Source organism: Anas acuta, chromosome 28, assembly GCF_963932015.1.
Source record: "Anas acuta chromosome 28, bAnaAcu1.1, whole genome shotgun sequence".
In the NCBI taxonomy this organism is placed as follows: domain Eukaryota; kingdom Metazoa; phylum Chordata; class Aves; order Anseriformes; family Anatidae; genus Anas; species Anas acuta.
This window is the reverse complement of record NC_089006.1, coordinates 1,310,818-1,573,998: the sequence shown is the minus strand read 5'-3', so window position 1 is coordinate 1,573,998 and position 263,181 is coordinate 1,310,818. Positions and strand designations below refer to the sequence as shown.

Genomic DNA, 263,181 nt, shown 5'->3' with positions numbered 1-263,181 from the left:
ACCTCCCCGATTTCCCAGTTCATCCCAGTGCGCCCAGTGCGCCCGTACTGCCTCGGTTTCCCCAACCAACTCTTCTCCTCCGCAGTGTTCCATGGGCCCCTCCTCGGATAAAGCCCTGACCTTCATGAAGGATCATTTCCTGATGGACGGGAAGGTGGCCCCCACCCAGGGGCGGCCGCTGCTGGTGAAGACGGACGTCAAATACACGCGCATCGCGGTGGACGAGACCCCTGGCATTTTGGGCACCGTGTACCGGGTCATGTTCCTGGCTACCGGTGGGTTTGTGCACGGGGAGCCCGCTCGCCCACCCTGTGGTGTCCCAGTCACCACTTTTGGGGTCGGAGACGGCCCCCACGGTGACCCCCCCCTGTACCCCGACAGAGGAGGGTTTCCTGCACAAGGCGGTGGAGCTGCCTGCGGGCACACACATCGTGGAGAGCATCCAGCTCTTCGGCACGCCGGAGCCGGTGAAGAATCTGCTGCTGGCCCCGGGGAAGGTAGGGGATGGGGATGGGGACGGGGACGGGGACAGGGATGGGAATGGGGACAGGGATGGGGACAGGGATGGGATGGGGAGATGGGGATGGGGATGGGATGGGGATGGGGATGGGGATGGGGATGGGGATGGGGATGGGGATGGGGACGGGGATGGGATGGGATGGGATGGGACGGGACGGGGTGGGATGGGATGGGAATGGGGATGGGGATGGGGATGGGGACAGGGAGAAGGACAGAGGATGGGGACAGGGATGGGAATGGGGATGGAGATGGGGATGGAGATGGGATGGGATGGGATGGGATGGGGATGGGAATGGGAAGGGGAGGGAATGGGGAGGGGAATGGGACAGGGCTGGAAATGAGAACAATGAGAGAGACAGGGTTTAGGAACGGGGACAAGGATGGCGATGGGGATAGGAACAGGGACAGGGATGGGATCAGGACAGGGACCCGGCCAAACCACATCTCAGGCCCACTCTGCTCCCTCCCCAGGGCATCCTCTACATCGGCTACTCCGGCGGCATCCTCCAAGTGCCCCTGGCCAACTGCAGCCAGCACCGGAGCTGCGCCGAGTGCGTGCTGGCACGAGACCCCTACTGCGCCTGGCACATCGCCCGCAGCTCCTGCCAACCCACCCGGGCTGCCAGCGGGGACGAGTGAGCCTGGGGACGGCCACAGGGGGGGGATGGACGTGGGTTTGGGGTGGGGACCTCGGTGCTGACACTGCTGTCCCCTCCCCAGTAGCGGGTGGCTTCAGGACATCGAGGAAGGGAGCCCGGCCACCATGTGCCACCGCGGGAGGAGCCTGGCCATGCCGCACACCCACGGCGTGCACGAGGGGCCGCCGGTAGAGAGTTGAGTAACGGGGACAATTTGGGGACAGCGGGGAGGGCAATGGGGGGGGGGGGACTGACAGCGGGGCCGATGCCAGCCCGGTTTTCCTCTCCCCTAGGGCTCAGCCCCTCGCTCAACGCCGTGGTGCGCCTGGCGTGCCCCCGCCACTCGGCTTTGGCCACCTACAGCTGGCAGCAGCCGGGGGGCCGGGGGGGCTCGGGGGCTCTGCTCCCCAACCACACGCTGGTGGTCATCGTGCGGCGCGGCACCGCCGGCACCTACACCTGCCTGGCCACCGAAAACGGCTACACCTGGCCCGTGGCTCGTTACCACCTACAGGACCCCCTCGGAGAGACCCCCCAAGACGGACCGGCCCAGGAGGGGTTGTCTTGGGGTACCCCGGTCGCCCCCGGCGGCCCCCGTTCCTACTGGCCCCAATTTGTCACCGTCACCGTGCTGCTGGCCGTGACCCTGGCGGCCGCCGGCGCCTTGGCCCTCGCCGCCTACTGCGAGCAGCTGAAGGCCAAGAGCAAGGTGCAGGGGTGCAGCGTGCCCCAAAGCCCCCCCGGCCGTCATCGGGAGAAGGCACCGCTCAACGGGGGGGCCCCGGCCGCTGAGGAGGAGCGGGGGGGCTCCCCCGTTTGCTGCCTGCAGCTGGATGGGGACAACGGCCCAGGGGACAGCACCGGCACCGCTCGGCTCCCGGTCACGGCGTGACGCCCGGACCCCCGCCACCAGCAATTTGGGGGGGGAGGCCGCGGGAGCTGAGCCCCCGTTGGGCCGTGGAAGGAGGGGGAGTATGAATGTGAAGTTTTTTTTGGTTTTTGGTTGTTTTTATGGTTTTTTTTTTTTGGTTTTGGTTTTAATTTAATACAATTGTTTTAACACGTGGTAGCGTTTGGCCATCGCGGCGGTTGTGGTGGGGAGGGGGGTGAGGGGGGGGGGGGCGCCAGGATGGGCAGGGAGGTGGGGAAGGGGCAAGGGGGGGACGCGGGGATGGGGAAGGGGTGAGGATGGGGTGGGGATGGGGACGGGGAGGCCGGGGACGGGGCTGGGGGGGGGTGGCGGTGTTGTCCTGGCCCCCCCCCCAGCCACGGTGCCCCCAGCCTCGCCCTGGGGCCCCCCAATTTTCCTTCTGCTGCCCCCCCCCCCCCCCCCCCGTGCTGCTCGCTCGGCCGCGTTTTGCCTTATTTCTGCAAATCCCCCTGCACTTTGTACAGCTTCGTTTTTGTATTAAAAACCCCAAAAGGCACCAATTTTGTTCGGCTGGCTCCAGGGCAGCTCGGGACCGGGGGGGGGTGGGCACGGGTGCGTGCGGGGGGGGGTGGGTGAGGTTGGGGGGGCGACGTCTGCACTCCTCGCTGCCAGGCGGGGTGGGGCGCTGGCCCTTTAAGAGGAATTATTTGGCGCTGCCCCTTTAAGAGGAATTATTTGACGCTGCCCCTTTAAGAGGACTTATTTGGCGTTGCCCCTTTAAGAGCCGTTGCCCGTTTAAGAGGAACTATTGGCGCTGCCCCTTGAAGGCACTATCCCTCTGCGCATGCGCGCTCCCCTTCCGCCCTCTCCCCTTCCCCCGGGCACAGCCGCCATGTCGGTTACGGCCGGAAGCGCGCTGAGGGGCCCACTTCCGGCGTGGCTTCAGCCCTTCTCCAAGATGGCGGCGGCGGGCGGGCGCTGATTGCTCGAGCGGCTCGCGGGGCCCGACGCGCTGCCGCCGCCGCCGCCGCTCACTTCCGGCGGGCGGGAGCCGAGGGGAAGCGGCCATGGGGCGGCGGGGGCGGCCGGCGGCGGGGCCGGGCCGGGCGGGGGCGTCCCGGCCACCGGCTTGAGGTGAGGGAGGCTCCGGGGGGGGCTCTGAGGGGGGTTCTGAGGGGGTTTTGAGGGGGTGGGGGGGGGATGGAGGCTCCGGGGGGGGGAGGCTGGAGGCTGAGGGGGGTTGGGAGGAGGTTGGAGGCCGAGGGGGGAGGTTGGGGGGGGTGAAGGTTGAGGAAGGGGTGGGGGGAGGCTGGGAGGAAGGGGGGGGCTCTGGAGGGGCTGGGGGAGGGTGAGGAGGAGGCTGGGGGGAGGTGGGGAGGGGTGGGGGGGCGGGGGGGAGGCTGAGGGGGATGGAGGTTGGGGGGGGGTTGGGGGATGATGGAGGCTTTGGGGGTTGGGGGGAGGCTGGAGGCTGAGGAAGAGGCTGGGGGGAAAGGGGAATTGGGGAGGGGCTGGGGGGGAGGCCGGAGGCTGAGGAAGAGGCTGGGGGGGGTTGGGGAGGGGCTGGAGAAGAGTCTGGAGGTCGGGGGTGGGGGTTGGGGGCTTGGGGGGAGGCTGGGGGGATTGGGGGGTGCTGGAGGCTGGCGGGGAGCTGGGGTTGTTAGGGGGAGGCTGGAGGCCGGGGGAACCCTGGGGAGAGGTCGGAGGCTGGGATTTGGGGGGGGGGGGCTGGGGTCTCAGAGTCACAGGACCCACCTTGGTGGGAGGGGGCGCGATGTAGAGGGGTCTGGGGGGGGGGCTGGATGCAGGGATGCTCGGAGGGGAGCTGAGGAGGCCGGAGGGGAGCTGAGGAGGCCGCAGAGAGAGGCCGGGGCGGAGCCACCGGGGGGGAGGCTGCGAGGGGATGGAGGCCGCAGAGCCAGGGGGGGACACGGGGGGGGGGGACACAGCCACTCCTGACCCCACCGTGACCTTGAGCGGGCCCTGTGCCGTTCGCCGCCTCTCGGAGCAGCTCCAGATTTCGGCTGCCCCCCCCTTTCTCCTCCTCCCCACGACACCACCGAGGAGGCAGCGTGGCCCCGGGGGGGCTCCTGCACAGGAGCCCCTCAGCCTCATCCGCGCCCCTCCGGGGGCTTGTGAGACTCCCCGGGGGGGGAATTTAAGAAGGGAGATTTCCCAGCTTTATAAAACGAACTGCCTGCGTCGGCCGGGTTCATCCCAGAGGGATAAATTTCATATTTCAGGATTTATTTGCTCCCGAGCTGTCGGGGTGAAGAAACCCCCCCCCCCAGGATTTTGCGGGAGGCGGCGGCGGCTCGCCCGTCCCTGGCCGGCTCCCAGCCCTCCTGGCAGAGGCGTTGGTATGCGGAGCAGGAGGCGGCCAGGGAGGCACACAAAGGGCCCGTCTCTGCCTGCCAAAGACTCAAATTCAGCCCCGGATGGAGCAGGAAGGGTTTGGGGGGGGCGGATTTGAGGGGGCAGCACCAAGAAGGGGACAAACGGGGCGCGAGGGGGGACCCTGGTAAGGGTCGGGCTGGGTTTGAGGTGCAGACGGGACCTTGGGTTTCGTTTCCAGCACCAAGGTTCAGCCCCTTGGAGATGTAGAGGTTCCTTTTCTCTCCGCCTGGCCGAATTCAGCCCCAAAACTGGAACTTTTTGGCTGCCGCAGGAGCGTTGCCACGAGCAAAGCTCTCAGCAGAGCAAGGATCTGCCCGTGGCCATCGAACGGGGACGTCGCTGGTGGTTTCAGGCGTTCCTTCCCTTCTCAGCTCCTGGTGGGAGCAATTCGGTGCTTTTTGGGTGACATCACCCCTCTAATTTAGATCCCGCATGGAAATGGGGATTTAATAAGCTCCCCGGGGAAGTTCTGGCTCGGGTGCCAAACGCCGAGCGCTGCCGTACGTGGAGAGAATGCCAAAAAACAGCGAGGTTGGTTTTAGTTAATTCCCTCCTGAGGATTTCTCCTCATGGGTGCAGCTTCCACGTGGGGAGCTCTGCGAGGTCGGGTTTGGGGTGGAGGAGGAATTCGGAGCGTGGCCACAACCCCGCGTGAGGTTTCGCCGGGCAGCTGCGTTGTGGCCAAGCTTTAAATTGTTTTTAAATAAAGCCTGAAGCCGGCGGGGCTCCTGATGGGAACAGAACCACGTTTTTCCAGGTTCTTTGCAGACAGCTCCTGCGCAGGAAGCTCTCTGCTGGCTAATTACGCCTTAACGAAGCGGTGAGGGTTTAATTAGAGTGAAAGCCGTGCACCTCTGGCTTAGACAAGCCGTGGTGTTTGTTGTGTGTTATTTATCGAGCCAGTTGACTAAGGATGGCCTGTGGCTCTCTGTCGGGTAGGTACAAGAGCATTTTCCCCGCTCTCCTGGGGTATTTTTAACTCCCTGCCCATCAGCAGCCCGCATGGCCGCGCGCTTTCCTGGCACGAGGTAAATATTTTGTTGGCAGCCAGGCGTAATTTCGTCATCTTCGCTTCCTCTCCGTGCCAGAGGTGAATGACAGCTGGTTTGGGTCTCGCCTTTCTGACCAGATCTTGAGTGGTGGAGCTCTCCTCGCGAAGCCTGCGTGATTCCTAGAAATTAAAACACACAAAAAAAATAAATTAGGGGGGGCTTTCTATAAAGGAAAGCCCTTTTGTGGTCAGTGAGCATCGGCTGTGTGCAGGTTCTGTCCTCTCAGGGAGGTTTTTTGTTTTTTTTTTTGGCATCAAATGAGAGCAAAATGGGGAGGGGAGGAACTGCCCCGAGCCTTGGCCTGGGGAAGGGGTGTGGGGGCTGCTCGAGGAGGCTGAACCCGGTGCTCCCCTCCTAATCCCTCAGCTCCTGGGATGCTGAGAAGTGAAAAGAGATCCCTGGGCAGCGATTTTCAGCCCTTTCTTTTCAGGATCTTGTCGTCGACGTGGATGCTCTGCGTAACTCGGGGTCTAAGCCTTTTCCTCCTGTTGTTGCTCCTCCTTTCGTGACCCCCACTTCGCTGCCTCGTGTCTCCCTCCGGCTTTAGGACATGCAAGAAACCTGTGTGTGATTTTCTGTTTCATGCAGGGAACCTGGGAACGCAAGCAGGGGCTTCACAGCCTCTCACTTCTTGTTTTTATTTTATTTTGGTTGTTTTCTTACAGAGCCCGGAACCCACAAGTGGCATCCTGCCATCCTGAGCATCACAAACCCGGAATGAGCGGGCAGAAGCTGCTTTGCTTGCCGAGCCGTATCCCCGAGTGCTCGTTCAAAGGTAGTGCTCGCTGCTGGAGCAGCGCCCTCCCTCTCCAAGCTGCTTTCCAAATCTTTGGGGCAGAGCAATCCGGAGCAGAGTGAGCTCTGCTGCGTGCACAGAGCGCCGTTAGGGCGACAAATCGCTCTGCCACGCTTCCAGGTCCTCCTTCCTGGGGTTTCCCCAGCAGAATGGTTCATCCACGGGCTCTTTGGGAACTCCAAAATCAGTGAAGTTGGGTGGTGGAGGCTGTTTAAGCTCATTCCAGTTCTTAGCAGTCCTCTGAAAGTGTCTCTGTGTTGTTTTTTGTTTTTTTTTCAGGTGCCAGCACGTCCGAGCTTGAGAGGTGCCCGAGATAAAGGAGCTGGACCCGGACCCATCCCGAACTTCCGAGGTCAATCTGGGGCTGCCCCTCTCCAGGGAGCCATGGAGGACAAACGCAACATCCCCATCATCGAGTGGGAGCACCTGGACAAAAGGAAATTCTACGTCTTCGGGATTTGCATGACCATGATGATCCGGGTGAGCGTTTACCCTTTCACGCTCATCCGGACGCGGCTGCAGGTCCAGAAGGGCAAAAGCCTCTACAACGGGACCTTCGATGCCTTCGTGAAAATCCTGCGGACAGAAGGGACGGCCGGGCTTTACCGGGGTTTTTTGGTCAACACTTTCACCCTGATCTCCGGGCAGTGCTACGTGACGACCTACGAGCTGACTCGCAAGTACGTGGCCCGCTACAACAACAACAACGCCGTCAAATCGTTGGTGGCCGGGGGCTCGGCCTCCCTGGTGGCCCAGAGCATCACCGTGCCCATCGATGTCATCTCCCAGCACCTCATGATGCAGAGGAAAGGGGAAAGCATGGGCAGGTTCAAGGTGCAGAACCCGGATGGCAAGCGAATGCTGGTTTTTGGCCAAACCAAGGACATCATCGTGCAGATCTTCAAGGCTGACGGTTTTCGGGGGTTCTACAGGGGCTACGTGGCCTCTCTGCTCACCTATATTCCCAACAGCGCGGTCTGGTGGCCCTTCTACCACTTCTATGCTGGTAAGTGAGGGCTGGCTTTGAGCAGGTCTTATCCCAGCAGGCCCTGAAGGCCTTTAGGTCGCCTCTGAAGCTGTGGGACCAGCCTGATTTGCTTTCTCTGATGGATTTGGGGTGGGAGCAGAAGCTGGTGAGAACAAAGAGCTGGGTCTGGTTGAAATGAATCCTGCAGGTGGAAGCCTGGCAGAGCAGCCTTTGTTTTAATGCAGGTAAAGAACAGGTCTGAGTGCTAAAGGACTTTAAAACAAGAAGGCTGTGGGCGAGAAGGGCTCGATGTGGCTGCTTTTGCCTCCTGCTAACCCCAAATAATTCTGGCTGTGTGCATGGAGGTGAGGAAGGCCGTTGGCTGGCACCAGGCAGAGTTCTGAAGTCACCGTGCCATTTGTGTGGCAGTTCACGTGGACTCAGGAGCCTTGTGTATGGCAAAAAGACTTCCAGGGCTTGAAATTCCAGAACGAAACCAAGGGATAGGCAGAAACAAAGGCCGGTCAGCTGTGGTTAGGGTGTACATCGTGCTCTGGTTTCCTTGGGTTTCAAACTGGCACCAAGCGTGGTGATAGAAATCTTGGGATATCCTTAACGCTGTTCCCTCTCCAGCTCAGCTCTGGTAACACTTGGGCAGTTCCCAAATGCTGAAGGAACCCGGCCAGGTAACGTTCCCCGTGCTCAGTAATCCTTGAGGTCTGTCGTGCAGTGAGCTGCCTAAAAGTGACGGTAGAGGCAGGCTCAGATCCCGCTGTGTGAGGCTTTCGCTGACAGTGGCAGCAGTTTTTAACAGCAAAACCCTGCTTCAGCTGCTTTTCCCGTGCTCGGTCCCTGGGCAGAGTGCAGGTTTTGGCTGCCAGCAGCAGCGGGCACTGAACTTTCCTCAGGGCTCAAAGTACACAGCTGGCTGCGGTTCGGATCAGGTGTTCGGGGTCATAAATGGAGCAGCTTCCTCCTCTCCTCCTCTCTTCCAGCTAGGCACAGCCACCAAACAATCAAAAAAAAACCCAAACAAACAACAGCTGGGACTTCTGGCCTCTGTCCTATGCAAATTTAGCTAATAAAAGTGTGAGAGGGAGGAGAGTCACATCCTGTGTGCCAGGTAGTTCGGGGCAGGCTGAGGAAATTCCCGGGACGAGCAGCTTGTGGCAATTTCCTTCGGGGAGATCCCACAGCAGGATTTCAGCTTGATATTTCTCGGGTGATTTGCGGGTAGCAGCGTCTGCTTTGTGGATCCACGAAGCTCTGCCAGCCTTGTCTAAAGGCTTCCCCCCTGCCTTTTAAAGGTGCGGGGGGGGCTGTTTCCCTGCTGTGTTTTGGGGACCCCTGAGCTTTGCCCAGCAGGCCTGAGAGCTGATCAAAGGCTGCTGGAAGGCTGAGCCGCTGGGGTGCTCGCAGGCTCACTCCCTGCACTCTGCCAACTTCCTTGGTGGTTTGGAAAGCACCGGGTGGATGTGCCGAGGAAGGAGAGGTGGCAGGAGGTGAATCAGGAGCTCTGCCCACTGTAAATCGGGCTAAATTAGCACGTGTAATAAAGGAACCGATAAGCAGCTGCTTCTCTCTGAATCCTTATTCTCTCTCCTGTCCTCAGAGCAGCTTTCCAGCCTGACTCCTAAGGACTGTCCCCACCTCCTCCTGCAAGCCATCTCGGGGCCGCTCGCGGCTGCCACCGCTTCCACGCTCACCAACCCCATGGATGTGATCAGAGCTCGGGTGCAGGTAAGCTGGCTGCCCTCTCCCTGCAGCAGCAGCAGCGTGACGCCGGGGTGGGGTTTGCTCCCTTTGATCCCTGTGGCTTCGGGTGAGCTGCTCGCCTTCCGTGGGCTGTTTTGTGCTGCCGTCTCCCTGCTTCGTTTGCATTTGGTGTTAGGAGGAGGCAGCTCGGGTGGCTTCGCTACCTGCTTGTTGAAATAAAGCTCCCCTTCAAACCTGGAGTGTTTCAGGAGAGGAGAGGTGCCTCCAGCAGGCTTGGTTTGAGCAAAACTCGAGCTGTGGTGTTGGCCCAGCCCTTTTGAGGAAGGGGCAGATGGAAAGAAGGAGGGAACGGGTCTAAGAAACTTCCCGATGCCTCTTTAGGGCTTGCTGCTCTTTTTTTTTGGTCCCCCTGTGGGTTCTGGATGCTAGATAAAGGTTATTGGAGCAGCTGAACCATAGAATTCAGTTGGAGCAGAGCCCCAGGGCAGCTCAGGATGAAATCTAGCACCTCGGTGAACCTCTCTTTTGATTTTCAGGTGGAAGGCAAGAGCTCCATCATCCTCACCTTCAAGCAGCTCATGGCAGAGGAAGGGCCCTGGGGCCTGACCAAAGGCCTCTCTGCCCGCATCATCTCCGCCACGCCTTCCACCATCGTCATCGTGGTGGGCTACGAGACCCTGAAGAAGCTGAGCCTCCGCCCGGAGCTGGTGGATTCAAGACACTGGTAGAGGCAGAGGGTGGGAGAGAAACCTGCCCTTGAACCCTCTGCATCTGGACTGTCACGGTGGAAAGCTTTGTCTCTAGCTAACGTGGAGTGAGTTTTCACAGTACGAGGCAGAAGCAGGAGCAACTGCAATTCACCTCTTCAGATGGGATGGCAATTTGGTGCTCTGCTGCTCTTTCTGCTCCAAACCACCCAAAATGTGACCTTTGGCCACGCCTGTGACAGTTCCTTCAAGAGCAGCCAGATGCGTGAATGCATCCTGGCAAATTCTCGGTTCCCTTTTTTTTTTTTTTTATTATTATTTTAAATGAAAGACTTGCTGGTTGAAGCAAAAAGCCGGTTTAATTCCTTAAATTATTTTAAATTCTGTCGAACTTCCAAGCAGGGGAATCCAAGCAGACTGCAGCAGAGCCCTCTGGTGGGTCGTGTGCTGATTGCAGTTGTCCCGTGGGACGCTGGAGGACTAAAACTTAGCCAAGAAACTTTCCCCACTCACGCACTTTTCTTGGTGTGAGAAGAGAGTAACCTGGAACCACTTAACGACCTGATTTCCCGCGTTTTAAATAGATCTGTACATACCTTTTTTTTTTTTTTTGTATATTCTTGGACCTGTTTCCTGTCTCTCATCCTTCAAGCAGCAAACCTCGCTGACGGGCGAGTTGAGGGTCGAGTTGGCTGTTTGTGGTTAGTCGGTGGCGATTTTTGACACCCGTGTTTTTAATGTTATTTAATTTAATTATTTTTTTTTATTATTATTTTATTTCAGGGAAGCTTACTCTGATTTCTGGGGGACTGAGTGGTTGTTCCGTGGCCTTGTTCAATGTGTCGCTGCTGCATGTTCAGGGTGGCTGAGGCCACTTCCCTCCTGTAGTTAGTTTAAGCGAAAACCAGCGCAGAGCTCGGCAGCGTCGGATTTGCTCTGCTGCCAGCAGCCGAGGTGAGAGCCCAGCTTGACGTGAGCTGCAGCGGGATGGGAGGTAGGGAAGGAGAAATCTTGCACTGGCTTTTGATCCAGTTCAAACCTGACTGGCATGTTCATATTGAATGAGAAGCGATGGTTTGCTAATACAGCCTGAGCCGAAATCCTGCTGGTCCTGTTCGGGGAGGACGGGGATGATTCTTTGCACACTCTTGCCGGATCAAAATCTGAAGCTGTGGCGTGTTTCTGACACGGCAAAAACCCGCAGCCGAACGGTGAAGCGAGAGGCTGCTGCTTGGGGAGGAGGAGGAGGGAAGGGGGTGTTGGATTTCACCCTGCTGGTCTCAGTATTTGGGATTCACCTCGGGCAGGGAGGGATTCGTGCCCGATGCCAGCGTCTGCAGTTCAGCTGCCACAGGTGGAACCCGCACAGACAGCGACTGCTGGAGTCAGAGGGCAGAACCCGGCTCTGAGACGCAGCACTCCTTAATTGGCTTGCAGATGAGTCATCAAAGACCTCTTAATCCCCCTTCTAATTGTCTGCAGCGCTCGGTAAGGTGACGGATGTCTCCGAGCTGTCCTGCAGCCTGCTCTCCTGTTGCGTTTTTACTTTGATTCCCTTGCAGTCAGCTCTGTGGCCGCTGGTTCTGCTGGAAGAAGTGGGACCACAGGATTTCAGGGAAGCGTTGTGAGTTCGTGGTAGCCCCATTTTCATCCGCAGGCAGCGGTGATGCCAATTCCAACCAATAACCAGCCTCTGCCCAGCACCAGCGGGGTGAATTTTGGGGTGTCAGGGGAAGCAGCAGCCCCCACGAATGCAGGCAGATGCTCTCAAGCTCAATCTTTTCTCTCGTAACCGGAGTAGTTCTCGGTGACTAATAAAATTGAGACCTTCAACTTGATGCCTGGGCTTGAAGCGAGTCGGTCTGCCAGTTCCCGTCACCCCACAGCAACGCGTCCATCTTCTTTTTTCACACTTTGCCTTCTGAAGCAGCACCAGGAGGAACCTCCCTGGCAGAGCCCGAGCGAGAGGCCGCTGGCAGTGACCCTGCACAAAGCCAAAAAAAGCCAGGAAAAAAAAAAAAAAAGAAAAATGCGGGTTGAAGCACCCTGGCTGCTCTGGTGGGATTGGGGTGGGTGCTCGGTGTCCCAGAGTCCCCCAGTTCCTCCCCCTGTCCCCCCCATCCCTTCCCATGTCCTCCCAGTCACTCCTCCCCATCCTCCAGTGTCACCCCAATCACTCCTTGTGTCCCCCAGTGCCCCCCCTCTGCCCAGTCACACAGTCCCCCTGTCACCCCCCTTATCTCCCAATCACTCCCCCATCAACTCCCCATGTCCCCTCCAGTCCCTCCCAGTGCCCCCCACCATGTCCTCACCCCTCCCCGTGTCCCCTCTGCCCCCCATCACTCCCTGTATCCCCCCCTGGGCACCCCCCCGTGTCCCTCCAGGTACTCCCATCACTGCCTGTGTCCTCCCCATGTCCCCCCAGTCACTCTCGTGTCCCCCCCCAGTGTCCCTGTACCCCCGTCACTCCTGTGTGTCCCCCTCAGTCACTTCTGTGTCCCTCCCGTGTCCCCCCCCAGTCACTCTTGTGTCTCCCCATCACTCCTGTGTCCCCCCCCGTGTCTCCCCATCACTCATGGTGTGTCCCCCCCAGTGTCCCTGTCCCCCCATCACTCTCGTGTGTCCCCCCAGTCACTCCTGTGTCACTCCCGTGTCCCCCCCAGTCCCCTCCAGTCACTTTTGTGTCTCTCCCAGTGTCCCCCCATCACTCCCCGTGTGTCCCCACAGTGTCCCTGTCCCCTTATCACTCTCGTGCCCCCCATTCCTCCCCCTGTCCCCCCCCAGTCACTCCCATGTCCCCCCCACTCCTCCCCCCGTGCCCCCCATTACTCCCGTGTCCCCACAGTGTCCCCGTCCCCCCATCACTCCCATATCCCCCAGTGTCCCCAATTCCTCCACTACCACCCCCCCTCTCAGCCCCCTCCCCAAATTTCGGTCCCTGAGGGGAGCCTCGAGGGGGGGGGGTTGGGGGGGGGGGGGGGGGCGGTTTTGGCGCCCGCCGCATGCGCGCTGATGGCGGCGGGGCCGCGGCAAAATGGCGGCGGCCGCGGCTGAGGCGGGAAGCGGCGGGGCTGAGGGGACGGCGGCGGGAGCCGATGGCGGCCCCGAGGAGCTCGGGGCCGGGGTCCTCGGCCGCGGGCAGCTCTTCGCAGCCGTGGTGGACGCCTTCATGGAGAAACTGGTGGCGGCGGGGAGGTGAGGATGAAGGGGAAGGGGGGGGAGAAGAAGGCTCCGCGCCCCGGTGGTTGACGCCCGGTCCGTTCCCCCCCCCCTTCTTTTTGGCTCTGCAGCTACCAGAGGTTCGCCAGCTGCTACCACCGCTTCTACAGGCTGCAGCCCGAGCTGACCAGGAGCATTTACGACCAGTTCGTGGCCCAGCTGCAGGCTTCCATCAAGGTGAAAAGGGGAAGGGGGATCCCGGGGTGGACGCGAGCTCCGAGCCCCAGGTGGAAACCCCCCCTGCTCGGTGGCAAATACGCCTTAAAATCGGGGAAAAAAGCAATTAGAAACCCCCCCAGGTGGTCTGCCGGGCTTTATTTTCCTCAGGAAAGGTTGTAGCCTTCCCCTGAGGAGAACCAGGGGTAGGTGAGCAGGGTGATGCCCCACTGAATCCCTCTGGTGCCTTCCCTGCCAGGAGGAGATCCAGGAGGTGAAGAAGGAGGGGAACCTGGAGGAGCTTTTTAACTCGCTGGATAAGATCGTGGAGGAGGCAAAAGACTGGAAAGAGCCCGCCTGGTAAGAGCTATTTTGGTGGAAGATGGTTTGGGAAGCCCACAGGCAGCTCCGTGGGATGTCCGGGCCCTGCTGATGTGCTCTGTAGGCCTGGTGCTTTTGGGATCCTCCAAAACCCCACAGACCTTAACAGCAATGTCATTGTTCCTAAAACACCTGAAAACTCCTCTGTCTGTGCTTCTCTAAGCTGGGTCTTTTAATCAAAATCATCATAATGATTCCTTGTTTCTGTGTTTGGGGAAGTTAATTACATCCCCTGCCTCCACACCTCAGCTCACTGCAGAGTTTTGGGGAGGATTCCCTCTCCTCACGTGCCCCACAAGGGGCTACACCACGGGTGCACATCCCGTTATATCTGCCCATCCAGGCTTGGGCAGTGCTGAAGGTAAATTGCTGGGCTTGGTGAGCTGATTTGATGCGTTTTGGCAAAGCACAACTTCGTTTACAGTGTGTGAGATTAATTGCTGAGGGGAATCGAGGCCCTCTGGTGGCTTCACGTCCTGGTCCTTCACAGGCGGCCCAGTGGGATCCCAGAAGAAGACATTCGCAGCGCCGTGGTGCCCTACCTCCTGAAGCACAAGTCGTACCTGCAGAAAGTCCTGAAGGAGAAGGAGGAAGAAAATAGGAAGCTAGCAGAGTCTGTGCTTGCAGGGAGGGATCAGATTGCTAAGCTGCAGCAGCTGATAGACACTCGCAGACAAGCCTGGCAGGTAAAAAAAAATAATAATAATTTAAAAATCCTCTTCTTGTTGGCATCAGCCTGAGAGAAATGCTGTGCTGTGGTTTGACTAGCAAACGGCTGCACTATATTTAAGCCCTTCGCTCATGAAAGGCCTCACCAGGAGCCAAAAACTGCTGACGCTGGCCTGGAAGGCCTGAGAATTTTCAGTGGAAGCCTTGGATGGTTTTCCCTGGGCGCTCCCAGAGCGTGCTGAGTAGGATGTTCCAGGGGGCAAACGTTTAAAATCGGTGGGTTGTATTCTGTAGGTGCTGGGGACAGTGGAAACTGTGGAGAAAAGCACTGTGCTGAAGTTGGTGGTGGTTCTTTTCCTTCTAGGCGATTAGTAAAGAGCAACGAGAATTCATCATGACCTTCAAGGAGCCCCAGTGAGGAAGCAGAGAGATTCTGCACCTTCCACCTAGGAATTTTATCTTCAGCTCTGAAGCACTGACGATGCCTCGGGACGTGGGACACCGTGTGGCACGTACAAACCATGCAAACTTGAGTTCATCTTCACCTGAAAGAAACTTGCAGTAGAACCAGAAAGTTGCTGGACTCGCACAATTTGCTCCAAGTTTGTGAAGAACTATGAAATCACATCAGGATGTTTGGGACCAGATGACAAATTTGTATGCCCCCAGGTCTGATAGCCGGAGCGTGTCTGTACATCCCCACACTTCTTTAGCTCTCACACGCTTTCTTAGCACTACGACGAGCGTGATTCTGGCATGCTAAAGCCAAATTGGAGGCCTCAAAGGCATTTTAGGTGCATATTAGATAAAAATCGGTGCCTTATACATAAAAAAAAAGCACAGAGGGTGGTTGTGCTGCGCTCAGGAGTGAGGAGCCCACATCAGGCTCCTCCTGTGCCTTGCGTTTGTAGGTGTTCATGTCCAGTTCCCACTTCTTTAAACAACTCTGCCCATGACCCCTGAGAAAAGACGTCAGCATCTGCCTTATCCCATCAGGTTCCTCGTAGCCATAATATTCTTTTTTTCCAGCTGTTTTCCAGCCCTGCTCTGCTACCCACAGAGGAGCATGGTACATGGGCAGGGCGCTTCTTGAGGACGCAGGGACCTGTCCCTTGTTGGTGTGGAGCTGAGCAGGGCTTAGCGTGGCCCCACTGTGGCTTTGTGGGCTCGTGTAAAGGGACTGAATATTTCCCTAAGAAACCTCCTTGTTGATTTTTTGCATCTGTAAGCCACGGGTGGGTTTGGTGACACCCCCCAGAGCGGTTCTTCACCATCCCGTCTGAAATTTGCCAGCCACAGGAGCAAGCACTTAACTGAAGGCTGCCTGCAAGGGCTGTACTGAAACCCTACAAGTGAGGCTGCTCTTCAGAGGGAGGAGAAAGTCCTTCATCAGGGCTGGGAAGATAACGAGGAGCCTTATTGGGCCTGGCAGGGCTCAGTCAAGCATTTCCAGCAGATGCCAGGTCTGCCAAAAGCTGCGGGTCCTCACCTGTCAGCCCCCTGGCCTGTGTTGCACTGGGGCTGTCGGTGCAAGCTGCCTGGTGCGGCGTCGAACCAGGAATTCTGAGAACAAAGGTAGCAATTTCCAGCAAGCACAAGCCTCTGTTTCCAATTAGAGGCCGTTACAGCCTGTGATTGACTGACTTGGGCATATTTTCCTTTTGTCATAAACAAGCCTTCCCTCGCTGCATTATAATCTAAATAAATTGGGGCTGTTGCTTTCTCCCCCCCCCCCGGTCTTGGCTCCTGCTGTGCTTCCTTGGCCCACGTACTCTATAGTTTTATGGGTTTGTTTGTCAAAGGCTCTGGCTTCAGGAATTCTCTCCTCCTCCACCCCAAAGCCTCCGGTTCCGCTTTTCAGGACAGGGCAGGATTTGTAGGATCTGAGCGGCTGGGAAGTGGTCAGGATCCCAAAGGGGAAAGTCCTGGGCAGCTCGAGGAAGCTCGCGCTGCTCCAAGTCCTGAACCAGCTGCCAGGGGTGGCCGAAGGCTCTGAGCTCTGCTCATGTCGAGGAGTCGGGAAGAAGAAGTAAAGGGAAGGAGGAACCTGAGAGTTCCCTTCTCCAGCTTCTGCTGTCCCCTTTCCCACCGCTCAGTACCTGCCCCGTGCCAGCAGCCGCTTTTTGCCCTCCCAAAGCCCTGATTTGGGGTTTTACGAGGTGCTGGAGAGGATGTGGCCTGGGACAGCTGCTGCTGTCTGCTGGCCTCCTCCTGGGGCTTGGCGTGGGGAGCGGCCCCGCTGACCTCGAGCGGCTGCCGCTGGAGCACGCGTCGTCCCCAGGCAAAAATCACCCCGTGTGCCGAGGGGAAACCCTCATGGATTTTGTCAGGAAATGCTCCCAGCGTATCCACAAGCCCACTGGGAGCCCAGATTGGGGAGCACAGCAAGGAATCTCCAGGAATCTGCCCCCGGTGCCCCATCTCCCGTCCCATTAGGGGTTGGAGACTCAGTGCTGCCAGGCAGGCACCAGCCTTGGGCACCGGCCGCTCTCTCCTGGCCCGGGGCCGTGTTTCCCTCCCTGCGGGCTCCGGCTGCTTGCAGGGGAACTGAGTTCACCCCAAAACCACAATTGCCGCCTGTGCTGGCAGCTCCCGGCCCCAGCGGATGCGCTGGAAATAGCCCTGGTGGGGCTGCGGGGCCCCTCCTTGACAGCGCCCTATAAAACTGAGTGGGGACCGGGGGCTGCAGCGAGCGCGGTGCTGCACGGCCGGGCACCATGAAGGCCCTCGTCCTGCTGCTCCTGCTGGCCCTCCTGACCCTCGGCCTCTGCCGCAGGGGTATGGGGCATTTTAGGGGGGTGCCGGGCTGCGGGGAGGGGACCTACGCCGTGAGCTGGGGGGAGCAGAGGGGCTCGGGGAGAGGTTTCGTGAGCTTTGGGGTGGGTGGCGCGGTGCAGGGACAGGGATCAGGAGCCTGGATCCTTTTGTTATTTTTTTGGGGGTCTGGGTGAGGGATCGGAGCGGGGACTGGGCTGGGAGCAGGGTGAGGGGGCAGCTGGGGGGGGGGGCAAATTGGGGGGCATTGAGCACCTCAACCCTTCCCCTGCAGCCCCCGAGCACTCCGTCAGCGCCGACGAGTCGCCCAGCTCCGAAGGTGAGTGCCCGTGGTGCCCGTGGCCAGACACGGCCCTGACACCCTGGGGATGGGGATGGGGACGGGGACGGGGTGGGGGAGGACCCAGCCCTCCCTCACCCCCTGCTCTGTCCCCGTAGCCTTCATCTCCAAACGTGCCAGCGCCGAGATGGCGCGGAGACACAAGAGGAATTACGTCTACGACAGGTAACCCTCGCTCCCCATCCAGGTGATGAAATCCCATTTCTGGGGAGGGGCCCTGCTGCCAGGTCCTTTCCCTGGGTGCCTTTTTGCCCCTCCCCAACCCTCTCTGAGTGCCCCCATCCGTCCCCAGCAGCGTCCAGGGAGCTGCACCCGCCTGGAACCCGCTGGAGGCCAAGCGCGAGGTGTGCGAGCTGAACCCCGACTGCGACGAGCTGGCCGACCACATCGGCTTCCAGGAGGCTTACCGGCGCTTCTACGGCCCCGTTTAACCCCCCCCCCGGTGGCATCGTGGTCCCCTGGGTGCCGTGCCCCGGGCCACCCTTCGTTAATGCTCCCCTCCATTAATTGTGGAAAGAAATAAAAGCTCACACCGTGCAGCTGGCTCCTTCCTACTCTGGGTTGGGGGGGAGGCTCCTCCGTGTCCCCCCCCCCCCGTGAGGCCGAAGGCTCCCAGCCTCTTCTTCCTCCCTCTCCCAGCACCGGCAATGAGCAGCCCCGGTGTTAATTCAGCTTAATTTAAAGCTGCTTGACCCCAGGCATGGGAGGTATGAAGGGCAGCAATTTCTTAATGAGCCAGCGCTTCGTTAAGGCCAGATTTGATGGGGTGAGGGTGGGTAATTGGACCCCGGGCCCATGCACGGTGCCTTATCCCTTCCTGCTCCCCCAGGCTGCGTGCACACCCGGCCCCAAATTCAGCTCCTGCAGCCCCGGCGCTGACCTGGCCACGGCTCGGCCGGGGCACTGGGTCCAGCTAGGGAAACTGAGGCACGGCCCGCTCCCACCCCAGGGGGGCTCCTGGCCCCAGTTACCAGCTCTGGGGACATCCCCAGGAGGTGCAGGGTTAGGACTCGAACACTGAAGAGGAGGAAAAGCCCCATGGGCTCCTTGCAGCCCCCCATGAGCTGAGGAACGAAAGGAGCAAAGGAAATAACGTCCCTGCTTTAGAGATAAGGAAGGAACTCCCCAGATCTCACCCAAAATGAGCCAAATCATGCCACCGGGTCAAGAAATTCAAACGGGGTAGAGATGGCAAGGCTTTGGGCAGTCGTTCCCTTCCGAAAAGCACAAAGCTTGATTAGGAAATTGTGTCTGAGAGGTGATTTGTGCATTAAAACGGACCCAGCTCTGAAGCCAGGTAATTAGAGGAGAAACACGGGCTGGGAATGAGGACAGAACGAGGGGTACAAACGTCGTGTGTTTTATTGAGCCAGCCGCCGTGTCCGCATCCAGACACACGCCGTGAGAGCCCCCGAGCTCCTCGTCCCGCCTGGAGGTGCCCTCAGCCCCCCAGCAAGAGCAACCCGGGCACAAATCCACAGCCTGGGCTTCGTCTGGGCTCCAAAAAGGAGGCTGGAAGGGGAGACGCTGCCTCGTGCCTTGCAGCCAGAGGCAGGACCCACAGCGCACGGCTCCAGCCCTCCCCCCTCGCTCATTCTTGCAGCCACCCCAATTTTTGCCCACCCCATTTCCTCCTCCCATCCCCGGGTCAGTTCTGCTGGATGTTCAGAAGGGAAAAAGAGCCAAAAATCCGCGGCGGTGCAGGTGGCATCCAAGGATGGGAAGGACAGGAAGAGGCGCTTGGCACAGCCCGTGAAAACACAGTAAAAACAGCGCTTTTAGCCCGCAAATTACCTTTTTTTTTTCCTCTTATTTTTTTTGCTCTGCTTCCCAGCATGGAGGGGTTGATGGGGCAAGCTCGGAGCCAGTCCTAAAAAAGCTCAGGGCCAGGGGAATAGCACCGTGTGGCTGAGCAGTGCAGCAGAAGGGGTTTTTGCAAGGCTCGAGGGCTGCCCCAGGCTGTGGGGAAACCACGGGGCAGGGGTCCTGGGCTCAGCATCTTCCCTTAATCTGACCTTAAAGGTGGCAAGCTGAGCCTCGGGCAGCTTTGCCACCTCCCCTCGGGCTGTTTGGCAGTTTTTAAGATATCCCTTTGAGGGGCTGGGACCTTTTCTTCCTCTCCAGGTGGAAAAAAAACCATTGGGGTTATATTAAAACAACCCCTCCGGAGAGCAGGGCAGGCTCTAGGGGATGTGGATGAGGAGAACGGGGGCACAGCCTTGCTACCTTTCAGGAAAAACCCCTCTGATCCTGCCCTGGGGCTTTGTAAGAGGGTTTGGTGCAGAAAGGGCCAATTTATTTGTTTGGGGACAGCTCCAGCCCTGGCCCCCAGCCCTGCTCCTGTCCCCCCCAGCAGCTCCAGGAAGAACCGAGACGCTCTCACTGCCAGCACGAGGGGCATTCCCTTTTGGGCACTGCTTTATTTGCGTTTCCCCCTCCTCCAGCTCCAGCCAAGGGAGCACCGGGCCCAGGGCAAAGCTGAAAAACGTCCCCAAACCTCAGCCTCCGGCTTTCAGAGCAGCAACACCCCCCCCAAAACCCTCCACACTTGGCACTAGGTGCCAAGAAAGGAACGGGAGTTGAGCTTTAGGACTGCAACTCCAGCCGGGCTCCACCAGGGAGGTGCAGGCTGCAGCCCCTTCTGCCCTGCAGCACGGAGGAGGATGGTTTTCTTCAGCAGCAGGGGAAAAAAAAAAAAGGGGGAAAAAAAAATCCCACTGAGCCAGGCCCCTAGTGAACAAGGAGGGCATTTCAGCACTCTCCAGGCCCCCAGAGAGGAGGGGGTCCCTGCTCTCCACCACACATCGCTCCCAGGCCCACAGGGGGCTTCTCTTTTCTCCTCCCATCCCCATCAATTAAAAAGGAGCTAGACAGACAAACGGCTTCAAAATAAAAAAAAAAATTGGGAGCACAGGAGGAGCGACCAGCTTCACAGCCCACCTGAGATCTCTGAACCGTGCCCAAGAAGAGCCGGAGTCTTTGACTGGTGGTGGTTCCTTGGTTTAGCCAAGGAAAGCCCCGCAGGTTTTGGGAGAAGCTGAAAAAGGAAAAAATCAGTGGGGAAACGCTGTCCCTCTCCCCTCGCCTTTCCTCGAGTGCGTGGCCCTGCTGGGGCCAGCTCCGGGCGTGATTTAAAGCTTGGCTTCTCTCCCCGCTGTGCTACCAGGCTGCATGCTGCAAAGGGAACACAAACTGCAAGACAAACGAAGCAGCTGGGACTTGTGCTATGTTTCCTTTGTTTTTTTTTTTTTTTTTTTCTTTTTTTTTACCTGAAAACAAGGAACATCCTGCCAACTCCAGTACAACGCATGGCGGGAGGAAGGCTTTTGGAGCAGCTTCTGGCTGGCCCACGTGAAAAACAACCGAGTGGAGAGGACTAGTGGTTTGGACTTGCATAGCTGCTGTTAGCTCACGTGGGCAGAGAGAGCTGGATCTCCATCCCGTCGCCGCAGATGAATTACCAAGAGGCCCTTCAGCCCCGTCTCCCACCGCTCAAGTTGTCTTGGGAGCAACCCGTGTCTTCATTTCCAGGCATCAGCACGTGACGGGACGTCAAACGCAGGTTGCTGGAGGTGCTGGAGGTGGATGGAGGTCTGAAAGGGCCCTCGAAAGCTCAGGCAGGGAGTTTTGATCTTCCAGCATCCAGCTGTGGAGCAGCTTCCCTTCTTCACGGGATGCTAAAAGCACTGGACAGTTTGTGAGCTGCCCCGGAGGGATGCGAGGAGGGGGGGAACACGACGACCACTCCAGTTCTGCCACCCTCTCCAGCAGGACGTAGCAGCAGTGGTGGCAGAACAGCCAGCAGAATAGAGAATGGCTTTGAGATCCTGCTTCCTCCGTTAACGCCTCACTGCAAGGTTTAAAAAAAGGGAAAAAAAAGGAAAAAAAGAGGAAAAAAAGACGCATTGGGACTGTTGGTGTCTGCTGGTTTGATCCATCTCAGTCTCTGCATTCCAACCGAGTGGTTGAGCCTCACTGGGGCTTGAATCCTGCGTGGTTCTTCCTCTTCCAGCAGCTCTGCTGGACTCGACTCCTTTCCTCCAAGGCCTGAGGCTGGAAGCAAAGAAGCAGGAGGGAGCAGGGAAGGGGGAAAAGGAGAAAAAAAGGCAGGGGAAGAGTCCTTTTCACCTCTCTCGAGCAGCCTGGTCGATCCCTTACTGCTCGTGAAGTGTGCAGCTCGTCGAGGAAGCAAGGATGTGCACCAAGGCCACGGGCGCAGCGCTCTTCTCGCAGGCCAACATCCCTTTGCACTGAGCCCGCTCCATGGGGACAGGGAAAGGAAATAAATATGCTTGTTCCAAAAAACAAAAAATTATATTAAGAGCTTTTTTCCCCCCCCTTTTAAATAGCATCATTGTCTCCTTTTCTCTCTGACATTGGAAGAGTATCCAGAACCCCAAAGGAACTCCACTTCTTTTTTTTTTTTTTAATATTATTTATAGATAGAAAAACTAAGAATTGAAAAGGAAAAAAAAAATCCTTGAAAAATAATTCATTCAAAGGGGAAAAAAAGAGAAAAAAAAAAAGTACGTTTTCCTGTCACCAGATTGCCAAGCAAAAGCTCAACACTCTTTGGATCTTCTTTGCCAAGCTCGGGGGGCTCCGTGTCTGCTCTGCTGGTTCGGTTCCGTTTAAGTCGAGTCCACGCTTTGAAGCCGCCTGCCCATTTCAGCTGACCAAGCAAGCTTTTGGTGGGGAAGGAAGGGGGGAAAAATGGATGACTGCCCGTCTCTCGCCCGTCCCTGCCGACTGGGAGAAGGGCAGAGCTCTGCCTCGGCCGTGCCGAGGTTGCCTCTCTCTTCTCAGAGCAGTTGGCGCCGTCAGAGATGTGCAGCCGTCTGGTTGGGGTGCAGGTGGCGGGTGTCCGTGTGCGTGCCGAATCAGATTTGATTTTTTTTTTAAATTATTTTCTTCTTTTTTTTTAATTTTTGAAGGTATTTTTCTTATTGTCGTTGCTGCTGCTGCTGCTGCTTCGTGGCTGAGTGTCGCCTGGATGTTTGTTTCCTTTGTTCAGACGCTGCACGTTCCGAGAGGGGGAGAGAAAGGTACACCAACCCGATGCCCTTCTGAACATCAGCCCATCTCTTTCCACTGCTTGTAGAACTCCAGAACGTTTTTTATTTCTACGCTGGCGCTGGTGGCTGCCTGGATGGCAGACTGCAAGCAAACAGACACCACAGGTTATTTTTTTTCTTGCCCTTCACAACCTGGAGATTCTCGGCCACGGCTAGAAGGCCCAGCTCTCCTTCATGCTGAAGTTGCTGTGGCATTAAAGGCCTGTACAGACACACAAATTATTTCCCTCTCCTCCCCCAGGATTATTTTGCACCACTACAGCAAGCTGGATCGAGGGGCCTTCAAGGAAATATGTGTAGGGACCAAGAGCTTCCAACTAAACATGGAAAATCCAGGACTGTTTTTACTCACTGCAGAAAACATTAAATAAAAACCCTCTTGCCAACCCAACCGGATTTTAATCTTGCTAGGAAGCAGGAGGGCTGAGCTCAGCACAGAATTACTGACCTGCATGGGTGCTGAAAGCGTGCTTGGGTCTTCCAGCTGAAAGCCTGTGATGATGGTGACCATCCCCGTGGTGTCATCCTCTCCGTTCCCTTGGGACACCGTCAGCTGTTTGCAGCTGTCCAGGATTTTATAGAGATTCCTGCCACGCAGATGCAAAGAAAAGAGAAAGAAGGGAGACCACTTGTTTGTGCAAACAGTTTCAAATATTCTTAGGATGATGCACTGAAAGCAGGGCTGTTTCTCTGCTGCCTGTTGAGGGCTTTTCTGGGACCCTTTTTAGGGCCAGAAGCGTTTGGTGTCACACACGATGCGCAGAAGGACGCCCTCCCCATCCTCTCTGGGGAATTTGACTGTCACCCACACAACATCAAACCGAGCAAGCTGTAGGACTGCTCCCAGCACTAACACTTCTCTCCAGAACCACCTGCCTGCTGGGAATCGGGCTCAGACACCTCCAGCTGCTGTCATCTTACCAGGCGTCTAAATCCTGTCTCTTCAATTTATGCCTCTCGAAGCTCTTCCCGACATCTTTCTGGCAACGAATGTACCTACGGAAAGATCAGAGTCACTGAGCTCACACTGAGGCTGTCACACAGACTGCAGTCAGTGCTCTACAACAGGTCTGTCAGGGTCCCCAGGCACCTCTGGCTTTTATCAGCCAGAGTAATACCTAAAGGATGGCTCCAGAACCCCCCTGTGAAGCCCCTCAGACCACCTCCCCCCTCTCATCACTGCCGCTGGGTGCACTTCACAGATCCCACAAGTGTTTCCAAGGCTGCCAGCCCTGACACAAGCCTTGAAGGTGCACTTTGTCTTCGCAGAAGTGCTGCTGTTTGTCCTGCTGCAGCAAACCTGGGTAATGCTGCTGAAGAGCTGCGACTCCGCTCCTCGGAAGCAGCCACATTTCATGGCCAAGCCCATCTGGAGAACCAGCTGCCAAGTCTGTTATTTCCCCACCTCCCCTCTTGCCAAGCGCATTCCTGAGGCCTGGCTTTCCCTCGGCCCACTCCTCACTCTGCTCTAAGGGATGCACAGCCTGCTCCCACCTCTGATGCTTCCTTCCATCCCAAAATACCCCCGTTACAAAACCAAGGGCAGAGCATTCTGCCTCTCCCATTCTCACCTGTTTCCCTTTTTAAATTCTGCCTCCAGATACCGGATGCTGTCCCGAGCACCTGCGTTATCCTTTTTCAGGAAGTCTAAGCCATCGATCACTAACAGAAATAAAAAAAGAAACAGAGCCATCTGCCTTAGCAAACTCATCCAGATGTGTCAGGAATTTCTCAGCGTGACACGAAGCAGAGCTCCCGTACCTATTCGAGGGATGATGATTATGAACCTCCCGCTGGTGGCCAGCTGCTTGACCACAGCCAGGTGCTGGCAGAGGGCCTGGGTGTCCGGGACAAGGTAAGGAGACATGGCTGACTGTGCTTTGGGCTGCTGGAGACTTCCCTCCAGCTGAGAAACCTCCAGCTGAAACACACAGAGAAACACAGAGAGACTTGCTTTAACATTACGGTGAAACAAACGATGGAAGGAGGCAAAATTCCCCTCCCGGTGCTCCATCCGACCCTCCCAACCTTCCAGCACAGAGAAGTTGTGCAGGAAGCAGAGAGCTGGAAGTGGTTGGTTCCATCCCACCCATCACAGCTCTCTTTTGCAGAGAAAACTTCTTAATTCTGCATGGAATGGGAAAAAGGGAGGGAGATCTCCCCCCTTCCCTTCCCAATTTCAGACATTTCAGGGGCGTCACTCTGCCAGGGTTTAGACAGCAAGCAAAGGTCTCCTACCTGCAATCGAAGCTGAGCCATATCTCTCATTAGCCTGTTCCGACGAGCTTCCTCTGCAGCCTAGTTACAAAAACAAACTTCCAAATCAATTAGCAGGAAACACGAACTGGCACAAGCAGCCACTTGTAGAAACAGGATGAAAAGGGGACACCTGAGTAGCTTTTGGAGGGTAACAGGAGCAAACCTTCCAACTCCAACCCCAAATCTGTTTGATTATAGTTCCAATTTAATAGGAATGATGCAGGAAATTGTGGCAAGCATAGAGAATGAGCCCACCTCTGCCAACTCACCATGTGAAACTGGGCTTGGGCCTGGTGCAGCAAGTTGTCTTGCTCTGACTGTGCTATGCTGATGAAGATCCCAAGCTCTGAGTTGAACTGCAGGATGCTGCCCTGCAAGCGGGTAATGAAGTGGCCAAAGCTCCGAATGCAGCAAATCCGAACAACAGACTGCAAAGAAGCAGAAAACAGCCCTCAGAGGAAACATTTCTGATGAAAACGTGCTGCTGAATAGAGGGACACGTGGCAAGGGCTGCAGGGAAAGTCTACAGTTGGCCAGAAAGCTGAGAAGTGTTTGGTGTTTGCAGCCTGGGTTTCCTCAGCTCAAAAAAGCTCCAGAAAACATCCACAGGCTTTCCCTCAGAAACCTCTGCTTGAGCAGGGAGAAGAAATCAAATGAAATTGCAACCTCTACATTCATTTTGGGGCAGGCACTACTCTTTGTTGTGCTGCTGGGAGAAGGCAGCAAAAGGTGAGCTCACGTGGGATGTGACGTTGATGTTTTTTGCTCCAGCTGCCCCAGCAGGTTGAGAGGACATTCAGGACCTCACCCAGCCGGGCTGCGATTTAACAGCGTGGGGTTAAGATGTTAGCATATTCCCCACCCCGAAGGAAGCAGACTGGTCCAGCAATGCAAAACAGAAGACCAGTTGTTTGTTGTTTTCTTTCTGAAGACAGCTACACCACCCCTAAATTATCACCTTGGTCCTTTACATTTGGGGAAACAGACAGAAGTGCTCTGCGAGGGCACGCAGCGCCAAAAAACACAACGTTTCACCAACTTCTGCTTTTTCTTGTGTAGGATCACAGGACGTATCCTGCAACTCTGACCCTTTCATCCAAGGCAGGGCAGAGACAAAACTCTTCTGTCCAGACAGAGAGGTCAGGAGATTGCATGCAGCAAGGCTGGCATGTGACTGTGCTTCCTTTCATAATGATTCTGACAGAGAAGGGGGGGGAAAGCACGCTGGGTTTTTGGACACAGACGACTTCAGCAACCACCAATAACAACATGAACTCAGACTCAAGGGTCTGAGTCACTCTGGGGTCTGTTTTGGTGATAAGAAGAACCAGATCTTCACCTGCACGGCTAAGATAAGCTGCACTTCCAGAAAGGCAAATGCAGTTTGTGCCAAGATTCGGGATTTACCCTGACTCACCTCCTCCACTGCTGAGAAAATCGGTCGGTCCTGCTCGAAGTTAAACCTCTTGTGTGCATTTTTCAGAGGGGGCAGATTTCGCAGGGCCACATCTTCTGGGAGCAGCAAGTTGGTGTGCAGGTCTGGCAGCTCGGCGCCGCTCAGCATGTCCTTGACTTCATTACAAAGGTCCAGTCCTGGGAAGGAGGGAGGAGAAGCACACCAACATATGCTGATTGAAACAACCGATGCCGAGACAGAGGAAAAACGCTCTAAGGCACATAATGCACGGTGAACAAGGGCGGAGGTTTGTAATTACATAGGTACTGTGAACATGTGCTGGGGGAGGAATGCTGTTAACAAAAAGGCCACCCACAACATGAAGAGTAACTGCTCCAAACAACCAGCTGAGGAACTCCTCTCTGCTCAGAAAAGCTGTAGTTTGGAGGGTCAGCTTTCCCATCCCTTCCAAAAGAGAAGCATCCCTCCAAACTATGCTTCCTAACACCCACGTGGGTTTTTAGGCTGAGGTGCAGGGCACATCGTGAGCATCCAAAGGTTGAAAACTGATTTCCATGATTGCCACGATGGAATCAGACCCTCACTTATGGTCTTGATTCCAATCAGGTTGGCCACACAAGGACTTCAAGCACACAGGTGTGAGAGTTTTGGTTATAGGCAGCCCCACATCATGGATTCATGGAGCTGAAGTCTATAGGACAGTATTTAACTGGAGCAGTGTTTAAATAAGAAAATAACACATGGAAGAAGTCACTTCGCATTGGGCTTAAAGCAAACTGCTACTGGAAACATGGAAAAACCACTGAGGCTTGCTGAAACACTGCGTTGCCCTTTCCTTCTCCCCTACCTGATTCCTGCAGGTCTGCAGCAGAAGGCAGAAGGTTCAGGAGCACGGACAGCCTGTTCCACAGGCTCTGAGAGCTCTGCAGAACAAAACACAAAAGGCCACAGAAATCGTCAGGATAGATGTATGCAGTAACCAGGCCACGTGGGCTTCCCATTCTCTTTCGCAGACCTCAAAATGCTTTAAAAACATAAACTTCACGATGCTTTTTGAGGCCACGATGATCTTAATTCAGCTGGTGGGGTGTGGAACCTCACCTCCCATCCAGGACTGGGCCAACAGTTTCATTATGCCCTTAGCAGCCCCAGCCCAGCCCAGGGGATCTGAACAGACACAGCCCTGGAGCAAACACCGAGCCCAGTTCCCACCTGAGCACACATGATGATGAGGTCTGTGTTTGTCCTCAGCCAGTCCAGGAACACCTTGACGGTGAGAAGCAGCCCCTCGTTGGTCACGATCTCCAGCTTCTCCTGAAGGGATCGCTCGTTCCTGCAGGATTTGTTACTTGAAATGCTCTCCTCAGAGTCGGACACATCGTCTGGAAAAATAAAAGGGAAAACGAGATGATGGCAGGCATTAAACCCCCCGAGAAGCCAAGCCTTACGGGTGTGAGAACAGTGCTGAGCTGGAAGAGTCAAGTGGAACTTGTCAGTGCCTCTGCATATCCTGACAAAGCCAGTTCTCTGCCCCCTGTGCTGTTGATGAGTGTATTGCTGTTGCACTTTATTCCTCAGTGATAGAAGATTGCTAAAATGGCTCTGTGAAAACCTGACAGAAGTCTTAACCCTCTGCAGCTGCCTTTGAGATTCTGCAACAGAGCAGGGGGGAACAGCACGTGCCAGCACGAGGACGGCATCGTTCACTGCACAGAACAGGGACCACCAGGTGGGTCAACACGCACCCAGCTTTGGGCTACACAAGAGCAGAAAACAGCAGCATTATTTTACAAGCCAGGGGACCATGAGAACTTCAATATTGAATATGTTTTGTCATTTTGTCATTCTGCAGACCCGAGGATCTCAAAGCCAGCATCCAGGGCACAGCAACATCCCTCAATGACATCAGGCCAGCTACACGAGCAACCTGAGGTCAAGGTAGCAGCAAGCGTGGGATTGGCTGTGTTCTACTCCAGTCCCTTATTTTAATTGCACAGTCACTTCTGTCCATTAGCACAGCGATTATCATTCAATAAATGCTCAGAATCAAAAGGGAGGAAGCAATTTATGCAGAAACCACCCCCAACAGAGTGTTAAAACCGTGAACTAGCCCCGGTTTTGAAACAGCACAGCTGAGGGAAGGAGAGCTCCAAGCCAAAAAGCACAGGGATTCATTCAACCTCTCACTTTCTGCATCTATAAAGGCAACAGGACCACACGATTCAGATACATTCCTGGGTCTGCAGCTTCTGCATAGCCCACTGAACATATAAAGGAAAATGTTAAACAGACCAAACCCCTTTTGTTTCTTTCTTTCCCCCAAACTCTTTCAAGTGGCTCCAGAGCCAAGCTGGGAGTCACAAATTGCTCCCACGATCTAATGCTTCCCCTTCAAATCCAAACCCAGGCAGAGCCTGAATCAGGCCCATTGAGTCTGGCAGCACGATGCAGAAATGTTTCCTTGCTCCAGGGAAGCGGGGAGGAACGACAAACAAGACTGAACAGGCCCATGTGGTTTTATCTGAAACACAAACAACGCCCTGTAGTGCATCAGATCTCCCTTCCAAGCTGTTCTTTCCCAGAGCATTACTCGGTTGCATAAATGGTGTGGTGACAGAGAAATCACAGCTCCACCTGCTGTGCAGCTGCAGTTTGGTTCAGCACTGAATTCAGCGTGGAAGCCTTCAGAGGGTCACAGAAAGTGGCCCTCAACTCCTCTTGCACGCACCTAGGACACGTCTTCCAGACAAGCCACAACAGTTTTGGTGACATGATGGCTCGTGGAAAACTTCCTCGACTGCGTCTGCACTGGGAAGGATCTGATTACAGAGATCGTGGGGAAGAGGAAGATAATCCAGACTGCTAATCCCTGCTGGAATTACCCCTGGTACTACATCAGAGGTGCTCAGCACCTGGCTGGAATTATTATTCTGCCTGCTGAGCAGAACAACAGCTAACACTGGCTGGCTGCAGGTGTCTCCTTTGCTCGCTTGCATGGGATCCCAGATGTCAGGCAAGAAGCAAAGCTCCTCCAGGAAACACCCAGCCCCAGATTTGTATGGTACGTGGGCAATCTGCTCATCCAAACCTGCCCGAAGGAGAATTTGCAGGATAGAAGGGGGTGGATTTTAGCAAACAGACTGCTCCGAGCTTGCAGCCCTCCACAGAAAAGCACAACACGCTTCCAACGTCCTTACCTTGCTCTGCCAAGCTGGGTTTCTCCAGATCTCCGTTGACGCATGGCTTGTTGTCCAGCCCATCCTTTAAGACAGCTGGCTCACAGTTTGGTTTCAGAAGGATGTTGCTGAAAGTGGGAGCCAAGCGAAAGCAGCGTTTGGTCTGGAACAGCTGGGTGGACATGGCTTGGAGGTTACTGGCTATGCTCGCGTCGTTAGTGCTCAGGGAAACGGGTCCATTCACTGCCGAATCTGGGGTCTCAGTTTTAGAGATGCTCGGGATCTTAGAGTCCCCAAGCCCACTGCCATCTACACAGTTTTTTAAGGCCTCTTTGGGCCCACTTTTGCCTCGGCTGCTTCCCTCCTCACCCGGCTCATCTTCCATGTCCTCCAAGTCAGACCGAGATTCTTGGCTGTTCATGTCAGAGTCCGTCTCCACATCAAAAGCAGCTTCTGCTTCCTCGTCACTCTTCTCTGAGCCACTTTCTGAGCCATCGCTGCCCTTTGTAGAGCCCTGGCTGGAGTCAGAGTCAAAGCCCTCACTCAGGTCACTCTCATCCACCTTCTGGGGGTGGCGACGGCGACGCAAACAGGAGAGGCGAGAGTATTTCTTGCTTTTCTTGCAGTCATTCTTCCGCTGTTCCTCTTTGGGCTGGTGATTGGCCAACTCAGCTTCGGCTTCTTTCTCAATCGAGTTCAAAGGCTCCCGCGGCTCCTGGTCATCTGCAGACATTTCAAATGAGGCCACAAGTTAGAAAAGCACCGATGTCTCACACAAGCTGCTTGCTGGCCCCGAGCCAGGGGAACCAGCAGCACAAATTTCAGCCATCGCTTCTATTATTGTCTTTCCCCAGAAAAAGAAGTAATGACAACCCTGAGAGAATGACTCAGACACTAAAAGGGCAGCCGGAAAGACTCGAGAAGCCTGGATTCCTACAGCCCAAGCTGTGCTGCTCCGTTATCAGGCAGCCTCAATGCTGAACATTGTCAAACCAGCACAGAACACGCAGCTGAATTTTAATTTTTCTACCCGGCTTTCTAAAATCTGAGAGCCAAGTGACCCACCTAGCAGGCCAGGAGCGTGTGCCAGTCACCTTGATGAAACCAGCCTCCCCACCTCACAACCAGACTGAGTTGACCTCATCCCTTTCCTCCACCAACACGCCCCGAGCCTTTCCAGCAGCCCTCTGTCACCCTGCCAGCTTCAAAACCCAGGCAGGGGAGGAGTCGTTCACTGTTGCTTTTGGCCAGGAAAAGTCCAGCCTTGCATTCTGTGAAATGGTACAAATTGACCGTTTGGAGGGGAAAGATTAAGTGGTTTTCTTCTCTGCTCAACAGGCTCCACCAGCAGCTAAAGACCTGCTTTTGTCTGAACAGAGATGAGGCGTGAAGAGTAGGGCCAGCCTCCCCTACAAACTGCTCTGCCCAGGTGTTTTACCTGAGATCATCTCAGAGGAAGAGAAAAAGAGTCCAGTAAATAACAGAGAATGCAGACAGAACAAAAGCAGCACAGACTGGGGTAAATAGATGATGAACAAGCTGCCAAAAGACACAAAACCGTAACTCCTTTCAAGACAGCAAGCGACCCTTCTATTCTACAATGATTCTGCTACTCGCTGAGAGCATCTAAGTGGAGACCATCTCCCCAAATTACCCATCTTTGTGGATTTCAGCCCAGCAGTCAAAGATTGAGATGTTTTTAGCACCACTCAGGCACGATGCTAAAAAACCCATGTCCAGGAGATTTAGGAAAGGAAAGGAAAAGCCACCCCCTTATCGACATGCAAGTGGGGAGAGCCAGCTTAGTTCCACCTCCATCCTCTTACCTGTGCCATCATTCTGAAAGGCTGGGACTGGATTTTCCCCTTCTTCCAGCTCTGCCTGCAGCCGCATATTGACGTGATTTATCAGGTGAGAGAAGAGGGCCAGCGTGAAAGCAATGGCTGCGCTGTACTGCTTTGAACCTGCAAGGAGACAGCTTAATGAGGCAGAGGAGCCTGACCACTAGCCCAAAACACGAGCGCCCACTAAGACTTCTTCTGCCTAATTGGACTGCTGATTGTTATCAGATCACTTGATTTCCAAATGGCTGAAGGCACTGGTTACCTGCCCTCTTGAGGCTGTGAACACTCATAAAGCAGATGATCACCATGCGGAAGATCAGGAGATCGGGAAGGAAGGAGTAGCCGCTCTCATACTCTTCTTCATCTTCGCTGGTTGAGCTCAGGTTAGGAGGAGAAGGCAGGTAGAACAAGCACAGGTTGAAATCCTCCAGTACAGACTGGCAGAGTGACGTCAGCTCAGAATCCAGAGAGCTTAACGGGAAGAAAAAATTAACAAGAATTATTATTCAAGACCCAAACTCCTGGCAATGGCTGCGTGTAGACTGACCAAATCTGGCAGAAGCTACAGTTGGGCAATCCTTTGCCCTGGGAAAGATAAAGCAAAGGGGAACATAACGCAGGCAACCACAGGTATGAGAAGCAAGTGGGATGAATCAGATTACATTTTCCTCTCCAAGGCTGATAAATTAAAGATAAACTATAACTAGGGCATGTCCTTGCAAAGAGATGGGTCACCAGAAAAAATACGGGGTGGGATGGGGTCAGCAGATGGACTCACACATCGAGTCCCAGGCCCAAAGCGACCCTCCTGCAGACTAGCACAGGAACAACCACAGTCCTTATCTGCACATCTCCTGTAATTCAAAGATCTCAAAACCACTTTACACCTAACCTAAATAACCGCTGGATGACTTTTTCCCCGGGAGCTCAGGCTGTAGCCATGAAGAAACGGGGCACTTCGATGTTAAAGACAGCAAAAGTTTCAGATCCACCGCTCAGCTAAAAGGATCACAACACACAAGGATCACAACACACAAGTTAGGGACTCTTTTTTCCCTCCTCCCATAGCTCTAACTCACAGCCACGCAAGAACATTCTCCTGTAGCTATTAGCCACTTCAAATGAAGCACACGTGGTTTTCAGTATAATGGGCTGTAGGAGTCTCCTCCTTACCCCCAAATTTTTTTTTGCTTTTTAGCAACAGGCTTTAGGGAAGCAACAGGCACAAGTTGCAGTAAAGGAAAATAAAAATCTCTCCATAGTAAAGGTGGTGAAAAACTGGAAGGGGAACCAGAGAGGTGTGAAATCTTTGTCCTCATATCCACTGAAAACTCAACTGGTTGAAGCTCAGAGCAACCTCACCTAATTTCACATTTGAATCTATCTTTACAGCAGACCCTACTTTGGGGAAAAGACTGAACCTCTAGAAAATCTCTTCCAAACTACACTATTCCATGATGAATTTAATTGCAGTCTGTGTACTAGCCCTTTAAAACGCCTGCTTTATTTCAAGAGGTGAATTTAGCATCACCTGAAAACCTCCCAGCAGAAAAAGACTTCATAAAGCTTGGACCTTTTGGCAAAAAGCTTCAGCACAGGCACCATTATCCTGCAGGGAACAGCCTCTTCCACTTCTGAATGCCTGCTAGGGTGAATTATTAATGGAAGATAGAATCTGTCATGACCTTACCTGCTCTTTGGTTGCAAAAGGCTCTGCAGGTACATAAAGCTCACCAGCAACCTCTTAATGTCTTTGCACCTAAAAAGATTGCGAAGAAAACACTGTCAAGCAGGTACCCTCCTGCAGGTATCCATCCCTGAGATGGAAAAGGCTAACAGAGCTCTACCAATAGGTAAATCAGGTCTCGATTGATAACTACATCCTGAGGAAACTGCAGAAAAAAGGTTAGTTTACGTATTTCTGCTTTTCACCCATGCCTCGATGCTCCTGTACAGCCACCAGCTCCAGGGGAGAGGGAGAAATACATCACCTCAACATCTATACCCAGAGAGCCTTCATATTCTCTCCTAAGATCATGACCTGAGAGACCTGGAATGGGATCTAAACTGGGGCTCCCCGAATTTTGACACTTGCTGCCTCAAACGGGTGACCCAGCAGTTCCCATTTCCCAGAAAGACATTGCTCCTGACCCAGAGTAGGATATTGGTGTGACTGCAAACCCTCAGCCCGCACCCCTCTCCTTTTCCTTGCCCTCCTACCGTTTCTTGCTGGGAGACAGCTTCCTGGTTTCACATTTCTTCAGCTGGTGATACATTTTGGCTGCTTTGTCGTACAGACGCTTCAGGTTCCCATAGGCACCTTCGAAGGACACTTCAGACTGGATACTGAGATATGGAAATAAAACACATCAGGAGTTATTTTGCCACAAGGTTGCTCGTGTTCTATGGCTTTACTTCCCCAGAGAGTTATTCAGGCATTTAACACGAAGATGGGTACAGCTAAAGAACTTAACTCCCCCTGAGATCTGTGAATCCCACTCCAAGCTGCATCACGGCTCTGTCTGCAACGTTTCCACACCTTTTTTAAATTTGTGCCTTAAGGCCATGTTTCGATATCTTAATTCCCTCCACCTCACCATGCTGGGTGCCTCACTTAGCACTTTTACACCCCTTCAGACACAGCTCTCTAGCCCAGGCATTGGGTCTCAGCTGAAACACTGCCCTGTGTGCGTTTGTTTAGTGGTCAAAATAAAGGAGAAAAGAATCTGACACCAGCAACCACAGTGCACTGATTCTTTGCCCAGAAAGCCAAGATCCTCGCAGACACTCACCAGCGTAAATAGCAATAGGTGGCTTCCACGTTGTAGTATTTGCTCCCAGCCAATGTCCCCAGCTGATTAAAAGGCATGCCTGTAATGAAAGAGAGGGGCAATGGAACTAACTTAGCTCCTCCAATGGCCCTGCTAGAAAGCAGAGCCTTTCTTCCTCACTCTGTTTCATGTGAGAGAGAAAACAGGTGGCACCAACAATGCTAAAAAGCTGCAGTACAAAGAACTGGACTACTTGATTCTTTCACCACTTTTTTTTTTTTTGGCTTTATGGTGCTTTTGGTCTTCTGCACCTTCCTGCTGGCTATCTGTGTAAGGAGAGCAAACAACTCCTCCTCCTCCTCTGTATTAATAATGACAAGACCTTGACTCTGTCATTCTGTATTCATCTTGTCAGCATTTAAGAGTTTTGTCCCACCTCACTGCGCTACATAAATGTTGGTCAGTTATTGGTATTTGGGATCAGACTGAACAAACACCTCAGCAAGAATCCTGCAAAGACAGCACAGAGAGCAAATCTCTTTGGAACATCCTTTTTGAGATAAGACAGGCTCCCAACTCTTGCCACGTGTTCTTGTAAAGTAGTTCCTTCTAAAAGGAGACAGGAACACATGAGATTGGGGGTTAGAGGTGGCAGTGGCAAGGCACAGAGAGGAGCAATAACGCTCTGCTTCTGGCAATGGGCAGCTGGATTTTCCCTCAGCCAGACAAACCCAATTTTACCACATCCATGGAGTTTGACCTTCTCAGATGAGTAAGCTGAGGCCATGCGGGGAGACAACCTTTGCTCTATCTCCTCTGTTTGGCTTGTCAGCAAGAGAGAGTTTCTCAGAAAAGGAAGTGATTTTAACAAGGGAATAAAACCACTCCTCTCTCAGCAGCAGGATGTAAACCTGAACAAAAACCACTACCATTGTTTTCAGGTTAGGGAAAAGTGATGTTAATGACCAAAACGTAACTCAACTCACCAATTTGTGGTGCAACAGAAAGGGCTTGATAGTAAAACCGCTCAGCCAGCAACTCTGTGTCCACTCCTGCCAGTTCGTTCTGATAGCGAGCTGAAAGAAAACCACACACTACAAATCAGAAACCATCCCTCCACGCCTGTGGTAGCATGTAAGCAAAAAGAAGAAATTCTTCTCCTCCGTGTGCTAAGTGCTGATTAATTTCTCCTTGAGTAACTCCGTGTTGTACTCCATTTCCCAGTACCTCAACCAGACTATGTTCTACTACAGCACAGTGTGAAATCTAAAGCAAGACAATAAAACACAAAACACTTGGCTGTGGCTAAATTGTATTTGGGTGGCAGTGGCGGATCGCAGACACAAAAGTAGGCATTTTGGAAACCTTAGGGGAAAGCACAGAGAAGAGGTGAGCACGTTTGTCTCCCACCAGCCAGGTATGGCACTCTCACCACCCCCAGGAAACATTTATTTGCAGTGCATTGCCGAGCTGATTCACACAGGTTTCAAGAGCTTGAAGGCTGCTGCTGTGTGCCAAGCACATTTACCCATGACACACGTCAGCTAGCTGTTTTTCACACCATTACATGTTTGCTCACTGCTTTCACACCCACACGGTCACCATCAAGCGAGAAGTTGACACGCTTACCACACGCTGCAGGAGGTCGTGACTGTGGGACAGCCAGGTCTGCTACCCGAAGGATGACACACAGCCAGACACGACGACAAAGAACCCTGGGCTTTGCCGTGGCCCATCACTCTGGATTGATTCACAATAATGCTTAACAAACCTGATTTGCAGTCACACTTCTCACGACAGCGAGGCAATTTTAAAGCAAGCCTCAACTGCGAAATCAGCCCGCTTCGAGTTTCCTTCACACCATCCAAGCAACATGACTGAAAGCAAAGGATCCCGTTCCTTAACGTTCAGGGATGCAGCTGTTTGCTAAACGCAAAACTCTCAGCTACTGGCACACACACACACACAAAAGCTCCTGCAAGCTGCAGCAGTTATCCGTGACGATTTCACCCTTCAGTGACGAATGTGTGCAAGAGAAACCAGCACCTGCCAGTAACTGGTGACTTACGGTCACGGACTCAGTGCTGCACAGGCACCAATTTTAAGGTATTAAAGGTTACCCTGAAAGATGCTGCTGCTCTTACCTAGATCTCCGAGATAAACCAGGCATCTGTGACACGCCATCTGTGCCCACTCCATCTCCTTCTCCGATGCAGACACGGGTTTCTTGCAGCCTACAGGCAAAATACAAAGTCACACACACGGCTGGGCACAGGCAGCTGGAAAAACACACCAGCAGCCCACGCCCCTGCCTCAGACCCCAACATTTCACCAGCTGAAAACCACAATCACACGTTCAGACCGCACTTTAAGCTGTTTGGGGCTCCTTACAGACAAGCAGCGGCTCATCCTCGCTGTCATAGAGGTGACAAATGCCATGCAGGCACTGATGCTCACCTCCTCCCTGCTGATCAGGGGCAGGGAGTGTCACGGCATCGCCAGCAGTCACCGAAATGTCTGTCTGCTCAGACTTTGCCTTAAAGGTACGCCACGGAGAGCTGGCGACGCCTGCACCGAGATGAGAGGACAAAGGCCAATTCCTGTCTACGAGGCACGTGACCGCGTTAACACAGCGTTGAGCACAAGCTAATAAGGCCTGCAGAGGCTGATTTTGTTAGCATGGCTAATGAGGCCTTTGGATAGGAGCTGGCGCAAATCCCTGGAAGCCAGAACAAAGGCTGAGCACGCCTGCACCTGGCGACAGCATACAGCATGGACGTAACCCCCCCCGACACTGAAGGTGGTAACGAACTCCAGATCAAGACTGAGATTTGGATTCAGAATTGCCAAAAAAAAAAAAAAAAGGAAGAGAAGTGAAAAAAAGAAGTCAGGACAGCAAATCTGTGTTAGAGGCAGGGAGAATTTGCCTCCGGGGAAAAAAACAAACAAACAAAAACAGTTCAGGTAGTAGAAAGTGTCAAAAGCAACAGGGGAAGGCTCCAGCCAGCTGACCTGACCTAATTTAAGCTGTGAAACGTGGCTCAGTGCCTGGGAGGGGCTGCAGTTGGGAAGCCGCAGTTTCCCATCCCCGCATCAGCGCCTTCTCCCCAGCCTGGGGGGTTCAGCTGGAGCTCAGGGGCACAGGTCCTGCGTTTGCCCTTCCCCTCCAGAATTCATTTACTGCCACTGGGCAAGACCAGTGTCACGGATGCGGTCTAGGTTCAGTCTTCCTGTTGCCAAGGTCTCTTCTGGAGGAGAAACATCCCTCAAACAGGAACCCCAAAGGAAGGTTTTCAGCTCGGTCCAATCTGCAGCCTGAGCTGCTTTCCTCTTGGCTTGGTTTAAAAGGGTGGAAGTGATATCTGGAGGCTCAAGTGACCCGTGAGGAATGGTTCCCACTCACCGACAGGCACTGAGTCACACAACACCAACACACGGCCTCGAAAGCTGCGTCCAGACACGCTACTGGATCTATCCTCCCTTTCCTTTTCCCTTTTAATCTTCTCATTTCCCTTTATATAACAATCAAGTTGTCGCCACCCCAATCTGGAGTTCATGCAGGATTCTTCCACATCTATCTCTTCTGGACACGCAAGGTTCCATCTTAATTATGAAGTTACATATTTGTCTGCTGCATCATTTTAATTATAGAGCCCAGACACATTAAGGAACCTGAACACGGGAGCCTTTCAAATGCGATCCCACCGCAGGGCATAAACTGATCTAGAGCGTGCATTTTGAAAATTTATTAATTCTGCCGTGCTGAGATACATTTCTAAAATCAACAGTTGCCAGGGACATCTGCCTTATCAACTGACATTTCAAAGCTGATCATGATACAATCATCTCCCAGAAGCTAAGAATAGGATCCCGGCAACTAAAACATTCTACTGCTAAAGGTGTACTAACTCTGATTTCTGCTGTCCTCGCCACTGCTAGCTTGAAAAACACCAGTTAAACCCTTGCTAATTCAGTTCCCCAAAATTCAGACGATCCATTTCCCAGCTGGACTCACCTAAGACAGAAACAGGCACCTTGAGGTTACTGAGCACAACCCAGGAGCAAAGATGAACGAAGTATTGCAAGATAATCTAGGATGTGAATCCATACACAGCCTTGAGCTGTGAATTTTTTGATTTACTCTGAAGGTGGTGAGGAACCGGAGGAGGTTGCCCAGAGAAGCTGTGGAATCCCTGGAAGTGTTTAAGGCCAGGCTGGATGGGGCTTTGGGCAACCTGGTCTAGTGGAAGGGGGTGTGGAAGGAGCTGATCTTTAAGGTCCTTTCCAACCCATTCTACAATTCTATGATTCCATAAAAATCTGCCATCACCAAACATTTACTAAGGGATTTTCTAACAGGGTTTTCTTGCTATTAGAAACCCTTCTGGCTTCCACACTTTAATATTAAAAAAATAAAATAAAAGCGTTATGGAAAAGGGAACAGGGAGAACAGGACAGGCTGTTCGGAACAGACACCAATCTAATCAGAAACATAAAAGATGGCACCTTGAGTGCTGAAACAAGGATGGATTAGCACAAGGGGAAGCCTCCAGTCTGGGATCCAGCCTTACCCAACAGCCCCAGACACCGAGCACCAACCTATTAGAGGGTCCGTGACATGCGTCCAGTCGATGCAGCACTGCAGCTCCAGCTGATAGTGAGACTGAATGTAGAGGAGAAGGTGCTGGTAAAATCCGATGCCAGCAACTAAGTGAGTCCGGTACGCACACTCCAGAGTGCTGCGGCTGTGAATGTGCTGGAGGGAAGAGAGGTGAAAAGATGTCACTGCAGTCCAGGTAACGTTTTAGGCTGGAAACCCAAGTTATATGTAGCAAAAGAGTGGGCAACTCAGCTTTTGTTGGTTTTGCACAGTTCTGCACCTCCCTTTGCTCAACGGTGTTTTATCTGGTAGTATTTACTGAGGGTAGACACCAAGGAGAAACACTTGGAGCAATGAAGAATAAAAGTAAAATCAAGGTGTCTGGTTAGAACACGCCAAAATTACATTCAGACAACCAGATCACCAGGAGACAGGTCACAGCACTGGAAAATACAGCGTGGATATTTTGTATTTTCCAGTGATCAATTCTAAGGGGAAAAAAATAAATAAATCAGCACTGACAAAGCCTCCTAAGTCCATCACTGGCACTCGTTCTACGTGGAAAATGTGTTTTGTGAAGTTGGGAAGCCAAAAATTAAGTAAATGATGCTGGAATATACTCTGCAGTGGCAGCCCTCGCAGCAGATCATTAGCAGTTACCTGCGCACAGCTAGCCAAAAAGCACATCAGCTCCACAACTAAAATTCAGGACTGCCTGGTATTCAGATAACAACATCTACAAGTAAATAAAGCGTTTAACTTGCTCTGACCCACTGCCTGCCCAGAGACTTTCTCATGCCAGAGCAACAAATCCTTACCTTTTTATTTGTTTTAATGAGCTGGATAACTTCATAGTAAACTTTCCTCCAGAGCAGTTCTTCTGCTTTTCTTCCATAATCCACTGGGTGCAAGAACATCAGCTTCACACACAGCTCTCGCAGCCTGAGAGAGACAGCAAAGAATTCGTGTTTAGCCACAGCAGCTTCAAATACAGCTGCCACTGCATGAGCAAAACTGAGAAAATCTGAATTAATTACGATGGATGAGCTAGGCTATCGGGTGATGGTACAGCTTGTGCTGCTCCCACACAAGAACATCTGGAAAAGCCCACCCCAAACCAGTTACCACGGCTCAGCTGGCCATCAGCAGCTTCTTAAATTGCAGCAGTGTAAAAAATTGTCTATGGCCACAGGCTAGAAAGAAAAGACAACCCCACTAGGTATCTTCTGAACCCGAAAAAAGATTTATCACATACAAACACAAAGTTTCTACATCACAATTCTTTTTTTTTTAATTAATTACAAGGAAGGCACCAGCCAACAGCTTTTTTGTATTATAGTGGCACCTGGGAAAGCCTCCAGCCAGAGATTCTGTGGCTAGGTGTTGTTCAAATACCTGAAATCTAGCCTCTGCTCCAAAAACCTGGAGGAATCCGTCCTCAGTGGGTGCACCACAAAGTGAACACACCGTGAAACTGCTGATTCAAGACATCCACGTGTCACTTCACGTGGGTTTTTCCAGAGAAATACAAAAAATGACTGCCCTGCCCAACTTACTTGTTCCTCAAGCTGATGTTCTCTGGCTTGAACACTTCTTGATACGCTGCCTTGTTACCGAGGATGAGATCCAATCGATGAACAGCCTCTACCACTGCTCTGCAAGGTAATAAAAACATAAAGAGGAGCTTCAGCACGGGTTGTCTGAGGTTATTTTACGAGATCTGGAGTCTCTGCATGGAACCATACATTGAATTTGTTATAAAATGAATTAATTCCCAATGATCGCTACTTTGATAGGGTGAGTCAAACTTCCACCAATTCCTGCTTCCTTACCAACTCATCTACGAGAGAAAGCAACTTATTTGCCAAAATTTCCTCTCCTTCCTCACCACGATTCCTTAATTAAAGGTCTTAAAGATCTCTAGATGACAGGTAACAGAGGGATTGTTTTCAGTACACCACAGCACCTGACAGAAGGAGAGGAATGTAGGGAAGACTTGGGAGATCGGAACACCAACCTGAACCAACTTCTTCCTAAAGAATCATGGAGAAAACCCAGACCAGAGTACAAGTGGCCCAGAAGCCTGCTCCTAACCTGGACGTCCTTCTGCTCACTAACATCTTTCTCCTGCGGCGTGGAGATCCTCTGCAAACTCTGACAACCCACTGCTCTCCGAAGGGAGAACGGCAAACAAGGAGAACGCGTTCTCTTTAGCAGGTTAAGATGCAAAATACGAAGTCACGAAGCTCGCGGCATAACAACAGGGGGGAAAAGAAGAAAAATAAACCTCCACACACCCCTAGCTTCCCCCAAAGTCACCCTCCTTGCTGCAGCCCGTGCTCCGTGTCCCATCGCCACCTCCCAAAGACCTCCTGCAGCAATCACTGCGGCAGGAAGCGACCAGCGCCGTGCCCGGGGAACTGCTTCGCTTCCTATGCAGAAGGGTGGCCAGAAGAAAGGGGAACTGCTGATTCATTTGATTCCCAGAGAGAAGGAGAGGAAATCTATGATCTATTCCCAAAATAGGTAGTCGCTCCTTCTTCAGAACAGCTGTAAAAATGCTTTCACCATACAGATAATTGGCGGCTGCTGGGGGTCGGACCCAAGCTCATCATTGACACCACCAGGTGGGAAACGACTCGGTGATTTCCTCTTTTTTTTTTTTATTTTACTACCTAAAAAGGTGCCACGAAGCCCTGTTAGAAGATCCTCGAGTCCAACAGCGACAGATTACTTCCCACAACAGCCAGACGCGGGCACTTGGAGACACCGGACCCTTTTGCTATTTTTTTTTATGGGATTCTCAAAACTTGATGCCACAAAAAACACAGGGCAGCAAGGTTTCTCTTTTAGGATGAGGGTGCCTGTAGGGCACAAGGCAGACCCTGTGCTAGAAGCTCTTCTTAGCACAAACTCCAGGAGGAGGCAGAGGCTGCGATGGCCACAGGTGACTTGCAAGAATCGGACGCCCAGCGGGAAGGAACTCCTTCCGTGTGTCCCTACGGCTCCAGGACGGGGTGAGATGGCACAGGGAGTTTTATTTGTCCTGTATTTCTTTATTTAATTCATCATCAAGAGGCACAGACCCGGAGGAGCGTGAGGTTTCTCAGGGAGAGGAGCTGCAGCCGCTCACTTGATCCTGGTACGTGTCGGTGCACAAATACTGCCCAGAACAAGGCTGGCAGGCGAGGAGAGGAGGGCAAAGCCAAGAGAATGCTGTCAAAAAAAATATCTGGTCGCCCTAAAATAAAAAAAGCAGATTGAAACAGCAGCCAGATTAATCCAGCTGCCACGATCTGAGGTGAAACTCCGGGATTATCCGTCGGGGAAGAGTTAAATGGAACAGATCCGAGGCACGCAGCAAGGAGCGCAAAGTAAAGGAGAGTGAGATACTGCTTGACCTCATCAACTCTCGGGCTGAAATTGAGAAAAATTGTCAAGGGGCTGGTTCAGGTGGACGGCTGGCTAGGAGAGCTATCAGCCACAGCGAGGAAATTTGTGGCTGCTGCAGATTTTATAAACCCTGCACCGAAACCACGACACTCCTGGCTCAAAGGAGACGGAGATCCCCAGGAGCTGCTGTAAGAAACCACTCAGCCAATTCTGCCGTAAGGAAATGACCTCCCCCCGTTGCCCCGAGGACCAGTCCCACATCTGCTCAAGGAATCTAACCTCAAAGGGTCAAAACCAGCGCCAAAAACCTGTCCGAAGCACGCCAAGGAAATGGATTTTAGCTACTCCAAGCTGCCACTTGTGCTTTGTGGTTTCAGTCAAGGGTCTCGCTGGGTTTCTCTGAGGAAGGCAAGTTTAGAAAGGGGTGACGAGGTTGGGAGAGGTGAAAGGACGGGCCCGATGTCACCGGGCAAGCCAGCGGGATGAAAACAAACGGGCTGTGCCCAAAAACATCTCCCTTCAGCACCTCGCTCAGCTCTGAAGGCGCGCTGTCACTGCTCCACTCGCCTACCAGCCTGCTTTACAACCGGAGAAATGGTGAAAAAGGGGGCAAGAGGTGGGGGTGGTGCCAAAATAAGGTATCCACGGAGCACCTCGGCACGGTGCCTCGGTCCTGCAGGGCTGAGGAGACCAAAACTGCCCGGATTTTGCCCTGACAGCACCTGCACGGCGTGGAGACGTAGCAGGAGCAGAGCCCCAAGGAGTGCTTTTGTCACCAGGGCTCGCAGCAGCCACAGCCTTGCCCTCCTTCCAGCAGGAGCCTTCCCAGCCCCAAAATCCTTCCCCCATGTGCCACCAGTGCCACACGGGCCCCGTCACAGCCTCCCCTTTCCCTGGGTGTCCCCAAGTCTTCCCCATGTCCTTCTGCATCCTCGTGTCCCCTACCCTGTCCCCATGGACCCTGCACGACTCCTTCCCCCCCCCCCCCCCCCGTGTCCTGACCCATTTCCCTGCCCCCCTCGCATTTTCCCTGCATCCCCTTCCCCAGTTCCTTCTCCCCCACCTCCTTTTTCCTTTTCCTTCTCCTCTTTTGCCTGGGATCCTCCCCCACCTCCTTCCCCAGACCCCCCCCCTGCACCCCCCAGTCTCCTTTCCCTTGCCCTTCCCACACCCCCAGCCCCTTCCCCCCCCCCCCGATCCTCCCCAGTTTCCCCCTTTCCCCTCCCCTTCCCCTGATCCCCCCCTTATCCCTATGATCCCCCCGATCCTCCCTGCTCTCCTCGATCCCCTTCATTTCCCCCACTCCCCCTAATTTCACCCAGTCCCTACCACCCCCCCCTGCTCCCTGGGATCCCCCTCAACACCCCTGATCCCCCCGGTCCCCTTGATCCCCCCCGATCCCCTTCAACCCTCTCAGTCTCCTTGACCCCCCCCCGATCCCCTTGATCCCCCCACACCCCCCCAGTCCCTGGCATCCCCCCGATCCCTCCCAGCCCCCTTCAAACCCTCTCAGTCTCTTTAACCCCCCCCGGTCCCCCTGATCCCCCCTCACCACCTCAATCCCCGGGACCCCCCCCTTGTCCCCAGACCCCCCCCGGTCCCCCCAATACCCCCCCAACCCCCCCGCTCCCCCTCACCCCCCTTCAACCCTCTCCTCCTTGATCCCCGCCGCTCCCCCCGATCTCCCCTCACCCCCCCGCTCCCCTCAATCCCCCGGGACCCCCCCGGTGCCCTCCCAACCCCCTCAACCCCCCCTTAACCCCCTCAATCCCCCCCCCCCGGGGCTCCTCACCGGTACAGCCGCTTGGTGTGCAGCACCTTAGCCTCGGGCTCGCCGCTCTCACCGCCGGCCCCGCCGCCTTGGCTCATGGCTCCCCGGCGGGGGGGCGAGGCCCGGAGCCTTCCCGGGGCCTTCCCGGGGCCCCCTCAGCGCCGCCCGCGCCGCCGCCGCCGCCGCCCCCGGCCCCGCTCGGCCGCCATGGCTGCCCCCTAGCCCCCCTCGCGCGAAGACTCTCGCGAGATTTCGGCGGCCGGGCAAACATGGCGGCGGCCGGCCCGGCCTCACCTCGCGAGAACCCGCCTCCCGCCGCGCCAGTACTTCGTGCTGGCAACATGGCGGCACTGAGGGCCGGCAACATGGCGGCCGCGCCAGTACTAATGGCTGGCGGCTCTGGCGGCCGGGCCGACGTGCTCAAAGCCGGGGGGGACGGGGGGAAATCGGCGTTATTGATTCAAAGATCGAAGCCGAAATTTCCTTTAAGTGGTATATTCTTTATGGCAGCGCTGGATGCGCGGGGGATCTCTCCACCTTATGCATACCCAAAGTGGAAAGCAGTCTTGAATTTATACAATCAATCTGTCAATGTTCTACAAGCACCTATACATATTCATTACCCATCCCCGCCTTCCCTCGCTTCTCATGCTAATTAGCCTTTTGGCACCTTACACCTGCGTAAAGCCTCCCAAGAATTGTGGGCAGGGGTCTTTGGGAGGAAGACCCCGAGTCTTCCTCACAGTGTACTTTTCACCTTTGGCCAGGAACACACTGAGTTGGCAGGTTTCTTAATTGCAAGAGCTGGTTGTTGCTAATTCTTCCGTTCGTTCTATCTTTATAACGAATTCCAATGTCCAGTTTCGAGATACGTAGTCCTTAACATTTGTTTCTCTGTCCGTCTGCCGCTTCCTTATCATGAGTTCCAGTGTCTTGTTTCGGGATACACACTCATTGTCTGGGGATTGTCCTTGCCTCCCCAATGCCTCCCCAATGCCTCCTTAATCACCATGGAGGTGCTGGGGCCGGTTCTTTCGGCTGCTGGGCTCTTGGGGGCTTCCCCGCGGCCGCCTCATGCCGTGGGTCAGGTGGGAGCTGCGGGGTTGGGCTTCCCCGGACAGCCTCTGAGTGCCCCTCTCGGTGTCGCCTAGCACGCCCTGGAGGCTTCCCAGGGCGCCCTCAAAGCCATGCAGGCAAAATAAGGAATAAATAATAATAATAAATAAACGTTCTAAATAAATAATAGGGGTAAATAATAAATTCTCTGCCTAGAATCTGGTGTCCAGCGGAATCGCGGGGCTCTCAAGTGCGCTCTCGTGCACACCAGGAGCCTCCTGTGGTACTCCAGATCCTCCGCGGGTCTACCAGGGACAACAAATGTCCTCTGGAAAGGCTTCCAGTGACCCCCAGTTTCCTCTAGGATGCCCTAGAAGCCTCCTGGGGCACCCTGCAGTGCTCTGAGAGCCTCCTCTTGAACCCTAGAGGCAAAACAAGGACATTTCCTGCGATCCAGAGGCCTCTGGAGGACACACGGGGCTCTCCAGTGCACCCTTGTGCAACCCTGTTGACCAGGGCCACCCTCTAGCTCCCCTTAAAGCCTCCCAGTAACCCCAAAACTAACCCTAATTATGACCCTAGAAGTCGCACCACTTTCTCCCATCCAAAAGTGCCCCCAAAGGAAGGCTTTAGGTACACCTGAACTCCCCAGGGGAGCCTTTACGCAGCCCCACATGCAACTGGACCCTCCGGGTTCGCTGCTCCTGAGCAAACCTAAACGTAGCCCTAGCCGTCATCGGAGACGAATGAAAAATCAGGCCCCTGGAAATGCGTTGCGAGCCCTTTTCGCCCATCCAAAAGTGCCCCCAAAGGAAGGCTTTGGATAAAAGTGAACTCCCCAGGGGAGCCTTTACGCAGCCCCACATGCAACTGGACCCTCTGTGTTCGCTCTTTCTGAACAACCCTAAATGTATCCCTACCCGGAATCAGCTGCAGCTGGTGGTGTTATTGGGGTTACTGGTGTGTTACTGGGACTGCTGGTGTTATTGGGGTTACTGGGGCTGCTGTTGGTGGTGGTACGGGGGTTACTCATGTCACTGGGACCACTGGCGTTAATGAGGTGGCTGCTGCGTTACCGCTGTTACTGGTGTGACTGGGGCTGCTGGCGTTACTGCTGTGGTGCTACTGGGGCTGCTGGTGCTACTGGGATTGCCGGTGTTACTGGTGCTACTGGGACTGCTGCTGTTACTGGTGTATTACTGGTATGTTACTGGTGTGTTACTGGGGCTGCTCCCCCGACAGGCCCCAGCCCCCCCCCCGCTCCCGTCCCCTCCCCACAAGCGCCGTGGCGGGGGGGTGGGGGGGTGGGGGGGCGGCGGGGAGGCCCCGGGGCCGGCCCCGGGGGCGCTTTGCGGCGGCGGCGCTTTACGGCGGGGCCCGATGAGCTTTTACGACGCCTTCCGCGGCTTCTTCGGGCTCCCGGGGGGCCGCAGGTACCGGGGCCGGGCCCGGGACCCCCTCCCGGAGCCCCCTCCGGGCCTCCCCTACACCCCCCCGGCCCCTCTCCGGGCTCCCCGTTCCCCTTCCCGGTCTCAGCGCCCCTCCCCCCGCAGGCCCCGGGAGCCGCTGTTCGGCGGAGCGCCGCGGGACGAGGACGAGGACGAGGCCGCCGAGGGCCCCCCCCGGCCGCCGCCGCCGCCCCCCGATGGCTTCGGCTTCGGCTTCGGCCCCGGGGGGGCCTTCGAGGAGCTGCTGCGGGACGCGGCCGAGCTCCTGGGCGCCTTCGGGGGGGCTTGGGCCGAGCTCCCCCCGGCCATAGGTGGGAACGGGACCGAAGGGGGGGGCCTGGCGGAGCCTCACCCCCCCCTCACCCCCGGTTGTGCCCCGCAGAGCCCCCCCTGCCCGGCCCCAGCCCCGGGCGACCGCTGCGGGACTCGATGCTGAAGCACCCGGACGGCCCCGAGGGCTCCCGAGACCCGGCCCGGCCCTGGAGCCTCCTCCCTGAGGTACGTGGGGGGGGGCCCTGCCCTGCTGCGGGGGGCCCTCGGGTGGCGGAGCCCCCCCCTGGTCCCGGCACCGGGCTCTGGTGACTGGTGCCCGGCTTTGCCTTGCAGCTGGAGGACGCTCGCCCAGCCCCCCCGGAGCGCAGGGAGGACCGAGGTGGGTGCTGGGGGCGCCTCTTGTATGGGGGGGGTCGGGGCCGGGCGCCCTTTCCCTGCGCTCACCGTGCGGCCCCCCCACAGATCTGGACTCGGAGGTGTCCTCGGTGGGGCTGGGCACCATCCTGCGGCCCCACGAGCCCCAGCCCCGCTCCTACTTCCAGAGCGTCTCAGTCACCAAAGTGACGCTGCCTGATGGGGTGAGTGGGGGTGCCCCGTGACACCTTGTGGGTGCCCTGTGCTATGGTGGGGGTGCCCCATGACCCCGTGTGGGTGCCCTATGACACCTTATGGGTGCCCCATGCCACAGCATGGGTGCCCCGTGACATCTTGTGGGCACCCTGTGACACCTTGTGGGTGCTCCATGATATCTTATGGGTGCCCCATGCCATGGTGTGGGTGCCCTGTGCCATGGCATGGGTGCTCTTGACCCCGTGTGGGTGCCCCATGACACCTTGTGGGTGCCCCTTGACCCCGTGTGGGTGCCCCATGACACTTAGTGGGCACCCTGTGACCCCATGTGGGTGCCCTGTAACACCTTGTGGGTGCCCCGTGTTATGGCATGGGTGCCCCTTGACACCGCGTGGGTGCCCTGTGCTGTGGTGTGGGTGCCCCTTGACCCGCGTGGGTGCCCCGTGACACCTTATGGGTGCCCCGTGCCACTTTGTGTGTGCCCCGTGCAGGCGGTGGAGGAGCGCCGCACGGTGCAGGACAGCCACGGCCGCCGCGAGACGACCGTCACCCTGCGGAGGGGCTCCCAGGCCTTCGTCAGCACCACCACGGAGGACGGGCAGGGCAAGGAGCACCGCGAGGAGCTGCTCGGCGTGGATGACCGTGAGTGGGGGGCCGGGGGGGGGACAGGAGGGGTGAGGGGAAGGGGACAGCGCCCTGCGAGCGAGCCCCCCCTGCCCTCCAGGGGAGCTGGCGCAGTTCGCAGGCACGTGGCCGCCGCACGACGAGCTCCGTGCGCCCACCCTGAGCGACCCCTCGGCCGTGCTGGGCAGCTTCTTCCGTCGCTGGTTCTCCGGCTGGTAGCCCTGACCTCCTGCTGGCCACCCCCGGTACGTGAGAGGGGCGTGGGGGGCACAGGGGGGGCTTTCTGGCTCTGCTTGGGGTGGGCACAGCCCCTTCTCACTGCCCGTTTTCCTCGCAGGAGGGCCAGGTCCTGTGGGGACGCGGTGGCTGCACTGGGGGCTGCCCCCGCCCCCCCCCTTCTGGAGCACCACCACGTTTTGGGGACAAACATGTAGATGTGTACAGAGCAATAAATCTATTTATGCTAACGGTGGCGTGCGAGGCTCCTTCGGGCATGGGACCCCCCCAGATTTGGAGGTGGGGGTCTCACGGCAGCTCCGGGGGCTGCCCTGTGGGTGCAGACAGCCCCGAGCCCGCCTTCCCCCTCCTGCCTGGGAATCGCCAGCACTGGGAGTGCTGGGAGGGACCTACAGGGCACTGGAGAACAGCAGGGGGGGACTGGGAGGCCTGCAGGGGACTGCAGAGAGCACTGGGGAGTCCAGCAAGGTCTTCATGGTGTGCTAGAGCCCTTCGAGGCCTCCAGCAGGTCCTAGGAAGCTCTGCAGGGCCCCAGGGTGCTTGAAGGCAGCACTGGGAGGGCTCTGCGGCATCCTGGAGGACACTGGAGGTCACTGGGAGGGTTTCAGGTGGTCCTTGTAGACACGCAAGGACTCTGGAGTGGGTTATCGATTCACAAAGGGCCGTGGTGCTGCCTGGAAGGACTCCAGGGCACCCACGAGGTCACTGGGGAGCGTTCCGATGGCTCCAGCTGGTTTTGGAACAAAACGTGGGCCCCTGGGAGGCCCCTGGAGCACACTGGAGAGCTCTGTGACACCTCGAGAAGGCAGTAAATTAAAGGAAGTGTCCCCAGGAGGCCTCTAGGGTGCAAGAAGGGTGCCCTGCGTTACACCTTGGCGTTTAGGATCCTTACCCACACCGCGGGCTTGAGCAACAGAACCGGGCTGTGGGGAGATCTGCTAACCCCACAGGAAGGGCTGAAAGCTGCAAGACGGTTAAAAGGAGGAGTTCGTGGCACGGAAGAAGCAAAAAAAAAAGCCTGGAGGACCAATTCTGGGCATTCACATGCTCGGTGGTGGCACCTTTAATGAAGAAAGGGGCATGAGGGTGCAAGAGGCTGCGGGGTAGGAGACCCCGGTGCTTACACGGTGCTCACACGGTGTCGTTGGTGCCAAGCCCCTCGTCTCTCGCCGCTGTCCTCGCCGGGTGGAGGTGCCCAGCTGCACAGGGAAAGCAGAGGAGCCACCTGGCTGCTTGCTCTGCACCGCAAGGAGCAGCTCTGGTGGTGCTGGGAGGCCCCGAGCGCCCACGGGGACGCCGAGCACGGGCAGTAAAGGACCCGGCCCCGGGATTCGGAGGGAAGCTGCTCAGCCCCTGTGAGAGCGTGTGGCTGTACCTGAGCTTTCCAGTGCCCGGTCAGGTGGCTGAGCATCGTCTTCCAAAGCTGTCTCAGACACTGCCCGTTTCAGCTCCCGAACCTCCTGGGAAAGACAAAAGCAATCACAGGAGGGAACCGCAGCAGCAGCAGCGGCTCAGTTTCTCCAGGGGAGCTCAAGGCACACGTTCCCTGCAGGGAGGTGAGGCTCTCTCTGCTCTCTGGCAGGAGAAGGAAGGGCTGAGGAGCATTATTTGTGTCTGCAGCCACAGTGCAGACGTGGGCCAGGCCCCACAGCCTTGCCTCCACCCTCTACGCTTGCAGCTCCAGCCTCTCCAGGGGTTGTGCTCATCCCGGCCTCGTTTCACAAAGTGCAGGATCACCTCCTTCACGCTGCTGAGCTCTGCCCTCAGCGAAGCCAGCTGCTCCAGCAGGAGCTGGATCTTCTTGGCTTGGACCTCCACAGAATCCAGAGAGTTCCTGCGGCCAACAGGAAAGCAGTAGATTCCATCAGAGTGCGCCCCGTCCCCTCTAGAGAGCTTCCAAGCCCAGCAAGGAGGCTGTGCTTGGCTCTCTTTTCTTTTTCCTTCACGTGGGTGCTTCCTTTCCTCACTGGGTTTAGCAAAAGGCGAAGACCCAAAGACCTACACGAGCCCAGGAGGCTATGAAAATGAGTGCAAGTAGCCAGAGGTCAGCAGATGGCTACTGCCCAAAACCAAGCCCGGCTCAGGAAACATCTCTTACCGCAGAGACTCCGTTTCTGCCAGCAGCCTCTGGAAAGGAAAAGCTCTCCCTTAGAATCGAAGCTGCTGGGGCTCCCCGTGGGCTTCCCCGAGGACACACGGCAAAGCTGCCGCTTCCTCGGGTCACTCCAGAGGGAACCAGAGCAGAAAACGAGCCCCCAGCTCCCAGCAGCAGCATTCCCAGAGGAGCTGCCTGCCCTGCAGCAGTCACTCACCTGGGCCGTTTTCCTCGCCCCCGTTTTCCAGCCCGGCTGCGAGGTCCTGCAGCAAACTGTGCCGGCTGCTGCAACGCACATCACCGGGACACGGTTACTCTGCCCGTGGTCACCGCGTCTCCTCCTGCTGCTGGGTGGCAGCGGGTGAAAGGAGGACGCGGGGAACGTGGGCGCTGCCAGGTATTTCCTCGTGAAAACTCACCAAAGATCACTGAGGCCATGAGGAGGATTTTCAAGAGCTCCTTCTTGCGCAGGGTCATCTTTTGCCTAAGAAGGAGGGAGTTTTGGTGGTGTTGTTAATATTCCAAGCCTTGGGCAACCCCCACTGTGGGTGGATTTCCAGTTGCAGCCTGGAAAGAAGCTGTTTTGGAAGCCTGCTGTGGAGAGCAAGCTGAGGGGGCAGCCCTCAGGAGAAACACTCCTTGAAACACTCCTTCTGTCCATGCTGCCCAACGCCGCAGGCAGATCTTCCCCGAAGGAAGGGCTCCAGGAGCACCTTCAGAAAGGGCCTGGGAATAACCCAGGGAAATAAACACAGCTACAGAATGGAAACGGCAGTGCCAGAGCTTTGGCTAGTGGTAGCCACGGTGTGCTGGCCGGGCAGCACCCCCTGCCCTCCCCTGCTCACACTCCGGCCTGCAGCCGTCCGATTTCTCCCCTAATCCACAAAAGAAACGTGTTGTACGTACACAGCGAGGATGCAAGCGCTGAGGAGGGTCTGCAGCACGAGGACCCTTGCCAGATGGCGAGCAGTGCCGACGACCGTCCCTGGGCAGAGAAATGAGCACAAAGTCAGCTCTCGGTGTTGAGCTCTCCTGCCCTGAATCCCCACCAGAGGCGTGCCCCGGAGGACAGCAGCCTGTGGTTCTTCTGCCACGGGGGAAATGTTGCTGGAGCGATTTCCTTGGGCACAGAGGAGCTCCGTGGGGTCACCCCAGGGGATTTCAAGCAGCAGCGCCCAGCTTACCTGCAGCTTCCCTGGCCGTGTCATGCTGCCTTGCAGGCTCTTGGCTGGCAGAGCCAGGAACCAACTCCAATGAGTGCCTCACCTCCTGCAGCCCAACCTGCACATGGAGGCACCTGCAGGAGGAAAAAGACGAAGCCTGGCTGTCCGCAGGAGCCACAGCAGGAAGGAGCAGCCTCAACAGAGCCCCTTGCCCGAGGACAGGGCTTGGGAGGGCTCCCAGGGGCCTCCCAGCTGCAGCAAGGATGGGCAGCGGGGCTGGGTGATTTTCAGGGGTCTCCACAGGATCCCTGGGCAGCCTGCTCCAGCGCCTCACCACCCTCTGGGTGAAGAATTTCTCCCTTACATCTAACCTCGATCTACTCTCAATATCCCCATGGTGTTCAGGGAGCAGGGACAGCCCCTACCATGGCCACTGTGTCCCAGGATGCTGGCGGGGTCCCTGCCCGCACAGCCAGGCAGGGCCTCCCCATACAGCAAAACCTGGGGTTTGGCTTTCCTAAGGAACAAAACCTGGGGCTTGGCCCCAACCTGTGGGGCAAACCTTGGGGCTTGGCCCCCCTGTGGGGCAAAACTTGGGGCTCCTGCCTCCCAGTAAAGCCTCAGCGCCCCGTACCCGGGGCTCGGCCCCGCTGCCTCCCCCGTGGGCTTGCTGGCGGCCTTGCTCTGCGAGGGGCCCGGCGGTGCCCCCGGGCGCCTCTTTCGGGGAGCCTTCCTCGCCATCTCCGGGGCACTGCAGGCCTCAGGCTCACCCCGGGGGTGAGCACAGATGCCTCTGAGGTCACAGAGGTGCCCCCTGAGGTGGCAGCTGTGGCATCACACTGGGGTCTTTTCCCCTAGGTTCTTCGGAGGTTCTTCCTCTGTAAGACCAGGGGGCTGACATCCCAACGATGTGATGAAATGTCAGAGTTGGGATGTCCACCACCAGCTTGATCACAGCACTTGCAGCATCCTCTTTAGCCAAAACGATTCCCAAATTTGATTGAATAAAAAGACCCAGCCTCACAGCTGACCGTGGTGGGGGCTTCCCTGGATTTCCCATAGACAAGCACCACTTCCCTCACTACATTTTCCACAGCAGCATCCTTCTCAAAAGATTTTTCAGGTCCAGGAGCGATCGACATTATGGCATTTATAATTATAGCTGAAGGAAGAGGCCCACTCAGATCCTCATCCCCTGCAGCACCGTGGGGACAGGCTGGGGTGCAGCAATGTGTTGGGGACAGCGATCTGCATGGCTGAGGGGTCCCTAACCGAGACCCCGTGTAGAACACGAGCTGTGGCGGAGCTGGTGATGGCCTTTTGAAGGTAACACCAGCAGTACCCGCATCCTTTCCTAGGGATGCATTTCCATCTCCATGGCTTGAATTCTGTGGTTCCAAAATCAGACGTTGTAAGGTGGGAATGCGTGAGCACACGGCTTTTAAAATCCCAAGACATAACCCTCCCAATGCATAATTCTAAGTTATCTCCAATTAATTATAAACCCAACAGGTGCTTTTAATTCTGGCTTTGGCCGTTGCACTGGCAGCAACAGAGCACTGGTTGTGCAAGGCAATCCCAGCAGCTGAACAGGGATTAAAATTCTTCTTAAATACGTTTATTTTTTACACTGAAAACCCTGCAACTGGGGGCAGGTAGGGGGAGACTCTGAGCAGAACTGGGAGCTCTGAAGAAGCCTGGGAGTGGAGTGTACTGGGAGTGTACTGGGAGTGTACTGGGAGTGTACTGGGAGTGTACTGGGAGCTTTGCGCACGGCCCCTCTGCCGCCTGAGGGCTGGAGAAGGCGGGGCTGCGCACGGCCCGCGGCGCCGCGTGCAGAGCTCGTAGCCCCGCCCCGTTCTGCGCACGGCCCTCGCGGGCTATAAAAGCGGAGGGAAGCGGGCGGGACGGGCCAGTTGTGTTCTGAGGAGCGACGGGGGAGGGACTGTGCCAGGCCCTTGTGCTTCTTGTGGGGCGGCTTTTTCAGCCTGGTGTGGTATTTTTGGAGGTGTATTTTCAATCTGGTGTATTTTCCGGACTACAAAGGGAAGGGGTTACTGTCCTTCATCATAGGTGCATCTCACTTTGAGAGACGGGGCTGTGGAAGGCTTGTTTGGGGTGTTCGTACCATATGCTTAAACCACTGAATGTCAGGGGTTGTCAAAAGTTGTTAAACAGGCAAAAAAAAAGCCATGGAAGGTTCTGTCTGTGTGTTTTCATTTGAGTGGTGAAGGAAAACAACCAAAATCTGGAGGCGGTGGCCAAAATCAGGATGGTTTGGTTTTGGCTGGTGTTAACATGTAGCATCTGTTTCAAAGGCTCCTATATCATGCCAACAGGCCCAAAATACTGTAATTATGTGTGGGGAGCTGGGGAGGGGGGGTTTGTATTGACACACACAGGGGAGGTGGTGGTTGGGGTGGGTTTTGCCCATGCATACGCATCCCATGCCCTGATCTTACTTAGCTCGTGCAGCTTTTCCCTTGGTTGTTAGAAGTGAAAAATCCCGTGTCTAACACAGCCAATTACTAAATAAAACCTCCTGTACTGTTCCATTTAAATGAGTTTGTCAACTGATGGAGGTAAATTGCCCAGGAAACATCTGTAGGTTCAGCTACAGGGTTGATAAAACCAAATAGCTGCAGCGTGAGCTGGACGCGCTCTTGAGCAGTGGTTGTACGTGCATTAATGCAGATGTTTTCTTAACAGCCAGAAGAGTAAAATCAGCAAAATGGCAACTGCTCAGAAGCAGAAGAACTGTACGGTATGACTTCATCATGTTTCAGCACAACGTGTTAGTTGAATAAAGAAAAACATAGTGAATTGTAGCTGAAGTGATGCACCCAGGTGCTTTGTAAGCTTTCTGCGTTGGAAAATTATGGATTAATTCAATGCTCACCTACACATTAAGGTGCTCAAAATAGGTTTAAAAGTCTGAACTTTGCGGTCACACGCTTGGTCGAAATTGTCAATGTCCTAAAAGCATAGTAACACCAAGTGTAAGGAAAATGCTTAGTTTTATAAATGTTTGTCAATTAAAATGTTAGGCAGCGGAACAGGCTGCAGGCTGCGCGTTTGATGTTGAAAGCTGTTTTTCCTCTTTCAGAGTGCGGTCGTGTTTCCCAATAAAATAACCACAGAGCAGCAATCTCTGACGCTGGTGAAGAGGCTCTTGGCGGTGGCAGTGTCCTGCATCACGTACCTGAGGGGGATCTTCCCTGAAAGTGCCTATGGGACAAGATACCTGGATGGTAACAGGCTCTTGGCATGATGCAGTGGCACGGGGTGGTTGTTAAGTTGGCGTTTTTAAATAAATTAAAGTTCATTTAATTAAAGGCAGTAGCTATTTCTTATGAGTGTAATGAAACTTTGCTAATATTACTGAGTTTTATTAAAGATAGGGGTGATGCTGATGCAGGAATTAGAATATTTAGAGCAATGTAAGTGAAAGCCGACTTTTAACATACAATTCTGGAGAATGAACTTCACTTTTAGTGTCATAATTTTGTTGTATAAATATTATATTAAAAATATTTAACATATAAAAAAATTTAACATATTTTTTTTTGTTTTTGATTTGAGATCTATGCGTCAAAATCCTGAGGGAAGACAAGAACTGTCCTGGCTCTACTCAGCTGGTGAAATGGTATGTGAACTGGAACACTTGCATGGTGTGTGAGCTCGAGAGATGCCTTCCTTGCTTGCAACTTGAAAGAAAACTTCACTTTCTGCAAGTAAACAACTGCACGGGCAGTGTTTTTAGTAACAATTTCTTACTCAGAAAATAAAACCGCACGCACTTTGGTAAAGCTGTCACTGATTTCTTCAGTTCCTGTTCTAGGAAGCTTACAGCCCGGTGTTTCGTAGGGCTCAGTCATTGTTTAGGCTGAGTCTGCTTTATGTTTGGTTTCCATGGGTGCAGGAGAATGCTCACGATGCAGATGAATGCAAAAAACCTAACCAGCGATTCCTCTGTGGCTGGGTAGGGGGTGCAGTGTTCCCACAAAAACTGAGCCTGTTGCTCTTCTGCATCTCGTATTTGAAGGTCTGGCGCTAATTTTGTGTAAGAAAGTGGTACCGTGGGCCTTCCTATTCCAAACCAGAGTTGTCTCTGCCCTCTTGCACCTTCACCCAGTCGAGTGCCTCAGCTGGGACTCGAGGTATTTATCGTTTTCCTTTCTGTTCTCAACGAGGTTGGTTCCTGGCTGCCCTCCCTGCTGTTTAAAAAGGTGTGTATGAGGCAAAGGGCACCTGGGGTGTTGCTTGTCTGCCTGGGGAAATGGATTCCTCCCCAGCTCTGCTGCAGAATGGGCTTAAATACCTCCAACTTCCTCACTGCTCAGATGCCCTCTGGTTACTGGGGTGTTGCCTGCAGTTGTTTCACTGCTGGGTGCCTCCAGGTGTGGCTTTGGTTTCCTTCCAGAAGTGTTTGGGTGACTCCCGAGGTCCTCTCGGTTCTGCAGGGTAGAGGAAAGGGTGCAGCAATTTCGTGCACGGGATTTAACCCCGCTGCAGGCTGCGTCGAACCCTTTAGGAAACAAACTGGAGTCACTGCCCATGCACTGAATGTGTTGTGGTCGAGCTCAAGCTGCACCAGGGCTTTGAGAGGACACATTCCTGATTTTAGAACCTCTTTAAAAGCCACCTTTATTTTCATGCTTACACCAGCATGAGAGGGCGAGCGTTTAGAAACAAAGCAGTTCAGCAGCTGGGGCTTCAAGGCAGTCGCTGCGAGGTGCTGGAGATGCTGAGCTGCGATGTTGGAGGTGTGACTGGGTCACTCAGGTGGGAACCAAGCCTTAGCATGCAAGGGCAGTGGCACAGCAGCCTGAGGATGCTGGCAAGGGGTTGTGCAAGCCCTTGGTCGCTTACAGGTGAGCAGAGTTTTGTAACTCGGCATCGTGGACGTGCCAAAAGTCACGCCTGCTCATTGACCACATTCAAAAGAACTGCAGGGGAAATTGCAGTAAGTTTTGGGGTCCTGTTTGCATGTTATAGGAAAACAAAATTCCAGCAGCTAAATAATAACGCCTTTGTGCTTCAGAGATGTTCAGCTGAAGTATTCATACACTGATTTGTGAATCCATATATAAAATTTGACACTGATAAGCACCCAATTGCCTTGTTTTGTTTCCTTATAGATCACATTTTGACTTGGTAAGTAAAAAAATTGTTATTACTCATAAAAAAGACACGATGGAATAAGCATTATTTTTGCTACAGCAGTAGTAAGACTGTACAAAGACTTTAATTGTGTGGGAGTATTTTATTCAGGACTAGATGGACAATCTTATTTGATTTTTGCAGGATGTTAGGATGCTATGATGCCTTGCAGAAGAAATATGTAAGTCTTCTAGTATCATTTGTTTTTTTTAAGGGTATGGGAATGTTCACTTACAGAATTCCACTGCCTGCCACTGTAGTTGTAGGACTTTCTGGTTACAGGGTAGCTCAGATTCCTTCAAATAGGCCTCCAGTGGTCATAATTGGTTTTGAGAGCTAAAGAAAACATGCTTGGTAAGCAGAAAAAGGCTGTAGAGTATATCTAATATTTTTTTTTTGCTTTAATTATGTTTCCAACAGCTAAGAATGATTGTCCTAGCGGTAAGTACATCAGAAGTAAGGCACTACTCTAAGGATCTGTGCCCAGATGTATGTACAATTCTTAATCTGCTTCCTGTCTTTATTTTTAAAAATCCAGGTCTATACCCACCCGGAAGATCCTCAGGTAAATCTGCTAGAATAATTTCCTTGATAACTAATGACAGGATAGGCAGAGTGAAGCTTGCCTGTATATAAGCAGTAGGACTGAATTTTCTCCCCAGTGCATGTCCTAACTCTGTGTAACAAACCCGTGGCTTTTCATGGGGAAAATCCATAACTAAACACTGTCCCCGTCTGTGAGCTGGGTGAAATAGTTCCATAGCAATTAAAATGTGGATAGAATATTTAATAACAAAAATTTCTGCTAAAGTTTCTTGTAAAATATTTCATTGTGGTGATTCCAGGGGGGAACTTTAGATTTTTGATTTGATTAATATAGTGTGCATTAAAACTGTTGAAGTATTCCTATGCTGGGAGCTAAGAGCTATCATCGTTTTGTTTAAATACCAAGTTATCAGGTGCCTGAGTAGAAGCAGGAGCTGTTTGCTTGACATCTTTAATAATTGCTGTTTGTTTGCAGACAATTACTGAATGTTATCACTTCAAATTCAAGTACACCCACAACGGGCCACTCCTGAATTTCAGCAGGTACTGTCCCCACTGCTCTGCTCTGGGGTTTTAAAGCTCATTGCATGCACCAACCCGAACGTAACAGCTTCAGATTTTCTGGTTGGCTTTTGCTCTTCTAAATCTGGATCTTACAACTGATTTTATCAGTGCATCCTTATTAGTTAGGCTGTTTTTAAAATACAGTGAGTTGTTTTAGTGTGTCGTGAGGATATTTGTGAAATATGCAGTAAAAAAATGTTCCTTAGCTACAAGGAAGTAACTTGTTCTAAACAAATACCGAAACGTGACCAGTTCTTTCCTTGCGTAACATACTCCTTCCAGTTTTTCTCTGACATAAAATGATTTCTAAACTTAAAAAAAAAAAGGAGGGAGGGGGCTGCAGTGCTGCAATCCTTTGGCCTGAGGTTGGTTACGTACCTCTGAAAGTCGCGTGGTGGCAGGAGATGGGAGGCAGCCACTGCAGGCTGGTTTTGTGCTGATTCGAAAACAAGTCCTGCTTCCTTGCCACCCTGCGGGGAAAGAGAAATGTCTGCGGGGTTGGGAAACACATCTGAGACTGTTTCAGGTGCCTCCAAAAGGCGGCGTGCCTTGTGAAATAACTCACATGCCTTTGGTTGCTCAGGTCCTCTGCCACCTCTCTGACCTGGGCTATTTCTGGGAAATGATCAGGCTCTTGTAAAGATGTTAATGAGTTCCAGGGAATGCGGCTGGGAAGGTGGCTGTGAGGAGGAGGGAGCAGGGAGTGGCAGCAGAGCAAGACCTCTCTGTTTTTAATGACAGTAAGGTAGAATTTGGGGCAGCTGCTTGGAGTTGGGTGTTGCAGAGCCGGATGCCAGGAGTCCCTCAGGCATCTTCCCTTATCAGTCACCTTCCCTGTTAAAGTCAGGAGTGTTACTTGCAGCCCCTGAAATACTACGGGTGTGAGAGACCTAGCAGGACTGGGGCTTGCAAATGTACCAGCTTCTATTTCAGATCTGTTTTTAAGCATTGTGTAACCTAAAATATAGCTGTAGGGCACAACTGCTGCACCCCAACGCTTCCCTGAGGTTCCTGGCTCAGAATTTGATCTCACAAGGGACAGAGCACGCAGCTCACCTCGGTGGTGGTAGGAGCTGATCCTTGTGATCTCAGAAATGGGATGTCTGCTTCTCCAACGTGTCTGTGTATTAAAACACTGAAACCATTCTGTATAAAAAAGCTGAACACTCTGTCCATTTCTAGCAAGAGCAAAGGGAGTGATTCCCCGATCGCCTGTGCAGACACCAAGAAGGCAAGCATCCTCCTCATTCGCAAGATTTATGTTCTGATGCAAAACCTGGGTCCCTTACCAAATGATGTCTGCCTGACCATGAAGCTGTTTTATTACGATGAAGGTAGTGTTTTCCTGATTAATTTATCAGCTGTGCTTAGACGTTTGAAAACAAAGAAATATTTCCACCTATAATCTTCGTGGTGGCTGGGACTTGTTAAATTTTCCCGTGTTTAATTATTTCTTGGGACAGGTTCTAAAATCCCAGGGGCACAGATCTGATCTCTGTACAGACTGTACAATCTTACAGCTGACTTCATTGGAGCAAGGATTTCAGTGGGGGGAAAAAAAGAAGAAAAGTCTTTTAGCTGCACGAGCTGAGGTTAATTTGAGAACAGCATGTTTTGTGGCAGTGCAACGCTTCGTGTGTTCTTCCCTACAGTTACACCACCTGATTACCAGCCTCCTGGTTTTAAGGAGGGTGAATGTGAGGGGATGATATTTGAGGGAGAGCCCATGCACCTTAGCATGGGTGAAGTGCCAACGCCTTTTCACATGCTGAAAGTCAAAGTGACAACTGACAAACAGAGGATGGAAAACGCCGATGAGAGCATACTGAAGCAAGGAGATACTGATCAGCCTCTCCAGGTGCTCAGAGTGGACAGAGATGACCCAGAAGAAAACCAGCACATGGATGTAAGAGCTCACGTGCTTTGTGCAGCCCTCTGAGGCAGGAGAGGAGCAGCAAGAGAGGAAGCAGCGGTGTGCTGCGGGTGCATTTGGTTGCTTGCTCAGCTCTAGCCACCCTGAAACCTCCCTATGACTGTCCCGTGCCCTTCCTGAGCCATCCCCTGCGGCCAGGCGGTGCTGACCAGGGCTGAATTTGCTCTTGGATAGCGGGGTAAACCCAGCTGGGGATGCTGCGACTCAGTTTGGTTCTGGATTGGGATTTCTGTCAGGAAAAGCACAGCCAAATCTGAACGTGCCGACAGACTCTCACATCCTGCTGGTGTTGGAGCCTCTGAGATGGCACGGCTCCATCGCTGCTTTACCAGCAACACAAAGGTGCACCGATGGTTTTCTCCTAGCATCTGTTACAGTTTTTCACAATTGGGCACATTTTTCACAATTGGACATGTTTTTCAGTAATTGAATTAAATGTATGCCTGCATTGATAACTAACGTTGAGCTAGTCTGTACGTCCCATATCATATTCTTTTATTTTAAAGCAGTTCTTTTCACCAAGAATCCATCTGCTAAGATCTGTTCCAAAGCTTTTTTGTGAGTAGAAACTTTTCTTTATGTCTGCTGTAAGTAACAGACCCGTTTCTTTATCTAGGAAGACCCCGTGTTAGATAACAAAGTGGAAGATGATGATAACCGCGTGAATACTTTGGAAGCTCAAGGTAAAATTTATCTGTTTTCCAAGTCTCTTCAGTTTGTGCCTCTTTCCTGATGCTACTCAAAGAAATACTCAGTTTTCTGCTGTAGGCTGCCAGATTTGTGGTGTTTTCCTCATGCCCATCGCTGTGCCTTTGTTTTAGTCTGGATTTCTTCTGTGAAGCACATCTGTGTATTTAAATAGCAGCATTACAGTTGTTTTTCAGAAAGGTGCAATTTCTCAAAAACAGCTTAATATCCCCGTGCTGTTGAAAAATAATCACGGAAATGCGTAGGAAAGAGCACACGTAAACCACTTCTCTTGATGTTAGTAGGCTGCAGAACTGCAATACCCACTAAAAGCTATGCAGCTTTTATGTGCGTGTAGAATTCACAGGAATTCAACAAAAAAATAATGTAAAAGTATGATGAATAGCTTGTCTTACAGGGTTGGTAAAATGCTTTTTTATGGGACCTGCCAGACAGTCAGAAAAATGCGGTTGTCATCCAGAAATAGTTCAGTTAGTCACTTCCCCCTCTGAAGAACCTGTTTGTCACCTCTAACCAGTTTGTGCTTATGTGGGGATCCTAGGAAAAAAACACAGTGGATTAGAAGCAAAAAATAAAAAAATAATTAAAAAAAAAAACCCTCTCCAGCTCTCAGAGCTCATTCTTTCCTCCTCCTGCCTGGTCTTTGTGACCTGGAGCTGCAGGCAGAGGTCCTCAGCTGTGTGTGGCTGGATTACAAACCACCAGCCACCTGCTGACAGTGGTTTGGGATGGGTAGAAGCGTGCCAGAAGTGCAAAACCAACCCGTGAGGGTTTATCCTCGCAAGCAAGGTGTGATGTAGATGGGCTTTGAGCAGTACATTGAGAGTCTGGGGATCGAGCCCATCCTTCCAAGGAGCACGTGTGAGTCTGTGTCACATAAACCCGTGCATTTTCCTCGTGTCAAAGTGTTGCAGTGGTAAGAGGCTGTTAGTGCCTGGTCGACTGTGTGCTTTGTTATTTAACAACTTTTACAGAACCGGGTGTCCCTGGTGGAGGAGATGAAGTTACGAAGGCTGGAGAGAACAGGAGTCTGTACGTTTCCAATCGCCAGGTATGGAAACCACTCTGCCATCTTCAACTCTTACTAGAGCTTTTGTGAAGCTTTGAACTCCGTATTTTGAGTTAACTCAAGTGATTAATCAGTAATCAGAAGGTTTATTTAAAACAGTATTTTCAGCAGTAGAGCACGTTACGATTTTAATTCCCAGTGTTTTACAAAAATGGTGAATATTCTACAGCAATCAGAAGGAATAACCAAAGGCTGGTGCTCTGATCAGTTTCCAAACTAAACAGTTGGGCTGACTGAGGCTACAAGAAATGGAAAAGCAATTTCCCATGTTTGTAAATTGCCATAAATAAGCACTCTGCCTAACAGAAATTTCTCTTCTAATTCCAGCAGATGAAAACTTGATTTTTAAGATCTTGATTAAAACTTAAGTTACAGCCTTACTATTCAGGCTTTAAACTTAGACTATATTCCCTGGGGAAAAAAAAAAAAAAAAAAAAACCTGCTGTCACAAGCAAACATTTATCTTCTCATTTTAGGTTGATCATTTGGCAAGTAAGACATCTGAACTGAATATGTCAGAGAGCAGGACAAGGAGCGGGAAGATATTTCAAACCTACATCGTTAGTATCAGCTTTTCTTCTATTTCTGTTCTTTAAGACTTTTTTCCTGTTGCAAGCAGTGAATAAAACTCCAACCTCTGTTACAGTTCATGCTGAAAAAATGAAACAATGCTAGAATTTAGACGAGGCAGCTGCTTTAAACAAGCAGAGGTGCTGCAGAGCTAGAGGTTAAACTCACCTTGTCATACGTGTGCAAGTCAGAAATGCCCAGGTGGGGGTCAGAAGGTGGCACGGTGCTCCAGGAACCGGGCTTGGGGTGCGTTGCCTGAAGCTGCAGCACATGGGGGCACTGCCCTTGTAGTGTAAATAAATCCCCTGCTCTTTCCCCTGCTGCTGGGGGAGGTTGTGCTGTAAAAACTTCGGTGCCCAGATGTTGCTCTGGGTATTTAAGAAAAAAAAACCTCTGAGCAGTGGGGAGCAGCAGGAGCTGGGTGCTCAGCACCTTGCACAGCCAGGTTTGGGGTGGATTTTCTTCTCGTTAGATGTGGTGGCAGCGAGGAGCAGCCCATGCAGCACCACGACCTGTAACCCTGTGCCTGGTTTCTCCCTGCAGCCCGAACCCTCTTCCAGTCAAGACGTGCTGCCAAAAAGGAGGAAAATCAGTGAGCCGAAGGAGCAGTTTTAGACACCCCTCTCCCGGCTGTTGGCTTCTAGGGTGCTTCTCCACACCACTTCCCTTTGGTTGTTTAATGCGATTGTTAATATTTCAGTGTTCTTTCAGGGACCTTGTTCTATTTGTAGTCAAGTTGTTGTGGGTTCTAAGGAAAAATCTACCAAGAAGCCAAGTGGAGTAGATCAGAAGTTCCTTTCTGTAGGAGGTTGCATCCCCATCAGGAATGACAGAGGCTGGCTACTGATGTAAGTCTGGGATAAAAAATGAAAAAATCTGTAACGAAGGTGATTTGGGGGATGGGGGCTCCCTGCTAATAACGTGCTTAAACCCTGCAGTGTGAGATTTCACTGGTAACGTTTTCTGGGCTTTATGTCAAAGCTGAGGAACTCCGTGGTCAGAACCTGCCCTCCAGGGCCCAAAATCCTCGAGTCTCGGTGTTAATTTTTGGAGCAGGTTTTCTTAATTTCTGGAGCAAGTTTAGGAAAGCTGTTAAGCTGTGTTACAATTCTTGGTTTTACTACAAAGCAAGCAGAACTGGAACAGTTACGGATGTTTGATTCATTCTTTCCAGACCAAAGGCACCAGACAAACAATAAGCAAGCATTCTTCATACCTTTAACCACGTATTTCTTGCCAAAATACCAGGATTTGTGTACAGTTGTTCATATATATTTACAAAGGGTATGAACCTGGCAGGCACCGGTTCTCAGGCTGTGAGATGAGTTGAAAGAGAAGCCTGCGTGTATCAGAAATGATTAATTGCAGGAATTGGAAAAGGTGCTGAGTTGTTATGCCAAAATAATTGTTCTTTTTTCATGTAGTGTAAAAGAATTGGAGGGAAGCTGTTGCACAGCTCCTGTGTTCGGATGTGGATAGCTGAGCAGTTCTTGATATATTTGAATTTAAATTGACATTTTTTTTATCATATTTCTCCATTAAAGCAGCATTCAATGTGTGGCTGTGTGTTTCTTTGCACTTTGTGGTCTTAAGAAAAGGCAGGGAAAGAGCAAATGGGGCAAAACCCTGCGGATGTGGAACTTTCCTTGGCCGGGCAGTGGGGGCACAGGCACGGTGCAGCCCCAGGGACATCTCCAGCTCCTGGCGTGGTGCTGAGAGCCCCTGGTGCTGCCCCGTGCCCTACGTGTGACCCGCAGCAAGGAGTGGGTCAAGGTGTGGGTCGCAGCCCCGCGGTTCTCTTCAGCGCTGAACCGGGTGAGCAGGATTTAATTAGCACCAGCTGGTTTTGTCGGCTTTGCGGTGTGATTTCACAGGATTTCCTCTGCAGCTCCTGACCGCAGACTCAGAAAAAGGGTTGGGTTGGCGGAGACCTCACCACACGCCTTGCACAAGCAGCATGCCCCTTGCCTGCCTTGTGCACCTCTTGCACAAGCACCACACACCTTGCACAAGCAGCATGTCCCTTGCATGCCCTGCACATGCCTTGCACACTCCTTGCACAAGCACCATGAGCCTTGCACACACCTCGCACAAGCAGTGTGCCCCTTGCACACCCTGCACACGCCTTGCACAAGCAGCATGCCCCTTGCACACCCTGCACACACCTTGCCCATTCCTTGCACAAGCAGCACACACCTTGCATGCCCTGCACACTCCTTGCACACCCTGCACACGCCTTGCACAAGCAGCACGCCCCCTGCACGCTCCTTGCACGCCCCGCACACGCCTTGTCCCGGCCGCAGCCGGCACCGCCCCCCCCGGGGCCGTCCCGGGCCGCCCCCCCCGTGCTCATTGGCGGCTCCGTTCCCCGGTGCCGGCCCCCCGCTGGCCTTTCCCGGAGCCCGGGGAGCTTTGGCCCGGCTTCGCTTCCCGCACCGGCCCCGAGGCTCCTTCCCCAGCCCCTTCCCTCGCCCCCGGCCATCCCAGCGAGGCTCCGAGCTCAGCTCCTGGAGACCCCCGGGATAAACCCCGAGAAGAAGCCGGGCTGCCCCCGGGGGGGCTGCCACCGCTCCCCGGGCCTGAACCGAGCTCCTGACCCCATGGCCAAGCCGGGGGTCCCCGGGGCGTGAAGGCTCCGTCACCGTCCCGATGTCTCGCCGCCAGCTCCGTGGAAGCGCGACCACCGGCTTCAACCCCATCCCGGGGCGACGGGTGGCAGCTCCCCGCCGGTGATTCCCGTCCAGCCATCGCTGCGATTCCCCGGGGTAACGGGGCGAAGGCTCCCCGACACCTCCGGAGGCCACCCGGGGGGTCCCAGCCCCCTGCCCTCGTGCGTGGTCCTCGTCCCGGCCACGGGTGACAATGACGACGTTGACCCACCGGGGCCGCCGCAGCGAGGCGGGTGGGAGCGTGGGCAAGAGGCTGGATGAGGAGGAAGAAGAGAGGGACCCAGAGGAGGACGATGACTCCAAAGCCACCCGCCTGACGCTGATGGAGGAGGTGCTGCTCCTGGGACTGAAGGACAAGCAGGTAAAGCGAGGCCGAAGGTCTTAAAATGAGGCTTCGGGGAAACCCACAGCCTCGTGTGGCAGCCCCGACGGGAGCGCAGCGATGCCCCGGCGCTGTTTGCTCTTCACCAAAACCCTCTTTGAGAAACGACAGGGACAGGTTTTGAGGGAAGGGGGCAAGGGGACAGAAAGCAGCTGGAGCAGGAGGAGCTCCCCGGTGGCTGCCGTTCCCTCCTCGAGCAGCACCGGGGGCGATCGGGGCTCTTGGTTGTCAGCCCCCACAGCGGGGCCGGCCCCGCTCGGCACCTTTCTGCTTCCTACACGTCAGTGCCTGCATCTAGATCTCCTGGGGCATGGCAATACGGCCCCTCCCCTCCGCCAAAATGGGGAAAATGAGGCAAGGGGAGGCTCAGCAGGAGCCCGAGGCGCTTCCTGAGGCAGCAACAAGCACAGAGGGATGCGAGGTGCCTGTGCTCCCATCCCCTGGGGCCCTGGTGGTCCTTGAATGAGTCTGGGCAGGCACCTTCTGCCCCCCAGCCCTGCTCTGGCCGTGTTTTTTTGGCAGGGACGGGGGGCTGAGGGCTTGGCAAGCTCAGCAGGGAGTAGCAGGAGAGCGGGGCTACCCGGGGAGCATCACACAAATAACTTGGGAGCAAATATTTGAGAGCAGCGTGGCCCGGCTCCCTTCCTGCCTGGGCTACGTTGAGCATTCTTGGTGCAGTTTACAAATTCCTGGGAACGGCCCCAAAGCCACCAGGAAGTGAGGAGAGCACAAAATAGATAAGAGAAGGACTTGTCTCACGCTTTCTTCGTTTGTTTTTCGTCCTGTCCTTCCGTGTTTCGCCACCTGAAGGCAAGGCGCAGGCAGCAGGCCTCACGGCCCACCCTCGTGGTTTGATGAGCAGGGGAAGATTAAAAAATAGAATAATGAAAAAGATGATTTTAGCCAAACCCAATGAGCCCCCAGTGCAATTTCATTATTTTAAGTACCAGTCTGTCCACGTAGGGGACACTGGCTGCACACCAGCATTCATGACCAGTCTGATTTCAGGAGCTGCTATTACCCAAGGAGCTTTCAATTTCTCTCATTTCAGCCCCCTTAAAATTTTCGGGGCAAAATGTGCCTTCCAGCCCAATGAACCGAAACCTTTGGAAACCTCCATGCCCTTTTTCAGAGAACTGGTTCCTAAAGGGCACGTGCAAAGAAAAAAAACACCACAGTGGAAGGAAATCAGCACGTCTTAGCAAAGACAAGCGTGAAGGGTTGCTTTGTCTTCGCTCACAAGGAAATGAAGAAGGCAAATAAAGGCTTTAATTTATTTTATGACTCCCCGTGCTGAGCAAGCTGAACAACCCGGTGTCCAGATGCGCTGTACAAACAGACGCGCTGGGGACAGGAGGTTACCCGTATGGACCATAAAAGCTTCTACGTAGGAGGCCGCAAGCTCTCGGCCTTCCTGTCTTGGGAAGGGCTTCTTGGGTTGCTTTGCCTGTGGTCCCCCAGCTTGGTTAGAGCTGCCCTTTCCCCCCTGCCTCCCCATTTTCTCAAAGGAAAGCTCCATGGAAAGGGAGCGATGGCCAGGAACGGGGCGCAGCACCCAGCCCCATCCACCGTTTGGGCACAGCGAGTTCGGGGCCATCCTGAATCTCTTCCACTGCAGTTGCAGCCCCGGCCCCTGTCTGCCACATGGTGGAGGCGGAGAAGAGGCCGTTCCCTTCATTTTGCAGCTGGCTTTTAAGCCTTGGGGCCCCTCATCCGGCCTCCAGACCTTCCCTTCCCAGACTGAGAACCCCATGCAACCAGCAGTCCCTCCAGGACCATGCTTTCCAGCCCCCTGCACCTTCTCGGTGCTCTGCCCAGCACCATACGGACTCGGGAGCCCCCATTTCTCAGGGCAGGGCTCCAAAAAGACCACTTGATGTGAAACGTGTTGAGTTTGAGTCTGGCTCGAGCGCTGCCCAGCCCATGGCAGCCCTTTCCATGAAGAAAGGAGTGGAAGGAATGGCCTCAAGTTGCACCAGGGGAGGTTTAGGTTGGAAATGAAGAGACATTTCTACAAAGTCAGGCACTGGGACAGGTTGTCCAGGGAGGTGGTAGGGTCACCGTCCCTGGGGGTGCTCAAGGAAAGGTTGGACGTGGTGCTTGGGGACATGGCTCAGTGGGTGACATTGGTGGGAGGGGGTGGTTGGACCAGAAGATCTTGGAGATCTTCTCCACCCTTTATGATTCTTTGTTTCTGTGAGGGGATGTTGGGGGTGGGGGTCCCTGGACATGGCGGTGGGGCTCTGGCTGCCTGTCCCTAGTGTCACACATGTCCCTGTCCCCGCAGGGCTACACCTCCTTCTGGAACGACTGCATCTCCTCTGGCCTGCGCGGCGGCATCCTCATCGAGCTGGCACTGCGGGGCCGCATCCAGCTGGAGCCCCTCACCGCCAGGAAGAAGCGGCTGCTGGACAGGAAGGTGATGGCAGCGATGGGGCCGAAGGGCTGAGGCGGTGCCACGGGTGCCGGCCATCCCGTGTGTCCCCCACACATGCATACACATGCCCCGCGGTGGCTTTGTGGCGTGCTTCAGTGCCTGCCCGCGTCCCAGCCTGACGGCTCCCGGTCCTTTTGGCCTCCCAGGTGCACCTGAAGTCGGATGCTCCAACTGGTGACATCCTGCTGGACGAGACCCTGCGGCACATCAAGGCCACGGAGCCTGCAGAAACGGTGCAGACCTGGATAGAGCTGCTCACGGGTAGGCCCAGCAAGAGGAGGCACAGTCATGGCGTGGGTTGCGTTGGGTTGTGTTGAGTTGCGTTGGGTTGCGTTGGGTTGGATTGGGTTGCGTTGGGTTGTGTTGAGTTGCGTTGGGTTGCGTTGGGTTGGGTTTGGTTGTGTTGTATTGGGTTGTGTTGGGTTGAGTTGGGTTGAGTTGGGTTGGGTTGCGTTGGGTTGTGTTGAGTTTTGTTGGGTTGAATTGGGTTGGTTTGGGTTGCGTTGGGTTGGATTGGGTTGGATTGGGTTGCGTTGGGTTGTGTTGGGTTGCGTTGGGTTGCGTTGGGTTGTGTTGAGTTGGGTTGTGTTGTGTTGTGTTGGGTTGCGTTGGGTTGCGTTGGGTTGTGTTGGGTTGCGTTGGGTTGGTTTGGGTTGCGTTGTGTTGGATTGGATTGGGTTGGGTTGGGTTGGGTTGTGTTGTGTTGTGTTGGGTTGGTGGGGAGCTCAAAGCCCACCTCGTTCCTGCCCCCACCATGGGCACCACCCCTTCCTCCCCAGCCCCATCCAGCCTGGCCTTGGGGGCCCCCCCAGTGATGGGGCACCCCCAGCTCCCCCAGGCAGCCTGGGGCTGAGCCAGGCTCCATCCACCCGGCCTCCAACGTGGTTTATTTCTCCTCAGGGGAGACCTGGAACCCCTTCAAGCTGCAGTACCAGCTGCGGAACGTGCGCGAGCGCATCGCCAAGAACCTGGTGGAGAAAGGCATCCTCACCACGGAGAAGCAGAACTTCCTCCTCTTCGACATGACCACGCACCCCGTCAGCAACGCCGCCGAGAAGCAACGCTTGCTCAAGAGGCTGCAGGAAGGCGTGCTGGAGCGCTGGGCGGGCGACCCGCACCGCATGGACCGCAGGACTTTGGCTCTCCTGGTGCTCGCCCACTCCTCGGACGTGCTGGAGAACGCTTTCAGCAGCCTGACGGACGAGCGATACGAGGTAGCGATGAACAGGACCAAGGAGGTCCTTGACGCAGATCCGGAGGTGGAAGCTGCCAAAAACAGAGGCACGGAGATGATCTGGGCCATCCTGGCGGCCTTCAACAAGGCTTGAGGCACCGCGGGGTGGGCGGCAGAGCTTCGCCTGCCTCGGCGTGAGGCCACGGGCTCCCTTGGCACGGGGTGGTGGGGGGCAGGAGGCCTCGGGACCGCTGCCAACGGAGGCTGCTGCCCCCAGGGAGCGGAGGTGACGGCCACCGGCCATGCTGAATGCCTGCTGTGGCAGCACTGAGGCGCCCCACCGGCCAAATCGCGATGGGAAGGGGCTCAGACCCCCCTCAGGAACAGCCCGGACCCCCCCTTCACCTCCTTCCCCTGCCTGCGATTGCGGGGCGGCCCTGATCCTCCGGGCTGTGCTGCCCTGCAGCTGTTTTCAAGAAGGGGATGAGCTCATTGTGATTTTTATTTTTATTATTTTTTTCCGTTTTAATTATGATTAATTTCCTTCCTCCTCTGCCACTTGGACTCCCCGCCGTGGATGTGGACGTGTTTCTGGGTATTTAAACCCATAGCTTGCAGTGGCGGCGGTTCCAACTGCTCCTTCTAATAAAAGGGTTTGGTGGTGGAAGGCAGGTCCTCGGTGCTGCTGGTGGCACTGGGACACCCCAAACTGGGCTCCCGCACCCCAGGGCTGCTCTGTGGGGCCCGGGGCTGTCCCAAGGGACGCAGATCCTCGTGGGCACCTTCTTGGGGTCGCCAGGAAAGCAGCGGGTCGGTGCCGGTGCCTGTGGGGAGCGTGGGCAAGGAGCCCGCAGCACAATGGGGTGTCAGGATGGCACGCGGCCATGGGGACAGCCTGGGGACATTATGGGATGTGGGGATTATGTAGGGTCATGGGGAGGTTTCAGGGCTATGGAGACGTTGTGGGATTTGAGAACATTATGGGTTATGGGGACATGGGGACATGGGGACACCGTGGGACATGGGGACACCGTAGGACATGGGGACACTGTGGGACATGGGAACGTTGTAGGACATGGGGATAAGGTAGGGCCATGGGGAGGTTTCAGGGCTATGGAGACGTTGTGGGACTTGAGAAAATTATGGGGTGTGGGGACAGTGTGGGACGTGGGGACATTGTGGGGCATGGGGACAATGCAGGGACATGGGGACAGTGCGGTGCTAAGGGAAACTGGGACATCTGGGGGCTATGGAGACACTGCAGGACGTGATAAAAGGATGGGCCATGGGATCAGCGCAGGGCCATGGGGACACTGTGGGGCCGTGGGGACGTTATAGGGCCACAAGGCTGTGGCGGGGCCATGGGGACACTGTGGGGCCATGAGGCCAGATCAGGGCGATGCCCCAGTGAGGACACTGGGAGCACTGGGGGACACTGGGAGGGGCAGTGGGGGTGCTTGGGGACACTGTGAGCACTGGGTGTACTGGGAGCACTGGGTGTACTAGGGGCACTGGGAGCTCTGAGGGGTCCAAGGGGCTTCTGCGGCCCACCAGGAGGCGCCCGGGCCTGCTCCTGTAGCCGAGCCGAAGCCCCGCCCCTCCTGCCCGCTCATTGGGTCCCCGGCCGCAGTCTTTCTGCCTATTGGTTCTTTCCAGCGTCAATCAAGCTGAGGGGGTTCCGCCTTCCCGCTCAAGCTGCCTCACTTCCCATTGGTCCCCCTCAGCTCCAGCCGGGGCGGCTAAGCCCCGCCCCTCTCCCCGCCCCACGCTGGCGCTGATTGGTTGGAGGTGATGTCAGCGCGCCCTCCTCCCCTCTCCCATTGGCCGGCCGCCTGTCCGTCAGACTGCCGAGGCGGCAGGGGGCGGCAGCGGCCATTTTGGAGCAGAGAGCGGGGCCGGGCGGCGCGGAGGCAGCGCGGAGGCAGCGCGGATCCACCGGGGTCGCCGCTCCCCGCCATGGCCGCCCCGCTCGGCACCGGCACCCGCACGGAGGAACCCGGGCAGGAAAAACAGGTGGGAACCCCCTCGGCGAGCCTTCCTGCCTCCCTATTGGCTGGGCAGCGCGTCAATCTTCCCCTCCCCGCTCAGTGATTGCTTGCTGCCGCTGTCCATCTGAGTAACGCCGGCCTCTCATTGGCTGCGGGGCAGGAGGGGGGGAGGAGGGACTTCCGGGAGGGGCGGGGAAAAGGGCAGCTTGTGTGGAGGGGGCGCGCGGGGGGTTGTGGGATACTGGGGGTGTGGGGCTGGGGGCCCTGAGCCCCCCCCTCAGACCCCCTCAACCCCCTCAGCCCCCCCTCAGCCTCCCTCAGACCCCCCCCCCCAGCCCCCTCAGACCCCCCTCAGAGCCCCCCCAGCCCCCTCAGACCCCCCTCACCCCCCCCTCAGCCCCCCTTCAGCCCCCCTCAGCCCCCCCCAGACCTCCCCAGACCCCCCTCAGCCTCCCTCAGACCCCCCCCAGCCCCCCCTCAGCCCCCTCTCGTTTTCCAGGACGCGCAGGAGAAGGAGCTCGCCCACCCCGAGCGAGCGGAGGAGGCGAAGCTGAAGGCGAAATACCCCAACCTGGGCCAGAAGCCCGGAGGCTCCGATTTCCTGATGAAGAGGCTGCAGAAAGGGGTACTCACAGCCCGGCCCCAGGCTCTGGGCAGGCACAAAGGGCAGGGGGGAACGGCATCAAGTCAGGCAGCAGCACCTCAGCGTAAAACATCACTTTACTCCCTGGAAAAGCAACAAAATTCTCCTCCCAGAGTCGTCTGGAGCTGCTGGGGTTGCTGCTGCTGGCTCTGCTCGCAGAGGCTGGGGCAGGAAACACAAATCCCTCCCCAGCTCCAAACACACCGAGGCTTCCACTCTGCTGACGGCCGTCCCCGCGGCCTCTGCGTGTGCTCTGTCACCGACACAAACGCTGGGGATGTTTTTAGGTGCCAGTTCCTAAAGCAAGCCAAAAAAAAAAAAAAAAAAAAAAAAAGAGGGTTACTTCATTGCTTGGCACACAGCAGGCTTTTTTCCCTGCTGGGTTTCGGCTGCAGGATCCTGTCTGCGACCTGCGTGGCGCCAGCAGAAGCCCTGCCGAGGGCCAGGCTGTGCCCCCTGGGGCAAAAACCCTGCTTTTGTGCCAGCGGGATGAGCGAAATCAGCTGTCCTTTTCCCCTCGTGGTCTGGTTTTGTGTGCCAGCCCTGGCAGCCCCATAAAGAATCTCATTTCTAGCCCCACGCACGCGTCTCGGCCGTGCCCCGCCGCTCGGCTGCCAGTGCTGCAAACCTTCAGATTAACCCACCCTCTCTCTTTTCTCTTTTTCAGCAAAAATACTTTGATTCTGGTGACTACAACATGGCCAAGGCGAAGATGAAGAACAAGCAGCTGCCCAGCGCGGGGCCTGACAAGAACCTGGTGACGGGAGACCACATCCCCACGCCGCAGGACCTCCCGCAGAGAAAATCCTCGCTTGTGACCAGCAAGCTGGCCGGGTAGCCTGCGCTCACAGGCTGTTTTATTTTATTTTTTTCCCCCCCCGTTTTTCCTTTTTCTTTTGGTTAATTGGATTGAACTTCACTGTACCGTAGGGCTGGGAGCACCAGAATCCACGTAGTTTATGAGTATTTACAGCAAACACACACCAAACCCTAGGAGAGGTGTCGGAGGCCGGTTTGCTGCCTTCATTTTCACCCCGTTGGGAACCATCCCTGCTTGCAGAGAGGATTTTTTTGATTTATTTTTTTTTTTCTCCCCTCTTGCCTTTTTGTTTCAGGCTTGATAAACAAAACGAGGGCAGCGCCGTGGCTGCAGCCTGCGGGGCACCACGTGCTCAGCACGCGGTTGTAGTAGGGTCAGTGGAAGGGCCCCGAGGGCTGCGCTGATCCCATCCCGAGCTCTGTCCCCGTTCCAGAGGCGAGGGGAGGGCGAGAGGACGCCGTTGGTTTTAGGGATTCCCCTTTGGGACAGGAGAGAAACCGCAGGAGGGAGGCAGCGGGCGGCACAGGTACGGCTTCCCTCGGGCATGTGCCGAGCACCGGCAGCACCGGGGCTGCTCTCGACGCTCACATTTGCTGCTGGGGGGTCCGGAGAGACCTCAAAGGAGGGGATTTCCCCTCTGTGGGGACGAGGAGCGGAGTGGGGACAGGTGAGCCACGTTCTTGGCTCCCCTCCGGTCCCTGCGTGGCCCGGTCAGGGCAGCAGCTGCGCAGCCTCCTCGTGCACCGCTGCCTGTCCCAGCTGTGTTTGTAAATAGATAACGAATCGTATATATAAAAATATATCTAATTTTGTACTTCTTCATCTCCCCTCTTTTCTAGCGTGCCGCGCTTGTAAAAAAATAAATAAATAAATAAAAGGGGGAAGGAAAAAAAAAAAAAGCAAGATAGGGAAAAAGGCAAAGTGGGGGCAGGGAGGGGACAGTTCCGCCACCACGACTTCCCCCCGCGCAGGAGGAGGAAGCGACGGTGACGCCAGAGGATGAGAAGCAGCCAGAGCAGCTCCGGAACGTGACTGCGACGTGGAGCGGGGTCACGTCCCCACGTCAGGGTGTCCTGGGGCGTTTTTGGGGGCTCCGGTGGGGTTTCTTTGAGGCAGGAGGGGCTGAGGGAGCTGAGCTCCAACAGGGGGGGTAGGTGAAAACCTTGGGGGGGGTTTCAGTGGGTTGGCTGAGCAAGGCTTGGCCATAATTCATCCCCCTTCTTTGGGGGGGGGCTGAAACACCCCTGTACCCCCCCATAGGGTGCTGGGAGCCATTTGGGACACCCGGACTTGCCCCTTTTTGCCGAGCTGCCCCAGAACCATGACATTAACCAGCTGAGCAGCCTGGGGGGGCACCAGGAGGGGCATTTCCCCCCTCCAGCCTTCCAAACGAGCACCGGGGTTGTGCACCGGGGGTTCTTGGTGCCCCCCACTCCCCGTTTCCCCCCCCTTTTTGGCCTTTTTTACGATCCCCACCCCAAAGCCGGGGCCGGGACGCGCTGTTCCAGCCGGGTTTGTTTGTGCCGTGGAGCTTGGCACCGCCGGGCGCTGCCGGAACAAACCCAGCTCCCCTCCCGCTGCCAAGAATTCGCTTCCCCCACAAGGACGCGTTCCCTGGGGCCAAGGGAAGGGGTTTTGGGGTTGGGATTTGCCTCACCGGCCCCCGGAGCAGCCCCATCCTGCTGCTTATGGGGTCAAAGGGGAGGAGGTGATGGGGTTGGGGCGCGTGGGGTGGATGCACGTCCCCAATTCTTTGACGATTATGGGGCAAAAGTGCGTCAGGGCAGTGGGGACAAGGCGGAACCACAGCTTCCTCCTCCACTATCCCCGCCTGACGCTTGGGGTGGTGACTTGGGGACTTGGCAGCGCTTTGGGGCCCCCAAAACCCCGGGGTTCTTGGTGTTGGCAGTTCCTCGGGCTCCTCGCTGCCCCACCTGGAGGAGAAAACCCCATCCCAGGGGCTCTTGGGGTTTCCTCCCCACACCTTTTATCCCCTGTGGAGTTTCCCCCATCCCACGGCCACCTGCAGCGGGGTCGGGCAGGGATTCCCCCGGCCCTTTTTTGGGGGGGCTGGTGACTTTCCTCGCAGCCCCGTGCCCGGTGTCCCGCTTTCGTCACGTCGCGGTGACACGGCGACCGGGGCTGACGTTGCACCGAGGTGGCCTTTGGACGGGGTGACAGCGGGGCACGGCCTCACCTCCCCAAGGGGGACGCGATATGGGGGCGAATTTTGGCCCCTGTTTGCAGCATCGTGCCCCCCTTCAGGCAGAAAATCCCACTGAGGCTTTGGGGGGTGCAGGGGGGGAGCCCCAAAGCCCCTCAGTTGCGTGGATTCACACTGGGATGGGGACACCGGGGACAAGGGGGCACTGGGGATGGGGTCACAGGGACATTGGGCACCAGGGATGGGGTTTATGGGGTCAAGGGGACACCGGGGATGGGGACATGAGAGAAGCGGGGATAATGGGGACAAGGGGGCACCAGGGATGGGGATATCAGGGGTATGGGGGCACTGGGGATGGGGGGCACCAGGAATGGGGATAATGGGGGTGGGGGGCACTGGGGATGGGGGTAATGGGGGTGAGGAGGGTGTGGGGACACCAGGGACGTGTGGGTACTGGGGATGGGGGCACTGGGGATGGGGGATAACAGGGATGTGGGGGCACCAGGAATGGGGGATAATGGGGACGAGGGGACACTGGGGGATGGGGACATGAGGGGTGTGGGGATAACAGGGATGGGGGATAATGGGGACGAGGGTCACCAGGGATGGGGATATCAGGGGTATGGGGGCACTGGGGATGGGGGCACTGGGGGTGTGGGGGCACCAGGAATGGGGGATAATGGGAATGAGGGGACAATGGGGATGGGGATAATGGGGATGAGGGAGCACTGGGGCTGGGGACATGAGGGGTGTGGGGACAATGGGGACATGTGGGTAGTGAGGATGGAGGCAGTGGGGATTTGGGGGCACCAGGGATGGGGATAATGGGAACGAGGGAGGTGTGGGGTCACCAGGGATGGGGACATGAGAGAAGTGGGGATAATAGGGGTGGGGGGTGATGGGGATATCAGGGGTGCGGGGACACCAGGGGTGCGGGTGCTGGGGGTAATGGGGACGAGGGGGGTATGGGGACAGCAGGGCCGTGCGGGTGCTGGGGGTGGGGGCACTGGGGGTGGGGGATAACAGGGACGAGGGGGGCACTGGGGCTGGGAACATGAGGGAAATGGGGATAATGGGAATAGGGGATAATGGGAATAGGGGATACCGGGGGTGTGGGGACACCGGGGGTGGGCACACGAGGGCTGCGGGGACACCGGGGGGGGGCACGGGCAGATCCAGCCCCCACGTGGCGCCTCCCCCGTCCCTTTCTCCTCCGAGCCACATTTGGGGTTCCCCAAAACCCCCCCGGTGCCCACCCCAAACCCCCAAACCCCCCCCCTCACCCCCACCCCCCCCTGGGGGGGGCTGAGGACGTGGCGGGGGGACAAGAGAACGGGGGGGGGGGGCGGAGGGAACCAGGATCCGGCCCCGGGAGGCGGAGCCCGGCCGGAAACGGAACCGGCTTCGCCCCCCCCAAGTCCCCACCCCCCCGGTTGGCGTCACGGCTCCCCCGTATATAAGCGGCCTCCTCCCGCCCTCCCGGCCCCGCTCCTCGAAGCCGTTTAACCCCCGGGGGGGCCCTTCTCCGGTAGGCACCATGTTCGCCGTGCCGCGCAACGCCCTCATCGGCTTCAACCTCTACTGCGGCGGCGGCACCGGGCCCGGAGGAGGAGGAGGAGGCGGCGGAGGAGGGGGCCCGGCCTCACCGGGGGGGACCCCGGCCCCCCCCTCCCCTTCTCCCCCCCTCCCCCCCCTCCTCCTCTCCGGTCCCGCCGCCCCCTCCCCGTTCCCGGCGGCTCGCGGCGCCCCCTGCTCGCTGCTGATTGGCTCCGCCGCCGCTCCGCGCTCGCTGATTGGCTCCGCCGCTCCCCGGTCGCCGCCGTTGTGGAGCCCCGAGGAGGAGCTGGACGGCTGCGAGCCCGAGGCCGAGCTGGGGGGGCCCGGAGGAGGAGGAGGAGGAGGGGGGGGGGGATCCCTACCTGGGACCCCCCCGGAGTTGCCCGCGGATGAGTTGAGGCAGGACTCGTTGGAATTGATCCTCCGGTATCTGCGGGAAGCGGCGGGGGAAACGGAACCGGGCTTGAAAAAGTTTTTTCCGGGGCTTTTGGGAAGGCCCGGAGGGGCGGGGGACGGCGTGATGGAGAAAGCGCTGGAAACGTTGAGGAGGGTGGGGGACGGAGTCCTGGAGAAACACGAGCTGGCCTTCCAAGGTGAGTTACCGGGAATTAACGGGGGTCTACCGGGGGTTACCGGGATCTACCGGGGTTTAACGGGGGTCTACCGGGGCTTAATGCGGTTTAACGGGGATTTAACGGGGGTCTACTGGGGCTTAAAGGGGTTTAACGGGGGTCTACCGGGGTTTAACGGGGGTCTAGTGGGGTCTACCGGGGGTTACCGGGGTTTAACGGGGGTCTGCCGGGGGCTGGGAGGTCCCCCCCGGAGCCCAGCGCGTTAAAAACGGCCAGAAACGAAAGTGAACTTTGCCCGAAAGGAGGTGGGGGGGGGGGGGGGTTGGAAACTGGCCGGGGCTGCAGGGCGCTGATAACCCGGTTACCGATTAAACGGGGCCCGCCCGCGCTCCTGGCCCCGAGCCCGGTGGTTTTACCGGAATCCACCCCAAAAATTCCACCCCCTCCCACTCGTCCGGTCCTGAAATAGCCCCAAAAAACTCAGTCCCAGTGGTCCCGGGTGAGCAGGTGGTGGAGGTGTTCGTAACCCCTCATCCTTGGGGAGAAAGGGGGGAATTGGGCAATTTTGGGGTGTTTTCTTGCATTTCGTGGGCTAGTTTTTAGGGAGTGGTGAGAATGGGTAATTTTGGGCGGGATTCCTGGAATTCTGGGGCGAGGTTTTTGGGGAGAAGTGGAAAATTCAGAGAGGCTTCCCAGAACTCGGACGCAAGTTTTTGGGGAGCGGCGAGAACGGGGAAATTTGGGCTGGTTTCTTGGAACTTGGAGGCGAGTTTTGGGGGAGCGGTGAGGATGGGTCTTTTTGGGTCGGTTTTGTGGATTTTAGAAGTGAGCAATTCAGGGACCGTAAAAAAAACTGACCATATGGGGCCAGTTTTGCTTAACTTGGAGAAAATCTTAGAGATGGAGGAGATTGGACCATTTTGGGCTGGTTTTGTGAGATTTGGAGGCGAGTCCTTGGGGACCGGGGAGAATTGACCATTTTGGGGTGGTTTTGTGGAACTCAGATGTGACTTCTTGGAGGCCTTTCAGAACTGCCCATTTTGGGTCAGTTTTGTGGAACTCGGAAGTGAGCCCTGGGACGGGGAAGAACCGACCATTTTGGGCTGGTTTCATGTAGCTCAGAAGTGAAACTTTTTAAGCCCAGCAAGAACCAAGCGTTTTGGGTCCTTTTAACGTAACTCAGCCATAAATCCTCAGGGACCGGCGAGATCTGACCGTTTGGGGTCAGTTTTGTGGAAATCGGAGGCGAGCTCTCAGGGACCAGCAAGAATTGACCATTTTGGGTCAGTTCCATGGAATTCAGAGGCGAGTCCCCGGGGAGTGGTGGGAACTGCCCATTTTGGGTCAGTTTTGTGGAACTCGGAAGCGAGCCCCTGGGGATGGGGCGGAACCGACCATTTTGGGGCTGTTTTCCCAGAACCCAGCAGCGGGATTTTTTCCAGACCAGCACGTACCAACCCTTTGGGATCAGCTCCACGGGGACGGGGGGGGAGATTTGACCATTTTGGGCTGGTTTCACCCAACTCAGAAGCGAGCTCCCGAGCCAGCTGGGCGGCGAGACGCCGCCCCTCCCGCAGCAGGATGTTGCACTTTTAAAAAATGCAAAAGGTTTCGAGCCGGCCCCCACCCCTTCCCTCATCACCCTGCTGGGCGAGATTTTTGGGGTTTCACCACCCCCGGCCAAATTTTTGGGGTGCTGGCAAGGAAACCATGCTCGGGGGAGCAGGGGGGGGGGTCACTGTTGAGGATTTGGGACGTTCCCTTGGTGCGTGCAGTAAAGGACCTGGCTGCAGGGAGGTTTCCCGTGGCTCTGAGCAATAACAAGCGCTGCCTTTCGGTTTCGGGAGGGTTTGTTTGCTTATTCATGAGGGAGGGGGGGGCACCGCAGGTCGCGCCGGGGGAATTTTTGTGGTTCCGCTCGCTGCACCCACCTTGGCGACGGGGCAGGGCCGGTGCCAAGCCTCGGGGCCAGCCCCCCGGATCCCTCATGGGGTGTGGGGGGGAATAACTAGAAGGGGTTTTTGGGTTTTGTTTCTTTTTTTTTGTTGTTTTTTGTTTTTTTTTCTGCCTTTTTTTTTTTTGCGAGTTTCTGAGCCAACCTCTCTTGCAGGAATGCTTCGGAAGCTGGAAATCAAGAAGGAGGAGGACCTGCAGGCCGTGGGTGAGGTGGCGGCCCACCTCTTCAGCGACGGGGTGACCAACTGGGGGCGCGTCGTCACCCTCATCTCCTTCGGCGCCTTCGTCGCCCGGCACCTGAAAAGCGTCAAGCAGGAGAAAAGCATCGGCTCCCTCGCCAGGATCATCACCGACGCCCTCGTCTCGTCCAAACGCGAGTGGCTCGTGAGCCAGGGAGGCTGGGTGAGTCACGCCGCCCGGCCCCGGCCCCGCCAGCCTTTTTATTTATTTATTATTTCCTTTGGAACAATTCGATCTTTTCCTATTTCCCTCGCCCCCGCCGGGTGACAGCCGCGTGTGTCAGCGGGTTGAGTCACTGTTCCAGTTAAAAACCACAGTCAGGGCGCCGGGGAGGCAGCAACGCCTTTCCCCTAGCTGTTTGGGGCGGCCCTGACCCCAAAACACAACCCTACACCCGGGAGGTGGCCCCAAAACGAAGCCGTGCGGGGTTCCCCGTGGCCATGCCGGCTCCGGGAGAGCCGTGGCGGGGAGGTGACGGTGCCTTGTTGCCTTCTGGTTCCCCCCCAGGAGGGTTTCGTCGACTTTTTCCGAGTGGAAGACCTGGAAGGCAGCATCAGGAACGTGCTGATGGCGTTCGCAGGAGTGGCAGGACTGGGAGCGAGCTTGGCCTACATGATCCGGTGAAACCCCCGGCACGCCGCAGAGGTGCGGAACTCTGGGTGGCCCGGCTCTCTTGGCGTGGAGCTGGCGAGCTTCCTCCTGCGGGCGTTATTTCTGAAGCCAAGACTTGAGCGACCCCCCAGGAGAACCCCCCCAGGCCTCCCCCACTGAGCAATCCTTTCCTCCGAAGGAAGGCGAGGCGTGCGCCGGTCGGATTGTGAGAGGGGACCCGATGAGGATTATCGCTTTTTGGGAGCAGAAAAGCGGAAGAAGTTTGGTGGATGGGCTCGGTTTGAGAGCCCGAGTGGACTGCTTCGGTTTTACCCCGGAGTTTTGAGCCTCGCCTGGACTGAAGCCTCTTGAGCTTGGCGTGGTGGGAGAGAAATATTCAGAGCTTGGTGCTCCTGGGGAGAGCAGCTCCTCTGTTAGAGCTTCGAGTGTGAGCCCGGCGCCGCCTCGGGAAGGAGCGGAGCCCCCCCCGGGGCTGGCAGGAGGTGGCAGGGAGGTGGCGGAGCGGAGCCGGCGCGGCGCAGTGACCTCAGACAGCTACTGCCCCGTCTGACTGCTCTCGCTGCACCACAGGCAGTTTAAAAATAGGGAGTGCACTTTGTGGGTATTTACGAAAAAAAAAAACAAACACACACAAAAAAAAAACAAAACACAAAACAACAAAAAAAAAAAGCCACAGGGCGGAGAAAGCTGTAAAGAAGCTGTAAATACGTCCAAGCTGTAGGATATGTACATTTTTTACCGAGCTAACAGTGCAGAGGTAAAGGGGTTGAGCGTGACGGAGCTGCTTAGGGGCACGCCGTGCTTCATCCCTCGTGTGGTTGTAGCAAAACCTTTGGCCTCGATGCCGAGTGAGCCCTTCAGAGAGGCACCCGAGCCAAATTCGCAAGGAACACAGCAAGGAGCAGCAGCCTGGGGATCTTGCGTTGTGCCCACAGCTTGCTGGCGACACTTGGTGTTCCTGTTTATTTTTTCTCTCTTTTTTTGGGGGTTTTCTAGCTCCTTTTTCTAGCTCCTTCTAGTAGATGACACTTGGTGTTCCTGTTTATTTTTTATCTCTCTTTTTTTTGGGCTTTTCTAGCTCCTTCTACTAGATGGGGAACTTGGTGTCAGTTCCTTCCTTCTCTCCCCTCTAATCTTGACCCCGTAAGCTGGTGTTTGAATGTAAATGTTCTGCAGCAGAATCCAAAACCCGGTGCCTCTGCCAGGGGCCAGCCCCATGTGCTCCAGCCGTGGATCGGTCGGGTCCTGGGGCAGCTCAGCCTCGCAGAATGGGGCTCTGAGCAAGTGAGAGGGGAGAGAGAGAACGTGCCTACGGTGCTTGACCTGCAGCCTGAGCGCTGCCCCACACAACCCTGAGCAGGGAGCTGGAGGGCAGAGCTCGCCAGGGCTGCTTGCGTGCTGAGCAAGCACTTAGATCTGCCAATAAATGTTTTTTTTGATCCCCTGGCATGGAATTTGCCCTTATCCTGGGAAAGGAGTGGAATTTGTGAGCAGAGCAAGGGTTTTCAGCGCTCTTCCGGTGTGAGGGAGCTCGGCGGCTGCTGCCCTGGGGATCCCCTTGGCAGAAAACCACCCCAAAACCACCCCCCAGGACCCTGCCTTTGCTTCTCGGGGCCTTCCCCAGCCGGGAAATTCATCGGAGGTGGGGAAAGTCCACGAGGGGGCTGCCTCTGAGAGCTGCTGGGGTGGTGGAGGAGCTGCAGCCGCCGGGCTCTGGCCTCGGGCTGGGGGCTCAGCGGCGGCCGCCTCGCCTGGGGGGGGGGGGGGGAGCCCCGCAGCGGGGCCCTGCAGCTGCAGCCGGGCTTTCGGTGCTGCGGGGAGGGCCTCAGCCTCCCGCTTCCCTTCATGGAAACCGAAGGGGGAGGGAGCGGAGCTTCCCCTGCCCCGCGGCTTTTCGGAGAAGCCCGGCCGCGTTCTGCGAACGCCCGCGGAAGTACCGGGGGGGTGGGGGGGGGATGGGGAGCGGGCGGGGAGGGCCCTGAGGGCCCCGGGAACCGCCCACGGGAGCGGGGAGGGCCCCGAGGGCTCCGGAGCTGGGCTCTGAGGGCCTCGGGAGCCGCTCACGGGTCCCGGTTCGAGAAGGGAAGGCCCCGGGGCAGCTCTGGGGGGCGGTGGGGCCCGGCCCGGTGCAGGCCTCGGGCCCGGTGCAGGCCCCACTAGGCCGCGGCCTCCCCCCCGTTGCCATGGAAACGCGGCACTTCCGGGAAGGGGCGTGGCCACGCCCCCCTCCGTCCCTCCCGCCTGGGCTATTTCTGCCCGGCCCCGCCCAGCAACAGCGCCAGCCAATGGCGCGCGCTCACGTGACCGCTTCCAGGAACCCGCGCCCATCCCCCCCCCCCCCGCGTGGCGCCGCCGCCCTTCCCCCGCCCCTCCCCCACCCCCCCCAACACCCGCGCGAGACCGCGTGGGGAGCGGTCACGTGACGGGGGGCGTCGGGGGGCGGGGCCTGGAGCTCCTGGGGGGGGGGGGGGGCGCCCCAGTCTGTACTGGTGGCCCCAACTGGTGGCCAGTGGCCCATACTGGTGGCCCCAACTGGTCTTCTGTGTCCTGTACTGGTGGCCCAAACTGGTGTCCCAAAGTCCATACTGGTGTCCTGTACTGGTGTCCAGTGTCCCATACTGGTGGCCCCAACTGGTGACCCCAACTGGTGGCCCATACTGGTCTTCTGTGTCCTGAACTGGTGTCCCATACTGGTGTCCCATGTCCCGTACTGGTGTCCCTTACTGGTGTCTCATACCAGTGTCCCTTACTGGTGTCCCGTACTGGTGTCCCTTATTGGTGTTCCTTACTGGTGTCCCTTACTGGTGTCCCATGTCCTGTACTGGTGTCCCATACCGTTATCCCATATTGGTGTCCCATACTGGTATCCTGTACTGGTGTCCCTTACTAGTATCCCATACTGGTGTCCCAAACTGGTGTCCCTTACTGGTGTCCCATACTGGTATCCCATACTGGTGTTTTATACTGGTGTCCCATACTGGTATCCTGTACTGGTGTCCCATACTGGGACACATGGGCCACAATGGGGGGGTGGGGGGAGCAGGATCGCCCCCTGACAGCCCCCCCCAGCAGAGGGTGCTGTGCTCCAGGGAGCCTACTGGGAGCACTGGGAGGGGCTGCAGGGCACTGGGGGGGCACTGGGAGCACTGGTGGGGGGTGGGGTAGGGCACTGGGAGCACTGGGAACACCGGTGCCCCCAAACACCTTTTCCAGTGCTCTGCAAAGCCAGATTTTGACTGGGGGGGGGTTGGAACTACCAAAAGTGCCCTCAGCCCCCCCCCGAACCCCCCAAAACTCCCCAAATCCCCCTAAACCCCCCCAAAAAATCCCCCAAATTCTCCCCAAACCCCATGCAGCCTTTTTTTTTTGGGGGGGGGGCTGAACTGAGGCATGGGGGTGTGTGAAAAGGGGAGGGGGTAAAATGGGGGGGTAAAATGGGGGGGGGGTGGAATAGGGGTGTAAAATGGGGGTGTAGAAGGGGGGGGGTGTAAAATGGGGGGGGGCAAATGGATGGGTGCAGCTGTGGGGTTGGGGTTGCCCCTGTGTCCCCCCCCCCAAGAGATTGCTGTACATGGGGTGGGATTGGGAAGGGTACTGGAGCTACTGGGAGGCCGGCACTGGGGCTACTGGGAGGACTGGGAGGGGTCCGGCTGGGGTCAGTGGCGCCGTGGGGGGGCCCCATGGGGCCCGCCCCGGACACGTGTGGGTGCAGGCCCGGCCGCACCCCGCTCCACAAACACAGCGGGACCCAACCCCGCTGCGACACCCCACAAACACGCACACACCCGGCACACCCCAAAAACACCCCCCCAACCCCAAAAACACCCCCCCCCCAACCCCAAAAACACCCCCCCAAAAACCCCAAATCCCCCCCAGCCGCAAACAAAACACAACCCCCCCCGGGAGCAGGTTGAGGCCTCGCGTCCTTTTATTGCGCCTGGGCCCTACTGGAGGTGGTCGGGGGCCGGGGGGGGCACGGCGGCAGCCAAGGGGACCCCCCCCAGGTAACGCTCGGCGAAGCAGCGGTGCCGTTCGGGGCCCCCCCGCGAGCAGCAGCCCCGGGGGTCCCGCCAGGAGCCGCAGAGCTCGTCGATGCTTTGGGACAGCTGCGGGGGAAATAATAATTAATTAAATCATTAATTAATTAATTAGGGGGGCGGTCATCAAGGCGGGAGGGGTAAAAATAAGAATTTGGCCCCCCCCCCAAAAAATTATTCACCTGTTCCTCCGCGCAGGGGCTTTGCTCCTCGGGGGGCAACGCGCAGCAGGAGGAGGTGACGGCCTCCAGCAGCTCCGGTACCGGCCGTCTGGGGGGGGGACATTAATTGAGGGGGGGTCCCGTGTCCCCTCTCTGTCCCCCCCCCCAGCTGCGACCCCGGTGTTCATTCAGTGGGTGGGGGATGAGGGGTTTTGGGGGGGGGTTGGGGGGCGTGGGAGGGTCCTGAGGGGAATGGGAAGGGAAATGGTGGGGGTCCCTGGGAGGTTTGTGGGGGGGGGGACCCAAGGATATTTAGGGGAGGGGGATGGAGAGATGGGGGGGGTCACAGGGTTATGGGGAGGGGGTCCTGCTGCTATGGGGAGGGGCAGGGAGATGTTGGGGGGGGGGGTCCTGGGTTTATGGGGAGGGGGTCCTAGTGCTATGGGGGGGGTCAGGGAGATGTTGGAGGGGGCCCAGAGTGATGGGGAGGGGGTCCTGGGGTTATGGGGAGAGGGTCCCAGGGTTACAGGGGGGGAGGTCCTGGGGTTATGGGGAGAGGGTCCCAAGGTTATGGGGGGGGTCCTGGGATTATGGGGATAGGGTCCTGGGGCTATGGGGAGGAGGTCCTGGGGTTATGGGGAGGGGGTCCCAGGGTTATGGGGTGAGGGAGGGGGGTCCTGGGGTTATGAGGAGGGGGTCCCAGGGTTATGGGATGAGTGAGGGGGGGGTCCCAGGGTTATGGGGAGAGGGTCCCGGGGTTATGGGGGGGAGCAGAAGGGCATTCTGGGGCTATGGGGAGGGGGTCCCAGGGTTATGGGTAGGGAATTCTGGAGTTATGGGGAGGGAGGGGGGTCCCGGGGGTCCCCCCCCCCCACCCACCTCTTGCTGAGCAGCCTGATGGGGCCGCAGAGGGTTCGGAGCATGGCGGGGCCCAGCCGGGCCAGGCTGACGTTGTGCAGCTCGCGGTCGTAGGCAGGGTGGGGGGCGGCGGCGGCGAAGCAGCGGCTGCGGGCACGGCCCCCCCCCCCGCTGGCAGCAGCGGTGCTGCCCCGTCTTCACCGCCCCTTCCTCCCGGCAGTAGCGATCCAGGCCCTTCTGCCACTGTGGGGGGGGTCACAGAGGGGGGGGGATTTGTCCTCGGATGTCCCCATCCCGGCCACCAGCACCGTGGGGACACCCCCCCCCAACAAGGACTCGGGGTCCCCAAATAGCCCAGGACACCTCAGGGTAATGTCACGTCCCCCTTCCCCGCCAATGATATCAGGATGCCAGTGTCACCCCCCCGGGACACCTGGGACACCCCCTGGGACACCAGTGCCACCCCCTGGGACACCAGTGACACTCCCCAAACAGCTGTGGCACCCCCCCGGGACATCTGTGTCACCCCCAAGACAGCTGTGCCACCTCTGGGGACACCCATGACACCCCCTAGGATACCCATGTCACCTGTGTCACCCCTTAGGGCACCCATGTCACCCCTAGGGCACCCATGACACCCCCTAGGACACCTGTGTCACCCCTGGGGACACCCACAACACCCCCTAGGGCACCCATGTCACCTGTGTCACTCCTTAGGCCACCCGTGTCACCCCTGGGGACACCTGTGTCACCCCCTAGGGCACCCACATCACCCCCAGGACACCTGTGTCACCCCTGGGGACACCAATGACACCCCCATCAACCCCAGGACACCCATGCCACCCCCTAGGCCACCCATGTCACCCATGTCACTCCTGGGGACACCTGTGTCACCCCCTAGGGCACCCATATCACCCCCTAGGCCACCCGTGTCACCCCTGGGGACACCACACCACCCCTTGGGACACCCGTGTCACCCCATGTCCCCGTCCCTTGTCACTCACAGCTGCACGGGCGCAGGCGAGCCCGGTGCCGTTGTCGCAGCAGCGGCCGAAGTCGCGCTCCAGGCGGGTGTGGAAGCGGGCGCGGGGCCCGGGGAGGCCGCGGGGGCCGGGCCGCAGCCCCCGCAGGCGGCAGATGTTGTCCATGTTGGCGGCCGTGGGCTCGCCGGGGGGGAAGGAAGGCTCGTGGGCCACGTCCCACACGGTCACCTCGGTCACTTGGGTGACGTGGGTGGCGGCGGTGGCGGCGGCGGTGGCGTCGGTGAAGCAGCGGCGCCGCGCGGCCCCATGCCGGCGGCAGCAGTGGAATTGGCGCGTTTTCACCCCAAATTCGTCATCGCAGAAGCTGTCCAGGACATCGGTCCACTGCGAGGGGGGGGAAAACGGGATAATAGGGATGGGATCACTCCGATATAGGGCCACAGAAGGGTTTGGGGTCCGGATTTGGGGTTGGACGGGATCACCCCAATATAGGGCCACGGAGGAGTTTCGGGGTCGGATGGAATCACCCCGATATAGGGCCACGGAGGGGTTTGGGGGTCGGATGGGATCACCTCAATATAGGGCCACGGAGGGGTTTGGGGTCCGGATTTGGCGTCGGACAGGATCACCCCGATATAGGGCTGGATTTGGGGTCGGACGGGATCACCCCAATATAGGGCCTCGGAGGTGTTTGGGGGTCAGACGGGATCACCCCAATATAGGGTCACTGAGGGGTTTGGGATCCAGATTTGGGGGCGGACAGGATCACCCCAATATAGGGCCACGGAGGGGTTTTGGGGTCCGGATTTGGGGTTGGACGGGATCACCCCAATATAGGGCCGGATTTGGGGTCGGGACTCACGGCGCGGCGGGCGCAGGGCAGCGGGGCCGGGCGGCGGCAGCAGCCGTCGAGGCGAGGCCAGAAGGCGTCGAGGGCTTCCACCTGGCGGCGGAGGTGGGCGAAGGCGGCGGGGGGCAACGAGGGCCGGGGGGCTCGGGGGAACAGAGCGGGGGCGCGGCAGTGCCGGTCCAAGGCGTCGGGAAGGGGCCAAGCGGGGGGGAAACCCTCCAAGGTGCTGCCCCACGACGAGGCCCCGATGGCGTCGATGGAATCCTGGGACGATGGCGCCCGGGGTCTGGGGGGGTTTTTGGCCGCCGACACCACCTCAGGGGGCAGCTCGAGGTCCTGCTCCTCCTGCATCACTGTGGGGACGGGGACAAGGAGGGGGGGGACACATGGGGTTGGGGGGGGTGTGGGCATGTGGCCCTGCTGCGCGCATGCATCGCCCACCCCAAAATGGTGACCCTACATGTGTGACCCCCCCCCCTCAACCCCGGTCCTGGGTGTCCCTGTGGTCCCGGGTGTCCCCCCCAATTTTTTTTCCCTGGCCCCGTGTCCTCCTGTCCCCTCCTGTCCCCTCCTGCCCCCATATCCCAGCTGTCCCCTTGTCCCCCCCATCCCCTTAAATCCCTGTGTCCTCCCCCCATCCCCATGTCACCCCCCATCCCCATGTCACCCCCCCATCCCCATGTCACCCCCCATCCATGTCCCCATCACTGGGAACCCCCCCTGTGTCCCCCAACCCTGTGTCTCCTTCCCGTCCCCATCCCTTCCCCCGTGTCCCCATGTGTCCCTGTCCTCCCCCCCCCAGTGCCCCCCATCCCCACTCACCCTGCTGGATGTCATAGGGATGCTGTGGGATCAGCTGCTCCTGCGCCACGGGGTGGCGGGGCTTCAGGGCCGCTTTTGGGGACAGGGGGGGACAATGAGCACAGCCCTCGTCCCCCCCCCGACCGGCAGAGACCCCACAAACTTCCCCCCCCCCCCTCACCCCCCCGCCCCATCCCGCAGCTGGGGGTAGGGCGGGGGCAGGCAGGGACCGGGGTAGGAAAAGGGGAAGTGACCCTAATGGCGGGGGGGGGGACATGGGGGGCCGGGCAGGGACACGGAGGGGTTGGGGAGGGGACCCTAAATGGGCTGCAAGGGGACACAGGTGGCCGGGAGGGGACCCAGGTGGCCCAAAAGTGACCCAGGTGGCCAAGGAGGGGTCCCAGGTGGCCAGGAGGGGTCACAAGTGGCTGGGGGGGGACCTGGGGTGGCCAAAAAGGGGACAGAAAGGGGCTGGGGAGGGGACTCAGGTGGCCAGGAGGGTCCCCAGGTAGCCCAAAGGTGCCCCAGGTGGCCAGGGAAGGTCCTCAGGTGGCCAGGAGGGGACACAAGTGGCTGGGAGGGGACCGGGAGTGGCCAAACAGGGGCCACAGAGTGGCTGGGGAGGGGACCCGGGTGGCCAAGCAGGGCCCTGGGTGGCTGGGAGGGGACTGGGAGGGGACAAACAGGGGCCACAAAGTGGCTGGGAAAGGGCCACTGAGTGGCTGGGGAGGGGACCTGGGTGGCCAGGAGGGGACCTGGGTGGCCAGGGAAGGGTTCCAGGTGGCCAGGAGGAGACACAAGTGGCTGGGAGGGGTCCTGGGGTAGCCAAACAGGGGACAGAAAGGGGCTGGGGAGGGGACTCAGGTAGCCAGGAGGGTCCCCAGGTAGCCCAAAAGTGACCCAGGTGGCCAGGGAAGGGTCCTGGGTGGCCAGGAGGGGACACAAGTGGCTGGGAGGGGACTGGGAGTGTATAAACAGGGGCCAGAAGGGGGCTGGGAGGGGACTGGGAGGGGACAAACAAGGGCCAGAAAGGGGCTGGGAAAGGGCCACTGAGTGGCTGGGGAGGGGACCTGGGTGGCCAGGAGGGGACCCAGGTGGCCAGGAGGGTCCCCAGGTAGCCCAAAAGTGACCCAGGTGGCCAGGGGAGGGTCCCAGGTGGCTAGGGAGGGACCTGGGTGGCCTGGAGGGGACACAAGTGGCTGGGAGGGGACCTGGGGTGGCCAAAAAGTGGACAAAAAATGCCTGGGGAGGGGACTGGGATGGCCAAGAGGGTCCCCAGGTAGCCCAAAAGTGCCCCAGGTAGCCCAAAAGTGACCCAGGTGGCTAGGGGAGGGGTCCCAGGTGGCCAGGAGGGGACACAAGTGGCTGGGAGGGGTCCTGGGGTGGCCAAACAGGGGACAGAAAGTGGCTGGCGAGGGGACCCGGGGTCCCCAAAGTGCCCAAAAAGTGCCCCAGGTGGCCAGGGGATGGTCCCAGGTAGCCAGGAGGGGCACAAGTGGCTGGGAGGGGACCTGGGGTGGCCAAAAAGGGGACGAAAAATGCCTGGGGAGGGGACCCAGGGTGGCCAGGAGGGTCCCCAGGTAGCCCAAAAGTGCCCCAGGTGGCCAGGGAAGGGGACCCCAGGAGGGAGGCTCCCCAGGTAGCCAGGGGAGGCTCCCAGGTAGCCCATCAGCACCCCAGCTCCCAGTAGGAGGACCCCCCCCCCCCCCAAACACCCCCGTTTAACCCTGAGGGGTGTCCCCGTCCCCCCCTCCCCAAGTCCCGGTGGCGGTGGCGGTGGCCGCGGGGACTCACCGGCGGTGCCGAGGAGGAGGAGGAGGAGGAGGCCGAAGGCGGCCATGGCGGCGGGCGCTCTGAGGCCTCCGGCGGCTCCTCCGCCTTTTGTAGGGCCGGGGCGGCGCGGGGCCTCATCCCGCGGGCTGAGTCACGGCCCTGACGTCGCGGCGGGGGCCACGGGGGGGGACCCTGGCCCCCACTTCACCCCCCCCCACCTCAGGGTGCACCCCCCCCATGGGCAGGGCCCAGCCGCGGCCTTGTGGGGTCAAAGCCAGGGGCCACCGGCACAACCGGCCTGGCCGGTGGCTTACTGGTGGCACTGGGAGGACTGGGGGGCATCGCGGTGCCCCCCCTCCCCTTCAGCAGTTGTCCCAAACAACCCCCCCCCCTCATTTTTTCTCCCCCCCCCCTCCTTGCTTTTCGGACCCCTGCGTCAAAGCGGGGCGGATTTTTGCGGTTTTTGCCCCGTTTCGGCCATGCCCCGCCCGGTGACTCACCCCCCCCCCCCCCTTTTTTTTTGGGCACTGGCACAAGGACAGGGCGGTGGGATTGGGACTGGGGGGGGGCACCTGCAGCAGGACCCCCCCCCCCAAACCCATCCTAGGGGTGGCTTCAGCCTCGTGTCCCCCCCCCCCCCAAAAAAAAAAACACCTTAGGGACAAAGGAGGTGACCCCCCCCGGGTCACAGGCGGTGGCACGACCTCGGTCACGTCCCTTAACCCCAAGAATGGGGGGGGCCCCCAAAATTCCCCCCCTCTTTGGAAATAGGGGGGGGGCACAGAGGGGCTCCCCTGGCTCAGCTGCACCCCGCTGGGGTGCTGACCCCGTTCCCAGCATTGGGGGGGGGCACAGGGAAGGGAGGGGGGGGCACCCCAAATTTTGGGTTTGTGCCCGCAGAGGCCCCCCCCCGGCGATTGCCCAACGGGTGCCGGCTGACGCGGGTTTGCGCAACCCCCCCCTGGCCCCCCCCCGGGTAGGGGAAAACCCAGGCAAAGGCGTCCGGGTTGGGGGGGGGGGGGGGCAACAGGCGTCAGGGTGGGGGGACCCAGACGTTGTTGTTTGTTTATTTTTTTTGCAGGGGGGGGGAATTTAGAGGCTGGGGGGGTGGTTTAAGGGGATGGGGGGGGGATTTGGGGATGGGGGGGTGGTGGCGTGCGGGTGGGGGGCACGGGTGTGCAAAGGGAGGGGTGCAGGGTTAGAGATGGGGGGGCGCAGGTGAAAATGGGGAAGGGGGCACGAGTGTGCAAATGGGGGGGGCACAAGTGTGCAAATGGGAAATGAGGGGGGGACGGACAGGCTTCCTGCCCCCCCCCCAGGACCTGGGGGTCTGCTCACATCACCGGGGAGGCTCCGGATGAGGTTGGCGCTCCCCGCAACCACCCAGCCCAGCAGCGTTTTGCAGCATTTTAATGATTTTTTTTTTAAATTTTATTTTGGGGGGGGGCACGGGGGGGTCAGAAGAGCTCCTCGGCGTTGGGGACGCGGGCGGCCCGCAGCTCCCGCAGGCGCTGCAGCAGCAGGGGCAGGCGGCGCTCCCCCAGCCGCCGGTTGTCCCGCGTGCGGACGCTGACGGTGCCGCGCTCCTGCTCCCGCCGGCCCACCACTGTTTGAGAGGGGGGGGCACATAAAAATTTGGAGAGGGGGGGGGGGAAGATTAGAGAGCAGTTTCGGGTTTACGGTGGCCCCCTCGGGGGTGCCCCTCGCGGCATGCACACACGCCCGCGCTGTGCACACCCACGCCCCCGTGCGCACACACGCTCACGCCCCGGCTGCGCCCACGCCCCATGGGTGCCCCCCCCCCCCCACGCTGTGCCCCCCCCCCCGCTCCTCGTGGGCCCCCCCCCCAATACCTTGCACACCCACGTCGCTTTTGTGCACCCCCCCCAACCCGTGGCACGCTTACGGTGCCCCCTCCTCGTGCACCTACCCATGGGCACCCCCCTTGTGCACGCACCCATGTGTGTGCCCCCCCCCCAATGCCACCCCCAAGCCCACCCACAGGTGGGGCCCCCCCCAGTGTTTGTGTACCCCCCCCCGCGTGTGTGTGCCCCCCCCCCGTGTGTGTGTGCCCCCCCCGTGTGTGCGTGCCCCCCCTGTGAGTCCCCAGAGCCCCCTGCCGGCTGCGCACCCGCACCCTGCACCCGTGTGGGGCCCCCCCCACTCGACCCCATAGGGAATCCTGGAGGATTCCCAGAGGAATCCCTCGCGGGGGGGGGTCCCCGCCGCCGCTTCCTGGCCCTCCCCACCCCGCAAATCCCCAAATCTCAGCTTCCAGGTCGGGAGGAGGATGCGGGGGCGGGCGAGCGGCCGGGAACCACTGACTCAGCGCAGCCGCTCCCACGCTAGGGGGGGGGGTACCCAGAGCAAGTGGGGGGGGACGGGGACACCGGGGGGGGGACTTTAGGGATTCTGGGGGGGGTCCCTGGGCCCCCTTACCCAGCTGGAAGTTGTAATGGGCGAGCTGTGCCCTGCGGATCTTCCTGCTCAACGTGGAGCCCGCGTCGGCGTCCAGGTCGGCCGCCACGCCGTCCCGACGCAGCGCCGCATGGACCTGCGGGGCACCGGCTCAGCGGGGATACTGGGAGAGACTGGGAGAGACTGGGAGAGACTGGGGGACACAGCGTTGGGGGGGGGACACGTGCTCACCTCGCGGGCGTAGCCCTCGCAGTCGGGCGCTTGTGGGATCACCATGGCCTGCAGCGGGGAGAGCCACAGCGGCCTGCGGGGGGGCACAGGGGGTGAGGGGGGGTCCCTAGGGTTTGGGGGGATGGGGGGGGATGGGGGGGTTGGGGGGGATAGGGGGGAGGTGGGAGAGGGGGTGCTGAGGGAATTGGGGATGGTTTGGGGGCCCCTGGGGCTTGCTGGGGGTGGTCTGGGGATGGGGGGGGGTCCTGGTGGATGGGGGTGGTCCAGGGGGTTGGGGGTGCCCCAGGGATTTGGGGGTGCCCCTAAGGTTTGGGGGTGCTCAAAAGGTTTGGGGGTGCTCAAGGGGATTGGGATGTTCCAGGAGGCTGGGGGTGCCTTTAAGGATTAGGGTGTCCCAGGGATTAGGGTGTCATTAAGGTTTGGGGGTGCTCCTAAGGTTTGGGGGTGCCCAAGGATTTGGGGGTGCTCAAGGGGATTGGGATTTCCTAGGAGGTCAGGGGTGCCTGTACAGATTAGGGTGTCCCGGGGTTTAGGGTGTCCCAGGGATTTGGGGGTGCCCCTAAGGTTTGGGGGTGCTCCTAAGTTTTGGGGGTGTCCAAGGGGATTGGGATGTCCCAGGAATTTGGGGTGCATTTACGGATTAGGGTGTCCCAGGGATTGGGGTGTCATTAAGATTTGGGGGTGCTCCTAAGTTTTGGGGGTGCCCAAGGGGGTTGGGATGCCCCGGGACTTTGGGGGGGGGGTCCTCAGCCCCTCACCATTTGCCCCCGCAGCTCTCTGCCAGCACGGCCACCATGCGCTCGACCGAGCCCAGCACCGCGCGGTGGATCAGCACCGGCCTCGTGGCCCCCCCGGCGGCACTGCGGGGGCACAGAGGTATTTTGGGGGGGGGGGTGGGGGCAGCACCGGGGGGGCTGCAGGCGGGCACAGCCTCAGCCCTGAGCTCCCCACCCCACAGGTGGCCCCAATCCCCTCCCTGCCCACCCTGATCCCTCTGACGGCCCCAATTCCTTCATCCCTGTCCCAATCCTGAGCTGCGCCCCCCTCCCACGCCAAACCCTGAGCACCCCCATCCCCAATCCTGCCCCCTCCCCTCTCAACACCCCCCCGGCCCCAATCCTGTCCCCGTTCCCAAACACATCCCCAACCCTGAGCACCCCTCCCGACCCCTATCCCCCTCCCAGTCCCCCAATCCTTCCCCCAAAATCCCCAATCCTGCCCCCAAAATCCCCAATCCTGCCCCCAAACCCCAAATCCTGCCCCCCCAAATCCCCAATTCCCCCCCAAACCCCCCCCTCACCTGGCGTACTCCAGCCCAAACCTCTCGGGCATCTGGAAATCCAGCTGGATGGTGCCGCACTGGTGATGCCGCCCCAGCGCATCCTGGATCCGGATATCGATCTGCAAAAATAAGGGGGGGGGGCAGCAAATGAAGCTCTCCCCACCCCGACTCGCAGACCTGGGGGGTCCCAAAGGGCCCCTTCGTGTCCCACGGGCTCCTTTGGGACCCCCCCGTCCCCTGCAGCGCGAGGCGAAGCTCACCTTGGGGCCGTAAAAGGCGCCGTCACCCGGACTCAGCTCCCAGGGCTCCCCAAAATCCTGGAGGCTCCGCTCCAACTGCTGCGGGGGGGCAAACGGGGAGGTGGGGAGGGGGCACGACGTGGCGGGGGGGGGCACTGGGAGCACTGGGACGTGACGCAGAGGATGGGGGGGGGTGAAGGTGGGAAGGGGGGCACCGGGCACGACGCGGGGAGGCGGTGGGGGTGGGATGGGGACACCGGGACGCGGGGCTGGGGTGCAGACGGAGGGGACCTGACGCAGGGGAGGTGACAGCAGGGGAGGTGACAGCAGGGGAGGTGACACCGCGCACGGGGCAGGGGGACACCGCAGACAGCACCCAACAACGGGGACACAGCCAGGAGGGGACGCCCAGGAGGTTCGGGGCACGGAGGTGACGCACGCAGCAGGAGATGCGACAGCGAAGCCAGGAGGGGGGACACGGGGACAAAGCCACCTCCTGGTGGCACTCAGTCCTTGTCCCCACCTGCTCGGCGCGGTCCCAGGTCGCGGCGTCCCCCAGGAAGCCGTCGGGGCGCGTGGCCAGCGCCATGCGGAAGGAGAAGCCCAGCGTGGCGTAGACCGTCCGCACGAAGTCCAGGCAGCCGCCGATTTCGGCCTCCAGCTGCGGGGAGGGAGCCGTGAGCAGGAAAATATTTGGGGAGCGGGGGGGGGGGCGTAGGGAAAGCTTTGGGGGGCGGGGGGGGCACCCCCAAACCTGCTCCAGGGTGCAGAAGATGTGCGCGTCGTCCTGCTGGAAGCGCCGCACCCGCGTCAGCCCCGTCAGGGAGCCGGGGGGCTCGTTGCGGTGCAGGACCCCGAAATCGGCCAAGCGCAGCGGCAGCTCCCGCCACGAGCGGGGCCGGTGGGCGAACATCAGGCTTGGGGAGGGACAGGGGGACAGAGGGACAGAAGGACACGGTGTCAGCCCCGCCGAGCCCCGTCCTGCCGCCCCAGGCTCAGCCCCGTGCGCTCGGCTCACCAGTGGGCCGGGCAGTTCATGGGTTTGAGGGAAAGGGTCTCGGCGCCGGCGCTGAAGGAGAAGATGTGGGCGCTGTAATGCTCCCAGTGCCCCGACAGCTCCCAGAGGCGCGGGCTGAAGACGTTGGGGGTCACCACCTCGCAGAAGCCCCTGGCTTGGTACTCGCTCTGTGGGGACACGGTGGGGACGTCAGCCCAGCCCTGGGGGAGCTGCACGGCCCCCCCACGGCGAGGCGAGGGCGTTCACGGAATATTTTAGGTTGGAAAAGAGCCAAACGTGCACCTAACGCCACCGAGTCCGACACAAAACCACGATGGGGGGGCCCAGAGGGTCGGGGCGCAGTGGGCAGAGGCAGAGCCCCGTCCCCAAGCGGCTCCCGGAGGAGGGGACGGTGACAGCGGCAGGGTAGGGGGACAGCCCCCGAGGCCTCAGGGGAGGTTTTGTGGCCGTACCCTGATGAAGTCGACGAGGGCGTTGTAGATGTGGGCGCCGCGGGGCAGGAAGAAGCAGCTGCCGGGGCTGAGCTTGTGGAAGAAGAAGAGCTCCTGCTCCTGCGGGGGGGTCGGGGTGGGGAAAACGTCACCGCGGGGGGACGCCGGCATCCGAGCCCCCAAAAATCCAAGGCTCTTTTCCTTTTCCAGGGTTCAAAATCCTGGCTTTTGCCAAGGGCTCACCCGGCCGATGCGGCGGTGGTCGCGGAGAGCGGCCGCGTCCTGCGCCCGCTGCCAGGCCTCCAGCTCCTGGCTGCTGGGGAAGGCGACGGCGGCGACGCGCTGCAGCGAGCGGCGCTCCGTGGGGTCCCCCCAAAAAGCAGCCGAGCTCTGCGGGGAGAGAAGGGAGCAAAAGGGGAGGGGGGTGGCATCAGGGAACCCGTATGGCTGGGTCCCCAGCCCCGTGTCCCCCACCCCGCTGAGCTTACCGTCAGGACACGGAGGGCCCCGATCAGCCCCGTGTGCCCCAGGAGGGGGCCGCGGCAGAGCTGCAGCAGGGGGCCGCACCTGCGAGGGTGGCAGACGGACAAACGGACACGGCAGATGGACAGACGGACACAGCAGGCGGCCGTGTCGCCCCCCCTGCCCCGAGCAGCCCACGGATGTCACCCGGGACACCCGGCGCTCACCGATAGACGGTGGCCGTGGGGGACGTCACCTCCTCCTGGATGCGCTGCAGCTGGAAGCTGTTGTGCTGGGGGGGGGGAGCAAGGAGGGTGGCAGAGGTTTCTGCCACCTCCGAGCGGGATGTGCTCGGGGAGGGGACACCCGAAGGGGGGGGGTCTCACCTTGAAGAGCTCCCCCAGCTGCTCGCGGGTGGCCTCCAGGCGCTCGAAGCGATGCTGGGCACGGGCAAAAGCCATGCAGGCGTCCTCCAGCGCCGGCAGCTCGCTGCGCTGCACCGTCCTGCGGGGCACGGGGATGAGCTCGGGGTGTGAGGAGGGGACCCTACAGGGCACCGTCCCCATCGCCCCCCCATGTCCCGAAGGCCCCGTACCTGTCCCCCATGTGGGCGTCACAGAAGAAGCCATCCTCGGTGGCCACGGTGCTGCAGAGGGTGGCTCCGTAGAATTGCTCCAGCACCGCTCCCAGGACGAAGGCGCTGGACTGCCAGAAAGCCTGGGGACACGGGGGGACACGGGGGGACACGGGAGATGTCGGGAAGAGCAGGGGACACGGGGTGTGTGGTAGGGGACACGGGAAGCGTGGGGAGCATCGGGAACACCAAGGGAATGAAAAACATGGGGGAAAAAGGGAGTGTGGGGGGCTTGGGGGCTATCGGGGGAAGCCCAGGGGGCACAGGGGACATGGAGGTCGTGGGGGATATGGGGGAATGTGGGATCGGGGGGGACAGGGACAGACATGGTGGGGGAAATGGGGGATGTGGGGACAATGAGGGGTAATGGGGGGTATTGGGGTGGCACAGAGGGGACGTGAGGGCACTGGGGGCTATTGGGGGGGCCACGTCGCAGCCCCCACTCACCGCCCGCCCCTCCGGCGCGGCGAAGTCGAGCAGCTCCAGCTCGGTGTCATCCTCCAGGGGCTGCTCCAGGTCCCGCAGGGCCCCGTTCACCCGGGCCACCAGCACTGAGGCGGCCAGGCCTGACCTGCGGGGACAAGGAGGGGACATCGTGAGATGGGGGGGGTGGGTGGGAAAGGAGCCCGGCAGTGGGACGGGGGACCCGGGGGGACCCGGGGGGATCCAGGGGGACCCGGGGGGACCCAGGGGGATAATGGGGGATAAGGGGGGATTCGGGGGGACCCCCCCAGTGCCGTACCCCAACTGCTCGGCCACCTGCCGCGGGGTGGTCTGCAGGGCCCGGCCATGCAGGCAGCGCCCCCCGGGCAGGGCGATGCGGATGGGGGTCCCCACTGGGGGGCTCCCCCCGTCGGCATCGCCCCCAACCCTCCTCTCCCGGGCATCTTGGAGCTGCTGGAAGAGCCGCAGCCGCTCGGCGACCTGGGGCTGCGGGGAGAACCCGGGGAGGGGGGGGGGGTCAGGGCGATGGGGGAGCCCCCCGGTGGGGACCCCCCCACCCCGAACACGGGGCTCGGCGCACCCGGTAGCGGCGAGGGGCTGCCCCCAGCAGCAGCCGCCCCCCGGTGAGGGCCGGCGGCATGGCGGGGCCTGGGCCGCCCCTTCCGGCAGCGGGAGGACGCCGGGGCCCTCCCCGGGGCGGGCTCAGCTTCCCCGGCTCCGCTCCCACCCCAGCCCCCGGCTCCGATCCGGGCCTAGGCCCCGGTTCAGGCCCCGAGCCCGGCCGCCACCGGGGGCTGGGCCCCTTCTGGGAGTCCCCAAAAGGTTTAGGACCGCGGGGGGCCGACCCCAAAATGCCGCCATTTTGAGTCCCCGCCTCCAGCTTTACCTCAAAACACCCCAAAATTCACCAGAAACCCCCCAGCGCCACCATTGTGTGCTCCTGTGGCCACCTCAGAAGTGCCCCAAATTTTCCAGCCCCCGAGGTGATGCTGTTGAGCACTCCCATGGCCAGACCCCCCTCAAAACACCCCAAATTCTCCAGACCCCACAACGCCATTTGACGCTTCTTGCAGCCACCTCAAAAGCACCCCAAATTCTCCGCACCCCAGAACGTTGTCGTTTTGCACTCCAGCCCCCAGCTCCACCTCAAAAACACCCAAAAATCCTCAAGCCACCAACTACTGTCAGCTCACATTCGTGTGGCCAGATCCCTCAAAACACCCCAAATCCTCCAGACCCCAAAACACCCCCATTTTGCTCTCCTGCAGCCCAAATCCCACCCAGCCACCAAAAGCCCCCCTATAGCCCACCCAGCAGCAGCCCCAACTCCCTGCCTTGGCTCCCCCTACTCTGGGACCCCCAAAATTTTGGGGGGCTTCTTGTTATAGGGTCTGGGAGCCCTCTCTTCCTCCAAAGGCTTCACCCTGCAGGTTGAGGTCCAAGGATCCCGCACGTGGGTGCTGTGGGGACGAAGCCGTCGCAGCAGCCTCTGTTTTGGGGTACAAGCCCACATCGATGCTCACTCCACTCATCCTCAGCGTGGCCGTGCTTCGTCTCCAGCCCATGGGGGGCAGGAAAATTGGGGACACCGCAGGGAAATACCCAGGGCTGGGACACAACCAGCCCCCAGCAGGTCCTTGCCCTTAGTCGCTTGAAGCAAAACACAAGGAAAAAGCAGCCGAAACAGCACAAAGAGCCCCAAATTAGTCATGTGGGAAAGAAAAACCCCGGGAGAAGGAGGAGGAGGAGGAGGAGGAAGAGCAGAGGCCTGGGAGCAGCCACCAGCAGCCCGGCGGCCCCCACAGGCAAGCAGAAGGCCCCGGTAAAGAAGAGTGTGAAACCAGCCGAAGTAGGTGTTTTATTAAATGTATTAATACACATTTTTTCAAAATGATCTGCGGATTCATCGCCGCCTCCTCTCCCCCGACCCCCCCACGCACCCCTGCTCATCTTTACAGGCACAGGGAAAGAAAAAAAAAACAAAAAGCAGGCGGTATTTACAGCGGTTTGGGAACGACAGCAGCTCACCCCCCCCCGCGGCCTCCGAGCACGCTTGGTTATTCTGCAGGGTTTAGAAAAACAAAAAAACAAACAAAAATCATCAAAAAGAAAAAAAAGACGCACATTATTCACATTATCCAACAGTGTGGTGGGTGTCCGTGTGTCCGTCCGGCCTCTCGGTCCCGCAGGTGGGCCGTGGCCGTGAGGAGACACACAGCTTCATGCTTTTATTTCAAAAATACACGTTTATTTCATTTGTTTTCCGTGTCAGGTGAAATACAAAAAGTGAAAGTCTGGTTAACGGGGGTTGAAATCACAGACGCGGGAGGAAAAGCAAAACGCCTTCACGTCCCCAAAATCACCGGGTGGTTTTTACATATGTACAGCGGGGCCTCCGCTATTTTAAAGTAACAGCGGAGAGGAAAATGGAAAAACCTCCAAACAGAAAAACCTCGCAGCTTCTGTTAAAATGTTTTGTGTTTATTTTTATTTTTTTGCCTTAGCACGAGTCCTTTCACTTCATCTGACCTCAAAAGCCACCGCGGAGCGGCAGGACGCCGGCGAGCGGCCACCCTCACCTCCCAGCCGAACCCAGCTGGACTCGGAAATCACCACTTGAAGCAAGAGCAGCAGAAAAATCATTCACATTCTGGTATCTAGAGGGAAAAGGTGGTCGGAGATAGCGCTGGCTGTCCCCACGCGGCTGCAGTTTGGAGGCCAGACCCTAAACCCGGACACAAAGGTGACCTGCAGCGGTCGGAGCCGGGCGTTGAAGGGTTTGGGGCACAGGGAAAGGACGAGCAGCCCCGAGCTCCTCTCCTCTCCAGCTCCTCGTGCCTCTGAACGTCCTTCGCTGGCTTCTTCCCCGCCGCATTTCACCCAGGTCCCCGTCCAAAACCTCGCAGCTTCCTCGCGGGCACCCCCTCTGCGTTAAATAAAGCACAGCCCGAGCACACGCAACAAAGAAATGCTCTGCCACTTGCTCTTTTTTTTTTTTTGCAATTTTTATGTAGATATTTAACCCTACACCTTTATCAAACATATAGGTAATGAATTCTACCAACTAAAAAAAAATAAAATAAAATAAAATAAAAATTAATCAAGTAAAATTCCGACTTCATATAAAAGCCCCCTGCGCACACGGCGGCAGGGCCGTCCCCGCGGAGAGCACGCGGGGAGCAGGGGGCCCGGCCTCGTCCCCATTCCTCCGCATGCAGGTTCTGTCTCTCAGCTTACAGCCTGTGAGTTTCACACAATCAGAGATGGCATTAAAAAGCGGTTATATATACACACACAGAGAAAGTCAAACAGTGTTCCCAGGGGAAAAAAAAACGACAAAAAAGGGGAAAAAAAAAACACAAACAAACAAAAAAAAACAAACCAGAGGGGTTTTTCCAAAGGGGGTTAAGCTCCACGGAAAGGGCTGCGAGCACGGGGGCTGCCGCGAGCCGCGGCCGTGCCGAGGGTGCTGCGGCCAGGTGGGTGCAGGGAACACGCCGGCCGCTGGAGAGTTCCCAATTTGTTGGTTTTTGGGGCCAAAACCTGCGCGGGAGATGCTGGGGAGCGCGCAGGCCGGAGCCCGCTGCCCGAAAGCAGACCAAGGTCAAGGTTCCTGGGGCAGACATTGAGCGGGGGCTTGTTGTGTTTTTTTTTTTGCCAGCCAGAGAAGCGGTCGGGGGGAGGACGCCCCGCAGAGCCTGGGGGTGTCGGTGGAGGGGACTCGCCCCCAGGAAAGGCACAGGAGGGGTTGCTTGGGGTGGTTTGGGGTGGTTGGGGTCTCCATCACCGCAGAAAAGCGCTTGGACCCTTCGTTCTTCCCTACCAGCAGCGGAGCTCCTGCCCCCAACCTCTCCTTGTGGTCTGACACGGGCTGTGAGGGCTCGGGAGGCGAATTTGGTAATTAGCTAAAAAAAGATCCCAACATCGCGCATTTCATCTCTTTTTTTTTTGTTTAGACTACTACTGGAAGTTTTATTACAACAGCAATACTTCTTTTCGTTAAAACATTTTTTTTTTTCTCTAGTCTCGCACCAACTGGGTGGCTTAGGAAATAAACAACCAAAAAATACAGAACATTTAATTTAGGAAAAGTGTTACGGGGGCTCTTCAGGAGGGAGGGAGGGGAAAAAGGGGAGGAAAAAAAAAAAGGAAAAACCAAGTGAAAGCGCTACTCCCCTGCTCTCTACAATGTCCGAATACCTTCGCTCAAGAGATGGGCGTCTGCTTCAGTACCTGGGGGGGAAGAAGGGGCGTTTTGGTGCAAAGAAGGGGGATCCCCTCCCGAAAGGCGGCCGGGGCCTCTTCAGGCTGTGAAAGGGGTCTCTGTTTAGGAAGGGCTCCCTGGGCCTGAAGTCTGCCCGCGGGTTCCTGACCATCATCCCGCCGCGGTTGGCAGTGTCTCTGTGAGCGGGGCCGATGGGGGTGACGCTGCGGGCGGGCCCCAGCTGCTGCTCCCTGGAGAGGGAGCCCCCCAGCCCCACGGCTTCGCGCACTCGGCCCAGGGGGGCGCCGCCGCCGCCGCCACCACCAGCGCCGCCGCCGTGGTCCCGCTGGGGCTGGGCCGTCGCCTCCCTGGGTCCCGGGTGCACGTTAAAATGCTCCTTCAGCGTCCCTTGGTGAACGGTACCGTGCTCCTTGGCGAAGGCGCCGCCGCCGCCGTGCTCCACGGGGATGGGGGGCGCGGGGAAGGGCACCCCGCCGTGCTCCCCGGTCGGCGGCGGCTGCTGCGTGGGGAAGGGGACGCCGGCGTGCTCCCCGGGGACGGGGGGCGGCGGGGGAGCGGGGAAGGGGACCCCGGTGTGCTCCACGGAAGGAGGCGGGGGCACGCCGTGGGGCAGGGAGAGGGGAGAGGAGGTTTCTTTCGAGAAGGGGTTAGTGTGATCCACGGGCGGCAGGTGCGGGGGGACCGAGTGATCCCGCGGGAAGAGGCTGCCGTGATCCTTGGGGGGAGCGGTCGGGGGGCCCGGGGGAGGGCCGACGGGATCCCTCTGGAAAGGAGTCCCGTGCTCCAGGGGAGGAGGCGGGATGGGAGGTGGCATGTGGTGGTCGAAAGCGGGGCTGAAGTTATTCGTTCGGAAATTGTTCACGCTCTCCTGGAAGGGCGCCACGTGCTCCTTGTACTGCGCCTGGAAGCCCCCCATGCCGGGCAGCTCCGAGGCGCTCGAGGGCCCGTTATCGAAGGCGCTCGCCGCGTTGCCCATCTCGAACCACCCCGACCTGCTCGCCTCTCGCCCGTGGCCTCTGCTTCCTTTCCCCAGCACTCGGATGGACTCGACGGTCTGGATGGGCTCTCCGGACATGCCCCTGCTGCTCGAGGCGTTGTGGTAGCCCAGCGTTTCGATGGGGGCTCCCTTCTCCTCGGTGCTGTCGGGTAAATCCAAGCAGGACGACGACACCCGGGTCTCGATGCGGTAGTGCTCCTCCTGCTGCTGCTGCTCGCCTTTGGCCCCTCCGGCCTGGCCGTGGCTGGACAAGCCGACCCCTTCGTTGGAGCCGCTTTTAGAAATCTGGCTAAAATGCTTCTCCTCGGAGGGCTTACGCGAGGCGTTCTTCAGCATGTTCTTGAACTCCATCGTGGACGTGGCGGAAATGGAAGATCCCAACGATTTGTCCACGCCCGTCGCGGCCGCTCTGCCCGCGGGGCTTTGGGAGGAGAAAAGGGACCGGTGGGGAATGGAGTGGGGCGAGTCCGGGTATTGCTTCTGCGAGAGGCCCGAGTGCACCACGGGTTTCGGTAAGTTGTTGTGATTGGAGTCGGGTGCGAAAAAAACGTCGTTCTTACTGGGCGAAGGGGAACCATCCGAGGTGGAGTCGTTGCCCCGCAGCCCGTAGCTCCCGTACATCCCTGGAGATGTCGAGAGCGGGTCGCAGCTCTCGCTCTGATCGAGGATAGACCTCATCGACTGAGGGAATGACGACTTGACGCTGAAATCCTGCGATCTTTGTCCGTAACTGGACAGGACCGGCTGGTACTCCGCAGCTTCGGATAATTTACTCGATTTCAAAATCGACTTTGCGGGCTTTTTCTCCAGGTTTAACATGGCAGACGGGGGGGGCCCGGAGTAGTCGAAGTCACGGTAATCTTCATCTTCTTGGAAAGACGTGTCTGGGTAAAACTTCTCCTGCGAGGAGTCCATTAAAGAGGAGGGGATTTCCATGCTATCTGCAGGCTGCTTGTACATGCCGGCCGGAGAATCTCTGCCGAGGCCGAAGGGCCGGTAGGTGTGCACAGAATTGGAAAGCTCCTGGGGATAGCCATCGTCCCTGCTCTGGAGAGGCGACCTGGTGCTGCTGGGAGTAGAGGAACCGGGGCTCATGATTTTTGACAGCAAGGAGATGGTGTCAACGTTGCTGGACGTTGGCTTGTCCATCATCTCGTCCTGGGTGGGCGTCCCACTCCGCTCATCGCGCACCGGCGTTCCGTCCACATTGTCCATGGAAGTGCTGGTAGGACCACGCTGAAAGTCAGCCGAGTGACTTTCTGTCGTTGCGATGTTGGACCCTAAGCTGCTTAAAATCGGAATATTCAAGTTCAGGCCGCTGAAGCCGGGATTTCCCTTCAGGAAATTGTGTATCTTCATCTCCAGGCTTGGGGAGGGGGGTTCCGATTCCAGCTTCGCCTTTGAAATTTCGGAGGATTGACTCATTGAGGTGTCTGTCGGTAAAAGGGAGGAAGGACTGGGAGGGTGGGAACTGGAGAATCCCAGGGAATTGGTTGGTGGCTTAAAACTGGAACTTGAAAGCCCCGCGGTATGTCCAATGGGAGCCTTCGTAACTGAAGTCGAGGAAACCTCGGCGGTTGACGAATTGGGAGAATAACCAAAAGTTTTGGATATAAAGGACTGGGTGTTGGAAGGAATATTCCTTCCCTTCACGCACGGTACAGTTGTGTTGGCTGGTGACGCTGAAGTGCTCTGCGAGGCGGCTTCGCTCGACTGAATGGTGTTTCCAGCAACGCTCTGAAGTAAGGATGACAAACCTGGAAGAAAGAACGCTGCGTTCAGATACTGGGGTAAGAGGCAAGAGAACTTCAACCACTGTCGAGGGCGAGATTCCTGCATTTATATTACAGATGTTCCTTAAAACTACTTCGTGTTTTAGCCAGGAAAACGACTGGATTTTGCTGCATTTAATATTAATGTGAGCACCCACAGAGCTACAGACTTTTGCCAGAGGCAATAATTAACCTATAAATAAAAATTACAACATATGTCTGAGTAAGTTCAGTAATAACTCATCCTGGCTTTGTAGCCAAGTATAAAAGGCATGCGCTGCGCTGCTGACCAGAGCTGCAGAAGCACGACGAGCGCCTCTGAGAAGTTTTCTGCTCTAACCACTAGAAAAGCTCTCTCAGAAGCACAAAGAAACCACAATGACCTCATTTGCTCTCCCGTCACACTCCCTGTTCTTCCATGAAGTGCTCCGGGAAAAATGCCCAACGGTCACGTCAGAAACGTGAAGATGTACAGGAAGGTAATAAAACACCGCTCCACAACACTTCTGTTACCTGAGGAGGTCATCTATTGTTTGCCAAAAATTGTAACACGTTTCAATTAAGCTTTTTCTCCCCTCACTTTCGCTGTAGGGCTGCAGAGCAGCACGTGTCAGCGCCGACGCTGACGTGGAACGCACCGTTAAGACATTCACTCAAAATCCACCCCAGTACCTTGCAGCGCTGGCGCAGTCTGAGTCTGGGTTTTGGAGAGGGCAGACAGAATGCTCTCAGGAGTTATCTCCACTTTGGAGAGAATATTTGCTAACGGGTTTGAAGGAGCAGACGGAGTCCCCAGGACAGGAGTCTTCAGGCCACTAGTTAGAGCTGTTGGGCTTGTCGGGGTTCCCGGAGAAGGTCTTGATGCAGGACTGACACCTAGGATGGAAGCACACACCGCTCACCTATGTTGATTCGTTAAGAGGAGCTTTTTTGGCTCACATTTCCCACAGATACAACCGCAGCAGAGTTCTGGCGAGCGTGAGCAAGGAGAGGCTCACGAAGCCAAGAGTTGTGTCAGAGAGACCGAGCCAATCTTTAAGCAATAACTCAATCGTGTTTATTTTGCGACAGTTATTTTGTGACAACTTAGCTCTAAAAGATTACAGAGGGAAAACTCCACCGTCAGCTCTTCAAAGGCAAGCACCTGTGCCGGGACCACTTCAGCACTCACCTGTGTTTTTCATGACAGAAGTTAAACTGCTGAGGATGGAGCTGATCTTTGCCAGGTCGACGTTCGCCAAGTTTGGCAAGGCGAGCGCTGGCGATGGAGGGACGGGCGCCGCGCTCACCACCTTGGGAGCTGGAGGAGTCGGAGGAGTCTGGGCAGGTGTTGTCACTGTCACCGAGGTTGTGCTGACGGCAGCGGTGGCTGGCGCTGCTTTTGGGGCATTTTCAGCCTTCACAGGGGCTGAAGGTGGAGCAGCCTGCTTCTCCTTCCTCTCCTCCACTGCAGCAGGGGGAGAAGAAGCCCAGAATTATCTCTCTGTCCTTTAAGGGTTATTTAGGGTATGAGATTTTTTCAATGTGATCTTCATTTAACACCAGGCAGGGAATTTGAGTCTGACTCCCTGAGGTTATCTAAAAAGCATTCTGGGGAGTGGTTTGGGAGAGGGAAACAATCCCAGGCAGCTCACAACTTCCCTGCTGGGGCTGGAGGAGTGCTGCAGACTGCAACTCAAGTGTGCCATCCGCAGCCCAGCAAGGGTTTTGCACCTGCTCTCCCTCCCAAATGAGGTTTGCAAAGGGTGTTTTGGGCAGATTCAATTTCTACGCAGTCCCACTACTGCTCGCGCAGAACATACCAATGATTTTAGACGTATCGTCCTCCACGTCAGACAGTTCCATGTCCTCCACGTCCCGATTGTCTGTCACGGGCTCTGGAGACGCCGTCTTGCGGTTTCCAACTGCTGGAGAACGTGAGCTGTCCTCCTCCCCCATCCCCTGGAAGGGGGACTCGGAGCCCGTTGGAGATGGGGCGTCCATACTCGGGGAGGGGACAGGAGACTCCTCCGGATCAGGAAGCGTTGCTTTCAGCTGATCCAGCTTTTTCTTCAGATTGCTCACTCTGTTAGCAAACGTTTTGTAAGCCTGAGAAGGAACAGACATTGAACTGAGGCTTTTATCGAAGACAACATGCCTCAATTACTTCTCTAACCAAAGCAGAACACATCCTGAGAAAACCATCTCCAGTTCCAACTATCTGTACCCTACTCTGAGAACCTTGCAGTAAAATCTCAGCTTTGACTTGCAGAGCAAGGAACGCATAAGAAGGGGAAGATAAAAGCTGTTTCCAGTTACTTAAAACAATTTTCATACAAAACAAATGAGCTACTGTTTCTGTTGTTCTTTTTTTTGGGAGGAGGGTTGTTTGTTCTGTTTCTACAACGCTGTACTGAATTCTCTCAGTTTGCTCATCTAGTTCTCATCCTGATTACAACACCTCATGTGGTTTCCAGAATTTAGGATTTGTTAGACTAAGTGCAATTATCTCCCCTTTCAAAAATGCAGAGGAGCTGAAATTGCAGCAATGTGCAAGGTTCTGCAAACTCAGCCTCTGACCCAGGAATTTTGTAGCATCTCCTTCTCCCAAACAGACAGAGGATGCATTTTTCAGCCTCCAGTTTACCCAGCAAAATACAGGCAAATGTCAGTCCACACGAGGAAGGCTGAGGAAAATCACACTTACGTTGGCTACGACTTTGACTTCCTTGTACTGCGCTTCATAAAATATACCAGCGTTCTCGAGGGCTTCAGTTAGCGAGGGGCCGTTTTTCACTTGCTTGTCCAAGCCGTTTACAAACTCCTCGAGCTTTGAACTCGCTTCTTCAAACTCCTTGGAGAACTTCTTGCCTCCTGTTTTGTCTAGAAGGAGAATAACATCGCATGGGTCAGCTGTCATCCACCAAACGGGACATCACCCTCAGAAGTGTCCCCTGAACAGCAGTGAGTGGGGAGCTGAGACAGGAAACCCCACGCACAGTGGGGTTTTTGCTCCCCAAACTGCTCTGCTCATGGATCAGCAGCCACAAAGCCCTGCCCTGTGCATGCAAAGCGAGGCAGCGAGCAGCATTCATGTACCACGCTGAGCACGCTGTGCATGGGGTGATACCGTGGCATCAAAACACCACTGCAGCATCCTGAAAGTGTAAAGTGACACACATCACCCCTCTGGTGCATGAGGAGATCGGCTGCACGAGAAACAGGCTGTCATCAACCTGCTAAAGGCACTGCAAGAGGCCAAGCTGCAAGCAGTCCTTGTTGTTTTCCAACTCGTTTGTGGTTAATGATAAATAAAGGCAGAAGTGTAACGTTTTGCTGTTTCTATTAACCAGAGAGCCCCCTTCTGTTTGGGAAGAGGCAAAAATCTGGAGTTCTGTCCTTCCTTCATCATCGTTTCTACATACAGGCCCAAATTAAATATTTTAGGCACCTGTTTAGTGATTCTGAACTGCACAGAGTCCAATTTCTGGTTTAAGGCTCAACAGAAAGTACGAGTTGCCACATCTCAGAGCATGTATTCGTGCCTCCTTCATGACAGCAGTTTTTTTACATTAGACACTATCTTTACCTTTTAAGCATTTCAGTGTTTCAGTGCTGCACACATCCACTCGCATAGTGGAGAGCTGCTTCTCTTTCAGTTCTATCTGGTCTTCTGAGCGCTTATACAACAGCAATTCGTCAATGAGAGACTGGGGCTGAAAAAAAATCAAACAAGAGAAGCATCCTCATCACATCCTGCGGAACAGATCCCCCTGCTTCGCGAAGCTAACATCGCAGATCTACTTCAGCAACAAGCAATGCTTCTTCTCAATTAATTTAATTCATTTCTGAGTTAAAGCTACTGCAGGAATAGACTAGGGGAACCTCTGGATTTTGAACCTGAAGTCCACCAGATCAGCTGACAGAGGTTTAGGCAGGGCTGGCACTTCTACAGGTCTCCTGGCTTAGCTGTGATGATTAAGAACAGGACTTTTTTTTAATCTTTTTTTTTAAGGGACAGGACTTTTTTTTAATCATTACATTCAGCAGTGAGCATGCATTTCTGCAACGGATCTTGCTCCTTCCAGGGGAGTATTCTAGAAGAATTTATTGCCACCATCTCCTCCGCCACCCCAAGCTGCACTTTTCCCTACTAGCCCTAAACAAGGCTCACAGCTGAAATGCCCAGCAGCCAACAGCACCAAGAAACAAAAAGACACTGGATACCAGAGCTTCTGATCAAGCTTATGCTGCTGGTGGACGTAAGACAGAAAAGCGACAGCCCAAGGACAGAGGTTAGCACAACAGAACGTTTCCACTTGCAGACTTACTCTGAATTCAGCGACAATCTTGGACTTCAAAGCAGCTTTTGGGTTGGTGGATGCTGTTGGGATAAAGGAAAAGTATAAAGAAACTGAGGAATCGCAGGTTGATGCTAATCAAAAGTCACAACAGGCAGCTCTAATCAAAAACATTTCAACAAAACTCAATAAAAGACTCGCAGGCTGCTGTTATTCCTCGCAGCTTGCCCTCCACACCGATGTCCCTCAGTGCTCTGGCTTTCTGTTAGCTAAACCGGACACGGTCACGCACAGCTAGGTTGTGATGGTGGCCAACAAATCAGACTAATACTTCACATTTTTACGTGCTGTGCGTACCTTTTCCAGCTCTGCTGTTGGGAAGACAAGTCCCTGCAAAGATTGATCTAGGAGCTTTATCAGGTGACAGCTTATACTTCCCTACAAGGTAATAAGATTTCCTAAATGCCAGACTCGGAGCTACCACGCAGCTCATTATTTCCTTCAGATGGGGTCTCTCTTTCCTAATTATGGGGCTTAACCAAGCTCTCAACAAAATCCTACACCCCTACTCTGACACCTCACTAATGGGACGGATGGAATCCCATCATCAGGAGACGCTAAATCCGTTTGTTTCTGGACAAAAGAGGAGAAACGTGTGAGCTGAAGTGAAAGGCTACATCCTTCATCCATGCTGAATGCACTCTGGTTGGGGAAAGCAGCTTGTGGTGTTAGCCAAGTAATAAAAGCTTCCAAGCCCTTTCGTTAACCTCCTGCTCTCAGCACCGGTACCAGCAGGTGCGTGCTGCATCTTAGCCCTACCCTTCCATCATCTCGCATTCGGGGCTTCAGTGTACACTGAGATTAGCCTGTGAGAAATGCATTTCCAGCTAGACTGCACTCCTGGGAATGTTGGATGGCAAAGTTCGTTATCTGCACTGCCAGCTTGCAGGTTGCTTTTACTCTAGCATCTAGCTTGCTGGTGAAGGTGTGTTCCTGAACATGAAGGTCCTGTCCTCCACGCCTTCCTGCTGCCCAAGCGCAGGGTTCTGTCTGTCTTCTCTCCATCTCTGCATAGTCTAACGCCAGTTTCCAAGAGGTTTCACCTGATCTTTCCTCTACTCTCTGCTCTCAAGTCTTTTTTTTCATACTTCATTCCTTTAAAAAAGTGGTTCTCTAGCAACAACTCCTTGGCACTTTACATATTAGTCTGTAAGGAGCTTTACAAGCCTGGAAGGTGCATGCTGGCTCGTATTTTAGTCCAGGTACTTTGCCCGTTTAGGGCTAGCCTTTCTTCTGTTCCTCAAGAAGGCAATTTTTATATTAGTTCAGAGAGTTCACATTGGTTCCTTACTTTGAGATTTCTTCCACGGCTTATTCGGTTGTTTGTTCAGAGTTTCTTTCAGCTGCTTCTGAGTTTTGAAAGTGGTACCTGGAAAACATTTCAGTTTTTGCAGTCTGGCATTATGGGATTCCTTTAAGAATCTGGTTTTTGGTGCCATATGGTTGTATGGTAAAAAGAGTGAACAGAAATTTGTTTTAAAATACCTAGACCAACTTCCTTCGATGAGCTGCTGGATGCCCAAGAGAACCTAAGTTTACTCAGGGATACAGCAACCTGCGGGATGGTCTTCCATTTTTAAATCAAGTTTCTGTTTGCCCTTGCACTAAGACAGTTCAAAAATCACAGTAATGACCAAAATGAAAAGGAAAAACACAATGCATCTAAAAAAAAAAGTGGTTTAGTTTTATAACTGCCCTTTAGGTAGGCTTTTAGGAAATTAGCATTCAACAGACAAGCAACACAAGTTGAAAAAACAGACATCACACCTGATCTGCAAGTGATCAGAAACACATTTCAAGTTACAGAAGCTCCAGGTTTCCTAATGGATGCACAAACTTCCCTTCTCCACATGCAGTGCTCAACTACAGACTCTCCATGTGCCAAAATCTGAGCCCAGGGTGCTGGATCTCTCTGCAACAACTACAGCTGGCCCTTCGAAACCACAGGCAAGGATTTCCTGCAGCTCCTTTGGCTGTTACTGACGTAACCAAACAGAGCACAAACGGGGTCTAATATCCTTCGAGATAAGTTCATTCACTTATCTTTGGCTAATTGTGCTGGCTTAATTGCTGGTTTTACCTGACTACACACACTTCCAGGTCAGTGTTAGCGATTTCAGTTTTTAAGCAACGTTTCGGTAAGCACAATCAGGCTACCTCAGCCTCCAGCTTTGCTTTCAGCCGGTTTCCTACGTGACAAATATCAGTAACTACAACTTAGTACTAAAACTGAGTGGAGAGGAACAAAACCACCTTCGTTGTTCACACCTCCATCACATCCAAGGCTCAGTTCAGGTGTAAGAGGGCTCGTGCTCAAAGGAAGAGGCAGACACAGCCTCTCCCGGGGCACAATGCTCAGGATTTCCAAGACCACTTCACATCCACACGGATTTTGCTCTCAGCTGGAACAACTCCAGCTTCCCTTAAGGGATTCAGAGCTGTCTTTAGGTACAAGAAGCACGAAGCAGACAAATTCTGTGCCCCTCACACCTCACTACCTTTCCTTTTTGCTCTGTGCAAGGGTAGAAAGAGCACACACGTGACAAAGGCATTTCACTCTGGCATCAGGAGTAGTCTTTAACCAGATCAAACTTGCACGTGCATTGGTAAGTTAAGAACCAAAAAGGGCAAATGACTTACTCAGAGCTTCTTTTAGTGCCAGAATAGTTTCCTCGGGGTACACATTTCTGTCCTCCCAGATTTTGAAGATTCTTTCTATAGATTTGGAAACTGACGGATCCCTGAAAGAGAAGAGCAGATAGTTTTTTTTTATTATTTATTTATTTATTTTTATTATTTTTATTTTTTATTATTTTTTTTCCCCACACACACCAATTTCTCGTGATTCTAAAAAGAGTAAAGTAATTCTAGGTTAAAATCAAGTTTCCAAGACCCTTCAGAGCAGGAAGTTGCCTATCCAGGTGAGGAAATGCTGCTCCAAGGCATCCTAGTGAAATCACAGCTGCAGCCTGCTTGAAGTCAGGCACACAAACACCCCAGAATTGTAGCGGATCAGAGCCACAGACATGCCTTTTGGGGCAAAATTAAGTGGTTTCAGAGCAGTAAGAGCAGCAACAGGGCTCCTCTGAAGCCTTTTTTCAGGGGAAAAATAATTTGTTACTCTTCCAAAGCAGCTTTCTGTACAGATGCCCTGGAAAAACATGTTTGCTCAGGGGCAGGAGGCAGGATTGGTTTCTTCCCAGGGAAGAGGAGCTGCTTCAGACAGAATTTCCTGGGCAATAAATTATCAGTGGTGGGGGATTCCTCCAGAAGACGAGCTCGCCCACTGCTCTCTGCTCCTGTGGCCTTTCTGTGCCTAGCAAAATCAGCTCAGGGAGTTAAATCATCATCTGAACCCTGCTCGGATCCAGAAGAGCTGCCCTGGAGGATTCAAGCAGGGAATGAGGAGCTCTGATGGGGATGAAGAGAGGATAGGAACGGCGGCTGCCTGGGCTTGGAGCCCCCGAGGTGCTCACGGGAGAGAGAAAAGCCTTTGGCAACGAGGGGTGGCCAAATCACATCCCCACACCAGAGAGCAGCAGCAAGCTCACTGTGATTTCTCCCACATTATCATTTCTAACCCCAAATTTGGACTGAAGACTGACTTTGAGAACCTGTAGATATGGATATTTGAGAACCTGAGGGTGAACGAGATCCCCCGGGGGCCAAAAGGCAGCCACATGCCCTCCTGGCAGCCCCCAGGATGGGCACAGCTCTCAGTGTCACAGCCCTGAGCTTCACACCACAGCCCCAGAGCATTTTTAGCACGCCGAGTGGCCTCGGGAAAGCAGGACTGGTGCCTGCAAGCGCGAGGGCACGAAATAACACCTTCAAAACGAGGGGTTTTAAAGGGCTGAACCCAACAGGAACAATCTGTGACGTTTTGCTAACGTTTCTAGAGTTGGGAGACGTTCAGGGAGCAGGTTTTTGGGGACGCCAAGGCTTGCTGCACGCCGTTACTTACTTCACTAATGAAGCAGCTTCGGGCAGCACTTCTGCAAACGTGTCGCGGAACACGATGGCGTTTTTTCTCTTGCAGTTCTGGATCACGTCGTTGGCCAAGTAAAAAAGGTTCAGGCGATGAGGGAAGGCGGCTGAAGGCAAAAACAAACACACAAACAACGTTCAGGTTCATCCCCAGGTAAAAGCAGCCGTGCCCACAGCGCTTCTGATGTGATTTAAGCGCCTGTTTTTTGTTTTGCAGCCATTCTGTCTAGCAGCAAGCCCAAACTAACGGGAGAAATCAGGAGCTACAGGGGATGGCTCCCAGCCGCCTCACTTCCAGCTCTCCCCAAAAATAAATGTCGTTCCTAATAACGTCAGGCCCCTGTCCTGACTCGGGCACAGCAAGAACACAGAAATACACCCAAAAAAAAACCCACAATTTCTGTGCCATCCCCTAAACAAGAGGAAGGTAGCAGCAGAAGGAGTGGCAGCAGCCAGCACTAGGAGGTCAGCTGCTGGAGCGTGGGGCTCGTAGGGCCCCTGAAGCTCTGGGGCTGCATGATTTTCTAAGAATAATCACATTTAACCCCGTGCAGCCTCCCAGGAGTGCTTCTGAGCGCTTCGTTTCCCCCATTTCTTCGCTTTCTGCCCCAATTCGTCCTGCCCACGGCGCTCCAGCCTTGAAGTCACCAAGAAGAAAATAAATTAAAATAATAATAATGACAAAGAAAAGCCCACGTCGGTCCCAACGGGTTGGGGGGAGCCAAGAGCTTGGCGGCGACCAGGAGCTGGCAGAGCAGGAGCAGAGCGTCAGCCTCCGAAAGAGAGCAATTAAATGGATTTTGATGAACTTGGGAGCAAGAGAAAGGCTAAGAAAGGAGACCCAATGAGAGGAAGGGGCAGTGTCAGGAGCGAGGGGTAGAAAAGGGGCTTTGGGAGCTCTGTGGAGCGGAGGAGCTGTGCAGAAGCTGGGTGCAGAAAGCCAAATGCTGCGGCCATGGGGCATGGGGAAGGGTCTCAGCGCTGCGACCGAGGGGGGACAGGAGCTCTGAGGAAGAAAAACGAGAAAAAATGCTGGAAACGAGGGTCCAGGCCAAGGAAAAGCTGCCCTGAGATGCAGGCAGGGAATTGGGAGCCGGGTTGCGTTGAGCCTGACCCACGGCGAGATGCTCAGGGATCTCAGGGATCTCGGGCCGAGGACCAAAACGCTTGGGTGGCAGCAGGAGGAGCAGCTCTGCGCGTCCCCGAGCACGGGGAGGGAGCTGGGGGCTGTTCTGCCGCCCTCAGCCCTCGCTGCCATCACCTCCACGGCCCCACAGAGCCCGGTTGGGCCCCCACAGCACCACACAAGCGTCCACGCAGCGGCGAGGCGGCGAGCTCAGCCTTATTTAGGGCTGGGAAAACATCTCCCCCCCCCCCGGCAGCCTGCCTGCTGCTGGGGTTTGCCAAAGGGGAATTTGGACCCCCAGCACTTAATTTTTTTAATATTTACGCGTCTGGCAGGTTGCTTGCCCCAGGGATCGGGACGGTGACGCCGCCTGAGCCCCATGACCACATCCCTCACAACAACGCACCGCAACCGAGGCGAGCGCGGGCAGGATTTCGGAGGCCCAAGGTACCACTTTTTTTTTTTAATTTTAAAGCACAAAGCTGCGATTCTAAGCAAAAAGCTCACCCAGAAGCTACGCAAGGCCGGAATATCTCCGGGTAATCACGCCTCAGAGGCCACCAGACCGCAGCTCGATCCCTGAATTCGGTTGGGAACCCAGGGGGGCGACCCCACAGCTCCAGCCCCCCCCCCCTTCCAAGCTGCCCCCTGCCCATGGGGCAAGCGGCTGGGGCTGGATTATGGGGCTGGGGACCCCGCTCTGCCCTCACATCCACACAGGGACCCTACAAACTCAGGGACCCCATCACCTTGGGGACCCCCCTCAGCACAGAGACCCCCCAAGGACACGAACCCCGAGCCCACAACAAGGCCCCGTTCCCCCCCCCTCCCTCAGGGCTGCCCCCATCCCCTCAGGACCCTCACCCCTGGGGATTTTTTTTTTTTTTTTATTTTTTCGGGTGGGAGCCCCCAGGAGGGGGAAAGAGGGAAGGGAATAGAGGTGGGGGGGTGGAAGGGGGCGTCCCCCACCCCCGGGGCCGCACTCACAGCGCCTCAGCCACTTCATCCAGTGGTAGACGATGGTGCTGTGGTGCCGCTTGTTCTCCAGGCACCAGGAGGAGAGGCCCTGGATGGACTCCATGGTGTTGGTCACCGCCTGCAGCTTTCTGTCGAGCGAGGCCTCCAGGGCGCCGGCTGAAGACGACGCCGAGGAGGAGGAGGAGGACGAGGAGGAGGAGGCGGCCGAGGAAGAGGAGGAGGAAGACGACGAGGCCCTGCCGCCGCCGCCCGCCGCCATCTTCCTGCCCTCCTCGCCCAGGCGGGGCCTCGGCCGCTCGGCGGAGCCTCAACGGCCGCTGCCCGCCGTGAGGAGGGGGGGTGGGGGGGGTGGGCGCAGCCTCCTCTTTTACCCCCCCTCAGGCCTCCCCCCCTGGGGGAGGGGGGGGTCCCAAAAACGCCGCCGCGGCCCTCACCGCTGGGCGGGCGGGCGGGGAGAGGCTGCGGCTGACGAAGCCGCCTCAAAACACCTCAACCCAAAGGGCTCGCGGACGGCCGGAGGGGCCCCCCCTGAAGCCCCGAAGCCCCCCCCCCGGGGCCGGGGATGTGCAGGGAGGAGGCGGCGGAGCCGCTCAGTCGGCGGCGGCCCCCCCCGAGCGCAGCGCCCGCCCCCCCGCCGCCATTTTGTGCCAGGCTCCCTCACACGGCGCCCCCCCCCCTGCCCCCCCCCCTCAGCTCCGGCCCCTTCACGCGCTGCGCATGCGCCCTGCGCGCCCCCGCCCCCTCTGAGGGGCTCCCGGCCTGCCCCGCGCCACAAAATGGCGGCCGCCGCCAGAGCGGGAGGGGAGGGGGGGGAGAGGGGCGGGCGCTGAGGGAAACGGGACCCGGAGAGGAGGCGGAGCGGGGAGGCCCACCGGGAAATGGGGGCTTATCGGGGTGCTTAACACTACCGGGAAGCCGAATCTGAGCTATCGGGGAGATTTAGCGGGGGGATGTGTCTTAATGGGGGTCTTACCGGGGAGCCTTACCGGGACGTCGCGCCTCACCGGGGAGCCCTGTGAGGAGGCTTTCCCGTACCGGGGAGCTTTATGAGGAAGCTTTTCCTTACCGGGGAGCCGTGTCTTACCGGGAAGCTTTACTAGGGAGCTTTATTAGGGAGCCGTGCCTTACCGGGGAGCTTTACCGGGACACCGAGCTGTACCGGAGAGCCTTACCGGGACACCGAACTGTACCGGGCAGCTCTACCGGGGAGCCTTATTAGGAAGCCTTGCCCTACCAGAAGCTTTATTAGGGAAACTTTATTAGGAACCCGTGTCATACCAGGTTACTGGGGAGCCTTGCCTTACTGGTGAGCTTTACTGGGGAGCTGTGCCTTACCGGGAGCCTTACCGGGAGCCTTACCGGGAGCCTTACCGGTCTCCCCACCCCATTGCCAGGCCCCGGGGGCTGAATCACCTCAGGTCCCTCACAGGGATGCACCCGCAGCAGGGTCAGCCTTTGGTTAAAACACCCGGGCAAAAAGGCCCCCGGCCCCGCTGCTCCCCCCCAACCCCCCAGAAATTCACATCGACTACCACAGCTTCAGCTTTTAAAAAAAAAACGTTTATTATTGAAATATAGGATGTGGGCTAAGTCCCCGTCTCCTACTCTTGCTTTACAAACGCCAAGTGCTCCTTCCCCTGCGCCCTCAGCCCGCGGGGCTGTCCCGTGCTCACCCCCCTCTGCCCCGCGGGGAAAACGTCGCCCCGGGGCACCACGAACCCTGCCCGGTGCCCTCGCCCCTCGTACCTCACTCTGAGACCGTGGGCTCGTTCCCTAAGGACTAAAGACATCTTTGAAAACTGTTTCTCCCCTCTAACCCCCAAGCAACTCTTTCCGGAGAAGGTAAGAGACACTAAAGCGCAGCCGCCCTGCGCTGCAATCTCCAAGGGCTGAATTTATCCAGAAAACGTGTAACTGATTTGTTTTAAAAAATATTTCTTTAATCGTATGCGCTGTACTGTGGAGACCGGAGGGGAGGAAGGGGTTTTGTCCAAGATCCCACGAGGTATTGTTCTCAAACAAAGAGGGGTGCCGGGGCAGCGGCACCCTCAGTCTGTGGATTCCAGCACGGACTCGCTCAGAGCCAGGTCCCAGTAGTGCTCTGCGCCGTGTTTTTTAAAGTGCTCCCGTGCCATGTTTTCAGTGGGGCACTGCTTAAATTTCATTTCGCCAAAGCTGCGATCCTTTGCTGTGCCCTGGAAGGAGAAACGGGACACTTGGCAACACGTCTCTGGGGGGAAAGTCCCTGAAATAAGGTTCCGAACCCCTCGGGGAACCTGGGAACAAATGTTCTCCCGGGTTAACAAGCGATAAGCTTGTTGCACAAGCACACCTTACGCTGCAGGGGAGACACTCGTAATTCCACTACAGTTAGATGTGTACAGAAAGAGCCCGGAGATGTTTTTGTTCAGTTCTGTGGATTGTCATTTGATCGTTTCAACCTCAGCTGCTCCGTTGGACAGGTTCAGCCTCCGCCCCACTCAAATCCCCGGAGATCAGATTAGATCAGAACTGCTACTCACCTCCCAAACCAGAGAGCATTTGTTTGTTTTCTTAACAGACTCCTCATCGGATTCATCATCATCTGGAAAAAGGAACAAAAAGCAAATTCTAGTCCTGCAGGACCCCAGCTGCTGCCTCACTGCCCCCTTCCACCCCCTCTGCTGCACGATTGCACTTACAGCTGCTGTCTCGAGCGGCTGCCTCATCAAACCCCAAAACTCTGACCCCCCAGCTTCTGCACAACACACCAGGAACACTCAGGAATTGCAAGATATTCTCCACAAATGCACACCCCAACGTTTTTTCCCCCTCCAGCACTGGTGTGTTCGTTACGGAGGGCTGCGTTTCGGTTAAATCTGGTCTCCTCCAGAAAAGCTTTTCCTCCCCATGGCCACGAGGTGATCTACTGCCACCCCCTTCCCCCCAGACCTTTACACTTACCCTCTCCCTTTGTGTTTGATGTTTGCTCATCCCATTTTATTCGATGGAGCATAAGACGTTTGAATTTCTTCTGTGCTTTCGGGCCTGGGGAAAAGTCAGAATCACATTCACATCGTTCCTTAACCTTCAGCTTTTAGGAGATTCTAAAAAGCAGCAGAAACCAACGGCCCCCACAAACACAGCAGTCTTCTCACAGCCATTGGCACAGCACTTAGCTCTTGGTCATCTCAGGATTTCCTGCTACCAAACGTGCTCTTCAACACCTTGCAAAAATGCTCAGAACTGTGCAAACTGTGAGAAAACGCTCCAGGCTTTGAGCCGAGGCCTCTGGGCAGAAGCAAGGATCTAAATCTAAAGCGTGTTTTCCCTTCAGCATCAAGTGTACTGGATTTTCTAACTGGATTACAGCGCTCTCTGCAGTCAGTGCTAACCCCATTATAACAGTAATTAAGGGAGTTTCAAAGCGCCTCTCTCCTTCCTCGTTTTTCCATAACCCTCAGTCAGCTGTTTTCACACGCAGGTATAATTGTCGCTAGAGGCAAGCTTTAGAACACCACCCTGTGACCAAAAAGCCTGCCTCCCAAGTCCTCACCTCCTTCTACTACGACCACGTTGACGTCTTTGTGTAGAACCACCACGCCTGTTAAGTACAGCTGGCCAGCGTTCGCCTCAATTTTGAATTTTTTGGCTGGATTGCTCAGGTTTCGGACCCTGAAAACGGGATAAAGAACAAGAGGTTGTAGAAAAACAGTTATTATCATCAGCCTAAGCACTTCCTACCCATCCTCAGCTGGGTCTCCAATGTTTCCTGCCTCCAGCTCCTCAGAGATGTAGAGCTTTACTTACACTTCCAAATCATCTATTCTTGTAATCAGACTGCTCAGAGGCTGCATCTATCCTTTCCTATTCAAGCTTTGTTTAGATCTTGAAATTTTCCTAACATTTCTGAACAGCAACGCATCAAGTGAGCTCTGATATCCCAGTAAATCAGTCTCCTCATCAGAAATTTCAATCCCAGCTGTATCCTCTCTAGTAGCACGTTTCTGTAGGGCATTTCTCAGGTTTATTCAGAAAACAGACATGTACAAGCATCTGTCAAGAGCACGTAGCCCAGCACTCACCTGTACACAGCTATGTGAACTCCCTGTGAAACATCTTCCTTGAGTTTTTTAATCTTCTTCGCTTTCCGTTGTTCTGCTGTTAGTTTTCTTGCAGCATTTGCTTCTTCGTGAGCTCTGGGTACAGAGAGACACAGCAATAAGCAGAAATGCAGCCTACAACGTACCTGTTACAGCGTCAAAACGGACCCTTCAATTCCTAAACAAAGAATATGTTCCACGGATCCCAAAACAGCTTCAACTTCCACCCAGATTCCCACCTTAACCTGCCTGAATTAAAAGGCCACAGGCTTTTTTAATCCAGTCACCAGTCCAATTCTCCCCTGGTCACTTCCCTGAACACATTCATTAGTAACAACTGGGATGCTAATCATCATCATGGTAGGAAACTCAGTTAATACGGGGCACAAAATCCCTCTTCAGTGCCAAGAATCGATCCCTCAGACCATTCTCCCTGCACAGGGCTTTGGGGAGCCCATTCAGGACAGCTGAAACAGGCTGCAAGAGCACCACACGCACATAATCCCACTGCTCTTGCTTTGTTCAGGGATTTCATTCTCTAGGAACAAAAGCAGCACCACCACTAATTCCACCTAGAAAGGACAAACACAGAATGTTCAGCGTGCCACCTACTTCTGTCTCTTCGCCATCTGCGCTCTGACGTGAGCTTCAACTTTTGTTGGGTCCTGAACAGCTTCCGTCCCCAGCACGCGCATCAAGTTTGAAATTCTTACTGCGAGGAAAACGAGAGGGGAGCTCTGAGAGGTTCCCAGCAGCCCAGTTTGCCGTTCATCCTTGGCCCAGGTTACTGGTTTGAGAGCTGAGGGCCTGCGTTAGCCCAGCTCTTGGCACGCAGCCTGCTGCAGCCTTACCTTTGGGCTCTGGCGGCGGCATCAGGCCCAGCCTGACCTTCTCTTGTAGCTCCTTCTGGGCTTCTCTCCGAGTCTGTCGCCGTAATTTCTTCTGCTCTTTCTTGGTTAAATAAACACCCAGGGTCACCGGTGTGTCGCTGTCCACTGGGAAGAGAAACAAGGCAACAGAAACGTAAATCCGCTTGGAAGAAGCAACAAAAAATATCACCTGCATCCTTCACGGGGGGGATACACTCGCATCGTGCTCTGTTATATCCACACTTCATTGACTGTAGCATTGCAGGGTTTGTTTGTGCTGACTACCGAGCTAGGAAAACAGTTTTGCTATTCACGGATTTATACAGAAAAGTAAAATCCTTTGTCGTTATTTTATGGCCCTTCCTCAGGGCAAGGATATCAAAACTGACCTGCCTGAGACGAAGATCTTGCAGATCTTGCAGCTGCACCACTACCCAGCTAGCAAGGGGAATGCTACCAAAAGGTATGCAAGCTACTGGTAAACCACTACAGGTCTTAAAACAACTTTCCAAAAAACAACAGAGACTCTCCCTCTCAATTTTGACCATTTTTACAGAATTTTCAGATTTATCTTCACATGGCTTCTTTCCTTACAGGGATAAGAGACCCACAGGTCAGCAGTATTACTGCTGACAGCTCGCATGCTGGTTTGCCCCCACCTCACATCAACCTTTTGGAGTTTTTTGCATCCAGCTTCACAGCAAAATTGACCCAAACTGGTGAAATCTGAGAGGCTGCTACAGGGCAGTACCTGGTGGGTTGAGCTGCGCTGGGTGCTCCACGAGGTTTGTGATGCCGAAGTACTCATCCCTCTTTGAAGACGTTCCGCCTTTTCTGGAGAGGAGAGAGTTGGGCATCGTTGGAATTCAATAGCTCAAGCAGATTTGTCCAGCCTGAGGTGCCCAAGTGCTCAAGAGCCCACAGTTACCTCCCCAAACCTCCCCCGAGTTTCCTCCTGCAGCAGAACAAAGCCTGGCACGTCGGTTACTTACAAGTCAAGGCCGTTGGGGATGATGTATGAGTCCCACCACTCTATCTCTGGGATCTCCCCCTCCTTCAGCTCCTTTTTTGGGGTAATAAGAGCCAACTTGGTAGAAGTGTGTATCCCTGTCTTTCGGGCAGCCTGAGATATCTCCGCCTGCAGCTTTTCTAGTTGAGCCTGAGAACAAGGAGAGGAAAGGGGCACAGAAAGGTCATTCAGCGTTCATTTTTAAGCACAGCACGCTTAAATAAAATAAATAATAAAAGAGCAGGTGCACACAAGCTGAAGCAGACCACAGAAGAAACCACATAAAAGGTGATGATGGAGTGCTTCTGCTCACAAAGTTGCCCCAAAACTTGTCTTATTACCAAGCCTAATAGGAGCATGGAACGATCCCAAAATAACATCTCCCTGGGTTGCACATCGTCATCCCTGTGATGCACATCCCCGGGCTTTTCTAATTAAGCTCTTCTCCCCATTCTCCCCAGGAACTCGGGCAGTTTACCAAGATTCTTTTAAAATCTGCACCTGTAAGGTGACCACTTCTGTAGAAACAAGACTTGGCCAGAAAACGATCTGTTCTCTTTGTAAATTTTCCGTCTTTTGTCAAAAAGAAACAAACAAACTCAATAAAACACCAGATTTTGTCTTTCACCAAGCGAGGGAAGAGATCTGAAAATGCTTTTTAAGCACATTCTGATGCGGATGTCTACCTTTTCAACAGGAATGATGGTGACAGAAAAGCTGCAGGTGATTTTACTCAAAAAGCTTCTTACTCAAGTGAACAGAGCTCCCTTTCACAACCCAAGAGAGGAGAGTCAACACCCCTCCTAAACCAAACCCTCGTTTCTGTGCTGTCAGTTAGCATGGCAAGACCTCAAATACCTTCGTTCGCAACCTCTGGGCAATTTTCTCAAATTTGCCTTTTTCATGGAACTTAAAGGTGCGTTTCTGACGCTGGGCTGGGGTTATGGAGACCCGGGGGTCAAAGTAAGTGTTCGACTCCATGTCTTCCGAGGGCTTTTCTTTAAGCTGTTGTTTGAACTGCTCTCTCTTCACAGCTCTGATGTTTGCTTTTAGGGTTGGCATGCGGTGAGTCAATTCAATCTCTTTACCAGTTGCATCAACAGTTCGGCCTTGCTCATCCAAGATCAGTGGCGTAGGCTTTGTCTGATCCTTCAATTCCACTTTCCTGGCGGCAAGACAGAGACACCACATCATTAAAACGTGGCTACAGCAGTAATTTGAAGGAAGCAAGAGCCACATTTCCATAGCAAGCACCGGACCAGGCTATACTTTGTGAAAGTTTTGTGAAAGGCTTCTTTTTGCTGTTAATTTTTTTATCTATATGGCCAGAAAGGACTCAAATCTGGTGCACAGAAGTTGGGAGAGCGTTATCCTGGGATGGAGCAACCTGCGTTTTGCCTCTCTAAAATAATTTATCCCTTCAGCAATCATTAAAGCACTGCTGGGAACTGATGGAGCACCGAGGAAACCTTTGATCAGACCCTCCACCGGCATTCTGGCACTAAGACCATCAGGATTAGGGAGCTCAGAAGAACAGGGGCTACTCACGGAGGCGCGATCCCCATCGCGTGCAGGTTGGCCAGCCCCACCATGTTGGCGTTGCCGATGAGCCCCGGTTTCAAAGCCAGCTGGGCCTGAATTCGGGCCTGCAGCTCGGCGGCTTTCCTCGCCTTCTCGATGGCGTCGTTCATGAACGTCGCTGCCTGGGAGGGCTGGATCGTGTTGCCGATGGGGAGACGTTCCGATTGGGACGAAGAAGAAATTTTTGGCTGTTGACAGAGAAATAAATTTTGTTACAGAGCTGGGCTGGCACAGCCAGGTCACGCCAACGCGTTACTCCCAGCAGATACCTGTGGCGTCGGAGGACTGATGAAACTCAGCTGCTTTTTCCTCTCTTCGATCTGGCGAGTGGCTGCCTCCATCATCTGTTTGATCTGTGGAAAGAAAATTGGATGGTGAAGTTTTTTACACTCTATCAGAAGGAAAGAAGAGGTCACCAGCACCTTTTTACACCCGCTGACAGTTGCAAATGCGTGCAGACCAGCTTAGTGAGCACAGGGCTCTATCAAACTGCTTTAACTGATGGCCTCCAGCTCTAGAAAAGGAATCCTACAGTGCCAGCACTGCCTACAAAGCCCCTTTCCCCTTCCCGTTCACTCCAGCTTGTGTAGAGAATGCCCAAACTTTCCCACTTGAAGACTTTGTGTTATCATTAGCACCATGCACAAGTGGCAGTGAGCTCTGTGAAGGGAACACAGGCAGCAACCAAAGGACAGGCAAAAGCAACTCGCTGTTTGCTTCCTCAGCTTGTGATACAAGTCAAGATAACAAAGAAAACATTAAACTGTATCAGGATTTGAGATCTCTGAGATGGGCAGCGCTGGTTTTGGGGGCAGAGCTGGCGTAACACAGCGCGGTTGGACTGACCTGGAGCTTGGTCAGCATCCCAGGGCTCTCCGACGGCGGGCCTGGAATAACCTCAGGCTCGTCCTCAACCTCCTCGAACCGCGGGATGCGCCGCTTCTTGACGCCAGAAGATTCCTTGGATACCTCAGAGTCGTCACCAAACACATCCTACAGCAGCAAAAAGAAAGAGAAGACTGGTTAAAAGCCAAGAACTCCCCTCAGGGCCGCTGTTTTAGGATGAGAAAGCACCAGGAGAAGGAAATCCAGCACCGAAAGGTCAGCACCGCATCGTGGTTGAGAGTTTCCAGGGCGACACTCGCAGCCTGACCTAACCATGAGTCCCACGTGAAGCCTGTGCCCTGCTTCCCCACCAGAGAAGCATCGCCGACGATCCACCCGGCAGCTTAAAGCACAGGGGGGCCACACGGGGATACCCCTGCGGAAAAGGCATCGCCGCTCTCAGGTGGCAAAGGGATTTTTTGGCACTGGGATCCAAGTTCTCGCTCAAATCCCCAGCGAGCTGGAAGAAGCCTGCACACGAGCTCCCCTGAGCGGGCCGAAACGGCGTCTGTGTCTTCAGCCAACTTCAGAGGGGTGGGCACAGGAGGCTGCTGTCCTGCCACGCTGTCACTGAAGGCAGAACGCAGTCCTAGGGCAAACCTGCCACATTTCCTCACGCTCCTAACCCACGAGGCTCCAGCCTGGAGCCGGAGACGCTGCGCTCAAACCGAGCCTCCCTTCTCCCTCTCCTCGGGGAGCAGCGACCACACGGACGGACTCGCGTGAAGCGGCCGTCGCACAGAACCAAAGGAAAAGCGCCCGTCCCGCAGAGCTCTGCGCTGGGGGAGGGAGCCCTTCAAGCACCTTTTGTGTACTTGCAGCCACGGATTTCCTTCTGTCAGTGCCGGTTTTGCATACAGGAAGCTGGATTTGTCCATGCAACCGTGTAACTGTAGTGTGTGAGGGTGTTATTTGAAATGAAAATATACACACCGGTTGTAAGCGTTAGTTGGAATCCCTTCTTCACTACAATGGCTCATATTCTACAGGGACACATCCTCATCCAGACACAGGTACTTCTTGGAAAACCTACAAGTTCAAGAGAAAGGACTTGCCCATAGTATAAAGTGTGTAAACCGTTACGTTTTAGTTCCTGAAACTTCCCGAGCAATGACCTACCCCACAAGAATTAACCAAGGAGAGAGGAGGAAGAGCAGACAGAAGGCTGGAGCCGGCTAACATGACGAGCAGCACTCCGAATTAATCCGCTGCTCGATGCCGCAGACCTGAGCACACGAGTACAAATTCAACCCTAAAACCTGCAGCGCTGCTGGGGGGCAGTCACTCGACACACACGGCCACGATCCGACCCCCTCACTACACCACCTCACTTCGTAGCGAGGTGCCACGAGGAAGATGAGAGACTTGAGGACAGCTGGAAGCCAGCTGGGGCTGAATTCAGGTTCTGAAGAAACGGGGGATCCACGCAAGCCAGCAGCGCCACAGGACTGTAAAAGTCTCCCCACAAAGCTGCGGCCTGGGGCCACGAACTGCTGAGCAGCGACACAATTCGCGATGTTCCCGTCTCTCCGCCATCTCCCCAAGAAGGCAAAAGGAAAAGTGTTGAAGAGCCTTGGCCCAAATCTCGCTTTCTAATAACCCCGTGGCAGCTAACGTGCACGTGTGCCAGGCTAACCCCCAAATTCAAGCAGAACCACAGCACGGAAGCGCTCGAAAGATGCTCCCTGGCATCCTTGTTCTGACCGAGACTGTGGCAAAAGCCTCAAGTCCTTCAAGCTCCATCGTTCACTGGGACACCCAAACGCAGAGCAGTTAATTAGGCTGGGTTTTAAAACCCCGCTGCTCCTCGGGCTGCACTGAAATGGGCAGGATGGAACCTGTTTAAGTAATCCTCCTTAACTCATGAAGGCATCCGGAGCCCAGAGGAGGCCCTTCCCTGGCTGGTGTTAAAATCTCTGCCAGAGGGTGGGAGAAGAAGCAAATTCCTCCAAGAAAATAGGGAATGAGGGCAGCTGGGAAGGATTGTTCTGGATAACTGAGGTTAGGTGCCGACTAAACGGTTACAGAGAAACGCAAGTTTGCCAGAAAATAGGGACCTCAGAAAAAGTGAAAGGAAACTTTGTGAGGAAACTTTTAAACCCAGTGTGTGAGTGGTGAAACAAATGCATTTCCAGAAGGTGGCGAGTGAAGTCTTCAAGAGAACACGGGAGGTGAAAAGAGGTTTGGACGCACGAGACTTCCACCGTCCCAGGCAGGTGTTAGGTGGGAGAAACACCGCAGGGCTGGAAATCCCTGCTGTAACCCACCTCGTGCTGCGGCGGGGGAAAGGTTGCCAAAAATCACCCCGCATGGATTCCAGGTGGAAAAAAAGAGAAGGAAAAGCCACCAGAGGAAGAGCCGCTCACTCAGGGCTGGGCAGCATGAGCTAACAGACCAAAATACAGCACGGCTGAGCGAGGAAGAGCAAGAGGAAGTTATTTGGAGGTTTGATGCCCTGCCCCGGGCTGCCAGCTTGCAGGGCAGCCAAGCCTCAGCGCTGCCACGTGCGCCGGTATCGAGCAGGAAAGGAAACGGGGAGATGGAGCCCGGTTATTTAAGTCCCTGCGCTGCACGAGCCTAGTGGAGGTTGTTAAAGAAACCAAAAGCTGAGGCTTCCACCTCGGACACCACCTCGGAGAGCGCTGCGCTCCCTCGCCAGGAGGTCAAGAGAACTGAAAGGTAAAGGCTCACACACTTCGTCACGGAGGAGGGGCTTTTCTCTTGAACTTTATGATTTACTTTAGGATGTACCTCTCTGGAAGAGGAAAGTGTGGCAGGGTACCAGTGCTGCCTCCACGGCCGCCAAACAACAAAAACCAACAATCAGTAACCAGGCCTCGGCTCACCTTCAGCTCTCGCTTCCGATTCCGGTCGCTGTTGGATTTGGAGTGCCTGGAGCTTCGGCCTTCTTCCACCGCTTCGAAGAGCTTGTCCACAAACCTCAGGGTGGAGTCGTCGAGAAAAGGCTTGAGGTGGTCTGGAAAAGAAGAGGAGCTGCATGAACGGCACAATTCCCTGATCGGGATGAGCGGGAGAGCTGAGAACTCACAGAAATTTCTGCAAAGCCATAAAACTCTGAGTTAAAAGGGGGCTTCGAGCCAATTCGTGCAGCATCCCAGGCTCTGGAGGCCTCAGGGATGTGCAGATGCAGATTTCTGGTCTGTTCTCGGTCTTCCAGGGGGCCCCGAGCACTCCTACAGGCAGCTGTGGGGTGGGGTTGGGAGCGTGGGGGACGTACCGGCCGCTTTCTTTTTGTCCATGCCCTTCCCCACGCAGTTGAGCGCCGCGGTAACCACGGTGGGCTCGGAGAAGCCCAGCACTCGCTTCACTGTCTTCTCGATCCATGGCTTCAGCTCGTCCAGCTCCCTTTTGGACAGCGCCATCGCGGCTGGCGGCCCAAATCACTCCGCTCGCACCTGCAGAGAAATCAGGCAAGAAAACCACAGGTTAATACTAAAAAAAGGATCATTTCACCCTCAGTTTGGTGCCTTTTCTCATGAGAGAGAAAGCTGAGGGCTGGTGAAAGCTCCCGGAGATCGCTTTTGCTCTCTTATTTTTAAGCCACAAGCTAAAATTCTACAAGCCCTTCATTTCTGTCACTCGTGCCTGGTGCAGAAGTTCCATGGATGCCAGTCCTGCAATCTCAATTAACCGCTCTCGCCTCGTTAATGTGAGCTATGCCGAAGCAATAATGTTTAATTACGCGGCCGGGCACTAATCTGATTTGGAACCCAAGTCTCCTTTATCTGGAAACGAGAGAAAATCTTCTTAAGGGAATGTGTTTGACCTCGGCATTCCTCGCCCAAAAGAACGGGCTCGCTGAGCCTCGATGCTGCTGTGGCTCTGAGCAGAAAGCAGACAAAGCTCAAAACACGGCCGTCGTTTCAAGGGAGAATTAATTAAAATCCTGGGTTTTAGCTCTACCAAAGCGCTTCTCATCAGAGAGGCTGCGAAAAAACAGGCAGAAAAAGTCAACCCACAGGTCTGAGACAGCATCAAGGGGGCCAGGATTTCCCTGTGGGGCTCGGAACTCCCTGAGAAGAGGGGAAAACCTTTACAGCTGCGCACTTCCCGCAGCAGTTTCATGGAGATGGATTTGAAATAGCACCAAACGCAGCCCCAGAGAACTCTGCTGCAGCGTTTTGGCTCCAAATGCAGCCTTTAAAGTAGGGAGAGCTTCAGGTGTGTGGGTATTTACACACGGGTGCCCCCTAAACACACACATATAGATGTATTTATGGATGGGTGCCCCCTAAATGTATATATAGGTGCGTATTTACATATGGATTTCCCCTAAATATGTATATATAAACACAAATTTACACGTGGGTGCCCCCTAAATGCCCATATACGTGGGTATTTACACAGGGGTGCCCTCTAAATGCAAATAAACACATATATTTACGTATGGGTGCCCCCTAAACGGCCATATATGCAGGTATTTACACACAGGTGCCTCTTAAACACCCATCTATGAGGGTAGTTACAGACAGGTGCCCTCTAAATGTATATATAAACACGCATTTTACGTAAGGGCACCCCCTAAACGTCCTCATAAGTGGTTATTTACAAATGGGTTCCCCATAAACACCCATATATACGGGTATTTATGCAGGGCTGCCCCCAAAACGTATAAATACACGTGTATTTAACTAAGGGTGTCCCCTAAATGCCCATATACATGGGTATTCACATAGGGGCGCCCTCTAATTTCACACACACCCCTTTATTTTCCTACGGGTGCCCCCCAAACGCAGCCATTGGCGCCTATTTCCACCCGGGTGCCCCCCAAACACCCAAACCCGTGGGTATTTACACGCGGCTCCCCCCTCACCTCCCACACCCGGGGGTTTTCCCCTGCGGCTGCCCCCTCCCCGCCCCCACCCGAGGCCGTTTCGCCTCAGGCCGCCGCCGCCCCCCCCCTCCCCAAGCACCTCCCGCCCCTCAGGGCCTAACGGGCCCGCTCCCTCCCCCCCCTCCCCAGCTTCCCGGAGCTCCCCGGCGCCCCCCCGGCTCCTCCCGGCCCCCTCACCGCGGCGGGGCTCGGCCCCGGTAAGGCCCCGGTAGGCCCCGAGCGGCGGCGGGCGGCCCTGACGGCGGCTGCACGGCGGGGCCGGAAGCGGAAACGGCCGCGGAGGCCGCCGGGCGCATGCGCAGCCGCCCGCGCGAAGGGTGCCGAGAAGGTGGAGGGGGAAGGGGGGGGGAAGGGGGCGTGGCCAAACGCCGCCGGGATCACGTGGAGGGGGTAAAGGCGGGGCGCGGCGCAGGGCCCCTCCCACGTGACTCGAGGCACTTCTCACGTGACGCGGATCTCCCCGCCATGACCTCGGGGAGCTCCCCCCGCCCCCTGGGGGCTGCCCCAAACCCCCGGGGGCTCCCCCCGATCCCCCGGTGGATCCCCCAAGCCCCTCGGGGGGCTCCCCCCAAGCCTGGGTCCCGCCCAAAGCCTCTGGGGGCTCCCCAAATTCCTCGGGGGGCTGCCCCAAAGCCCCGGCGGGCTCAGCCCACCCCCAAGGCCTCCCCCCGCCCCTCCGAGGGCTGCCCCGACCCCCGACAGCTCCCCCCAAAACCCCACGGGGCTGTCCCCGACCCCAGGGAGCTCCCCGGATCCCCTGGGTGTCTCCCCCCTGTCCCCTGGGGGCGAGAAGAGGCAGAAAATCGCCCTCCCCCCACACCATCAGCTGCTCCCGCCCCCCTGGGGGCTCCGCCAAATCCCCAGGGGCCTGCCCTCAATCCCAGAGGGGGCAGAGCGACCGCAACCCCCCCCAAAAAAAAATAAACCCTCATCTGCAGCCCTCACAGGCGGGCAGCCGAGCTGGAAAAAGGAGCGATTTATTACAGAGCGCGGGGGTTTCTTGGCACCTGGGCGGACAGCCGGCCAGCAGGCCAGGCGGCCGGCCAGCCGTCGCCCCCGGCTAGCAGCCCTGCCAGGGGTCCGGCCGGTTCTTGCGGGAGACGAAGGCGATCTTGCGGGCCATCTCGGCGTTGTAGACGCGCCGGCACGCCTCGTAGGCCAACCGCTGCCTCTTGCGGCACGGCTTCTCGTAGTAGCGCCGCTGCTTCACCGTCTCCAGGACACCGTCGTGAGCCAGGATCCTGCGGGCGGGCCGAGAGCGGCGGCGAAAGGGTTAAAAAGCGGCCTCCGAGGGCCGGAAACGAGGCTCCGGGTGGGGGGTGGGGGGGCCCCGTCCCCCTGGGGTTTATTCGCTTCCCCCCCCCACCTGCTGAGGGCCCCGTAGGCCGCGTCCACGTTGCCGTTGCGCACCATGACGGTGCGGCCCACGAAGCGCAGGTGGTTCGCCATGGCCCGGCGGCTCCGCTGAGAGGCGCTGGTACCGGGCCGGACCCCCCCGGGAAGCTCCGGCCCCCTCCGGGCCTCCCCGCGGCCTCCTCCGCCCCCCGGCTCCTCGCCCAGGCCGCGCGCCCCGGAAGCGGAAGTCGCCGCGGGCTCTATTTAGGGGCGTGGCCTAAAGAAGGGGGCGTGGCCAGAGCAAACAGGTCTGGGTTGAGCGGGGAGGGGGCGTGGCTTGTGGGAAGGGGCTTGGCCAATCACAGCGCGGCTTCAGGGAGGTGGGCGGGGCTTGCTGGAGCCACGCCCCCCAGCGCGCCAAAACTGGGGGGGGGGCTGCGGGGGGGCCTTGAGACCCCCGGGGGGGGGCAGCGGACACGGGGGGGGCTGGGAGAGCCCCAGGGGGACACTGGGGATGGGGGGGGGGGGGGTAAAACCCCCGGGGGGGCCCCGTGAGACCCCCCCCAGGGGGACACCGGGGCTGGGGGGGGGGTTTAAGACCCCTGGGGGGGCACCGTACCCGTGGGGGGGGGGCTGTGAGACCCCCCAGGGGGGCAGCACAACCGGGGGGGGCCCCATGAGACCCCCCCAGGGGGACACCACACCCAGGGAGTCCCCATGAGACCCCCCCAGGGGGATACTGGGGCTGGGGGGGGGTGTAAGACCCCCGGGGGGGCACCATACCCGTGGGGGGGGGGCTGTGAGACCCCCCTCCGGACCCCGTAAACCCCCCCTCCCCAAACCCCCCCCCCCCAAACCCCCCCCCCCAAAAATGGGACAAGGACACCGGCACCAAACGGCCCCGGCCGCTCCCGTTTATTGCTCCCGGGGGGGGGCTGGGATCAAGCCGGGGGGGGTGGGGTGGGGGGCACGGGACCCCCCCCCCCCCAAAAAAAAAAAAAAAATCCCACGGGGAAGGCACAAGGCCGGGGTGAGGCCGCGCTGCGGGGGGGCCCGCCCCCCATGTGTGTCCCCCCCTCACCCCCCCCCGTGGACCCCAAAATGTGGGGAGGGAGGGGGGGCAAGGCACAGCACTCCTGGAGGGGGGGGCACCCCATAAGCCCCCCCCCCCCCAAAAAAATAAAATAATAATAATAAAATTGAAGAAAAATCAAAATCCAGGCGCTCGTCACACGTCCGGCGCCGTGGGGTGGGGGGGGGGAGTGGGGGGGTCCAGTCCGGGTGGGGGGGGGGCGTTTGGGGTCCTGCCCCCCCCCGTGGTGCGGCGGCGGCGTCCCCGAGGTGTCGGTGGTGACCCCCCCGGGGGGGGGGGGCCCGACGGGGGCGGAGGCGGTCGTGGAGGAGCAGGAGGACGCCCACGGGGCTGGGGGGGGTTCCCCAGGCCCCCCCCTCCTGGGGGGAGTCAGCAGGATTTTTTTTTTGGGGGGGGGGGTCCTGAGAACCGGGGGGGGTCCCGGGTTTGGGGGCGACGTGGGGGAACCAGCCCCGGAGCATCACCTCCACCTGCAGCAGCGTCCCCAGGTACCGGGCCCTATAAGAGAGAAAGGCGACCCCATAAACCCCCCCCCGGCCCTAAAAAGGGTGGGGGGAGCTTGTTTTTTTTTGGGGGGGGGGCTCACCCCATTTCGGGTTTCTGCAGGACGCCGATGATCCGCTGGATCCGGTCCATGGCCACGCTCTGCTGGAAGCTGCTGAGCCCTGCGGGGAGCCGCAGCTGGGAATGTGCCCCCCGGGGGGGGGGGTTTGGGGGGGTTTTGGGGGATTTTGGGGGGGTTTTGGGGTTTTTGGGGGGTGCCCACCTTTGTCGTAGCGCCCCATCTTCAGCCCGTTGAGCAGCTCGGTCAGAGGGCGGATGAAGCCCCGAAGCTCCCGGCACTGGGGGGGGGGGGAGGTGTCAGCGTAGGGCCCCCCCAAAACACCCCAAAACCCATAACCTCCCCCCAAATCCCACAACCACCCCAAAAAGCCCCCAAAACCCACAGCCACCCCAAAACACCCCAAAATCCCCAGGCCCCCAACCCACAGCCCCCCCCAAACCGCCCCCCAAACACCACTGCTTCCCCAAAACCCACAGCGCCCCCCAAAGCGCCCCAAAACCTACAGCCCCCCAAAACCCACAACCACCCCAAAAACCCCCAAAGCACCCCAAAACCCACAGGCACCCCAAAAGCCCCCAAACCCACCCCAAAACCTCAAAACCCACAACCTCCCCAAACCTACAGCCACCCTGAAACACCCCAAAACCCACAGCCCCCCAAAAAACCCAAACCACCCCAAAACCCACAGGCACCCCAAAAGCCCCCAAACCCACCCCGAAACACCCCAAAACCCACAGCCCCCCAAAAAAAAACATGATCTCCCCCAAAGCACCCCAAAACCCATAGCCCCCCAAACTGCCCCAAAACTGCCCCAAAACCCCCCAAACCACCCCCAAAACCCACAGCTGCCCCCCAATACCCCCAAACCACCCCAAAACCCCCCAAACCCACCCCAAAACCCACAGCCCCCCCAAAAAAAACCAAACCCACCCCAAAACCCACAGCCCCCCCCCCCAAAAACCCGCCCCCCCCCTTCTTATCCCCTCCCCCTTTTTCCTTCCAAACCCTCACTTTTTGGGCAAAAAGGCGGTCGCCGTCGCTGGGGGCGGGGGGGGGCGGCTCCGGGCTCCCCGGTTTTGTGCCTCTTCCCCCCGGGGGGGGGCTCCCGGTGCCCCCCCGGTGGTCGCTTCCGACCCCGCTCCGGTCCCCGGGGGGGTCCCGGGGGGGGGTCCCGGGGGGATCCCGGGGGGGGGGTGACCCCGGGGGGGGCTCCGAGGGGGGGTCCGGGGGGGGGGTCCCCGCCTCGGTCCCGCGGGGGGGGGGTCCCCGAGGGCTCCATGGTGGCGGGGATCCCGGGAGGGAGGGGGGCGGGGGGGGGGGCGCCCCCGAAGCGGGGCGGAATCACCTGGAGGGAAAAAAGGGGAAAACGGGAAAAATTGGGGAAAAAAAATTAAAAACGGAACCGGAGAACGGCGCCGTTTCAGGGGTGGGGGGGGGGTCCCCTACCGGTGCCGCCCCCCCCCCCCCTCCTCCCGGTACCGGCGGCTCCGCGCCCCCCCCACCTGCTGCCGGTGGCTCGGTCCCGGTGTGGACGCTCCCGGGGTCGGGGTCCCGGTGCCAACGGGCCTGGACCGGGGCCGGTCCCGGGGTCCCGGTGCCGGTGGCCGGGTCCCGGTCTCGGTGTCCCGGGGCCGGTACCGGTGTCCCGGTGTCCCGGTATCGGTGGGCCGGGTCCGGGTCCGGGTCCGGGTCCGGGTCCTGGTGCCGGTGTCCCGGTTCCGATCCCGGTATCAGTGTCCCGGTATCCCGGTGCCGATGTCACAGTCCCGGTCCCGGTGCCCCGGTTCGATGCCGGTCCCGGTGCCGGTCTCGGTGTCCCGGTCCCGGTATCAGTGTCCCAGGGTCCCGGTGTCCCGGTCCCGGTGCCGGTGCCCCGGTGCCTGCACCCGGTGCCGGTTGCTCGGTGCCGCTCCCAATGTCCCGGTGCCGGTTCGGTGCCGGTGTCCCGGTGCCGGTCCCGGTGTCCCGGTGCCGGTGCCACTTCCCCGGTTCCCCCCGTCCCGATCCCGGTGTCCTGTCCCGCAGTCCCCGTCCCGGTTCCCCCCGTCCCGTCCCCGCTGTCCCGGTCCCGTCCCCCGCCGTCCCCGTCTCGGGCCCGGTCCCGGCGCCGGTTCCGCCCCGGCCCCACGCGGACACGTGCACGGCCGCACGTGCCTCCCGCGACGCCCCGCCCCCCCCCGCGCTCCCATTGGCTGCCTCGCCCCCACCGGTGGGAGGAGCCTCGGCTCCTCGCCCCGCCCCCTCGCTTCCCATTGGCTGGCGCGCCCGCCCGCCGTGCCCAATGCGGTGGCCGCCGCGCGCCCATTGGTTGCGAGGGGGAGGGCCGCGGCCACGCCCCTCCATGTGGCCGCGCGGCCGCTGGGTACCGCCCACCCCCGCGGAGAGCCAATGGGAGGCGGCCTCCGGATTGCGTGGCGGCGGGCTCAGCCAATGGGAGGGCGCGGCCTCGCCTCGGCGCCCGTTACATAATGGGCGGGGGAGGGGGGAGGGGGGGGGCAGGCGCGTGTGCGCCCACGTGGGGGCGGGGAGGGGCGGGGCGGGAGGAGCGCGCGCGCGGGGGCGGGCGCGGGAACGGGAGCGCGCGGGGGCGGCGGGAGCGCGCGGGAGGGCAGGCGGGGGGGGGGGGGCGGGGGCAGGAGGGGGCGGGGCGGGGGCATCCCCCCCCCAGTGCCCCCCCCCGGCACCTGCAGCCCCCCCCCGGACCCCCAATGACCCCCAGTGACCCCCCCCAGGACCCCAAAGCCCCCCCCAGGACCCCCAACACCCCCTGAGCACCCCCCACACCCCCCCCAAACACCCCCCAGGGTCCCCCAAACTCCCCCCCAAGTCCCCCCCAGGACCTCCCCATCCCCCAAACCCCCCCAGGACCCCAACAACGCCCCCCCACCCCCCCGGCCCCCCAACACCCTCCAGGCCCCCAACGCCCCCCCCCAAGCCCCCCAATGCCCCCCCCAACACCCCTAAGCCCCCCCCTCAGCCCCCCAAGCCCCCCCCAGCTCCCCAACACCCCCCAGAAATTCAACATCCCACCAAGCCCCCCCCCTCCAGGATCCCCCCACCCCCTAAGCCCCCCCCGGCCCCCCAACATCCCCCCCCAGACCCCCTACCCCCCAACCCCCCCCAGGACCCCCCCCGCCCCCCAGCCCGCCCTCTCCCCCCCCCTCATCCCCCCCCCTACTCGGGTCCCCCCGGGGGTATTAAAGCGGGGGCCGGCGGCACCCAGCCCCACTGCCCCCCCCCACCATGCTGCTCACCCTACTGCTGCTCCTGGGGGGCCTGGCCCCCGTGCTCCCCGCCGGTGAGTGCCCCCCCCCCCCAGAACCCCAATTCCCCCCCCCCATAGCCCCCCACTCCCCCCTTTTCCTATTCCCTCAGGATTTTACCCCAAATCAGGGCTGAACTGCTCCCATCCAGCTCGCCCCGCTCTGTTCTGGGGGGGGGGGGCTATAGGGAGGGGCCCCCCGACCCTAAAACCTTGCCCCCCCCAAACCCCTCTCCTTCCTCTGCAGGTCCCCACTGACGTACGAGGGTGAGTGGGGTCGGGGGGGGGGGTGGCAGCACCCCTGGGGGCCCCCCCTGCCCCCCCCCCCCCCCCCAAATTCCCCAATTCCCCCATTTCCCCATTTGGGACCCCCCCAAGAACCAGGTGCCCAGCCCCCCCCCCCCAACATTCCCCCAATTTGGGATGCCACCAGGTGGGCAACAACCCCCCAAAACCCCCAAAAAAGCCCCGTTTTCCCCCAAACTGGGGCGCTGCGGGATGGGCAGAGCCCCCCCATATCCTTGTGTGTGTCCCCCCCCCAAAAAAAATCCCACCCGTGCGCTCCAATGGCCCCATTGTGCTCCTTTACATAAGGCGTGGGGCCCCGCTCCAGCTGCCAAATCCAATTAGGGTCCGGCCCCGGCCAAATCCCCATTAAGCCCCCCCCTCTCCTGTGCCCCCCCCCAAGGGACTGGGACCCCCCCCAGATGCCTCAGTTGTGGGTCAGCCCGGGGCAGTTCCCCCCCCAAAAAAAATTCCCCCAAAAAAAGATTCCAGAGTGGTGGCAGCGTCCCCATGGGGTTGGGTTTTGGGTTTTTTTTATAGGGTGGGGGGAATTGGGGAGAAATTAGAGGGAAATGAGGGTATTTAGGGTATTTTTAGGGCTGTTTGAAATGGGGGGGGGGACACCACGGGGTTTGGTGCCCGTAGGTCCCCATGGGCAGCAGCACTGGCCCGAGGGCACCCGGCGTGTGGGGGCCGTTCCCAATCCCCCATCGACATCGGGACGGGGCGGGCGCTGCCGGACCCCTCGCTGCCCCCCCTGCGCCCCATAGGCTACAACCGCCCCCCCGCCGCCACCTTCGGCCTCGCCAACAACGGCCACACCGGTGAGCGGCTACCGGGGGGGGGGTGACGATGAGGATGGAGGTGGGGGGGTGTTTATTGGGGTCTCCGCTCAGCGAGGACCCCCCGACCCTATAGCGGTGCTGGCGTTGCCCCCCTCGCTGCGCCTGGGGGGGGCTGCCCCCACAGCTTCGCGGCCGCTCAGCTCCATTTCCATTGGGGGCGGAATGGGGGGGCCGAGCACCTCCTGGATGGGTACCGGGCACCCGCTGAGGTACGGGGGTGGCCCCCCCCCGGGAATGGGGTGGGAGGGGGAACGGGGTGGGAATGGGGTCGGGGTGGGAATGGGGGTGGGAGTGGGGGTAGGGTCAGGGGCTGGGTGGGAATGGGGGTGGGAATGGGGTCGGGGTGGGAATTGGTGTAGGATTGGGGTAGGGTGGGAGCTGGTGTGGGAGTGGGTTAGGGTGAGGGGCTGGGGTGGGAATGGGGGTGGGAATGGGTGTGGGATTGGGGTCGGGTGGGGGCCCAGTATGGGAATGGGGCCCAGTATGGGGATGAGTGTGGGATTGGGGTTAGGGTAGGGGGCTGGGTGGGAATTGGTGTGGGAATGGGGTTGGGGGGGCTGGTGTGGGAATGGGGTCAGGGTGGGAAGTGTGGGAATGGGGTCGGGGTGGGGGTCTGGAGTGGAATGGGGTCAGGGTGGGGTGCCAGTGTGTGATTGGGGTTAGGGTGGGATCTGGGGTGGGAATGGGGCCCGGTGTGGGAATCGGTGTGGGATTGGGTCCTGGTGTGGGAAATGGGAATGGGAACAGGGCCTGGGGTGGGAATCCCCACGGGAACGGGAATGGGTTGGGAAATGGGGACGGGAACGGGGCTGGGGTGGGAATCAGCACAGGAATGGGGCTGGGAATGGGGCTGGGAGTGGGAAACGGGCACAGAGCGAAGGGATCCCGCTGTGGGAACCGGGAACGGGCACGGGAAGGGGCCAGGGTGTGTGGGGTGGGGGGCACACCGAGGGGCCCCCCCCTTGAACCCGCAGCTGCACGTGGTGCACTACGACGCCGAGCGCTTCGCCAACGCCAGCCAGGCTCAGCACCACGCCGCCGGGCTGGCTGTGCTGGGCGTCCTGCTGGAGGTACGGGGGCCGGGACCCCCCCCCCCAAATCCTATTAACACCATCCTGACCCCCTTGGGGACCCCCACCCCAAAAAAACCCAAATCTCCATCCAGGCCGGCGACGAACCCAACCCTGCCTACGACAACATCCTGAGGCACCTGGGCAGCATCCGCTACGCCGGTGAGGGGTGAGGGGGGATAGTGGGGGCTTCACCTCCCCGGGGGGGGGTCCCAATTTGCTCCCCCCCGCCCCAATTTCTTGTAGGGCAGGCGACCTCCATCCCCTCCTTCAGCCTGCGGGGTCTGCTGCCCCAGCGCTTGGATCGCTACTACCGCTACAACGGGTCCCTCACCACCCCCCCCTGCTTCCAAAGCGTCCTCTGGAGCGTTTTCCAGCAGCCCGTCCTCCTCAGCCGGGCTCAGGTGGGGATTTTTGGGGGGGTTTGGGGGAATTTAGGGGCTGAGGATGAGGGGGGAGCACCCCCTGAAGCCCCCACCCCAAACCAACCCCAATCCCAATTCAGCTGGAGCAGCTGCGGGGTTCCCTTTATGCCACGGCGCCCGATGAGCCCGAGCCCGAGAGGCTGGAGGAGAATTTTCGGGCCCCCCAGGACCTCAACCAGAGGCTGGTGCTGGCGTCCTTCAGCAGCGGTGAGGGGGACGGGGTGGGACGAGGGGGGGGGACACACACGGTGCCCCCCCAGAGCCCCCAGCAAGGGCACAAGGGCAGCGCTGGCTCTTCCCTTGCAGGGCCCGAGGGCTATTCGACAGGTAGGGCGCAGGCAGAGAGGCTGGGGGGGGGGGGGGGGTTTGGGGGCGTCCTTTTGCCCCCCCCCTCCCTCCGAGTGCTTCTTTTTTTTTTTTTGGGGGGGGGTTCCACGCAGGTGAAGTCGTCGCCATCGTCTTCGGCACCGTCTTCGGCTGCCTCGGCCTCTTCCTCGCCGTTCATTTCGCGAGCAAGAGGCTGCGGTGAGAGCCCCCCCCCCCAAAAAAAAAAGCCCTGATCCCACTTGGGGGGGGCCAGGATCCCCCCAATTTTCTCCCCCCACCCTCCTGAGGGTTTCTATCTCCCCCCGAGGCAGCGCGAGGAGCAGGCAGCAGCAGGACGTGGTCTTCAAAGCCTCCTCGCGCCGCACGCCTGAGCACCACCGGCCTTGAGCCCCCCCCCCAAAAAAAAAAAATCCCCCCCCCAGCACCCAGGGGCTGGGACCAGTGCAGGATGAGGGGCGCCGACCCCTTTCCCCCCCCCCGACCCCACCCCACAAAGCTCGGGGCCACGTAGTCACTATTAAAAGGGTTTTACTCTGAATCAAAAAAATAATTTAACCCCCCCCCCCCCCGCCCCCCCCCACCCAGCCAGGGGGCGCTTAGAAAAGACCCAAAAGTGGGGAGCAGCGAGTGGGGGGGGGGGCAAAAACCCCCTCAGCAATCACCCCGCTCCCAGGGGCTGTATGGGATGCTCTGGGGGGGGGGTCCCACAGCCCTGAGCCCCTTGTGCTGGGGGGGGGACGGACACAGGGGGGTCACAGGGGGGGCCCTGCCCCGAGCCCGGTGGCACCGCAGCAGCCCTGGGGCTGTCCCCGGGCTCTTCTCCCACCCCGTGGGGATTCCCAGTAAGGAAAGGCCAACGGGGGGGTCACTACCGAAGCTAACGGGGGCGCCACGGCACAGGGGGGGACACGAAATGCCCCAAAACCCCCCAAAAAGGAACGGGGGGGTTTAGGGTTGGGGCTCGGAGCTGAGTTTGTGCCCCAGCCCCGGGGCAGGACGGGCGGAGAGACTCGGCCTTGCCCTGCAGAGTCAGCCGGGAGCTCCGGGGGGACAAAAACTCCCCAAAACCCCCCCAAAAACTCCCTACGGAGGCTGCCCCCAACCCAGCATCGTCCAGTTCCCCCCGGGGAGGGGAAAAATTTGGGGTCCGGGGGCGGTCGCGGCTCACTCCTCGAAAGGCACCCGCAGCGCCGAGTACATCATCACGCGGCTGTCGGCCTCCTGCTTACCTGGGGGGGGGGGAGAAAAAAAAACGCCCAGGCAGGGCGAGGATGAAGAGGGTGAGAGGGTGGAAACGTTGCGGGGTGGGGGGCGTTTTTGGGGGGTTTTTAGGAACCCCGATCTTCCAGGAGATGCAGCGGGGAGGTGGGTGCAGGTGCGACCCCTCCTCGCGGCCCCATGGCTCTGGGGGAAGGTGCTGAGGGCACCCAAAACCCGCGGTCATCCCAGCCCCCCCCCACCCCCACGGGACATGCAGAAAGCCCCCAAAATTCCCCCAAAAGTGCCCTTCCCGGCCCGGCTCTTACAGGAGAGGCACTTGAGGACGTTGTGGAAGGAGCCCCCGGCCGTGACGAAGGCCCAGAGGCCGGTGCAGACGGTGATGATGTAGATGGGGACCAGGCTGGCCTCGTACCAGGGGTTCAGGAACGTCTGTGGGGTGGGGGGGGGGACACAAAGAGCGGGGTGAGCAACGGGAAACGGCGACAGCGGAGCCAGGAGCTCAAATTCCAGCCTCGAGGTTTCCCATTTGGGATTAGCAGCTAATCCTCCCGCTGCCCCCTTAGCCCTGCTTAAATCCCGCTGCCCCCCCTGCCTCGTACCAGAATGCTCCGAGCGGCCCCAAACATCCCCGGAGGAGATTTGGGGAGCAGGAAACGCCTCCGGGTGTTCCCAGGGTCCCCTCCCTGTCCCTAGAGGGGTTCCCGACGCCTGATTTATTTTGGGGGAAGCCCCCCGGGTGCCCCCAACTCACCAGCCCCGAGGTGGCGAGGTGACTGGCCACCACCACCCCCAGGCACCAGTAGCGGCGGCGCTCGCAGGCGTCGAAGAAAATCACCCCCCAGAAGGTGTGGAGCAGAACCACGGCCATGGTGAGGAACGCTGGGGGGGGGGGGGGAGGAAAGAAAATTACACCTTCATCAACCGCTGGGGGGTCCCGGGGGTTTCCCTTGGGCAAAATTGTGCCTCGTGCGACTGCTTTTGGGGCTGAACGCTCCAAAAGAGCAAAAAAGAGAGCTCTGCCCCCCCCCTGGCCCCAGCCTCACCCGAGGTGATGAAGTAATAGGGTGAATCCCCGTGGATCCCCACGATGCCCGGCCCGATGGAGTCAGCCAGGATGTTGATGACGGAGAAAACGCCGCTGATGATGCCGAAGGACAGGCCGGACACTGCGGAGGGAGAAAGAAATCAGAAAAAAGGAGATTGAGCACAGCCCACCCCCCCTCCTGCCTGCCCCGGGGGCTCGAAGCCCCCCTGGGGGTGCAGGAGCAGAACCAGGCTGAAGCTCTTAGCGATGCGCAGACAGATTGCCAGGAAAAAAAATAATCAAGGAGCAAATTAATCATGACAGAATCATCTTTAAGGTCCCCACCGACTCCGATCAGCACCCTCAGTGCCCCCACACGCTCCCCGCTCCCCAAATTGTGCAGGAAAAGGCAGAAAAGGGAATTGGGAAGGGCGAGTGAGCCCGGTGGGCTCGTGGTCACTGCCGCTGCTCTCCGATAGCCGAGGGTCCTGCTGCCCCCGAGCCCCCGTGCTCACCGTAAGCCATCTGCTTGAGGGAGATGGGCGAGCGGCCGTCCTCGCTGATGGTGGCCAAGCCTTCGTCCGCTTTCCTGCTCGGGAAGGGGAGAAAAAGTGAGCAGGGGGGCAGGAATCAGGCCTGCGTGGGGCTCCGCGCTGCAGAGGGAGCTTGTGCAAACAGGGAAGGGGTTGGGGGGGGGGGTATAAACGAGGCAGGAGCAAGGGAGAACAGCTCCGGAGCAGGATCTAAGGAGGAAGAGGATTTGGGGGGTTGCTTGGGTTAAAAAAAAAACAGCGTTTGGCACTGACTGGATCCCAAGAGAGCCCTGGGTGAGGGATGCTTGGGGAGGTGGCCACAGGAGCGCTGCCCCCGGCCGGGCTCTTACTTCAGCAGCTTGAAGTAGGCGAATCGGAAAACCTCCTGCAGCAGGACGGAGACGGCAGCCCCGAAAATGAGGAGGCCGTACTGGAGCTTGGCGTCCTCCCGGTCGCTGAGGTGGACGGAAACGAACCAGATGAGGGAGGCCAGGAGCAGAGACACCAGCCAGAAAAACGCCCTGCGGAGGGAGAGGAACAACGAGGTGAGGCCGGGACCCCCCCCCGAGGCGTTTCCCCTCACGAGTCGGAGGCCGGAATCGCACGAGGTTGAGCGGCTCCATCGGAGGCTGCTCGGCTTTGTCCCGGCTCCGGGTCACACCGGGTCCTGGCTCAAGGAGGTGGCTGAAAAATCAAAGGGGTTGGGAGCCCAAAATCTTCCCTTCTCGTCTCAGGGCCCCCAAAACCTCCTCCGAGGATGACTGCTGCCCTCTAAGGTGCTCAGCGGAGCCAAACGGAGGCCTGGCCTCGAGAGAAGGAAAGTGCCCCCACGTCTCCCCGTGGCACCCAAAAAAGTGCCGCCCCATCGCCCGGAGACGCCCGAAAAGCCACAAAAAAAGGGCCGGCAGCTTGGCTGGCCCCCATGGCAGGGACGGTGCCACCGGGAGGAGGCTGCGTGGGTTCAACCCCTGCGGTTGTGGTGGAGGCCGCAGCCTCCGGGCACCTTCCTGGCGCTGGGAGACCCCAAAACCACATCCTGGGGGGGGTCGGGGGCTGTGGGGAGCGGCTCCGAGGCTCTGAATAAACAGAAGAACAAATGGGGAGGCTGCCAGGAGGGATTTGGGGTGAGGCTCAGCCCCCCCAACCCCCAGAGGCTGCCCCATAACCCGGGGCTCCCCCAAACACCCCCCCCCAGAGCGCGGCCTCCATAGGGCCGGCCTCCGGAGGAGCCCCCCTATATAGGGCCGGCCTCCGGAGGAGCCCCCCCATATAGGGCCGGCCTCGAAGGAGCCCCCCCATTTAGGGCCGGCCTCCGAAGGAGCCCCCCTATATAGGGCCGGCCTCCATTGGGGCCCCCCCATTTAGGGCCGGCCTCCATTGGGGCCCCCCCATTTAGGGCCGGCCTCCAGAGGAGCCCCCCCATATAGGGCCGGCCTCCCAAGGAGCCCCCTATATAGGGCCGGCCTCCGGAGGGGCCCCCCTATATAGGGCCGGCCTCCACTGGGGCCCCCCCATATAGGGCCGGCCTCCATTGGGGCCCCCCCATATAGGGCCGGCCTCCACAGACGCCCCCCTATATAGGGCCGGCCTCCATTGGGGCCCCCCCATATAGGGCCGGCCTCCGGAGGAGCCCCCCTATATAGGGCCGGCCTCCATTGGGGCCCCCCCATATAGGGCCGGCCTCCGGAGGAGCCCCCCCATATAGGGCTGGCCTCCACAGGGGCCCCCCCATATAGGGCCGGCCTCCGGAGGAGCCCCCCTATATAGGGCCGGCCTCCGGAGGAGCCCCCCCATATAGGGCCGGCCTCCGGAGGAGCCCCCCCATATAGGGCCGCCCTCCACAGGGGCCCCCCTATATAGGGCCGGCCTCCATTGGGGCCCCATATACCGGGGCGGCCCCCCCCGGGGCGGCCTCCCGGGCCCCCCCCCGGCCCCCTCACCCCGCCACCAGGATGATGACCCGCAGGGGCTCGGCCGCCACCGTCAGCAGGACGAGGGCGAGCGCGGGCCCGAAGGCGATGCCCGCGCACCCGAAGAAGACGGCGGCCCCCATGGTCGGCGGGCGGCGGGCGGGGCGCCGCGGGGCACGCCGGGAGTTGTAGTCCTGCGAACGGGGCGAGGTAATGGCAGAGCGCGGCCTGGCCGCGGGGCACCATGGGAGATGTAGGCGGTGGGGAGCGGGGTGGGAGGTGAGGAGGTGCCGTGAGGCATGATGGGAGTTGTAGTTCGGGGAGAGTTGTGGCGCCCCCTTGGGGGGGGGCGTTGGTTTTTGGGTTTGATCTCGATTTCCTCGTCATTTGAGGTTCAGGCTCTTTATTCCCTCCTCGTTTGAGCTTCAATCTCTATATTTAATCCTCGTTTGAGCATCAATCCCATTATTTATTCCTCATCTGAGGTTCAATCCCATTGTTTACTCCTCATTTTAGCTTCAATCTCATTATTAACTCCATGTCTGAGGTCCAATCCCGTTATTTACTCCTCGTTTGAGGTTCAATCCCCTCATTCCCTCCTTGTTTGAGCTTCAATCTCTATATTTACGCCTCGTTTCAGATTAAACCCCACGATTTACTCCTCGTTTGAGTTTCACTCTCTATATTTACTCCTCAATTCAGTTTCAATACAATGCTTTATCCAATGTTTTTGTTTCAATCTCTTTATTAACGCCACATTTGAGGTCCAATCCCGTCATTCACTGCTCCTTCGAGCCCCCTCGTTGTAGTTTCAGTCCCCGCTGTCCCGGCAGCCGGGGCAGCCGCAGCCTCCCGGGGCTGCACGGCGCCGCCACCGAGGCCTTGGGGCCCAGCCCCGTGGGTCACGGCGCTGCCCTCGCTGGGGTGGCGAAGCGGAGCTGGGCGTACGTCAGCTCTCCCTGCGGGCACCAACGCCATCAGAGCGGCCCCAAGACCAGCCCCCAACCCCAGTGGGGCTTTGCCTGTCCCCGTTATTGCCACTGCCCCGTGTAGGGACTCACGGGGGCCGCAGGGCCTCACCTGCTGGTGCTGGGGTGCAGGAGGGTTCGGGGCTCTGGGCCGGAGTCCTGGCGGGGACAGAGACGTGTCCCCAGCATGGGGACGGAGGGGAATTGGGGATGGGATGGGATGGGGGAGCGGGGTGCAGGGCAGCAGGGGAAGAAAGGGGATACAGGGGGGGCCGTCACCCCCAGCCCCTGCTCGGCTCCTTACCCGTCCGTGCGCGGAGGAGGCAGCGGACGCCGAGGCTGAGGCCGAGCAGCAGCAGCGCCCCGGCTGCGGCCATGGCCACGACACTTGGTGTTGTGCAGGCACCTGGGGGGGGCCTCTTGTCCCAGCCATCTGCTGACACCCATGTCCCCCCCTTGACCTCTCCCATACCCCTACATCCTCCAATTGCTCCCCATTATTCCCCCATCGCCACCCAGCTTCCCCCCGTCAACACCCAGCTTCCCCCCAACATCCCCCTATCACCCCATTATCATGCTATCACCCCCAACATGCCCCCATCACCACCCAGCATCCCCCCATCGCCCCCAACATCTCCCCGTTGCCCCCCATTATCCCACCATCACCCCCAACATGTCCCCATTACCCCCAACGTTGCATCATTTTCCCCACATGTTCCCCAGCTCCGAGAAGCTGCTGGGGGGGGTGACCCCATGTGCCCTGTCCCCTGGTCACCCCGGTGCCCAGGCTCGTGCTCACCCTTGGCCCCGTGCAGCTCCACGCTCCTGCGTACGGGGGGACCGGAGGCATTGAAGCGCACCTCGCAGAGCCCCCCGGTGCCCCCGGCGATGCCCGCGGGGCTGATGAGCAGCTCTGTGCTGCCCCCCAGCCCCAGCACCTGCTGGGGTCGGGGCCCCCCCGGCCAGGAGACGAGGACGGGGCCGCTGGCGTTGCCCACGGCACAGACCAGGCCGGGGGGGGCTGAAGGGGAGCCGTGGGGCGCCAGCACCCGCACCCAGCTCTGGGCCCTCCAGCTGTCTGCACAGACGAGAGCAGGGGCTCGGTGGGCTGCGATGTGGGCAGGGACCCCACATGCCCCTGGGGACCCCTCCTAGTGACACGAGGGGCATGGGGGGTGTCCATGCAATGGGGGTCCCATCCGCTGTAGGGACATGGGTGTGGACTGTGCAATGGGGAGACTTGGGGGGTTCCACATCTAACAAGAGAGGGCTCAGGGGTAGATGTTGGGGTCCCCCCACCCGCCACCCTTAGCCCAGCAGCCCCCCTACCTCCCACGATCAGCGCGGTGCCGTTGCCAAACTTCAGCCTGGAGTTGATGTAGTAGGCGCAGAGGTAGAGGCCGGTGTGGTTGCTGCCTGCAGCAGCGATGTGCAGCACGGCGCGTCCCTTCGTGTACTCGCAGGAAAATTCCCCCTGAACTTGCAAGCAGCTGAGGATCAGCCGGGGCCTCTCCCCACGGACACGCCGGTACCAGAACACGTTGCCTTTGCCATCTTGCGTCTCGTCCAGAATGCAGCTGATCTCCACCGGAGTGCTGGGCTCCACGAAGACGAAGGGCTGGGGCTGCTGCACTGCCAGCAACGTTGCCGGTGCTGCAGGGACCGACCGGGGGCTCATTCAATGCCTGCTCCCCAAGCCCAGCCTGTGCTCCCAAATCACGGGGGCACTCAGAAAGCGAGAGGTGCCCCTCTCCCCAGCGCCTGCCCCGATGCTCACCCAGCCACAGCAGCAGCAGCCCCGTGGCCAGCAGCGCCTTCGTGCAGGAGAAACCCAGGGGAGCCATCGGCGTGCTCGTCCCAGCCCTTCTGCAGAGGGGCCGAGTGCACCGGGTCCTGTGGATGCACGAAGTGTGGGGCCCCAGCATTGATCTCCCCCAGCCGTGAGGACGCGGTGTCCCCACGGAGGACACAGTGTCCCCACGGGGAATGTGTCCTCCCCACTCGCCGCTGCTGGCAGCTGTGGGGTGCATCGCCGGGTGCAGAGCTCGTGTCAGCTTGCTGCACGGACCCACATCCGGCAGGAAAATTTGGCTTTTAACCATTTCTGCAATGCTCAGGGCTGCAGGTGGCTCCTCAAAGGCCCCGTGACGCCCTCGGGTGCCCACCCCCAAATTCTCGACATGAAAGAAGAAGCCAGCCCCAGCGCTGGGCACTCCAAACCACAGCGCACCGTGCCGCCGCTCTTGCTTTGGGGAAACCGCAGCGCAGAGGCTGGGGAGCTGCCTCGGGGCGGGGGTGGCTGCACCCCCAGGCGCGGCCCCCCCAGCCATCCTCACGTCAGCCGAAGTGACCTTACCGGTGACGTTCAAAGGGCCGCGGACCGAAGGCGAGAGGCAAGTCTGGTCCCCCAGCCCTGCCCTGCTTTCCTGTTGTGGTTCGGCAACCGTGGCTCTTTGCTACCCCAGCGCCCAACTTTGGCGACAAAAACCTTCCGAGCCAACGGTTTGCTGGCAGCGGCGTGGGGGGGCAGGGGTTCCGTGCGAACAAACAGCAGAGAGGTGACAAAATCAACAAGGCGAGGCTGACCGCAGCGCTCCTCGGCTCCGGCAGCTCCGCACCCAGCCTCCAGCTGCTGCAACGAGGCCGAGCCTCCACGAGCAGCCTTTGCTCCTCCAGCTCCGAGAGACACCCAGAGGCACCTCGCCGCCCTCCCCGGTGCTCGTCATGCTCCTCTCCAAAGCAGACCCGTGTCTCCACGCATCCCTGCGAGATTTGCTGCAGCCTGAAGGCCACAAGTAGCCGCGGTGCCGAGCTGCGAGAAAGGAAGAAGCAGGGGACGATGTCCGGGGCTCCTTGGGGCGAGGCGCAGGCAGGCAAAGCGCAGCAGGACCCCCCCACTGCAATTAGGAGCTGCAATTAAATTGCAGCCCGCGAGCAGGAGCCCATCGAGCTCCGTCCCCTCACCAGGCATCGCCTCCCCTTCCCTCTGTGCCTCCGCGACCCCAGACGACAGCCAGGCTCCCTTGTGCGGTGTCGAAGCCTTTTGCAGGAGCCGAGAGGCAACCGAGGAGCGTGGGCAGCCCCAGGCAGAGATGTGCAGCCTGCCCGGGGTTCTCCTGCTCCTCCTGACAGGTACGTCCCGTCCCATCCCGCTGCACCAATGCTCCAGCCTTGCTTTCTGCTATGCTAAACCCGCTTGGGGTAAACCCCAGGGTGCTGCTGCCTCGCTGTGGAATGCCAATTTTGCACCAAACTGCCCTAAACCACACCAGTTTGGAGCAAGAAGCCAACAGCCTGAAGCATGAGGGTGACCCATGGCACTGCCTGCTGCGCTCAGACCCACTCCCCCAATGCAGGAGCCATCTCTGCGAAGGAGCCGTGGATCCAGGAGAGCCCGGCACAGCTCTGGGTGTCCCCTGGGGCGACGGCCGAGCTGAGCTGCAGCATCTCAGGCAGCCCAGAGCGTGCCAATTGGTACAGGGAGAAGCCGGATGGCAGCTTGGAATGGATTTACGAGAGCACGGCGGCCTCGAAACCAAAGGGGAAATACTCAGGGATGATGAGAGCAAGGGGCATTTTCCCCTTGAATATCAGCAATGTGCAGCGTGAGGACTCTGGGTATTATTACTGCACCTCCTCCGTGTCGCACTCCCAGTTTGGGAAGGGGACCAGGCTCCTCGTCACAGGTGAGCGTGGCAACGTGTGGCGGTGCTGGGGACATCCCTGGGGACATCCCTGGGGACACTGGGTTTTCCCTCTCACTTTCAGATGCCTCCGAGCCCAAGGTCTCCATCCTGGTGCCCGTGGATGAAGAGGAGCCCTCGGACTTTGTCCCCCTGCTGTGCCACCTCCCTGGCTCCTGGAACCTCACCTGGGTCTCTACCGAGCGCTGGGACGGGGCCATGAATTGCACGGCCACGGAGCGCGGCATGGGCAGGATCGTCAGCGAGACCATCGGCACGGGTGAGCTCGAGCAGCCTCCCCCTGGGCACCGCGGGCTTTGCTCTGTGCTTGGTCTGTGCTTGCAGGGACTCCAAGCCCGCTTCTTCCAGCCTTAAATCCCTTTTTCCCCGTCTCCCTGGGCTGAAACGCTGCAAACGCTGCCCTGGCCCCATCTCCCTGCATCGCTCCCTTTCCCCGGCCGCCCCCGGCGCCAGCTCCGTGCCCCGTCGGCAACGTCTCCTTGTCCTCCCCTCCCTCCCTGCAGCAGGATGCTTCCTGTGGCTGCTGGCCTTCGTGCCGCCCGGCGCCGCCGTCCTCGCCTTGATGTGGTGGGCAGCCCGGCTGCGCCGAAGGCCGGCCCGCGCGGTGCTGAGACGGGGCCCGGAGGTGAGCTGCTTCCCCAGCCCCCGGCACGAGGCTGTGGGCACGGCAGGAGGAAGGAGCTCCCAAGCAGCCCGGCCGGGGGCTTTGGCGCGGGCAAAGCATCCCCTGCAGCTGCAGGCGCAGCCCCAAGCGCGCGGCTTCTCGCTCTCTCTTGCAGCCCGAGTGCGAGTACGCGGCGCTGGGGCACTGAGAAGCCCTTTCCCCACGCCCGCCCTGCCAGAAGCCGCTCACGCCTGCGGTCTGCGAGCAGCGAAAACAAGAGAGGAAAGGGAAAGTGGTGGCATCCTGCGCTCTGCTGCATTTCCCTGCTGGGCTGCATGGCAGAGGGGGAGGAGGAACGCGGAGAGCGCTGCGGGAAGCTCGATGGCCATGAGGGATCCCATGCACATAATAAAATTATTATATGCAACCGGGGTCTCTCAGCTTCATTGGGATTGCTCCCTGTGCTGCCCCGTGTGACAGCCACGGGGAGCTGCTGTTAAACAGGGCAAAAAAAAGTCCCTTTACACCTCGAGCCTTAAGCACAGCCCTGTTTTAGCCCCTCCTCTCTGCATTTTGCTTCCTGAAGGGCGACCTTGCACCGTGTGCCGGCTCCGAGGATGCTCCCCGTGCTCTCAGCACCTTCCCTGTCTGTGGCCACGCACACGACCCCGTGCTGGGGCAGCCATCCCGGCTCCCCTGGCTTTAGGGTTTACCACAACCTCCCCTTCCCCTCCACACACGTGCTGCTGCTCCTGTGGCTGGGACACGAACCCCAAGGGGAAACCACCGAGCGACAGGGCCAAAACGTGTGGTGCCCTGCAACGTTTTATGCCCTTTTTGCCTCCATCTTCAAACACTTATGATGGGCTTCGGGACCCAGGGTGCCCTGAGATGATGGACCATGACGGTGGGAATGATCAGATCCCAACTGACCCTGAACGTGTGCGGGATTTGCTGCTCCACCTGGATCCGTACGTGTCCATGGGTCCGGATGGGTTCATCCCAGGGTGCTCAGAGAGCTGGCAGACATCATGGCAGGACTGCGGGCTCACCTTGAGATTAGATATCAGGAGAAACTTCTGGTCTCAAAGAGTGCTCAGGCACCAGCATGGCCTGCCCAGGGACGTGGTGGAGTCACCATCCCTGGAGGGCTTTAAAAGCCGTTTAGATGTAGAGCTCAGGGATATGGTTTAGTGGGGACTGTTAGCGTTAGGTCAGAGCTTGGACTCGATGATTTTGAGGCCCCTTCAACCTAGAAATTCTGTGATTCTGTGATTCTGTGGCTGCAGGATTCTCAGCGCTGTGTGCAGCTCTGGGCCCCTCAGTACACGAAGGCCATGAAAGTGTTGGAGAGTGTGCAGAGGAGGGCGACCAAGATGGGGAAGGGCCTAGAGGGGAAGGCGTGTGGGGAGCGGCTGAGGGCACTGGGCCTGTTCAGGCTGGAGAAGAGGAGGCTGAGGGGGGACCTCATGGCGGCCTACAGCTTGCTGGCGAGGGGAGTGGAGGGGCAGGCGCCGCCCTGTTCTCCTAAATGCCCAGTGCCAGCACCCGTGGGTGCCGTGGGGAGCAGGCCTGGGGCTTCCCCCCTAGCCCCAGGCAGCAGTAGCGGCGTTTCTTGCAGGGGGCGTTGAGTTTTGGGTTTAGTCTCCATTTCCTCCACGTTTGAGGTTCAGCCCCATTATTTACACCTCCTTTGAGCTTCAATCTCTTTATTATTTCCATGTTTGAGGTTCAACCCCACGATTTACTCCTCATTTTAGTTTCAATCTCTTTATTAACGCCACATTTGAGGTCCTCTCCCGTCATTCACTGCTCCTTTGAGCCCCCTCCTTGGAGGTTCGGTCCCTTGGAGGTTCGGTCCTGTTCCTTCCTCCCCGCTGTCCCGGCGGCCGGGGCAGCCGCAGCCTCCCGGGGCTGCACGGCGCCGCCACCGAGGCCTTGGGGCCCAGCCCCGTGGGTCACGGCGCTGCCCTCGCTGGGGTGGCGAAGCGGAGCTGGGCGTACGTCAGCTCTCCCTGCGGGCACCAACGCCATCAGAGCGGCCCCAGCCCTGGCCCCAAGCCCAGTGAGGCTCTCCTGGGCCGTCCACTGGTGCCCGATGGCCATGTGAAGCCGTGTGGGCAGTGCTCCTGCTATGGCCACCGCCCCGTATGGGGACCCCGGGGGGGCCGCAGGGCCTCACCTGCTGGTGCTTGGCTTGCAGGAGGGTCTGGAGCTCTGGGCTGGAGTCCTGGAGGGGACAGAGACGTGTCCCCAGCATGGGGACGGAGAGGAATTGGGGATGGGACAGGGGAGTGGGGTGCAGGGCAGCAGGGGATGTCAGGGGGCAGGGGGTCCATCACCCCCAGCCCCTGCTCGGCTCCTTACCCCTCCATGCACGAAGGAGGCAGCAGACGCTGAGAATGAGGCCGAGCAGCAGCAGTGCCCTGGGTATGGCCATGGCCACGGCACTTGGTGTCGTGCAGGCACCTGGGGGGGACAGCTTGTCCCAGCCATCTTCTCACACCCATGTCCCCCCCTTGATCTCTCCCATAGTCCAACATCCTCCCATTGCCCCCCATTATTCCCCCATCACCATCCAGCTTCCCTCCATCACCCCCAACATCCCAACATCCCCCCTTTATCCCCCCCATCACCACCCATCATCCCCCCATCACTCCCAACATCCTCCCATTGCCTCCCATTATTACCCCATCACCACCCAGCTTCTCCCCATCACCCCCCTGCATCCCCCCATCACGCCATTATTTCCCCATCGCCCCCAACATCCCCCCGTTGTCCCCCATTATCCCACCATCACCCCCAACATCCCCCATTATCCCCAACATTGCCTCAGTTTCCCCACATGTTCCCCAGCTCCGAGAAGCTGAAGGGGAAGGGGGGGTGACCCCATGTGCCCTGTCCCCTGGTCACCCCGGTGCCCAGGCTCGTGCTCACCCTTGGCCCTGTGCAGCTCCACGCTCCTGCGGATGGGGGGACCGGAGGCATTGAAGCGCACCTCGCAGAGCCCCCCGGTGCCCCCGGCGATGCCCGCGGGGCTGATGAGCAGCTCTGTGCTGCCCCCCAGCCCCAGCACCTGCTGGGGTCGGGGCCCCCCCGGCCAGGAGACGAGGACGGGGCCGCTGGCGTTGCCCACGGCACAGACCAGGCCGGGGGGGTCTGAAGGGGAGCCGTGGGGCGCCAGCACCCGCACCCAGCTCTGGGCCCTCCAGCTGTCTGCACAGACGAGAGCAGGGGCTCGGTGGGCTGCGATGTGGGCAGGGACCCCGCGTGCCCCTGGGGACCCTGGCATAGGGACATGAGGGGCATTGGGTATGGGGGGGCTCTGTGCAATGGGGAGAAACGGGGGTCCCATCTGCTGTAGGGACATGGGTGCAGACTGTGCAATCGGGAGACTTGGGGGGTTTCCCATCTAACAAGAGAGGGCTGAGGGGTAGATGTTGGGGTCCCCCCACCCGCCACCCCCAGCCCAGCAGCCCCTCTACCTCCCACGATCAGCGCGGTGCCGTTGCCAAACTTCAGCCTGGAGTTGATGAGGTAGGCGCAGAGGTAGAGGCCGGTGTGGTTGCTGCCTGCAGCAGCGATGTGCAGCACGGCGCGTCCCTTCGTGTACTCGCAGGAAAATTCCCCCTGAACTTGCAAGCAGCTGAGGATCAGCCGGGGCCGCTCCCCATGGAGACGCCGGTACCAGAACACGTTGCCTCTGCCATCTTGCGTCTCGTCCAGAATGCAGCTGATGTCCACCGGAGTGCTGGGCTCCACGAAGAGGAAGGGCTGGGGCTGCTGCACTGCCAGCAACGTTGCCGGTGCTGCAGGGACCAACCGGGGGCTCATCCACTGCCTGCTCTCCAAGCCCAGCCTGTGCTCCCATCTCCCGGAGGGCACTCAGAAAGCGAGAGGTGCCCCTCTCCCCAGCACCTGCCCCGATGCTCACCCAGCCACAGCAGCAGCAGCCCCGTGGCCAGCAGCGCCTTCGTGCAGGAGAAACCCAGGGGTGCCATCGGCGTGCTCGTCCCAGTCCTTCTGCAGAGGGGCAGAGTGCACCGGGTCCTGTGGATGCACGAAGTGTGGGGCCCCAGCATTGATCTCCCCCAGCCGTGAGGACACGGTGTCCCCACGAAGGACACGCTGTCCCCACGGGGAATGCGTCCTCCCCACGCGCCGCAGCCGGCAGCTGTGGGGTGCATCGCCGGGTGCAGAGCTCTTGTCAGCTTGCTGCACGGACCCACATCCGGCAGGAAAATTTGGCTTTTAACCATTTCTGCAACGCTCAGGCCCACAGGCGGCCCCTTGAGGGCCCCAAGACGCCCTCAGGTGCCCACCCCCAAATTCTCGACATGAAAGAAGAAGCCAGCCCCAGCGCTGGGCACTCCAAACCACAGCGCACCGTGCCGCCGCTCTTGCTTTGGGGAAACCGCAGCGCAGAGGCTGGGGAGCTGCCTCGGGGCGGGGGTGGCTGCACCCCCAGCCGCGGCTCCCCCAGCCATCCTCATGTCAGCCGAAGTGACCTTACCGGTGACGTTCAAAGGGCCGCGGACCGAAGGCGAGAGGCAAGTCTGGTCCCCCAGCCCTGCCCTGCTTTCCTGTTGTGGTTCGGCAACCGTGGCTCTTTGCTACCCCAGCGCCCAACTTTGGCGACAAAAACCTTCAGAGCCAATGGTTTGCTGGCAGCGGCGTGGGGGGGCAGGGGTTCCGTGCGAACAAACAGCAGAGAGGTGACAAAATCAACAAGGCGAGGCTGACCGCAGCGCTCCTCGGCTCCGGCAGCTCCGCACGCAGCCTCCAGCTGCTGCAACAAGGCCGAGCCTCCACGAGCAGCCTTTGCTCCTCCAGCTCCGAGAGACACCCAGAGGCACCTCGCCGCCCTCCGTGGTGCTCGTCGTGGTCCTCTCCAGAGCAGACCCGTGCACGTGGCCCGGCCTCGTGAGATTTGCTGCGCCGGGGACGATGCCCGGGGCTCCTCGGGGTGAGGCGCAGGCAGGCAAAGTGCAGCAGGACCCCCCCGCTGCAATTAGGAGCTGCAATTAAATTGCAGTCCGCAAACAGGAGCCCATCGAGCTCCGTCCCCTCGCCTTGTGCGGTGTCGAAGCCTTTTGCAGGAGCCGAGAGGCGACCGAGGAGCGTGGGCAGCCCCAGGCGGAGATGTGCAGCCTGCCCGGGGTTCTCCTGCTCCTCCTGACAGGTACGTCCCGTCCCATCCCGCTGCACCAATGCTCCAGCCTTGCTTTCTGCTACGCTGAACCCGCTTGGGGTAAACCCCAGGGTGCTGCTCCTCTCTGAGAGGCAGGACTTGCCCCCTGAATGCCAAAGCACAGCGGGCTTCTCAGACTCTGTGCTGGGCGCTGATCCAGCCCTGACTTTTTTCGCCTGCAAACCTCGTGTGCTGTGCAGGAAGCACAGATGAACCGTCGGCACCTTAGCGCACATGGCCCCGGCACTGCTGGCTGCCTCCCCTGTGTTCTGTGCTGGGTATTTTGTGGGGGTGATGCTCTGCCTCGGGGCTGGCGAAGGCAAATCGCCATGGCACGCCAATTTTGCATGAAACCACCCCAAATCCCACTGGTTTGGAGCAAGAAGCTGAGAGTCAAAAGCACAAGGGTGACCCCATGGCGCTGCCTGCTGCACTCACACCCGCTCCCCCCATTCAGGAGCCGCCTCTGCGGAGGAGCCACAGATCCAGCAGAGCCCGGCAGAGCTCTGGCTGTCCCCTGGGGCGACGGCTGAGCTGAGCTGCAACATCTCGGGCAGCCCACGGCCTGCCAATTGGTACAGGGAGAAGCCGGACAGCAGCTTGGAATGGATTTACTGGAGTGCAGCGGCCTCAACCCCAAAGGGGAGATACTCAGGGATGGTGAGAGCACCGGGTATTTTCTCCTTTACTATCAGCAATGTGCAGCGTGAGGACTCTGGGTATTATTACTGCACCTCCTCCGTGTCGCACTCCCAGTTTGGGAACGGGACCAGGCTCCTCGTCACAGGTGAGCGTGGCAGCGTGTGGCGGTGCTGGGGACATCCCTGGGGACATCCCTGGGGACACTGGGTTTTCCCCCTCACTTTCAGATGCCTCCGAGCCCAAGGTCTCCATCCTGGTGCCCGTGGATGCAGAGGAGCCCTCGGACTTTGTCCCCCTGCTGTGCCACCTCCCTGGCTCCTGGAACCTCACCTGGGTCTCGGCCGAGCCCTGGGACGGGGCCATGAATTGCACGGCCACGGAGCGCGGCACGGGCAGGATCGTCAGCGAGACCATCGGCACGGGTGAGCTCGAGCAGCCTCCCCCTGGGCACCGCGGGCTTTGCTCTGTGCTTGGTCTGTGCTTGCAGGGACTCCAAGCCCGCTTCTTCCAGCCTTAAATCCCTTTTTCCCTGTCTCCCTGGGCTGAAACGCTGCAAACGCTGCCCTGGCCCCATCTCCCTGCACCGCTCCCTTTCCCCGTCTGACTGCGGCTGCATTCGGGCGCTCGCCCAGCGCCAGCTCCGTGCCCCGTCGGCAACGTCTCCTTGTCCTCCCCTCCCTCCCTGCAGCAGGATGCTTCCTGTGGCTGCTGGCCTTCGTGCCGCCCGGCGCCGCCGTCCTCGCCTTGATGTGGTGGGCAGCCCGGCTGCGCCGAAGGCCGGCCCGCGCGGTGCTGAGACGGGGCCCGGAGGTGAGCTGCTTCCCCAGCCCCCGGCACGAGGCTGTGGGCACGGCAGGAGGAAGGAGCTCCCAAGCAGCCCGGCCGGGGGCTTTGGCGCGGGCAAAGCATCCCCTGCAGCTGCAGGCGCAGCCCCAAGCGCGCGGCTTCTCGCTCTCTCTTGCAGCCCGAGTGCGAGTACGCGGCGCTGGGGCACTGAGAAGCCCTTTCCCCGCGCCCGCCCTGCCAGAAGCCGCTCACGCCTGCGGTCTGCGAGCAGCGAAAACAAGAGAGGAAAGGGAAAGTGGTGGCATCCTGCGCTCTGCTGCATTTCCCTGCTGGGCTGCATGGCAGAGGGGGAGGAGGAACGCGGAGAGCGCTGCGGGAAGCTCGATGGCCATGAGGAATCCCATGCAGATAATAAAATTATTATATGCAACCAGGGTCTCTCAGCTTCATTGGGATTGCTCCCTGTGCTACCCTGTGTGACAGCCACGGGGAGCTGCTGTTAAACAGGGCAAACAAAAAGTCCCTTTACACCTCGAGCCTTAAGCACAGCCCTGTTTTAGCCCCTCCTCTCTGCATTTTGCTTCCTGAAGGGCGACCTTGCACCGAGTGCCGGCTCCGAGGATGCTCCCCGTGCTCTCAGCACCTTCCCTGTTTGTGGCCACGCACACGACCTCCATCCCGGCTCCCCTGGCTTTAGGGTTTACCACAACCTCCCCTTCCCCTCCACACGCGTGCTGCTGCTCCTGTGGCTGGGACACGAACCCCAAGGGGAAACCACCGAGCGACGGGGCCAAAACTTGTGGTGCCCTGCAACGTTTAATGCCTTCTTTGCCTCCATCTTCAAACACTCATGATGGGCTTCGGGACCCAGGGTGCCCTGAGATGGACGAATGATCAACAGTGGGAATGATCAGATCCCAACCGACCCTGAACGTGTGCGGGATTTGCTGCTCCACCTGGATCCGTACGCGTCCATGGGTCCGGATGGGTTCATCCCAGGGTGCTCAGAGAGCTGGCAGACATCATGGCAGGACTGCGGGCTCACCTTGAGATTAGATATCAGGAGAAACTTCTTGCCTCAAGGAGTGGTCAGGCACCAGCATGGCCTGCCCAGGGACATGGTGGAGTCACCATCCCTGGAGGGCTTTAAAAGCCGTTTAGATGTAGAGCTCAGGGATATGGTTTAGTGGGGACTGTTAGCGTTAGGTCAGAGCTTGGACTCGATGACCTTGAGGTCTCTTCCAGCCTAGAAATTCTGTGATTCTGTGATTCTGTGACTGCAGGATTCTCAGCGCTGTGTGCAGCTCTGGGCCCCTCAGTACACGAAGGCCATGAAAGTGTTGGAGAGTGTGCAGAGGAGGGCGACCAAGATGGGGAAGGGCCTAGAGGGGAAGGCGTGTGGGGAGCGGCTGAGGGCACTGGGCCTGTTCAGGCTGGAGAAGAGGAGGCTGAGGGGGGACCTCATGGCGGCCTACAGCTTGCTGGCGAGGGGAGTGGAGGGGCAGGCGCCGCCCTGTTCTCCTAAATGCCCAGTGCCAGCACCCGTGGGTGCCGTGGGGAGCAGGCCTGGGGCTTCCCCCCCAGCCCCAGGCAGCAGTAGCGGCGTTTCTTGCAGGGGGCATTGTGTTTTGAGTTTAGTCTCAGTTTCCTCCCCATTTGAGGTTCAACCCCATTATTTACACCTCCTTTGAGCTTCAATCTCTTTATTATTTCCATGTTTGTGGTTCAACCCCACGATTTACTCCTCATTTTAGTTTCAATCTCTTTATTAACGCCACATTTGAGGTCCAATCCCGTCATTCACTCCTCCTTCGAGCCCCGTCCTCGGAGGTTCGGTCCCTTGGAGGTTCGGTCCCGTTCCTTCCTCCCCGCTGTCCCGGCGGCCGGGGCAGCCGCAGCCTCCCGGGGCTGCACGGCGCCGCCACCAAGGCCTTGGGGCCCAGCCCCGTGGGTCACGGCGCTGCCCTCGCTGGGGTGGTGAAGCGGAGCTGGGCGTACGTCAGCTCTCCCTGCGGGCACCAACGCCATCAGAGCGGCCCCAAGACCAGCCCCCAACCCCAGTGGGGCTGTGCCTGTCCCCGTTATCGCCACCGCCCCGTGTGGGGACCCCCGGGGGCCGCAGGGCCTCACCTGGTGCTGCTGGGGTGCAGGAGGGTTCGAGGCTCTGGGCCGGAGTCCTGGCGGGGACAGAGACGTATCCCCAGCATGGGGACGGAGGGGAATTGGGGATGGGATGGGGGAGCGGGGTGCAGGGCAGCAGGGGAAAAAAGGGGATACAGGGGGGACCGTCACCCCCAGCCCCTGCTCGGCTCCTTACCCGTCCGTGCGCGGAGGAGGCAGCGGACGCCGAGGCTGAGGGCGAGCAGCAGCAGCGCCCCGGCTGCGGCCATGGCCACGACACTTGGTGTTGTGCAGGCACCTGGGGGGGGCCACTTGTCCCAGCCATCTTCTCACACCCATGTCCCCCCCTTGATCTCTCCCATACCCCAACATCCTCCCATTGCCCCCCATTATTACCCCATCACCACCCAGCTTATCCCCATCACCCCCCAGCATCCCCCCGTCGCCCCCAACATCCCCCTATCACCCCATTATTCCCCCATCGCCTCCAACATGTCCCCATCACCACCCAGCATCCCCCCATCACCACCAACATGCCCCCATCACCACCCAGCATCACCCCATCGCCCCCAACATCTCCCCATTGCCCCCCATTATCCCACCATCTCCCCCCAACACCCCCCATTACCCCCAACATTGCCTCACTTTCCCCACGCGTGCCCCAGCTCCGAGGAACCCCCAGGAAGGGGGGGTGACCCCATGTGCCCTGTCCCCTGGTCACCCCGGTGCCCAGGCTCGTGCTCACCCTTGGCCCCGTGCAGCTCCACGCTCCTGCGGACGGGGGGACCGGAGGCATTGAAGCGCACCTCGCAGAGCCCCCCGGTGCCCCCGGCGATGCCCGCGGGGCTGATGAGCGGCTCTGTGCTGCCCCCCAGCCCCAGCACCTGCTGGGGTCGGGGCCCCCCCGGCCAGGAGACGAGGACGGGGCCGCTGGCGTTGCCCACGGCACAGACCAGGCCGGGGGGGGCTGAAGGGGAGTCCTGGGGCGCCAGCACCCGCACCCAGCTCTGGGCCCTCCAGCTGTCTGCACAGACGAGAGCAGGGGCTCGGTGGGCTGCGATGTGGGCAGGGACCCCGCGTGCCCCTGGGGACTCTGGCATAGGGACATGAGGGGCATTGGGTATGGGGGGGCTCTGTGCAATGGGGAGAAACGGGGGTCCCATCTGCTGTAGGGACATGGGTGCAGACTGTGCAATGGGGAGACTTGGGGGGTTTCCCATCTAACAAGGGAGGGCTCGGGGTACAAGTTGGGGTCCCCCCACCACCCCCAGCCCAGCAGCCCCCCTACCTCCCACGATTAGCGCGGTGCCGTTGCCGAAGAGCAGCTTGGATCCAGCGATGGAGGCGCACAGGTAGAGGCCGGTGTGGTCACGGCGGGCGGCAGTGATGTGCAGCACGGCGCGTCCCTTCGTGTACTCGCAGTAAAATTCCCCCTGAAGCTCCTGGTTGCAGTTGAGGATCAGCCGGGGCCTCTCCCCACGGACACGCCGGTACCAGAACACGTTGCCTTTGCCATCAAGCATCTCGCCCAGAATGCAGCTGATGTTCACCGGAGAGCTTGTGTCCACGAAGAGGAAGGGCTGGGGCTGCTGCACTGCCAGCAACGTTGCCGGTGCTGCAGGGATGGACTGGTTGCTCATTCACCGCCTGCTCTCCAAGCCCAGCCTGTGCTCCCAAATCCCGGGGGCACTCAGAAAGTGAGAGGAGCCCCTCTCCCCAGCGCCAGCCCCGATGCTCACCCAGCCACAGCAGCAGCAGCCCTGGGGCCAGCAGCAGCTTAGTGCAGGAGAAACCCAGGGGTGCCATCGGCGTGCTCGTCCCAGTCCTTCTGCAGAGTGGCCGAGTGCACCAGGACCTGTGGATGCCCAAAGTTTGGGGTCCTGGCAGCAATGTCCCCCAGCCGTGAGGACACGGTGTCCCCATGGAGGACGCGGTGTCCCCACGGGGAATGCGTCCTCCCCACTCGCCGCTGCTGGCAGCTGTGGGGTGCATCGCCGGGTGCAGAGCTCGTGTCAGCTTGCTGCACGGACCCACATCCGGCAGGAAAATTTGGCTTTTAACCATTTCTTCAATGCTCAGGGCTGCAGGTGGCTCCTCAAAGGCCCCGCGACGCCCTCGGGTGCCCACCCCCAAATTCTCGACATGAAAGAAGAAGCCAGCCCCAGCGCTGGGCACTCCAAACCACAGCGCACCGTGCCGCCGCTCTTGCTTTGGGGAAACCGCAGCGCAGAGGCTGGGGAGCTGCGTCGGGGAGGGGGTGGCTGCACCCCCAGGCGAGGCCCCCCCAGCCATCCTCACGTCAGCCGAAGTGACCTTACCGGTGACGTTCAAAGGGCCGCGGACCGAAGGCGAGAGGCAACTCTGGTCCCCCAGCCCTGCCCTGCTTTCCTGTTGTGGTTCGGCAACCGTGGCTCTTTGCTACCCCAGCGCCCAACTTTGGCGACAAAAACCTTCCGAGCCAACGGTTTGCTGGCAGCGGCGTGGGGGGGCAGGGGTTCCGTGCGAACAAACAGCAGAGAGGTGACAAAATCAACAAGGTGAGGCTGACCGCAGCGCTCCTCGGCTCCGGCAGCTCCGCACCCAGCCTCCGGCTGCTGCAACGAGGCCGAGCCTCCACGAGCAGCCTTTGCTCCTCCAGCTCCGAAAGACACCCAGAGGCACCTCGCCACCCTCCGTGGTGCTCGTAGTGGTCCTCTCCAGAGCAGACCCGTGCACGTGGCACGGCCTCGTGAGATTTGCTGCAGGGGACGATGCGCGGGGCTCCTCAGGGCGAGGCGCAGGCAGACAAAATGCAGCAGGACCCCCCCGCTGCAAGGAGGAGCTGCAATTAAATTGCAGTCCGCGAGCACTTGCGGCGGGGGCGAAGGAGGCCGGGGCTGCGCCCGCCGCCCCGTTTGGCTTTCGAAGCTCCGTCCCCTCTCCAGGCATCGCCTCCCCTTCCCTCTGTGCCTCCGTGACCCCAGACGACAGCCAGGCTCCCTTGTGCCGTGTTGAAGCCTTTTGCAGGAGCCGAGAGGCGACCGAGGAGCGTGGGCAGCCCCAGGCGGAGATGTGCAGCCTGCCCGGGGTTCTCCTGCTCCTCCTGACAGGTACGTCCCGTCCCGTCCCGCGGCACCAATGCTCCAGCCTTGCTTTCTGCTACGCTAAACATGTGTGGGGTAAACCCCGGGGTGCTGCTCCTCTCTGAGAGGCAGGACTTGCCCCCTGAATGCCAAAGCACAGCGGGCTTCTCAGACGCTGTGCTGGGCGCTGATCCAGCCCTGACTTTTTTCGCCTGCAAACCTCGTGTGCTGTGCAGGAAGCACAGATGAACCGTCGGCACCTTAGCGCACATGGCCCCGGCACTGCTGGCTGCCTCCCCTGTGTTCTGTGCTGTGTATTTTGTGGGGGTGATGCTCTGCCTCGGGGCTGGCGAAGGCAAATCGCCATGGCACGCCAATTTTGCATGAAACCACCCCAAATCCCACTGGTTTGGAGCAAGAAGCTGAGAGTCAAAAGCACAAGGGTGACCCCATGGCGCTGCCTGCTGCGCTCAGACCCGCTTCCCCCGTGCAGGAGCCGCCTCTGCGGAGGAGCTGCAGATCCAGCAGAGCCCGGCAGAGCTCTGGCTGTCCCCTTGGGCAACGGCGGAGCTGAGCTGCAACATCTCGGGCAGCCCACGGCGTGCCAATTGGTACAGGGAGAAGCCGGACAGCAGCTTGGAATGGATTTACTGGAGTGCAGCGGCCTCAACCCCAAAGGGGAGATACTCAGGGACGGTGAGAGCACCGGGTATTTTCTCCTTTACTATCAGCAATGTGCAGCGTGAGGACTCTGGGTATTATTACTGCACCTCCTCAGTGTTGCACTCCCAGTTTGGGAACGGGACCAGGCTCCTCGTCACAGGTGAGCGTGGCAGCGTGTGGCAGTGCTGGGGACATCCCTGGGGACATCCCTGGGGACACTGGGTTTTCCCACTCACTTTCAGATGCCTCTGAGCCCAAGGTCTCCATCCTGGTGCCCGTGGATGCAGAGGAGCCCTCGGACTTTGTCCCCCTGCTGTGCCACCTCCCTGGCGCCTGGAACCTCACCTGGGTCTCGGCTGAGCATTGGGATGGGGCCATGAATTGCACGGCCACGGAGCGCGGCATGGGCAGGATCGTCAGCGAGACCACCGGCACGGGTGAGCTCGAGCAGCCTCTCCCTGGGCACCGCGGGCTTTGCTCTGTGCTTGGTCTGTGCTTGCAGGGACTCCAAGCCCGCTTCTTCCAGCCTTAAATCCCTTTTTCCCTGTCTCCCTGGGCTGAAACGCTGCAAACGCTGCCCTGGCCCCATCTCCCTGCACCGCTCCCTTTCCCCGTCTGACTGCGGCTGCATTCGGGCGCTCGCCCAGCACCAGCTCCGTGCCCCGTCGGCAACGTCTCCTTGTCCTCCCCTCCCTCCCTGCAGCAGGATGCTTCCTGTGGCTGCTGGCCTTCGTGCCGCCCGGCGCCGCCGTCCTCACCTTGATGTGGTGGGCAGCCCGGCTGCGCCGAAGGCCGGCCCGCGCGGTGCTGAGACGGGGCCCGGAGGTGAGCTGCTTCCCCAGCCCCCGGCACGAGGCTGTGGGCACGGCAGGAGGAAGGAGCTCCCAAGCAGCCCGGCCGGGGGCTTTGGCGCGGGCAAAGCATCCCCTGCAGCTGCAGGCGCAGCCCCAAGCGCGCGGCTTCTCGCTCTCTCTTGCAGCCCGAGTGCGAGTACGCGGCGCTGGGGCACTGAGAAGCCCTTTCCCCGCGCCCGCCCTGCCAGAAGCCGCTCACGCCTGCGGTCTGCGAGCAGCGAAAACAAGAGAGGAAAGGGAAAGTGGTGGGATCCTGCGCTCTGCTGCATTTCCCTGCTGGGCTGCATGGCAGAGGGGGAGGAGGAACGCGGAGAGCGCTGCGGGAAGCTCGATGGCCATGAGGGATCCCATGCAGATAATAAAATTCATGATATGCAACCGGGATCTCGGCTTCATTGGGATTGCTCCCTGTGCTACCCCGTGTGACAGCCACGGGGAGCTGCTGTTAAACAGGGCAAAAAAAAAGTCCCTTTACACTTCGAGCCTTAAGCACAGCCCTGTTTCAGCCCCTCCTCTCTGCATTTTGCTTCCTGAAGGGCGACCTTGCACCGTGTGCCGGCTCCGAGGATGCTCCCCGTGCGCTCAGCACCTTCCCTGTCTGTGGCCACGCACACGACCCCGTGCTGGGGCAGCCATCCCGGCTCCCCTGGCTTTAGGGTTTACCACAGCCTCCCCTTCCCCTCCACACGCGTGCTGCTGCTCCTGTGGCTGGGACACGAAGCCCCAAAAGGACACCACCGAGTGACAGGGCCAAAACTTGTGGTGCCCTGCAACGTTTAATGCCCTGTTTGCCTCCATCTTCAAACACTTATAATGGGCTTTGGGACCCAGGGTGTCCTGAGCTGGAGAACCATGACAGTGGGAATGATCAGATCCCAACCGACCCTGAACGTGTGCGGGATTTGCTGCTCCACCTGGATCCGTACGCGTCCATGGGTCCGGATGGGTTCATCCCAGGGTGCTCAGAGAGCTGGCAGACATCATGGCAGGACTGCGGGCTCACCTTGAGATTAGATCTCAGGAGAAACTTCTGGTCTCAAAGAGTGGTCAGGCACCAGCATGGCCTGCCCAGGGACATGGTGGAGTCACCATCCCTGGAGGTCTTTAAAAGCCGTTTAGATGTAGAGCTCAGGGATATGGTTTAGTGGGGACTGTTAGCGTTAGGTCAGAGCTTGGACTCGATGATTTTGAGGCCCCTTCAACCTAGAAATTCTGTGATTCTGTGATTCTGTGGCTGCAGGATTCTCAGCGCTGTGTGCAGCTCTGGGCCCCTCAGTACACGAAGGCCATGAAAGTGTTGGAGAGTGTGCAGAGGAGGGCGACCAAGATGGGGAAGGGCCTAGAGGGGAAGGCGTGTGGGGAGCGGCTGAGGGCACTGGGCCTGTTCAGGCTGGAGAAGAGGAAGCTGAGGGGGGACCTCATGGCGGCCTACAGCTTGCTGGCGAGGGGAGTGGAGGGGCCGGCGCCGCCCTGTTCTCCTAAATGCCCAGTGCCAGCACCCGTGGGTGCCGTGGGGAGCAGGCCTGGGGCTTCCCCCCCAGCCCCAGGCAGCAGTAGCGGCGTTTCTTGCAGGGGGCGTTGAGTTTTGGGTTTAGTCTCCATTTCCTCCACGTTTGAGGTTCAGCCCCATTATTTACACCTCCTTTGAGCTTCAATCTCTTTATTATCTCCATGTTTGTGGTTCAACCCCATGATTTACTCCTCATTTTAGTTTCAATCTCTTTATTAACGCCACATTTGAGGTCCTCTCCCGTCATTCACTGCTCCTTAGAGCCCCCTCCTTGGAGGTTCGGTCCCTTGGAGATTCGGTCCCGTTCCTTCCTCCCCGCTGTCCCGGCGGCCGGGGCAGCCGCAGCCTCCCGGGGCTGCACGGCGCCGCCACCGAGGCCTTGGGGCCCAGCCCCGTGGGTCACGGCGCTGCCCTCGCTGGGGTGGCGAAGCGGAGCTGGGCGTACGTCAGCTCTCCCTGCGGGCACCAACGCCATCAGAGCGGCCCCAACCCTGGCCCCAACCCCAGTGGGGCTCTCCTGGGCCATCCACTGCTGCCCGATGGCCATGCGAAGCCGTGTGGGCAGTGCTCCTGCTATGGCCACCGCCCCGTATGGGGACCCTGGGGGGGCTGCAGTGCCTCACCTGCTGGTGCTGGGCTTGCAGGAGGGTCTGGAGCTCTGGGCTGGAGTCCTGGCGGGGACAGAGACGTGTCCCCAGCATGGGGATGGAGAGAAATTGGGGATGGGATGGGATGGGGGAGTGGGGTGTAGGGCAGCAGGGGATGTCAGGGGGCATGGGGTCCATCACCCCCAGTCCCTGCTCGGCTCCTTACCCCTCCATGCACGAAGGAGGCAGCAGATGCCGAGGATGAGGCCGAGCAGCAGCAGTGCCCTGGCTACGGCACTTGGTGTTGTGCAGGCACCTGGGGGGGGCCACTTGTCCCAGCCATCTGCTGACACCCATGTGCCCCCCTTGATCTCTCCCATACCCCAACATCCTCCCATTGCCCCCCATTATTCCCCCATCACCACCCAGCTTCCCCCCATCACCCCCCAGCATCCCCCCATCACGCCATTATTCCCCCATCGCCCCCAACATCCCCCCGTTGCCCCCATTATCCCACCATCTCCCCCCAACATCCCCCATTACCCCAACATTGCCTCATTTTCCCCACACGTGCCCCAGCTCCGAGGAACCCCCGGGAAGGGGGGGTGACCCCATGTGCCCTGTCCCCTGGTCACCCCGGTGCCCAGGCTCGTGCTCACCCTTGGCCCCGTGCAGCTCCACGCTCCTGCGGACGGGGGGACCGGAGGCATTGAAGCGCACCTTGCAGAGCCCCCCGGTGCCCCCGGTGATGCCCGCGGGGCTGATGAGCAGCTCTGTGCTGCCCCCCAGCCCCAGCACCTGCTGGGGTCGGGGCCCCCCCGGCCAGGAGACGAGGACGGGGCCGCTGGCGTTGCCCACGGCACAGACCAGGCCGGGGGGGGCTGAAGGGGAGTCCTGGGGCGCCAGCACCCGCACCCAGCTCTGGGCCCTCCAGCTGTCTGCACAGACGAGAGCAGGGGCTCGGTGGGCTGCGATGTGGGCAGGGACCCCGCGTGCCCCTGGGGACCCCTCCTAGTGACATGAGGGGCATTGGGGGGGGGCTCCGTGCAATGGGGAGAAACGGGGGTCCCATCCGCTGTAGGGACATGGGTGCAGACTGTGCAATGGGGAGACTTGGGGACAGTATGGGAGGGGACCATCCACTGGGGAGTCACAGGGGATCCCCATCTAACAAGAGAGGGCTCAGGGGTATGTGTTGGGGTCCCCCCACCCGCCACCCCCAGCCCAGCAGCCCCCCTACCTCCCACGATCAGCGCGGTGCCGTTGCCGAAGAGCAGCTTGGATCCGAAGATGCAGGCACACAGGTAGAGGCCGGTGTGGTCGGGGCGGGCAGCAGCGATGTGCAGCACGGCACGTCCCTTCGTGTACTCGCAGGAAAATTCCTCCTGAGCCTCTTGGAAGCAGCTGTGGATCAGCCGGGGCCACTCCCCACGGACACGCCGGTACCAGAGTGTGTGTTTGCCATCAAGCGTCTTGTCCATAACGCAGGTGATGTTCACTGAATCCCCTGGCTCCACGAAGAGGAAGGGCTGGGGCTGGTGCACTTCCAGCAACGTTGCCGGTGCTGCAGGGACCGAGTGGTTGCTCATTGACTGCCTGCTTCCCAAGCCCAGCCTGTGCTCCCATCTCCCAGGGGCCGCTCTCCCCAGCGCCTGCCCCGATGCTCACCCAGCAACAGCAGCAGCAGCCCCATGGCCAGCAGCGCCTTCGTGCAGGAGAAACCCAGGGGTGCCATCGGCGTGCTCGTCCCAGTCCTTCTGCAGAGTGGCCGAGTGCACGGGGACCTGCAGCTACCCAAAGTGTGGGGTCCTGGCAGCGATGTCCCCCAGCCGTGAGGACGCGGTGTCCCCATGGAGGACGCGGTGTCCCCACGGGGAATGCGTCCTCCCCACTCGCCGCTGCCGGCAGCTGTGGGGTGCATCGCCGGGTGCAGAGCTTTTGTCAGCTTGCTGGCACGGACCCACATCCGGCAGGAAAATTTGGCTTTTAACCATTTCTTCAATGCTCAGGGTTGCAGGTGGCTCCTCAAAGGCCCCGTGACGCCCTCGGGTGCCCCCCCCCCAAATTCTCGACATGAAAGAAGAAGCCAGCCCCAGCGCTGGGCACTCCAAACCACAGCGCACCGTGCCGCCGCTCTTGCTTTGGGGAAACCGCAGCGCAGAGGCTGGGGAGCTGCCTCGGGGCGGGGGTGGCTGCGCCCCCAGGCGCGGCCCCCCCCAGCCATCCTCACGTCAGCCGAAGTGACCTTACCGGTGACGTTCAAAGGGCCGCGGACCGAAGGCGAGAGGCAACTCTGGTCCCCCAGCCCTGCCCTGCTTTCCTGTTGTGGTTCGGCAACCGTGGCTCTTTGCTACCCCAGCGCCCAACTTTGGCGACAAAAACCTTCAGAGCCAATGGTTTGCTGGCAGCAGCGTGGGGGGGCAGGGGTTCCGTGCGAACAAACAGCAGAGAGGTGACAAAATCAACAAGGCGAGGCTGACCGCAGCGCTCCTCGGCTCCGGCAGCTCCGCACGCAGCCTCCAGCTGCTGCAACGAGGCCGAGCCTCCACGAGCAGCCTTTGCTCCTCCAGCTCCGAGAGACACCCAGAGGCACCTCGCCGCCCTCCGTGGTGCTCGTCGTGCTCCTCTCCAGAGCAGACCCGTGCACGTGGCACGGCCTCGTGAGATTTCCTGCAGGGGACGATACCCGTGGCTCCTCGGGGTGAGGCACAGGCAGACAAAATGCAGCAGGACCCCCCCGCTGCAATGAGGAGCTGCAATTAAATTGCGGTCTGCGAGCACTTGCGGTGGGGGTGAAGGAGGCCGGGGCTGTGCCCGCCGCCCCGTTTCGCTTTTGAAGCTCCGTCCCCTCGCCAGGCATCGCCTCCCCTTCCCTCTGTGCCTCCGCGACCCCAGACGACAGCCAGGCTCCCTTGTGCGGTGTCGAAGCCTTTTGCAGGAGCCGAGAGGCGACCGAGGAGCGTGGGCAGCCCCAGGCGGAGATGTGCAGCCTGCCCGGGGTTCTCCTGCTCCTCCTGACAGGTACGTCCCGTCCCGTCCCGCTGCACCAATGCTCCAGCCTTGCTTTCTGCTACGCTAAACCCGCTTGGGGTAAACCCCGGGGTGCTGCTGCCTCGCTGTGCAACGCCAATTTTGCATGAACCCCCCAAACCCCGCTGGTTTGGAGCCAGAAGGCAACAACCCAAAGTGCGAGGGTGACCCCATGGCGCTGCCTGCTGCGCTCAGACCCGCTCCCCCCGTGCAGGAGCTGCCTCTGTAGAGGAGCTGCAGATCCAGCAAAGCCCGGCAGAGCTCTGGCTGTCCCCTGGGGCGACAGCGGAGCTGAGCTGCATCATCTCGGGCAGCCCAGAGCGTGCCAATTGGTACAGGGAGAAGCCTGACGGCAGCTTGGAAAGGATTTACTGGAGCGCAGAGGCCTCGAAACCAAAGGGGAGATACTCAGGGACGGAGAGAGCACAGGGTTTTTTCTCCTTGAATATCAGCAATGTGCAGCGTGAGGACTCTGGGTATTATTACTGCACCTCCTCCGTGTTGCACTCCCAGTTTGGGAAGGGGACCAGGCTCCTCGTCACAGGTGAGTGCGGCAGCGTGTGGCGGTGCTGGGGACATCCCTGGGGACATCCCTGGGGACACTGGGTTTTCCCCCTCACTTTCAGATGCCTCTGAGCCCAAGCTCTCCATCCTGGTGCCCGTGGATGCAGAGGAGCCCTCGGACTTTGTCCCCCTGCTGTGCCACCTCCCTGGCTCCTGGAACCTCACCTGGGTCTCGGCTGAGCATTGGGATGGGGCCATGAATTGCACGGCCACAGAGCACGGCACGGGCAGGATCGTCAGCGAGACCATCGGCACGGGTGAGCTCGAGCAGCCTCCCCCTGGGCACCGCGGGCTTTGCTCTGTGCTTGGTCTGTGCTTGCAGGGACTCCAAGCCCGCTTCTTCCAGCCTTAAATCCCTTTTTCCCCGACTCCCTGGGCTGAAAGGCTGCAAACGCTGCCCTGGCCCCATCTCCCTGCACTGCTCCCTTTCCCCGGCTGCCCCGCGGCTGCATTCGGGTGCTCGCCCGGCGCCAGCCCCGTGCCCCGTCGGCAACGTCTCCTTGTCCTCCCCTCCCTCCCTGCAGCAGGATGCTTCCTGTGGCTGCTGGCCTTCGTGCCGCCCGGCGCCGCCGTCCTCGCCTTGATGTGGTGGGCAGCCCGGCTGCGCCGAAGGCCGGCCCGCGCGGTGCTGAGACGGGGCCCGGAGGTGAGCTGCTTCCCCAGCCCCCGGCACGAGGCTGTGGGCACGGCAGGAGGAAGGAGCTCCCAAGCAGCCCGGCCGGGGGCTTTGGCGCGGGCAAAGCATCCCCTGCAGCTGCAGGCGCAGCCCCAAGCGCGCGGCTTCTCGCTCTCTCTTGCAGCCCGAGTGCGAGTACGCGGCGCTGGGGCACTGAGAAGCCCTTTCCCCGCGCCCGCCCTGCCAGAAGCCGCTCACGCCTGCGGTCTGCGAGCAGCGAAAACAAGAGAGGAAAGGGAAAGTGGTGGCATCCTGCGCTCTGCTGCATTTCCCTGCTGGGCTGCATGGCAGAGGGGGAGGAGGAACGCGGAGAGCGCTGCGGGAAGCTCGATGGCCATGAGGAATCCCATGCAGATAATAAAATTCATCATTTATTCATAAGCCACTGTGGTCTCTCAGCTTCTTTGGGATTGCTCCCTGTGCTACCCCGTGTGACAGCCACGGGGAGCTGCTGTTAAACAGGGCAAACAAAAAGTCCCTTTACACCTCGAGCCTTAAGCACAGCCCTGTTTTAGCCCCTCCTCTCTGCATTTTGCTTCCTGAAGGGCGACCTTGCACCGTGTGCCGGCTCCGAGGATGCTCCCCGTGCTCTCAGCACCTTCCCTGTCTGTGGCCACGCACACGACCCGGTGCTGGGGCAGCCATCCCGGCTCCCCTGGCTTTAGGGTTTACCACAACCTCCCCTTCCCCTCCACACGCGTGCTGCTGCTCCTGTGGCTGGGACACGAAGCCCTAAAAGGAAACCACCGAGCGACGGGGCCAAAACTTGTGGTGCCCTGCAACGTTTTATGCCCTTTTTGCCTCCATATTCAAGGCTGATGATGGGCTCTTAGCGTTAGGTCAGAGGTTGGACTCAATGACCTTGAGGTCTCTTCCAACCTAGAAATTCTGTGATTCTGTGATTCTGTGACTGCAGGATTCTCATGGCTGTGTGCAGCTCTGGGCCCCTCAGTACACGAAGGCCATGAAAGTGTTGGAGAGTGTCCAGAGGAGGGCGACCAAGATGGGGAAGGGCCTAGAGGGGAAGGCGTGTGGGGAGCGGCTGAGGGCACTGGGCCTGTTCAGGCTGGAGAAGAGGAAGCTGAGGGGGGACCTCATGGCGGCCTACAGCTTGCTGGCGAGGGGAGTGGAGGGGCAGGCGCCGCCCTGTTCTCCTAAATGCCCAGTGCCAGCACCCGTGGGTGCCGTGGGGAGCAGGCCTGGGGCTTCCCCCCCAGCCCCAGGCAGCAGTAGCGGCGTTTCTTGCAGGGGGCGTTGAGTTTTGGGTTTAGTCTCCATTTCCTCCCCATTTGAGGTTCATCCCCATGATTTACTCCTCATTTTAGTTTCAATCTCTTTATTAACGCCACATTTGAGGTCCAATCCCGTCAGTCACTGCTCCTTCGAGCCCCCTCCTGGAGGTTCGGTCCCTTGGAGGTTCGGTCCCGTTCCTTCCTCCCCGCTGTCCCGGCGGCCGGGGCAGCCGCAGCCTCCCGGGGCTGCACGGCGCCGCCACCGAGGCCTTGGGGCCCAGCCCCGTGGGTCACGGCGCTGCCCTCGCTGGGGTGGCGAAGCGGAGCTGGGCGTACGTCAGCTCTCCCTGCGGGCACCAACGCCATCAGAGCGGCCCCAACCCTGGCCCCAACCCCAGTGGGGCTCTCCTGGGCCATCCACTGCTGCCCGATGGCCATGCGAAGCCATGTGGGCAGTGCTCCTGCTATGGCCACCATCCCGTATGGGGACCCCGGGGGGGCCGCAAGGCCTCACCTGCTGGTGCTGGGCTTGCAGGAGGGTCTGGAGCTCTGGGCTGGAGTCCTGGAGGGGACAGAGACGTGTCCCCAGCATGGGGATGGAGAGAAATTGGGGATGGGATGGGATGGGATGGGATGGGATGGGATGGGATGGGATGGGATGGGATGGGATGGGATGGGATGGGATGGGATGGGATGGGATGGGGGAGTGGGGTGCAGGGCAGCAGGGGATGTCAGGGGGCAGGGGGTCGATCACCCCCAGTCCCTGCTCGGCTCCTTACCCCTCCATGCACGAAGGAGGCAGCAGACGCTGAGAATGAGGCCGAGCAGCAGCAGTGCCCTGGGTATGGCCATGGCCACGGCACTTGGTGTCGTGCAGGCACCTGGGGGGGGCCACTTGTCCCAGCCATCTGCTGACACCCATGTCCCCCCCTTGATCTCTCCCATACCCCAACATCCTCCCATTGCCCCCAACATGCCCCCATCACCACCCAGCATCACCCCATCGCCCCCAACATCTCCCCATTGCCCCCCATTATCCCACCATCTCCCCCCAATATCCCCCATTACCCCCAACATTGCCTCACTTTCCCCACACATGCCCCAGCTCCAAGGAACCCCCAGGAAGGGGGGGTGACCCCATGTGCCCTGTCCCCTGGTCACCCCGGTGCCCAGGCTCGTGCTCACCCTTGGCCCTGTGCAGCTCCACGCTCCTGCGGACGGGGGGACCGGAGGCATTGAAGCGCACCTCGCAGAGCCCCCCGGTGCCCCCGGTGATGCCCGCGGGGCTGATGAGCAGCTCTGTGCTGCCCCCCAGCCCCAGCACCTGCTGGGGTCGGGGCCCCCCCGGCCAGGAGACGAGGACGGGGCCGCTGGCGTTGCCCACGGCACAGACCAGGCCGGGGGGGTCTGAAGGGGAGTCCTGGGGCGCCAGCACCCGCACCCAGCTCTGGGCCCTCCAGCTGTCTGCACAGACGAGAGCAGGGGCTCGGTGGGCTGAGATGTGGGCAGGGACCCCGCGTGCCCCTGGGGACCCTGGCATAGGGACATGAGGGGCATTGGGTATGGGGGGGCTCTGTGCAATGGGGAGAAACGGGGGTCCCATCCGCTGTAGGGACATGGGTGTGGACTGTGCAATGGGGAGGCTTGGGGGGTTCCACATCTAACAAGAGAGGGCTCAGGGGTAGATATTGGGGTCTCCCCACCCGCCACCCCCAGCCAGCAGCCCCTCTACCTCCCACGATCAGCGCGGTGCCGTTGCCAAACTTCAGCCTGGAGTTGATGTAGTACGTGCAGAGGTAGAGGCCGGTGTGGTCGGGGCGGGCAGCAGCGATGTGCAGCACGGCGCGTCCCTTCGTGTACTTGCAGGAAAATTCCCCCTGAACTTGCAAGCAGCTGAGGATCAGCCGGGGCCTCTCCCCACGGACACGCCGGTACCAGAACACGTTGCCTCTGCCATCTTGCGTCTCGTCCAGAATGCAGCTGATGTCCACCGGAGTGCTGGGCTCCACGAACAGGACGGGCTGGGGCTGCTGCACTGCCAGCAACGTTGCCGGTGCTGCAGGGACCGACCGGGGGCTCATCCACTGCCTGCTCCCCAAGCCCAGCCTGTGCTCCCATCTCCCGGAGGGCACTCAGAAAGTGAGAAGAGCCCCTCTCCCCAGCGCCAGCCCCGATGCTCACCCAGCAACAGCAGCAGCAGCCCTGGGGCCAGCAGCGCCTTCGTGCAGGAGAAACCCAGGGGTGCCATCGGCGTGCTCGTCCCAGTCCTTCTGCAGAGTGGCCGAGTGCACCGGGACTTGCAGCTACCCAAAGTGTGGGGTCCTGGCAGCAATGTCCCGCAGCCGTGAGGACGCGGTGTCCCCACGAAGGACACGCTGTCCCCACGGGGAATGCGTCCTCCCCACGCGCCGCTGCCGGCAGCTGTGGGGTGCATCGCCGGGTGCAGAGCTTGTGTCAGCTTGCTGGCACGGACCCACATCCGGGAGAAAAATCTGGCTTTTAACCATTTCTGCAACGCTCAGGCCCACAGGCGGCCCCTTGAGGGCCCCAAGACGCCCTCAGGTGCCCACCCCCAAATTCTCGACATGAAAGAAGAAGCCAGCCCCAGCGCTGGGCACTCCAAACCACAGCGCACCGTGCCGCCGCTCTTGCTTTGGGGAAACCGCAGCGCAGAGGCTGGGGAGCTGCGTCGGGGCGGGGGTGGCTGCACCCCCAGCCGTGGCCCCCCCAGCCATCCTCACGTCAGCCGAAGTGACCTTACCGGTGACGTTCAAAGGGCCGCGGACCGAAGGCAAGAGGCAAGTCTGGTCCCCCAGCCCTGCCCTGCTTTCCTGTTGTGGTTCGGCAACCGTGGCTCTTTGCTACCCCAGCGCCCAACTTTGGCGACAAAAACCTTCAGAGCCAATGGTTTGCTGGCAGCGGCGTGGGGGGGCAGGGGTTCCGTGCGAACAAACAGCAGAGAGGTGACAAAATCAACAAGGCGAGGCTGACCGCAGCGCTCCTCGGCTCCGGCAGCTCCGCACGCAGCCTCCAGCTGCTGCAACGAGGCCGAGCCTCCACGAGCAGCCTTTGCTCCTCCAGCTCCGAGAGACGCCCAGAGGCACCTCGCCGCCCTCCCCGGTGCTCGTCGTGCTCCTCTCCAGAGCAGTCCCGTGCACGTGGCACGGCCTCATGAGATTTGCTGCAGCCTGAAGACCACAAGCCGAGAGGCTACCGAGGAGCGTGGGCAGCCCCAGGCGGAGATGTGCAGCCTGCCCGGGGTTCTCCTGCTCCTCCTGACAGGTACGTCCCGTCCCGTCCCGCTGCACCAATGCTCCAGCCTTGCTTTCTGCTACGCTGAACCCGCTTGGGGTAAACCCCGGGGTGCTGCTGCCTTGCTGTGCAACGCCAATTTTGCACCAAACCCCCCCAAATCCCACTGGTTTGGAGCCAGAAGCCAACAACCCAAAGCGCGTGGGTGACTCCGTGGCACTGCCTGCTGCGCTCAGACCCGCTCCCCCCGTGCAGGAGCCGCCTCTGCGGAGGAGCCGTGGATCCAGGAGAGCCCGGCACAGCTCTGGCTGTCCCCTGGGGCGACGGCGGAGCTGAGCTGCAACATCTCGGGCAGCACAGACCGTGCCAATTGGTACAGGGAGAAGCCAGATGGCAGCTTGGAATGGATTTACGAGAGCACGGCGGCCTCGAAACCAAAGGGGAAATACTCAGGGATGATGAGAGCAAGGGGTATTTTCCCCTTGAATATCAGCAATGTGCAGCGTGAGGACTCTGGGTATTATTACTGCACCTCCTCCGTGTCGCACTCCCAGTTTGGGAAGGGGACCAGGCTCCTCGTCACAGGTGAGTGCGGCAGCGTGTGGCAGTGCTGGGGACATCCCTGGGGACATCCCTGGGGACACTGGGTTTTCCCACTCACTTTCAGATGCCTCCGAGCCCAAGCTCTCCATCCTGGTGCCCGTGGACACGGAGGAGCCCTCGGACTTTGTCTCCCTGCTGTGCCACCTCCCTGGTGCCTGGAACCTCACCTGGGTCTCAGGCAAGCACTGGGACGGGGCCATGAATTGCACGGCCACGGAGCGCGGCACAGGCAGGATCGTCAGCGAGACCATCGGCACGGGTGAGCTCGAGCAGCCTCCCCCTGGGCACCGCGGGCTTTGCTCTGTGCTTGGTCTGTGCTTGCAGGGACTCCAAGCCCGCTTCTTCCAGCCTTAAATCCCTTTTTCCCCGTCTCCCTGGGCTGAAACGCTGCAAACGCTGCCCTGGCCCCATCTCCCTGCACCGCTCCCTTTCCCCAGCCGCCCCCGGCGCCAGCCCCGTGCCCCGTCGGCAACGTCTCCTTGTCCTCCCCTCCCTCCCTGCAGCAGGATGCTTCCTGTGGCTGCTGGCCTTCGTGCCGCCCGGTGCCGCCGTCCTCGCCTTGATGTGGTGGGCAGCCCGGCTGCGCCGAAGGCCGGCCCGCGCGGTGCTGAGACGGGGCCCGGAGGTGAGCTGCTTCCCCAGCCCCCGGCACGAGGCTGTGGGCACGGCAGGAGGAAGGAGCTCCCAAGCAGCCCGGCCGGGGGCTTTGGCGCGGGCAAAGCATCCCCTGCAGCTGCAGGCGCAGCCCCAAGCGCGCGGCTTCTCGCTCTCTCTTGCAGCCCGAGTGCGAGTACGCGGCGCTGGGGCACTGAGAAGCCCTTTCCCCGCGCCCGCCCTGCCAGAAGCCGCTCACGCCTGCGGTCTGCGAGCAGCGAAAACAAGAGAGGAAAGGGAAAGTGGTGGCATCCTGCGCTCTGCTGCATTTCCCTGCTGGGCTGCATGGCAGAGGGGGAGGAGGAACGCGGAGAGCGCTGCGGGAAGCTCGATGGCCATGAGGAATCCCATGCAGATAATAAAATTATTATATGCAACCAGGGTCTCTCAGCTTCATTGGGATTGCTCCCTGTGCTACCCCGTGTGACAGCCACGGGGAGCTGCTGTTAAACAGGGCCAAAAAAAAGTCCCTTTACACCTCGAGCCTTAAGCACAGCCCTGTTTTAGCCCCTCCTCTCTGCATTTTGCTTCCTGAAGGGCGACCTTGCACCGTGTGCCGGCTCTGAGGATGCTCCCCGTGCTCTCAGCACCTTCCCTGTCTGTGGCCACGCACACGACCCCGTGCTGGGGCATCCATCCCGGCTCCCCTGGCTTTAGGGTTTACCACAACCTCCCCTTCCCCTCCACACGCGTGCTGCTGCTCCTGTGGCTGGGACACGAAGCCCTAAAGGGGAAACCACCGAGCAACGGGGCCAAAACTTGCGGTGCCCCCCTGGGCTGTGCTGGCCCCTCGGCGTCAGCCGGACGCACGCGGCTGGAGGAGCATCTCCATGGGGAGGGGAAGGGAAGCGAAGCCGCATTCCAGCCTGGGAGCCAGCTCTGTGTTTAATTAGGAAGGGACAGATGCCTGCCAACCAAACAGCTTGGAGACATCCTCCTGGGGCTCCCCACCCAGTGTCGGCGGTGCGGGACGAAGGCCAGGGGTGGTCTCGGCGCCTGTCCCGGCCGAGGAGCAGCAGGGGGGTGGCGTGGGGCTGGAGACCCCCTTTGTGTTGGCCGGAGCCTGCTTGGAGCCCCCCAAGAGGACAGTGCCCGGGGTGCAGCAAACACCGGTGTGAATGGGGAGAACCCTGGGTGCACCGTGGGCGCTTTTTGGGAATCCCCGCTCGCAGCACCCTTTCTCCCATCTCAGCGCCTCCCTCCCTGCGCCGCGCACGCCCTGCTCTGCCGAGAGCTGCTCCCAAACCAGCTGGGAAGGGCAGGAAAGCTTTATTTAGAGCAGAACGCCGCGCCGTGCAGGAGGATCGGCTCCTTCTCTTGGCAGAAATCCCCTCGTGCCGTGGGGGGCTCCTGCTGGAAGCGCCCACCCCACCTACCTGTCCGCCCGCTGCGCGGCACCGCGGGGTCCCCATCCCAGCACCCGTGGGGAGCAGGCTGGGGGCTTCCCTCCCACTCCCATCGCGGGGTGGCTCCATCCATCTTCTCTTCTGCAGCAGAAGCACCAAACAACGTCCTTCGGCTGCTTCCGCAGGAATCCTGCTAATGTCATCTGCTCGGGCGCGAGGCATTGTTAGCAGCTCAGCCTTATTTACCAGCTGCGTTTTTTTTTTTTTATTTATTTCCCTTCGAGTTTTGCTTCCTCCTATTAAAGCTGGGAAATGACGCCATGCAGCCTAAAGGAGAGGACCTGAGCGGTTCCCTTTGCACCTTCCCGGGCTCCCTGGGTGCCTTCCTTGGACGCCACGGGGGGTCAGAGCCGGCGGTGCGAGCTGCGTGGTTCCTTGCACAAAAACCACATTTTTTTTTTGGCTCCCGCCCCACACTTTCCCATGTGAAAGGCCGCGCTCCCACCGCCGGCTGCAGAGCTCCCACGTGCGGGGCCGCTCTCTGTCCCTCGCCGCGCGACCTCGGAGGGCTTGGTTTTTGGCAGGCGGGCTTTAAGAAGGGAAAAGAGGGAAAAACGCGGAGCTCGCGCAAAATAGGAGCGAGGTTTTGAAATAGGCGCGTGGGGGCAGAGATGGGAGAGGCGTTGCTTTTTGGCCGCTTTTCTCGGCCGCTCTCTGGGTGATGTTTTAATTCCGTGTTGCCAGATGTTACGAGGGAGCAGGAGCAGAGCTAAAGGTGCGTGCCAGCCCCCGAGCAGATTGCACAGCCCCCACGGCAGCACCGCCACGGCCCCTTTCCCATTTCCCCATTTCAGCCCCAAAGGAACGATGCTCCCACCGCAGCTCGTTTGCCTGCCAAAAAGTTTGTCTTCCCAGCCCCATCATCTCCCTGCCTAAAACACAAGATAATCCTCCTAAACCTGCCTTGCCCCTCCCTCCCCACCAGCCCCAAAACCCCGGTGTTCGGACCCTTTACGGCTCTCCCTCTCCCACGCTGCCGTTCCCACCCGAGCCCCGCTGGAATTCGCCGCATCGCTCCCAGCCAGCTCAGATTTCTGCTTGGGTTGAGATTTTGGTTTTGATGTTATTTCTGTGGGTCGGGGGGACGCTTTGGAGATACTCGCTTCCTGCCTGCTGGGTTGCTCAGCATTCCTCCACGCTTAACCCTTTGTCAAGCTCTCCGGAGCGCTGGAAAAAGCCCCTTGGGCAGAGCACCCGCGACGATGGGTGGCTGCGAAACGTTTCCAGGCTCTTTTTGATGCTTCTTGCGTCAAAAAAAGACAAGACTTTGGCTAATTCCTCAGTGTAAAACCGACAGGAAGAGCACAGGGAGGGGAAAACCGTTCCGTGCTGCTGCTCCCACGGTGCCCGTGCCCTGGCGCCTCGGAGCGGAGCTGTCGTGGCCGTGGGCCATCAGCCTCCCTCACCTCGCTCCTGTTCTCCCAGCCCCAAAATTAGGCCAGGGTTTTGAAAATTCCATCTGGCAAGGGGAGGATGAGAGGCAGCGGGGTTGGGAAGCGGTGCCAGGGGTGCTGGGGGTGACCAAACCCCCCAAAGCTCCGCGCCGCCGTGCGCATTGCGACGGTTTTGCTGCTGGGAGAAGAACCCACAGCGGCGAGGCGTGTTTTTCCCCAAAAAACACATTAATAGGGATTGGTGTGGCCTGCAGCAAGCTGCGTGCCCCTAAACCTCCTCCTGCTGCCGCCGCTCTCACGCCCGGCTTGGAGCCCTCGTGCGCCAGCTTCTTTCCCCAGAGAGCAGAGCGCAGACATTTCGTTTTCCTCCTGGTTTCTTTCCAAGAAACGTTCTCCCAGTTTGTTTTTAGTTTTCAGTTTTCGTACCAGGGCACCACACCCTGCGGATGCAGCGACAGGAGCGCAAAGCACGGTGAGCAGAGAGCGGGGACCTAAGGCACGCCGCAGCGGAGCACCCTGCGGGGATAAAATCCACCCACGACCATTCGCGGTTCTTCTCACCGCCCGAAAACGTGAGGCACACCGAGGTTAAACGCGAGCCAGGACAACAGAAATCCCCTAAACTTTAAGGGAAGTCAGGAGCCGCTTTCAGCAGCCCTGGCTCCCAGCCAGCGTTTCTGCCCCTGCCCCTCAGCTGCAGATTTATCCGCCCCGAAGCACTCGTCCTGCTGGCACAGCCCTCGCGCCCTGCTCACCGCCTGCAGCCCCACCGGAGCCACCTGCCCCGCACCTGGGCAAAGGGGAAACTCTTTGCCAAGGGAAATCCTCAATCGCTGCCACTCTGGGGGAAGCCCCCCCTGCCCCAGCCACCCCAACCGCATCCAAGTGGGCGCGTTTCGGAGGAGCGTGCGGTGCCTTCTCCCCAGCGCGGGGGCTGCTCAGCCCGGCCCCCAGCAGTGTCATTTCCTGCCTCCCGGCCGTGCCGCTGGGGACTTCTGGAGAAATTGCCAAGCAGCAGCACCGGGAGGCATCAGCAGACGGCACGGCGAGGCGGGACGATGAATTTTTTGTTCGTGGCGGTCTTGGCTCTTCCTTTTCTGCTGGGTAAACGCGTTGTTCTTTCTCTTTTCCCTGCCTTGCAACTCGGGTGCTCGAGCAGCTCGGAGCGCGCACGCTGCCGGGATGCTGCACGGTGCCCGGCTGCGGTCGGGCAGAAGGGGCTGGGGGGGTTTGCTCGGTGGTTGAGGTGTCGGGAGCGAAACTGAGCCAGGGAAAACTCAGTGCACACATCCTGAGGGTTGTATGTCCCGGGGGTCGCAGCAGAGCGGGTGCTTGCAGGAGGTTTGACAATCCCTAACGCTTCCCACATTGCGCTCAAACGAGCTCATGGCACGCAGCTGGGACCGATTAAGGGAGATGAACACGGGCTGGGGAACAAACGGGACTGCCCGAGTCCTCAGGTGGGTGCTCAGGAGCTGGAGGGCACCAGGTGAGCCAAGCGGGGTAGAAGCAGTGCCCAAAGCAAAGCCATGGCTGGAAACTGCTTTAGGCTGCAGGGAGCCAAGCAAAGGGGATGGAGCCGCACGTCCTGCACTGCACAAGGGGTTAAAAGCAGCGGGGGCTTCCCAGATGGAAGCTCTTTGCTCCGGACGCAGCTCCCTTTTTATCCCAAGCACAAAGAGGAGCCTGCTCGGAAAACTTTCTCAGAAAGCCCAGCGCAGGGAGAAGGTGGCTGGGAGCTGACGGGAGCGCAGCTGGAAAGGAACAGAGTGAACGGAGCGTTCCCGACGGGTCCCAGCCTCCCAAAAGGAGGTCCCAGGCGCCCACCCAGTCCCGGTGCTGCCTCCCCGTGCACCTCGAGGCTGGGTCAGAGCACGCCGTGGTGCTGGGAACCAGGCTCCAGGCTGGGGGCACAGCCCGGGGATGTCGGGGGCACGCGAGGACACGGGGCGGGGGGTGGAGAGGGGAACCCGCGGGTGCCACCCGTCAGCACAAGTGGAATAAGGGAGTCGGGTCATAGCGGTTCCCGAGCGTGAGAGGAGAAAAGTGCAGCTGTGGAAAAGGGAAATGAGTTGTGAGGTGCACGGACCCATTCACAGCGGCTCGCCCGAGGAAACGGCTCCGTGATGGGGATGGGCCCCAGGGCACGGGGACACCCAGGGCACGGGGACGCAGCCCCATTGCCCCCGATCCCTCTCTTGGCAAACCTGCCGAGGGAAATCCCAAGCGTGGGTCAAGCTGCGGTCCGCTCCGTAACATGAGAGCTTTTGCTCTCTGAAGTCCCTGATTTAATGAGGGGTCAGACTGCAAATCCGGCACTCCCACGAGGGAGCGAGTTGTGCGCAAAGTGCCCAGAAAGCAGCAAAGCTGCTCCTACAAAACCACGTCCCACTGGGGCAGGGAGCGAGCTGGCTCCACGCAAGCCTGCTGACGCTGGCGGGGTACGAACCGCTCCTCTCTTGATTGTTTGCTCGATTTTGTTTTTTTCAGGGTATGCTGAAGTGGGAGAAGAAGAGGAAATGACACGGTTTTTATATGAATACGCATCTCACTTCGGTAAGAAATTCTCGTTTTTGGCTAATTTCGACACGAACCACAGGGCAAGGGCAGGGCAACGCCGTGCTGAGGCTCTGCAGGAACAGGAGCAGGGGAGGGGGGGCAGGGGTCTGGATGCCCCCAGGGGCACCCTCCCTCTGGAAGGGCCAAAATTAAGCGGTGCTAGGACAAGAGCTGCATAAAACGGAACAAGAGGATTAAAAGTCGAGCTCAAAACCCTTTCTCTGGAGCTGCTCTGCCCCCAGTGGCTCTTGCTCACATCCCGGACCACGCTCTGCCAAGCTAAAACCTCACCGAGGTGCTCTGAGAGCAGAGACCCCGCCGGGGTGACACAGCCTTGGCTTTCCCACACCCACTGCGCCAGCTCCACTGGTGCAAACTGGTGCAAACTGGTGTGGCCCCGCAGCCCCCTGGGGTCCAGCTCCCAGCCTCCGCTGGGTGGCACCGACTCACCGGGACGCTGCTTTGGCTGCAGGTGATTACTTGTACGCAACCATCGACTACTACCCCGAGAACTCCACGATACTCCCCACCATATACCTGTACGAGGTGAGTACCCGAAGCGTTTCTCTTCGGATTCCTAAAAAAATCGGCTCCTCCCGCACTCCTCACCAGCCAAATTTAACACCCGCTGCTCCAACGAGGGTTGGTCGTGCTCCTGACCACCCGCTCCAGCACCATCCGGCTTTGGGGAAGGGATGCGCAAAACAGGGGGGTTTCTCCCCAAATTTTAACTCCGTGACCTGGAGCTTTTTGGTTCTCCCAGCTCCCGCAGGGAGGCTCCGGGGCACTTCAGTTTCTGCCCCGCAGCCCACGCACAGGGATGGGGAGGGCAGAGGGGATCGGCAGAGCGCGTCGGACCCGGCTGCTGCCAACTCATTTCTCTTCCCCGGCTTCCCAGGAGATGCCAGGGTCTGCGGGGTCGCCCCTCCACTGCCACCTGCCCCTCGTCGTCCTTCTCAGCCTCCTGGGTCTCCTTCTGTGACTCCCCAGGCTTGGCAGGTACGAGAGCCACGCAGCACCGGGGCTCGGAGCATTTCGCCACCGCCGACATCCCCAAGGCAGCAGCACCCGGCAGCGCCTCCCCGAAACAAAGAAACCTTCTGGGCAGCCAGCCCCGTGCTGGGGACAACCAGAGAAGCACAGATCACCACCGGGACTGCCTGCAGAAATGCCAAAAACCCAGCTTAGTTTTTTTTTTTCCCCGAAGCACCCAAGCCTCTTTTTCAGGCTCGCCGGCAGCCAGGTGCGCGCAGGATCCCCGCGCGGCCGCCAGCCCGCCCCGAAACACAATGGGAGGACATGGGAATCGCTTCCGAGCCTCTTCCCCTCTCCGCAGACGCGGCGACTCGGCCGAAGAAAAGAATTTCGTCACCGCGGTGGAAGTTACATCCTCCGAGCGAAGCAGCCGCCTCTGTTTTTAGCACGGCGGTGACTCGACGCCCACGGCTCCCGGCAGATGGATGATGCCATCGCGGGCCATAAAAGCTGTGCAAACACCGAGGGGCTCCGTAATGCCTCAGTTCTTTTCCTCTTTCCTCTTATTCTGTTGTAAATATGAACTCCTGCCAATAAAGTGACAAACAATTGACTTTGTCTCCGCCGTGCACGACCGCACGAGACGGGCGCTGACCCCAACGCACGGCTCCAGCTCTCTCCCAGCTGGTGGCAAACGGGCCAAGAAAGGGCTGGAAGGGGCCCTGCAGCCTCCTGGAAGCTGATATTACTCGGCGGAGTCTGCAGACGCCTCCTTCCCAAGGCAGCACCGTGCAGCTTGCCGCAAGTCGCAGGAAAATCCTGGGGTCTCCATCACCGGAGCCGCAGCTCGCGCAGGGCACGCACCGGGGCACCTCCAGACCGAGCAGCATTCATTTAATCCTTTCCCTTGGGGATGCCTGCAGGAGTTTTTCCCCCCCGTAGGAAAACCCAGAGCCCGCCCAGCCCCGTGGCTGCAGCAGGAGGTTGAAGCTTCCCCCCTTTATTCACCCCCGGACCCCGATGGTGCCCCGCTCGGCTCTGCCTCCCGGCCCCTAAATGCACTAAGCAGCTTTAAGGCTAAAGAGGATTTCCCTCCGTTTTCGAGACCCGTTCACAATTATCTCTGCGCAGGAAGAAACCAGAAGGGCTCTCAAGGTCTCCGCTGGGTTTTCCAGCCTTATCAGCCTCCTGGAGGACCTGCAGCACAATGCGGGTGCAGCAGCAAAACCCCAAACCAGGAGGCTGGGGGGGGGCTTTGGGGCTCCTCACCTCCACCTCCCGGCATCTGTGACCTGCTTTCTGCACGCCCCCAGCCCCAAAAAGGAAGGTCAGTGGCAGCTCGGCACCCCACTAGGGGCTCACCCCCCAAAAAAACCCAGCTGTGCACCCCAAAACGTGCAGGCAGCTGAAAAAAGGAGCTCGAAGCTGCCCTCCACAGGGCCAGCGGGGATGTGCTGGGTTCGGGGCTTTGCAGAAAGCTGCTGACAGCCAGGGTGGCATTTCTGGGAAGGCAGCGCTGCTCTGCGCCGTGGCGAGGGCTGAGCCCCGTTTCCTGCATTGATTATTTATTATTCATTAGTTACGAATGCACAAAACCGATGCTGACGCCGCGATCCCAAAGCGTTTGCAGGGGGCAAAAAGCGAGGCTGAGGCAAAAAGCCCAATTCTCCCGGCCTTCCCCTGCGAGGAATTTCCTTCCCTTGCACGCGGGGCACTCGTTTCCTGCTGCTTTTTCCAGGAAAGGTCCCAAAACAGGTGAAAGTTGCCATGCTGACAAGACAATTGGCATTAAATCCCACCCCAGCTCCCCGATCAGCTTTTATTTCTGCTCCGAGGGAATCGCCTCTTTTAAAGCACTCCAATATCAGCTGTTGCAAAGAAAAGTCGGTTTTCAATAAAAGGATGCTCGGCCTTTTGCACCCCGAACACCACCGCAACGGGTTGCCCTCTTCAGCAAATCCAGCCAGGGTTTTTGTTCCATAACTGGGTGCGTTTGCGTGCTTCTGACCCGCTAAATAAAAATACCTCCCAGACCAAATATGTTGAAGAATTGGCAAGATTGGGTCCTTCTGACCACATTTTTAACCCCTTCTCAGATAAATATGGGAACGCACCGGCCAAGCTCTCACCAACTGGAGAGGAAAAGCCTGCAATGCCTGAACCGGGAGGTATTTTCTCCCCTCCCAGCAGAGATTCCCGTGGTTTTGCTCAGATGCTCGGCTGCCAAAGTGTCTGGGGCTATTTGTGCCTCGAAGCCGAGGGAATCAACACACAAATACTTGGAGCAGCTCCGCTGCTGCAGCCTGGCAAGGAACTCGGTGGCTCCACTGCTGGACATCAACACCTCCCGTGGCCTTAAAATACAGAATTTTTTATTTTTTAAAGTAGCAAAGAAGTTTTCCAGATGTGCAGACAGTTTATATCCACCGGTGTGTTTGTGCCTTGCAATTAAAGAATTACGCTGTCACTTACCAGGTCACCGTCTGCTTGTGCATCTACCTTTCCCCAGTGGATTTGCAAAGCTGCCTTTGTGCCAATTAACCCAAACGGGGCATTTTTGCAGCCTTTGCTGCAAGGCCCAAGCAGCTCTCGCTGGGGAGGAGCTCGCTGGGCATCAGCTGCTGAAGGCATCCAAATTTTAAGCAGGGCCAGCAATTTGGCAAAGTTTTCCTTGAGCTCTCTCAGGCTGGCTTTAGTCTTGTGGGACCGGGCTAAAAGGCAGCAAGGGATGCATGGTTGGGTTCAGCTTCCCAGGGGATTCCTGCAGAAGTTTAACGCCCAAAGGCTCTCCTGGGCAGCTGCAATTTGCCTCTCCTGCTGTTACAGCACGTGCAGAGGAGGCACCAGAGCAGCTCAACAGCAGCGCAGCCCCCACACCCCGCCTCCCTTTGCAACCACCAGCAGAGGGTATAACCCCAGCGTGCAAACCGCTGTGCAACCGGGCGTGCAAAACCCTCTGCACAACCCCCCGTGCAAGGTCCTAGGTGCAAAAGACCCCCCCGTGCAATTCACCAAGCGTGCAAAAACGCCACCTGCGGCCCTCCACCGTGCAACGCCCAGCGTGCAAAACCGCCTGCAGCCCCTTATGCAACCGGGCATGCAACACCCTGCGTGCAACCCTCATGCACCAGAGCACGTGCAAGCGCCCACCTGCAAGCCCCGTGTGCAACCAGCCCTGCAAACCCCAGCCCATAGCCCCCTTGTGCAACCGTCCACGCAACCCCTCAGCTGCAAAAACACTCGTGCAACCCCCCCGAACACCCTCGTGCCCGATGCAACGGGCCACGCAGCCCCCCGTTTGCAACCTCCCACGCGTGCAACGCTCCCCCGTGGGCAAACAAACCTTGCGACCCCCCCCCCACGTGCAACGCTCACTGCGTGCAAATGGGGGAACGAACAGCCACGTGCACGAGGCGGCTTGCAGCGCAGCCCCTCGGTAGGCCGCTCCTCCACGGAACACGCGTGCAAAACGTGCAAAACCCCCCCCCCCAAAACGCCACGATCACGCGCGCAAAGCCCCGCGTGCAACCTCCCCGCGCGTGCAACCCCCGCGGCGCGCGCTCCGTTCCCGCGCGCGCGCTCCGCCCGCCGCCGCCCCGCCCCCTTTAAAGCGCCGCGCCGCCAGACGGACAGCTCCCCCAGCCAATCGCGAGCCGCTCCCCCGCGGCGGCGGCGGGGGGCCAATGAGAGAGGCGGGAGCCCCTCGGAAGCCCCGCCCCTGGGCGGGGGCGCCGTGCGCCATGTCATGGAGGCTCAGTGTGCGAGCGGCCATTGAAGGGCTCGGAGCTGCGCGCGGAGCGGGCCGGCGGCGGCGGCTGCCCGCGGCCTTCCCCTGCCCACACGCGGCTCCCTCGTGAGGCGGAGGCCGCAGCAGCAGCGCCGGGGCCACCCTTTCCCTCCTTCCCTCACCGCCGCGGGGCCGCCAGGAGGAGAAGAAGGAGGAGGAGGCCGAGGAAGAGGAGGAGGGCGATGGAGATGAAGAAGCGAATCAACCTGGAGTTGAGGAACCAGGCGCCGGAGGAGGTGAGCGGCCGGACAAGGGGATTGGGGGGGGCGGGGGGCGGCCGCGCTGCCTTCCCCGGAGGAGGCACCAGGCCGGGAGGGGCCCGGCCTCGCTCCCCCCCCCCCCCTCGGCGCTGCCGAATCTGGGTCAGCCGTGGCGCAGGAGCCGGCCCCGGGTTGTGGGGGGGGGGTTTGGGGGGCTCCCCCCCGCCTGGACCCCGCTTCTCGCCCCCCGAAGTTTGCTGAGGGGATTTTGGTGGGGGGGGGTCGGGGCTCGCGGCCGCCTCCCCAACTTTCCCCCAGTTGGTGCCCCGGGGGGGGGTTATTTCTTTATTAAGGCTGTTTATTTATTTATTATTTTTGTTTTAAATGTTCCTCCCCCCCCCCCCCCTCATTCGGGCTGAACTTGCGTGTGCGCGGCTGGCGTAAACAGGGCACAGCCGCACCGAGTCCATCTTAAATGACATCCTTCCCCCCCCCTTGTTATTCCTATTAATGTATAATTTTTGAATTTTTATTCTCCCCCCCCCCGCTGTTCTGTGGGTTTCCTGCCCTCCCTGGTAGCTCCCGGCCACCTCCTGCGACCCCCGGGCTCGTTTTGGGGGATGTTTTCCGGGGGAGTTTTTTTTTTGGGGGGGGATTTTTTTTTGGGGTACTATTTTTAGGGTGAGGGGGTCCCAGCTGCGAGCCCCCATCCTTTGAGCCCCCTCCGGCTCCGCAGCGAGTTGCTGAAAGTCCCGAGCGGCGTCGCCGTGCTCTGCGCCCTCCCTCCAACTTCCCATTTCTAAGGAAGCGTCTTTAAAAATAATAATAAAAACACGAATTTAAAAGCCTCAACGTTTGGGCCGAAGCCCTGGGCTGCTGCTCGGCTTCCCCGGCTGCTTTTTTTTTTTTTTGGGGCTGTGGGCCTGGGGGATGCCCCTGCGTGGAGGGCGGCGAGGACGCTGCGGAGCGGTGCAACGCGCTCGCCCCAGGAGTAAAGTCCAGAGCTGCAGGGAGAGCCCGACCAAACCTTGGGGGGGGGAAAAAATCCACAAAAGTGCCTGCGAGCCTTGCTCAGGCTCGCCAGCACGTGCCTCGGTGGGTTTCCTGGGGGCAGATATCGCTAAAGGCCTGGGTTTGCACCGCCGGAGGCATCGGGGGGCTCCCTCTGCCCTGCTGGAGGTTTTGGGATGGGTGCACCCAAGGGTTTTGGGGTGCTGGTTCCAGAGGAAACCCAACATTGGTGCTGGGATCCGGGGTGCTGGGACTCCACGTGAAGTTGACAAATGCTCCTGCAGCACGAGGAGGCAGCCTGCAGGTTGCTGGAGTTGAAAGCGTGCAGGAGGAGGGGACGGTGGCCTTATTAATGTCCTTCCTAACGAGGGGTGTGCTCCACAAAGGCTGAGATGATTTTAAATTAATTAGCTGCTCCTCGTTCCTTCTTCTCGAAGCGTGCGACCTGCATTGATTATCTGGTTGTTTTAGCGGCATCGGCACGAGGAAGTTATTTAATTGGGCTTAATTAACCTGCGGAGCTCGCTGCTAAAATAATCCGGAGCCAGGAGGTTTTGGATCCCGAATGAAACCGAATGCCTTTAACGATCCAAATCGCACAAATAAACGTGTGGAATTGGGGAGCGAGCCGGTGGGCTGCTCGGGTGTGAAAGCAGCGACAGCTCCTGCCCCAATCGAGGGCAGGAACCGGGTGGTGGTGGCATTTTTGCCACTTTCCATGCCAGCAGCTGAAGCCCAGGTGCTCAAACCCCGAGGCTGCTCCTCCCCTGCTGGTTTCTGGGGGCCGAGCTGGGGCTCTCGGGTCGCGGTTTGGGCGCGATGCGCGGCTCAGCGACGCTCCTTCAGCTGCCGAGTGACTCGCTATCCTGTTTGAAGGTGACGGAGTTGGTGCTCGATAACTGCCGGTCCAGCAACGGGGAAATCGAAGGCCTGAATGACTCGTTCAAAGAACTTGAGTTTCTCAGCATGGCCAACGTCCAGCTGACGTCGCTGGCCAAGCTTCCCACGTTGAGCAAGCTCCGAAAGGTAGGTGGTGGCCCTCACCTGCTGAGTGAGGTAGGAAAAGCCCTGGGCTGCTCCTCGTGGGGCTCGTGTATGGCCCAGGCTGCTTTAGGAGGGTTCAATTACAGTTTTTCTAGCTAATTATGGCCAAATTGGGCTTGGTCAACGCCTCCTAGAGTGGTCAACACTCATCTGGGAAAGGGGTGGTCGCGTCCCTGGGTGCTGAGGGAGTGCTGCGAGTCCCAGTGCTTTGTGTTCTGCCAGCCAAAAACTTGAGATTTCACAGGTTTGGGTATCTCAGGAGTACTTCTGTAATTATCAGCGGAAACTTAAAGACATTTTCGGAAGCCAGCCCTTTAATCACTTCGCTTTCCCTGTGCGCTAGCTGGAGCTGAGCGACAACATCATTTCAGGAGGCCTGGAGGTCCTTGCGGAAAGGTGTCCGAATCTCACATATCTAAATCTAAGTGGCAACAAAATCAAAGATCTCGGCACTGTGGAAGCTCTTGTAAGTATGAAGCGAGAGGGGGCAAACTGAGGATTTAAAAGTAATAAATGCTATTTTTTAATCGATAAATGGCTGCAGTAGAGTGGTAGAAACAGCTGCAAGGGCTGCATGTGAGGCACCTTTTTAAGTAGGAGAAATGAAACAGAAAACAGGGGGTAATGAAGTTTCCTTTCTTACCTGTCTGATGTTCTCTCCGTATTTTTCCCTTGCTGTCTCAGCTGAGAGGACGCTGGTATTTTAGGTTTGTCAGTATTCCAGCCAGTCCTGACTTGATTAACTCAATGTCATGCTTTTTAGAGACAGTCCTTGTAAACGTAGCGCTGTGAAATTCCTCCTCTGCTAGTAATGGGATGTACCGAGCAAGAGATTTTTGAGCTTCTGTTTTGTCTTTGATAGAAGAGTATCCAAGTTACGCGTTGCTAATCCTCTTGTGTTCGTTTGGGAAGATATGGCAGTTGCTTATTAGACAAAATATAAGCTTTCATTAAACTGTGAAGTGATTAGGATGTGTGTCTGAGGCGGCTGGCTAGGAGCGTACCTGAACAGCGCGAGTAGTAGGTTACTGAAACGTGGGAGGGAGCTGCCGACGTCTGTCACTCCCCGATCTGTGCGCCCATTTTGGCAGCGTTCTGGTTTTTATTAGGATTTTGGTACAGCCTGCATACTTGTAAAACTTCTCCGAGGTTCTCTGCCTGCTTTCGCAGTGCTCTGACCTAGCGGTTAGGAGAGCAAGTAGCGTGGTTCCAGCGCTTTACAGAAGAAACGCTTTTATTTTGATCTTTGCTGCTTGCCAAGCCGTGCAGGTGGCTCGTTCTGTGTGTGTGTGAAGTCGGGAAGGTGAGAAGAATCACGATCGGTTGTCTAATTGTTCCTGCTCGGGAAGCAAATTTGGTAGTGTCATTATAAATCCTACCAAGTGCCTCTTGCTTGCTCCTCGCAAGATGCCTGTAATTAAATTACTCAAACTGTTTACTGAAAGGCTGCTGGAGCTAAGTTTTTGCCCATGGCTGCATGAACAAAAGCAGGCTATGGAAAAAACAAACAAAAAAACAACCAACCAACAAAAAAACAACCCCAAATATGTGCTGCACAGTGTGTACGTGGTGGTCTGGTGCTCCATGGATGTGTTGGGCACGCTGTGGAGTTGAATTCCTCATGAGAATGCTTTTGCAGATCTGGCTACTTCAACCAATATGTTGAACTGAAGTTTGTATCAAATGGGGAGCAAAATACTGAATAGGAAGGGATGGGGATAAAATAAATCCTGTACCTGGCTGTGGGTAACTGCATTTGGGGTACGGCAGCACTAATAACTTGAGGCACTATGTGGTTGTATCAAGAAAAGGAGGGGAAAAAAAACCTTTTCATTTATTTTCAGCAAAACCTTAAAAACTTGAAGAGCCTTGACCTGTTCAGCTGTGAGATTACAAACCTTGAGGATTACAGAGACAGCATTTTTGATCTGCTTCAGCAAATCACGTACCTAGACGGATTTGATCAGGAAGATAATGAGGCGCCGGACTCAGAAGATGAAGATGATGAGGGTAACTTCATGAAATCAACTGTGGATAGAAATAGCTTACTGTAATAAAGACGTAAATCTGGCACGGGGTATCGGGACTTTGGGAATGCTTGAGCATCATCCTGTGCTCTTCTTCTTGAGGCATGCTTCTGGAATGTGTTTGGTGTTAACCCACTTAAGGGAAGGAAAACTGATGTCAAAGGTTTGAGTGCTCTTTCGGGAGCCTCTTGAGTGTAAGGAAACATGAGTAAAGATATTGTTGCAAAGATAGAAACATTCTCAAAATACATTATTGCCAGTAGTAACTCGCTTTAGCGCTACTGTTACAAAACCAAGGGACAAACACGTTATTTTGTATGAAAAACTTGGTTTTACTTTTTTCCCCCAAAAGAAGTGTAAGATGAAGGCGATGGTTTCAGTCCCATCCCACAGTAGAGGTTTCTGTATGAAAACCCTAGGATTCCTTTTGATCTGACCTCAGTCCTAATCACTGATGAGGCTATTCCTGTGTTTTTCCCCGTTGTTCGATTCCAAGTGAAACCCTTAGGTACAGGTCTGTCAGCGCCTGGCTGCGAGTCCTGCCTTGATGGGATCGCAGGGATGGGGCACGCGTGCTCCTCTGTGAACGTCCTTGGCTCAGCAGATGACTGACACAGTCGAAGCTGTACGGAGAAAATAGCTTAAACGTGTCTAAATGCTGCTAGCAAATAGGACAGGGCTGCTGTTACGGTGCAGTGTCACACGCACATCCAGATACACAGAGGAAAAACTAGCCAGATTTGGGTCGTACCTGTTTACGACGGGTTTCTCAGTGTTTTCTCCTGCCCTTAAGTCGTTAGCCAGTAGCTGCTGCTGCCAAGTAGTAGTCACCCATCAAAGTTTGGAAGTCTGCGCTTAAAACAGCCTGGTGAAAGCCAAGTGTCTGTACCTGGAATGTGAAAATAAACCCAGTAGTGGAAAATTGATTAATAGGCTCTTAACTGGAAACTGAATTGAAGTGTTCAGTCACCTTGTCACTTCTTCTAATTCACATCGCTGCAACTGTGAATGTGATTGTGCTCCAGACAGAAAAGAAATGAGAGATCAGCTCTTTGCAACCGTAGGTGCTTCATAGTTACTAGGGAGTGATTAAAAACCAGATAAAGGTAATATGTTGTGCTGGTTTTGCCTTTAAATATTTGTAGGGTTTGATTCTACAGACAAGCTTCTCTTCCATCGACTAAATTTCTGCTCCCTTGCAGGAGTTTGCATACGCAGCTGCTTCAGGCATCGAGAATGTTGCCTGAAGCTCGTGATGTAAAAAAGTTGGTAGCCTTTCTTCAAGGGCGAAAAAAATTACCAAGATTAACTTTATTTAAATCATACTCGTTTCCCACATTACCTACATTAAAAAAAAAAAAAATAACCTTGTGGAAAAAAAAAGTTACAACTAGCTTGGCCTGGCATATATTAACTTGCATAAAGAGGAGTTAATGAAATTTAATTTTTAGCATATATCTATATATATGAGCGTGTATTTCATTTCAGAAGGAGATGAAGACGACAATGATGAAGATGAGGATGAAGCTGGTCCTCCAGGAGAGTATGAAGAGGAAGATGATGAAGATGATGGAGGTTCAGATTTGGGGGAAGGCGAGGAGGAGGAGGAGGAAGTTGGTCTTTCCTACCTGATGAAAGAGGAGATTCAGGTAAAGTTAGTCGACTCTTCCAAATGCAAGAAATGAAGAGAAACTGCATACAGACTTCTGTGTTAATTTAAACGTGCAGGCGCTGAGTGTGGTGTAGATGCAGGGAGATATTTTAGGGAGAATGTTGCTGAAATAGGAGGCGTTGGCTTGGACGTGAGCTGTGGCTGTCAGGTACGAAGGTGCTTCTGGCTGACTTCCCAAACGTGCCTCGCTTCTATCCACCCCTTAGGGCTGCAGGATGCCAGAGAGTCTTTATTCTCTGTAAACTAAAGCATCGTCTTTCTCTAATGTTTTGGAACTATGCGCTACCACCAATTAAACTGTCAAAATTGCAATATAAAGTAGAATAAATTAACTTATTTTGGAAAACCGAAGCTATGTTAGTCTGGTAAAAGAAGAGAATGCAGCAACAACATGGAATCATGCAGAAAGGTTGAGGTTGGATCACATCACCAATACTTCAAGTAAGATGAAATGAAGGAAAAGTCATTATTTTTTTCTGTAATAAATACTGTTTTGTTTTTTTTTCCTATGTACTCGTTTGAAAATTTTCCTAGTGGTAGCATTGAAAAGCTGTGAAAAATATCACTTAAAAGATCCTAAGGGATACTGTGCTTCAAAGTAAATGGAGGAATATTAAGCTAGCGTAAGAAAACAAACATGCTTAATAAGAAAACAAACAGCCTAGGTTATGGATGGGTTCTTGTAGAAGTAAGCTGGTCCTGTAGAAATGGTTGCTTCACAGAAGCAAAACGCAGGAGCCCCGATTCAGTCCTCTTGATGGTTCCAAGGGTTTCAGTTGGAGAATGCATCCGGCATGGATTTGGCTTGCAAGTCTCCAATTTCAGATCAAAAACCGGGCATCACTTCCTTTTCTCTTACTTTTGATAACAGTTTACATCACAGCAGCTGCGTTTGCAGCGGATGCGCAGAAAATCTCAATGCTAACTTTTCTTTGGTGTTCCTTGTTTGGCTCTTTTAATGATTTGCTGTCTCCTGTAGTGTTAGGAGGCTGTAACGCAATTCGTGGAGCTAAAACTAAGTCTGTTTTGAAGCTGAGCCCTTGGGATGTTCTTGTGAACGATGTGTGATAAAGGAATACTGGGAATTATTTACATGGCCTATAACGTATGTGGTTGGTGGCTAGGAATAATCACGGGGAGCTGTGAAGGTGTTAGAAGTCCTACAGCTCTCAACTCCTCTGATGATGGTGCAACAAAACCAGATGCTGAGTTTGAATTTTGTATTTATTTAGAGAAGAAACTGGTGGCGGTCAAGGGGCTGTGTGAAGAGCTGAAAGAAAAGAGTTGTCCCCAGACCAGAACTAGAAAGAGTTCCAGTCTGCCATTTTGGAAAGCAAAATCCTGTCCCGTTCTAATTGCAGTGAATTACTCCAGAGTGGTTTGTAATTCCTGTGTTCTCAGGGCAAGTGTCAGATGGGCCCTTTAATGTTTTTACATTTTGACTTGTTCCATTACCCTGTGTATAAAATTTGATGGAGCCAGATGCATATGAAAATGAGACATAAATTTGTCTTCGAGGCTTGACGTTGTGCCAGTAGAACAAAGATCTTGCACCACTGTTCAATGCTGGGGGCTTCTGCTGGTCAATTGTTTTTCTTCAGCAATGAGCTTAAAAAATAATAATAATAAAAATACAACCCGCCCCACCTACTTACTTCATTTGGCCTAGAAACCATGATTTTTTGAAGATATTCACTGTTCTACTGTTTTTTGAATTTCTGCTCAGGATCAGCATTTCAGCCAAACTCATGTACACTGCAATTTTAAAAGTATTTCACCATTTTCTTAAAGGATGAAGATGATGATGACGACTATGTTGAAGAAGGAGGTGATGAGGAGGAAGAAGGTAAGTCCTCTAGTAACTTGCGAGTGTCACATCCGTTCAAAATACATTAAAATATCTTGTTTAACACAACGGAGGCTTCCCTGGTGTAGCCCTAGCAGCAGCAGTAGCTGGATCTAGTCTTTTTATCCGTGGTTGTAACTTCTTGATTTCACTGCGTTCAGTCCCTGTGTCAGACGTGAAATAGTTGAAAGCTTGCAAAAAAAAAAAAAAAAAAAAGCCAATGTGTGGCATCCTGCTTTAAGAAGATATCATGTAGAAAGCTGATGTTGAAAAAGCGGCGTTCTTGTGGGCTGGTGCAGTTCCTTTGCTACTTTTCAGATGTTCTGTTTGCAAGAAGTGGGTTACCTGAGTCCTTTTTTTCATACAATAACTAATTTTATCATTTAATACTTAAAAAGGAGCTGTGAGAAAATAAACAGGACAAACACGTTACTCGCTCTGTGTTTCCACGTGGTTTGAGGTTTGGAAGCCTTTCAGGGTCAGGCCCAGCCTTACGTTTGAAGCTCCTAGTCTGCTCTGGCGGACTGGAGCAGGAATTGCTCTTATTGCAGAAGGTTTAATCTCAAATCTTGCTCAGATACCAGGGTATTCTGCGGAGTGGGCGGCAGGAGGGGTTACCCTCCTGTGTGCATCTGTGTTACCAGTGCTGAGGTTGGCACTGGGTAGGACTGCTGTGCTATTACTGCTTGCTGAAGTCCTTTCAAAACTAGAAGTATCAAGCTTCATCTTAAAATCAGCTGGCTTTTCCCTTTTTTTTTTTTTTTTGTCCTAGAAGACTGTTCCAGAACTGCACTTTTTTAATGGTTAGCATCTATGTTCTAATCTCCAAGCTCTCCATAGCTGCGGAGTTGTGCGTTGCCTTGTAGTCCTGAAGCCCTCTTCCGTGGCTGTGTAAAATGCAGATGAATCCTGGGATTTTTAAAGTTTCTCGCTAGACGAGTCCCCACCTGATTTGTATGCTCGGCTTAATGGAGCAGTTTGGGGAGATGCATCTTGTGCCTAAAAAACTGAAATACTGCAGCAGCGATGCGAAGTTCCTCACTTTGTACAAATGCAGCGTTCAGATCTATTAAGACAACAAAGTAGGCGCTCAGGATGGCTAATTAGCCAGGAAATGACTGCTGGAAAATAAATCTATTAGATTTGACGAAATTGCATTTCATGATTTCACCACAAGAGCGCACAGTCCACTGACTGAATTAGGCATATTTCTAAGAATAAGCTGAAAGATTTTTATGCAAGATGCTCGGAGCACTTGATCAACTGTGAGAGAACAGAGCGGTTTCCATTTGGTAGCGACAGGAGCTGATGGGTTTTGGGTGAAGTTTATGCACCTTTGAAAACTGAAAGTCAGGGAAATGTTAAAAAATAAAATAAAATGGAATTTTTTTTTGTTAAATAAATGTTAACAAACATCTACCAATATGAAGTGTATTTATAATTCCTTATGGAACATCACGTGCTTAGCTTGTATTTAGTTGAATATGGCCTGCATGAATTATTCAGGGTAATGTAAACTGATCTTTTTTGAGAGCCATAAGCAACTCAGGGATGTTGCAGTGGTGAATGCATTAACTGCAAACAGCAATCCGTTTCCATTGCCTTTTTCTAAATGCTTTAACGTTGTTTGTGATGTCTGAAGAGAATCTAATGAGATCTATGCCATACCTCTTTTCCTTAGCAGAGGGTATTCGAGGGGAGAAGAGGAAACGAGACCCTGAAGATGAAGGCGAGGAAGAGGATGATTAATTTGTTATAGACACGAGTAGGACCAGACTCTTAAGTTACAGAATACGCAATAGTGATTATGCAGATCTGTATGTCTCCATGTACCATAGATGTCCCTACAGAAGATATGTTAACTTTTTATAGGAGAAGTGTGGTTTTACTATTCTTGCCCTTTTTATCATTCCAAATAAGATACAATAAATAGCCTGGTAGTGAGCCTATATGTAGAAAACAACTTTCAGCCCTATAGTCACTGAAGCCATTGTCAGGTTTTCCCCCTAGAGTTTTTGTTTGGAGCTCTTTAATTTTATACAAGCTTGCTGTGTTGGTTATCATTTCCCCAGAGTTAAAACACCCATCTCCCATGGATTTAATATCATGTATTTCCTTCAAGGTTTTAAAGTTTTTATACTTAAAAAGCTGAACTCAGAAATGCTACCTGGCAAGTTCGGGTCTGTTTCTAACGAGGAGTTGACTAGAGTCTGAGTTCGCCAGGGATTCTATTGGAAACCAACAACTAGATTACAACTGATTTCAGCTTTTTAAAAGGTGACTCCTGTAACTTTTAAGTCTTCTACCCTGTTTTGCATGTTAGCATTGCAAAGCCTAAGTGGGTTTCAGAAGATCTTTTTTTTTCCTGCTTGTTCAGAAGTTCAGTGTTTGCCAGGGATACCTTCAAGAATGTATCTTGGCAGACGGAGAGGGTTGTAATCCTTAAACTTTTCTCCAAAATACATGGTCGCTGCAGATATTAACAGAAACAAATAATCCATAGCTTGAAACCATTTTTGCAGAAAGCATTGGTTAAACTTTCACTCACTTAGCTCGTGCATTGTCACTTCAGGAATTCTGCAACAATCCTTGTGCTTGGCTATAAAATATATGCATTTCTAATGCAGAAGTTAACGGGTAACTCCTTCAAGCACACTTTTCCAACAACCCCCCCTACCCTTTTCTAGAATCATTGAAGGGGGAAAGGTGCACATAAGTTAGTCTTTCTTTGCAGGTCACCTTTAAAATTTTTTAATCTGGTTGTAGCCAAAACATTCGAGTCCATGTATAATACTAATTAATAGATTTTTTTTTTATATATATATGTAGAACGGCTGCAGAAACTTGTTCCATTGCAAGTTGGTGGCAAGTGCAGGAGACATGCAGACAAGCTCTTTTCTGGCAGCCTGGTTGTGACCAACAGGTCGTAATAATTCTGCCCCAAGGGATTCATGTTTTCTATTTGAGCCACTGCAAAACAATTTCAAACATACAGCATTCCTCTTTCAGTCGTGATTTGGATTTAAAGCAGTAGTCTTGATATAAAACTAATTTACATTGTTTCACGTAGGTACTGAACCAAATATCACACACAGCTTTATTCAAGAGACTTATTTTTATATCTGTCTTGGCTGACAATAGCTGTCATTAAACTGGGGAAGACACCAAGGGTGGGGAAGAGGGAGATTTCCTGGACCTAAGTAAGAGTCAGTCACCCATAGATCGGTTACTTGTGAATATTTAATAAGGTATTTCACACACTAGCAGACTTTAAATGTGACTTCCAGCTCTTAAATCGAGTTTAGATACTGCAGGGTTGAAGTTCTGCGAAGCCCAATTTCTTGTGTGTGTGTTTTTTTCCCCCCAAATAGAGCCTTAAATCATAGTTTCTCATGTAGCTGTAAAGCATAGCCAGCCATTAAAGGCATCTGAATGAAATGAGTCAGGCAGATGGCAATATGCTTGGGAATAAACTGACTAAATGAGTTTTGCATTTTTTTAATGAATATCTGTAAAGACACTAGAGAAGTAGTGGTAAAACTACATTTGCAACCACAATCTAAGTTCCTGTGTTTGTGTATGAATACTGAATGAATAGAAACCTTAGGTAAGTGCACATCCTATCTTGTCATGGAGGCTCTGTGTTCAAGGCAGTTGCTTTGTGTTCAGCTTTGAGATAGAGAAGTGTTTTCCCATCCTTTTTGCTATATTTTTTTAGCCTCAGCGAATGATTGAAAACTTATTTATGAGCGTGTACTTTTAAAGGACTTCGTTATCAGGGTTTTCCTTAACTATCTCTTACTGATGCATATAGAATTAGTTTTAAATGGAAACATTTACTATTTTGATGAATTAAAATGATTTCAGAACTGGTCTTGTTTCAGTAAACAAGCCCGATTTTAACGTTGAATGAGCTAATGTGACAAAACAAAATGAACTTAGAAGGGGTTAGCAGACTTTCCCTAAGATATGCAAACTTACCGCTTCCTAAAGCCAACTTGCAGTGTAGTGCGTCGGCTGCTACATCTCAGAAACTGAGCCTCACACAAAACTTACTTCCTAAGTAATTTTGTCTTTTCCTCAGCGTTACCATCTAAGTATAGTTTCATATTTGTCAGCTTGGCATGCAATTAAACAGCATAGCATTTTTTAAGAATAAATAATACAGAGCCTCCAGATAACTTTTGAAACTTTTTTGCTTGGTGGGTGGTCTTTTCATGCAAATATGTAAGGGTGGGTTTTATATTTTGTAGAGGTTTTGTCCTATTTTAATGCTCTTTGTATGGCAGTATGTATATAGTGTGTTTTGGTTCCTTATCAAACTCTTTCCTTAAACTTTGGAGTAACAGATTTTGTGCAACTGTGTTTTGAATAAAGCCATGACAGTGTTAAATTAAAGAAAACAACCCTGCAGCACTCTTCTGATAACTTTTAGTTGTAACAAAACATGTTTCCTCCCCACGTGTGCTGTAAATTTTAAATTAAAAAGTTTTCAAACTGAATTATTTCAAATAAATTGAGACTATTGTATTGGATTACTTCTTTTAGTATGTACAGCTGTGAAGAGGAGAATACCGTCCGTCTTCAGGAACGGAGTAAGAGGTAATCATTCATTCCTGTTGTCTTTTTAGTTGCTGAAAATCCTCCAGAACCGTGTGTCGTGGGGTTAGAGGTGGTACTTAATGGTATTGGAGGTCTTGGTAACGTTGCCGCGGTTGAGGAAGGACGCAATGTACAACCCATGGTGATGTTTGCATGGCTCACTTAGTGTTTCCAGATGAGTTTAGTACAGAAATGAGTGTTGGAGCTGACAGGGCTTTTGCATACTCTGTAAATCCGTACTATTTCAGTGTAGTTTAGTTATACAAGTCTGGCGAGTCTTAAGAAACAAAACTGAAAATCTAGAGACTGCATTTTGCTCTTCAGAAATGGTGACTTGATGTGTCTGGCAGCCCAAGCCGCAAGCTTAACGCTGTTCCCTCAAAGTAGCTGCCTTGGTGTGTATAAATTACTTCTCATTCGAGAACAATGTTTTTAAAAAAAAAATAAGGGGGGGAAGAGCTGCTTCTCCTATACAGCTAGACATAGCATTGTTTTTATTTTGGGATTAGTCCAGCATTCTTGGCAAAAATCCCCTGGACACACTTGAGAAAGCTAGTAACTAAACAGGCTTTTCTTCTACCAGATGAGTGATTAGCCAAGAAATGGGTGGTTTTCTGTGTGTGTTTTTTTTTTTTTTTTTAAAGGAGGGTGGGAAGGGTAAGCAGTTGCCTTTCCATCAGCGCTTGCTCCCTACGGAGCAATTTGCCCACTGGAGCAAGGGCAAACGGGCAAAGCGAAGCCTTAGGATTGTTTTTAACAGTGGAAGTTAGCCTACTTTGGGGGGATACGGGTGATTTTATGCAAACTAAACCCGAGTTACATCATTCTGGCACACGCACGACAACGGAGCTTGAGAGGAAAGTTGGTGCTGTGTAGGCATGCCTTCAAAATAGGCAAAAACTCGAGGCGAGGGGCGGGTGTGGGCTCGCTTTGGTGGAGGCGAGCGGCTTGCCGTGACCTGCACCAAACCACCTTCCTCCCTGCCTCGGCTCCCAAATGCGGGACGGCCCCTGCGGCCACCTCCCTGAGGGGAAGCCAAGGGGCTGTTGCTGAGGGCTGGCAGCGCCCCAGCCCGCACCCAGCTCCGGCAGAGCCCCAGGGGGCCCTGCTGTCCTCCATTTTGTCGCAGTGAAGGCGAGTCCTGCTGGAGGCCGGCTGGGCGGCTTCCTCATCTTTTGTTGCCCCTTTTATCGCTTTTCCAGCCCCCTTACACCACCCCTGTGGGCTCTTATCTCTTTATTTCCACTATTATCGCTTCCCTCCGGGGCAGGGACGCTGTAAGCGGCTTCCCCCTCACGAGCTCCCCCCTCCCCCCCACCCAAGGACTCTCCCTCAGCCCCGCCTGAGGCCGCGCGGGGCCCCCCGAGAGCGGGAAACCGCCAGCCACGGGGTTCCCCGGCTCCGGGCAGCAGGGGCCGAGCCGCGCGTCCCTGCCGCTGATTGGCTGAGATTTGCCGCAGTTCCGCCCCTCCGTGCGAGCCCGCCCAGTCCTGGGGCCGCTTTGAGGCGATGCCCCGCCCCCTCTCCCCGCCCACCCCCAACGGTCGCTCCGTAATGGCGACTGCCCGCGCCCCTGGCTTGTCCCTGCTGAGGGAGGCTGGGTCCCCGTCCCCTCACAGAGGCTTGTCCTGTCCGTCTGTCTGGTCACAAAGCAGAGGTGTTTTGGTGTGAAAAGCAAAATTTATTACCGAGTCCGACCCCCACCCCCCCCAGTTAAAAAGAAAAACAAGATTAAACACGAACACCAGAGTAGTTCCCAATGTTCTGCATGAGGGAGGATGAGTGTAGCTGGGCTTTGCTACCTCGAAGTAAAAAATAAATAATAAAATTAGCTAGCTATAGATAATTTTTTTTAAAAAAAGTATGTTTTCGTGTAGCTCATGCTCCAGGTGCATGTTATGTGCCTGTTCCCCACATTTGAGCTGGAAGCATGGTGGATGTGGGGTTACCTGATGGCTTCCCCAGTCGTCGCCGCCCTCCTCCTGTGGCTCTGCCTGATTTCATGTAGACCTCGCTGGTGTGGGGTCTGTGGCCTCTTAAACCATGCTCCTTCCCTTCACTGGACTGTTTGAGCCCTGGTTCAGGGCAGAGAGGCTGCTTGTTGGTGTGTGGTGGAACCAGGGGCTCACCTAAAACCATCCCCATACGCTTCTGGACTGGTAATTATCCTTCTTCTCCCCCAAGTGAAACTTAGCTCAAAAAGCCATATTGCTGCGAACACACCACCACAAGGGTCCTTCACCCCCCTAGCCTTCAGGGAGCGTGCTTTCAAGCTTCTTCGTGTGTATTGTGTGATAAAGGGGAAGTGGATGGACATAGATTCAGGAATGCAGGCTTGGAAAACAGTGAAAAATACCCTGAGTTGTATGACGGAGTAGTGTGAATTATCCAAAAGAACATTTTGCCCCATTCAACTGTAAACGAAATACTGCGTGTGTTGATTTTGGCAGCAATAGAGTTGCTGTGCACTAAAAATGTGCATACCAGTTTCACCAATCATAAACATTGCAGATGTCCGAACCAAAAGAATGAGATCAGTTTAGAAGTTATAAGAATATTTTTTTCCTCTTCTGCTTTCTGAGTCTTTCAGTTTTGCTTGGGTTTGCTGCCTGAGCTGTAAGTATGCGCTCACGCTCACCATTTGCTGTTCGCCGATCAGCAGCACTGGCAAGTGAGCAGCTGCCCATGGGTTGCAAAATGCACGGGATGGCAGCAAAAAAAGTCAGCGAGAGCAGCTGCTCGGAGCAGGATGGCAGCAAATTTGTTTCTGCAGGGCATAGCCTGCAGCAGGGAAAATTCTGGTGCTATTCCTCTTGGCAGATTTTTCACTGGAGTTATAGCTTATTCTTTTGGAGAATGCTTTTTTTTTTATACAAATTTTAATTTTAAAGTTTATTGCATGCTTCGGTTTCTGCTTTGAGTGTCTCATTTAAAAACAAACAAAAAGCCCCCCAAAACAATTGAGGAAACCCTTCGGTCATGCTTCAAATTTAACTGCCAAAACTGAGGGAGAATCCAAAAATAAATGTATGGCCACAACAACAAACCAAAAGAAAACCACATTGTACATAAAAGCTGGGAACTCGTTGCACTGAGGAAAAGCATTCTGTTCCAGAAAAAAAAATGACCACAGACTTCATGTTTGGTTTTGTGTTGGAAAAGAAGAGGTATTTTTCCTATATTAATGTTAAAATGGTGCGTTTGATGTGCACGTCCTGCAGTAAAGCTAATTCAAATAAAATAATTGTATCAATGAGTGCGGGGGAGCAAATGAGAGTTCCTCATCGCCTCCTAGTTGAAGATTAATAGTTTCTGTCCGTTAAAACAGTTGTGCAAATAATCTTATTTGAGGTTCCTGGAAGCGTCTTCGGGAACTGTGCACCCCGGGGTGGCTTTGCCCTGATGTGCTGAGCACGGCCGAGCGCTGGGTCTGCCCCATGGACGCTCACCGCATCCCTTTGTCATCCCCAGGGACCCCCAGGGTGGGAGGAAACACACGAGACAGGGGTGTAACACACATCATGCGTCCTGGGGGTTGCGAGAAAAGGGAAAATGAAAGAAAGAAAGAAAACGGGCCTGGGGTAGATGAAGCACTGCTTCGAACGGGCTGTTTACGTATTAAGATTCGTTTTTTTTTTGTTTTTTTTGTTTTTTTTTTTGATGATTTTCAGTGTGGTATTTAAGAATAAAATTCTGTTTTGCTATTCTTTCTCAGCTTGCTTGATATTTTTTGTTAGTTAGAACATGAGGAACATAGACCACAGGAAAACAAAATATTCATGTACTTTCTACACAAGTAGATTTATATAAAAATATAGAACTCTCCAAAACATAAAAAATATAAATCTCCAAATAATCTATCTCAAGATATTATTTGAGGGTGGAGGGTTTTTTTTTTTAAATAAATTCTCTTATCAGGTGTTTTTTTTTTTTTTTTTTTTTTTTTTTTTTTAATACTGACTTTGGCAGAAGACTTGCTGGCATCATGTTCCCAACCCCAGAGACCTCTTGGTCTCTTCTGGTGGAGGAGCATCCTTTGGGTGTTTTAGCTCAGGGACATTGGGAGCTTAAGGAAAACTGAAAATCTATTTTTTTTAAATTAATTTTTATTTTTTAAAATATATTTTATTTCCCCCAGGATGGAGGAGTCTGTTAGTTAGACCACTATCAGTTGACAAAGTTTGATTTCATTTGTTTATTGGCTTAAAGCTGTGTGGTAGCTGTGTGATAAACTTGGGTGACGGTGTGTTTCCTCTGATACGCTCCTGCAAGGGCCTCAGAGCAAAGCTTGAAGGAAAACCTAGTTGAAAACCTGGAAGATGCAATGAAAATGGGATAATTTTGCCACATCCTTCTCCCTTGGGAATCCATCTTTTGTGGTAGTACTGGGGACATGCAGAAATAATGTTTAATTAAGAGCCTAAGGCTGGGAGAGAGCTCCTGATGATAACGATGCTGATACTAGCACGTCTTTGTAGCAAGTGCCTTTCTCAATACCTTCTAGAACCGCATTTTTTTTTCCCTTAGCTTCATCACAGCGATGACTCATAATTGTTCTTCTGCCGAAAAGTACACTGTGGTATTTCTCCTCTGCTGCTGTTTGTTACTAATGAGCTCCCCTCTTACAGTAAAAACTTATTAATACCGAAATACATAAATTCGGAATGCATGAAGTACCGAATACATGCCTTTGATAATTTGTGGTTCTGAAAACTAATAATATTTTCTTCTCTCTGTTCTTTCATCACTGTCAGATGATCTCCTCAAAAAATAGGATCAGCCTTGAAAATTAAACTAATTCGCGTCTTTGTGCTGCCCTGTTTTGTACTAGAAGTCATAAAAGCAATGCCGTATTTAAAAATGCCACAAAAACAGCTAATCCTTTTGCTTTTAAGAAGAAAGAAAACCTTGTTAACATAAATGTATGTATACACACACAGTCTCATAGGTAGCATGATGAGCTATCAGTTCATTACAAAATATCTATGAAGACGGAAACGGGATTGAGCCAGTGAAAAACCATCCTGTATGTATTTTTAAATCAAATATATATATTTTTAATTACACATAAATTAAGATAATCTAAAAACATGAAGTTGAAAGAAATTCTCATTCTTCAAACTTGCAGGAAAAAACCTTATGCTTTACAAAGATACCTTCATCTCCATTCCAGCTGCTAGCAGAGAAGAAAAGGAATCTTAATGTCTAATTTCCAGGAAACTAAATCATTAGTTTAATAAGAATCGCTATTCTGCTGGCTAAGGTTGTTCATCCAAGTGAAATCAAGTTACACACCATTAAAATCAAGTATTTGAACTTTCCTACTGTTTAATGTACTTTTAGTATTACTGAAATACAGTTTTGTTTCCTGATTTTTACAGTTTTATATATAGTTTCCACCTTCCCTGAATTCATTCTTATGGACTTACTAACAACACATTTTACAATCGTTGCTTGCATAAACTGACCCCAAATCCATTTTAAAACTGTTAAGACCACGTTCTCAAAAGATCCCTTGCTCTCCAGGCTCGATTTCAGCCTTTACCAGACGGACGTACCTTTGGTCTGCTTTACAGCTCTGTAATTTGTATATGGCTTTCTGGCTCAGACTTTTTCACTGGAAAATAAACACCGGTGATGAGAACAAAAGGGTGAAACTTCCTTTTTGGTTATGAACTCCTTGTCGTGGCGGAAGTTGTATTCGGTACGATCGGTTAGTCGGGGTGGTTTGGCTGTGCACGTACAGCCCTTGTTCGCTGGTGTAACGGTGTCTGCCCAGCCTATTGTCCGAAATACTTGATGGTTCTTTTTTGGTCTTTAAAAGAGCAAAAAGAGCAGCATTTAAGAAAAAAGAGCAGTGGTGAGGGGCAGCCAGAATGTAGGGGTATCTCAGTGCTGAAAGGGAAAAGGGAAATTTTTTTTTTTCCCTTTAAAGGGAAAAAAATGAAGCATTACAAATATTAACACGAGCAAAGACTTTAAAGCTTAAGTCAGAATATAGAATCACACACACACACGATCATTCTTGAAATCAAGAACACGAGTTGTTCCTTGGTGGCCTCACCAATTACAAAACTTGTGGATGACGTGCTACGTATTCTATCATATTTTCTCCCTATTAATTGGAATCTGATTTTCATCAGTCACCTTATCAACGTTTTGGCCATAAAGCCAAGTGTCACGTACCTAAATGAGACCTTGTGTCCAGGAAGCAGCCCGTGGTTTTTTTTTTATGCAAAGCCAGAGTCCTGCAGGCAAGTGAAGTGCTCTGCAGAAAAACGTGTGAATTGGAAACGCTTCCAATGGCCACCATTCAAAATTCTTCATCTACGTAACGTGTAGGTTACTAAATGTCTTCAAGAAGAGGAATGTCAAGTGGACTTGCCTCATCGGATGAGACCACAGAAGAAATAATTGCCAGGAAGGAATTGATAATCAGGAAGCTGTTAAACCACAATGCATTGTCAACTACCTTGCTTTTATTACTCTCAATCATGATTTTTTTTCACTTGAGGAAAAATAATATGAAAAGATAAATTGAGTTTTACCCCACCGCAAAATAGTTTGCTTTATAGAACACACTATTAAACAAGAACTAAACATCAACAAGATGTTTTCATTCCTCAAAAGCAGAGTTCAAATTACATGAAATCAGCTTCAATATCAGCATTCTTGTTTCAAGACAGTGATTTACAGTTTAGTACTTTTAATTATTTTTAATTGCATATTGCAAAGTCTTTTTCTCCAATTACAAGAAAGCAATTTGCATGTCTACTACCTTTCACTTTGCGTTTAAAACTCAGCAGTGTCTTATGAAAATCCTGGCTGATTCTTGACTTGGTGAATAAGTGCAGCTCCTTAAAAATATACACACAGAGGTCGTATTTTTTATTTTATTTTTTTTACACCGGTGTGTAATCACACCTCCTGTGCACTCCCGCCCAGTGCTCCTGCAGAAGTTAACGCAGCTCCGTGGGCTGAGATCGTACCTCTCGAAATGCTTGAAGCTTTTGGTGTTAAAGATAAACGCATGCGTTTGGGGCTTCCTTTGAAGCACGGACTTGTTGAGATTAAAGTATTTTATCTTACGATATAATGAGGGGTATTTCCATCTTAATTGATGCATATTGCCAGGGGTAGGAAGGTTGGTTGTTACTGAGATCTCCTACATTAACATGTTACACAAATTAATGAGAGGCTTTTCCTGAGAGAGACTCTTAATTTTTCTCTTACCAAGACATCTAGAGTTCCTCCTCATTCAAATCACAGGTCTGAACAGACTCGTTGTACCTTTGTTAAGAATGAGGAGGGATAGAAGGAGGAAGAATATTAATCTCTCCCTGCTCTGGCTTTCTGAATAGCTGTAGGCTTAGATTTCTGCATAATTTCTACATTAAGGTTAAGCATTTTCACTACAAAGAAAATTCCAGGAACATCACACTATTGAAAAGCAAAAATATTTCTTAGAACAAAGGGAGGAATCATGAAGAAGATAGTAATATGAACCGCCCACTGAGACAACCATTTAAATTTGGAAATTCCTGCTGTGTGCCTTTCACTGCAGGTCTTCTAAGGTGCTCTATTTGCAACTTTTGCAAATTCCCCAATAGGTTTCTTTTTCCTTTCTCTAGTACACCCTAATTTCTAATGGTACAGGAAATGTTCTTTCGCTAGGAATCAAACACCAATTCCATCTGCAAGGTGACTGCAAATATTGGTGGCTGCAAAGACGCACGTGTCTTAGAATAGAACTTAGATCAGTATCATAGAAGAAGTTGTATTTTAAAGAGAGGGAGGAGTAGATGAGGGAGAAGTGGAAAACAACAGAATTTCTCTTTGACCTCTGCAAAGGAGAAGCAGCAGCAGCCTACCTGTGTGGAGCAAAGCTTGGCCAGATCTGGAAAAAGAGGAGAAGCGAGCAGTCACCGCACATGGGGCTGTGCTATGGGCACTGCTCCTCGCTGAGCCACGGGTTTGGGGATCTAAGAGCCTGCTGAATCATTTGCTGAATTTGCTCCAAGTGTTAGAAATCACTCAATGCTTGGTAGTATTACGAGTGATAGTACTCCTAGCTATCTGGCTTTAATCTGTGTAAGAGTTGGCCACGCACTTGAAGTGATGGAATTACTCATGGGCAAATCACGGTAATTCTGAAACAGCTGAGCATAGTTAAGAAAAGTGACATCGTTAAGAAAGTGAAAGCAAATGCAATTATTAAAACTCAGTTTGTTTTTACAAGCAGTTATGTTTATGTGGATTTCTCATTTACAAGATCCTTATTCTAGAAGGTATGTGAAAGCTGCTCCCTCTCAGATGTTTCCAATATGGCATAACTTAAAAAGAAGAAAGTTAAAAGAACACACCAGGGACAATCGCTCAGCTGCAGAACTTTTGGCTTATTTTCCCCAGCTCTTCACGACGACATTTAGCAGCTCCACGAATACAGGGGACAAATTTTTGGGGTCTGACAGCAGCAGCCCCCAGAGCCGGGCACTTTTCTTCTGACCAGAGCACAGAAGCAAAGCTGGTGGAGATGTGCGAGGACACAGAGCACGTCCAGTTGCCCGGCATCGTTGCAGTGATGGAAAGCAGCAATAAAAGTGACAGAGCTGGGAGCACTCAAAGCAACACCAAGAGCTGCATATTACAAGTTCCTGAGTCAGATGCTGTTATGTGCTGTGCTGATCACACGCTCAGTGTCAGTGCCACTTACGCATCGTGCTCTTGGGGAAATAATGGCCATCAAAAAACCGTCAGCTGCTGTGCTCTGGAAGGGCAGAACGAAACTGTATTTATTTATTTATCTAGCGCTGAGACACTTGAGGCTCGACGGAGAAATTTGTCTCTCGTTTAGTGAAAAGGCGAGGGAAGGCACAAGGGGGAGAATCTCCTGTATCTTGTTCTGGAGTGACCTCGTCTGGCAGCTGCCTGTAACAGTGGTGGTGATGCTGGTGATGCTGGTGATGCTGGTGATGCTGGTGATGCTGGTGGTGCTGGTGATGCTGGTGCTGGTGATGCCGGTGCTGAGGAGCCTCAGCTGGGCTGCACCCACTGATTGCAGCATGCACCAGGCAGGATTGGGGCTGCCGACTGCGACCCTCCCGTCTTTTTGTGCTTTTGCTGCTCTCAGGGGCATTTTCTTCTGTTGCTGTGTGCCTGCACACCTCCATCCAGGGCAGGGGAAAAGGAAACCACTCCTGGGGGCACCTGTGCAGGATTCTCCCCTCCTTTGCTGCTCAGGGAGGGCAATGGAGGGGAGAGGAAGGGAGCATCATTAAAACCAAAAGCAATCAATCAAACAAGCAAAAAAAAACAGTTCCATGTGTATTTCCCGATGGGGATGCGGATTTCTTTCAGCATTAATTTTCGTGATTCTGCTCGGCCACCTGGAGGTGCCCAGGTCCCGCGGTCAGGATCTGGCCCCCGGCTGTGCAGGGACGAGCACCAGAGGGCACCATGCGCACGGCGAGGAGCCCGGGTGGCTTTTGGAAATGCCACTTTTTGCAGGGCTCTGGGCTCTTCAGCTGCATTCATCTCATTAAACTTGATCTTCCAGGGATGAGCATGCAGCAGGAGGAACTGCGTGCACGTCTGTCTGGAAGGAAGAATTCGGGGGAGACTAAGAAACCATTCGGTTTAACGTGAAATATTCCTCCTTGCTCCAATTCTTCATCGCTAACCCTGCCTTTACAGCATCCAGGAGTGACTTGCAGCAGGAATTATTTTGCCCTTCGTTAAGGAGCTAGGACAGAAGGCTGCCTTCTGGAAATTGCTTATTGCTGCCCGATTCACTTTGGGAGCGTTCATTCAGGATGAGGAGAAGTTACAGACTGAGTTCCCGGCGTGTTGTGGGTTTAGGACACCCGAAGTGCGAGAGATTCCAGAAATTTGGGCTGCTGAGAGCTGACTTTTAGGGGATCCTGCCAGCTGAGCCCATCAACCTCCGAGGTTTTTAATTTTGCAGAATATCTTGCGGCTCCATCCCCAGTGTCAGACGCAGCCCAAATGCGTGGTAGGAGGTGCGGAAAGGAGCAGCTGGGAGGGCGCTTCCACTTTTTTTTAATTTTTTTTCAGCTCCCAGACAAATGGCACCGGGTCCAGCGTCCTCTGCCCGTGCCAGCTGAGAGGTCAGCGACCAGAAAGCGCTACTTCAGGGAACAAGCGCGGCAGTGTGCAGCGCATGAAAGACCTCATTCATGGAGCAGCCTGGAGGGGCTTGTACTGCATTGTCTGGTATGCATTAGCTTTGGGAAATTAGTCCTCCAAATTTTGTACAAAAGGAAAGAAAGAAAGTTTGCCTTCTCTTCTGCGTTCGCCCTTCCAAACGAGCCGTCCAAAAGATTTATTTGTCGGTCTCCTGCTTAGGAGGCCACTGGCAAAATATTTGGGGGGGAGTGCGCTGTGGATAGCCCTGTAAAAATGCAGCAGTCCATCAAAATTTACCTCTGAGGCAAGGCAAATTCAGCCTACACAAAAGGGAGAGGGAAGAATCTTGGGTCAAAACCATCATTTTTCTGTTCTCCCATGTGTGCCGAACATTTTGAAGATGACCACATTAGATATCATTGAATGTTGCCTGAGCAGAAAAAAAAAAAAAGACCACAGGATCCCCTAATCGTCGCACTGCTGTTTAATTTAACTTGCCCTTGAAAGGACAGCAGCTCTTTTTTGGCATCCTGCATGTCATTACTCACGTGCTAATGGTTTGGGGATGCTTTATGTGTAGCACAGCCCTGTTCGGAGTTAAAGGGGACCCCTTCAGATTCCCAGGTGTGCTTCGTGATAAAAATCCCCTCTTGGGTTAGAACCAGGCCGACCCTGTGGGGTCGTCCTTCCATAAATGCTTCCGTACCCTGCCTGCAAAGCACACGCTGCCCACTGAAATGACCATAAAAGCAGCAAAATCCGATACCCTTTTCACCATTTTCACAGGTATCGTTTGAGTTCCTTGTAAACCTTCTATAGGTAGAATTTCCTTTTCCCAGTCCAAAAGCTCCCCAGCAGGAGGTTTTTCTGGTAGAAAAATAGGTCTGGTCCTGTGGGAATTGGTCTCATACCTAGGATTCTTGGGTTTTGGGGTTCGTTGCATTCTTTTCTAAGGCCAAAGCTGGCCTTTTAGCTGTTTATGGGTTGTTTACAGTGAGGTTCTGTCGTCCACACAGGACAACGGTCCTTACCATGTTTTCTGGCCAACACACTTCGTATCCTATTACGTTTACTAAATTTAGAGGCTGATTTCCTAAATACACAAGTAATGATAATAATTAATTGCATCCTTTGGGCCAGAATAACCTCAGTAAGTTGCAGTGGACGATCTGGTCCTATAGCCGACTGCTTTATGCCTCTCTAATTACATGAAGCAGCTGTAGTCTCAACAGATTCGGTCAGCGGGGGATTTCTACCTGCCGTGGAGTCTCCCCAAGCCACGTAGAGCCCCTTCCTTATCATCTTGTCTCTGAGCTTTCTGGTGCAGAGGCTAATTGGGAAATGGAGCTGTGGCTGGAGCAGCATTGTGGCACGGTAATTGTACCAATTCCTGCTCTGCCGTTGCTCCAAATTAGACCGGAGCCAGTCCCCGCGGCACAACACAGCTGCAGCTCCAAATCTGGGCCATAATGCGCATGCTAAAATAAGATAATCAAATCTTGTGCTTAGGAACTGCTGGTTTCTAGGAGGTATTTCTGCTCTCCAGTGTCTGTGGACAGCATTACAAAAAAAAAATAAAATAACGCATCCAGTGAGCCGCGTGTTAATTTGGAGCAGTGAGCAACAGCGGTTGCGGCAAGAAGGATGCTGGACTAGATGCCGAACGATAACCAAATGCCACAATGAGAATTTTTCTTTTTATTAAGCAGGACAGCATGTACTGACCTCTAATACAACTAAAGCGATCGGGTTAATTATTGGCCTCTGCTGAGCAGTGCCACACGCTGAGCTATCAATCTGTCTTTCTAGGTAGCTGGGGATTCGAGCGTCAGTGCCATTTCCTCTCATACCTGGGAGATCCTTGGCAGCTCCTTGTTCCCCTTCCAGTTAGGACCAGTGAAGCTGATTTCATAAACCGCAACGAGATCCCAGTTTAGGGTTGTGTGGCTGCAGGCCGTCGCTAATTTTCTTCTCTTTTCTTCTTTTACTGAATTTCCTTACTCTCGCACAAAGTCCTGAGTCAAGGACAGTGGCATTTGTACAAGAAAAACAACTCTTATTTATTTATTTGTTTGTTTATTTTTAGTAATGGAGCATGCAAGCAGAATCCCAGCCACTGGGTGAAAAGGGGGTTGGATCAGTGGATGCGATGACCTTGGAATCCCAATGTTTCGGTACATTTGGGTTTCCTTTCCTTTCCAAAGACATAACTGAGGGCTGCCATTCCAGCAACAGCATCTCCTCTTTCCACTCTCCCCCCAGCTCTTTTATTGCATTAGGTGCATGGCTTCGCAGTGTCTGGGGGTGTTCCTTCTGGGTGCAGTTTGGCACTTTTTAACATCCATCACTCAATCAAACGGGTTCTGGATTTCGAGGCACTGCCTTCACTCCGTTATTTAAGAACGTGAAATCTGCTGAATGCTTTCCAGCCAGCTCGGAAAGCTTGCTCCTGTCAGCAGGAGCTCCCGATATTAAGAATATAATCTCTTTTGCAAACGCACTTTCCTGCTCTTCCTGCTTCTGGCTGTCAGGAAATGCAGCTGGAGGCAGCTCCTGTGCATGGGGGTCACATCGAGGAGTGCTTGGGCCCCAGAGTGTGCTCACACCGGTGGATGGGTAACACACATCATGGGCAAACATATAAAAAAAAATGAGAAATAGAAAGGAGGGTGGGAAATGGGAACAGGTGAAGAAAGCTTTTGGCTCTCTAAGCACGGCACGATGTTTTTGGTGGTGGTGCGGGGATTATTTCCTTTTGGGAACATTGGGTAAAGGCTGAGTGCAGATATGTTTAACTGATATGTTGCATGCATTTCAGATGGACACGAGCACCCCAGCATCCCCGGAGTATTTCCACGCATCTGATGAGAGAGCCCTGGAAAACACCTGGAAGTGCTGGAGCGTGGTTCAAAACTTGAGATACTGACTGCTGAGTTAATCAGGGAAATGACAGGTTAAAAGCAGTGAGGGGGAACCACAATTGCAACACAAGTGTTGCCACACGCATCCTTGTCCACTCCTTTGTGTCTCCCGTGAATAGGCTCGCCATTTCGCTTAATGCACTTGGGCATTTTCATAATAAGATTCCAGGGCTGAAGTCATGCTGCAACCATTTCCTTTGGCCCCCGGTGTCTTTGCACAATGGGCTTGTATTCCTGGGCTTGTGTGGAAGGACAATGAAAAATGGACCACCTTGGGCTGCGAGCTCAGTGCTGCAACCTCGTCAGCATCTTCTGCAAGCTCTCTGGTGAGCACACGAACGCCAGCGAGCAGCACGGACCACCCTTTTTATTCAGTTTGAAGCAGAGGAGTGCAAGTGCTGGCCACGAGTTCTGCACATGCTGCTTAATGCAATGCAATGTAAATGATGAATAGGGGCCGTGCCAGGAGTTTCAGAGTTTCTCTTCATTATTTCATCATTTGCGAAGATTTTTAGCCTCCTTTTGTTCTCCAGAGGCCGATGCTGGAGCGTTTTGTTTGCAAGAACAACACGTATGATTTAATTCATCTCATCCCGGCTTGTCTGCAACTCTTTGCAATCAAATTTTGTGCGTGCCCTGCAGGGAGAGGGGGCTAACACCAGGACGGGGTGGAAAACCCGGGGGGATTCGGCTCCAGGCTTGAGCTAACGCAGCCTCTGCTCTGCTGGGTGGGCTCCCCTGGCTCAGCCTCACTTGGAACATGAATTTTTTTTTTTTGGTGCAGAAATGCACCGAAACCATTCAAATAATTGTAATTATTTGAATAAACCATGCAAATAATTTGTTAAGACGAGGATTCAAGAAGGAGAAGAAACAAGTGGGCAGTGCGTGTGTACATCAATTCCTGAAGTCAATCCTGTTAAACACAGTCCCTTAGACCTTAGCATCCACGCACATATCTTAGGTTTTAACGTGACAGCCTCTTAGCTGCAGCCAGGACATGCCTCATAAAAAACAGCTGGAGATGCGATGCCATCATAAGAGGGCAGAGCAAGACAACTTTTCGTTCCCCTTCTGATAAGCTTCGCGCAGGAAGGGCAGTGTGAAGCCAAAATAGCGCCTGCATGTTCCTCACATGAAAATCTCACTCGCTGGGACCTTCGAAGCTCTGAAAACATGCAAAGCACAAGGAGGCGTGCTACGAAGTGAGATGTCCCCATGAAAATCTCTCCCCCTTTAGCCTCGGCTGCCTCCTGTGCAGACCAGCCCATGGTCAGTGGCTGCAGCAAGCTCAGGTTTTTTGGGAACTGCGACCAAACCAGAGCGGGCAGAGGCAGGTCCAAACATCTTCTGGTGCTAGAGGAGGTGATGCCCAGAGGCAGACGTGTCATCAGCAGCAGGAAATTGTAAAGAAATACCAAAATTGGCTCGCTAACCAGGACTGTCAGTACCTCATGGGCAACGTCCTTGGAGGCATCGTAGCACAAGAGGCTGATTTTACTGTGATATCACCTAATTCCACCTGGTATTTCTCGTGTGAGAGATGGTACCAAAAGCCGTCAACTGGACTCAAAGATTGGGCGAAGAAGGAACGAATCAAATGAAATGTAGAAAGAAAAAGATTTTGGCAAACAAAGAATGAATCAGATGAAAAGTTGAAAGAAAAGGATTTTTTTTAAAATTTATTTATTATTTTTTTTTGTAAATGAGTCAAAAAGATCAGGTCAAAATTGAGGAAATGAAACAGCTTTGGCTCAGCATATCTGGCAACATCCCATAAAAGACCAAAAAAAAAAGAGAGAAGTCAAATTTGCCAGAAGACAAGAAAGGAACTGTAATGGAAGGGGGTGGGGGGACGACACAAAAAAAATACATCCATGCTGCAACACCCAAGACCTTCTGCAAACTATCCAAAAAATAAAAGAAATGTATCAAAAGGAAAGAAATGCATTTTGAAAAATGTATTTAAAGAAGAAATCTGGCATAAATGGCTATAATGACAAGGATATAATGACTGGGAGGCAGAAAATGCTGTAGAGAAGTTACGGCTCACTAGGAACATGAAGAGCACGTGGGCAGGAAAGTGAAAAGCAATTTTATTAAGTGTAGTGAGAAATCAAAGACGGAAAACGCAAGAAATCCGTGGTCGGAAGCTGACAGAACACGGCGTTCGTTATGTCTGCTCTCACACGAGGTACCACAGAAAGTCTTCCCCATGACAAGCACGCCGAAGCCTTGGTTTGACATCTCACTCCAAACATTTGAACGCTTGAGCTCTGTTTAGCTAAGGCTCGTCTTTTCTTTCTGCGCTGGGTATTGGATCCTGGTTTAATTCTTATTTCTGCGGTGCTCGTTTACACACGGCTGCAGCCACCGTCCTGCTCAGCCCAGGGAGCTGCATTTCAGGGAGCAAAATCAGAAACCTTCTGGGGTGAGCTCCCGTGGCAGTACCCGTGCTGCTTTAATGCACACAGGGCTACAGGTGAGGTGTGCTCGAACCACTACGGAGAAAGAAAAATACAGATTTTACAGAGGATACTTTGGTATCTGCCGTGGTACGTGAGCAACCACAAATGTCAAATTTTAAGTCCAGAACCTTACTTCTTACCAGGCCAGAACAAAAAATTTGTCATTAGAGTCCAGTTCCCAGCTGAACGAGGCTGAGACCAGGCAGCCCATGCTGCTTAGCTCCTGGGAGAAGAATAAAATAAAGGGCTGATTTTTGGTACTTGCTGTGATGGGTTAATACCCTGAAGCATGAAATTTGATTACCCTTCTCTTAAAAAGGCGGAACTGCAGATGTTATTAGTGGTCATAAAATTATTCAGCCTTTAAAAATATCGCACCACGGTGTTTAACTTTATGGTATCTCCCAGATCGAAAAGAAGAGGAAAACATACTCAAGATTTCACATGAAATGACTGCTTTTTCCTACTCGCTCCCGTCAGGCGAGGGGACGTTCTGTAATTGCAACCCAAGAATTGCACTGCTGCCTGCATTTCTGCAGAGTGGCTTCAAACTAAAACTCTCCCGGGTGGGAGAGGCCAGTTTCATTCTAAGGAAGGAGCTGAGCTGCGAGCTCTTCCCCACGTCCTCCCAGCTGGACAGTGATAAAACCAACAAAAGAAGTCAAAACCGTCAATTCACAGAAAGAAAGCACAACAAAGCAAAGCAATTTGAAGATAACACAACTGGCGAATCCAGACATTCAATAATCATCCCTAAGGCCAATAAAAGCATAATAGTGGTGCTTAAAAAACATAAACTTTAATTTTCCTTGTTACTTTGTGAGTAAGCAGCATGACATCGTTTTCAAATGTTTCCTCTGTAGTTGCAAAACCTGGGATTTTTTTCCTAAATAACACGATTCCAGGTGTTGCAGCAAGAAACTAGAAACTGCAAGACTTCAGATGATGCTAACAACGTGTCAGTGGAAGAGCTGAGCAGGAATCAAGCTTTCCTGATTCCTTCCCAATTCCTGATGCTGCCTCCCAAGAAACTGCTTCTTTTCTTTCCCGTGACTTGATTTTTAGACACCTGGAAGGAAAACTCCAGAAGGAGTAGCCCTTCCATGTCCTTCTGCTATCATTTTCCTACATCTCCAGTAATATAAATAATCTTGTAAGTGATATAAAACATTTCCAAAAAACATACGTTGAAAGCATGAAGCACTCAAGATCCTCTGCCCAAACAAACTCCTTCCTCCCCTCACTCTCCACATTTTGGTGAGCACTCAGGCAGCTTCGTCATTTGGATAATTAGAGGCTGCCAGATGGCTGTAAATATGTTCACAATCCTTCGTACCCAGTTCCCTTCTCTCTGGCACCCTCCTTGCTCTACCCCTAGCAAGCACCTGGCCTGTTCCGATCTGAAGAATCTCCCTCTATGCTCTTGATCTGAATTGGCACCTCTAGTTTTTAGTTTGCTTTTAAAGGAAATGGGACTTTCTTCAGGCCTGGCCAGTGCTCCTTCACAATCACGTGCTAATTAGCAGCATTAGCAGCGTGCCCCCTCCAGATTGCCCACAGCAACCCACGAGGGCACGGCGGCTTCTTCCTCATCCGAGAGCTCAGGACGAGGCGATTCATCCCCTCGTGCCCCAGGGAACGGGAAGAGTCAGCACCCGAGCAGCAGCTCCAGGCCCCCTTCCTCCTCCTCCTCCTCCTCCTCCTCCTCCTCCTCCTCCTCCTCCTCCTCCTCCTTCTCCTCCTCTTCCTCATGGGCACTGTGTTGCCCTACTCCACACGCTGCCGTGAGCAGATATTTGGTAAAGTGCAGCTGAAACAAAATTTCTGCGTGGTGAAAGTTTTGTATGACCAAATATCCTCTTTTTTTTTTTCCTTTTTTTTTTTTTTTTTCCTCTGAATCCATGACTATTGCCCCTAGAAACAAACAGATTGTGATTCTGAGGCAATTTTGCTTTGTAATGGAAACATTTCTAAACTGCTAAGCAGTAAGAAAAGGATGGAAAACTGTATAGAAGGCACTAAAAAGGGGAAGTCGCTTTTAAGACATCTCAAAATATAGACAGTGACATTTCAAAACTAAAGGAAGAGGAATAAGCAGGTCACAAGCTGTCTGAGAGTGAGGAAAGCCATGCCAGCAAAAATTTTGGGTCACTACAAGAGTGAGGGGATTATCAGAGGAAAACCACTGGGGGATGATACCCATTTTTACAGGATTTTGAATGCATCCAGCTGAGCATCACCCCCGTTTTGTATAACGAGGCTTCATCAGCTCTGTTACATGCAGCAGGGGCTCCCGTTTGCTGAGGAGTGGCAGGCTTTGGCCCTTGCACCCCGATCTCTTGCTGCCACCTTTTGCGTGCAGGATTTTGCTCGGCTGTTTTGAAGCACCTGAGTCCAACCCTTGGAGCAGGAGCTTGCAGCCGTGTCCGTGAATGGTGCTCGTGGTGCTCACGCTGCCCCAGCTTTGCCACGTAATGCGGACACACGTCCCCCAGGGCTACAGACCAGTCTCCCCCATAATAAAAAGCAATCTTTTCCACTCTTTTGCTCCTTAAAGAGTCAGCGTTTAACCAAATAACTCATATGAAAATCCTACAAATAAATACAACATCTTATTATGCTGAAATCATGCTCGCAATGAGGCTGGGTCGTCCACATTTGTCCACAGCAGGAGGGGCTGCAATCCGTTCAGGGATCAATAAGCTCTCCTGGCTGACAGATATCTGCTCAAGGCTAAACTCCCGGAGAAATTAGCCTTGCTATCACGTAACAGATGAGGCGGCTGCTGCTACAGACCATTATTTCCCCAGTCACACAGTCAGATTGCTCTGTGACTCTGCCTCTTGATGACTAGATGGTGAGTTAGGGTTAGGGCCTGCACTGGAAGCAGGGAGGAAGCAGATGGCAGAGGGCACATTTGCTTGGCTTTCCTGAAAAGGGAGACAGATAAACTGATTTTGGTAACAATACACTTGACACGCAAAGGCCAGATGTTGTTCTTATGAGCCCATAAAATAAAGAGAAGCATCTTGTTTACAGAACTTCACGATTTTGCTTCCCTGCCAACAGCTACAAACCTTAAAAAGTGACCCCGTGGCCTAGCAGAAGGATCAGAAAGCAAGCAACCGAGAACACCAGGCTCTCTGCAAGCACCGTCGTGATTTTGGGTGCCGCCTCATGATTTCTGGGAAGCATGACGCCCAGATTGGGCTGCAGAAAAGGTAGACAGCGCGGAGATTAAATATAGCAGCACGTGGGCTGGAGGGAAGAGCACAGGCTCGGAGGAAGCGGGAGGCTGTTTTGAAGAAATCAAGTGACTTGCTTCTGCTACAGCACCGAGAGAACGAAACCAGGCTCCTCTGCTGGCTCTGACCTCTCCATCACGTGCGTTCAGCATGGCCAGGACCATCCTCCCTGCTTGCTCAGGGCTTCGGTTCCTCGCTCTCTGCCCTGTCCCCTTCCTCAATGATCCCCTGGGCAGGGACCCACGGCACCCCCAAGGGACAGGGCTGGTGCCAAGCCCCCTCCCCAGCCGCCTGCCCTCCCTCTCGGCACAGGGTGATGTCTGAGGCCAGGGAACTGGAGGCAGCCACCACTGCAACGTGCTCAAGGAGCAACATCTTGGAGAGGAGAGGAGAGGAAGGGTTTTTTTTTTCTGGGTTACGGAACGGTCCTTCCTTTTTGTCATTAGCCGCAGGACTTCAGCTGGCTCCCTTCTAGGGCATTTGCATTTTTGCTCTTTAGATAGCTGGGCTGTGTGTTTGCCATGACTAAGTCCATCTGTTGAGAGTTGGTCCTTTAGATAATTATGTCCACATCTCCGCTGGGTAGTTCCAATTAATGCCAGTCCTTTGCATACTGCTCAGTATCATACTGTAAAGCCACCAATTCTTACAGCTCTGAATAATACCCTCTGTCTGCCTATCAGGCATGTATGAACTCTTTATTCTAACCACACAGCTCTGAAATGTCTCCTTTCTATCAGCCTGAAGGGAAGGATTTCCAGAACTATACGACTCTTTTGGGAAGAAGCAGTAATCAGCTATATGCAGAACTCCCCAGCCACTGTGTCATGGTGCTCTGATCTCCGGCACTTTGAACTCTGGCTTGTCTGACCCCTCCCAGACATTGAGGGAATTTATAAAGAGGGGAAAAAAAAAAGAAAAAGAAAGAAAGAAAGAAAGAAAGAAAGAAAGAAAGAAAGAAAGAAAGAAAGAAAGAAAGAAAGAAAGAAAGAAAGAAAGAAAGAAAGAAAGAAAGAAAGAAAGAAAGAAAGAAAAAGAAAGAAAGAAAGAAAGAAAGAAAGAAAGAAAGAAAGAAAGAAAGAAAGAAAGAAAGAAAGAAAGAAAGAAAGAGAGAGAGAGAGAGAGAAAGAAAGAAACACTCTTTCCTCTGAGGAGGGAGATTTTGAAAAGAGTTTTTTCAAAAATTTAGAAATTATCACAGTGGGAGGCTGAGGATGGTATTCTCAGGGCCATTTTATGACATCAAACAAAACAGGTATGCCTGAAAACACGGTGGTGACACAAACATTTCCACAGAAATCCAACTCGCAGCAACTCAGCCTCTCCCACGCCAGCTGCTGTGCTCACCTGCTTGGCCATCACTTTGCTTTCCTTACTAGTGTCTTTTATCCCAAATTTTTATCCAAGCCAAAAACACATCCCAGGAGCTGCTTGTGGATGCCTTCAGCTCTCCGTGGCCCTCTGTGTCCACACGGACTCGTGGGACACATCTCACCTGGAGGTGGCCAAAGGTGACATTAGCAAGGGGTGTCCTGCCTCCTGGCCACCCCAAATTCTGCCTTCCTGAAGGTGAAGGCTGCACGGATCTCACACGGGAAGGCACAAATTAAGGTGGCTGAGCTTTTAAAAAGACTGCGTTAAGCCACCAAAGAGCTGTAATTCCTCGCTCAAGAGAGTCCATCTGGCACAGACGCGGTGGCAAAGGCAGCAATTAGAACAAAAAAGCAATACGTGACAAATGGAAACGAGGAGATGGAGGGATTGAGAGTAATTAATACAGATTAGTTTCATGGAGTGTGTGTAACACAGAAGGAACAAAGGCAACTTAAGGCAGAAATTCCTGGCTGTCAGTTTTAGGGACAAAATAAGGTATTTTTAAAACCATGTTTAGAGAAAAGCAATCCTAATAATAGTCCGGGACTTTTACTAGATGGGAACACTAATGCTACTCATAATTACGCAGAAAAAGCCAGAAATGTTTAATAAATATTTCTCATCAGAGTTTGGAAAGAACCAAGGAAGATGTGCCAGAACCACCCGATGATGATGCGCTGTTTTCCAGTTCATTAGTAACCGATAGCGGCGAGTAGGAAAAATTGCTTAAAAGAGCCATTCCATAAAACTTACACAAAGTGTCCTCAAAAAGCTAACTGGGGGGACCCTCAGCCAGCTGATATTAAAAGTGCTCTATATATTGATTAATTGGGATTATTATTAAAGTCAGTTACAATGAGTTGCTTAGAGATCAAACAAAATTAGGAATTGGCCATAAGAAACCATCCGATCCATCTGCCCATCCCACGGCAGGATCAGACCCAAAACCAGCAGCCGTTTGTGGCACAGTCCCATGGCTTGATTTGGGATCGGGTAGAGTTTTGGGAGTCAGACGGAGCCTTAACGAGGCGATGTCTTCAGCACAGTGACTTCTGCAGACTCGGGACACTAACGGAGATGTCGGTGTGGCCAAGATCTTCCAGTAGGATGGAGGATATAGAATATAGGAAAGAGCTCCCAGAGCACAAATGTTAATTGATGTTTTTTCATCTTTTCCTTGCTACTTTCTGTTATCTCCAGTCCCACGTATTGCTATTTGAGGGCCTGTCCTTTCGCAGTCCTTTATCCCAGGGACAAGAAGTGGTTCCGAAGCCACTCGGTTTGGGGCATAATCCCCAAACTCTTGATCCTGCCTCCTGCTGGTCCATGGGGTCATGGGAGGGGTCCTAAAGGAGCCCTTTGCTGTCCATTTCCATGGCTCACGGTTGTTTTCCTGGCATTGCTCACATAGGTTCCAAATAAATGATTTTTTTTTTTTGTGGGTTTGTTGTTGTTTCTTTGTTTTGGGGGAAGTGAGCCAGCTCTTGCTGAGCTTGAATTTGGAAAACTGGTTGGAACTTGCTAACTCAAGAACTCTTCCCGTGAATGTAGGTCAAATTAGTTTCTATTTTTTCCCCCCTCTCTCTCGGGACTCGGAAAAGGGTTTCAATACTCCAGTTCTCCAAGGAGGAATTGTCCACGGAAAGCAACACCGCGCTTTCGTTTTGTGAGGAGCTATCAACAGCAAGCAGAAGGACTTGAAGGATGCCCGATGCCGTGCGTGAGTCGGGTTCCCTACAGAGCAAAGCCCCTCCAGGGAGATTTGCAGAAACCAGAACCGAAGACGCTCAGCACTTCCTCGGGGTGCTGGGACAAGCACCCAGAAGAGAATTTGCTCAGCTCCTGTGTGCTGGGATCCCGTTGATTTGATTCCCAGCACATTCTGAACGCGTTATTCAACCAGATTTCACCGCCGCGGCTGGGATACCGGGGGGCGTGCGGCTTCCCACCTCCTGCAGACCTCCCGAAATAGCTCTTCGGGCCTTATCTTCGCAAGGCATTTGCCTTCGGGGGGGAAACACAAATAAATTTCCGCAGTTCCCAACACCAGCACCTCCGGGAATCGCTCCGGGCATTCACCCACCCACCTGAGCATCCCCTGGCACGAGGCTCCGGGGGCTTCGGGGGGGGTCTGTTCAATTTTTTCTATTCCAAATATCCTATTTATTTTTTTTCTATTCTTAATATTATTTTTTTTTAAATATTTTTATTTTTTATTATTATTTTTTTAACGCATCTTGCAAGAAACCGCCTAGGAATATGCGTTTATCCCCCCCGCCCCCCCCCCAGGCATTGAATTAACGGGAATTGCTTTTGCGTTGGTGGACAAAAGCCCCGAGTTTGGGGTGGTTTCGCATTAATTTTGGGAAAAGCTGGGAACGGGGATTTTGGGCGTCGGGTTCAGGACCCGGGAGGAGGATTCTTGGGGGTGTGGGGGGGGGCTGGGGGGGGGGGGGGGGGCTCCGCTCGGCGCCGCTCCTTATATGGCCGGGAGCCGGAGCGCGCCGCTGATTGGCTGAGGGGGAGGCAGAGGCCGGGGGGGGGGCGGGGCCAGGGAGGAGGCTGGGGGGGGGGGGGAGGCCGGGGGGAGGCCGGGGGAGGAGGGGGGGAGGCTGGGGGAGGTGGAGGCTGGGGCAGGGGGAGGTCAGAGCAGGTGGAGGTCGGAGCAGGTGGAGGCTGGGGTAGGAGGAGGCTGGGGCAGGGGGAGGTGAAGGTCGGAGCAAGTGGAGGTCAGAGGAGGTGGAGGTCAGAGCAGGTGAAGGCTGGGGCAGATGGGGGTGAAGGATGGGGCAGGTGAAGGCCAGAGTGGGTGGAGGCTGGAAAAGGTGGAGGTTGGAGCAGGTAGAGGCTGGAGCAGGTGGAGGTTGGGGTAGGAGGAGGTGAAGGTTGGAGCAGGTGGAGGTCGGAGCAGGTGAAGGCTGGAGCAGGTGGGGGTGAAGGATGGGGCAGGTGAAGGCCAGAGTGGGTGGAGGCTGGAGCAGGTGAAGGTTGGGGCAGGAGGAGGTGAAGGTCGGAGCAGGTGGAGGTCAGAGGAGGTGGGGGTGAAGGATGGGGCAGGTGGAGGCTGGAGCAGGTGGAGGTGAAGGTCGGAGCAGGTAAAGGCCAGAGCAGGTGAATGCTGGGGCAGGTGGATATGGAGGTTGGGGCAGGTGGAGGTGAAGGCCGGAGCAAATGAAGGCTGAAGCAGGTAAAGGCTGGTGCAGGAGGAGGCTGGGGCAGGAGGAGGCTGGGGCAGGAGGAGGCTGGGGCAGGAGGAGGCTGGGGCAGGAGGAAATGAAGGTCGGAGCAGGTGAAGGTCGGAGCAGGTGGGTGTGAAGGCCAGAGCAGGTGGAGGTAAAGGCCAGAGCAGGTGGAGGCTGTAACAGATGAAGGCTTGGACAGGAGGAGGTGAAGGTCGGAGCAGGTGGAGGTGAAGGCCAGAACAGGTGGAGGCTGGAGTAGGTGGAGGTGAAGGAGCAGGTTGAGGTGAAGGCTGGAGCAGGTGGAGGCTGGGGCAGACGGAGCTGAAGGCTGGAAATCGGAGAAGAGCCGTTGCAACAACCCTCCGGTTCTCCCCAACCTTAATTTTTGGCGTTCTTCTTAACTCTTCCAGCTCCCACGGCCACGCCACCGCGATTCCCCCGGAGGCGGAGGCAGCAGCAGGCTGAGATCAAAACCACGGGAGGGGGTTTGTGAAGCGGGTCCGGCACGGCACGGCCTCGCTGCCCGAGCAGAAGATTTGGGTTTATAAATCGGTGCAGATTGGGGCGATTTGTGAATCTCTAACGGGATTTGTAGAGCCACGGCAGGGTTAATAAAAACGAGGCTGAGATTTATAAACTGAGAGCAGGGTTTGCAAATCCATCAGTGGGGGTGGAAATCCTACAGGCCAACTCCTACAGCTGCTGAAGGTTTTTAGTCTCCATCTGATTTTTAAGAGTGATTTCTTGAAGCCAGTCTGCAAGAGCTGCCATGTGTAGGTGAGGTTGTTGAAATGTGAACCAAGAAATAGGACATTTCTTGGGGTTTAAGAGCAAGCCTAGAAAGGGTGGAAACTGGAAGAGTTTAAATGCATTTTTTTTGTGCATCTTAAATCTAGTTTTCCAACCTGTTTTTCCTATCTTAGCCTGAACGCTTGCTTCCTGCAGACCACCAGTTACTGCTGAGGAGGCTGCAGGGAGCCAAGGTTGGTTTTCGGTTGCCAACAGCTAGCACTAGAGTGATTTTGTAGATCACGTTCAGATTCAATCCCCAAGGATGGGATGGGATGGGATGGAGCGGTTCATTTGGAAGGGACCTACAAAGACCACCAAGTCCAGGTGCCTTAAGCCTGCTGCAGGAATCATCTGGTATCCAGCCAGGGACCTGTAAGCAGGGAAAGAACCCAAATCTTGGCCGTTGCATCCTGCGGGGTGTTACTGTATATTTAGAGGACGCGTAGGAGGGAGCTGTGCGATTCCAGGAGCTGCAGAGCATCCACGCCGCGAGCTTGGGCAGCGCGTGTGCGATGAGCTGCTGGGGTGGCAAAAAGCTCTGCTGCTGAGGACCTCGCCGTGGCAAAGGGTGCTGCTTCCTCCAGGCAGCCCGTCCTGAGCCTCCCCTGCCTGCCGGCCTCCGGGGAGGAGGCTTTGGTGAGAGCCTGGGAGGGAAAGGAGCTCGCTGCCCTCTTCCAGCCCAGCCCAGCTCTCCATCGATGGTTTGGGGAGGAAATGCTGGGGGTCCCAGCCTGCTGGTAGCCTCCCTTGTCCCCATCACAGCGTTGTGGGATGGGTGAGGTTGGCAGGGAGCTCAAAACCCACCTGGTTCCTGCCCACAGCCCCATGCAGCCTGGCCTTGGGTCCCCCCCCCAGGGATGGGGCACCTCCAGCTCCTCGCCACCCTCCTGGGGAAAGATTTCTTCCTGATACCTGACCCAAACCTGCCTCCAGGGGTACCTGGCTGGGGCTGCTGGCAGTGGCAGCAGGTTGTGGCCAAGGGCTGCTGTGGGGCTGACAGGGTCTGAGCGCTGCCCTCGCCCCGTGTGAGCAGCTCCCGATGCTCGGTGCCAGCGCCACCCGTCCCAGCAGGTCACTGGCACGGCACCTCCATCGAGAAAAGAGCTCTTCGTGGGGCAATCTGGTTCATCAGCATGAAAATGTGCTCAGTATTAGTCCTGGAAACATCACGTGGTGGTTCTGGTTATGCAAAATCTATTAAGAAAGAGTTCTTTTTTTTTTTTTTTTAGTTTTCCTTTAATTTAAAAAAATTCTTTTCATCACAGCCTTAAAATCAATCAAAGTAAACAGAGCTGCAGCAGACTGGAACAAAGTCCCAGAGTCTGTACATATGGAAGGTTTAATTGACATAAAAATCAGTGCAGATTGGTTCCAAAAGCAACAACCCATTCCACTCCCCCCCTCCCAAATCCCCTTTGTAAGAAGAGGAAAGGAGAAACTGAAATACAAGTCAGAGAGGAAAAGAATTGATAGATCAAGCAACAACAAAATCAGGTCTGTAAATATTCTATTGAGCAGTCGCAGCAAAAAAAATAGCACCTTCAAAGCCCCTTTGTACAATAGACGTGGAAACCAAGGCTTTCCGAGGAGTTTGACGAGTTAGAGGCAGGACAAGGTGTTTTGCTTATGGGCAAGAATCAGCTCCGCCAACTTCAGCTGCTTGGGCTTGTGCGCAGCTAATGGGAGGAAATCAACACCCCTGGAAGGTGATTTATCCATCCCAAGATGAGCGTCTGCGATAGTTTAGATTTACTGGCGATACCATTTCTGGGTAAGGATGTGAACTGACTGCTGGCAGGGAAAACAAATCCCATCCCCATCGACCCATCTTTTGGTGGCATTTCTGTTCCCAAACCACCGACACGCTCTCAGAGGTGGTGGGGGACCCAAGCCCTTAAATTCATTTTTTTTTTTTTTTTCCTGGAAACTTGTTTTGCTCTGGGCTGTGCCTGGTTGGGGGATGAAGCCACACGGTTTGTTAGCCGTGAGGATTCGTTATTCCAGGGTTTTCCTTCGCTCCCTTGGTTTGCAGACGATTTGACCCCTTTGGGCAGTGGAAGAAGAGTGGTGGAAGAGGAATGCGACCCGGTACCACACAGCAAAGCCAACCTTGGGCAGGTCTGACCGGGTGGGTGTTGAAATGTGCTCCCGATATCTACATTTTCTGTGCTCAGCCGCTGCTGGAGCTGGGTGATGGATGGAAACTAAGCGCAGAGGAACTTCGGGTGTCCGAGCAAAGCAGGAGACAGAAAACGGGGGCGGCCGCAGCCTCGCGCCGCAGCCAGGCGAGCTCCTTGGCGAGGGCTGCCCTCATCGTGGCGGCCTTCAGACATCTCCTGCAACCCACAGCCTGATCCTGGCAGTGACATCCCTGCAAGATGTGTGGTTGCTGTGAGGAGAAGCCGCTCGGAGGACGTCCGTGCAACCCGGAGCCTTTGGTGGGTGCCAAGCACCCGGCCCTGCTGACGGCTCCTCGTGGGCCGGAGCTCGTGATGTCCAGAAGAGGAAGGGGCTGGCCACCACCACCTCCCTGCTCTGCCCACGCCGCTGTCCTTTAAGGCCAAACCAACCTTCCAGCAAATAACTAAAAACCCGTGAGTCCCTGAGATCCTTTGCCAGAAGGCCGGGAGTTGGGCCTGGGCTGGGCTGGGGCGCAGCGCCCCGGCCCTCCAGCAGCACCGGGACCAAAGGCAGGCCCTGCCGGGGGGGACACCGGGCTCAGGCCGATGGCCGGTGCCCACCCAGCTCTGTCAAGGCCACGGAGGAGCCCAGAGGCCGGGCAAGGGCAGGGGCAGCCTTCCTGCTGCTGCTTCCTTCAGCCAGCACAGCGCGGCCTCCCAGAGCACGCGTCTCCAGGCCTCGGCCTCCTCGTGCTTTACAGCCCCATCACCGGTCCCTAAAATCTCCCCTTTTCTTGCCCCCAACTCTGCAAAGTCCCCGCTCCCTTCTTCCCGGTGCCTTTTGCTGGCTGTGGGCTCTTGGAGCTCGGGTGCAAACAGCTCCCAGCCCTCTGGAAAGCATTCAGGGGTTGTTTCGGGGGGAGGACAGGAGGCTGGGGGCTTCTGGCCGGCCCCTTCTGCTCTCAGGACAGGCAGACGAGGGAGAAAATCCCACAAGTGCAGAGCCTTCAAGTTTTCTGGGAGGCTGCAGCCAGAGCAAGGAGACAGAGCCCCCAGGGTGGTCCCCATGGGTGTGCAAGGAGGGTTGGGGGGGGGATGGTGCCATTTATTGGAGCCCCCCGAGCCTGACTGAACCGGGAAGGGGCCGGGGTTCCCGCTCCTTCAGAGAGCCCGTGCATGAAGCATGGAGAGATGGAGCAGGGGGCCGTTTTTCTCTAAGTTTTCTCTTCCTGCCTTTTTTTTTGGCGTGTTTGGAGGGACAGGAGCACACGTAAGAGGAGAGCTGGGGGGAGTTTCCCTACAAAATTGCCAAGGAAAGCTGTTTCCTATTGAAAAAGCCAGTAAATAGGTGCAAGCTTCTTTAACAGGAGCCCGCAGCAGGCTTGGGGCAGGTTCCTCGGCACGCTGCAGCTGTGCGGGAAGAAGGGAAGGCAGATTCGGGGAAGGGGATTTGGCAAAAAGTCTTAAATAACGCTCAAAGTTCGAACACCTGAGAAACAAGCGTGTGGCTGGGAGCCTCGGGGACACCGCATCGCTGTGTGTGCCACGCAAGCGGGACCCCAAGGTGCGGTCCCGGGGGGGATTTCAACAAAATCGGACCTCGGTGGGCACCTCGCACCCTGGTGGGCACCACAGCCCCTGCCCTGCGTCGCCCTCTGAGTGGGGAGTGGGGCTGGAGGAGCTCTGGAGGCCGGGCTGCAGAAGGGAAGGGAGGCAGAGGTGATGGGGGAGCAGGCGGGCGGTTTTCTTGCTTTCCCCAAGAGTCCCGGGTCCCTCCGAGAGCCCCCACCGGGATGAGGAGGAGGAAGGAGGCCGTGCTGAGAGCGCCGAACCCTCGGATCCACCGCTTTGTTGGCAATGCTTTCCCTTGTAAACGCTTGCATAATGCTGGGGATGACAGCTGAAAGGGAAGAAAGTCAGAAATCAAAACGAAAGGCCTTTGGAAATGTCCCTGAAGGAGAAGTTGGGAGCGATTTTCCGGAATAAAAGCCTGGAAATTTCCTTTTTGAAAGGGCGTTTCACAGCTCAACACCTCAATCCCTGACTTGGGCACGCACCGGAGTCAAACCGTGGTCAGCACTTGCACGGCACCAGCTCCTGTTTGCACCTACAGCTGCTCCTGCACCATCTCTTCCAGGTATTTGTCTTTTAGGCATTTTCAGCAGCTCTGGGCTGCTCACCAGCCCTCCAACGGGCAGGGACCTGGGGCTCTTCCTCCTTTGGTGACACTGGGCACGGTGCTGCAGGTGGATGTGGGGCCGAGCCTGGAGGACGGGCTCCAAACGCTGAGGTTCCCCCGGCTCGGGCACGCGAAGGGATCTTGCTCTTAAGTATTAAGAAACTCTTAATTCACAATTTCATTCACCTGGGGACATCTGGGCTCCCTGAAAAAAAATTGCCACCCAGAGCAGCTCCGAGGGGCTTTTTGGAAGGAGCAGTGATGCTGGGGACAACGGGGAGCTTCTCAGGGTGTCACCCCAGTGTCTTGTGCTTCAGGTGGGCTCCCGAACCCTCCTGACTCCAAAACACCTACTGGGATCCTTTGCAGAACTTTTTTGTTGTGGCTTGAAGGCTCTTTGTTATCAGTATTATTACTGGAAAAAAGCCAAATTTCTCCCCCCTCTGGGTTTGCTCGCTGGGGGCTGCACTCAAGGTGCAGCAGCACGGAGTGGCTGGCATGTTTTCCATGCACGTGCCATTCTTGCTCGTAATTGGCTTTTTGTCTCTAATCCCACAAGTCGGGTTGACAGGGGAGAACTTTGAAAATTTTAAAATAATTGGAAAAAAAATAAAAAGAATAAAAAGGGCGCAGAATTACAGCCCATTTGGGAGAAGGGGTGGGGGATCTTTCTACCCTTTCTCTTTGCAGTGGGAGGCGCTTGGTAAAACAAAATGTTTTATTTTGACTTGGAGCAATTATTAAGGGAAAACTATTTTTTTTTTTTTATAATACAAAAATATTCCCAAGTGAAAAATAGAGGTTTTATACTCTGAAAAGTCTTTTTTCTTTTTTTTTTTTTTCTTTTCCTTCATAAGACGCTCCCTTTCCCTGGGCCCTGCCAGAAATGATGCTTCCCAACAGGAGCAAATTCTGAAAGAAAGTTCAGCTTTGGCAACATCGAACCTTCCCTAAATCAGCCCCATCATCTCCTCCAAACCTCGTTTTAGTTACAAGGAAAAAGGCTTGCACGGGCTGGGCCAAAAAACTGCTATCATCCCATCGCTCTGCCCCCGTGCAATGCCTCCTGTGGGGAGCAGGGTGCAGGGGACGGCCAGGAGGATCCAGCCCCAAAACTTTGTTGAGGCAGAACCGAAACACGCTTGTTGACTTCACAAAACAGTGTTTTGGGTGACCTCAGTGCCTCTGGAACTGCTCAGGCTCTATTAATCAGCCGATTTCTGTATTAACGTGGCGCTGAAGAAAGACCAGGGGTGTTCCCATCCTCGCTCGTGGCACCTGTGCGTCCCTGCGCAATTCACACCGCCGGGCTTTTGGAATAGCTTTCCTGCTTTGAAAACAAGGCTAGCGTTAATGCTGAGCGTCACACCTGGAAATTATTTGCATATTTTTCTTGTTCTCTTGATCAAAGAGCTGAGCGGGAAGGGTTTTATCGGAGTGGCTCACGTGCGTTCCCTTTTAGTCTCTTCTAGGGATTACGCTTTTTCCTCTGATGCAACCAGACAGATCCTTCGAGTGATAACAAAGGTGAGGAAAGATGCTAGAAGAGAAGTGCTGGATGGGTGAGACGTGTTCCCCCGGCCTGCAGCAGCGTGGGCTCAGCAGCAGAGCGTGACCATGCCGGTGTTGCCATCCCAAAACCGTCCTTCGGTGACGGGCCAAGAGCTGTGCCAGAGCCGGGAGCGAGCAAGAGCTTGGCGCGAGGCTGGGTTTGAAGCCTGTCCGTAATGAGACCTTCAGGAACCCGGTGCCAGGAGTAACGATTCTGATGGGAAGGTGGGAGGAGGAGCAATGGGAACCGAGCAGAAATGCTTTCCTCGCAGCGCTGGCGTCTGCTTCAGCAGCACGGCACTGGGGAGCGGAGCACAAGTGACGGGAGCCGGGCTCCTGTCCCAGGGAGCCCGGGGTTAAAAGAAAATAGACAACACCGACTGCAGCCAGGAAATAACTCTCTTGGTTTTAATATTTTCAGGGGTTATTCGCAATGTAGGCAAGGGAATTGGATTTCTTTAAAAAAAAAAAATAATAAAATAATGATTGGATGTTATCACATTGGTGTACTCTGAGCCCTGCGAGACATCCTGACATCCACCTCGTGCCCTTCTGCGTAACGGCATGCGAGCTGAGCCCCGTGGAGCAAAGCCCTCGCCTCGGTGGGTCTGATCCTGACCCCAGGGAGCAGCAGGGACGACCCCCTGCCACCCCACCGAGCGAGATTCAAACCCACCAAAACTCCCTTTGGCTCTCGGTTTCCGGCTGCCGCTTGCACGCAACCCTGATTTTTCCATTTCCCCTCAGCTCAAAGAAAAGAGGAAAAATAAAAATTAAAAAAAAAATAAAAAGAAGAAATGAAAATGAAAAAGCCAGCAAACAACCCCGCCAAACAACCCGCACGGGCTGTCGGGTAGATTCAAGGCTTTCATCCTCTATTTGCACAGAAAGGAAGACGTGGAGCCGCTCACTCCCATCGCACGGGGCTGGGGGGGGGTCTGTAAAGCATCGCCGGAGCCAGGGCTGGTTTGGGCACGGATTGCATACCTGCTGCCCTCCCTTTGGAGGGCTGAAAAATGTACCACGAGACGAGCAGCCGCCGACCCCGGAGTTCACAGCGGGACCGTGCCCGGACGGGAGCCTCGCGGCTGCAGTCCAGCCCGTGCCGCCGCCGGCTCGCGGGAAACCTGAGGTCAGCCGGAGCTTCCGAGCATCTCCGAGACAGTTCCTGGGTGCTGGGGGACTTGCAAGCATTGGCTGGGACGGACACCTTTTGTTTGTCATTTATTTCCGAGAGGACAGTGAGGGAGCAAGACAAGACTCCTGGTCAAGGAGCTGCGGTGCAGGATACAGCTCGGTTTGGAGAGCAGCAAAGCCAGGGCTCGTACAGCGCAAGAGCATCCGTCCCCATCGTTACGCACGTGCTGCTCCAGGCATGCAGGGGCATTTTGTAGGAGCTGGTGCTTTCTGCCGTCCTCCAAGCATGACAGAAGCTGGGGGCCTGCGGTGCAAAGGGTGCTTTTTAAAATAGGAGGTATAAACTGCAACTGAATTTATTGGAGCACGGGGTCGTTTCACCGGGGGGGTTGGGGGGGGGTGGAGGGGTGATGGAGGAGAGGAAAGGTTCAAGCTTTGAGAAGCAAACTCAGGTGAGAACAGGCACCTTTTCACTCTTTCAAACACTGAAAATAATAATAATTAAAAAAAAGAAAAAGAAAAAAGACCAAACGGCCGCCCTCCCGTGTCCCTCCCTCCCCATCCCAAGGCTTGCCTTCACATCATGCTCTTCCTGTAGTGGGCCTGTGAGCTCTGTTTGGGCTTTGAGTCCGACTGCTGCAGTTCGAACTGTTTGTACAGGTCCCTCAGCTCCCGGATCTCCTGCAGCACCCTCTTGGCCTGGCTCCAGGTGGAGGAAGCCTCCCCCAGCAGCCTCTCGGATTCCTGCAGGATCCTCTCAGAGTCCGACTTGGAAGACGAGGAGGAGGAAGAGGTGGTGGTGCTGGTGCTGGTGTTGGAGTCCTTGGCCTTCCTCTTGCCCTCCCCGTAGCCCTTCACCTCCGTCAGCAGTTCCTGAGTTTTTTCCAGTTTCAGTGCAACCAGTTCTTGTATCCGGGACAGCTGCTCCGGCTCCGCGGAGGCAAACTGCGCCTCCAGCCCCCTCCTCAGCACCGCCCGGTGCGCGGAGGAGTCCCGCCGGGACAGGATTTCTTCCATGGAGGCACATTTATTCTTTTCCGAGTGCGAGAGCTTTTTGGGGACCTGCGGGGTGTACATGGTCCCTTTGTCAAAGGAGTCATTGCGCGGCGCGGACCTGTCCCACGAGGTCACCTCCCGCCTCGGGAGGCTCCCAGTCCGGCCCTTCTCCGGCGCTTTGACATTCTCCGAATCCGAGCGGCGCCGGCCGGCGGCGAGATGTGCCACCGACTTGTCCAGGTCCACCCGAAAACTCTCTTCGCAGGTGCCGTGGTCCTCCGGGGAGGCGTCCTCCTCCTGGATCAGGTCGAGGGTCAGCATGCCGTCAGAGGTTGAGGTAGATGCCTGCGGGGGGGCAGAGAGGTCTGGGTTAGGCTTGTGTTACCTGGAGAGGCACCGAAACCTCAGGCGTGCGTCCCCTGGGTGTGCGATGATGGAGCAGGGACAACAGCAAGCACCGGGTCCCTGCTCCTAGCCAGGGCACGGGGTGGACAAACAGTGGGATGTGCCAACGTGGGGACACCCCAGCCCCAGGGACACCCCCCAGCGGGACCCCGAAGGCGCATTTCGGTTCCAGCCCTGGTGACACGAGTGTCGGTGACTCTGCCAGACCTACACAACGCGATGGAGAGCGCTGCAGGACCGGGGGGCTGCTCCTGGCACCCAAGGGGAGCCCCGAGGCTCGTGGCAAGTCGCAGCTCGGGCCAGAGCTCAAGCACCCGCTGATAAATGAAATAACCACAGGGAATTTTACCTAACCGGCCTGGGGGTTGCCGTACGTACCACAGCCATCAAATGTCCCCGTGTCGGGGGGCGTCGGGAGTGCTGGATTTTTGCTCTGTCGCGCGTCGGGTGGGCGAGGTAGCTGTCCTCTTCGACAGTCACCTACAGCGGTGGCAAAGCCCAGTGAGCACCCAGGTTCTCGGGAAACCCAACGCTTCTGACGAGGGGTCAGGTTTGTTGGGGTCCCCACATCCATCCCCTCTGTGCCCAGAGTCATTCCTGGCCATTCCCACCTGCAGTGATTGATCGCCTCTCCTCACAGCCAGCCATCCCACTGCATCGCCGTCCCCATCCCTGCTCTGAAGCTTTTCCCGTGCTATGACCTAAGTTCCCCTTCCCTACAGGGGTTTGTGTCACCATCACGGCAGCCCTGAGTGTGGATGGGAGAGGCTGGGGGCTAAAACCATTGGCACGGAGCATTAAAATGTGAAACGGGGCTGAAACGCGGCGAGGGGCACGGCCCCGGCACTGGAGGGCTCGGCAGGATGGAGAGGGGCCGAGGTGGGGTGGCAGATGGTGCCCGTGGGCGGCTCTCAGCAGGGGACCGTGTTGGTTTTCAGCTAATTCCTTAATTCAGTTCCACTGCTTAAAGCTCCTTTGCAAACCCAAACGCACGGCGAGGACAGGAAGGAAGCTCTGGGAAGCCCTGAAAAGCTCTGGGAAGCCCTGGGAAGCCCTAGGAAGTCCTCCCCTCCACAATCCCAATCCCTGTGCAAGGCGTGAGGGCTCGCACGGGAATTCTGAGGCTACGTGGGGTCAAACCACCCGCAGCTCCAGCAGAGCCCACCCTACAGGCAGCCAAAAAGCATCGCCCAAAATATTACAGCTGAGATGTCGGCGTCCCGCTCACCTCGTCCAAGATGCGGTTCTTAGCACGAGTGATTGCGGAGTTGAGGGCGTTGATCCAGGACTCCTTCTCTTCCGGACTCACAGCCAGGAAGATGAGATTTGGAGCCTATAAAAGAAGGGACTCAGCTCAGAGCCTAAAGCCCTCCAGGGATGCTCACTTCTGGCCTCTGCAGAATTTTGTTCAGTTGTCCCATTGCTCATGTCACTTGGGGACGGCGCGGCCGCTTCCCATTTTCCCCCTTCTCCTCCCCGTCTGCCTGGCAGGGTGTTACCCAACTCCTCCCAAAGCCAGGGACGGCTCAGGACAGAGACCTCCAGGGTCCTTCTCCCAGGCAGCCGTGCCCCCATCCTGGCACTTTTTAGCTTTTTAGGCAGCGCTCGTGGCACAAATCCCCCTGCGGCTCTTTGATGCTCCCCTTGGCTGTCTTCTCTGTGCGACCCCACAGAGCCCCCGCTCCTCCCCGCAGCTCTCCCGCTGCCGCCAGCCCCGCGGTGGGGATCTGTGGGTTTTTAACCTCATTTTGTTCTCCTGCAGAGCTCAGGCCCAGCATCACCCCCAAAATTGCATCGAGCCCCCCAGAGCTCACGGCTTTCCGGGGCTGACCGCGTGCTTGCGTACCGTGTTTCCAGGCTGCCTGGAGTGGGCGAGGGTAAATTTGCTGTGGTTCTTTTTGCTTCTGCTTTTGGACTTCCTGAGCTCTTCACATTTCTCATAATCGCTCAGGTCAAACATTTCCTGCACATTTTTTTCATCTTTTACCTGCAAAACAAAACAGAAACGGCCGCCGGGCGGGTGTCAGCTGGAGCAAGTGCCGACGGACGGGGGGTGCCCGACCTGGGGTGAGCGTCGCCCACCCAGGGCACGAGTGCAGCACTTCTAGCTGGTGCTACGCTCAGTTTTGGGGGAGAAACAGAGCTTTTCAGCATGGTATCATTAACTCGAGTCGGGAGACGTATTTAGAAGGATGACTTGAAAATCAGTCTCCTGGGTTAGCTCCTGCTTTGCTCCAGGATTCCTCCGGGAACCCCAAGCACATCGCGGTCACTGCGCCACTTCCCCAAAGTCCCCGCGGGGTGGGCAGGCTCTGCCCGGTGCTTGCGGACCCCCCAACCGAGCAGGATCGGTGCCAGCAGCGTGGAGAGGACCCTGCCTGCGGGAGGAGGTGGCTACGAGGGGCGATCACGTTGGTGCTCGCTGCTTTTCCCGAGACAGCACAGCACCAGCCGGAGGGATGAAGCTTAGCGCTTCCTATTTTTAACCCGGTGGCATTAGCGCAGCCTGACAGCTGATTCGGGGGGGCGGGTGAAGCCCACCCAGCCCCGGCCCACGGCCACCAGGAGCGTGCTGCTCCCCAACGAGGGGCTCAGGGCTCAGCGAGGCACTGCCGGGGGCTCGGCCTGGGGTCCCGTGGGACATCCGAGGGGGAAGCGAGCGCCGGGGCCGAGGCTCGCTGCCGCAAGCATTTCTCAGTTCTCGTTGTGAAGCCACCTCGCAGCTGCTGCAAGATGTCTCTGCTTCCACATCCATGCCCCTAGCAGCCGTGGGGTGCAGCCTTCCCTTCCGCTGCTGTCCTTAGCAAAAGTCGGACCCCCAAACTTGGCTCCAGGCTCTAGGGCGCAGCCCCAAAAGCGCCTGATTTCTGCTCAAAGCATCCTCACGACAGCCTATGGGCTGTCGTGACCAGATAGTGAAGTCTCTGGCACATCGTGCCCGCTCGTATTCCCTCCCCGTGCGTTTCTAATCGGCTTTCCCCTCGCCGCAGCACCATCCCGAATCCACCTCTTTCCAAGAATCTTGGCTGAACTCAGCCCCAGCCGTCTGCGGCAGGAGGAGCCGATCCCCCCGAGCCCCGGCTGCGGCAGAAGTCCTTGCTCCAGATGTTTGCTCATGTAGGTCACTGGGACTTCCCCAGCCCTCCCCTCGCGTCTCAGACACCCAGAGCCTGCACGGCGGAGGCAGGCGAGCCAGACACCTTCCCTCCAGGATCCCAAACCCTTGCCTCTAGCCCACCTCACCCCTAGGACCACCTACAGGGGTCTGCAGAGCAGTCAGGCTTGAAGGTGGTGGGGGCAAACACCCTTCAGTTGCCACCAGACCAGGGCTGATGTGTGCCAGGGATGTGGCACCGCACTCGTCCCCACGGCACCGCCGGTGCCCTGCGTGCGCACGGACCTGTGACAAACCCTAAAGGGCTGAGCCCCATCCCTGGGCACTAAAGGGATGGTGTCGGGGTCCAGAACTTTAGTTTTGGGCCAGGTGGGCACGTTCAGCCCCCTGTGGGGGTTTTTGGCTCCGTGCAAGTAAAAAATCCTTTGGGTCCATGTTGGCTCTGCGCTAAGGTGCTTCTCCGCATGCTGTGCGTGATGTTCCCCTGCTGCTGCTGCTGCAAATATCGCAGCAATCCCACGGCAAACTGGGCAGAATCTGAGCTGCGAGGGGGCTCTCCTCGTTTCCACCAGCAGGGCTTTGGGCTTGGTGCAGCCATGCAGCACGCGGGGCTCTGGGGGATGTTTTGGAGGAAGGAGCCGTGAGCTGGAAGGAGCCACCGGTGCCCGTCCCTGGCAGCAGGGGGTCCTTTCTCCCCCATGGGTGTGATGTGGGGCAAGCAGACGGGTCTCAAACCTCCTGGACAGCCAGCTCCTGCCCTCTGCTCTGCAGCAAGAGGTTCCCCTCGTGATCCTTTGGTGGGATTCGCCCGAGCAGCTCCCCGCTGCGACACGGCAGGCTCAGCGCAAATACAGAAGGCTGCAGAAAATCACGAGGCACCGAGCAGAACGTACCCACCAGATATTCATGAGGGGCTCGGGGCATAACAAAAAACCTGCCAAGCCCGGCAGCCCAACGCTGGCAGCCCGGGGGCTGGCACCGACCAGCCTGCACTCCCCGAGCGGAGACGAAAGTTTCACTTCAGCTCTGCCACCCAGCAGAGGGACCGAAATTTCTGCACAGTTCAGCTGAAATCAGGCTATCGCTCGGCTGCCACCTTCTCCATCCCTTGCTCCCCATCATCAGCCTGTGAGAAATTCGGCTCTCGGAGCACCCTGCACCCATGGCCCCACTCCCCAACCTGCAGCCACCCCAGTACGGGACTGGGAGCGCTGGTGCCACCTGTGCCATTGTGCGGGACGGTGCCACCGAGACCTTGTGCCGAAAGTGTCCAAAGTGCAAAGCGTGGAACCGAGCTTGGCCGAGCAGGAGGAGGAGGAAGGTGGGGAGGGAGGAAGGAAGCTTTCAAGGTACAAGATGCAAGGAGGGAAGGGGCAGCAGGTCCCAGCTGGCCAAAAGCCGAAGCCTCCCTGCGGGCACGAGCGGCACCGGCACGGGAGCAGCACCTGCACCGGGGCAGCACCGGCGTTTTGCAGCCGTGGTGTGCACAGGAACCATGCACAGGAACCCCAGGCACTGCTCTGCACACACACGCACGCCCTTGCACACCCACGTGTGTGCACACACACATCCCTGCCAGGCGCCGGGCGTTTGGCGGTGCCGTAGCGAGTGGGGAGCGAGAGCAGGCGACTTTTCAAGTGCTCTCGTGGTAATTGAGTCGCCGCCGTTGGTAGCAAACAAGAAAAGGCTGAAGGAAACCCCGAGAAGCATTTCCTCATTAACATCTCGTCATCGCGGGGCCGTTCATGCTGTCTGGACAGCCCTGGGCTTCCTGGCAGGAAGTGGCAGGAGCCCAGCTGTGTGTCTGTGGCGGTCTGGCTGCAATTCCCAAGCGCGGAGCAGTAACAAAGCCGCGCTACAAACAGCAGAACAATTACCAGAAATTTGGGGGGCTGGGGGGGAGGCGAAGGGAGCCGGTGTGGAGGGGGAAGAACGCAGAAAATAGTTTGAAGGAGGTTTTGCTTCGCAGAGAGCCGCTCGCCTCAGCACATCTTGCCGCGCGTGTTGCTGCCCCGAATGGTGGTTTTGTTTTTTTTTTTTTTTGGCTGATGACCAAATGCTAAATAATGAAGGGATTTTTTGCCTAAGTTCACCGAGTTCGGCTGGCGGAGCCGAGCGCAGGCTCCCGGCCCTGACCGCGGGCTGCAAGCCCCAGATCCCATTTCGGTGCGTGCTTGGAAGGGCGAAAGGCCGGGGCTGGGAGGGCAGGTTCACAGCCTCCAGCTGATGCCCGAATGCAAGAGCAGAGCTCAGAGCCCTGCCTGCCTTTTCCAGGTGTATCAGCTGGTTAATAAAGCTCGGTTCCTCTCCTTCCAGACCTGGTTTCCACCAGGGAGAAAGCCCAGGCTTTTATCAGCTGTTTCCAGCACCTCCTAACCAAAATGAATAAACCACGGCCAGCCTCCAAGCACGGGTCCCAGGCAGGCCCCTGGAAAGCACAGGGATTCCCAGCAGGTTCCCATGGGATGCTGGTGGGTTTTTGGCAGCGTGACCCTGCTGCTGGGAGCGAGCCCCTTGGAAACCTGCCCCTGCCCCTTGGGGCTGAGCTCTGCATCCTGCACTGACACCTGTGGTGGGGGGCACGACGTCCCCGTCCCCTGCGCCACCGCCCTGCCTTCTGGCAAAAATTCAGGCAGACATCCCTAAATGTCTGCTTTGAATTCCTCAGCAGAGCTGAGGGCAGCATTTGACCCCCTTCTGCCTGTACCACGAGCAACGCGCCTGCTGGTCCGCAGCAGCTGCTGAGCTTAAGAGGAGCTGACAAGAAACACCGAGGTTAATGCCGGAGTTAGCTCCTGCGCTCCAGCCACCACATCCACCTTGCTCCGCTGGCTTTGATGGAGCGAAAATAATTTCGAGCAGAGGGCTTTGATCTTTTGCTGAAGCAGGCGATGGAGCTTCCTCGCTGAGTTTCCAGCTGCCTAGGGGCCGTTCCCACCAGAGCTTTCTGCCCGTGTGTCCTCGGGGTTCCCACCGGGTGATTCCCCCCTTGGCTGTGGCCGGAGCCCCACCAGCAGCGATTCCCGAGCGGAGAGGCTGCCTCCGGAGCGGAGCCTCCCGCACCGCTCACCAGTACAACCCAGCAGCGGCTCCATTTTCTCCACTGGGCATAATCTGGCGTGTGAAAACCCCAAAGAGGCTCCATCCTGTTCCACTTAAGTCCCAATTTGTTAAGCCACCGGCAGGAGCCTCAGGCACCTGCTGCCAGGCAAGGGGGCGCGGAGGGAGCCTGAGCACCGAGGGACGCGTGGCTCCGCGGAGGGGGCACCACGGCAGGTCCCAGAGCGGGTTGGTGTGTGGAGACCTGGCTCTGCCGAGGGTTTTGGGGTTAAAAGTCCCAGCTGCATTGAGCGGGAAGTTTTGGAAATGAGGAGCAGTGGGCAGCCACAGCAGGCGTGTCCATGCGCACACTGGACATGTCCACGTACAAACAGACGTGTCCACGCGCACACCAGACATATCCATGCACAAACCTGACGTATCCATGCACAAACCTGACATATCCATGCACACGCACATTATCTGTGCACACACACACACACCTGACACATCCATGCACGCACACACCGGACACGTCCCCATACACACACCCCCATGTGCAAACCTGAGACGTCCACGCACACACACCCCAAACCAGCACCACACGCCAGCAGCCAGAGCCACCTCAGACCCCGAGATCCCCGGAGCAGGGACACGGGTGGGTTTTTCATTCCCACAGGCACACACTTGGGTGCACGTGCACGCAGCCAGATGTTACCTCTGCAACCACATCGCTACACCACCGCGGATTCTTCCATATAAAGACATCGGCAGTCACTGCTGCGCGTTATTTATGGCCTTTCACACACATACCCGCATGCACACAGCTACAGCACTGCTTCAGCTGCACACACGCTGGTTTTTTTTTCCCCGGGAAGAAAGAAATGCACTCGCCCTGAAGCAACCTCAGGTGCACCCCGTGGCCACTCAGCCACACTGTGCCCGCCGGGATGCAGAGCTCAGGGCCGTTAATGAGACGCGGATGGGAGGGACGGACGGACAGACAGACAGCTTCTTCCTGCACATGTTCCCTGGTGGTGATTCCCGTATGAGTGCAGCCTCGCTTGCCCAGGCTTCCCTGCTGCTCAGCCAAGCAGAGCCTTTTGCTCCTGCTTTATTCTCTGCCCTTCAAAGACTCGGGGCACTGGCGAGCGACACCGCCACCCACCCCAGCACAGCCCCTGGCAGTGCAGCTGGGCCTTCGGGGTGGCCGGGGCTCTGGAAAACGCTCTCATCTTCCCAGGCACGACCCCGTGTGCTCCCCATCCCGGGGAGGGCCCTTTGGACTCGCTGGTGGGGACTCCTCTCCCCTTTGAGCACAACTCCATGTGGCCAGCCCATAACCAGGCTTCCTTCTGCCCCAACATCTGCCTCCATGCCACCTCGGAGCAGGGCCCTGGCACAGGAAAACGTTCCCCCAAGCCGGCGCAGGAGCATGCTGTGGGTGAATCCTTCCCCCTCCTGCTCATCGCCGTGTCCAGCAGGCCCCAAGCTCGGACCCCCGGCCCCAGAGGTTGCGAGAGCTGCTTGGCGGGAGCCATGCGAGGTGACTGGGCCTGCTGCTGAAAACACGTCCCCTCCAGCCCGTGTTACTTCTGGAGATGTGCAGGACTGCAGGATTCCTGGCCACAACGCCTGCCTCCTGAACCCGTCTCTCCGCCCAACTTTTCCCAAACCTACACTCTGGTTGTGTATTTGGGTGCCTCCAGTCGCTGCTCCTTCCCTTGTTTGGGCCCTTTGCCCTGCAGCGTTTATCCCCACCTGCGCTTTGCCGTGTCCCGTGACTCAATTTGCCTCTAAATCAAATTATGCATCGTGCTCAGGACCCCGTTATCTCTCCAGATCCTAAATTGGTCCTAAATCAATCAGACTGGGCCAGGCGGCATGCCTCAGAGCAGCCCCCCAGCCCTGAACAACAGCCAGACACCAGAGGCAGGGACCCACCAGGCCCTGACCCAAATGGGGTGTTTTTACCCCAATTTCCCCACCCTCTCACCCCTCATGGTGAGTTTTTAAGGAGGACTTGGAAGGAGAGCTCTTGCCTGGGGGGTCCCTTGCTGATAAATTGATCGAGACAAAACTAAGGGGGGGCAGCTGTGCGAGGACAGCCGGGGCCCAGCTGCGAGTCACATCCCATTAAATCTCACATAAACCCCACAGCAAGCCCCAGGCCCCAGCCTGGAGCAGGGGCACGCTTCCAGCTGCTGGGGAACCCCTTGAATTTCCTCATTTTTGGGGACAGCAAGCACGAGGACATGGAGAGGTTTGGTAAGGGGGGGGTCCGGTCCCGGCCCCTGGGGGCTGTGGGGGGCTTGGGGCTCGCGGCGCTTTTCATGTGCAAAGGGAAGAAGGGGGGGGGAAGGGAGAGGAAAATGAAACCGAGCCTACCTCCTTCTCCGAGATGTAAAGCTGATCTCCCTTCAAAACCACATAACGGTTCTTCCAGATTTCCCTAAAAATGCCTTTCCCGCAAAATTTCCGCACCCAGCCGATCTTCTCGGGCTGCGCAGACTGCTGGTTTCCATCCTGGTGGCCCTAACACAAAGGGAGAGGGAAGGAAACAGGGAGGAAAAATGGGGTTAATTCGTGCTTTCCTGCTCCCCTTCTCCCCCTCCCTCCTCGCCCAACTTCGCTCCCCGGCCCCTGGCCCCCCACCGCCGCTTGGCCCCGTCCCCTCCGCGTGGATTTTCCGGGGCAGCGACAGCGCCGGGGGGGACACGAGCCCCACGGGCAGGGTTTCACCCCTGCATTATATAAGAAAGCCGCCTGGGTTGCATTCGCCTCCCCCAACGTGCATCTGCTGCCGGAAAGAGGAACGAGGAGATTTGCAACTGATTATTTTTATTTATTTTTTACTGCAGTGGAAATCGCGTTTTTTGAGCCTTTTATCAACATTTAGTCCCAGAGGCGAAATCCATGCTCGGGTTTCTGCTTTGAGATTTCTGCCCAGGGGCAGATAAGATCTGTGGGCACGGCAGGCAACACGCAGGCGGCACCGAGCAAAGCGACAGATCGATGGTGTCTGGGTTTTTATCCTTTCCTTGCGAGCAGAAATGAAAACTGCCTGCCCACATCGCTCTGCCCTGAGCGGCGAATTGCATCTCCGGGCAAATCCGAGAGGAAGGAGAGGCGCTGGGCAGCAGAGGAGAAGGAGACGGCGCTGGGTTTGGGTTTGTTTTGATCCGGTTGGTTTTGCTTTTTTTTTTTTTCTTCTCGCAAAGCGAGGGGCTGTGGTGGGGAGAGGCGGCAGGAGGCGACGAGCCCCCCCCTCCCCAAACCATCCAGGAGCCTCCCCCACCCCACCGTGCCCCGGAGCAGAAGCGATCCGAACTCACCCTTTTGGCAGAATTGGTTTTTTTCATCATTCCTCGGTGCGCCGAGCCGGAGGGAGATGGGGAGGGGGTGGGTGGGGAGGGGGGGTCGGAGAGGGGCTCCCGGCGGCCTCCTCTTGGGGAGAGCGCGGCTGGGAAATACACAGGGCACCTCCGCTCCCTCCCGCTCCGTCCTCGCCCTCTGTAGATCACAGCCGCTCTCCAGTTACATGAGGACCAGCCCGCCTCTGTAACACATCCTTAGCCGCACAGACACCGCGTCCCCCCCCGGCAGCCAGCTCCACCACCACCATCACTGAGCTCTCGTGGGTTTGCACTGGGCTGGCCTGGGCTCCCGAGCTCCATCTATAGCCGTGCGCGTGTGACGTCTGGGGTTCACAATAAAGGGCGAATCGCAGCCCACGAGGGTTTTCTTCTTTGTTTCTGACTCGCTGATGATGGGCGGGGGGCACCCCGGCAGATGGGTGCCCAGCCGAGGTCACGGCAAAACTTCCAGGGATGTGGCAAAGCGGCCAGGAGGCACGGGCAGGGGGCTCTGCCCCGACAGCGGCTGAGATTTTGGATGCGTAACCACGGTTTGGGAAAAGAGGCAGCCCCTGGGGGGCTCGGAGAAGGGCCCACTGCCCAGCACCGATACCTGCGGGCAGGGACCTACGTGGTGAGATGTGGGGCACGGCCTCCCAGATCTAAGGAAATGCTTGGCTTTAAAAAAAAAAAAAAAAAAAAAAGCCCCTTTTTCTGCTTATTTGTTCTTCCCCGTTTGATTTCAGCAGGTGTTGCGAGTTGAGAACTCCCAGTGGGGGATCACAGACGGGGTTAGAGAGAGGCACATAAAAAAGAACAAAAAAGAGAAAAGGAGAAACGGTTCTGTTTGGAATGAGGCAGATAAGGAGAAAGAAATAGATCGATCAATCGCTGATCCATTGATCAATCGCCAATTGATCGATCCGCTGGTTGCTTCACGGTGAAAATTTTCCATCCGAGCCGTCAGTCTGGCACACGCCCACACTTTGCCGATTGCAGACTGGATTTGAACCCGAGTGCGCTGGAATTAATGCGTGGAGAATACTGATGGTGAACTCGAGCGGGGCCGCTCGGGGCTTTTAAGGTGTCGGATGGTGAGCGCAAATAGCGGAGTGTTTTGGGGGCTTGTGAGTGAGGAGCTGGAGGGATGGAGGCGAGCCCTGCTCACCACCCAAAAGGTGACCACCTACGGCCCCCGGTGCCTGGGGGGGAGGCTCTTTCCAGAAGGAGAGCTTCGTCGTGCCCTTGGAATCAAGCGCTGTGCTGGGGGGCTGCTCCCTTCCAGTGCCCTCCCTCGGGATGCTCAGCACAGCCCGGCGTTCGTGGCTGTGGATTTATGGATCTATGGATTTATGGATGTATGGATTTATGGATTTATGAGTGGGTTTTGACTTTTTGAACCAATGCGCAACGCCGGGTGCACCCGGGTGCCTTCCTACCCCTCTAAGCCCAACTACCTCTTGTTAATTAGAGGGTTCCAACAATTCCCAACCCACTCCCCCATCGACCAAAGCAGTGGAAAAGGGGCTTTGACAAAACACAGAAGGCGTCGGGCAGTGCAAACGGCCACGTCTCATCGCCCACCCGGCACAACCGGGCTCTGACGCGGTGCCGATGGCCGTTCCCGTGCCGGGAAGTCACCAAGCATCCGCCCATGGCCAAGCACCAGCACGCTCAGCCCAAGGAGGAGGAATTGAGCTGGAGCTGAAATCCTGGGGCTGCTTCGGAAGAGCCGAGGGGCGTAGCTGGCTGCGGCAGCCCTGTGGCAGTGACTCACGGTGGGAGAGGATGCGACCGCTGATTCAGGGCTGGAAACACCAGCGGCTTGCACGGAAGGAAGGGAGATAGGAGGGAGTCCAGCTCACGTTTCCGTGCCTGAAATGGGCGGCCCCGCTGCTGGCAGGGACCAGGACAGTGCTGATGTGGGGTTCGGAGGGCTGGGGATGGGCTGGTTGTGGCCTCTCTGAGCCAGGGTGGCACATGGAAAGAGGGTGATTCTGCTCGTCCCCATGTCCCCATCGCCGTCCCCATCCTGCCTGCAGCGAGCCTGGGCTGTCCTGCGATGCGCGCTCACAGCAAGGATGGCCTCGTGCCCAGACACGCAGGCAACCAGCCCCCAGTGAAATCCCCGCATCTCGCATACCGGAACAGCTGATGGAAGAATTTAGTCCTTTATTAGCTGCTAATGAACTCGACCCATCGTTTAACAGCCTCTGTGTAGACTGGATGCTGGGACCGTTTGTTTTCCCAGCTTGGCTTTCCAGTAGCGGCGTATTTTTTTATTTTTTATTTTTGCAATGGAGGCAGGATACATCAAAAACACCCGATAAACATCACCGCAGGAAAAAGCAGCGTGTGGCCCCGAGCTGGAGCGGCCCCTTGGGTGCGAGCAAGCCAGGGAGGAGCAGAAGGGTTCAGATCTCCTGTTAAAAACCCACGATGACCACTTCTGTAGCACTTTGGTGCTCCGAAGGGTCCGTGCAGTGATCAGGGTCCCGCTGCTGGGTGCTGGGATCCTGCACCGCGGTCTCTCCAGCACCCCCGACTCCTCACTGCTCCAAAAACTGACCTCAAACCCTCACTTTTTGCTTTCTTTTGCATGAGATAAATCCATGGCCCAAGAAACAGCTCCGCAGGGGCCCGCGGCGCTGCCCTGCGGCTTTGGGTTTGGTGGCACGGGGCACAAAAACCCCACTGAGTTCTGCTGGACCTGGAAGGGCAGCTGAAATTAAAACCTTTCCGCCCTCGTGGCTCCGTCCTTCTTGCTGTCCTAAGTCACCCTGTTGGCTCCTCTCAGCCCTGATGTTGCAGCTTTCCCCCCGACGATGTGTTGATTCACAACAGCTACCAAAATATCCTCTTGCTGCAAAAGCAGAACAACAAACACCCTCGGTTTATTTATGCACTTAACACCCCCACCTCACGCCCCCCCCCCTGCATCATTTTGCCTCTGGATATCAAGTGTGAAACTGCTGCTCAGGAAGACGAAGAGAGTTTAATTAGGGCACGCATTTTTCCTCGTTTCTGAGGACAATTACAGCAGTGCTTTTTGGACAGGGTCAGCTCAGGGGGGACGTCAGATTTTGCAGGGTTTGGGGCTCAGAGTGGCAGCGAGGTGGCTCCCGCAGGGCCCAGCACCAGGCAGATAAAGAACCGTGCGTGGAGCAAAATGCTTCGCTCCCGAGGTGTTGAAAGTCCTTCTGTTACAAAGAAAGGCTGAGCTGGGAAGAAAAGGGAACTTAATTTTATTCCGGGGGGGCCAAACTAGTTTGACGTTTGCCAAATGAAGTTTCTCCAAAGTTTTGATTCTGACAAAAAAAACCAACACCCTCAAACAGTTCAGCCGAATGCGTGAGCAAAGCGGTTCAATGCCACATTTGCATTTTGCACTGAAAAAAAAAAAAAAAAAAGGGCAGCTTTGGAGCAAAAAATTTCACCCGGGCTCAGCATCCTGCGGAAGCATCACCTCCCTTTCTCCCCAAACCACGGCTTTGCCCTTCGCCTTCCAGCAGCTGGGGATGGAGAAGCTCAAGGGGCGTCCTCCCAGCTCCTTCTGGTCCCTGCTCCTTGGGCAGACGCCGGCTGCGCTTCCAGGGCTCTTCCCTTTAGCCCGGAGCCTGCAGGAGCCGTGGTGAGGAGCGGGGCTTTGAATGGCCGAGGCTCCCCCACGTCGCCCCCGCCAGCGCGGAACAATGCGAGCCGAGCCACAGAAAAGCCCAGAGCCTCCCACCTCCTACCCAGGGCCCTGCTGGTTCCTTTTCAGCTCGGCGGTTTCTCCATGAGAAAATGCCCTGGGAAAGCGAGGCTTCGGGGCGGGGGGGCTTTTGTTCGTGATGCCCTAGACCCGAGCCGCAGCTTTTCCTTCCCAAGACGTCAGAGGAAGGCCCCTGGGAGCTGCTTCTCCCCCCCATCCGGCGTTGTATGGCCACCAGGAGGCAAATGAATAACCCCACAAAATGATCTCGGGCATCTGGCGGCACGGCGGAAAGCCCCAAAAGAGATGGGGGCAAAGCCCAGGGGCTAAGAAGCGAGGTGGGGTCGTTGTCACTCCAGTGCCGACCCCCAAAGAGACCCAGGGAGGACGGGCAGCCCAGGGACGGGTGCTTTGGGATGGACGGGGTGTGTGGCTCCAGCAGGTGCCATAAGGCTGTAGGAACACCGCTGTGGGGTCCCCTGCTCGTAGCGTGCAGCCTGGGGCAGGGGCAGGAGCAAAGCCCCCCCCCAGCTGCTGCCTGCTCATTTTGTACTCATTTTGTACTCATTTTGTGAGCTCGGCGGGGCAGAAAATTGTGGATGGCCGAGGGGAACGCCAAACCCCAGCGCTTCTCCGCGATGTGAGCCTCTGGTTTGCAAAGCCCCAAGGGTTTTGTGTCAGGTTTGGGCCAAACCTACGCTCGCCAGGAAGCCAAAATTGGGGAGATGGCAAAGGAAAAGGCTGAGGAGCAGGATTGACGTGGGAGAGGCCGGTGGAGTCCCAGCCCCCGCGGTACCAGGAGCAAAACTTCCACGGCTGGTGGGAGACGGAGCTGCCCGACGGGAACATCGGAGCCCGCTGGCTAAATAACAGCCGGGGCGTGAATCCTACAGGGAGAGCAGCAAAACGTGTCAGCTTCCGAGAGGCGCGGATGCAGGCGATGAGCTGGAAGCTCTGCCAGCACCCGGCCCGGCGCAAACAAAGCCCCACGGCCCCAAGCGAGGAAGGAAGCGGTCCCGAAGGGTGTGCGTGGGAACCCTGCCCCGTGCCCTGACCCCATTAGTGTCACACCACAGCCCTGGTGAGGCTCCCGCACGGAGCATCAAGCCTTCAGCACCACGGGGATGGTTTTGGGTGGATGGGCGCCCGAGCTCGGAGCGATGACCTTGCTTCAGGGAATGAAGCCAGAGAAATGAGTGCGAGTTCAAGCATTTTCCGTCCGCGGCAGCTCTGCAGAGCTCGCAGGGAACGGGAGGTTCAGTCCCGTCCGCTTACGGGAAGGCAGGAGATAAGGGAGAGCCCAGCTCCTTGGCAGCAGACGCTCGCAGGAGCCAGGCAGCCAGGCTGCTGACGTCTGTTCTGCCTCTTAACCTGTGCTGCTCTCCCAGTTCCCGCACCTAAAATAAAAGGAAATTTGGAAAAAAAAAAAAAACAAAACAACAAATCCTCCTTGCCTCTCCTGGCTGCGCCCCAGGAGCCCCTCCTGGTCCAGATCCGCGCTCGTGATGACAGCACCTCTGCTCCCAGCACTGCTCCAGCAGTGCAATGCTCTGCTTCTTTTCAAACCCACCTTGTTTTCGTACTGCTAGAGCAACTTTTACGAGGGAATCACAACGCTTTTTCAGCTCACAACACGGGAGCAAGTAAAGGGGCAGGTTTGTGCTGGTTTAAGGTAACCAGAAGTGAACAGAGAGCACTGAGGACGTCGTTCTGCCCCCGTGGCACTAGGAGAAACATCGGGAACCATTCACCAGGTGAGAGGTTTGGTAAAACGGATCGTTTAATAGGACTCAAAATATACAGACAGCTGAGCAGAGCAAAGGTCCTGCAGTGCCCATCACCTTCCAGAGATGCACCGGCCAGCGCCGTGCAGGGCCTCCGGGCTGCTGCAGGGACTTCTCCTGCGGGCCACAACTTGGAGAGGTCCCGAGAGCTGCGGTAGTGAGAGGGCAGCGAGGGGGCTGCAGCTTGGGGCATGCCCCGGTGCGTCACCTCGGATGCCAACGGCAGCATTCAGCAGGGTTTGGGATGGGAATTCCTCCGGGATTCATCGTCTGCTGCTTGGCCTCGGCGGCGCCTGGGAGCTCTCGGTGCTTCGGCCACGGAACCCTGCAGCCGTAACCTCCTCCAGGAAGCTGCCAAGAGAAGTTCAGGTGAGCAGAGGTAACGTTTCGCTCCCGGAGAGCACGGAGAGCAAAGCGCAAAGGGGGCACCACCTTTGGGGCACCCTGCCTGGGGCACCCAAAGGTGGGCAGCCCAGCACCGGGCTCACCGGGCCAGCACCAGCCCTGGGGGGACCCTGAAAGGCTCGGGGAGGTCTCCCCCAAGGCCAGGGCCAACGAGGCTCCCAGGAGGGCTCCCAGGAGGGCTCCCAGGAGGGATCCGTGTGGGCTCAGCCTGGCCCCGCTCACCTCTGGTAACAAAGCCAGGAAGGCCGGGCTCGGCTTTCTGCCAGCTCTCAGCCTTCCTGCGGGGTGATAAGGCAGGAAGGGGCAGGGTGGAAGCCTCCTGCTGAGGCATCCTTGGCATTTTGCAGCCAGGGCCCTCCGGAAAGCAGCCCCCGGAGCAGGCTGGGTCACGCTGCGTGCCTCATCACCGGGCTCAGCCCCGCAGCAGGACCCTGCCTCCAATTTCTGCCCTACAGACCGCAGGGTTTTAAGGATTGACATCTGAATCTGGCTAATGGAAACCTCTGAGGCACCCACCATTCATTCGGGCAGGTCTCAAGGAAGTTTCAGCTCAGTAAAAGGCTTAAACACACGCTCAGCTTCATGCCAGGCTCCCTGTGATTTCCCAAGGGACCCCAACAACCATGTCCCAGAGCAACGGTCCCGTCGGAAAGCCAAACCCAACACATTTGGGCTTCTCAGCAACCCCTTGGCCCGTGGAGATCAGCTGCTGGGGGCAGCTGCAGAGGGAAAAAAAGGCTGGGGCAGGCAGGGGGTGGGCGGCAGCTGGCGAAGACGTCCGCGGGTCCGGGTGGTGGGTTCCACATCCTGCCCCAATTCGATACCGAGACACCAAAATGGGAATTTGTGAGCCCGCCCAGAAGCAGCGAGGTTGGAAGAGACCTCCAAGACCACTAAGCCTTGGGAACAAGTTGGCTGACGAGGTCTGGAAGCGGGTTAGGGTCCGAGGTCCTTTTCAGAAGGAAAGCCCCTCGCCAAGGCACGGCCCCGCAGCCCCCACGGAGGCTCTGCTGAGGACGCAGCCCAGCGGCGTTTGGCACCCGAGCTGCGGGTAAGTGGGTAAGTGGGTCAGGGTAAATATCCCCTCGGGTTAATCCCTGCAGGTTTGTGCTCAACCTGCGCTCCGGATGAGGCGGCCCCAGGCGCCAGATGTTCCTCCATCGTCACCCTTCGTTTTCGGAGCTCTTCGCGTCCTGCGCCTTGCTGCAAGCGCTCCCAACCCCCAAAAATGCAACTTGGGGTCTTGAAATCCTCTTGGAAAGCTACCGAGAACCCGTGGGTTTCGCTCCAGCACAGTTCTGCCCAAATTTACCTGGCTCCTGCACGAAATTAGAGGCTGCTATGGTCCAGCACCATCCCGAAAACGAACTCTTACATTCACCATAAATAAAACTCAAAAACGTGTTTTTTTTTTCAAATGTGAACTACAATCCCCAATCTTCCAGCCCTTCTGTTACAGCTCCTTACATTACTGGGATAAAACCAGAGAGCTCTACACTCGGGCTGTCATTTATCAAGTGGTTCTACCCCAAACCAAAGCACAGAAGTGGCATTTTGGCCCTCCAGCACGGGGCACAGCTCTGCATCGAGCCTTCCCTCGGCTCCTCACGCAGGAAAACGCGGCCAGGAAGGTTTCCTTACCTTCCTGAGAAGCCCTAACAGGAGTATTTTCAGGAGGGCTGCCAAAGTTTCACGAGTACCAGCGGCAGCCAGTCTGGCCCGATCAGAAAAAACCCTGAAAATTCCTTGACAACACCAGATTTTTTCCACCCCGTTGGCGTTTCTCAAAGGATCTCCGAGCGCTTCCAAACGCGGCTCTGTGTGTCCTCCGGGCACTGCAGCGAGAGGGTTGCCTGGTAGTGGGCACGGAGGTAAAAAATAAATGAAAAATTAAGTGAACTGAAAGGGGACAGAACCATGTGCAGCAAACCTGAGCGTGCGCAATGCCGGACAAGGCTCAGAAATTGTCTCATCTTTGCATTTCTGCACTGCTCTGAGTTTCACCTGATTTTTCAGCACTCTGGATGCTTTAATGTGTTTTGTGTTGTTTTTTTTTGCTCCCAGCTCCTGGTTGCAGCCCCCTGGACAGGATGAGAAGACCCAGGGCACGCTCTGAGCCTTGTCACTGACCGGGCTGCCCTGGGTGATGCCAGGAAAGAGCCCGTGGAGTGGGAGCACCGCGCGGATTTCCCTGCTAGAGGCAGAGGGGGAAGAGAAGAAACACCAATTTTCTCATCTCCTGTAAATCCACGGGGATTTTTTTCCACTAGAGGAATAAACTCCACCGACAGAGCCTGTTGGCTTCCGTAGCCTGACTTCTTTCCAAGGAATCCCTTTGCCTACGTGCCTCATTTCAATGTGTGAGCACTGCTAAAAGATTCCTGCCCTTATTTTGTGTTCCTAGACACGAATCCAGAACGAGCAGCAGCGACAGATTCCCTTTGACATCGCTGCTGAGTGGAAGGGAACTTGAAACGGGTACTTTGAGACCTCTCTGCCAGCACAGAGGGTAGTGTAAGAGCATTTTCAGCCCAGTTTTAAGCCTCTGGGTGCAGCGCAGCCACCGGACGAGGCAGGGTCCCTTACACAAGGGACCTCTCACAACCTCACAGCTCCAACACCGCGACCAGCCCCCGAGGCTCACCCGTCTCCTGCTTCGCCCAAACGCTGGCTGCAGAGCCCTTAAGCCACCCCGCACCCCCCCAGACACAGATGTTGATCACAGTTTGAGTTGGACTGGTCAGAACAATGAAAGCAGGGGATTAGCGTGCTTACACGGGCTGCTCAGCGCATTAATAGAGAAATCTCCTTGTTTATTGTGACATATCAGCCCTAATCCCGCAGCCGTAAGCAACGGCTCATTAAAGGGAGGCCGAAGGATTACCGCAGGAGTTAGGGCGCAATAAAATCGAGGTTTCCTCGCATCAGACACCTCGGTGTGCTGCTGGAACACCCGGGAGCCTCACACTGCTTGAATTGGTGACGGGGAGCTTCTTTTCTCAGCTCGCCCTGCACACAGGAGGCCCCCAAAAAGTGCTCGAGATCCCTGCCAAAGTGCTAGCTGTTTTGTTAGCCCCACCGTGGCTTTTCATTGTTAAGGAAACGTGATTCAAGCCACGAGGGAAAAGAAACTCACCTGAGGCAGGGCTGCTGTCACTACAGGACCCTCAGCAGTCCTCATCCCGCAGCTCCCGGGCAGGACCGTGTAGTGATCAGCCCTTACCAAGCAATGTCCCGTTTTTCCCCTTTTTTTTTTCCCCAGCTTCGTTCTTTGAAATGCAAATTCTGATACAGCACCCTCGTTTTCCTGTAAATAATTCAGCGACTGCGCCAAAACGCCGTCACGGGAGAAGCCCTGGCTAGCTAACGTGACTCCTCACAGCACCGAGACGACGGGGAGCCCAGCAGGCAGCTGCAAATCTGGAATTTCATCCAGCCAGGAGCCGCTCAGAGACCTGCTGCTGCAAACAGACCACGAGGAGAGCTGCCCAACGTCACCTCCGGGGTCAGCAGCAGAGCTGGGATGGGAACCCGGAGCCGATCCCCTCCTTCCTCACCCTCCTGCCTCCTTCTCCTAGGTTTTCCCTGTCCCAGTGACAGTTTTTGCTGATTCTGCTACACCGAGACGCTTTCGGGGCAGGTCTCAACCTCCAATCTGGCGTGAAAAGCTACTCTGCCATCCCAGGCAGCTTCGCAGCGCTAACTCCATCGGTTTTGTTGGCGTTGTGCTCAGCATGGCGCGACGACGGCGCCATCCAGGTTCTCAGCACAGATGCTGGTAAAAAAAGTTTGATGCGGGCCTGTTGGTAAATGTCAAAATCAGCCTCAAAAGGCATCGGTTACCGCGGACGCAGGGCTGAATACAAACCAGGTTTTATTTTGCATCCTTGCAAGGTTTAAGCTGAAGGTTTAATTCCCTTCTTTTCCTAAGTCGAAGAGCAGCTCGTACGTCTGCTGGTCTCTTTTTGTGACTATTTCCTGGCTAAAACAGGATTTAGTTCAGAGGCTACTTTGTAAAGCAGAAGGTTGAGGAAGCTGGGTAATTTGGGCAGGAATCGGGCGAGATGTGGGCTAATACAGACTTGCCTTCGTAACCCAGTTCGTAAAAGCAATTTGCTGCTGGGCCAGCACCAGCTCAGGAGCTTTCCAATCATCTGTTATACCAAAGAAAGGCCCAATTTTGGAGCAGGCGCTGGGAATTTGCAGGGTTTGGGCATTTTTTCCTTAGCAAATGATCGGTCACTGAATTGCCTTGCAGAGGAATTGTTGCTGCATCTGTGCAGGCAGCTTTGGAGCATGGAGATCCCTCACAGGCATGGAAGGGAAGGGCAAAAGTGCAGAGGGTGTTATAAATACGACCCAGGACTCTAATACAGCAGCAGTGCACACACATGGCCCAAACCCAAGCCGTTTTTTAGCCTACACACCACGCTTGGGTCCACCTGTCAGTAACTGAGATCAAGGAGGTGCCTGGCAAACGCCTGCCTGCCACCCAGAGCCGTGGTGCTGGCGATGTGCATCCCTGGGGCACTGTGGAGGCTCCCGAAGCTGTCAGCTTGGAGACTTCATCCTAAATGCTGAGAAGAGTGACTTTCCCCTCTTCTTTAGGACTCTTTTTGCCTGTTTCCACTCGGGGACGGTGAAGCTGTGCTTCCCTCCCAGCCCAGAGCTCCTTTCAGGCTCAGAGCAGCTGCTGGACAACTCGAGGGGCTCGCCCCAGGCTTGGATTCCACCACGCTTCCTGCTGCAACACATGGGGGAGCCGGGGGTCACCTGTCACATTCCCGACGTTCCCCTCCTGCTGATAACAGCCCCGCAACGTCAGCACGAGAGGGACGGAGCGGTGCAGCAGGAGGGAGCAGGGCACGTACTAAAAGAATTCGTGGTTCTTTCCTTGGCTAGCAACAAGCTGCGCTGAAAAAAAAAAAAAAACCCAAGCAGGCTCAATTTTCACCCGTGGTCTCATACTCAGATAAACAATTTGGGTTTGGGATTTCCCCAAAAGACCCTGAGATTCCCTTGGGAGCAGCTCGCTGGGTGAAATGGCATCGATGCTGCCCGACACGAGCCCTCCCAGATACCCAAATGTTCCAGGGATGGTGACCCAGGAAATCAGGGAAGCTCAGCACGGGCAGGGATTAAGCCCTCACAACGTCTGGCCTCCCAAGAAGGCAACCCGGAGCGTAAAGCGAACCAAGAAGGAAAGCTCCTTTCTCCGGGGAGAAATGGAAAAGACACAGCCAATGCTCTGCAGGCTCGTGGGCGGCAGAGAGGCAGAGCAGTCGCAGAGCCCGGTTCTAATCATAGGCACAGCGGCTTCGCTGCCATCGCACGCAGTCGCTCCAGATTCCAGCAGAGGCAACGAGACCACAGCCGGGTCTGAATCCCTGTGTGCTGCGCTGCCTTCTCGTTCCTCCTGGGGTGCCTGGTGAATTCTAAGCAGGAGGAACTACACACATCTACCTCCCTGCCCTCGGATCCAGTAGGGCACACGTTAAACCCTCAGCTTGGTAACATAACGCACGGAGCAGGGCTCGGACCGTTCCCACACGTTTCTGTCTCTTACGGTGCCATAAAGATCCCTCAGGAATCACAAACCCAGGCCCACGTCGGCAGCTCTGGGTACCCGCTGAGGCCGTTACCTTTTGGTGTTGTGGATGGTGGTGCCCCCCAGCACGATGCGCACCCCCGGGTTGGTGCGGTTCAGGTTGTAGACGGCCAGCGCCTCTTCGTAGGTCGCCCCTCCGATGATGAAGACGATGATGTCCTGGGGCCTGCAACGAAGGCACGAGGGTCAAGGAGAAATCCTGCAGCAGCCAGGGGCGCCGAGGCACCGCTCCTGCTGCCTGCTCTCCCCAGGCCATGCCTCATTTCTGTGGTGCGTCCCCGAGCAGAGCACAGAATGAGACCCTGCACCTCCTGCTCTCGCACGAAGGTTGCGCCTTCCCCGCACCATCCTCCCTCACTGCTCCAGTTTTCTGCTCTCAGAAACCTCAGAGGGGATTATTTCTGCCGAATCTGCTGTGAAAAGGCCTGGGTGGCATCCTGGCAGCGAGGTTCCATCCACCACTCGAGCCGGAGTGTCTCGCTGCAGAGGACAAGGTCTCGACACGATTACCTGCCCGCTGCAGCCTCCAAAATGCTCCCTGCTCTCCAAATAGGTGCTTTTATTAGGGTACAGCCACTTGCTGCAGCAGCCAAGGCATCAGGCACCCCCCTGCCCTGGGCAAACTCCGGATCAGTGACAAAGCAACCGGAGCACGAGGCAGGGATGGCCCCGGAGCGCACCTGGGCTCCGTGGCTTCGCTTGCTCCCTGCTGAGCCAGCTCCCGTGAGGTGCAGGGGAGCAGCTCGGAGAGGGAACATCGGGGATTTGGGTCTCAGGGCTACAAGGAGCAGAGCTGCCATCGGCGTCCCCTGCACAGGAACAGGCTGTGAAATCCCCTGCAGCCTGCAGAGGAGCGGGGTTATATTTAGCAGCCACGCAGGTTCAGGCAGCTCGCGAAGGCAGACAAGGAGGGTTTTGCACCGCAGCGCCCGTCACCGAGCTGTCCCCAAGGGGACGGAGCAGGGCCCTGCCTCCTCCTCTGAGCTTTGGGAAACCAGACACAAACGTGCCCGAGTCTCTGGGGAATGGGACTCCAAGGGAAGGGGAGGCACGGTGAGGGAGCGATCCCACAAGCCGCTGTCGGTTGTCAGAAGTAGACCGAAAATCCTCACGAGCCCAATTTTGTCAGCTCGTGCAGTCCCCAGTGCCATCACTTACAAATTTCGGGTCAAAAGTGTTAAAGACCCGAGGAATTTAGGGGCAGAAGTGGCAGGGCTGGCTGCCACACACTCCCCTGTGATGTCTCAGCATGCCCCAGTCTGGATGTTTGCTGTCACCTTTCAGTGCCACCACATCCACCCTGCAAATCCTTCCCACTCTGTGGTCCCTGAAGCCTGTGCAGGGCTGGTCGCAGCCTTCTGCTAGGGGTCAGGGTCACGTTAATTAGCCTAACGAGATGTTGGAGTGCCACAGGTGAGGGTGAGGCTGTTACAGTCAGTGCCCGGGTTACATCTTGTGCACGGCTTCGTCACCGCGCATCGGCGGCTTCTGTCCTGGCAGAGAACGCTCGGAGGAATAGGAACAGATAAACTGACACCCCCAAAAAAATCCTACACCCAAAATATCCCAGACAGGTAGGGGAATGCAGGAGGAAGGACGATCCAAACGTGCCTCGTGGGGGTGAGCTGGTATCTGCGGAGTGAAGCGGGAGTGCCTGGGAGGTGCCGTCACAGGCAAGCTCCTGAAGCGCCCGGGGAATTGCTGCTTGTCCCAAGGGCAAGGTCAGGAATAGGAAGAAACCCCGGGACTGTTATGGGATGGATTAGTGGGGGAGCGACCTCCAGGAGTGCTCCTCAGCCCCAAGCTCACAGCGGAGCGCTCAGGCACTTCGGAGGGGAGGACAAAGCAACCTCCTCGAGCAAACAGCGACCCAAGCACAGCTCTGCCTTAAAAAACAGCCACAAAACCACCCCGAGCACCAGGTAACGGGTAGGATTAACGGGAGCAGCGCTTCCCCTGGTCCTTAGGGCAGCGCTGTGTGAGCTCAGACACAAAGGCAGCCGGGCACACAGCGCAGGCTGCGAGCTGAGGGCTCCAAAAAAGGAGATTTTGTGCTCGCTGCCCCAGGAGCTGCCTCTGGCCGCGTGTCAGCTGCAGGCACTTCCAAGGGGTCAGCCGGTTCCAAATTCTTCCCCTCAGTTCCAAATTCTTCCCCTCCTCGAGCGGGCAAAGAGGAACTTTCCCTTCCAACTGACCCAGCAGGGGCAGGACCCCGGCTTGAGGGCGCAGAACGCCCTGAACTGGATGAGAGCAGCGAGTCCTCGCGTCCCGCACCTGAATTCTGATGGGGTTTTCGGAGCAGGGCTCGCAAGAAGCAGGTGGCTGATGGCAGGACCTTAACAGCAGGACCTTCGGGGCTCTCCGAGGAGCAGCGAGCCCCAGAGGCTGCTGCAGGTCCTTGTTTGGTTTTCTAAACGTGGCAGTGACAGTGACAGAGCTGCCCCGCTTGGTTACGAGCTGGGCTCCGGCCATCTTAGGTAAGCAGGATCGGGGCCAGCTGCTGCGATCCCAAATGCCCTATTAAGAGAAATTCCCAGGCCGAGGCGTAAACGGAGCAAAAGCTCCACCCCAAGGGGAGGCCTGGGCAGAGCTCAGAAGGTCTCACACAGCTCACGAGGTGTTTGGAGGCTTCTGCCCCAGCTCCTGCTGCTCGCTGTGAAGGGGGAGAAGCTTTAGGAGCTTTTCCAGCCAGCAATCTCCAGCAGCAAGGCAGAGGGGGACTGCAGGCTTGTGGCACACCAGGAAGGTTGATATTTACCGCAGCGGGAAGGAAAGGAGGAGCAGAAACCAGCAGAATTGCTTCTTGCTCTCTCCTAGGAGCTCGGTGCTTTGCAGATTCCCTTTCCTTCGCTGCTGCCAGTTTTCACAGATGAATTTGGGCCACGAGCTCTTCCTCCCTCGCAGGAGCGTTGTGTTCAATGCAGAAAGAAATAGTTAAAAAGAATCCGTTTGCATTCTTTGCTGCTCGAGCCACTGCCTCCCTCGGATCAAAAAACACAAAGCCTTTCGCCCTGCCCTTGGGCTGAACCCCTGCCAGTTTCTGTAACGCCGTCCCCTGCCCGCAGAAAGCCAGGAGAAGGACAGCCCGGCTCGCCTCGGGCTCTGATTCAGTGCACAGAATTTGGGGAAATTATTAAACGTAAATCCCTTGCTCAACTCCTTTGGCACAAGGGCAAAGCCATAAAGCGGCCCTTTCTCTTCCAACCCTTATAGCTCAAACCCTTTTTTTTTCAATGAGACCCCGTTTTTAGGATGTTACCGTTTGGCAGCTCCTTCTCTTTGGGATTTTGTTTTACCAAAGCCCCAGGACTCACGGCAGTCAGCTACGGGACAAGGCTGCAGCTGCTGCGGGAAGGGAGCGAGGTGGAAACTTCATTTCCCTTCTTCGTCCGACTTCTGCTTTGCTTTAGTTCTAGGTAGGAAGCGAACCTTTCCCATGCGCCCCCACAGACGCATTATTTGGGTGCTCTTTGTGGCGGGATTCTCAGGGGTGGGTTCCTGTGCCTTCTTACAAAAACATTTTAAAGGGGAATTCCGAGTGAGACGCAGCTCAGCAGGGTGTAACCGAGCACTGACGGCCAGAAGATAAAGGTCAGAAGACCACTTCCAGCTTAGCTCAGCACCAGCCCAGGTCAGGGATGCGTGGGTGCAGCTTCTGCTGCTCCACCTGCTCCGTGTCAGACCCCATCCCTCAATCCTTTCTGCTGGCCTGAAATCCATCTCAGTCAAAAGCTGGTTTCAAGGAGAGACGACATCATTCCTGCTGCCCTCGCTGTCACACACTCATTGCAACCGCCCAGCCACCCCATCCAAAATCCACCATTTCAGTTTTAAAGGTAAAATGTGGAGCGAGGCAGATACCTTCCGGCCTCCCAAGGACATACCCAAACAATTTGTCTCTTCTATGACGAGAATTCATTTTTTTAATTCATAAAGGAGGTGATTTATATCCCCTGCCGTCAGCCTGGCAGGGAATTTGGGAGCTCCCCGTTACAAAACAGATTTTCCCTTTTATCAGAGGGAGGCAAATGTCCCAAGGCAGGGGTAGGGAGGAAGAGCAGCGTGTGTGTGCCTCGGGGAGCCAGCCACGAACGCTCACTCCCTGACACACCCTGACCCTCTCACCCCCTTGACACGGCTGGATCTTGGTCCCCAAACCCATTTCTCTGCCCACTCGGTGCCATCATCTGAGGCCCGTATTTATCCGTAATGACTTCACTGACAACAGATGAGCTGAGCTCCAGCAAAGTCAGCTCAAAGCAGGCAGCCAGGGCCCTTTTCAATTTCAGTTATTAGCCACGTTCAGCAAGATCCCATTCCGCTCAGAAATAGTAACTGGCTCAGAAGGGAGAGCTAGCAGTTGGGCTATTTTTGGGACTCTGCAAATAAACGCCAGATGGTATGGAGTGAAGTTAGGGGGCATGCTGAAATCCATCATGTGAACATCCCGGCAGCGTGGTGCAGTGGCATTATCCCTTACCTAAGCTCTTACAGGAGGAATGTCAGGTCTTGATGACTCGGCCAGCGCTGAACATGAAGAAAGGAAGCCTTATGTCTGCCTTAACAGCCCTCCCCAGCACCTACCTGAGAGCACAGCCACCACCTACACCATCAGGACATTTTTTTGACAAGCCCAAGGTGTTTTTTTCACCCAGGGACAAACGACAAAGCAGGTGGCAGCAGCAGGAGGAGCAGGCGTGCTCCAGTTCTCCAGCTCTGCCCTACAAGGCCCCACGTACCTGTCCCGGAGAGTGTTGGGCCCCAGGTAGGGGAACTGGCTGTCCTTGAGTTTCCCTTTGATGAGCTGGTCTAGCGTTTCTTGCAGGAGAGGCTGGTGCTGGGTATACACATTCTCAACGCCCTGCAGCGCAGAAGAAGCTCTTGTCAGGAATTAACACAGCGAGGCAGCAGGCTGAGATGATCAGCAAAGCCACGTTCAAAAAGCCCCAGCATTTATCTGATGGATACAGCAAGTGTTAGCCGTTGAGTCGAGGTTTAGGGGGGCTTTTCTGCAACCAACTCCCATCATCTACATGAGAATTCTGCCCTAATGCTCCCTGCACTTACTATTAAACGCTGAAAGCCACACCACGTGGCACTGCAGCCCATGAGAGTCCTGCTCTGTGGCTGTGATTCTGACTACAGCTGTTGTTATCTCACCCGTGGCAGAGCCGTACCTTCAGACCTTTGAGGAACTGTTTGGTGATGGCCACAGCGTCCTTGGGACTGAACAGGTCGCTGCCCCGGACCCGTTTCCCTCCGTACTCCACAACAGCAGACACCAGCTGTGCAGAGAGAGGCAAAACCAGAATCTTTTTAACACAGGGAAGCTGTTTCCAGGCAGTTACTGTCCACTCAGCACTCAGAAGAGACGCATTCCCCCTCTCCAACAAGAGCCCCAGCGCCGTGACGCTGCCTGCACAAGGAGAGGGGCTGTCGTTCCCGCAGCCTTTTGCAGGGCGAGCAGATCCTCCACGCGAGGTGACATCATTCTGCTTCTCCACCTCCTCTCCAGCTGCTCTCCGCATTTGCCAGGCGCTGCCACCCTCTCCCTCCCAGCCTGGCTCCTGCTGCGGGCTCAGCACATCCCTGCAGCCACTGCCTCGCCAGCAGGAGCTGGGGGCAGGCAAAAAGAGCACGCACCGGGCTCCGTGTCCATGCCCCACGCTGGTTGTAGCAGCCTCCTGGCATGCTCTGCTTCACCGAAATCCTTTGTAGCATCACTGCTTTTGGAACTGGGAATTAGGGAATCAGCTGTGAAGCAGCACCCGCAGGCCCCAGCTGACCTCCGGGCTCAATTTGAGGTGGAAAAGCAACAAAAAGAGAGCTGTGCTACGCCGAGACCCCACCACCAGGCACCTTCCCCCGAGGAACACATCCCAAATCTCCCTCCTGCCCCAGCAGAAGGGGAAACGTGGCAGCTACCTTGCGGTATCTGTCTGACACCCCTCTGTTCCTCAGGTCTGTCAGCAGCCCTGGCAGGCTGTTGCTGCTGTGGCGCTCGTAGTGCAGGGCGTAGAGCATCACCAGCCGCGCGGCGTCGAGCTCCGTCACCTTGGGGTTCTGCAGCAGGCGCCGCACGTTCTGCAAGAGATGGAGAGAGGGAGAGGCCTTTGAAGGATGTGAAATCGGACCGAGCCCACTGCCTAGCAACAACACTGCACGGAGGAGGGACGCGAGGGAATTAAATTGGGAGGAAGGAAGGAACGGAGCCGAGCTTCTGGAGGGCTCTGCGGTCAGGGCGAGCGGAGCACGAGCTGCTTTTGTGGGCCTGGGGATTCGTGACCCGGTCCTGCTGGGTTATTAACTCCCCAAAATGTGCTGCAGGGAGAGCTCAGCTTGGTGTGTGCCCCCCCTGCAGCAGACACGTGTAGGAATTTTTCATCTCTTCTCCTTCCCAACCTCAGTGAAGCAAAGGCTGGCCCGCAGGTTGACTGCCAAGAGCCAAGAGCACAACTGCAAGGATCTTGGTTTCTTTCGGAAGCTGTGGAGGAGCAGCATCACACTCAGACAGTCTTTGGGTGTGGGAAGCAGAGGGACGAGCACGAAGCGCTTGGAAGCGAAGGAAGGAAGGAATTAAAGCAGGAAAAGGCAAAGCAAAACGACAGCAGCGGAGAGGGAAATACAAAACCCACGGGTATTTCCTTCCAGCACGGAGATTGTTACTTTTCCTGCTGAAGGGAACACGGTGCCATGTTAAATACGAAGGGTGCACACCCCAAAAAGCTGCCTGTTGAACCCAGGGAAGATGTGGAACCCCCACAGGGGCCGTGGGCAGGATATAAAGGCTTGTGTAAGCTGGCAGCTGGCCACAGAAGCACCAGGGCCTCCTCATTCCAAGAAAAAGGACTTAATTCCTCTCCGCACCCTCTCAGTCACTGGGTAGAGCCTTGGAGCTACGAGAACACACGCGAGAGCCAGGCTGGGAGCTTGGGGGAGCAGTGGGAGTGAGAAGCTTCTCAGCTCTGAGCTCGGAGGTGGCTCTGGCAGAAGAGGCGCCGACTGCTGGAGGTGCTCGCGGGCATCTGGTCGGGGCTGGGCAGATGCTCGAGTACACCCCAGAGTCTGAAATTCTCCCCGTGAAAGCAAAACAATCCGCCTGCCCTAGCTCCAACGCAGGGAATTAGAGGAGCTGCCAGTTGTACAGCTGTGTTAGTGGCAGCAGTTCCAAGCGAGGGACGGAACCAGCTAGGATTGTTTCCACCCTAAGCAAACGTGACCTTGAAACGCTCCAAAAAGCCCAGCGTATCTCTGCAGGGCTCTCCCACCCTCCCAGGACAGATAGGCAGCATGGAAACATCCTGCAAACAGCTGTGAAACAATGTTGGGAAAGCGTTGCCGTTTCCCCAGCTGATTCAGCTCCGCTTGCCGTTATCTGCCCAGAAATAGGGGGTGAAATCCTGGCTTGGGGGAGGATCCCCGAGGCGAAGGGTAAAAACCTTGTTGAGGTCAGGACTTCACCTGTACAGGGAAGGACGGAGTCATCCCATGGAGATGTTGGCTTGAGAGGTTTTTGGCAGCACAGCAGCACTGCCCGTGCCCGTGGGGAGCTCGGGGAACAGAAAAGCTCTTGTCCAGCCCGGGAGGTGGGATCCCAAACCTCCCCTCGAGGCTCCCGTACAACGTGGGGATTAATGAGAGCGGGGAAAGAGTAACCAAAACGTCCTGTGCTTGGGGGCCCTGGCCGCCAGAGAAATTAACAATTGCTGAAGTTACGTCAGGGGCAGAACAATCCTGCCTTTATTTCGTGCTCTGCCTTGTTCATTGTGCCCGTGGCCTTGCCCCGGCGCTGCCGTTAGGAGACTGCGACAGGGAACGGGGCAGCTCCAGAGATGCTGATCTCTGTCTCGTGCAGAAAGATCCCAGATCGTTTTTTGCAACTTTGCAGTTATTTTCTAGCCTCTACATGGCTTTCAGTCCCTCTCAGTTGCCAGAAGCACACCAGAGCTCCTCCAGCATGGAGCTGGGAACAAACTTGAGCGCTGTGAGAAGGGCAGAAGCACCCATTTCGGGCAGGGCAGGACACAAACGAGCACCTGGGTGAGCTCCAGCAACCACCCTGCACCTATGAATCAAAAGCCATCGGATCACACCTCTGTGCTCCCAAATCTGGGTGGTTGCAGGGACTTTGATAGGCCTGTCCTGCTTCACACCTGCTGAGGACCTGGCAGTGCCTGAAGAACTGATCTTATCGCTCAGCCACCCACCTGGAGCACAGCGTAACAGCCTGAGAAGATGGGTATCTCACACCCGTTGGAGATGCTCAGCCTTATTTTCCTGTCCGAGTGTTGCTGTGCTGCATAAAGGAGCCCGTTACGCAGCGTATCATCTACCCTAGCCACAAAAAAAATTAAGGAATCGCTTTTTAATCCTGAAGCAGTGGCTGAACTCTGCTCCAACACAGCCCCTCTCGACAATGCTGCTATTTTCCCTGACCAGGCAGCAGCCCCGACCTGTCGTTACCGACGTGCTGTCAGATGGGAGGTCAGGTCGTGGAATCCAGCAAGCCAGCACGGGGTCAGACCTCCAGTCTATACCCAGCTATAACAGAAGCCTCTTTTAGGCTTTTGCAGTCCTCTTTGCCAATGAAATCTTTTCTCTAGGAGGCTTTTCACAGTTTTTTATTTTTTAAAGAAAAGTAAAACCTGCCACCTCAAGGAGCAGCCTGGTTTAGGCCACTTTTTGGTTTCCATTTTTCACCCAGTGCTGCTCAGGGGCCAAGCTTTGATTTAGCGGTGCCTGCAGGCAGCCTGCCAGGAGCCAGCTGACTGCATCTAACGCAGGAACGCGGCGTGTGAAATGCAAAGACAATCTGCAGAGATGCTTCTCCAGCCAGTTATTAACTATGATTCATCCTCATCTGAACCGAACGGGGAGGAGAGGAGCAATCCCAACCCCCAGAGCCCCAGCCCTGCGGGATATCTGCACACATCACTCCCCCTGGTTTTTGGTACCAAACCTCCATCAACCGGGGGGGCAACGGGATCAAAGCAGGAAGATTGAAGGTACCTGCAGGGCGCTGGAGTGGTCGTTTTGGCAGGCCAGCTCCTGCTCCACCTCCGACACCTCCAGCAGGTTGCGCTCGGCCACCAGGCGGGAGAGCTCGCCCACCACCGTCACATGCTTTGACACCGTGCCGGACATCTTCTTGAACTGTGGGTAGTTCTCCACAAACGCCTGCAGAGGGGAAAGCAAAGCAACCAATTCTCCAAATAACAGCAAAAACCATCCAGCTCGTCCCTGGGTTGCACGCAGGCACTTATTTGCCTCACCGTAAGCGAGCCTGGTGCCGGTATATGGATGCTCACACCCCTCAAATCCAGAAGCCCTGAAGCTTTCTTCAATTACAAGATGTTTGGCTGCACTTTTGGTTTACTCTTTAAACACAAGGATATGGAAAGTATCTCCAGAGACATTGCCAGGATACTTTAAATCTTCAGCGGTGACTAAATGAATCAGCCTGTGCTCAGAGCAGCTGCCAGGTGAGCCAGCTCAGCTCTAACCTCCGCACAGCCGTGCTGGGTTAAGCCAGGCACTTAAATGAGGGCTTACAGGTTCAGCTGGGGGGCTGCTGAGTTCCAGCAAGCTCTGAGCAGCAGCTTAGGGAGGAGGCAGAAGGAGCAAGCTTGTAGATCACACTGCAGAACAGCCTGGAGAAGTGTCTGGCCTCCAGAGAGACACTGCATTGTTGTTACCTTCATATCCGCGATGGATTCCAGCTTCTGCTGCTCCTTGGGTTTCCTCTTCTGGAAATCCTCCATCAGGTTCTTGATGTTGCTGCCGATCTCGGCGAAGTTCAGGTACATGTTCTGCAGGGAACAACAAGGGGATGTGAGAGAAAGCCACTCGGGCAGGAGCCTTGGTGCACTGATGTGCCACCGCGCATCATCTGCCCGAGACCCAACCCAGCAAGCAGCTTTGAGGCAGGCCCAGGTTTTATTTAAAACCCCGAACCAGCTGTATTATTTCTCATCAGATGTTGCTTGCATCACACCTTGATTCCACCCCATGTAAGCGATACATCTCCACCCTGATGCCCGAAGCGATTGGGAAGATCCTTTTGCATGGCAAAACCAAGCACGGGACCCGATTCCCAAATCCATCCCCTCACCAGGATCCCACCCAGCAGACAGCAGCACCTACGTTGGCGTAGAACTCGTCGTTCTCAGCAGACAGGACCACCTCCCGGAGATCCTTGCTTATGCCTGGCACGCGAGAGAGGTCGATGCGGTTGTTGTTGATCCCCAGCAGCTCGTGAACCATGGCCTGGTACGTCCACTGCCAAGGATGGGGACAGAGAGAGGTAAGTGGTGCTTCAGCAGGACAAACAGCACCAAAAAGCAGAGCTCAGGCTGAATTCCAAGCCACTTGGCTGCAGCAGCACACCACTGTTTGAAGCGTGCACTTCTCAAACTTTTGCCACCAGAATAAATTCTGTGGTGCTCAGACTGGCTCCTCGCTGGTGCAGACACAGGGGAAAACCACCCCAAAAAGGTGCTTGGGACTGATTGTTCTGCTCAGCTAGCTCTATTTCCTCCTCCGCCTGCAAAGGGCCACGTATTTTTGGCTGCAGAGCTTCCACGTTTGCAAACTGCTTAATTTCCTATGTGCCTCTGCGCTCCTGAGGCAGCAGAAGGGGTGTTTCCACACACCAGCGAGTCACTACATTTACCCGAGGAAGACAAATACTAATGGGGAGAGAAAACTGAAAGCTGATGGGAGCGCTGACGTGCCTGACGCTTGATCCGTGCAGGATCCGTGCTCGGCAGCTTGAAAAAAATCAAGCCAGGAGACAAGAGGGATTTGAAAAAGAGCAGGGGCAACACTCGTCTCCTTTTTTACCTTCTGAACGCAAACCCTGCCCTGGCAGGCTGCGAACTCCACCTCGCTGCTGCTGCACAGGGCTCTGTGCACTCTGAGGACTCCTGCTCCTCCCTCAGCCCCTCGATGATTGATTCACCTGGTTCAGCAGCGGGGTGATGGCATCGTCGGAGCGGTCCAGGATGAGAAGCAGCGGAGGAACCTCCGTGCGCCGAAAGTCAAACAGCTCGTATTCCTTAGTGATCACTTGCTGGTGAGAAAAGGGGAAAAAAAAAGGCATCTGAGCATAGGTTTACCTGGAAGAAGTTCCCTCTTGCTTTGGGCACGGGTGAACAAAAAGTTGTGCTGCTGCCTCAGGCTGCAGAGCTGCTGATAAAGCACGACCTGTTCTCAAAAGGCGCCAGGAAACCCACTGCAAATTGTAAGAAGTGAGGGTGCAAACTGTGAGACGTGTAAGAAATGAGGGTCTTCACCTTGTGTACAGGCTTTTCAGAGACCCTGCCCAAAGCCACACCAAGGAAAGGGCAACGTCTCCAAGAATCAGCTGAAGAAGGGTATTTCCTCCAAACACATCGACTTCTCAACAAGTTAAAATCAAACCAAGCTGCCAAACTCATCTGACATCGCGGCCAAGCTCTCACCACACCTTCACGCACTCGGCAAGCCTCTTCGCCGGCTCGGAAGAGAGCTGGTAGCGAATCATGGGGCATTTCTTCAGGGACAGCAGCAGAGCAGTCAGCCCTTGGGTCGTCCTGGCCAGCTGGGCTGGATCCCAGTTGCGGCCCTGGAAGGAAAGGTTCAATCTGACACGGACACACCACCCCCACGTGTTTCTTTGGAAGCAGAGAGAGATTTTGGCTGAAAGAGGGGGAAATAGCAAAGGCCCCGACCCCAATCTCCCGTTATTCTTCTCCTTGCCAGTCCCTTTGAAGGACCAGCTGCCCCTTCACGGACTGCACCCCGCCGTCAGCCCACCACTGCGCCCAGTTTGCCACAGCTACTGGTCCCTCTAACCACAGAACGAGGCCCCAGAGAAGAGCAGGGGCTTCTTCCATACCTGGCAGCAGCCCAAGAGGTTGAGAGAAAAAACGTGGGGGTTCACAGCGATGTAATCTCCGTAGAACTCCTGCCAACAAGGGGAAGCAAACGCAGTCAGGTGTCTTGCCAGCCCTTATTCAGCTCACAAAGGGACGTGATCTAGCACCAGCAGCACTAAAACCTAAGCATTGCCTGAACTCATCGACACCAATCATTTCTCCTCCCTGAAAAGCCACTTGCTGGTGTGTTTCTGTGCAGGGAGCTCTTTGTCGATGCCCCAGACATTTGGCAGCCTGGGGACAGGCAGATGACAGCAGTGGCTCTGACAGCAGAGGGCAGAGAGGAAAAGGACACATATGGGGTATTTATTTTTTTTTGCAGTGCTGCTGCGTGCTGTTCAAGAGTCCTCAAGCTTCCACCTTCACCTTCCCAGGGCTTCTGGATTGAGAAATCTACTTAAAAATATTCAAAAAATTCACCTGGACTTCTGCCACGACTTCCTGCTCATCAGCCTCAGCTAAGGACTTGATGTCACTCTTGCTGATCACGTTGCTGAAATCTGAAAGGGAACAACAGCACGAGCACGGTCAGGTGCTGCGAGCGGCACACGGCGCAGGAAAACTGCCTGACCTCATTCCCCACACGAGCAGATTGCCACAGAGCTCGTCTGACTTGACAGCCGTGATTATCACGCGGGCATTTCAGGCTGGAAGGGAGCTCACACGGCCACCGTGAGCCCTGCACCAGCTTTCTGCTGCTGGTGCCAGCACCCTGTGTGTGACTACTGCACTGAATGGAGGCGCAGCAGGATGAGATGGCTCTGGGAAGGCAGCGCTGGCTCCCTTCTCCCCTCTCTGCTCCACCAGGCAGCCCCACAGCCGGTAGATTTCCCCGGGTAAGAGACAAACAAGGTGAAACGGCTTGGGACAAGCATCTGGCATCGCTGTCAGGCAGGAGCTTTGTCCTGCGGAGCGACGCTGACATCTAGAGGCTGCTTCAGCTCCTTCCCCAGAACCTCACGAAGAGAGATGCTTCTGTGAGGCCTGGCCTTCAGCAGCTGTTCTGGTTGATTTCCAAAACCCCCCCAAATATTGTACAGCATGAGCGAGAAACGCCTGCCTGATGCAGCAGGCATTACAAGATGCCTGCTACAAGTTTAGCCCCAAGCTGGGCTGAGAGGCCTAACGCTGCCTCTAAATGATTTACCTTCAAGATTTGGGCCAGCCTCTCACCCTGTGCACTTGTTTCCCTTAGAATAAAGGCACTTTGCTGCCAGCATTAGCCTTCCCTCACGTTTATGAAGCAACACAAAGTAATAAAACCCCAGAATTTTTCAGAAGTAACCCATAACAGAGCAATGCCAACCTAAGGTGTTGCTTTGCAAAGATCTTTTGTGAGTAGTTTCAGTTTAACTGTTTTATTTCACACACACACAACCTTTGCTAAAATAATCTGGTGATTGAAATAACGTAAGAACTAGAACTCAGACACTTTCAGCATTTTGTAAGTGTCTGAGGGTGGTTGTAGTGTCTTGCATCAGCGTTTTCTACTGAGCATCAGGTCGGGCTCTGGCTGCAAAGCCTGACTTACCCGTCAGAACGGAATGCACTTACAGATAAAATAGATGCTGTACTTCGGCCTCCGCAGCTCCTGAATGAGATATTCCACGTTCTCCTGAACAAAAACAGGACGGGGGAGAGATTTAAAACCGCTGCTGCTGTGTCAGAGAGGAGGAGACGCATCCACGCCTCCTGCTCATCCCATCAGGGTCCCTCATTACAGCCTGTGGAGCAACAGCTCCATCCCCCTGTGGTATGTGATGACAGTGAGGTGAAGCACAAGCAGGACGCAAACCCAAGATGGGCACTGGGTGGAGGGTCAGGAGCGCGGTTGGGTTTTTGGGGAGCTCAAAGCCCACCTCGTTCCTGTCCCTGCCACGGGCACCAGCCCAGGCTGCCCAAAGCCCCTCCAGCACCTCGGGCCCAACGCTGCGCTCGGGGAGCTCTTTACCTTGGTGGGGCGCAGGAAGCAAATGGCCTTCAGGTGCTTCATCGGCTCCCTGTTGAAGGAGTCGATGCGCTCGAAGAGGTACACCTCCTTCTGCAGGATCTCCGACTGCGTGTACACCATGCTCACCACGCCGGTCTGCGGGACAGGCCGGCCCCACACGTCACCCTGGGGCCCCACACGTAGCTCCCAGCCCCACACATCACCCTGGGCCCCATATAACCCCCCCCCCAAGGCCCTATGCACCTTCCCAGCCCCACACATCACCCTTGGCCCCATATGTGTCCCCCCCCCCTCCAAGGCCCTATGAACCTTCCCCAGCCCCAGACATCTCCCTAGACCCCACACATCACCTCCAGCCCCACACATCCACCCCCCTCGGCCCCAAACATCCCCACAAGCCCCCTCAGCCCTCACACATCGCCCCCAGCCCCACATATCCCCCCCCCCCAGCCCCACACACCTTCTCTGGGCCCCACACGCCTCCCCCCAAACCCCACACTCCCCCACAGCCCCACACACTCCCCCGGGCCCCACACATCCCTCCAGGCCGGCCCCACAACCCCCCTTAGGCCTCAGACATCGCCCTCCGCCCCACATATCCACCCCCCCGGCCCCACCCCCCCCCCCCACGCTCCCCCCCAGCCCCTCTCTCACCGTCTCGCGGTCCATCAGCAGCACCTTCATGCCCGGCCCGCTGTCCTCGATCATTTTCGCCACGTACTGCTTCACCGCCAGCACCGCGTTCATCTTGGCCCGGCTCCGTCCTGCCCTACCCGGCCCGGCTCGGCTCGGCTCGGCTCTGTCAGGCCCGGCCCCGCCGCCTCCCGCCGGCCCCCTGGGACTTGTAGTCCTCCAGCCGCAGGTACCGCAGGGCGCAGCGCGGCGCCGGACTACAACTCCCGGCATGCCCCGCGGCACGGCCTCGCCTCCTCTCTCTCCGCGCCCCCCCCCGCCGGCAGGCCCGGTAACGGCGGATCCCCGCTGTGGGGCCGGGCGTTGGGCGCGGAGGGTGCGGGGCCGGGGCCGGGGCCGTCAGTCCTGAGCCCCCTGTGGGGCTGGGTCCCCGCCGTGGGGCTGGGTCCTGTCAGTCCCGATCCCACTGTGGGGCTGGGGTCCCATCAGTCCTGAGCCCGCTGTGGGGCTGGGGGTCCTCTGTGGGGCTGGGGTCCCACTCTGGGGTTGGGGTCCCGTCAGTCCTGAGCCCCCTGTAGGGCTGGGGTCCCCACTGTGGGGCTGGATGCTGTCAGTCCTGAGCCCCCTGTGGGGCTGGGGTCCTCTGTGGGGTTGGGGTCCCACTGTGGGGTTGGGGTCTCATCAGTCCTGAGCCCATTGTGGGGCTGGGGTCCCAATGTGGGTTGGGGTCCCATCAGTCCCGAGCCCTCTGTGGGGCTGGGATCCTGCTGTGAGGCTGGGGTCCCACTGTGGGGTTGGGGTCCCGTCAGTCCTGAGCCCGCTGTGGGGCTGGGGTCCTGCCTTGGGGCTGTCCCGTCCCCCCCAACCTCCCGAATAAAGTCCCGCACCCACCTGTGGTCCCGTCCCTTCCCTCCTCACCTGGCCGAGTCCCTGTTCCCCCTCATCGCGGGGCTGAAGGGGACTCAACCTTAGTAAGGGAAGGGACCGGGCACTAAACCGAGCTCTCCTCCTGCTCCCAGGGCTCCTCCTGAACATGCCGCTGTGTGAAGGCCGAGGTAGGTACCCAGCACTGCCACGAGGCGATTTCCAGCACATGGAAGGTAAAAGGGACGCGTCGAGACATCTTCGGGGTATCATGTGCAATTAACTAACCACCTCAGTTCGTTTGGACCCATAATTTATCCCTAATGCCATCCACCAAGCAGCCTGGCACGACTGGCGCCGGTGCCTGTTCCGCTAACCTTTAGCTCTGTGCTATTTATTCTGCTGCTGTTCTTATTCCCGAGCGTGACAATTTTGGGAAAGGGCTCTGATGTTCATAAAAATGTAATCACACAACGTGCGTGTTTCGTGCAGGAGGCGGTGAGCAGGTGCTGCTGAAAAATGAAAGCTATTTGCCCATCTTGTAAGTACCTTCTCCTAAAAGCTGACACGCAGGAACTCCTTCACGCTCCCAGCTCATCTTTTGTTCTGCCTGATTTACATTTAATATACATCCAAATACATCACGGAAATGCGGCTATAGCTGAAAATTGTTGTCTTTTATAGGAAAAATAAAGACCAGAGGAAGAGGCTTGTCCATGAAATCTGCTCCTTTCTAGACAGCAGTCAGTCCGTGAGTAACAGTTCCGAAAGCACTCTTGGGGACGGTCACAACGCATTAGTGACAGGCTGGCTGTTGAGGCTTGGGGACGGGGACGAGACGCGAAGTTTGCTCATGCAGCAGCGTGACCGAGCTGCTCAAAAGCGTCGCGTTTCTCCCGGCTGCGTTAAGCAGAATATTTTTCTCTCCTTGCAAGCTGTGCTCTTTTACCTTTCTAGTGAGTGAACGGGGTGCGATTTAAAAATCCCAATTCCTGCAGGCAAAAAGCAGTTGTGGTGCCTTTTGCGAGTCCAGGGACAATCTCCGCAGTCTAGTGAGTTGAGGAAGTTTGGCTTATAAACACATAAAAGTGTGTGAGTGGGATTTAG

General features: G+C 56.6%; 28 protein-coding genes and 3 long non-coding RNA genes across 56 annotated transcripts in view; 18 read left to right on the top strand and 13 right to left on the bottom strand.

The window, feature by feature from the left end:
• SEMA4A (semaphorin 4A) overlaps positions 1-2,223 on the top strand; it is a 6,775-nt gene extending 4,552 nt beyond the window's left edge. For 3 of the 4 annotated variants that reach the window (XM_068662623.1, XM_068662625.1, XM_068662626.1), the window contains 5 exons: positions 86-275; positions 382-497; positions 991-1,154; positions 1,240-1,352; positions 1,451-2,223. In XM_068662623.1, coding sequence (XP_068518724.1) covers positions 86-275; positions 382-497; positions 991-1,154; positions 1,240-1,352; positions 1,451-2,049 — 1,182 coding nt within the window. In that variant the 3' untranslated portion in view covers positions 2,050-2,223. The remainder of the gene's footprint in view (positions 1-85; positions 276-381; positions 498-990; positions 1,155-1,239; positions 1,353-1,450) is intronic. The other variant, XM_068662624.1, reaches the window with a different exon arrangement.
• A 752-nt stretch (positions 2,224-2,975) lies between these two features.
• Positions 2,976-11,501, top strand: SLC25A44 (solute carrier family 25 member 44). The gene is made up of 5 exons (XM_068662904.1): positions 2,976-3,162; positions 6,143-6,252; positions 6,553-7,279; positions 8,853-8,980; positions 9,493-11,501. The coding sequence occupies exons 3-5, from the start codon at positions 6,658-6,660 to the stop codon at positions 9,682-9,684; spliced, it is 942 nt and encodes a 313-aa protein (XP_068519005.1). The 5' UTR covers positions 2,976-3,162; positions 6,143-6,252; positions 6,553-6,657; the 3' UTR covers positions 9,685-11,501.
• Positions 11,502-12,660: 1,159 nt separating this feature from the next.
• On the top strand, positions 12,661-15,821 carry PMF1 (polyamine modulated factor 1). The gene is made up of 5 exons (XM_068662611.1): positions 12,661-12,858; positions 12,954-13,059; positions 13,298-13,398; positions 13,910-14,105; positions 14,453-15,821. Exons 1-5 carry the CDS (start codon positions 12,698-12,700, stop codon positions 14,504-14,506), a joined length of 618 nt encoding a protein of 205 aa, XP_068518712.1. The 5' UTR covers positions 12,661-12,697; the 3' UTR covers positions 14,507-15,821.
• Positions 15,822-16,710: 889 nt separating this feature from the next.
• BGLAP (bone gamma-carboxyglutamate protein) lies at positions 16,711-17,740 on the top strand. 2 transcript variants are annotated; one of them, XM_068662613.1, is made up of 4 exons: positions 16,711-16,866; positions 17,138-17,182; positions 17,302-17,368; positions 17,499-17,740. In XM_068662613.1, the coding sequence occupies exons 1-4, from the start codon at positions 16,806-16,808 to the stop codon at positions 17,632-17,634; spliced, it is 309 nt and encodes a 102-aa protein (XP_068518714.1). In that variant the 5' UTR covers positions 16,711-16,805; the 3' UTR covers positions 17,635-17,740. The 2 variants fall into 2 exon arrangements, with proteins under 2 accessions (XP_068518714.1, XP_068518713.1); XM_068662612.1 differs by having other exon boundaries at positions 16,718-16,866; positions 17,496-17,740.
• Positions 17,741-20,416: 2,676 nt separating this feature from the next.
• Positions 20,417-43,750, bottom strand: SMG5 (SMG5 nonsense mediated mRNA decay factor). Its single transcript, XM_068662610.1, has 22 exons — positions 43,531-43,750; positions 39,902-40,000; positions 39,164-39,287; positions 38,345-38,501; positions 35,890-35,979; positions 34,732-34,821; positions 33,767-33,845; positions 33,195-33,320; positions 32,665-32,733; positions 31,237-31,445; positions 30,957-31,094; positions 29,152-29,853; positions 27,167-27,336; positions 26,802-26,877; positions 25,955-26,130; positions 24,807-24,965; positions 24,517-24,576; positions 24,040-24,199; positions 23,850-23,940; positions 23,200-23,274; positions 22,727-22,865; positions 20,417-22,360 (listed from the first exon to the last, which is right to left on the bottom strand). Exons 1-22 carry the CDS (start codon positions 43,605-43,607, stop codon positions 22,277-22,279), a joined length of 3,150 nt encoding a protein of 1,049 aa, XP_068518711.1. The 5' UTR covers positions 43,608-43,750; the 3' UTR covers positions 20,417-22,276.
• A 2,095-nt stretch (positions 43,751-45,845) lies between these two features.
• Positions 45,846-47,947, top strand: LOC137845492 (HCLS1-associated protein X-1-like). Its single transcript, XM_068662706.1, has 8 exons — positions 45,846-45,998; positions 46,119-46,324; positions 46,396-46,511; positions 46,620-46,665; positions 46,749-46,864; positions 47,348-47,498; positions 47,581-47,725; positions 47,818-47,947. Exons 1-7 carry the CDS (start codon positions 45,946-45,948, stop codon positions 47,697-47,699), a joined length of 807 nt encoding a protein of 268 aa, XP_068518807.1. The 5' UTR covers positions 45,846-45,945; the 3' UTR covers positions 47,700-47,725; positions 47,818-47,947.
• A 4,933-nt stretch (positions 47,948-52,880) lies between these two features.
• HORMAD1 (HORMA domain containing 1) lies at positions 52,881-63,086 on the top strand. Of its 5 annotated transcripts, none has more exons than XM_068662698.1 (15): positions 52,881-53,048; positions 53,685-53,739; positions 54,082-54,226; positions 54,558-54,621; positions 55,169-55,204; positions 56,283-56,319; positions 56,559-56,579; positions 56,677-56,703; positions 57,160-57,227; positions 58,431-58,582; positions 58,901-59,154; positions 59,798-59,864; positions 60,864-60,940; positions 61,435-61,518; positions 62,072-63,086. In XM_068662698.1, the coding sequence occupies exons 2-15, from the start codon at positions 53,707-53,709 to the stop codon at positions 62,141-62,143; spliced, it is 1,137 nt and encodes a 378-aa protein (XP_068518799.1). In that variant the 5' UTR covers positions 52,881-53,048; positions 53,685-53,706; the 3' UTR covers positions 62,144-63,086. The 5 variants fall into 5 exon arrangements, with proteins under 5 accessions (XP_068518799.1, XP_068518803.1, XP_068518800.1 ...); XM_068662699.1 differs by having other exon boundaries at positions 52,896-52,966; XM_068662702.1 differs by lacking the exon at positions 55,169-55,204 and having other exon boundaries at positions 52,883-53,048.
• Positions 63,087-63,896: 810 nt separating this feature from the next.
• GOLPH3L (golgi phosphoprotein 3 like) lies at positions 63,897-68,857 on the top strand. Its single transcript, XM_068662704.1, has 4 exons — positions 63,897-64,558; positions 66,867-66,998; positions 67,163-67,277; positions 67,917-68,857. The coding sequence occupies exons 1-4, from the start codon at positions 64,391-64,393 to the stop codon at positions 68,342-68,344; spliced, it is 843 nt and encodes a 280-aa protein (XP_068518805.1). The 5' UTR covers positions 63,897-64,390; the 3' UTR covers positions 68,345-68,857.
• Positions 68,858-70,028: 1,171 nt separating this feature from the next.
• Positions 70,029-72,455, top strand: ENSA (endosulfine alpha). The gene is made up of 3 exons (XM_068662705.1): positions 70,029-70,203; positions 70,678-70,803; positions 71,489-72,455. Exons 1-3 carry the CDS (start codon positions 70,147-70,149, stop codon positions 71,657-71,659), a joined length of 354 nt encoding a protein of 117 aa, XP_068518806.1. The 5' UTR covers positions 70,029-70,146; the 3' UTR covers positions 71,660-72,455.
• Positions 72,456-75,339: 2,884 nt separating this feature from the next.
• Positions 75,340-80,189, top strand: MCL1 (MCL1 apoptosis regulator, BCL2 family member). The gene is made up of 3 exons (XM_068662758.1): positions 75,340-75,955; positions 78,045-78,292; positions 78,638-80,189. Exons 1-3 carry the CDS (start codon positions 75,343-75,345, stop codon positions 78,752-78,754), a joined length of 978 nt encoding a protein of 325 aa, XP_068518859.1. The 5' UTR covers positions 75,340-75,342; the 3' UTR covers positions 78,755-80,189.
• Positions 80,190-82,647: 2,458 nt separating this feature from the next.
• Positions 82,648-88,389, bottom strand: ECM1 (extracellular matrix protein 1). The gene is given in 8 exon segments (XM_068662757.1): positions 82,648-82,848; positions 82,962-83,049; positions 83,820-83,965; positions 83,967-84,041; positions 84,803-85,165; positions 85,644-85,984; positions 86,454-86,525; positions 88,227-88,389. Coding segments are annotated over 8 exon segments (1,293 nt in total). The 5' UTR covers positions 88,273-88,389; the 3' UTR covers positions 82,648-82,686.
• Positions 83,610-84,037, top strand: LOC137845515 (uncharacterized). The gene is made up of 2 exons (XR_011090223.1): positions 83,610-83,656; positions 83,784-84,037. It is a non-coding gene; the product is annotated as an uncharacterized lncRNA (long non-coding RNA).
• A 1,206-nt stretch (positions 88,390-89,595) lies between the features above and the next one.
• On the bottom strand, positions 89,596-96,103 carry TARS2 (threonyl-tRNA synthetase 2, mitochondrial). Its single transcript, XM_068663281.1, has 18 exons — positions 95,945-96,103; positions 95,663-95,850; positions 95,368-95,491; positions 94,882-95,003; positions 94,673-94,790; positions 94,514-94,578; positions 94,313-94,391; positions 94,068-94,214; positions 93,846-93,944; positions 93,394-93,560; positions 93,130-93,292; positions 92,899-93,036; positions 92,397-92,474; positions 92,155-92,255; positions 91,613-91,714; positions 90,855-90,927; positions 90,645-90,759; positions 89,596-89,811 (listed from the first exon to the last, which is right to left on the bottom strand). The coding sequence occupies exons 1-18, from the start codon at positions 96,002-96,004 to the stop codon at positions 89,663-89,665; spliced, it is 2,088 nt and encodes a 695-aa protein (XP_068519382.1). The 5' UTR covers positions 96,005-96,103; the 3' UTR covers positions 89,596-89,662.
• Positions 96,104-99,302: 3,199 nt separating this feature from the next.
• RPRD2 (regulation of nuclear pre-mRNA domain containing 2) lies at positions 99,303-113,479 on the bottom strand. Of its 2 annotated transcripts, XM_068663279.1 has the most exons (11): positions 112,799-113,479; positions 110,663-110,792; positions 109,339-109,439; positions 107,990-108,067; positions 106,669-106,721; positions 105,927-106,053; positions 105,045-105,220; positions 104,161-104,446; positions 103,530-103,805; positions 103,031-103,234; positions 99,303-102,343 (listed from the first exon to the last, which is right to left on the bottom strand). In XM_068663279.1, the coding sequence occupies exons 1-11, from the start codon at positions 113,046-113,048 to the stop codon at positions 99,591-99,593; spliced, it is 4,434 nt and encodes a 1,477-aa protein (XP_068519380.1). In that variant the 5' UTR covers positions 113,049-113,479; the 3' UTR covers positions 99,303-99,590. The 2 variants fall into 2 exon arrangements, with proteins under 2 accessions (XP_068519380.1, XP_068519381.1); XM_068663280.1 differs by lacking the exon at positions 107,990-108,067.
• A 1,228-nt stretch (positions 113,480-114,707) lies between these two features.
• PRPF3 (pre-mRNA processing factor 3) lies at positions 114,708-126,409 on the bottom strand. Of its 2 annotated transcripts, XM_068663282.1 has the most exons (16): positions 126,248-126,409; positions 124,454-124,631; positions 124,062-124,192; positions 121,177-121,323; positions 120,600-120,683; positions 120,298-120,518; positions 119,608-119,914; positions 118,733-118,899; positions 118,492-118,574; positions 117,723-117,866; positions 117,484-117,583; positions 116,854-116,967; positions 116,325-116,443; positions 115,733-115,816; positions 115,312-115,373; positions 114,708-114,984 (listed from the first exon to the last, which is right to left on the bottom strand). In XM_068663282.1, exons 2-16 carry the CDS (start codon positions 124,596-124,598, stop codon positions 114,838-114,840), a joined length of 2,055 nt encoding a protein of 684 aa, XP_068519383.1. In that variant the 5' UTR covers positions 124,599-124,631; positions 126,248-126,409; the 3' UTR covers positions 114,708-114,837. The 2 variants fall into 2 exon arrangements, with proteins under 2 accessions (XP_068519383.1, XP_068519384.1); XM_068663283.1 differs by lacking the exons at positions 124,454-124,631; positions 126,248-126,409 and adding an exon at positions 122,149-122,244 and having other exon boundaries at positions 124,062-124,193.
• Positions 126,410-127,031: 622 nt separating this feature from the next.
• Positions 127,032-127,651, bottom strand: MRPS21 (mitochondrial ribosomal protein S21). The gene is made up of 2 exons (XM_068663284.1): positions 127,437-127,651; positions 127,032-127,311 (listed from the first exon to the last, which is right to left on the bottom strand). The coding sequence occupies exons 1-2, from the start codon at positions 127,517-127,519 to the stop codon at positions 127,131-127,133; spliced, it is 264 nt and encodes an 87-aa protein (XP_068519385.1). The 5' UTR covers positions 127,520-127,651; the 3' UTR covers positions 127,032-127,130.
• A 610-nt stretch (positions 127,652-128,261) lies between these two features.
• CIART (circadian associated repressor of transcription) lies at positions 128,262-130,404 on the bottom strand (the record flags this gene model as incomplete). Its single annotated transcript, XM_068662580.1, has 4 exons — positions 128,262-128,996; positions 129,085-129,163; positions 129,265-129,340; positions 130,075-130,404. Coding segments are annotated over 4 exons (999 nt in total), but the record flags the coding sequence as incomplete, so codon positions are not given.
• A 2,814-nt stretch (positions 130,405-133,218) lies between these two features.
• Positions 133,219-135,724, top strand: CA14 (carbonic anhydrase 14). The gene is given in 11 exon segments (XM_068662579.1): positions 133,219-133,276; positions 133,279-133,434; positions 133,529-133,560; positions 133,563-133,664; positions 134,430-134,525; positions 134,621-134,687; positions 134,772-134,929; positions 135,031-135,157; positions 135,257-135,277; positions 135,391-135,475; positions 135,589-135,724. Coding segments are annotated over 11 exon segments (978 nt in total). The 3' UTR covers positions 135,665-135,724.
• Positions 135,725-135,788: 64 nt separating this feature from the next.
• Positions 135,789-140,155, bottom strand: APH1A (aph-1 homolog A, gamma-secretase subunit). The gene is made up of 7 exons (XM_068663252.1): positions 139,996-140,155; positions 138,406-138,576; positions 138,038-138,111; positions 137,542-137,664; positions 137,250-137,377; positions 136,804-136,927; positions 135,789-136,506 (listed from the first exon to the last, which is right to left on the bottom strand). Exons 1-7 carry the CDS (start codon positions 140,106-140,108, stop codon positions 136,442-136,444), a joined length of 798 nt encoding a protein of 265 aa, XP_068519353.1. The 5' UTR covers positions 140,109-140,155; the 3' UTR covers positions 135,789-136,441.
• A 3,778-nt stretch (positions 140,156-143,933) lies between these two features.
• Positions 143,934-145,914, top strand: LOC137845792 (M1-specific T cell receptor beta chain-like). The gene is made up of 5 exons (XM_068663259.1): positions 143,934-144,065; positions 144,290-144,619; positions 144,702-144,896; positions 145,141-145,262; positions 145,417-145,914. The coding sequence occupies exons 1-5, from the start codon at positions 144,026-144,028 to the stop codon at positions 145,447-145,449; spliced, it is 720 nt and encodes a 239-aa protein (XP_068519360.1). The 5' UTR covers positions 143,934-144,025; the 3' UTR covers positions 145,450-145,914.
• Positions 145,915-146,995: 1,081 nt separating this feature from the next.
• LOC137845784 (uncharacterized) lies at positions 146,996-156,252 on the bottom strand. 5 transcript variants are annotated; one of them, XM_068663243.1, is made up of 7 exons: positions 149,755-150,072; positions 149,176-149,291; positions 148,727-149,050; positions 148,179-148,457; positions 147,609-147,710; positions 147,424-147,471; positions 146,996-147,256 (listed from the first exon to the last, which is right to left on the bottom strand). In XM_068663243.1, the coding sequence occupies exons 2-7, from the start codon at positions 149,240-149,242 to the stop codon at positions 147,048-147,050; spliced, it is 1,029 nt and encodes a 342-aa protein (XP_068519344.1). In that variant the 5' UTR covers positions 149,243-149,291; positions 149,755-150,072; the 3' UTR covers positions 146,996-147,047. The 5 variants fall into 5 exon arrangements, 4 of the variants coding, with proteins under 4 accessions (XP_068519344.1, XP_068519341.1, XP_068519343.1 ...); XM_068663240.1 differs by lacking the exon at positions 149,755-150,072 and having other exon boundaries at positions 149,176-149,732; XM_068663241.1 differs by lacking the exons at positions 146,996-147,256; positions 147,424-147,471; positions 147,609-147,710; ... (2 more) ...; positions 149,176-149,291; positions 149,755-150,072 and adding exons at positions 153,609-153,869; positions 153,991-154,037; positions 154,178-154,306; ... (1 more) ...; positions 155,270-155,596; positions 155,721-156,252.
• Positions 150,291-152,176, top strand: LOC137845790 (M1-specific T cell receptor beta chain-like). 2 transcript variants are annotated; one of them, XM_068663257.1, is made up of 5 exons: positions 150,291-150,423; positions 150,890-151,219; positions 151,302-151,496; positions 151,766-151,884; positions 152,039-152,176. In XM_068663257.1, the coding sequence occupies exons 1-5, from the start codon at positions 150,384-150,386 to the stop codon at positions 152,069-152,071; spliced, it is 717 nt and encodes a 238-aa protein (XP_068519358.1). In that variant the 5' UTR covers positions 150,291-150,383; the 3' UTR covers positions 152,072-152,176. The 2 variants fall into 2 exon arrangements, with proteins under 2 accessions (XP_068519358.1, XP_068519357.1); XM_068663256.1 differs by having other exon boundaries at positions 151,763-151,884.
• Positions 156,253-156,911: 659 nt separating the features above from the next.
• Positions 156,912-158,938, top strand: LOC137845791 (M1-specific T cell receptor beta chain-like). The gene is made up of 5 exons (XM_068663258.1): positions 156,912-157,070; positions 157,537-157,866; positions 157,949-158,143; positions 158,410-158,531; positions 158,686-158,938. The coding sequence occupies exons 1-5, from the start codon at positions 157,031-157,033 to the stop codon at positions 158,716-158,718; spliced, it is 720 nt and encodes a 239-aa protein (XP_068519359.1). The 5' UTR covers positions 156,912-157,030; the 3' UTR covers positions 158,719-158,938.
• Positions 158,939-160,191: 1,253 nt separating this feature from the next.
• On the bottom strand, positions 160,192-173,886 carry LOC137845785 (uncharacterized). 2 transcript variants are annotated; one of them, XM_068663244.1, is made up of 7 exons: positions 172,045-173,886; positions 162,326-162,441; positions 161,898-162,221; positions 161,317-161,595; positions 160,884-161,000; positions 160,694-160,741; positions 160,192-160,526 (listed from the first exon to the last, which is right to left on the bottom strand). In XM_068663244.1, exons 1-7 carry the CDS (start codon positions 172,215-172,217, stop codon positions 160,318-160,320), a joined length of 1,266 nt encoding a protein of 421 aa, XP_068519345.1. In that variant the 5' UTR covers positions 172,218-173,886; the 3' UTR covers positions 160,192-160,317. The 2 variants fall into 2 exon arrangements, with proteins under 2 accessions (XP_068519345.1, XP_068519346.1); XM_068663245.1 differs by lacking the exon at positions 172,045-173,886 and having other exon boundaries at positions 162,326-162,435.
• Positions 163,548-171,458, top strand: LOC137845787 (M1-specific T cell receptor beta chain-like). Of its 5 annotated transcripts, none has more exons than XM_068663251.1 (5): positions 163,560-163,678; positions 163,902-164,231; positions 164,314-164,508; positions 164,779-164,897; positions 165,052-165,189. In XM_068663251.1, exons 1-5 carry the CDS (start codon positions 163,639-163,641, stop codon positions 165,082-165,084), a joined length of 717 nt encoding a protein of 238 aa, XP_068519352.1. In that variant the 5' UTR covers positions 163,560-163,638; the 3' UTR covers positions 165,085-165,189. The 5 variants fall into 5 exon arrangements, with proteins under 5 accessions (XP_068519349.1, XP_068519352.1, XP_068519350.1 ...); XM_068663249.1 differs by having other exon boundaries at positions 164,776-164,897; XM_068663250.1 differs by lacking the exons at positions 163,560-163,678; positions 163,902-164,231; positions 164,314-164,508; positions 164,779-164,897; positions 165,052-165,189 and adding exons at positions 169,309-169,441; positions 169,667-169,996; positions 170,079-170,273; positions 170,518-170,639; positions 170,794-170,925.
• LOC137845786 (uncharacterized) lies at positions 166,247-168,709 on the bottom strand. The gene is made up of 6 exons (XM_068663246.1): positions 168,341-168,709; positions 167,892-168,215; positions 167,345-167,623; positions 166,939-167,040; positions 166,674-166,721; positions 166,247-166,506 (listed from the first exon to the last, which is right to left on the bottom strand). Exons 1-6 carry the CDS (start codon positions 168,636-168,638, stop codon positions 166,295-166,297), a joined length of 1,263 nt encoding a protein of 420 aa, XP_068519347.1. The 5' UTR covers positions 168,639-168,709; the 3' UTR covers positions 166,247-166,294.
• Positions 173,887-180,725: 6,839 nt separating the features above from the next.
• ANP32E (acidic nuclear phosphoprotein 32 family member E) lies at positions 180,726-193,124 on the top strand. 3 transcript variants are annotated; one of them, XM_068663255.1, is made up of 7 exons: positions 180,726-181,025; positions 182,877-183,026; positions 183,388-183,510; positions 184,889-185,054; positions 186,563-186,720; positions 188,535-188,589; positions 190,271-193,124. In XM_068663255.1, the coding sequence occupies exons 1-7, from the start codon at positions 180,972-180,974 to the stop codon at positions 190,336-190,338; spliced, it is 774 nt and encodes a 257-aa protein (XP_068519356.1). In that variant the 5' UTR covers positions 180,726-180,971; the 3' UTR covers positions 190,339-193,124. The 3 variants fall into 3 exon arrangements, with proteins under 3 accessions (XP_068519356.1, XP_068519355.1, XP_068519354.1); XM_068663254.1 differs by having other exon boundaries at positions 180,727-181,025; positions 186,560-186,720; positions 190,274-193,124; XM_068663253.1 differs by having other exon boundaries at positions 180,728-181,025; positions 186,560-186,720.
• A 9,536-nt stretch (positions 193,125-202,660) lies between these two features.
• On the top strand, positions 202,661-208,185 carry LOC137845793 (uncharacterized). Its single transcript, XR_011090276.1, has 3 exons — positions 202,661-203,424; positions 205,424-205,511; positions 206,156-208,185. It is a non-coding gene; the product is annotated as an uncharacterized lncRNA (long non-coding RNA).
• A 10,720-nt stretch (positions 208,186-218,905) lies between these two features.
• On the bottom strand, positions 218,906-235,336 carry PLEKHO1 (pleckstrin homology domain containing O1). 3 transcript variants are annotated; one of them, XM_068663207.1, is made up of 7 exons: positions 235,197-235,335; positions 234,250-234,396; positions 227,554-227,694; positions 226,936-227,040; positions 226,086-226,187; positions 224,881-225,647; positions 218,906-221,339 (listed from the first exon to the last, which is right to left on the bottom strand). In XM_068663207.1, exons 1-6 carry the CDS (start codon positions 235,224-235,226, stop codon positions 224,883-224,885), a joined length of 1,290 nt encoding a protein of 429 aa, XP_068519308.1. In that variant the 5' UTR covers positions 235,227-235,335; the 3' UTR covers positions 218,906-221,339; positions 224,881-224,882. The 3 variants fall into 3 exon arrangements, with proteins under 3 accessions (XP_068519308.1, XP_068519310.1, XP_068519307.1); XM_068663209.1 differs by lacking the exon at positions 218,906-221,339 and adding an exon at positions 223,551-224,610 and having other exon boundaries at positions 234,250-234,387; positions 235,197-235,336; XM_068663206.1 differs by lacking the exon at positions 218,906-221,339 and adding an exon at positions 223,551-224,610.
• Positions 233,792-238,210, top strand: LOC137845762 (uncharacterized). Its single transcript, XR_011090265.1, has 2 exons — positions 233,792-234,129; positions 234,723-238,210. It is a non-coding gene; the product is annotated as an uncharacterized lncRNA (long non-coding RNA).
• Positions 238,211-240,673: 2,463 nt separating this feature from the next.
• Positions 240,674-261,368, bottom strand: VPS45 (vacuolar protein sorting 45 homolog). Of its 2 annotated transcripts, XM_068663204.1 has the most exons (15): positions 261,232-261,368; positions 260,578-260,712; positions 260,181-260,241; positions 259,047-259,126; positions 258,587-258,655; positions 258,176-258,313; positions 257,669-257,779; positions 256,852-256,986; positions 256,404-256,517; positions 255,718-255,885; positions 252,634-252,792; positions 251,886-251,993; positions 251,448-251,569; positions 246,743-246,874; positions 240,674-241,046 (listed from the first exon to the last, which is right to left on the bottom strand). In XM_068663204.1, exons 1-15 carry the CDS (start codon positions 261,322-261,324, stop codon positions 240,959-240,961), a joined length of 1,713 nt encoding a protein of 570 aa, XP_068519305.1. In that variant the 5' UTR covers positions 261,325-261,368; the 3' UTR covers positions 240,674-240,958. The 2 variants fall into 2 exon arrangements, with proteins under 2 accessions (XP_068519305.1, XP_068519306.1); XM_068663205.1 differs by lacking the exon at positions 246,743-246,874.
• Positions 261,369-263,181: the final 1,813 nt, after the last annotated feature.

Bases quoted from the DNA above. Each gene is read 5' to 3' on its own strand.
- SLC25A44 (XM_068662904.1), top strand. From the start codon at position 6,658: ATGGAGGACAAACGCAACATCCCCATCATCGAGTGGGAGCACCTGGAC. The intron at 7,280-8,852 runs GTAAGTGAGGGC...TCCTGTCCTCAG, and splicing joins CTTCTACCACTTCTATGCTG to AGCAGCTTTCCAGCCTGACT. The intron at 8,981-9,492 runs GTAAGCTGGCTG...TTTGATTTTCAG, and splicing joins TGATCAGAGCTCGGGTGCAG to GTGGAAGGCAAGAGCTCCAT.
- PMF1 (XM_068662611.1), top strand. From the start codon at position 12,698: ATGGCGGCGGCCGCGGCTGAGGCGGGAAGCGGCGGGGCTGAGGGGACG. The intron at 13,060-13,297 runs GTGAAAAGGGGA...CTTCCCTGCCAG, and splicing joins AGCTGCAGGCTTCCATCAAG to GAGGAGATCCAGGAGGTGAA. The intron at 14,106-14,452 runs GTAAAAAAAAAT...TTTTCCTTCTAG, and splicing joins CTCGCAGACAAGCCTGGCAG to GCGATTAGTAAAGAGCAACG.
- BGLAP (XM_068662612.1), top strand. From the start codon at position 16,806: ATGAAGGCCCTCGTCCTGCTGCTCCTGCTGGCCCTCCTGACCCTCGGC. The intron at 17,183-17,301 runs GTGAGTGCCCGT...CTGTCCCCGTAG, and splicing joins CGAGTCGCCCAGCTCCGAAG to CCTTCATCTCCAAACGTGCC. The intron at 17,369-17,495 runs GTAACCCTCGCT...ATCCGTCCCCAG, and splicing joins AGGAATTACGTCTACGACAG to CAGCGTCCAGGGAGCTGCAC.
- SMG5 (XM_068662610.1), bottom strand. From the start codon at position 43,607: ATGAGCCAAGGCGGCGGGGCCGGCGGTGAGAGCGGCGAGCCCGAGGCT. The intron at 34,822-35,889 runs GTAAGAGCAGCA...GTTTTCTTTCAG, and splicing joins GGTTTATCTCGGAGATCTAG to CTCGCTATCAGAACGAACTG. The intron at 33,846-34,731 runs GTGAGTTGAGTT...CTTTCATTACAG, and splicing joins TTCTGTTGCACCACAAATTG to GCATGCCTTTTAATCAGCTG.
- LOC137845492 (XM_068662706.1), top strand. From the start codon at position 45,946: ATGAGCTTTTACGACGCCTTCCGCGGCTTCTTCGGGCTCCCGGGGGGC. The intron at 45,999-46,118 runs GTACCGGGGCCG...CTCCCCCCGCAG, and splicing joins GGGCTCCCGGGGGGCCGCAG to GCCCCGGGAGCCGCTGTTCG. The intron at 46,666-46,748 runs GTGGGTGCTGGG...GCCCCCCCACAG, and splicing joins GGAGCGCAGGGAGGACCGAG to ATCTGGACTCGGAGGTGTCC.
- HORMAD1 (XM_068662698.1), top strand. From the start codon at position 53,707: ATGGCAACTGCTCAGAAGCAGAAGAACTGTACG. The intron at 53,740-54,081 runs GTATGACTTCAT...TTCCTCTTTCAG, and splicing joins AGAAGCAGAAGAACTGTACG to AGTGCGGTCGTGTTTCCCAA. The intron at 54,622-55,168 runs GTATGTGAACTG...GTTCTCAACGAG, and splicing joins TCTACTCAGCTGGTGAAATG to GTTGGTTCCTGGCTGCCCTC.
- GOLPH3L (XM_068662704.1), top strand. From the start codon at position 64,391: ATGACGACGTTGACCCACCGGGGCCGCCGCAGCGAGGCGGGTGGGAGC. The intron at 64,559-66,866 runs GTAAAGCGAGGC...CTGTCCCCGCAG, and splicing joins TGGGACTGAAGGACAAGCAG to GGCTACACCTCCTTCTGGAA. The intron at 67,278-67,916 runs GTAGGCCCAGCA...ATTTCTCCTCAG, and splicing joins CTGGATAGAGCTGCTCACGG to GGGAGACCTGGAACCCCTTC.
- ENSA (XM_068662705.1), top strand. From the start codon at position 70,147: ATGGCCGCCCCGCTCGGCACCGGCACCCGCACGGAGGAACCCGGGCAG. The intron at 70,204-70,677 runs GTGGGAACCCCC...CTCGTTTTCCAG, and splicing joins AACCCGGGCAGGAAAAACAG to GACGCGCAGGAGAAGGAGCT. The intron at 70,804-71,488 runs GTACTCACAGCC...TCTCTTTTTCAG, and splicing joins TGAAGAGGCTGCAGAAAGGG to CAAAAATACTTTGATTCTGG.
- MCL1 (XM_068662758.1), top strand. From the start codon at position 75,343: ATGTTCGCCGTGCCGCGCAACGCCCTCATCGGCTTCAACCTCTACTGC. The intron at 75,956-78,044 runs GTGAGTTACCGG...CCTCTCTTGCAG, and splicing joins ACACGAGCTGGCCTTCCAAG to GAATGCTTCGGAAGCTGGAA. The intron at 78,293-78,637 runs GTGAGTCACGCC...GTTCCCCCCCAG, and splicing joins TCGTGAGCCAGGGAGGCTGG to GAGGGTTTCGTCGACTTTTT.
- TARS2 (XM_068663281.1), bottom strand. From the start codon at position 96,004: ATGCCGCCGGCCCTCACCGGGGGGCGGCTGCTGCTGGGGGCAGCCCCT. The intron at 93,561-93,845 runs GTACGGCCACAA...GTGTCCCCACAG, and splicing joins CCCTCGTCGACTTCATCAGG to AGCGAGTACCAAGCCAGGGG. The intron at 93,293-93,393 runs GTGAGCCGAGCG...TCCCTCCCCAAG, and splicing joins ATGAACTGCCCGGCCCACTG to CCTGATGTTCGCCCACCGGC.
- RPRD2 (XM_068663279.1), bottom strand. From the start codon at position 113,048: ATGGCGGCGGGCGGCGGCGGCAGGGCCTCGTCGTCTTCCTCCTCCTCT. The intron at 110,793-112,798 runs GTGAGTGCGGCC...TTTTGCCTTCAG, and splicing joins GATGAAGTGGCTGAGGCGCT to CCGCCTTCCCTCATCGCCTG. The intron at 103,806-104,160 runs GTATGTTCTGCG...CCCCTGCTGCAG, and splicing joins CGATACGTCTAAAATCATTG to TGGAGGAGAGGAAGGAGAAG.
- PRPF3 (XM_068663282.1), bottom strand. From the start codon at position 124,598: ATGGCGCTGTCCAAAAGGGAGCTGGACGAGCTGAAGCCATGGATCGAG. The intron at 119,915-120,297 runs GTGAGTAGCCCC...TCTTGCCGCCAG, and splicing joins GCGATGGGGATCGCGCCTCC to GAAAGTGGAATTGAAGGATC. The intron at 116,444-116,853 runs GTGAGTGCTGGG...TCCCGTTTTCAG, and splicing joins GTTCACATAGCTGTGTACAG to GGTCCGAAACCTGAGCAATC.
- MRPS21 (XM_068663284.1), bottom strand. From the start codon at position 127,519: ATGGCGAACCACCTGCGCTTCGTGGGCCGCACCGTCATGGTGCGCAAC. The intron at 127,312-127,436 runs GTGGGGGGGGGA...GCCCGCCCGCAG, and splicing joins GCCTACGGGGCCCTCAGCAG to GATCCTGGCTCACGACGGTG.
- APH1A (XM_068663252.1), bottom strand. From the start codon at position 140,108: ATGGGGGCCGCCGTCTTCTTCGGGTGCGCGGGCATCGCCTTCGGGCCC. The intron at 137,665-138,037 runs GTGAGCACGGGG...CTCCCTCCGCAG, and splicing joins CCTCAAGCAGATGGCTTACG to TGTCCGGCCTGTCCTTCGGC. The intron at 136,928-137,249 runs GTGAGTTGGGGG...CCCACCCCACAG, and splicing joins ACCTCGCCACCTCGGGGCTG to ACGTTCCTGAACCCCTGGTA.
- LOC137845792 (XM_068663259.1), top strand. From the start codon at position 144,026: ATGTGCAGCCTGCCCGGGGTTCTCCTGCTCCTCCTGACAG. The intron at 144,066-144,289 runs GTACGTCCCGTC...CCCCCAATGCAG, and splicing joins TCTCCTGCTCCTCCTGACAG to GAGCCATCTCTGCGAAGGAG. The intron at 145,263-145,416 runs GTGAGCTGCTTC...TCTCTCTTGCAG, and splicing joins TGCTGAGACGGGGCCCGGAG to CCCGAGTGCGAGTACGCGGC.
- LOC137845784 (XM_068663240.1), bottom strand. From the start codon at position 149,500: ATGGTTAAAAGCCAAATTTTCCTGCCGGATGTGGGTCCGTGCAGCAAG. The intron at 147,711-148,178 runs GTGAGCACGAGC...TGTCCCCCCCAG, and splicing joins GGAGCTGCACAGGGCCAAGG to GTGCCTGCACGACACCAAGT. The intron at 147,472-147,608 runs GTAAGGAGCCGA...TGTCCCCTCCAG, and splicing joins CCTCCTTCGTGCATGGAGGG to GACTCCAGCCCAGAGCTCCA.
- LOC137845790 (XM_068663256.1), top strand. From the start codon at position 150,384: ATGTGCAGCCTGCCCGGGGTTCTCCTGCTCCTCCTGACAG. The intron at 150,424-150,889 runs GTACGTCCCGTC...CCCCCCATTCAG, and splicing joins TCTCCTGCTCCTCCTGACAG to GAGCCGCCTCTGCGGAGGAG. The intron at 151,220-151,301 runs GTGAGCGTGGCA...CCTCACTTTCAG, and splicing joins GACCAGGCTCCTCGTCACAG to ATGCCTCCGAGCCCAAGGTC.
- LOC137845791 (XM_068663258.1), top strand. From the start codon at position 157,031: ATGTGCAGCCTGCCCGGGGTTCTCCTGCTCCTCCTGACAG. The intron at 158,144-158,409 runs GTGAGCTCGAGC...CCCTCCCTGCAG, and splicing joins CAGCGAGACCACCGGCACGG to CAGGATGCTTCCTGTGGCTG. The intron at 158,532-158,685 runs GTGAGCTGCTTC...TCTCTCTTGCAG, and splicing joins TGCTGAGACGGGGCCCGGAG to CCCGAGTGCGAGTACGCGGC.
- LOC137845787 (XM_068663248.1), top strand. From the start codon at position 163,639: ATGTGCAGCCTGCCCGGGGTTCTCCTGCTCCTCCTGACAG. The intron at 169,997-170,078 runs GTGAGTGCGGCA...ACTCACTTTCAG, and splicing joins GACCAGGCTCCTCGTCACAG to ATGCCTCCGAGCCCAAGCTC. The intron at 170,274-170,793 runs GTGAGCTCGAGC...TCTCTCTTGCAG, and splicing joins CAGCGAGACCATCGGCACGG to CCCGAGTGCGAGTACGCGGC.
- LOC137845786 (XM_068663246.1), bottom strand. From the start codon at position 168,638: ATGTGGGTCCGTGCCAGCAAGCTGACACAAGCTCTGCACCCGGCGATG. The intron at 168,216-168,340 runs GTGAGCATCGGG...CGGTCCCTGCAG, and splicing joins GCTGCTGCTGCTGTTGCTGG to CACCGGCAACGTTGCTGGCA. The intron at 167,041-167,344 runs GTGAGCACGAGC...GGCCCCCCCCAG, and splicing joins GGAGCTGCACAGGGCCAAGG to GTGCCTGCACGACACCAAGT.
- LOC137845785 (XM_068663244.1), bottom strand. From the start codon at position 172,217: ATGACATTAGCAGGATTCCTGCGGAAGCAGCCGAAGGACGTTGTTTGG. The intron at 161,001-161,316 runs GTGAGCACGAGC...GGGTGTCAGCAG, and splicing joins GGAGCTGCACGGGGCCAAGG to ATGGCTGGGACAAGTGGCCC. The intron at 160,527-160,693 runs GTGAGGCACTGC...TGGTGCCCGCAG, and splicing joins TGCAAGCCCAGCACCAGCAG to GGAGAGCTGACGTACGCCCA.
- ANP32E (XM_068663253.1), top strand. From the start codon at position 180,972: ATGGAGATGAAGAAGCGAATCAACCTGGAGTTGAGGAACCAGGCGCCG. The intron at 185,055-186,559 runs GTAACTTCATGA...ATTTCATTTCAG, and splicing joins AGAAGATGAAGATGATGAGG to AAGGAGATGAAGACGACAAT. The intron at 188,590-190,270 runs GTAAGTCCTCTA...TCTTTTCCTTAG, and splicing joins AGGTGATGAGGAGGAAGAAG to CAGAGGGTATTCGAGGGGAG.
- PLEKHO1 (XM_068663207.1), bottom strand. From the start codon at position 235,226: ATGATGAAAAAAACCAATTCTGCCAAAAGG. The intron at 226,188-226,935 runs GTGAGCGGGACG...CCACCGCTGTAG, and splicing joins AGAACCGCATCTTGGACGAG to GTGACTGTCGAAGAGGACAG. The intron at 225,648-226,085 runs GTACGTACGGCA...GCCCCCCCGCAG, and splicing joins GGGGACATTTGATGGCTGTG to GCATCTACCTCAACCTCTGA.
- VPS45 (XM_068663204.1), bottom strand. From the start codon at position 261,324: ATGAACGCGGTGCTGGCGGTGAAGCAGTACGTGGCGAAAATGATCGAG. The intron at 256,518-256,851 runs GTAGGTGCTGCT...TGTTCCCTGCAG, and splicing joins ACGACGAGTTCTACGCCAAC to AACATGTACCTGAACTTCGC. The intron at 246,875-251,447 runs GTACGTGGGGCC...CCTTCGTTGCAG, and splicing joins CCCAACACTCTCCGGGACAG to GCCCCAGGACATCATCGTCT.